This window comes from Caloenas nicobarica, chromosome 4, assembly GCF_036013445.1.
Source record: "Caloenas nicobarica isolate bCalNic1 chromosome 4, bCalNic1.hap1, whole genome shotgun sequence".
NCBI lineage: Eukaryota > Metazoa > Chordata > Aves > Columbiformes > Columbidae > Caloenas > Caloenas nicobarica.
Genome location: NC_088248.1, coordinates 27,265,800 through 27,554,157, shown reverse-complemented (window position 1 = coordinate 27,554,157; position 288,358 = coordinate 27,265,800). Strand labels below are relative to the sequence as shown.

At 39.8% G+C, this 288,358-nt stretch overlaps 5 protein-coding genes across 12 annotated transcripts; 2 read left to right on the top strand and 3 right to left on the bottom strand.

The window, feature by feature from the left end:
* Positions 1–84,704: 84,704 nt before the first annotated feature.
* On the bottom strand, positions 84,705–93,563 carry LOC135988159 (cytochrome c oxidase assembly protein COX18, mitochondrial). Its single transcript, XM_065633880.1, has 6 exons — positions 93,270–93,563; positions 91,678–91,778; positions 90,998–91,161; positions 89,777–89,889; positions 88,637–88,744; positions 84,705–87,860 (listed from the first exon to the last, which is right to left on the bottom strand). Exons 1-6 carry the CDS (start codon positions 93,561–93,563, stop codon positions 87,687–87,689), a joined length of 954 nt encoding a protein of 317 aa, XP_065489952.1. The 3' UTR covers positions 84,705–87,686.
* A 1,664-nt stretch (positions 93,564–95,227) lies between these two features.
* On the bottom strand, positions 95,228–192,515 carry ANKRD17 (ankyrin repeat domain 17). Of its 6 annotated transcripts, none has more exons than XM_065634809.1 (34): positions 192,165–192,515; positions 147,102–147,252; positions 146,335–146,491; positions 143,855–144,002; positions 143,423–143,570; positions 142,106–142,339; positions 140,074–140,168; positions 134,668–134,905; positions 134,073–134,264; positions 133,509–133,618; positions 132,604–132,691; positions 130,832–130,959; positions 130,234–130,377; positions 129,567–129,669; positions 127,286–128,038; positions 120,332–120,480; positions 119,051–119,162; positions 118,729–118,874; positions 116,557–116,699; positions 115,633–115,846; positions 114,241–114,416; positions 113,283–113,445; positions 112,432–112,527; positions 111,118–111,234; positions 108,711–108,882; positions 107,474–107,915; positions 106,919–107,074; positions 106,551–106,700; positions 104,409–106,060; positions 102,426–102,623; positions 101,104–101,352; positions 98,454–98,629; positions 97,968–98,132; positions 95,228–96,093 (listed from the first exon to the last, which is right to left on the bottom strand). In XM_065634809.1, the coding sequence occupies exons 1-34, from the start codon at positions 192,513–192,515 to the stop codon at positions 96,034–96,036; spliced, it is 7,776 nt and encodes a 2,591-aa protein (XP_065490881.1). In that variant the 3' UTR covers positions 95,228–96,033. The 6 variants fall into 6 exon arrangements, with proteins under 6 accessions (XP_065490881.1, XP_065490884.1, XP_065490882.1 ...); XM_065634812.1 differs by having other exon boundaries at positions 102,426–102,542; XM_065634810.1 differs by having other exon boundaries at positions 120,332–120,477.
* A 321-nt stretch (positions 192,516–192,836) lies between these two features.
* ALB (albumin) lies at positions 192,837–238,462 on the top strand. 2 transcript variants are annotated; one of them, XM_065634816.1, is made up of 17 exons: positions 192,837–193,276; positions 193,617–193,706; positions 226,333–226,376; positions 227,188–227,248; positions 228,070–228,202; positions 229,130–229,344; positions 230,082–230,214; positions 231,277–231,374; positions 232,425–232,554; positions 233,476–233,690; positions 234,237–234,369; positions 235,201–235,298; positions 235,458–235,596; positions 236,098–236,321; positions 236,819–236,951; positions 237,974–238,030; positions 238,268–238,462. In XM_065634816.1, exons 1-16 carry the CDS (start codon positions 193,263–193,265, stop codon positions 238,022–238,024), a joined length of 1,911 nt encoding a protein of 636 aa, XP_065490888.1. In that variant the 5' UTR covers positions 192,837–193,262; the 3' UTR covers positions 238,025–238,030; positions 238,268–238,462. The 2 variants fall into 2 exon arrangements, with proteins under 2 accessions (XP_065490888.1, XP_065490889.1); XM_065634817.1 differs by lacking the exons at positions 192,837–193,276; positions 193,617–193,706 and having other exon boundaries at positions 226,267–226,376.
* Positions 238,463–251,231: 12,769 nt separating this feature from the next.
* On the top strand, positions 251,232–263,632 carry LOC135988570 (alpha-fetoprotein-like). The gene is made up of 14 exons (XM_065634623.1): positions 251,232–251,316; positions 252,819–252,879; positions 253,101–253,236; positions 254,205–254,404; positions 254,959–255,106; positions 255,704–255,801; positions 256,502–256,631; positions 257,233–257,447; positions 258,398–258,530; positions 259,147–259,244; positions 260,472–260,610; positions 261,380–261,603; positions 262,504–262,636; positions 263,588–263,632. Exons 1-14 carry the CDS (start codon positions 251,232–251,234, stop codon positions 263,630–263,632), a joined length of 1,845 nt encoding a protein of 614 aa, XP_065490695.1.
* A 4,542-nt stretch (positions 263,633–268,174) lies between these two features.
* Positions 268,175–287,221, bottom strand: RASSF6 (Ras association domain family member 6). 2 transcript variants are annotated; one of them, XM_065634204.1, is made up of 11 exons: positions 287,157–287,221; positions 282,387–282,476; positions 276,706–276,784; positions 275,371–275,522; positions 273,746–273,837; positions 273,124–273,308; positions 272,616–272,717; positions 271,267–271,318; positions 270,250–270,368; positions 270,064–270,161; positions 268,175–269,304 (listed from the first exon to the last, which is right to left on the bottom strand). In XM_065634204.1, the coding sequence occupies exons 2-11, from the start codon at positions 282,455–282,457 to the stop codon at positions 269,229–269,231; spliced, it is 1,026 nt and encodes a 341-aa protein (XP_065490276.1). In that variant the 5' UTR covers positions 282,458–282,476; positions 287,157–287,221; the 3' UTR covers positions 268,175–269,228. The 2 variants fall into 2 exon arrangements, with proteins under 2 accessions (XP_065490276.1, XP_065490275.1); XM_065634203.1 differs by having other exon boundaries at positions 287,103–287,206.
* Positions 287,222–288,358: the final 1,137 nt, after the last annotated feature.

Genomic DNA, 288,358 nt, shown 5'->3' with positions numbered 1-288,358 from the left:
GATCTGTATGTCTTACATCTTAAAATATTTGAAATAAACACACCATACAGAAATGTTATTAATCTTCAGAAAAAATGAGCATTTTTTAAAAAAAACAAGCTGAAAAACCTGTACTAATGCAATGAAAAAGAGAAAAACTTCAAGCTGGTATGCACTGCCCTAATGAAGACTACTTTTACATCCTGTCAAAATGTCATCTGTTTCAGCAAGATGTTTCTCTGAGAACGATGGGGAGCCGTGATGAAATGATACAACTGTGGATTTTACTCTGGGTACATTGTGTATTGACCAAAAGCGTTCAGGGAAGAATTTGACTGAACGTTTGGCTGGCAATAAATCTTGAAAGGCATGGCTAAGGACGGATGTATTTGGAAGGAAAAGCTTGTATCAGATACTGACTTTTGTGGAGGTCCATGGCAGAGAAATCTGGTTTTTAATATCAGTTTTCAGAAGAGGGAAGTATCTTAATCAGTTGAAAAGCTTCACTTACTCCACCCTCTAACTATTTGCTGGGTGGAAATATAGATTACCACAAAAACCCCAGCATAAATGAAGCTAGAAGGAACCTCTGGAGATCTCTGGTCCAACCCAGGGCAAGGTCAGCTAGAGTCAGTTGCTCAGGATCTTATCCAGTTCAGCTATGATAAGATTAATGAAAAAAGTTGAGACCCAATTTCACTGTTTTTATGTTAAATAGTTGTTTACTCTGTGATCAACACAGAAGATCAGTGCAACAGTTCTCACACAGAAGAATTCATCAACATTAGGAAAGCAAGAGAAAGCTGCAAGTTTAAAAGCTGAAACTATAGTACTACAAATCATCCAGTATTAATACCTGAATTTTCATACTTCCCTAGGGAGTGTAAGAGTAGAGAACAACAAAGGGAACAAAAATATCAAACTAGAAATATGAAAAAGCAGAAATAACTAGAAAGTAAAAATCTAAATGAGAAGATGAAAAAGTCCACAAAATATAAAAATTAAGATAGAGACAGCTGGTACTTCCCAAACTACTCCTACTGAAAATATTAGAAATGAATATATTCATATAATTTCATATTACCATAAACGAAAGGAAGACAGCCCCAGCCACTCACAGGACGAAGAACACAATCAATACAATACTGCATTATAGACTAACATTGTGGAGAGCTACTGAGGCAGCTTTGCTGCTCCTACCTCCTTCCTTTACACAAGACACAGTCATTGATTTTCTCTTGTTTCTGTGGCCAGAAATGATTTCTTCTCTTTTAGAAGAAAAGTCCCAATCCTCCCATCAAGTCAGAACAAAGGGAAGCAGTGACAGTCCCACAGAATTTGTTCTTGCCACAAGAAAGGCATAAGCCAGAAAATGCATTATTTTCTGTTGGGGAAGGACATGAGATGACTCTTTCTGCACAGAGCCCAGGATAATGCCAATAGCAGTCTCTCTTTCCCACACATTACATAAATATTCTGCAAGATAACATGCAAAGGGGTTTATCTCTCAAGGTAACGTATCTCCATGCCTCCTCTGTTGCAGCTGTATGCCACACATCTCACCCATAACTTCCATCCCACCAACACCACAAAATCACTTACATCAAACAATTTGTACCCTCAATTAACACAAACTCAGAATTTGCCAAACTGAATTGCATAACTTATTTTCCTAGTCCTCTCCTAATGTTGGCTGCTGGCAAAACTGAGCTCAATATACTCCAGATGAAGTTGGCAACCAGCCTTCAAGCCATATACTGCACAAGTCACTTAGGTGTTTCCTGAAGTTGAGATTGAACTGACTTTGACATCACAATGTTACAGACGTTGTTAGTAATCATCAAATTATGTAGCCCCTTAGAAAACCTAAACTCAGCATTTCCTATTATTATATAATGCTTAAGTCAGCTCCTAAACATCCCACAGATGTCCAGTCAGCATCTCTTCAAAGCCCATTGCCCTTATACTTACGAGGCATCTCTTTGTTCTCAACGCCTATAAAAGGATGAAAGAAAGAAAAAGTAAGCATTGATTACTTTATACATAATCATTTGCATCCCATCTAGCATTTATCCTTTCCAGAGCAGGTAGGTAAATTGTAGATTTATACTGTCCTTCACCCATTCTCCTTCAGTATTTGAATCCTGTTCTCCTGGTGACTCCCAGGAACACAGAACAGTAATAGCCTCTTCAGGTTTCAGTGTTGGTTTTTTATTATTTTATTTTGTGACTCATTCCGTGACTCTTAGTCCTCTTGGCCATGCTCTGGAACTGAATTTAGACTTCAGCTGCAGTAACCGTCTCAGAGTCTGGGTGGTCCAAGCACCAAAACACAGCTAGGGACGGGGATGGGTGAGGAGACAGGAAAAGATGATGTCTCCATTAATACACAAAACTCTGTCATGATTGTTATTAGTACCAAAGAATTTCATTCCGAGTCTGATAGGCACAACAGAACTGACATCTCTGTTTTTCCGCCATAACAATCCTATCGTCAGCCTTAAATTTTAACTGCTCCTGAAATGAGTTATTGCTCTGTAAAAACAAAGTATACTCCTGCTGTTGTTATCTGGTAATCATCAATTGGTTTCTGGAAAAATATTATGGTAGCTAACTATAAATATATATAAGAGGAGTTTTCCTGAGGTTTTCCTTCAGAATGAAACAATTTACTAAAGTCACAGACGGAAAGGATGAAAAAGACCCCTGAGGAGCTGATCAGCTGAGACAGCCAAGATCTTCATCAGTTTCAGCAGTTTAAAATTAGAACTTCCAATCTAAAAGAAGGCTTTATGATATTCTGAAATGTGGTGCTCCTTATTGGAATTCCTTTTACCAAGAGGCAAATTCCTGCCTGTTACTCTTTCTTTACACTACTGCTTTCTTTCAGCAGATTTAATCCTGCACCTACAGAAAGCCAGGGCAAAATTTCAAAGAGTTTCTGCCACTAAAGACATAGACGAAATATGAAATACCAATAAACAAGTAACATGCTAAGCACAGATAGGAGGGAGGATTTAACTCAGGAGAAACCTGTGATAATAACAAAGATAAAATTACCATAATACAAGGGATCATACATAAGCATAATTTCTAGAATTTCTACTATTTTCCCCATCCATGCTTCTCCCTTCCCATTCCTTTCTTGCAGCCTTTGATTTTCCTTGTGGTTCCTCTCTGTTGGCTCCTACGTTCTTCCCTTTGCACTCCATTTTTTCTTCTAGGCTTGTTCATTCTCCTCTCTTCTCCACTTCTAACCTCTTTTGCCATCTTCTCCCATTCCTATTCCCCTCTCAGACTTTGTCCCTCTAGTCATCCTCTTAAGTGAAACCTAATCTGAACTGGAAATCAATCTTCCAAATGCATGGTATTTGGATGACTTTAAAGCCAGGCAGAAACACCTTCACATTTAGACAGCTCAGAGTGAGCATAAGTGTTTTCCACAGATAAAGCAGTACTTTCAGTGGTGCCTGCTTGCCTTGTTTTCCTTCACATTATCTAAATTGAAACATGCAGTAGGGAAGTGTCAGCAGATTGAAGTGATGTACACATTGGCAATATGTTAAAGGAGATTATGAAAAAGAAAAGAAGCCAACTTTGGCTTCTGGATACATAAAGCCTCTGACTTAAGAAGGACAACAGCCGACATTCTCACATCACTGCTTCAAGGAGAGAAATCAGTTCCTGGAATAGCAAGGTAGAAGGGAACATTAGTAAAAGGGGAAATAATCCAAGTAAAATTAAAGATTAATTCAGTGCCCATGCAAGTAAAACTATTAGAAGGCACAAAAATGCTGTAACAGAAAAGATAAAGGAAATCCAAGACAGTGGATAGAAAATGCAACAATAACACCACCAAAAACAACCAAACAAAAAAATGTGGTCCATACATTAGAACCCACACAATTTGTAAACACAAGCATCCAAGAGGCATAGTAGTATATTTTTAGTTTGCTGAGCACAGCTTTGTACTTAAATCCTAGTCCACAGACTGAGGTGAGTATATACCCAAAATGTCTCACTCCGGCCCTTCAGAATAGTTGTTTAAGTCAGGAAACTACTTGGCAGTCGTTTTTGAAGAGAAAAAGCCCACCCTTTACGGTTTCTCCATCTCTTTCCTACACGTGGCAATTCTTTTGACTTCATTCCTTCTATCCTCCCACTGCCTGCCCCACCACTTCACAGCAAGAGTATTGCTTGTAAACTAAGTTTAAAGCATCTGTCTATGCTAAACAAGGAAAATATACTGAATTTCATGTTTGGTTTGGGTCATCTGGTTTTGTCTCTTGTAACTGATTACAAAATTTTCTCCAACAAAAACATATCTACTCGTGTGTTTTCTATTAAAAGTAGTTGTATATTCCTCCAATGCAAAATGTAATCAAGTCAGTGAAAACTATAAGCCTATGAACTGTCTCCAGCATGCTGGTCTTTTTCCTTTATGGAATTAGTTAAAATAATTATATTTATTGATTCCTTAAAACCTTTCTCTAACAAGCAGACCAATTCTGTTGCTATGCATTGCAGTTTTTATTACAAGGATGTAAAATGTCTTATTTTTTTTTCATTTTGAAATAATTAAGAATAGACATTGCATTTAGTATAGTAAAAACTAAGAAAATATGTTAGAAGAAACAACATAACAGGACACATCAATGCTTGCAGCAGTTTTCTTGCCAATTTTTGTATGGTATTTTTATTAAAACCGGTAACTGATCACATGCGATCTGTATATGCTGCCTTTTAACAAAGTTAAGTGTATTTTAATGCAAACACTATGGTCTCCAGCGACCTGCTGCAACACAGATCAAATCTATGGCTGCTGGCTATGGGCAAGGTAAATTCAAACCATGTGACAAGACCTCTTCTACATTTTATTGCATCTTTTTTTTACCCCAGGTTTATTTAAGAAAATATACTTCACACATCTCCTGAGTCCAGCTTGCCTTAGTATAAGAAAAGTGTTTTTTCACCAGCGTAGTTCAAGAAAAAGGTCATATTTACATTAAGAATTATTTTATTATTATACATTACTATTATCTTACATATAATTAATTTGATGAACTATGATTAATGATGTGATTATGACTAACTGATGAGCTGGAATTATGCATATGAGTTAAGATGATTAAAAAGTCCAACATTATTGCATTTTTGGCAGCCCTCTCTCCATAAAACAATGCAAGAAGAACTGGCACCTCTGTTAAGACACTCCATCTAAATCAGGAGTGTCGAAATGTAACTACTCCTACGTTTTTACAGTCCTAAAATGACATTCGGCCCTTTGAAGGCAACCGCGAGGCTGATGTGGCCCCCAGTGAAAATGAGTTTGACATGCCTCTTCTAAATTAAGACAAATTAATTGACTTTAATGGAGTAACAGTAATATATATTGTTTGGGTCGTTTTTTCTACTATTTGAGAATAAATTATTGTTTGGTTATTGTTTTAGGTCTTTTATATCCTCATTTTTACAATGATGTAAGAACCCAATATTTTTCATCCTGCATTTTGTATTTTAACATGGCATTTCTCCAGCATTTTCCACTTAGCATGTTCAAAGGACATGACTGCAATAACACTATAGCAGAGAGTGAAAGAATTGCTGCTAAAATACATCTTGACTTCAGCACCGGCTGAAATTATGCATCAAGGCTTGGAAGAAATCACTTTTGGCATCTCCTGAAATATTTGGTGCTGTTCCTAATGCCTCAGTTCCTGGGCTAATGTAATTAGAGGGCATACAACTGGCACAAGCTCTCACAAGTAAGTGCAAATGGTTTATAGATCAACCTTGGACTCTTCAAAAAAAAAAGTATCATTACACCCAACCCCCCTCCCGCTTAACCCCATAAAAACAAACAAAAAATTTTTAAAAAGGAGGAAAAAAGAGAGAAAAAAATTCTTACTGACAAAGCTGATCAAATTGACTACAAAATCCCTTCCAGTGCTCCCTCATGTCCTCCTTGTTACTTCATAGTGCTCTAAGGGAGACTGCCTGGGCTGACAAGAAAGAGTCCTGCTGCAGAGCCCCTCAGGAAGCATCTGCTCCTGTCGGAAGAACAGAGGAGTCAAATATATAGCTGTATGACAGCTGTAACAAAATGGGAGCCAGAACTAACTGACTAATGACAAAATAGGCTTTATCATAGAAAATTTGAAATCACAAGTAAGTGAGGAGAACTTTCCTTGGACTCTGCATTTCTTCCCATTCTGCCAAAAAAAAAAAAAAAAAAGAAAATAAAAAAGAAAATAAAAAAAACACCTTCCAAATGGAACTCACAATTCTCGTGGGTAGGCGATCATCAGCTCCAATTAGTCCCTGGCAGAGGAGCCTGAGCAAGAGTGATAGACTCAATGCATCCAAAAAAGTTTAGTCTAGACTAAACCACACTGGAATTCTCCACAGACTAAACCTCAGCCCTCTGGATCCTGGAGAATCATCTATATTAGCTGCAAACAACAACACAGCCTGGATCCTATTCCAGGCTTCATTCTCACCTCTTCCTATCTAGCCCTGTTGCTGTTCCTCCTCCTGACTTCCCAGGCACTCAGGGCAACATGTTAAAAAGCTGTCGACTGTTGCAAGTATTTTAAGCCTGGTTAATGAATGTAAGGTAATTCTCCCCGCAGCCCTCCAATCATCTCTACAGTAAGCATGTGAGCCAAGCCCAAAATAATAAAACCATAAAAACATGTTCATCTGCTAGACGGCAGCCAGAACCAACGGTTGCCAAAAAGAAAAGAGCCTGGAGCTGCCTTTTATAAAACTTTGTCAGCACAATTAATTCTGAAATATGCTTTGAAAATGTGGAACATGGCCCATATGTCACAGCTCCTCTTGTGTATTTAATGTCTTATTGAGAGGGTCTGAATATAAACTCAGTCTTTTCATCTACAAACCCAGCTTTCCTATGCAAAATATTCAGCCAGTAGTTAAGAATTTCCTCCTTTCTCAAACTCATTCCTAAGTGGAGTCTCTTCAACAGACAAGATCATTGCTAACTGAAGAACTCCTTTGTCACCATCCCTGCAGCAAGGCATCTTTCACGGACACTTTTGTGGCTCTGCAGAATCCACGGGCAGGACTTACTTTCAGCTCTGCGGACCAGGCAGACTTCTTTACACTCCCAGTTTAGAGCAGCTGTGCCTGGACTAGAAGCCAAGTTAGTCTTTTGGACTCCTGCTCTCAGCATACAGCAATGCAGACTGTTATTCCTTGAGATCTCCATGAAAAAAATTGTCTCTTAGCCTGATATCTACCTGCAACAATGATGAAATAATGCTAGAGTATTATTTTTTTTCTTTATACTAGAAATTGGCCACTAGCATTAGCAGAGATAATCTGACACAATCAGTGTACTTCCACATAAGTCAGGGAGCTAAGCCCATTCCTCCAGTAAAGCAAAAAAGTGACAAATAAATGTGAATACATGGCAGCCTTTATTTACACATACTACCTGAACTGCACTTCATCTTTGGTAGAATTCAGATACAGCTCCAGGTTTTCAAGCAAATTTTCACATGATCCCAAGTCCAATTTAATGACCACCAAACTCTGGAAAAGTTCAGTTTGTTTCAGGTCCAGAGCTGAAATCCATGGCAGAACCCCATCGCCAACAAGTTTTCTTAAAAGAAACAGTTAGGTTTACTCATTCCTCTTAATTCTTGCCACTAGGCACATAAAATAAATTTAAGGAATGAAAATAACAGAAAGGAAGTGGAGCATCTCCCTTATGAGGAAAGGCTGAGGGAGCTGGGTCTCTTTAGCTTGGAGAAGAGGAGACTGAGGGGTGACCTCATTAATGTTTATAAATATATAAAGGGTGGGTGTCACGAGGATGGAGCCAGGCCCTTCTCGGTGACAACCAATGGTAAGACAAGGGGTAATGGGTTCAAACTGGAACACAAGAGGTTCCACTTAAATTTGAGAAGAAACTTCTTCTCAGTGAGGGTAACAGAACACTGCAACAGGCTGCCCAGGCGGCTTGTGGAGTCTCCTTCTCTGGAGACATTCAAAACCTGCATGGATGTCTCCTCCAAACTAAAGAGATCCAGCTCCCTCAGCCTTTCCTCATAAGGGAGATGCTCCACTCCCTTAATCATCTTTGTGGCTCTGCGCTGGACTCTCTCCAACAGTTCCCTATCCTTCTTGAACTGAGGGGCCCAGAACTGGACACAATATTCCAGATGTGGTCTCACCAGGACAGAGTAGAGGGGAAGGAGAACCTCTCTCGACCTATTAACCACTCCCCTTCTAATACACCCAAGGATGCCATTGGCCTTCTTGGCCACAAGGGCACAGTGCTGGCTCATGGTCATCCTGCTGTCCACCAGGACCCCCAGGTCCCTTTCCCCTACACTGTTCTCTAATAGGTCATTCCCCAACCTATACTGGAACCTGGGGTTGTTCCTGCCCAGATGTAAGACTCTACATTTTCCCTTGTTATATTTCATTAAATTTTTCCCCACCCAACTCTCCAGCCTGTCCAGGTCTCGCTGGATGGCAGCACAGCCTTCTGGCGTGTCAGCCACTCCTCCCAGTTTGGTGTCATCAGCAAACTTGCTGACAGTGCACTCTATTCCCTCATCCAAGTCGTTGATGAATATATTGAATAATACTGGCCCCAGCACTGACCCTTGAGGCACTCCACTAGATATAGGCCTCCAACTAGACTCTGTCCCATTGACGACGACTCTCTGGCTTCTTTCCTTCAGGCAGTTTAAAGTGCACCTCACTCCCCTATAGTCCAGACCACACTTCTTCAGTTTAGCAGCGAGGATGCTGTGGGAGACTGTATCAAATGCTTTGCTAAAATCAAGATAGAGCACATCCACCACTCTGCCATCATCTAGCCACCTCGTTATGTCCTCATAAAAGTCTATAAGTCTGGTCAAGCATGACTTCCCCTTGGTGAAGCCATTCTGACTGCCTCTGATGACACTCTTATCCTTGATATGCCTTGAGATGGCACCAAGGATAAGTTGTTCCATCACTTTCCCAGGGATGGAGGTGAGGCTGACCGGTCTATAGTTATCCAGGTCCTCCTTCTTGCCCTTTTTGAAGACTGGAGTGACATTTGCTTTCCTCCAGTCCTCAGGCACCTCTCCCGTTTCCCAGGACTTGGCAAAGATGATGGAGAGTGGTCCAGCAATGACCTCGGCCATCTTCCTCAGCACCCATGGGTGCATCCCACCTGGACCCATGGATTTATGGATGTCCAGATTGCTTAACTGGTCCCTAACCCAGTCCTCATCAACTAAGGCAAACTCCTCCATTGCCTGCCTTCCTCTGGGGCCTCAGGGGTACGGGGCTCCTCAGGACAGCCTCCGGCAGTGTAGACAGAAACGAAGAAGGCATTCAGTAATTCTGCCTTATCTGTATCTTCTGTCACCAGGGCACCCAGCCCATTCATCAGTGGGCCTACATTGCCTCTGGTGTTAGTTTTATCTGCCATGTATTTGAAGAAGCTCTTTCTGTTGTCCTTGACCCTTCTCGCCAGGTTTAATTCTAAGGAGGCCTTAGCTTTCCTAGTTGCCTCTCTACATCCTTTGACAACAGCCTTATATTCTTCCCCAGTCGCCAGCCCCTCCTTCCATGATCTGTAAACTCTCCTCTTCCACTTGAGCTTGCCCAGCAGCTCCCTGTTTAACCACACAGGTCTCCTTCCTCCCTCCCTTCCTATGTGTCAGGATGCTCTGATCTTGAGCTTGGTAGAAGCAGTCCCTGAATGCTAACCAACTATCTTGGGCCCCTTTACCTTCAAGCAGCCTTGCCCATGGGATTTCCCCCAGCAATTGTTTGAACAGGCCAAAGTTGGCCCTGCTGAAGTCCAGGGTTGCACTTCTGCTTGCTATTCTGTTGCTGCAACACAAGATCTTGAACTCCACCATTTCATGGGAGCTTCTAATTCAAAAAAATTAAATTTTGGGGGTTTTTTTGTTTTTCCACAAAATGTAAGCACAGTCAGGAAAACAAAGAGACAATATAGCCTTCACAACAATAAATCGGGTTATCCTGGCTCATGATAGATGGTTAACATAGTCCCAACTGCAGAACCTTTATTAATAATAATGGATTTGCCAAAAATAACGTCTTGACTTAAACATCCTAAGATACATCTGTAAGAGTAGCTTTTAAATTTTTTTCTATTACTTTCACTTTTTTAGAAATATTGCTAATCTGCAAGTTAAATAAGCTTTGATTGGAAGTAGCAAAACATAAGTATAAGCATAGTACAATATTAAAACACACCACTGCATTTGCAAAGATGAGAAAGTTACTTGCAATTTTTAACTGCTGAGACTGAATAACAGAGAATTTATGAAATCTGCTGGTTAGTATTTTGCTGTTAGATATTTCTCTGGAAAATTCCAAGATGTGAATTGTGAAAATGTCTACCAAATTCCCATTCTCAGAACTGTGTAAACCATCAGTACTAATTTCAAAGAGCATTTTGGATTTCCTGTTGTAAGCTAGGCTAGACTGGCATTGGGGGCTTTGCTTATATCTTTACTTTCTTTCCATATAAGCATATCTAACATAAAAAGTATATATTTAACATGCTTTGTCTTAAAGGTTGTGTTTGCACCCTGAATGCAGCCATTTTGAAGAGCTCAGTACTCATATGCATATTCTAAGCTTTTCAAATTGAGACTTCAATGATTTATAAAATTTGCTGAGAAAACAAGCACTGAGTCCAATTTCAGAATGTTGAATGGATGCATTTATTTGGCTTATGGGATGTAATGTAACTGCTCACATTATAAAGATGGTACCAGATGGACACAGCAACCACAGCTAACCAAACAGCCATATCTAATTACAGTATCACAGCAGTCACCCGTCACTACGTCTAGTGAAGCCAGAACAGATGTTTAAAGGAATTCACATGGGATTTAAGAGTCCTTGCAGGAAAAAAGAATACATCTTGAAGCAATCAGGCAGAGGATTTTAACTCTAATTTAAAGATAACCAGCGGCAAATTAAGTATATTAGTTAAGCTAACTTTCCTAAGGAAAGAATACTTAGTTTTCTTAGACTTAAATGCTTATGCACTTGCCCAAGGCAAGAATAGCTAGCTTCTACAGACTAGCTGTCCTCACATTTTTATGATAGACTCTGCCTTCTTTTTTGTACTGGTACTATGCCCTGGCTTGCACTCACACCTGTCCCCACATACATACAGTCTATCCTAAGCCTCTAAAACATAAGTTATTGACACATAATGACATACACTGCCAAAAAAAACCCCAAACAAAACAATCCAATGACCAAACAACAATAACAACAAAACACACACAACCCCCCTCAAAATACCCCCCCAAACAAACAAAAAAACCCAAAAAAACCAACCAAACAAAAAAAACCCAAACAAACAGACCAGAAAATATTTCTGACACTACTTTCTTCAAAAGCTGGCCTTGCCAGACTTCCCATCTTGTCTTTTGTGCAGAAAATATTACATTTCATGTGGCTGCTTGAGAAGAGAGGACTTTCAAGACAGACAGAAAAGCAGGGAAGGGCAAGATGGAGGTCAGTTGGAATTTCCCTGGCGCTCTCCGGACTCCTCTGGTGTGTAATTTCTCCATAAGCATTTCTCCCTCTGTCCAAAGAAGCTACCCCATTCTTTTCTCCATAGCTGTTTCAAAAATGGACATACAGAAACTCTCAAAATGTGCGTGCAAATCAGTGCATACAGCAAAAATCATATTGGCATCCACAGTACAATACTGAAGTTGCACAGAAGACACAGATTTCTAAATGCATTTTTTATCCACGTGCTCCCCCTGGGCAAAAATGCCCAATAGAGTCACTATAACAAGAATAGAAGCTCATCTCAAGAAAATCAGCTATCATTCGTTCATTCACAGAGTGTCTTATACATTATAGTCCTAGAAACAATGCAAATTCCAGATAATTTTTATATAAAAAGAATCCATCCAACAACACACACAGTCTTGTGTCTGCTGCAATGCAGGCAAGGTGTCAAGAAAGACTGTCGTCACTAATAGCTGGCTGGGTGACCATGGACAGGTCATTAAATCTGTGTACTTCTCTTACCTGTCTATAAATAGAGACTGCTACCAAGCTCAAAGAGACCTTTGTGAGACTGCTACATAAACACTGAATTTAATATTACTGCTATATGAACTGAAAGTATAAAAGGGGACTCATACATAGAAATCCTCCAGGCTCTCTACAACAGAGCCAATTCCGAGAATGCATACAAAGTTCAAATAAATTAAAAACTGGAGTTCAAGTTAGCCTAAAAAGCCAAACTAAAATGACAAAAATCTCTTTTGAAGTCTAATGGAATTTCGGAAACCAGAAAGTCTACGTTTCCAAGCCTGTCCAAACCAGGAGCTGTTAGAAACACTGTTCACCAGCAATTTCCAGCATTTCTTACTGAATAGATGCATATAAATTTAATCCAGACTCAAGTTCTAAATTATAGCTTTATAAAATATTGGTAACAAAAATAAAAATAGCTTAAAATCTGCCATAAGCTTTTCCATGGAGCAGTCTGAATGTCTGGGGCAACACGAATGCACTTTTTTGCAGAGTATCTATAAAACTGATTTAACTTTAGCTAAAACTGACCATGTGGGCAGGTCTCATGATTTGCTGGATCTATGCAGTAATACCAGGAGTGACAAGACAGCCAGGTTACCAAAAACCAGAGTACTATGACAGGAGTACATGTACACACATAAATACAGATATACATATAAAAAACTTCACTGGGGTATCACCTGTGAAGAAATGATGACTAGATCATTTCCCTCTCTTATGTTTTTGGACCATCATTTCCTGCAGAGGATAACTATCCTCATTTCCTTCTATGACAGCACCAATGTCATTTCTACAGGCCTGGGAAGGGCCCTACTAGTTTCTATTTGACCTTATGATGTGCATGAGTTTTACTTTCTCATCTTTCAATAGAATGTGCTCTTTATAAAGTGGTATTTTTATGCCAACAATGTAGAAAATCAGTACAATATTGCAGTAGTGCTACTAGTCTAAATTTTAATATGGGGAGCCTCACAAAGTCCTGTATTCTCCAACAAAACTAATGCTTTAAACTCTTTATTTCTGACTTCAAGGAACCTGGCTTTTAAACAAAGAATTGCGACTTTGAGAGGTATACTTGAAAAGATCCATATTTCCATCATCTGGGAATCTAAGTGAGCTACCGAAAGCTCTTCTCTGAATTTTCAGATCTACCTGCACAACTATGACTGCTTCTTCCCAAAACATCACATCACATTTAGTCCCATAGTCTAGTTCTGATGTAAAATGATGAGGGTTCTGTCTGTGGAAACGTTAATGGAACCAACTGGTAGAAAGCAATACCCGGTCAAGATTTCTTCTACTTTCACCAAGATTTCTCGGTGGGTTTTGGTTTTGTTTGGTTTTTACTGTTCCTAGTAGTAGTAACGCTAATCATTATTACTTGACAGCACACATCCAAGAAAAAAACCAGCAGTATTTCCTTCTTACTAGAAGGAAACAAGGTGAAATCTGACAGCTTTTTTAATTATGTCCTCTACAAGGTATAGATCAAACAGAAAGAAGAGTGACACCCAATGGATATATGTATGAAGGAATTACCATTTCAGACCACATTACATTTCCTTTCAATAGCTTTTCTTCCAAAAATGACGAATCCAACCAACTGCTATAATCAACACATCAAATACATATTTTGAAGTCCAAAACATGTTGTTGATCAAACTTTACTCTGCTGCTGGAAAAAATGATGCAAATTACATTTCTAAGTTCGCTTTCCCCTAGTGTTACTGTAAATCTAGTGACAGCATGAGAAATACACTATGGGGAAAGAGGCATCTTTTACATATCTGCTAGATCTTGTTAATTCACAAGGACACATTAACAAGAAGTCATTTAAAATAAAGCAACACACAGTATGATGCTACTATGCAGACTTCACAGTATCACAGCTACATTCACTCAAAAAACCTGGATGCACTGTCTCTAGACACAACACCATGGCATCCCTAACATTCCTGCTATTAGCAGGGGGACTAGTGCAATAAGTTCATCCCAAGCAAAATTGTGTCTGGGGATGCTCACCAGCTCCAAAAGCACATGTAGTTCTTCATCTGCATTTTTTAAGACCGTAGTAATAGTATCTTAAGTCTGAAGTTGCTTGAAAATTCAAGCTGATACTTATATAAAACTCGGCAGATTTCCACCTCTGCAACCTGGTGCCTTCCAGTTTGACAGTGTGAACTTGACCCTTGTCATTGCTGCTACATCCTACCCTGAGATCACCAAAAGACATGTGGAGGGAAGATAACTATAATTACAAGGCAAATAATTTTGCCCTGGTTTTTAACTTCCAACTGCCAAACACGATGGGTAATTTCCATGATGTGGACACTCCACTTCCAGAAAAACAGTTTGAAGCTTCAGGTAATTTTCCACAACACCACAAATCACCTTTGCTAGCTATCATTGCAGGTAGAGCAACAGGAGTCGTGGCCAATCAAGGCCTTGGTCACCCCACTGACTTCAGTGACCTCTGAACAAGATTCCCAACTTTAATTCAAACAATGACAGGCTCACATACCACACTATAGCCATTAACTTTCTTAGTATATTTAAAATATTTGCAGGGGCTGAAGTTTACAGGTAATTTAAAGCAGGCTGCAGATTCATCATGATTCTTGTGATGTAGAAGACCAAGGTGGTACACAGGTGTAAATGTATAACTCTATGTCTGAACATTTAAATTGTTATGCCAAGTATATATACAGTTTTACATTTTGTAGTGCACATTTGCATCTCCACGAAATCACCAGTTATGGCTGATTGTGATGACTATTCACTAGAATATGGTTACTTCGTTAAGAATCAAATCTTGACAATGCACTTTTAACAGTTTAACAGAGCTGCCTGTCATCCACATGACAGTAATCCACTCAAACCTGTCAGAAGGTCTGTAGTGCATCTTTTGGGAAAAAACAAAACAAACCAAACAAACCCAACTCCACATCTCCTCTTTTCATGAACTGTTCCAACAGTTACCAAGACAGAATGGTAAGCACAGCAAACTACTGATACATGAACAGTCTCAGGATTGAGGACCTGCTCACTCCCTTCTCTAATAGGCTATTTCATTATTACATATATAAACCCCACAGAAATGGAGTGTAACCTGTGCTCTATGCCAGCAGGGTCTTCTATTTCCTTTCAGTCCTGTGGAACTGCCAAACTACTAGGCAGCCTATCACCAAGCATCTCAATATATCAAAATACAAAGCTCCCTCCTAAAAGCCATCTGCCATGCATATGGAAATCTGACATATGGAGCCTCTAAAAATTAGTGCCACTATCCAGATTCCATGTAATAAACATTCCCAGATGCAGAAGCCTCACACAATACTATGAGAAAGGTGAAGGCAATGAAAACACTCATTGATGCCTGTTCATAAACAAACATAGCCAAGAAACACACACAGAATAGCCTTAAACTAATACAGACCAGTGTAGTGATGCAATTAAAAACCAGCGTTACAACTGTGCATACTACTTATGTTTGTCAACACAAGCCTAACTGCTCCTCTCATGCGTGCCAGTGGAAAATCCTGACGCGATTTTCGAAATGGATTTTTTTTTCCTAAATAAGAAAGTATAACTTTGTTTCCTCTCTTCTGTTTAATTCTTTTCTGTATTTATAGGGTTCTTCAGCAGGGAAAAGGCCAGAAAAAATGAGTTTTCATTCAGGGAATTGCTTCATTCTCACCAAGCATTTTACAGAATGAAGCAGACAAAGATTGAAATGGTGATTCCCAAAGGACAAGGATGTAACATTCCTGTACTAAAGGATGAGTATCTCAAGAATCTAATACTTATGAGGAAATAATAATTCTTCTCTGGCTAAATTTTGGTAGTTTTATTCTCTTGAGGACTATGAGCTGCACCATTCAAAATGAGATTTTTTTCATGTTGATTTTTCTTCTTTTAAAGCAAAGAACGCAAAATAAATACTTAGCCTCTGTTGGACTAAATAATCTCATTATTTGCAGGATTTCCCACGTTCACAAGCACAGTTGCTAACCCACATCTATCACTTCATGCTGACCCTTGCAAAGTTACCATTCACTGGCTAAGAGGTAACCCAGTTTGCTCACAAGCCATTGCTTCAGCCCTGAAGACAGCGTCTGATTACTCACTGAGAGATACAAGAACTAAACTACCATGCTTTATTTCCTAAGAACTCGAATTTATTTCATGCAAGGTATACTTGCAAAATGGATTCCCTGTAGAAGGAGAATTAAATTTACAGCAAGCCAGTGAATATGAAATCAGGATTCTCTATACTATTTTGTTGCAAGAAGTGAGAAACAGGCATTCCTGTAGGATGCACTTAAGGCTCAGAAATGCTCCCAAGGGATATATTTCTTAGCTCTTGCAACAATGAATTCCTAAATTCTCCTGTGTTCCAGCAAAGGGTCCTAGATTCGTTGGCACTGCTCAACCTCTACTATTTCAACATCAGTTCTTCCCTATTTATAAAAGAGCAAAACTGCATGTTCTAATGAAATACTATGAAAATATTCTTTATGCTGGTATTTGCCATCGACAGCCATGACAATTCAGTGTCTGCTCATACTTATGCAAATGCAGAACCACCATCCTGACTACTGATGCTTTTGGGAAAAAAGGTCAAGGATATACTGCAAACGTAGGCAAAAACACCGCACATGCACACACTCTTCTGCCTGATTAAACTATTGCTGCACCGATCTGTATAAAGCTGAGGGTTCCAAGGCACATTGAACCCACATTAAAACACTAAAAAAACCTGAGTTGCCCTCCTACTTCTCCTGACAATTGTGTAAAAAAGCAGCCAGCACACTGCATCTTATTCCTGAAGGGCTTCCACCTCCCAAAATATGAGGTCTACTATGCAGGAAAGCACTTTTCTCCCTCTTAATGAAACAGTAGATGAGAAAAGACTATCACAATGTTGTCTTTCAGCCTCTTTTACTAATAGATGAAAAAGAGTAACCCTGGACATTTGTTGGGAACATTAGTCAGTGATGAAAAAAAAAGTAATTTCCTCCCTGATAACCTATACTCAATACACTCAAATTCTTATGGGATTATAGGTCTGAAGATCCCTTCTGCCCTTGAAAAATGGACCTGTCTGTACTTTTTGGTAGAAATCTTTCCCTTTCATAGTTTGGTAGGAGGATACTCAAATTCAGGAAAAATGAACCAGTTTTATATTTCTGAATATAGTTCCAGAAATTCTGAAATTTCTGAAATTAATAAAGCTGAATTCATTTTGCAGTTTCTACAAAAAAATGTTAATCTATTGCTGTTAAATTAATATACAGATACTGTTGAGAACAACATACATCCTCCATCCAAATAACAGAAAAAACAGGTAAGTTCTCAACTGAAAAAAAATCCTAATGATTTAAAAGCAGATGAAATGCTTTTAAACAACATTGTGGGTCGTGGGGTTTTTGTTTATTTGTTTATTGTTGAGATCAAGATATACATATTACAAACAACCCCAAAATAACAGCCTTTTCAATGTAGCCTGATTTAAAGTTCTACCAGCTCAAGCTAAATCAGTCATTTTAAACAAAATGCAGGAAATACAGTGCACAAACATACCCTTACTCTTTTTTTTTTTGGCTCTAGCCTTGCAAAAATTTGCATATATTTGTGGATATATATGTAAGAATAACCCACTTAGTTCAAGTCATCAGCCTGTGCAGGAGTCAGGAACAGCTCCACCAAACTGAAAATGATTGTTCAAGTACATCTTTGGGTCATTCCAGATTGTGGAAATGCATCTTTGTGAATTGTGTAACACACAGGAATCGTGATCAAACACTGCAAACTCCAAGCCTGTACGTGCCTCTTAACAAGGGAGATTTGTCTGTGGTGTGAGTGAGCCTCTGCAACTTAGATTTAGCTGCAATAAATACGTGGAGTTTAGCTGCTTATCTTAGACTATCCAGACTTTAATGGCCTGGAAATACACAAAGCAGTTTTGCAAGATTAGATTTTTCAAGTGAGAATTCCAATGGTGGTTGGGTTTCAACCTGGCTGGAAATCCCTCCAGCTCAGATTTTTTTATCCTGTTTTAATAGTCTGAGTTTCTGCTGAAATCTGGAATTTTAAAAACATGTGCGGACTTTTAAAAATTCTGCTTTAAATTCATAAAGCAGTTGGATTTGGGTGTGATTTGAGTGGTGACAAGAAACACACAAATCTCAACTATTTACCAGTACTTTTCCCTGCAACTTAGCTTCCAAGCTGTGCTTCAGGACTGAAACATTTCTTTATCTTAACACTGCAATGTCATTTCCCACCGTAAATATTTTCAACAAGCTGAAAATATATCAGATCTATGAGCAGAATTATAGTCCTTTAAAGGCAGGTCTGATATTGACAGAGTCCTAAACATAAAACCTCTTTAAGTATTCTTAATAGTGGGGGTTTTTTTTTCCATAAAACAGGATTCTACTGGGTCAGAAGAAATTATTTAAAAATGATACACTGTCATATTAAAATATTTAATTCCAATAATATACTTCCTTTACCCTCTGCAAATTATACACTGGTCAAACCAAAACCCCTCACTTCCCTACCTTCTGCTTAGATGCAGAGTTTCTTGTGAAGCCATTTCTAATTAACAGAAGTAGTATCATATATAAACTGATGTGAGAAATGTGAGGGAACCAAGGGAGCTTTTCACATACATTTTATATTAGGCTCTGTCTTTCTATACAGAAATGAACTTCACTGTGAAATAGGTTTGGCTGCTTTCTTGCATTCTGTGTAGGAATAATATTAAGGATTTGGAGATTTTCATGGTCACCCATTTAAATAAAGCATTCTGGCACAGGACATGGCTGCTACCTAGTTTCTAATTTTGAAGGCCTAAGCAGACAACTATTAAGAACAAAGGAAGATTTCTTTACCACTCATACACGCATCTGTCCAAAGATAAGGAGCCTTACAACTTCAGAGTATATCCTTTAGTCCCACTAATTCCTTTCTTCCCTCTCTCTGCCCGGTGAGCTACCACAAGGGTGCCAGGCTTTGAACAGGGCTGGGCTTTTAAATAGCACTTGCAGAGAAAAGCCTCATATTTCCCAAACTTAAAGCACAGGCTTCCAAGAGAGGCCACTGCCTCAGTAAATGGAGATCTGCTTAGGCAGTATGTATTACATGGGCAGACTCCTAGGATTTTTCATCTAGAACTTGATTTTGCTTTTCCTTTATTTTTCATAACACTTCAAGACTGCAAGGGCAAAGGAATATTAGAATATTTACCAATAAATATCTTTAACTAGCTGAATTCTAGAGAAAAGATGTTGAAGGTCTATTATTCGTAATTATACACATTCTATATGCAACATTAGGTAAAGATACTTATTAAAAATAACAGCCTTCACCTCTGCAAAACCATGTCAGTGAAAAAGATAACAAAAAAGCTTAAAAAAAAAAAAAAAGAAGAAACTGAGAAAAAAATTGGCCTTGCTTTTAGAATTACAAAGTTAATTTAGTGGACAAACCACAGATGTAAAACATTTTTTTAATGGTCACGTGCACAGAGCTGGCACCTATCCACAACTCAAAGGGCAGTTTAGCCTAGGTTTTATGTCGAATGAGTACAACTAAGAGCAATGGTTTCACTCAGCCAGCAAAGTGTTTATACCCACTTCTCATCCATTGTTTACACAAATCATGGTTAGAATATGACACAGATTTAGAAAAGCAAAGAGAATGAAGATTCAGCTGAGGCTATATATACCAAATGCCCACTACCAACAATTTTCATGTTGCTAGTGTGCAGGCCTAGGTACTGGGTAGAAAACTAAGGCCTTATCAGCCTATTAACAACTACAGTTGGAATCGGAGTCCCCTGCAGGATCTATTTCAAGGCCTAATACATATCTTGTAGGAATTCTTCTATAAGATCTTCTATAAGATCAGTACGAGCCATCAGAGGTTAGCCCCTCCTAATTGTGCCTTTTCAATACACTACATAAATGCCATCAAAGAATGGCAGACATTACTATCTGAGCAATTTTGTTTGTACTCTTCCCCTGTAAGAAAATATTTGACTTAGTGGAATTGAAAACATTGAAACAACCATGGGAAGGTGAGGAATTTTAAAAAATACACACCTTTCACTGCATAAAATACAAAGGAGGGAATTTTAAACACTGGCACACTTCTGAACACACTTCTCACTGGTACTCCCACGTTGATTGATGTTACAATGAGAGAATGGAACAGCCTCAGATCTGTATAAGCAGCAATAAATTCATATGTAGAGAGCATCGATTTATTTATTTAGTAAAGGTCCATAACAGTTTCTTACTTGGCAAATTGTCTTTCTTCTCTGCCTATGCTCTTACTAGCATACCTAAAAATCTACCATGCCTGGGTTTTGCTTAAGAAAAGTCCAGCAGACTACATTCAAATTCACCTGCAACATTTTCCCCTCTCTTGCTTCCTGCTTCTTGCTGAGACAAGATTAAAAAATAAATAAATAAATAAAAATCTTAGAGGTAACACTGTACTGCATACGAATGTGAATCGAAATCATCTCAAACTGATACCATAAAGTTACTTCTAGCGCACTTCCTTCCCCTGTTTATCTCACTCACCAATTGAAGACTGCAAGCTTTGGGCATATGATTTCAACACGGAGTATTATAATAATGTAACAGACATAATGCAGTAGCAGAGCCATTGATTTGATATGGTAATGCCTATACTTGTGAGGAACACTTGGCTTACCAGAGAGATTTCTAATTATGTGCACAAACTTCAGAGGTGACATGATGTCAGTACATCCGCGTTATTTTTCTTTTATAATTCCTGCCATCCCAAAGCAATCACATGGCCAGTCTCATATGATAAATAATTCGTCAGTTTTGACTGGCTGTCATGTCCCACCCTCAGGTATGAGTCAGGGGGAGAGGTGACTCAGGTCGGTGGGTCCCCTTGGTTGGAAAACAGTACACACAGTACTTAAGGTCCATAAACAAGAAAAGCAACACCTTTTATTTTGCAGCACAGCCCAATTAATAGATGATTCGGCAGCAGACATATTTACCTTACTTAAGCCTAATTAGTGAATAGTATAACAGAAAAAGTATTTACATAAGGAGTTTGTGGCACATGTAGGATTGTAAGCCTTAAGTTATTACACCACTCACAGAAGGAGGAGCAAAGAAGCAGTGATATAGGAAAGAAAAAGAGAAGGAAGAGAACAAAAGAAAAGAAAGTGAGGGATCCCACCACTCTTATGGCTCCGCAGCGTGGATGACGGGACTTGCAGTCTGAGCCCAGTGATGTGTGGCCTCTGGCCTCCATCATCTTTGCCAAGTCTTGGGAAACGGGAGAGGTGCCTGAGGACTGGAGGAAAGCAAATGTCACTCCGGTCTTCAAAAAGGGCAAGAAGGAGGACCCGGGCAACTATAGACCGGTCAGCCTCACCTCCATCCCTGGGAAAGTGATGGAACACCTTATCCTTGGGGCCATCTTAAGACATATCAAGGATAAGAGGGTCATCAGGGACAGTCAACATGGCTTCACCAAGGGGAAGTCGTGTTTGACCAACCTCATAGCCTTTTATGAAGACATAACAAGGTGGACTGACGATGGCAGAGCAGTGGATGTGGTCTACCTTGACTTCAGCAAAGCATTTGACACCGTCTCCCACAGCATCCTCACGGCAAAACTGAGGAAGTGTGGACTGGATGATCGGGTAGTGAGGTGGACTGCAAACTGGCTGAAGGAGAGAAGCCAGAGAGTTGTGATCAATGGGGCGGAGTCTGGTTGGAGGCCTGTATCTAGTGGAGTGCCTCAAGGGTCAGTTCTGGGACCAATACTGTTCAATATATTCATCAATGACTTGGATGAGGGAATTGAGTGTACTATCAGCAAGTTTGCTGATGACACCAAGCTGGGAGGAGTGGCTGACACGCCAGAAGGCTGTGCTGCCATCCAGCGAGATCTGGACAGGCTAGAGAGTTGGGCGGGGAAAAATTTAATGAAATATAACAAGGGGAAATGTAGAGTCTTGCATCTGGGCAGGAACAACCCCAGGTTCCAGTACAGGTTGGGGAATGACCTATTAGAGAGCAGTGTAGGGGAAAGAGACCTGGGGGTCCTGGTGGACAGCAGGATGACCATGAGCCAGCACTGTGCCCTTGTGGCCAAGAAGGCCAATGGCATCCTGGGGTGTATTAGAAGGGGGGTGGTTAGTAGGTCCAGAGAGGTTCTCCTTCCCCTCTACTCTGCCCTGGTGAGACCTCATCTGGAATATTGTGTCCAGTTCTGGGCCCCTCAGTTCAAGAAGGACAGGGAACTGCTGGAGAGAGTCCAGCGCAGGGCCACAAAGATGATTAAGGGAGTGGAGCATCTCCCTTATGAGGAAAGGCTGAGGGAGCTGGGTCTCTTTAGCTTGGAGAAGAGGAGACTGAGGGGTGACCTCATTAATGTTTATAAATATATAAAGGGTGGGTGTCACGAGGATGGAGCTAGGCTCTTCTCAGTGACAACCAACAGTAAGACAAGGGGTAATGGGTTCAAGCTGGAACACAAGAGGTTCCACTTAAATGTGAGAAGAAACTTCTTCTCAGTGAGGGTGACAGAGCACTGGAACAGGCTGCCCAGGGGGGTTGTGGATTCTCCTTCTCTGGAGACATTCAAAACCCGCCTGGACGCCTTCCTGTGTAACCTCACCTAAGTTTTCCTGCTCTGGCAGGGGGATTGGACTCGATGATCTTTTGAGGTCCCTTCCAATCCCTAACATTCTGTGATTCTGTGATTCTGTGATTCTGTGTCCCACGTCAAGGATGCTGGGGTTAGTAGTTCGGGAGCACAGCGTCCTCAGGTATCCGGTCCAGTTCCTGTGACAAGGCTGGTGGACGAAGTGGTCCTCAGGATGGTGGGTTCCCTGTCAGTGCTGGTTTAGGTGAGCCTTTTATAGCCCTCTGGGTTGTCCGCTTGTGTAATTTTTGTCTTTTTTCTTTTGTCTTTCTTTTGTTACTGAAAAAAAGATAGAAAAGTCTTGGGGGTGACTGCAAAAGACAGACAAGTTTTGGGCCATCTTGAAGGGTCTCAGCTTTTGTCCTTGTGCCATTCTGGATCTATCAGAAGGTGGAGCTATGTGCCCTCCAGCACATCCCTCACCTCCTACTGTCAGCCAGCCAGCCTTTGTCTGTGGCTCCTTAGCTTGTTGTTGCTATGTAAATCGCAATTCACCTTATCCCGAGTGTCTCATCTCATGCTACAATGTTTAAGGCATGATTCTTTTCAGTCTTTGACACTAGCCCACAAAGAAATTTTGGACAAACATATACAGTCAAGCTTTTTGGTATACACTTAGACACAAACAAAATCCCAGACCATGCTTTTTTTTACAATTCATGAAAAAGAGGTTAAAATGAAAATAAGAGCATTTTTTGACTCAGACTCCTCAAATATCCAGCAACAACCAAAGATGTCCTGCAACAAAGAATCCAAATATTCTCTTTGTTGCAAAAATATAAATTAGTAGCCTTTACTGACAAGGTAAAACAGTCCATTTCAACAGAACAGCTAAAATTTTACTGTACCTTTGGAAAAAATTGTTTCAGTTCCACAGACTTACTGACCAGCTCCTTTCATCTCTGACCCAGAAGGCACAATTCCACAACGTGTCAGCTTCCAGAAAAAACAGCAGCAGCAATAAACCAATCCATCAGGATTCCCCAAAAATACATTTTACTCAGTAAATAGCACCTTTTGCAAGCCTTCTTTTAAATTATGAAGTTGCATTCTTTCAAGATCCATAGCACATACAAGTTATGCATGCACACACCAGGAGAAGTGTTCAGAGGAACTTGCCAAATTGCACTAAAAATATGGCTGACATAATTACTGAGTAAAGCCATTTTTAAGTAGCAGTGTCTTCTCTGTGCATAATCCCTCCACCTGCTTCTCATCTACCAGGGACTCTGCATATTTGGCAACATAGGAAAGAATGAATAGGAGCTAACTCAGGCCTTGTTTTCAGGCATCTTGGCAGTCACAGTAAAAACTCAGGCCCTCAAGACATGTTCTTTTATTACAATTTGAGGACCACTATTAATCTGTAAAGCGTGAGAAGATGGACTGCGTAATAACCACAGAATCTGCTTTAAAAATACACTCCTGCATATGTGAGCACCAAACAAAGTACCAAAAAGTAATAAATTACTATTTCAAGTTAATATTGGAGAATATAAAATATTTTTTCCAGACTTTCTTCTACTGTGACTTAAAACTTCATATCAGCAAAGTTTTAAACGTTTTGTTTGAGACTGAAGAGCCCTGACTAAAGTTCAGACTGCTTGGGATCAAGGGGCAGAAGGGAAACAAGGTTCGTGCTCTTCCCTAAATATTCCATTAGGTTGGATTTTACCATGTTTAAAATAATACAATACAATTAGCATCTACTGTTTGGCCATACAGACTTTAGCGAGGCTAGGCATCATATAGGCAACGACCAAAAAACCTCTTAGTACAAGCATCTTTGAGATCTCAGTCTAGGAAATCAGGGGTGGAAGTGACCAAGCAGTGCAGGTCTGTTAGCTGAAAAAGACCTATATGCCTGTCAGAACAGTTGCTTGCAATAGTGTGAAACTCTGCCATCCCTGTTCCACCCAAAGCCCTGTTGCAAATACCTGAAGCAAGCCCGACCTGGAGGCCAGGTTGGGTGTCCCTCACAGACTGGTACACAGACTGGTACCCCTGCATGGATACCACCCCTCCTCCTCACACAATTATGTGTGTGGCTCTACCCAAAAAGCTATCTTTTCTTCTGGTGAGCATGTGGGTCAGTCTAACCCGCAGCAGTGGAGGAGGTAGAGCTATACACTGCATGAGCTTGAGGGGAAAGAGAAAGCTCATGGGGAACAAGTGATCCTAGAGCAGACCTACCTGGTATAAGCTCCTGATAAAGAGCTTTGCCTAAAGGCTTAACACAGATAGACAGCTTTTCTCTGGTCAGGACTGCTGCAGAGATTTTACATGATACATCCCTTGTGCTTCAGAGAAAATCTCACCTGAGCTTCTCAATTAAAGACTGCTTTGAAAGAAGGCCTTCACTCCCATGTGATTTCACAGCTATAAGAAACAAAATCACCAGCATAAATTTGACTGACTAGTAAAAAACTGTCTCTGTTAAGCAACAGGGCCCTGCACACCAATCCCATTAGTTGCTCTATCCACACAGAAGCAAGCACTCAGCCAGCACTGTAGGCGCAATTATCCACAGGAATACAAGTATTGCTTGCTCACGGCAGTAAAAGGAGGCCAAAATACGCATCTTACATGGTGGCTGGCAGCTGCTAGAAAGCACACAAATATAAGCTCTCACTGTGGCAAAGGGTTAGAGGACACAGAAGGAAATGTAAATAAACCATCCTTGAAAAGCTACCCTAAATACAGCAAAAAAATTATTTTTTTTCAATGCACGAACTGATGCCAATCCACAAAAGTTCCCTTTTCAGCAGTTGCCAGGATACATTTCCCCTTTGGGCAGACGGTCTGAAATCTGAGCCCATCATGAATGAGAATATGCAGCTTTACTGGAGCACCCTAGAATTCTGTTCAGGGAAATTAATCATCCTCAGCACCTTCGCAGATACAGTTTATCCCTTTAGCAGTGACCTACATACTGCACAGACTATGTTTCAAAACAATGTGACGTTTAAATCAAAACTACCCAACTCCCCACTCCCGCCGTTCATTCCCAGTGCATGAATGACGGATTGACTGGTTGCCCTTAGAATAATGTTACTTAGTGGTACTCCTCTGGATTATTTGCACCACAGTTTAGGATTGCCCTGAACTGCAGATGTGAAGTTTCAATTACATACCAGCTGTATCTAAAAGTGTATAGGTAAGGTGGTGCACAATGCTTTTTACTTTTTGACAGGGAATATTTTCAAGTAAGGCAGTTATTGTATGTACTGTAATTTTGGAATTCAGAGTCAAACTTCCAAAGAGCTTATGGAAAATGAGGCAACCAAACCAAAGTGACCATCACTGAGAGCTGAGCACCTACAAGACACCTTTGCAACTTTGAAGAATTGCCATCCTGGGGAGGGTCTTCCTACTACTACACAACTGGTACACTGTGCCACTCCTCACGTCACATCCCAAATCAGCAAAGAATGATGAGCTGGACTTAGCTACGCTCAGTGCTTTACACCACCATCACCTAAACCTTTCAGCAAAGCAATCCATCTCCAACCAGCATGTAAACTCCTTATATCAGTTACTGCTACTGCAGCAGCTCTGGACCATGTGCTGCTTTTCAGGAATCACAGAATGTTAGGGATTGGAAGGGACCTCGAAAGATCATCTAGTCCAATCCCTCTGCCAGAGCAGGAACACCCAGATGAGGTTGCACAGGAATGTGTCCAGACGGGTTTTGAATGTCTCCAGAAAAGGAGACTCCACAGCCTCCGTGGGCAGCCTGTTCCAATGCTCCGTCACCCTCACCGTGAAAAAGTTTCTTCTCAAATTTAAAAGGAACCTCCTGTGTTCCAGTTTATACCCATTGCCCCTTGTCTTACCATTGGTTGTCACTGAGAAGAGCCTGGCTCCATCCTCATGACTCTCACCCTTTACATATTTATAAACATTAATGAGGTCACCCCTCAGTCTCTTCTTCTCCAAGCTTAAGAGACCCAGCTCCCTCAGCCTTTCCTCATAAGGGAGATGCTCCACTCCCTTAATCATCTTCATGGCTCTGCACTGGACTCTCTCAAGCAGTTCTCTGTCATTCCTGAGCTGAGGGGCCCAGAACTGGAGACCAGATGTGGTCTCACCGGGGCAGAGTAGAGGGGGAGGAGATGGATGGCAGCACAGACTTCTGGCGTGTCAGCCACTCCTCCCACTAGATATAGGCCTCCAACTAGACTCTGTCCCATTGACGACGACTCTCTGGCTTCTTTCCTTCAGCCAGTTCACAGTCCATCTCGCTACTTGATCATCCAGTCCACACTTCTTCAGTTTAGCAGCGAGGATGCTGTGGGAGACTGCGTCAAATGCTTTGCTAAAATCAAGATAGAGCACATCCACCACTCTGCCATCATCTAGCCACCTCGTTATGTCCTCAAAAAGTCCATGAGTCTGGTCAAGCATGACTTCCCCTTGGTGAAGCCATGCTGACTGCCCCTAATGACACTCTTATCCTTGATATGCCTTGAGATGGCACCAAGAATAAGTTGTTCCATCACTTTCCCAGGGATGGAGGTGAGGCTGACCGGTCTATAGTTATCCAGGTCCTCCTTCTTGCCCTTTTTGAAGACTGGAGTGACATTTGCTTTCCTCCAGTCCTCAGGCACCTCTCCCATTTCCCAAGACTTAGCAAAGATGGGGAGTGGCCTAGCAATGACTTCAGCCAGCTCCCTCAGCCCCTGCAGGTGCATCCCATCTGGACCCATGGACTTATGGATGTCCAGATTGCTTAACTGGTCCCTAACCCAGTCCTCGTCAACCAAGGAAAACTCCTCCATTGCCTGCCTTCCTCTGGGGCCTCAGGGGTACGGGGCTCCTCAGGACAGCCTCCGGCAGTGTAGACAGAAACAAAGAAGGCATTCAGTAACTCTGCCTTCTCTGTATCTTCTGTCACCAGGGCACCCAGCCCATTCATCAGTGGGCCTACATTGCCTCTAATGTTAGTTTTACCTGCCACGTATTTCAAAAAGCTCTTTCTGTTGTCCTTGACCCCTCTCACAAGATTCAATTCTAAGGAGGCCTTAGCTTTCCTGGTTGCCTCTCTACATCCTTTGACAACAGCCTTATATTCTTCCCCAGTCGCCAGCCCCTCCTTCCATGATCTGTAAACTCTCCTCTTCCACTTGAGCTTACCCAGCAGTTCCCTGTTTAACCACGCAGGTCTCCTGGCTCCCTTCCTTGACTTCCTACGTGTCAGGATACACTGATCTTGAGCTTGGTAGAAGCAGTCCCTGAATGTTAACCAACTATCTTGGGCCCCTTTACCTTCAAGCAGCCTTGCCCATGGGACTTCCCCTAGCAATTGTTTGAAAAGGCCAATGTTGGCCCTACTGAAGTCCAGGATTGCAATTCTGCTTGGTATTCCGATCCTGCCACATGAGATCCCAAACTCCACCATTTCATGGTTGCTGCAGACAAGGCAGCCCTCAACCTTTATCGCTTCAACCAGATCCTTCTTGTTAGTAAGAATGAGATGCAGAGCGCTCCTCTCCTAGTAGGCTCATCCACCATTGGCATCGGGAAGTTATCATCAGTGCACTGGAGGAACCTCCTGGACTGTGGCTGGCTGGCTGAGTAGTCATTCCAACAAACATCAGGGAAGTTAAATTTCCCCATGACAACCAGGGCCTGTGACTTTGAGGCCACTCTCAGCTGTCTGTAGAAGGCCTCATCAACTTCCTCACCCTGATCTGGTGGCCTGTAATAGACACCCACAACAGTATCTCCCCTGCCAGCCTGCCCCTTAATTCTCACCCACGGACTCTCAACTCGCTCCTCAACTGCACCTGGACAGTACTCTATACATTGTAGTTGCTCTCTCACGTAAAGAGCAATGCCACCACCACGCCTGGCTGGCCTGTCTTTCCTGAGAAGGACATAGCCATCCATGACCACATTCCAGTCATGTGAGCTGTCCCACCATGTCTCTGTAATTGTCACCAGATCATAATCTCCTGACCGAACACAGGTTTCTAACTGCTCCTGCTTATTCCCCATGCTGCGTGCATCGGTGTACAGGCATTTCAGGGAGCGAGCTGAGTACTACCAATTTCACCCTAGTGGGTTGGCAAGCCTCTTGGTTTTCATCAATTCTAGAGTGCTGCCCCACTGGTGCAAGCCCAGCTATAACCCCACTCTCCTTCAAATCTAGTTTAAAGCTCTCCAAATGAGCCCTACTAATTCCTGTCCCAGCATCCTTTTGCTCTTGTGAGACAAACCTTTCCCACGTATCACTGTCTGGACTGGTGTCTTGTAAAACCAGCCATTATCAAAGAACCCAAAGCCCTGCCTGTAGCGCCAGTTTTGTAGCCAATCATTTATGAACTGAATTTTTCTATTCCATCCCACATCGCCACCCGAAAATGGAAGGGGGGAAGAGAAAAATCACTTGTGCCCCAGACTCTTTCACCAACCATCCCAAGGCCTTGAAACCTTTCTTCATTCCCCTCAGGCTACGGGATGCAGCTTCCTCCCCACCTGTCTCGAAGATCAGCAGTGGGTAGTAGTCCATTGGGTGCACCAGGTTGGGGAGTGCCCTGGTGATATCCCTGATCCGTGCTCCCGGTGGACTACATACCTCCCTATGATAGGGGTCAACTCTGCATATTGGGCCCTCTGCCTCTCTCAGAAGGGAATTGCTTACTACAATTACCCTTCTTTCTTTCTTTCTTATCAGAGGCAGTCTTGAGGTGTGGAGTCAACCGCCTCTTCCTATGTGACCTTGTAGGCGGGCCTTGCACCACATCCTCACCTATCTCTTCTTCAAGATTCAGGGCCTCAAACCTATTACAGAGGGGCACCTGGGGAAGCAAAGCAGGTAGGGAGGGGGGTTGGCTGTGACACAGAACTGGAACTCGCTTCCAACCCTCCTCATCATTTTGGTCCCCTGCCTCTGCCTGACAGCAACAGGACAGGGGCTGTCTTGGGTCTCCCCCCTCTGCCCGACAGGGCGGGGGGTCCATCACCTTTTGGAGGCTATCTCCCTGGGACCCTTCTGACTGGCACGCCAGGGAATTACTCTACCAGTCGATCTCCTTTTTGCACTCTTTGACAGTCCTCAATCTCTCGACCTCCTCAAGTTCCACCACCATGCTGAGCAGATCTTCCACCTGCTCACACCTCATGCAGGTGGAATGCTGCCTCCCTCCCCCGGCAGCAGCAGCCTCTGGCACTCCCGGCAGCCAGAGACCTGAACAGCCACGGTTCAGGGCAGGCTCTCCGTCTGGTTCGCCACAGTCTTTTTGCGTCAAGCTCTCTGTCTGGAGGAGACCATAGTCAGATGCAGTCTGGGACACTGCCAATAGATGAGATAGTCTAACAAGCAAGGAGTGACAACCTCTGCACCCTGCTGCACGAGCTACCACACCCGCTGCTGCAGCACAGCGTGGGTGGTGCTCACTCGCTTCACAAGCTGGTTGCCTATCCCAGCGCCTGGCGGCCAGCGACGCGTCGCTGCCCTCTCTGAGACTTTGTCAAGGCAAGGGGCGGGTGTGTGACCGCTATCACCGTGGTAACGCCCACACCACATCAGCCGCTCTCGCAAGGGCTGCCGGGTGCTTCCGGGTCGCAAAATCGAAACCCAAAAACCGAAAAACCCGCCTGTACCACAGGATCTGCCAATCTGCGGTTCCGGCCGAGCTGGCTCCGATCAGCTGACCTTGGGGCACTGCAAGTACTGCTCTTTTCCTCGTGGTCCTTGCCCTTGGCAGAAGCACCGAGTGAGAGAGTGCTACACACTTGTTCAGCTTCAGAAACATCCCTTGCAGTTTTATTTCAGCAGCATTACTACAGTGATTAGGTCATGCTAGCAGATGAAACACCAAGTCCTGACTGGGCTCAGGACGAGGCACTGCCAACCCATAAATGAAATTTGAGCTCCGTGTGCAAAAGTAGTGAAACCAACCATGATAAACCCCTACATTCCTGAAATGTTCCTTCACAGCAGAGATGGCCATAACTGGAACCCTTACATAGTTGGAAAGTTTAAGCCCAGACATGTTTTATTGTCTGTGTTCTTCCTTACCTTTCAGCCAAGTCTTGCATTCTCTATATACTCAAAAGCTATTGAGATTCTTAGGTTTTTAAAAAGAAAGTATTGTTGGAACCCCAAACGCTTTCTTGACTTCTGGGCAAGCGGTCTACTAGCAATTTAATGAAGAAAAAACAAAACAAAAACACAACCTGTCATTGCTGGTTTTATTTTCCGAGACTGAACCTCGAATCATTGACAAGGTACAATTGCTAGTAAAAAACACTAATCCCAAGACAGGCTTCCTAACAAGCTGTGTCACACACTTTTTTTTATAGCCAGTTCCTATGCATTTCAATTTAACTTATGCTCAGGAAACAGATTTTTTTTAAAAAAACAAAACAACCAAACAAAAAGACACAGACACAAATGGAAATGTATGTAACATCAAAAACCACTAGAATAGTATTGCAACATATACTGTACTTTACAAAATATTCATTTAGCAAAATACTTTGATTAACAGCTAAAAAAAAAAAAAGAAAAAAACCCCCACAAAATCATCATTAATATCAGATAAATGTAACACTGCCCAAGGCAAATTCTGACAAACAGAACCACAGAATCACTAGGGTTTGGAAGGGTCCAGTGGAGATGACCCACTCTAACCCCTCTGATCAAAGCAGGGTCAACTACAGCATATTGCTCAGGACTGCATCTAGTTGGCTTTTGAATTCTCTCTGATGATGGAGAGTCCACAACCTCTTTAAGCAACCTGTTGTGAGAGTATTCAACCACTTCCACAATACTGGTGTGGTTTTTTGGTTTTGTTGGTTTTTTTTGTCGTCTTTTGTTTTGTTTGTTTTGTGGGGTTTTTTGATTGTTTGTTTCAGGGTTTTGTGGTTGTTTTATGTTGTGTTTTCTTTTTTCCCCCTTACATATAAAAATAACTTCCTCTATTTCAATTTTTGCCTAGTGCCCCTAGACCTGTCTCTGGCCACTGCTAAGAAGACCTCAGTCTTCTTTACTTCTCCCCATCACATATTTATATACAGCAATAGGATCCTCTTGAGCCTCCACTGTTCCAGCCTGAATAGTCTCAGCTCTCTCAGTCTCTCCTCATATGATAGATGGTCAAGTCCACCATCTTTGTGGGTGGTCACTTTCCAGTATGTCCATGTCCCTCTTGTACCAGAGAGTCCAGAACAAGAACAACACCCAAGTAGATGGGAAGGATCACCTCCTTCACTCTCCTAGTGATGCTTTCCTAATAAAGGCCAGGATACTGCTGGCCCTTCTTTGCCATATTGCTGGCTCACATTCAACTCTCATTGCTCTCTAGGACTTCCATCTTGGAAATTACCATAGAGATCAATGGAAGTTACTAAGCAGACTCTAATGCCTTCTGAATTCTTTCGTGTTTTTGTTTTGTTGTTGTTTGTTTTGTTTGGGGTTTTTTCTCATGCAAGTTTGAATTGGCCCAATTTTTAGGGGCACCATGTCCCTATTTCCAGTGGAGAAAGACCACCGAAAGCCTGAAACTTTCAGGCTAACTCCCAAACTGGAATCTCAAAACTAGAGAACTAAAAATAAGTTGCTTCTCCTAAAAACCTGTGTGATTACGGTATAATTTCATTGTCATAGTCCAGCAGGCAGCCTCATCACAAGAGAAAAAAACAAGCTTCACAGATAGGAAGCAAGACAGCAAGTCAAGCAGAGCTTGCACCATCTTTATCAAAATCATTTTATTTACATAAAATAATAACCATGCAAATTATGTTAAGTAAAAAGAGGTCAATCTGGTTACATTTTCACAAGATAAAAACTGCCCAAGTACAATATACAAGTGCTAATTGTAGTACTCTCAACTCAACTGCATTGTTCACTTCTGTAGCTTGTGGCTTTAGGTCCATCTTATTAAAGTGCTGTATCTGTACAGAATTAGATCAATACACTGGACTTTATCAGCTGTGAACACATTACGGCAGTGTGCACATAGTAATGATTTTTGGGTTGCTTCAATTGTATCATTTCAGCAAAAGCCTTCTTAAGTACCTATAATAACCTATCCTTAACTATGCATCCAGTCCCTATACTGCAGTAGTTATTTCACCCACACCTCAGACAGACCACTCTATATCCCCTTCTGCGTATAGCTTCATATTTCTGCCTGAGAAGGAAGTGGAATGAGTCCATAGCCACATATCACTCACCAAGCAGACCTTTTCTCTCTGTTTCTTGGATAGTAGCCACCGCATAAACCAGTCTCCTCTCCCAGGTGTTCGGAGTAGAGGATTCTGGAAACAAAACCATTCACACCACATTTGATACCTGCATGGGTGGGCCAAGGAAGAAGTACCCCATGCCTTCCCCCCACATCCATTTCGCACTGCCCCAACAGGCAGTCTCAGTTTATCTAACCAAAAGCTACTGCTACCAAGACTTCTGGTATGAATTTCAAATGGAAGCTCCCACCAGATGGGCCAGTGGTTCCTGTACAGCGAATCCACTTACTTTAGTGGGAGCTTATATTCACCTGTACCAAACGGCAGACTCAAGTTGACATTCAGAGCAACAGTGTCACACCCACCTGCTTTTACGGAGCTTCTTTCAGAAAAGGGGTTGCTCAGAGAACTTCACCACACAGCACAAAATTAATGCAAAAAATAACAGATTTTCCAGTTAAGCCAAAGCAAATGTGATTGAGAAAACCTTTTCTGATGAATAAGTAGAAGATAATGCACATAGGCCAAGGTTAATTAAGATAACAGAAAGGCTGCTATTTATTTCAAAGAATTATATGCATCAGCTTTTTTAGTTTTTCAAACTAGCACACTAAGTTGCTAATTAAAAAGCAAACACTGTGCCTTGAGCATTTTTGAACAGGAACGAGACACCTCTCAGTAATTTATCTTCCAAACCAACAACAATACTTATAGCTATAGTTACACCTGCATATAGGGATGATTTAACACAACATACATAGAGTAATTTTTTTTCTAGGGCTCTCTCATGAGCAATGAGACAGTAAAACTTTACACATTTATATTCTGCAATATACCCACATGCAATATGAAACAAATGTCATCCTAGCAACAAGAAAAGCACAGAGTTAGTGGGGAGAAAGGCAGAATCCTAGTAAATCACTTCTTTCTCCTTTCAAACAGTTAACTGCAAAACACATAAAACTGAAACACATAAAAATGGCATGTAGCAAACAGTAAAACATAATGGAAGTTTAACTGTTAAATGAATAATAACTCTAGCCAATGTGGCTATGATTTCATGCTTTTCCACTGTAAAAAAAGAGGAGTCTGTCCACATTTCATAACTCCAGAGGGAATGAGTTCCACATTTTCAGGATTGCTCAGAGCAGTAAGCTAGTCCACCCTCGCTTGAGGTACTCATCACTGCAAAGAAAAGCTACAGTGTGCCACAGCTGCAGAGTCTACTAGACTACTCAGTGGCACTTGGAAAAAAAGTCATACCATGCCACAGTTCTAGGGCTGACGACAAACATCTCTTTCAAACCACATGTGCAGAAGTTAGATACACCATTGCATAACATGGGATAACTTGTGGCTCAGTTTTCAGAAGTACCAGATGAAGCAACCCTTATTACCACTGCTCAGATCCTCTCCTTTGCAGTCTCTTCACAGCATCAAGCTAGCTACTGGGCAACCACAAGTTAAAGCTAATCAAGGAGGTGATCCACCTGAAATATTTTCCATGAATTTCTGTAAGGAAATGTGTGGAGACTGCAGGGACAGTGCAGACACAGTGATGTCAACACCCACTTAAAGAGCAATGCTCCCAAATATTTACATGGTCATAGTGATACCAAGGTTTGCCCAGAATAAACAGCCTGATGCTATTTTTGGCTCTGGAGGTATTTAGCTGAATTAGCAAGGTGCTACAGGGAACTGGATGCCCACTACCACTTTCCCTTCTTTCTGCTTTTATGACACAGTTTGTCATAGGAATACCTGTCTCTGTTCTGGAAGGAAGCAATAGCCAAATTCTCACACCTGATTGACCAGGAGAGAAATGTGTATCCATTAAACGAACATTTTGGGAGAGCTTGTGCTTCAATACAGTTTAGCATCCTCCCAGCTCTTTTCACATGGATAGATAGTAAGGAAAGGATTTGGTCTAACTGACCTACCAAGACAGAAGAGAAGACAAGAAAATGGAGGCTCTGTCCAATACTCTGATCACCCGGACTCTCCCTCTCGCTTACAATTTTATTGTCCCTCTTTTTATTACACTACTGCTTTTGGATTTGTTATGGAATAATGCCTATCCCTTTAACTTTCAGAGATAACTGCTAAAGGGCAAATTTAACTTAACCTAAGACGACTGTTTCCCTTGTTCCACACTCTCCTGCCACAAAAGGAAAGCATTAATGGACATCTAGCAGTCATACCGAGAGTGATGTTTTGGAAAAATATTTCATTCTGTTTAACTATTATACTATTTAAAAAATGTGTGGCACACTCCATCTGCAGTCCCACAAAAAGCTATTTTATTTATGTGTTACCCTCCCCCAGCTTTTGTACAATGAAGCACATCATTGTGAGAGCACGGTATTTTCCTGATACAGAGAGGGTGCATATCACAGATTCCCGAGCTGCACAGTGAACACTTCAGAGGGGTGCACCACTATACCTACATAGTGAAATCTGCTGCAAAAATTGCTGTTAGTCACATAAACAATGATCTTGCAGATGAAGCCTGAAAAGTGTATGACATCCTTTGTGTAACATCTATTAAATACCTTAGGATGAAGGCATAATAAAATGAAAATCCTATAAAAGTTTATGATTTTAATAGTTTCAGTTACTAAGTTCAGTTTTCTGGAGACTTGGCAGGTTTTCCTGGAATAGACTGTGGCATCTGAAACCTTTTTTTTTTTTTTTTTTGGGGGGGGGGGGGGGGGGGGCGGTGCGTGTGTGTGTGTTTTTTTTTTTTTTAACTTAGCTATTTCAACCCGCAATGAATAGTGTCAACATATGACATTTAGAATTAACCCTGAAATCCTGGAACAGTCTGATGATCAAAAAAACCAGAATGCAGAACGCTTCAGTCTTCTTTAATCCTGTTTTAATAACTAGATCTCACTGCGTTAATATATTATACTGTATCAACCCACCAATTGCTGACACACTCCAAGAGCAAAACGGAAAGGCTTTTTACTGCAATATTTCACAAGAGTTTTATACGGGCTATAAAGCATTCTTGCTGTCTAGATCAAAACATTTGGGTCGGTGTTTTCATTCTATTGGTATCTGCATTAATATCTTTCATTAATTACAAATCAGCTGCTCATTGCAGGGACCTCAAATGCTTTTAACCTCACAAATCCAGGGCATTTTGATTAAAAAGAATAAATTCCATGAAAAAAAAAAAATCACAGTCCCCCTACTTTTTTTTTCTAGTAGTTCAGATGTCTGGACCGACTGCACATTCTAGTACTTTGGAAAGGAGATTCTGCTTCATGTAATAGCTAAAGGAATGTTCCATTGTCATTGCTGGTGGGGATGCAGATGGCTCTAATGAATTTAAAAAACAACTCCAAAAAATGAAGTCACCTAAAAACCTCATGTCTTCTGAGTATTTTTTAATCTCCAGGCAACGCAGTTCTACCTTATCTACTTATAGCAAAATCTCTTCAGCAGCAAACAAAACCAAATATTGGGTGCATTAACATAAAATATTATAAACTCGTTTAAACCGTCCTTGCTTAAAAAAAATCATCTTCTCGTTTTCCTGAGCTGTTCCTTGGTCAGCAACATAGTATAGTAGGTTAAAAGTGCTTCCTGAACATGACATTAATATTCACAGCGCCATACAAACAAGTCAGCAGAGCATCCAGTAACTTGTCACAAACACACTGAAGGCAGATTCTTAGGTATTTCAATTCGGGTCATGTAGCTCAGACAGCCATACTGCAGGGAACTGAGTCCAAAGCCAGACTAGGCCCACAGGGTTTTAGGTTTGCCCAACACCAAAACAATTATGTAAACATAATGGGATGGAAACTGCCCTCATCTGACATTATGTATTTCTGTTCTATCTAGCACAGTTGATGACTAAATACTAAGAAAATGTGCATGCAAATAGGACAGAAAATAGAAAAAATATCTTTTTACTCTAAGAGCTGAATTAATAACTAACCATGCACACTGCTGCTGAAGCTGCGATACCTTTTGACAGAGAATGCAACGCCTAGCAAAAATTACTAAAAAGGCCATGCCTATTTTTAGAAGTCTAAAACTGGTACTTGCTTGCCCTGCCAAGCGCACTTTGTGACTTTTTAATTTTCTGTGGTAGCACAAAGTTCACAGGCAGCACACTGCCCACAAGCCACAATCCAAACCCATTTTTCACTTATGTATTACAGTATTCTGGCTGTACTTCACCAACTATGTTCCATGAGATCCACCACAGAGGTGGCTGTGATCAGGGAACTCGTAAAGACACCCCTTTTGACATGTATTTTAGTTCATCGTAACTAAGAGAATCATTAGAATTGGTCTGTCTTTTTCTGGTAAGGAAGCATGGAGGAATCAGAGTTGGTAATCAAAGTTGCTTAAGCTGTTTCTCACTTTTTTTGAAACAATATGTTTCTCATTAATAGTAAAATGTAGATGATCTGAATAAAATATGCAAAAGAATCAGGTTAAAAATCTGAAAATTGGGTGCTTAAACTGTGAAACATCAGAATTTTTGTCATATTCTTTTTCTCCAATTCTGTTGCCTGTAATGACAACACCAATGGAAACTGTGTGTTAAGTACAGCGGTCCTAACAGATCAACTAATTTTAATAATTATTAGAAATGCACAATAGGACCAGACACTTTTTCAATAGACCTATGTAGTCTAAGAGGACTGAAATCAAGATGTCGTTAATGGGATTTAATGAAGCTCTACAGAAATAATAAAACCTTGACAAATGAAATAACGAGTAAGATTGTGCCAGGTTTCAATACCATTCTACAAAACCTTATCCTAAGGATCTAATTTCCTACTGAATTTGCTCCAGCTATGACCACATGCAGGAAAGGTTATCACACCCTCTGAAGGTTAAAAGCCTTCTCATACAAGAATCTGTAAGGAAATACATTATAAACTCAGGTAATGCCATTTTTCAGGGAGAATGATATTGTGAACTTATTTTACAAACTCCTTTATTGAGGACCAAAGAAAATGAGATGGCTATCAAGGGAGCTTTATAGGCAGTTATAGGAGCAAGAGCATCCACTAACAGTTGCCATTTCATACCTGAGCAAGTGGCCCTGAGAAGCTTATTCCCTGTTCCATTATCGACATTATTTTCCTTTCATTAACTGCTTTTGGGGACACACTCCCAATAGCCTGTCTTACAGATGGTGGAGGCTGCAATGGTTTCAGTGAGACGAGGTCTTTTCACATGCAGAGATGCTGTACCGCAGTGCAGCAGCTATCAATACAAGTCACGTGCCCCTTTGGATCCTTTAACTTAGTCTCAACAGTTCACTAGATAGTGGCAGCCGATTCTTAACTAAGCGCTACCTTCAAAGGACAGGAGGCAAGAAGTCTGCAGTTTCCTTCCTGCTTAAACACTGTGCTGCCAGTATCCCACCATCTTCTTTCACCTCCTTCCCCTTCAAGTGCTACTCCACTCACCAATTGATCTGGTCAATTTAAATTCAACCACAAGGCTTATGTGATGAAACACAATAGTTTTAATGAAATACGAAAGAGTAACAAGGCTAGTCTACCTACCCCATGAGCTCATCTACAACTAACTGTATCACTTGTGCCTGGCCTGTGGCATGAGCACACCAAAAGGCTCAAACTCCGCTCTGGGATTCTTTCTTCATCATCATGTTCTATAAACAAGTAGTGTCTGATTTGATGATCCTGTGCAACATGGAGAAACCTCCAAAGGACAGCTCAAAGGACATCTAGTCTAATACAAGCATGAGAAAATGCTTTTTGACATCCCACAAAAGACAAACAGAAAAAGACCAAAAGCTTTAACTATGTGTGTTCCATAGAAAAATGCTTTAAAGACTGTTACCATTGCCTTCATAGCTTGCGGAAAATAGCAATCACAACAAAACAGAAAAGAAAATAAAAATCTCCAGCTCTATAGAATTTTGCAGAGTTTTTGGCTATGCCTTTGTTTATTCAACACCATACAGGAGATAAAATGGCTGTGTTTCTGAGGCTATGAGGAGGTTTTGGGTCTGAGAACAGCAGAACGCACAAGAAATAGGTAGACAACACTTTTATCCATATTTGATCTGCCATTCAAGCTCCTACTTCTCCTGGACCAATAGGGAGAATGTTAGGGAAAAGCAGGATTGCTGACAGCTCATGTTTGCAATACTTGAGATAAAAAGGGCCTTTTAGTGAGTAGCTGGGGATACGGTTTTAGCAAAGACAAGCAACATGTTCGTAGATGCTGGAAGCTAACATGTCTCTCTGTAACATGGTTCTCCATACTCAGAAGCAAGCCTTCTTCCGGTTACCCAGTCCAAATAAAATACAAATAAAGTGACCACTATGTAGAAATTTCTCCCAAGACAGAAAAAAATCCAAAAATTTTGGTTATACAGAGAGGAGATGGAGACTATACTAAGCACATGCTTCATACTCCAGCAAAGACAGTAATAACATCATTATGGGTCAAAGCTTCCTGCTGGTGCAGAATGTGCTACTGCAACTGCTGTGCAAATGTGTCCACTGGCATCCATCTGTTAGCTGCTTCAGTCTTGGGTGCACAGAAACTTGCTTCTGTAGTCCCCCAACTAAACTCCCACCACCTTTCCTGCGACTTAGCTTTGTCCAAGGAACACAAACATGTGAAGTCTCCAAATGTCACTTGGTGGCTTTATGGGAAATTATTAATTCACTTTGTGAATAACCATGCTGAATTTCTAAAGTAGCAGAAAAAGAAAATGTTTGTATTAACTTGTAAATAAACTCCATTACCCTCTTAAGGATATAACACGAATATGATTATTTTTAAAAAGTGACCCATCTTATCTCCCTTCAGTTTTGAAACATTTTTGAAGATCCTTACCAGTTCAACGCTCTGTTATAACTTCATCACTAATGAAGCATAGATAAAAGATACTTTTTGACTCAGTGCCAGTATGCATGGATAGAATATGGACATATCAACAGAACTGGAACTAGCTCTGCCCTGATTTTCCTCCCATTTCCAGCAGCAAGATCAGGCTCCACACATATTGGCAATGTGTGTTTCTGGGCACTGTGCATGAAAGCATGGTGCCACCTGAGATGGCCCAGTTTTAACTGTGTTATGAAAATATCATTATCATAGTTTCCAGCTTTACTATAGTCAATTCTAATAGCAGCTAATTTTCCACATAAAACAAATTGTACTTTTTCTCTGTATATTGCCAGTCCTTGCAAATTGTACAACTGAGAGTGTGTTTAAGTCATTCAACTAAATCTGACAATAAGGCATAATTTGCTGTAAACCTTTTAATATTTTACCTCATGTTGGTGTCAAGTCTCAGGATAAATAGATGCTTCAATCTGCCTAAATATACAAGTAGTTTGGTTGAAAGAAGCTTGCATTTTTAATAGCCGAAAGCTGACAAGGAAATCACAGAATCACAGAATGTTAGGGATTGGAAAGGACCTCGAAAGATCATCTAGTCCAATCCCTCTGCCAGAGCAGGAACACCTAGGTGAGGTTACACAGGAAGGTGTCCAGGTGGGTTTTGAATGTCTCCAGAGAAGGAGACTCCACAACCTCCCTGGGCAGCCTGTTCCAGTGCTGTCAGCCTCACCATGAAGAAGTTTCTTTTTGTATTTAAGTGGAACCTCCTGTGTTCCAGTTTGCACCCGTTGCCCCTTGTCCTATCATTGGCTGTCACTGAGAAGAGCCTGGCTCCATCCTCGTGACACTCACCCTTTATATGTTTATAAACATTAATGAGGTCACTCCTCAGTCTCCTCTTCTCCAAGCTAAAGGGATCCAGCTCTCTCAGCCTTTCCTCGTAAGGGGGATGCTCCACTCCCTTCATCATCTTTGCTGCCCTGCACCGGACTCTCTCAAGCAGTTCCCTGTCCTCCTTGAACTGAGGGGCCCAGAACTGGACACAATATTCCAGATGCAGTCTCACCAGGGCAGAGCAGAGAGGGAGGAGAATTACTGTTCATAAAATGACAAGAGGCATTTTTCCTGTATACCTGAGAAAAATCAATATAAATGAATAAAGACCAGCCCCACAATACCTACTGTAAGTATAGGCCCATCCTATATGAGCACAGAGCAAAAAAACCCCATATGCATAATTTTGTCAGTTTGTCTCTTCAGCTGTCTTCCATATGCCCAAGTCAAGTGAATATACTGAGAAATACCAGCAAACAGAATGCAAAGGAGGCCTCAAAGGAAAAAGGGAACAAACCTTCCTATCAGACCCAGAGATGAGAATGAAATATTTTTTTTTTTTTCAAAAAACCCCAACACTCTCTGCCTATCTCCCACTCCAGCCATATCTGTGAAAGTTTCACAAAGCATTATGTAATCTGAAAAGGTTGCCTCGAGTTTTCATGAGAGCAAACTTCAAATCATGCAAATAACATAAAATATATAACAACCCCAAAGACGCCTGATCTGATATTCACTTATCAGTGACCTGTATTACCAAATACTGCTGTTCAGGGGCAGCATAACTAGGTTTTGTAAACACGGGAAATGTTCCCTGAACGTTAAGTTCAGGCACAGACTCTCTAGTGTATTAGGTGGGATAACGAGTGCCTGAAGTTTGAAGGCCGCACACTGCAGAGCATGGCTCCGCTCACAGTAAAAGAATGTCATTTCTTTATAGCTGACTGGATTCTCAAAAGGTCACATTTCCAGCAAAATTTGAACTTCTGGTTGACTCCAGCTTTTAGAGGACACTAAGTTCAGGTTTTTATTTTAAACAGTGCTTAAACTAGCCATACATCCTATTAGAGAGAGAGAGAGTAGGAGACTGCTGACATAGGGCGAGATAAAACTGCAGTCTTCATCGTGTTTAATTGCCAGAGAACATCTTGCACTTATCAAACGGAGAGAGGAGGGAGAGGTCATCCTCTGACTCCCCCATCTTTGCTTTCAGAGGACTGTCTCAAAGTGCTGGGTAGTCTCATTTTCCGGCTGTGCTCCCGTCTCAACAATTACATTGAAGAAGTGGTTGCCAAGAGTGGGCAGCACAGGTGGAAATATGACTGGTCACATCGTAATTGCTGTGCCAAGGAGTATATATAGTCAGAAACATAAGTTGGGATCTTTCAGGGTGAAAGCTGCTACACGAATGCATGCTACCGTAGCCAGTGTTTAATTTCAAATAGAACATATTTTTCTAAGAAATAACTGAATCACTGGGGAGTGCTGGAATTAAGTCAGAACATTAGATTCCAGGAATGTTTGCCTGTCCTAGTAGCAATCAGAGTGAGGGCCAGGTTTGGCATCTGAAAGGATTGGTTTTCAGGCTGATAATAGTGCCGCAGTCAAAATGAAAATTGGTCCATCAAATCAAAATCTGGCAATGGTTACCGTGGCCCTGGTAGAACACAGACTTCTTCATGGTCTGTGAATGCAACACACACTGGAAAAAGGCAAACAAATTTATGTTTTATCCCATCTCCAGTTCTGACACAGAAAATTAAAAGACTTCCCATGTTGTTCTTACTTGAAAACATAGAAGGGAAGGCAAAGGACTTAAAAAAACAGGTATGAACAATACTGGACCCCATTTTTTAATTTAATGGAGTATTTTTCAGAAATGAAAAGCATACAACTAGATTACTTGATGCTTAAGTTCATGCTATTTCACTGGCATCATACTGGCAGTGATCTAAGTAGCCATGCAGCTTGTAACCAGCAGAGTGGGTGAAATACTGCACAGAAAAAGTGCTCATCATGTACCAGCTGGGTGGCTACATGCAGTATTAGAGACATCTCCATACAGCCATGGCACAAACTCACAAGGGGTTTTACAGTTCCTATTGTACGTCAACTTCACCAGAAGCAGAGAAAGAATAGAACACAATATGGACTTGGGGCCTGATGGAAATCCTGCTACAGTTTGGATCAGGCTTCCTGGGACTGAGTTTGCAATATATGAAAGTGACCTATAGAAAATGAGCAGTAGGTGAGAAAAATAGTAACTGGTTTTTGCTATCAGAAAGCCAGCCAATGGCTGTCAGAAGAGTTTGTCAACATTCACAGGAATTAAAAACAGGTCCATTCACACCTATTTACAAACAAGAAATAAACACCTGATTCAGAATCAGATATTTAAGATTTACAGACACAAGTCTGGAGGGATTACTCCATATTTACAAGGAACATGAGGACATCCTAAGTAGTTACTGCCTGCAGGTGAGACATGATTAACTGTCAATACGGACATTCTAATTTCATCACAAAAATCCACTTGAAAAAAAACAGCACCAAAACTAGAAGTAAACTCATCCTAAAAAGTAGGTCATCCTCATAGCTGAAGTCTCTGCATTATCTAAAGCGTGGTTTAAGCAAACACATTGCATTTTGCACTTACCATGAGCCAGGAGGGTGCATGCTGTGAGTTCTGGAATTTCATTCTTCTTAACAGTTTCCCTATCTCTGTTTTAACATGAGTATTTCCCCATGAGCCTCCTGCAGTCAGCCACCTTTGCTTTGAAAATACATGTCACAGTAAAAGATGTCTCACAATGCAGATCCTTTCCAGGTATGTTTGTAACATCGCTACATTAAATTGACTATTACTCATAAGGCCAGGCACAGGAGTGCCACATGACTGGTTCACAGACATTGCAGACACACTGTATTGAGTTTGCAAGACATGGACAGTCAGATTTCTCTCTCGTGTCTTTGATCTGCTTTAACCACCTGGAAGCCTGCCTGTGAAGCATAGTGATGCTTAAGATATAGTTGTCACTGACAGTTCATTCTTTTGATCTTGAATACCCAAGACAAGATTGAAGTGGATGCTGCCAATGCTACAAAGTGACATTTTGATCTTGTTTTTCTCTTGCACAGTCAGGGCAATGCTGTATTGCAACAACATTCGGCCTTGTCCAACCCTACATTCCCTCAGCAATAGGGAAGGCATTGACTTTGGCTATCAAAATATACAGATGGAACTGCCCAGATGCTTCAGCCAAAGGCACTGTGAGACAGAAAGCACAAGTGAGACAGATCTAAATTCTGTTTGTTCATTCACACCCTCGCAAAAGAAACCTCCATAGCCAGACATACTGCCTATTAATCTGGTACAGACAACTGTGATGAGAATATCATTTCAATATGCAAAAATGGATACAGCACAAATGTGCTTAATGAAGATAGACATTTGGTCACAGCTGCTACTAAGACTAGATTAAAAGAATAAAAAAAAAAGAAAAGAAAAAAGGAGGAAATTAGAGCATATTTAAATTAGAAGGGGAGATCAAGAGCTTTCTTCTGTGAAGAAATCCCATCCTTGACATCCAAAATATTTAATCCCAACTACCAATGACTCTTCTAGATCCATGGAAGGCATCTTTCGAAAAACACTTGGAGTCTTTGCAGACCAGCAAAGGGCCACCACAACTCTTCTGTGTTTTTCTTGAGTTGAGTCAGGAAATAAAAGAAGTGCTTGCGCTCATGGTGGCTGCTTGTCCACGAAAATTTCAGAATTGCGTACACTCAGAAAATTAGAGACTTTTTAGAGTGAAAACGAATATTACTTACTGAAATTTGTACAGATGGAGTTTTGTGTGTCATGTGTGAAAGGATTGGGGTCAATCTTGTTAGACATAATAGGACTTTATTCATTATGGATGAAAAGATTCAGATCTTACCATTATGCAAGAGGATCAGTTCAGTTGTGGTTTAGACAAATTTACCAGACTCGCAGAAGAGTGACTTTGACTCCTGAGACAAACTAGTTGGCACACTTCAAAAAGCTGCTGGAGTATTTGTATGATGTCAACCCATCTGTTTGACTTATGCAACACAAATATAACTTCCATTATCAAAAGGAATAAATAGCAACTGCTCTTAGCTAATTGAAGAATTATTTGGGCTACCAATCCTTATTGTCAGGGCATAAGCTGATCACCAGTTGGGATCACAAAGAAATCCCCTCTGCTCCAACCCTATCATGGATATAGTATTAGATAATGAACAGTATGTTGAGGAACGGATGATTAACACCTTGCTTTAAAGCATCCAGAAATGGGATATTAGGCCAGATGGACAATTATTTGTTCTACTAAGACAATTCTTCTACTCTTGAAAATACACCATTGTTCACCAGAAATTCCAGATTATTACTGGGTTCAGTGCCATATGAATCACTAACCAGTTTAATTGCTGATATTTAAGCAGATTTTTTATTTTTTGTAGCTCCTGGGATTTCTCTAAGTCAGGCTCTCCTCTGTCACCCTCTCTAATCCACACTGCCAAACTAGGGAATTACCGTCTCTCTTTGTCATGGTGAAGCAGTAAAAACTTTCCTGTGACACAGGATATATAGCCTTGGTCCAAAGCCTTCAAAAAGCTGTCTGGGATACAGCACAATATAGGTGCTGCCACTATGCTCCAAATAAAGAGCCTGAATTGTCTAACAGCTGAAAGCTGCCTTTTTTTGAGACAAGACACTCATGTCAAAGAACTTAAAGAGAATGAGGCAGCAAGTATTCAACCTACATGAAATTATTTTGGCAATGAAACCGATGAAGAAAAACACAATAAAAATTCTGCAAAGAACTTTTCCAAATATTTCTTTGAAAGAATTTGTACACAGTCAAGAAATGTTCGTTCCACACCAGACTCCTATGCCAATCTTTTCTTTCTTCCTTCCTTTTATTTTTATTTTCTGAAGCTAGTACCTTTAAATTTTAAAGTTTTTTATAAGACATAAAGCACGCCTTGCCAATGACTTGTCCCCTACAACTCTGAAAGGTTGGTTTTCATTGTTTTCCCATTATTTTAAAGTATTTTTGGGTTCTAAGATCATCAGAATTTGCATGACTTAACAGTTGCAAGACTCTGCTAAATGTCTGATATGGCAGTGAAAAAATTAGCAGCTTAATTGTCTACACAGAGACTCTAAGGGAAGAGCACAGGCAAAAGTCACCTTGGTAGAGATGAAAAACATCTAGATGACAGTCTCGTGATTGCTCATCTGCATTTGATCATAACGAAATCAGCTGCAGCCCTTGTTTCCTAACACGTAATAGAAATGTTCTGAAAATTTCTATTCCACGTTTTTAAGACTGGATAAGCTTTTTAAAGCTTGATTCTTTTAGGCATCATCTCAATGAAGTTATTGCTAATTGTCACTTATTTCCTTCATGTTCAATGAATTTTAGACAACTGAAAGTAGCTATTAGTAGTTTTAAAAAGACAAAACTGAAGCCAAATACTAAAACTTTCAGTTTGCTTTCAGCTGCTTAAATTGTTACTGGATATTCAATTGTAATTATAATTACATATGATGTGTTTTTTGAACTGTACTAAACCTACAGTTCATTAAGACTCCAGTTTGATTTTGTCCAAATAATGCTTGCCTTTAATTTTGTATAAAATGGGACAGGACTTTTCAAACTGCATTTGCTTCTGGGAAAACGATTTTCTTTTACTTTACACAAAATAAATATCTGCTTACTTGTATTTTATTTGGCAAAAATGTTTTCAGAAAAATGCTTGGGAAGCATTCAGATAATGTCATTTAACCCAAAACTTTACTAGGATATCCTAGTGGTTTTGGAAACCTCCAAGCCGTTCTGAGTTCTATAGTATACACTAGGCTGTGAAATGTATACAATACTGGGAAAAAACATCATGTTAACTTTTAGCCAATGTGTTAGATGAGCACAGGACAAACAGTAATTCATTTAGGAAGATGAAGAGATGAAGTCCAAGCATACCGCATATGCACTTAACTACAACACAAATCAGTGCCACTAAGCTTTTAGCTGAACGCTTAGTTCCTACATGCACCTTTAAGATGGGGACTCCCTGATAGTTTCAGAGCTTGTTTCATGAATTGTATGGACAAAGCAATCCTCCGGTAGTCAGCAATGTCTTGGCTACCAACTTTGAGCCTCTTCTGAAAACTACTTTTGAGCCAGTAAAGCTGTCCCAAAAAATGGAGTTTGCCCTGTTTGAAACAGTTAGTCACCCTGCTTCACAGGACGAAAGACAAATGTTCCCTTGAGACTGGACTCAACACATTGGAATTCTCCTCCCTCTTCATTAATCTCTGAAGTACAACAAATGACATCTTTCAGGGCTAGGAAAAAATCTTTTTTACAAACTGAATCCTATTGTTTGTTCGATTCTTGTGGTTTCACGATGTTGGCTGGAGTTTGGGGACAGTAATGATACAGTAGGATCTAAATCGGTAAGTTGGCTCAAATAGCATCTTCTAGGATAGGAACAGGGATAGTCTTCACCTAAACTGTGCCAACACAAGTGCACAATATGAAATGGTGGGTCAAGTCAGCAGAAAGGCAGCACTACGTGCAAGCTATGGACAGATAGGAGCCAGCCGTGGCACTGCTGGGCATGGTAACACATCACCATTATGGACAAGATAATCATGCTGCCGTAGAGCATGTGAGAAGGGAGCTAAGGCTGGTGCACACTCTCTTCTCAGGAACTAGCCCAGAGCACCTTTGAGAGTTACCTTATAGAAATACTTTTTTTTTTTAATGGAATATAAGGCCAAAAAACCCCCACAACAGTTGGGAAAAAAAAAGGCGGCAGCACAAGATGGTATATGTTTTATAACTAGAGTCAGCACAATAAATATTAATGAAATTAACAACAATCACATTATGCAAGCATTAGATTAATAAAGAGCTCGAGGCTGCTACTCCCCATAACACGGTTATTCTTCTAAAGAATTGTTAGTTTTGGAAGCATTTACCATGCCTGTTCTATTTTTCTGAAAAAGAAAAACATTTATTCTGTTCTTTTTCAGATGAGACATAAAATAACAATCCTAAATAGGTGTGGCCATTAAAAATCATCTGCTATCTTTGGCAAGAGCATGGAGAGCCAGCTCCAACAATCAAGCCAAGTCCTCAGTGCAGAAAAAAGAATCCTCTCTCTTATCCACTTCCCAGGTTATTTCAGATACTGAGTTAAGTCTTAGGCTGATGTTCATCTGCATTGTTCCATTCATCATACAGCCACACTGTTGTATGTCATCTTTGGTTCTCTCTCACCTCAAAAAACAGCTTCGCTGACTGACTACTGAGCAAGGACAGGAATTATTTCAGCATGCTACCTTATTCTGTCTTTCCAAATCTGCTTAGGAGCATTTGACAAACAAAAGCTTTCAAAAAATCTTCCAAACTTTTGGTACACTACTCAATACTGCCATTTTACAAGCACAAACAGAAAGTAGACTTAAAACTCTAGGTTTCATTTCTTGTTTAATGTTATTTCATGGTTACCTACAGAATTGATGCCATTCTGTGCATTCTTTTCCTGATCTGCCAGAAAAGAATATCTCTGGGCTGTGATACACTGTGAAAAGGACAAGTTCTCCTCCTAATCTCTCTGTTTGGACATAAGTGTTCCTTTAAATATGTCTTCTAACTTCATAAATATGTCTTCTAGCTTCATCTGCTCAGTCTCAGAGAGAGAATTCATTTCAGTCATTTTGACTATGGACAGGACAACCTACGTGGCCATCAGGAGCCTGCTGTGCTGGCCACTTTATGTACAATAAGTTAACTCGTGTAGACTATTCTTTTACATATGTCATCATGAACTTCACCCATATTTACTTCACTCAGTTTCACACCTTTAAATCCATTGTTTAATGGATTTAGCTCATCCCAAAGCAGTTATTACTATGGTATAGAAACACAGGCTTTGATAGGGAACATTTTCACAAAAGGCTACAAAAGTCAACTTAAAGGCTTAGGGTGAATTTTTCAAAACTTAGGTGCTCAAAATCCTTCTGAAACTGAGTGGGTAAAACTGCATTAGGCTTTGAAACTTCCTCAAGCTGCAGTAAATTCACATTGTTATTTGTGGCCTCATGAACAAGGTTAAGTAACCACCTTTAATTACTTGCCTTGAATTAATTTTGTGTGTGCACGTGTGGAAGCAAACAAATGGCCAAAGAGTTGAGAAGCAAAATGGCCATCCAAATGGCAAGATCTACAAAAGAACCACCCAGATCAGGACTAAAATCAATAAAGAAGTCCTGAGATAAAAGCCTTAACCTAGGACCAGGTAGCTACCTGAAATGACTGAAAATACCATCCTTTCAAACAGAAGTCCCAGACAAAAGATCATACCGTAGAGACCTGAGGATTCCAGAAATCTCTCCCTGTTGCATTTTAGGCAGAACTACCTATACCTCTTCATTACCTGCCTTCAGAAAAGTATCTTCCAGGTAAACCATTAACAAGATGTCAAAAGCTCCCCTCAAATATTAATATATATCAGCTCAAGGCTGACAATAAGCAGTATTCAGGCTTCTGACCCCTGGAAACTGTCCTACAGCTGAAAACACAGATGTTGCTCATTCAGAGACACAGAAAGCGTGCATTTATATCCCAAGCTGGCAGGGCTCAAGCCACCTCCAGTTCCAGTCTGGAAATAGATGGCTTTGCCCTCATGAGAAAGTCTTCATGTTCAGATTAAACATAGGCAGATCTAATATATAACTGCACTTGATGACACCTGCATTTTTGAAGCCAAGTCTTCTTTCTTTGTTTGACACAGTCTCCCACAGCATCCTTGCTGCTAAATTGAGGAAGTGTAGACTGGATGATCAGGTAGTGAGGTGGACTGGGAACTGGCTGAAGAAAAGAAGCCAGAGAGTCGTCATCAGTGGGACAGAGTCTAGTTGGAGGCCTGTATCTAGTGGAGTGCCTCAAGGGTCAGTACTGGGACCAGTATTATTCAATATATTCATCAACGACTTGGATGAGGGAATAGAGTGCACTGTCAGCAAGTTGGCTGATGACACCAAACTGGGAGGAGTGGCTGACACACCAGAAGGCTGTGCTGCCATCCAGTGAGACCTGGACAGGCTGGAGAGTTGGGTGGGGAAAAAAATTAATGAAATATAACAAGGGCAAGTATAGAGTCTTACATCTGGGCAGGAACAACCCCAGGTTCCACTATATGTTGGGAAATGACTTATTAGAGAGCAGTGTAGGGGAAAGGGACCTGGGGGTCCTAGTAGACAGCAGGATGACCATGAGCCAGCACTGTGCCCTTGTGGCCAGGAAGGCCAATGGTATCCTGGGGTGTATTAGAAGGGGGGTGGTTAGTAGGTCGAGAGAGGTTCTCCTTCCCCTCTACTCTGCCCTGGTGAGACTGCATCTGGAATATTGTGTCCAGTTCTGGGCCCCTCAGTTCAAGGAGGACAGGGAACTGCTTGAGAGAGTCCAGCGCAGAGCCACAAAGACGATTAAGGGAGGGGAGCATCTCCCTTATGAGGAAAGGCTGAAGGAGTTTGGTCTCTTTAGCTTGGAGAAGAGGAGACTGAGGAGTGACCTCATCAATGTTTATAAATATATAAAGGGTGAGCGTCACGAGGATGGAGCCAGGCTCTTCTCAGTGACAGCCAATGATAGGACAAGGGGTAATGGGTTCAAGCTGGAACACAGGAGGTTCCACTTAAATACGAAAAGAAACTTCTTCATGGTGAGGCTGACAGCACTGGAACAGGCTGCCCAGGGAGGTTGTGGAGTCTCCTTCTCTGGAGACATTCAAAACCCACCTGGACACCTTCCTGTGTAGCCTCATCTGGGTGTTCCTGCTCTGGCAGAGGGATTGGACTAGATGATCTTTTGAGGTCCCTTCCAATCCCTAACATTCTGTGATTCTGTGATCCTGTATCTCCCTCTGTATCAAGGGGAAATTCTTAACTATTCTTTGACATCTGGCATTCACTTGTAATCTACAGGCACACATAATGATAAATCTTAAGAACGAGATGACTTAATTCTACAGAAAATTACTGCTATTAAAAAAAAATATGTATGAACAAAACCTTTCCCTAAAATCTTCACTCCACTTATGCTAATTACTGACCTAGCAGACAAAACTTGCAAAATTAATTCTAATTGAAGCTTAATAAAAGTCTGGAATAGGTATTGAATTTGTGGTGATAATTTTAGATGTCTAACTGTATTCTGTATCATCTTGAGATATGTAAATTATTCAAACTTGACATCATCATATATAATAACTATTACAGAGCACCTATTCACTCTCTTTTCAATACATACACAACTGCTGTTCTTTATTTCAAAATTCATCTCCCCCTCCTTCCTCTTTTTCCTCCACTGGCCACAGATTTTTTTCATACAATCTTAAAGTCTGATCCTCAGGCAGATTCTCTATGCTGCTGAAATCAGAGAAATATAGTGACTGAAAAAATCACTTTCCAAGTTTCTCTTTCCTAATCAGCTGACATAGCTTTCTTCCAAAGATATTAGTTTGTTTTAGAAAGACCTGTGAATCATAGCATTTCAAAGAGTCCTTCCCTTCACAGTAAAGTATCAGTGATTTAAATAATGTTTACTGAAGAAATGTTAGGTAGACAGAAAGGTAAAAATTTGGCTGCCTGTTAGACCAGGATAGTTTTTCCTCCATGCAATAAGTAGTAGTTGCTGTGTTCTTTCTGGAGAGTGGTAAAAACACTTTGCTGTGCAAGGATGAAAATATATTTTCTGGCTAAGCTAACTGCTTCTGTAGACTACATTTGCTAAGTGTTCTAGCAGAGGTTAGAAAATTGCTTGGAATGGCTTGGAAACTTTGCTCTGATTTAGAGACACCAAGTAAAGAAAATCAATTCACAATTGTCAGAAAAAATGTTTACAACCTTAATACATGAAACTTTACTCACCAAGTAATAAAATTTAAAAAAAAATTTAAAAAATTTACAATTTAAAATGGACTGATGCTAAGATTTACTCATATGACTGTAAGAGACAGCATATTTTTGTTGTATCACTCATAGCCAGATATGCCTTATCAAGCACTGAATTAAAGTACCTTCAGTGGCAGAGATATATCATTAAAGCAACACTTATGTCACATGGATATTTCTGTAGTCCAGAAAATGGGAGTATGTGGAGTCTGAAACCCAAGGCAATAGGGAGGAATTAGAGCAAATACCAACATTATTTTACCTATGCTTTATTGATATCATGATCCAGTATTGCTGGTAACATATTTTCCTGTTTACTGCCTTTGTAGTCAGTGCTCAAACAGGATATAGAGATGACGACAGCCACAGAATTTAATCTAATTCTTCCTTACACTTGCATATCTTATATTGACATGAGCCACACTAAATAGGAACTGCTTGCACTAGCTTTGTGGGCAAAGACAAATCGTTCATCCCGGGAGGGACTCTACCTCTCCAAAAGCATACTTCCCATCAGCTCTAGCATAGGCTGCCATTCTTCCTATGCCAAAGCTAAATCCAGCAAACACTGCTCCCAATCCACTGCTCCACTAAAATTCAACCTGGCAGAAATTCTCCCATACACCAATGAATGGTGTACTGAGCAGAATAAACTCAACACTGAGTTATGGCTACAGGTCCACTAAGGTTTACACACAATTTCTCCTTCTTCAGAGCTAGGGAAGATGGATGGCTAAGTCTTTTGTCACAGTCACACATGACTATAACTCTTTATAGGGATTCACAGCTGTTCTGTTAGTCAAAACACCAGCCAGGACAGTATTTAGCAGTTAAGTTCTGTGGAGCAAATGACTCCGAATAAAACTTGCCTTGTCTCTATCAGTTCCCTTCTCCATTGCCAATCATGCAGAAGAGAAAAGCATGTAGGTGCAAGCATTTTGCCTCCAAGTGTTTTGTATCACACTGCTCATTTCTTGCCTGGCCACCTGCCTATCTCCTAACTGCCACCCAAGACAATCAGACTCACTCTCTGTTGCCTTCTACTCCTCCTGCTGCATCTTCTACTCTATCCCTTTCCCCACCTGAGCAAACTTCTGCCAGCATAATTTATTTTCATTTTGGAAACTGTCAGAATATGTACTGATTTATCTAAATTTATCACTATTACCTAGAGTGACTCAGCCAGGAATTTTATCTTGAATGCACCAAAATATTTTGAAAGAAAGACAACAAATTACAACATTGCTTTCACAGTTAAAGAGCAGACAGTACCAAATCCTTCTGGAGTGGGCTTGTTCTCATGCTTCTTATATCAGCACGAAGGTTTAAGAGATCTGGGTTATAATTTGGATAACTGGATAAGTACCTGAAAACTCAATTTCTTACTGGTAACCACAAAAATCTATTGAGATCTGCACATTGCTTATTAATGGGCTATGTGTATCTTCTACCTGAAGAGATAAAAATAGATATTTCCTTAGTAGGTGATTTTTTTCGACCATTTTTATCCACCTATTTTGTTCTTCTAACGATAAATACAACAGAGAGCAACCCAAGAACCACTATAGTAATACCAGATCATTTCTATGAGTTAGCATTTAACATATTTAGAGGACAGCAGAAGATTATTACTAGCAAGTTAAGCCTTGCCCTCAAAGAATTAATTTTCAGCTGACTTTTGAAGAAAATCGAATGTAATTCTCACAGGCTCTTCTGAATGAGGGAGTATTTATTCCTGCATTCACAGAACAGAGATCGCACTTCAAGGTAGCATATTTGAAAGACCTTAGAATCACAGAATCATTTTGGTTGGAAGAGATTCTCAAGATCAAGACCAACCATAACCTAACTCTGGCACTAAACCATGTCCCTAAGAGCCTCATCTATACATCTTTTAAACCTCTTCAGGGATGGTGACTCCACCATTTCCCTGGGCAGCCTGTTCCAGTGCTTCACAAACCTTTCCATGAAGAATTTTTTCCTAATATCCAATCTGAACCTTCCCTGGTGCAACTTGAGGCCGTTTCCTCTCATTTGCATTTCCCACTGGAAGCAATGTCTGCAGTCAGGCTTGCCTGATGCTACATGCGTCAACAGCATGTTATTAGTGGCACTATTACTGCATTCTATACTCTATACATAACCATTACACCAGCACCACTCATGGTAGCCTTTCCCTTAAAAGTTCTAGTATAGTACATTCAAGAAGAAACAGTAAAAAATATTTTAAGAAGCAAGCTCTTACATTTATAATTCCATTAGGAAAACCAGAAGACATTTCTTTCTAACAAGCACTTTTTTTGTTTCAATACATCCAAATAGCCAGTCATTCACTTCATATTTGTGTACCATCAATTTAATGTGGATCTTTTAGTTCATAATATTATATACACCAAAATGTATTGAGACTGCTAAACATTAACATTCAAAATATTGAATCAGCAAAGCAACAGAACAGATGTAACTTAGCTTGATATTGGGCCAAAATTACAAATAGATCTATGCCTATTTAAATGAAACACTCAATTCTGATACTCCAGCTCAGTTTCAGACTTTCTCAAGTCACTTGAATTAGAAACACCCTTGTTAGTGATACTTGTAGAAAAGTTAGGATCAGGGATGAAAATGAGGATGAGAAAGTTTTCAGGGTCTTAAGTTCAGGTCTCATGCACAGAGCTCTCAGGATTTAAATGGAAATTTGGCTAACTTTGGCAAACCTAACCAGTACGAAAAGGACTCCAGTTTCACAGGATGTCCATTCAAGCCGACTCTTACACGTAAAGAATAAACTCCAGCATAGTCTGGATTGATTAGTGTGAATTCATTATCCTGACTCAAAGACAAACAGGAAGTTAAAAAGAGATAGCTTATTGTGATTGTAATTGATATATCACCTATTATAGTTTGATTGCAGAAAGAATCCCTGCAGTACCAAGGAGAGGACCTAAAAGTGAAAAAGGAAGTGATGCAGCGACAGTACAGAATCAGACCTGATGCTGGAATTTCCATTGCCCTACAACTACCAGACCAAGCTGACCCTGAGCGAAAACTGCAGTAAAAAATAATACACAGAACAGCAGCTCAGTTAAAACTAGCCGTAAGCTTAAGAGAAAGATCTCTTAACTATGTTTTGCAAGGGAAAATAATCAATTAATTCAAGTGTTGCCTGTAATCAGTGAACTTAACACTTTTTATTTTTATATTTTTCAGAGCTTTAGCACTGGTACATCACAACTTGCTTTCCTACAGTCAAAAAGTAAAAGCAGCATCCCTGCTTTGAAAGTTCCCTCTCCTCCATTTGGTTCCCTCAACTGTGAGTGAACCAGGTGTTTTGGACTAAACTGAATGAACAGAATGAATGAACTGAAGGAAACACTCTGCTCCTGCAGAGGAGAGTAACGTCATGTAAAAGCTGGTACATCACTAGCAAACATTAAGTTTGGGTGATTAGCTGGAGACCTGCACCAGCTCAGCAGTTTAACTTTCTTGAAAACTTGGCAGCAAATGTGTAACGCTCAAATATTATTTCTACTCAGATTACACTGTTTGAATACATCAGGGATAGGTAAGGTCTTGACAGAAGTAGTTTTGATTTTGATTTCTAAATTTTGATTTCTAAATAAACGCCTTTAAAAAAATAAAACAAACCTCAAAAACATATCTCATTGAACGGAATCTCATCTCTTAAATGCCTCTTGAAAAATAATTGCTTTTTATTCAAATCCAGTGTTATCATGTACATAATTCCTGGCTCACTTGTGGCAGGACAAAGGAAATGTGTTTTTGATGTATTGCTTGGGAAAACTACCTTTATGCTCCCCTGGGCTAGGGTTGCCCTCTTCTGGACATTGACTCTGCACTTCAAACTGAAGCTCTAGTCTACTGCAAAAGCTCCCCAAACAGTGCTTCAGGTTAAAAAGAAAAAAAAAAAGGGGAAATTGTTTGCAGCTGGCTCACAAAAGCATATTAAACAGTAAAAGGCACTTCACTCTATCAGTGGTTTTGAAAAAAAGGTGCACTGGGGTGCTGCAAAATATTTGGAAAGCTTCTTGTTTCAGTTTGCGAAATACTGGAAGCCTGACAGAACTCCACAGATGCACACACACAGCAGACACAATGCGCAACTCTATCTGCTAACATACCTGTGCTAGTTTAGTCCAGTTTGAGTGGATAAAAGCAGCAGTGAAAACTGAGCAGCAATTTTAAAGTGCTCGACCAGCCAGGATCTTTAGCAGTTTTCTATACTTTATTCAGTCTAAAAAGATGTAGTTTTTTTTTTTTTTCTTCAAGAACCCAAATTCCCTCACCATCAGTATAAGAAAACCAGAACTGACCCACCCAGAAAAATGGAAACAATCCTTTCTTCAAGGAGCTATTGACATATACAGTGTAGATTGTCCACAGCAAGCCCACATAGGCAAGCCCCACTTTTCCCCTTCATCCTTTCCTTCCCCCTAAACGTTGGAGAGAGAGTTGTACAAGACGCTGGAATGAACCCCAAGCAAATCTGTTTTGAGAACTGGTTACAAATATTAAACCTAATCCAAAACACAAAGTGGTCCAGTGAGGGCATAGGCTGGGGTACGATGTTCTCTCCTTTTTTCAATTTAAAACAAAAACTTCCCTAGTTTGTATTTAGTTCTCACTTAGAAATTTTAACAGAAAAAGGTGCCAGACATTAATTTTACACAGAAATATTGTTATCTAGAGCATTTTTTCAGACTACTTCCAAACCTCCTGGACCATATAAGACACCTTGATTCCTTCAGGAATAATTTCTCCACCTCAGTAACTATTTTAGGAGACCAACTAATCACCATCTGGGAAGAACCTTTTAGCACAATGAGTACCTTACTTCCTCCCATTACCTCTAGTGCCACTACTTATCAAAACACACTTTTAGGATTGCTTTCAATTTCAGCAAAGAACAGTCTGAAAAGTAAAGGTCAAGCACATCAAATCTTACCTAGAAACAAAGTTTAAGGACTTTGTTACAGCATTATATTAGGCCTTAAAATCAAAAAGGCCTATGAAAACTGCATTTTTTACAATACACTAGCATGATGGAAAATCTGAAAAAAATCAGTATTTTTTTTTATTATTGAAAATGTAGATTTGTTCTAGACAGTGAAATACTTGGTTCAAATATTCTTTACAAGGTGTCTTGAAAATAAATCTGAGAATGCATTTCAAAGTCATTAGAAAAAAGCACTATGAAAAAGGCTGAAGGTAAAAACCATTTAAAAACCCCCTAATTTTATAATGAAAAAATGCCCAAAATTATGAAGTGTTCTAAAACTGCAGTTTACCTCTATTTACAATAGCATTTTAACCTTGCTATTCTGGATAGCGAGCATCCTCTCCACAAAATAGGAAAGTTCTGATGAACAACAGCAATGCTCCCAACTGCTATTGATTTCACTGGCCTACATCTAGGGGAAAGTCTGCTGAATGCAAACTCAGTGAGGCTGAACTGTAATTTTGTTTTACTTGTTCCACATTGATGTTGGTATAAAAGAGAGAAGTTTGCCTGTTTTACCATAAGTATATCATATAAGCAAATAAACCATGTACAGCATCCAATGAAATGGTTTGGAAGTACAGAAAGGTGATTTATCATAAATCTCTGGTAGCACATATTTCTATTTTATAGTACTGTCAGTCACTAAAGAAGTAAATATCTGGCTTTGCTGAACCTGAAATAACTGAAAAGTCAACTCAGTAAGGAAAGATGCACTGTAAGTCTCATAGATAAACCACAAAAAAGATCTGGTGGAAGAGGCTGTTGGCAGCTATTCTGGTAGCCAAAGTTTACTGTTAAGCTCCTACAGAATAAAGCTAAATTGGCAAACAAATGCCACATGCAATATCAACAAGTTTCTACTACAGTACAATTAAAAATTATGGTTTTTCCTTTCACAGAAATCACTACCAGATCAGCAGCAAACCTGCAGATTTTCTTAAAGCTAGCACATATGGAGGGCAACCAACTAGAGCTAGAGCTTTCTTCATAACACATTTCATGGCATTCCTTCAGACGACAGAGGGAAAGAGAGCCCAGCAGTTTACTGCCTTCTGTACATTCTCTGGAAAAAATATTCCTTTGTGGGCTCTTTCTTCATAATTAAATGTCTTTTATTCTCCCTCCTCTCCTGACAAAGGTACTTAATGCTTGAAAAATATTTCCAGTCAATTCTAACAGTGGAGTTCAGGATCTCGTGTGGCGGGAGCAGAATACCAAGCAGAATTGCAACCCTGGACTTCAGCAGGGCCAACTTTGGCCTGTTCAAACAATTGCTGGGGGAAGTCCCATGGGCAAGGCTGCTTGAAGGTAAAGGGGCCCAAGATAGTTGGTTAACATTCAGGGACTGCTTATACCAAGCTCAAGATCAGAGCATCCTGACACATAGAAAGTCAAGGAGGGGAGCCAGGAGATCTGCGTGGTTAAACAGGGAGCTGCTGGGTAAACTCGAGTGGAAGAGGAGAGTTTACAAATCATGGAAGGAGGGGCTGGCCACTTGGGAAGAATATAAGGCTGTTGTCAAAGGATGTAGGGAGGCAACTAGGAAAGCTAAGGCCTCCTTAGAGTTAAACCTGGCGAGAGGGGTCAAGGACAACAGAAAGAGCTTCTTCAAATACATGGCAGATAAAACTAACACCAGAGGCAATGTAGGCTCACTGATGAATGGGGTGGGTGCCCTGGTGACAGAAGATACAGAGAAGGCAGAATTACTGAATGCCTTCTTTGTTTCTGTCTACACTGCCCGAGGCTGTCCTGAGGAGCCCCATACTCCTGAGGCCCCAGAGGAAGGCAGGCAATGGAGGAGTTTGCCTTAGTTGATGAGGACTGGGTTAGGGACCAGTTAAGCAATCTGGACATCCATAAATCCATGGGTCCAGGTGGGATGCACCCGCGGGTGCTGAGGGAGCTGGCTGAAGTCATTGCTAGGCCACTCCCCATCTTTGCTAAGTCTTGGGAAATGGGAGAGGTGCCTGAGGACTGGAGGAAAGCAAATGTCACTCCAGTCTTCAAAAAGGGCAAGAAGGAGGACCTGGATAACTATAGACCAGTAAACCTCACCTCCATCCCTGGAAAGATGATGGAACGACTTAACCTTGGCACCATCTCAAGGCATATCAAGGATAGGAGTGTCATTAGGGGCAGTCAGCATGGCTTCACCAAGGGGAAGTCATGCTTGACCAACCTCATAGACTTTTTTGAGGACATAACGAGGCGGATTGATGATGGCAGAGTGGTGGATGTGGTCTACCTTGACTTCAGTAAAGCATTTGACACAGTCTCCCACAGCATCCTCACGGCTAAACTGAAGAAATGCGGACTGGACGATCAGGTAGTGAGGTGGACCGCAAACTGGCTGAAGGAAAGAAGCCAGAGAGTCGCAGTCAGTGCGGCATAGTCTAGTTGGAGGCCTGTATCTAGTGGAGTGCCTCAAGGGTCAGTACTGGGACCAGTACTATTCAATATATTCATCAACAACTTGGATGAGGGAATTGAGTGTACTATCAGCAAGTTTGCTGATAACACCGAACTGGGAGGAGTGGCTGACACACCAGAAGGCTGTGCTGCCATCCAGTGAGATCTGGACAGGCTAGAGAGCTGGGTGGGGAAAAATTTAATGAAATATAACAAGGGGAAATGTAGAGTCTTACATCTGGGCAGGAACAACCCCAGGTTCCAGTATAGGTTGGGGAATGACCTATTACAGAGCAGTGTAGGGGAAAGGGACCTGGGGGTCCTGGTAGACAGCAGGATGACCATGAGCCAGCACTGTGCCCTTGCGGCCAAGAAGGCCAATGGCATCTTGGGGTGTATTAGAAGCGGGGTGGTTAGTAGGTCGAGAGAGGTTCTCCTTCCCCTCTACTCTGCCCTGGTGAGACCTCATCTGGAATATTGTGTCCAGTTCTGGTGCCCTCAGTTCAAGAAGGATAGGGAACTGCTTGAGAGAGTCAAGCACAGGGCCACGAAAATGATTAAGGGAGTGGAGCATCTCCCTTATGAGGAAAGGCTGAGGGAGCTGGGTCTCTTTAGCTTGGAGAAGAGGAGACTGAGGGGTGACCTCATCAATGTTTATAAATATATAAAGGGTGAGTGTCACAAGGATGGAGCCAGGCTCTTCTCAGTGACAACCAACAGTAAGACAAGGGGTAATGGGTTCAAGATGGAACACAAGAGGTTCTACTTAAATTTGAGAAGAAACTTCTTTTCAGTGATGGTGACGGAACACTAGAACAGGCTGCCCAGGGAGGTTGTGGAGTCTTCTTCTCTGGAGACATTCAAAACCTGCCTGGACGCCTTCCTGTGTAACCTCACCTAAGTGTTCCTGCTCTGGCAGGGGGATTGGACTAGATGATCTTTTGAGGTCCCTTCCAATCCCTAACATTCTGTGATTCTGTGATTTCATTTTGGTGACACAATCACCGATACACACAAATACAACAATGGAATAGATTGGAGGAGTCGTTTTAACAGATAACTGAAATGCCATTTGCATAATGCAGATACAGATTTCAATGTCCTTTTGGAATATCCATTTACTTGAAAATATCATGGAGTGTCAAAGGAGGGAGAAAACCTTTCAGTTAAAGGATGCTGATGACAAACAGATAAAAATGTATAAACTAGCCAGGAATAAAATTCATGCTGAAAATCAGAATAAAGCTTCTATACTTAAGAGGACTGAGGCTGGGACTCACTCATGTTCCAACACAAGTGGTAAGGGCAAACTTTAATGTCGCCTTAAGGTAGCACTCAATAGACTAGCTGGAGAGGATAATGTATGGAAGCCTTAGAACAAACACTATTGTCCCTTCCAGTGGAAGGTCTCTATGAAAGCTTTCCTGATTTGCATTGTCTTACAGTAGACAATCTCCATTTCACATGGTGTTGGTGTGACACACTCCAATTCATCTGCCACGTTCCCATTTTGCAGCACAGACCAATATGAACATAGGAAGAAACAGGAAGCAGAGAGCAGGCAGAGGCAGATTTCACACCAGCTTTTCTGTGTAGATCGAGTACACTACCCACAGCACCCCTGCTTCCATCTGGTATGTACCCCCTCCACAGGAGAAGGTGCAGGAAGCACACACATTAAAGACAGCTCTCCCAGTTCATAGCAGCTCAAGGTTCATGCCTGAGGGTTTGGATTACCATGATGGTCACGTGCACATATTATAGTTATCTATGTGAAACTGCAAAGCACTATGAACTATTTCAAAACCATTGGTTTCCACAAAGTTTGCTTATTCCTACAGTAACATGCAGCTACAGCACAAGGCAGGACCTTTCTTCCAAATGGAAACGCTGAGGTTTTACCAGAACACACTGAAAGAAGATTCACTGCTATTTCTGTGTGTAAGGTACATAAATATGAATCACAAGCAGCCATCAGTAGGTCTGGAAACAAATAACAATGAATAAACACTCCTTAGAGTTCCAAAAGGAGATAGAGGTCAAAGGAGACCATAGATACAAGTGTGTAGGTATGTATTTGTATTTAGTCACTGGAATATACTTAGTACACTAGTGTTTTTAAACCTCATTTAAAGCCTAAAGATCTTTCTCAGCAGTCAAAAGATTTAGCCACTCCCCCATTAAAAATGGTGACATCTCTTTCCATAAAAAGAATATCAGAATGTTCAGTCAACTGAACAATACATATGCCTGAGTAGTCAGATGTAGCTAATGATGAGATTAATTCACCCCAGATATAACTGCAAGGATTGTAATAAGATAAAAAAGGCATATTTCAAAGGTCAAAGCAGATTTTTTTAAGAGCTTTACAAACATTCCACCACCTAGGGCTGATCTCACACAAAGACATCTGCTGTCTTCTTTTGTCAAACAACTGCAAAATAGGGCGGTAAAAGCTTTTACAGGTAAAAGGTACAACACATATTGGAAAATTACAAACACAAAAGTAAAAAGAAGAAACATAGCTAGCATAAAGCACTGTCTAACACCTATGCACAAACCACCAGGGATAATGAAACAAGGAGTCCTAGTGAGCTTGTCAGAAGAGATTTTACAGAAGAACCACCACAAGCTTGTGATGTGTTAGTGCTGACACAGAGGAGTGAAATGCTAACATGGATATGATGAGAACTGCAAGTCAGAAGTCTCTGTGGCAATACTGTCTTTGTGACATTGTGCTCCAGAGCACAGATGGCTGTGGTTGCTCAAGTCTGACTTCAGGAGTTTTCTTCCTTAGAGTCATCTTCTGTCTCAGGTATACAGGTACAGTCATAACTTTTACAGGTACAGTCATAACTTTTAATCTCTTTCATAGAATCATAAAATCATTTTGGCTGGAAGAGACCCTCAGGATCATTGAGTCCAACCATAACCTAACTCTAGCACTAAACCATGTCCCTAAGAACCTCACCTGCCTTTTAAATCCCTTCAGGGACACTGACTCCGCCACTTCCCTGGGCAGCCTCTTCCAATGCCTGACAACCCTTTCCATGAAGAATTTTTTCCTGATATCCAATCTAAACCTCTCCTGGCACAACTTGAGGCCATTTCCTCTTGTCCTATCACTTGCTACTTGGGAGAAGAGACCAACACCCTCCATGCTACAATCTCCATTCAGGTAATTGTAGACAGCAATAAGGTGTCCCCTCAGCCTCCTTTTCTCCAGGCTGAACAGGCCCAGTTCCCTCAACTGCTCCCCATAAGACTTGTGCTCCAGGCCCCTCACCAGCTTTGTCACCCTCCTCTGCACTCTCTCTAGTATTTCAATGTCTTTCTTACAATGAGGGGCCCAAAACTGAACACAGTATTCAAGGTGAGGCCTCACCAGCGTCGAGTACAGTGGCACAATCACTTCTCTAGTCCTGCTGGCCACACTATTCCTGATACAAGCCAAGATGCTATTGGCCTTTTTGGCCACCTAGGCACACTGCTGGCTCATATTCAGACAGCTGCGAATCAGCACCCCCAGATCCCTCTCTGCCAGGCAGCTTTCCAGCCACTCTTCCCCGAGCCTGTATCACCGCATGGGGTTGTTGTGACCTAAGTGCAGGACCCGGCACTTGGCCTTGTTAAGGCTCATACAATTGGCCTCAGCCCAACGATCTAGCCAGTCCAAATCCCTCTGTATGGCCATCCTACCCTCCAGCAGATCAACACTCCCACCCAATTTGGTGTCATCTGCAAACTTACTGAGGGTGCACTCTATCCCCTCATCCAGATCATTGATAGAGATATTAAACAGAACTGGCCCCAGTACCTGGGGAACATCACTCGTGACTGACCGCCAACTGGATTTGGTTCCATTCACCACAACTCTTTGGGCCTGGCCCTGCAGCCAGTTCTTTATCCGTCACAGAGTACACCCATCCAGGCCATGAGCTGCCAGGTTCTCCAGGAGAATGCTGTGGGATAGTGTCAAAGGCTTTACTGAAGTCTAAGTATACAACATCCACAGCCATTCCTTCATCTGCTAGGTGGGTCACCTTGTTGTAGAAGGAGATCAAGTTGGTCAAACAGGACCTGCCTTTCATAAACCCATGTTGACTGTGCCTGATCACATAGTTTTCTTGTATGTGCCATGTGACTCACTCAGGATGATCTGTTCTGTGACCTTCCCCAGCACTGAGGTCAGACTGACAGGTCTGTAGTTCCCTGTCTGTATTTGCCACTTGCACGTGTCATCACATCACACATCTCTGGGCCCCTCAGTTCAAGAAGGACAGGGAACTGCTTACAAATAAAACAGGGACAAGGCTCTGACACAAACACTGGCACACGATCATTCATCCTTGTTTCTTCTCACTCCCCCCCCACAATTTTTGCCCATGTCAGCTATCACTCTAATTAATAATACCCCAGCATGATTCAGGAAACCTCCACTAGCAAGGCAGTTTTGATGCAACCATTCTCTTCTGAGGAAGAAGTGTTTAGCTACAGACTGCACAGGTGCAATCTAAGCTGAGACATCTACCCTCTAAGCCAAAGAGCAGTATCTGGCTCATTTTATTTAACTGCATAGACTCAGCTCAAGGCTGTTACCTTCTCAGCTGAAATGACAGTCTGTGGCAAGGCTGTTTTCGGAGTTTCAGTCCAGGTAATGTAGGGTCATCCTGGCAGTAAGATAAACTTGTAAGTTTTCTGGTGATATTTTCAACATGAGCTAGGTGGTGTAAGTAGGCATTTGCATACAGGGACTGGGTTATTGGGTTACTATTGTTTAAATCCCAGGATCAAAAGAAAAAAAAAAGGCAAATATCTATCAGGCACATCATTCCATAATGAAACAATCACTTTTGGTCTTAGTTCATTTTTGCAGAGCACGGGATCTGTCAAGATAATAAAACAACCAATACAATTCTGTCCCAAGGGAAATGGCAAAAAGGAGGAAAACAAAATTAATAGTAGTGCTCCTTCAACTGTTCCTATGATATCCAAAATCCTTCTGGCAGCTAGCAGCTAATGAGGAGGCTAGGGAATCTCAGCAATGTGTCCCCAGTCTTCCTCCTCCTTCAGCTTTACATAAACCAAATATGAATTCTGTGCAAATAATATGAAATAACTGCATATGGAAGTGTAACAAAGAGCATTTCATGTATAAGAAGACTCTGTGGAGAAACATTTTCTTTTTCTATTGCTTGAAGTCACACAAATCAGTTCAGGTAAATCACCCTTCAACCCACTTTGCTGCATGTGACAGACAAGCCTGTCTGCCTTTCTACAGGGGGAAAAAAAAAAAAAATCAATTCAAATGTTTCCTAACCTGATGCTTTTAATCTGGAATTTACCCAAAAATGTTTTGGTGTTGGTTTTGTTTGTTTGTTTTGGGGTTTTTTTGTTTTTCAATGGACTTGAGAGGAGGTAAACGGCTTGAACATTTATACAGATGGCAAATGTGAGAGAAATACAGAAAACACCACAATACTATGGATTCTTCAGTGAAAAGAAGCAGCTACACACATAGAACACAAGGCCTTTCCCCATACCTGCTACCTCCAGAATGTTTGAATGCATTAAAAATCTTAACAGTAGATAGCTGGACTTAAGCAGGCTCAGACAAATCTTACCTTTTGTATACTATTCCAGTTGAGAACTCTTAGTGTGCTGGGGTTTAGGTAAACTGTCATTAATAAGGAAGTGGGGAAAACAAACAAACAAAAACCACAATGGAAACTAATCCATAAAGCATGTCTCTCTGCCTTTATGTGATGCTGCCTTCGAATTTTAAAAGCAATTCCACTGTTTGGTTGGAAGTCAAAAGGATCCATGTAAAAATTTAATACTCAGGAGAAAAACTGGCACTGTGATTTTTCAACTTGCCAAGTTAAAGGAATGTTATAGAAGACTCTCTTACATAAATGTTCCTTGACCTCTGAATGAACCAACAGGTCTTAAAAACTGCATTAGCCAAAGCAAATTCCCATAACAAAACATTTAGCCAAGCACATCAGACTTTTCTCTCTGTAGCACAGAGAAAACTCCACAACCCAAGCCGGCAAGCTAGCATTTCTTGCTTGGGTCTAAATGAGTCCAATAAACTTCTGGTGAGCAGTTGCCAGGATCTAGGTAGGGGAATTGGAATATACTATACTGATGAGCTCTTGAGTTCTCTTGACAGCTGGCCAACAAAACGTTCTACTATTTTGCCTAGTAATTACGATCAATAGGTCCTTCTTCCTCTTGACAAAGATCTCCTTCTGCATTGTAGCCTAATGGATTCAGAATAGAGTTTGAAAAGGCAAGAAGAAGAAACTCTAGAACTTTGGCCAAAACAACAGCAGGTTGTGCTGTTTTCAGCCAGGCCTCACATACACAACGTAAGGATCAACAACAGGTACCGCTGAAGATTGATATGCTTGAGATAAGGAGGCATTATATTTGTGCCATTACTACGAATTTGCTTAGCAGTTGTATGACTGCAACCTGTGTAGATCTTGAGTGTTTCCACAAGACTACACAAGTACGGATGGGCATAGCCCTAGAATTGTAAATGCTATCCAATTAGCATGCATACCTTGGTTCTGTTCAAGCATTCATATTTTTACTACAAAGTACCATATCGTGGATTAGCCCTGGAGTTTACCCTGGCTGAAACTATATTTGAGATGTGACAGAGAGGGAAGCATCATATCAACAGTGATTTGAATGATGCAAGTTCAAATGTTTGCTTCAGTCCAGTGAACATGTCTCACTGGCATTAAATCCAGTTTTTTGTCACTTTTGTTAAATCTTGTGGCAAGATTAAGCTGCAAATGTTAAAACAGTATAAAATCATTTTGCAATCATACAGTTGCACCAAATTAGGGTGATAGTTACATATCTCAGGGGTCAAATTCATGGCACATGTAAAATCAGTTAACTTGTCTGACTGAATTACTTTGGGCAAAACTGTCTTCTGTACTTAACAACTCTTTGGAGTCAGATTCTGTTTCCAGTATTCAGTGGACTTCCATGACACGTAATAGAAAAACTTGCCTTATGGCTGTCCTCATGGTGTGAAGGAGCACAACTCCCCCCCCACCCCATGAAACGTATTTCAAAATTCCTTAATTATTTCTGTTTATAGTCCCTGCACAAAGCTCTTATGGCATCAGAATCAGGCCACTGACATAGTTTTTTTAATAGTAAATGCAAAAACCAATTTATTGGTCTCTAGTTTTCATTTATTTGAACAGTTACCTTAATGGTGTGAGTAGTATATCAAAATGGTGCCAGGAAGGGTTAAGCACCTATGTTACATGGAATCAAATAACTGGAGGATTGAAATGACTGAACCTATAAAACTAATTTGAAGACTTATATTAGAAAACAGTAACAGGGATAAATGACACACATACCTCATGAGCATGCAGTTCCCACTTGGAAGTCACAAGCATTTTTACTGTCTGTTGCAGAAATATGAAGCTGTGCATCAAACAGTACTCAAAAAGACAACACTGACTACACACACACACACAACTACTGTGCTATAGCCTGCGTGTCTCTTCTCAACACAACATAAATCACATAATGCTGTGAGTCAGAAGTTAGGAATCTTGAACTGTCTTTATTTCTTAGAACTGTATCTAAGAACAAAGTGGGGCAGGAAGAAAACAAAACTCCTAGTTTGCTAGCTTAAATCAAGCAAACACAGTTTTATTTACTGCTTGTATAAAAAGCTGCGTTAGGGTTATACATTAGAAGTATTCACACCTGGAAAGGAGACTATTTTAAACTATAAATCAAGCTGTATTTGTATTTAAATCCCACCGTGAACAAATAAATTGTAATTTTAACATGGAGTAGCTTGTCACAGTAAAGCATAGGCAGAGATAGACCCTAGTTAGGCAGCTTTACAACCAAAGTAGGCCAGATAAAGGCCAAGAAGGAAAACACAAACCCAAAAAACTTAAGTGACGACTGAACTTAGTGAAGTGATTGCTGAAGGTCACACAGCAGCAGGCTAGAAACACAGTGAAGGTCCCCAACTCTAAGTCTATGCAGTAAGATTTTTTCTACCTCCTCTCCATTTGATTATTTCTTGCTCAATATAGGCATTACAGCATAGGCATAAATTAATATTTAATGAACACATGAACTCTGTCAGTTTTACACATCAAAAATTACCCACTTTTCTTTCCCATCACTTGTGGGACTACTACAGGTCCTTGCTTGAAACTTCTTTTAAAAAATATCACACACAGAAATAAACTTGAAAATTTGCAGTCTTTCAGCCACACATTTAATTCTAACAATCCTACAGTTTGTCCAGAAAGGACACCCACAAAAAACTAACATATAGTCTATAAAATGCTGCCACTGAAATTTGTTTTCAGATGCGGGATTTCTGGCAAAGACAGCCCTACACCAAATATGCCATGCTGGTTTAAGTCCAAGAAATAACACTGTTTCACAGTCAGTCAGTGAAATCTAATACTTCTCTTTCTAAATAATATAAAGGCATGTCTGACATCAAAATCACCTGTGTAATATTTATAGATTCTGAAACAAAGGTAAGTGCCAGTCATATCCACTTCACCCTTAACTTTTATTTGGGTAAGCAGGATTTTTCTTCCCCTGCCCTGTCTACTGTAAGCAGACCAGTTAAAAAAAAAAAAAAATCCTACCAAAGTCTACCTGGGAAACAACACAGCTTGTTTTTGTGTGTGTGTGTGTGTGTGTGTGTGTGTGTGTGTGTGTGTGTATGTAACAAGATACGTTATGTAGGGACACAGTACAATCTTGTTTGAATGCAGTATTCAGTGTTCTTCTCCATTTAATACCTAGCAAAGAGAGGTCTAGTTTGCAGTTATGCAGTGAGGAATTACACTCTTCAGTTCACATTCACAACTTTAACTAAGTAGACATTAACAACATTAATTCACGCCAAAGGGTTAACAGCAATGTCACGTGATCCCTTCTACCATGGTCTTCCAGAACTATTAGACTGCAATCTCTACCTTTTCATATGAAATGATCAAGTTGTTCTCTGCTTTCATTCCAAACAAATTTCCCTTTTCTTCTAAACCAAAATGCTTCTAAGGATTCCAGTCCTTTCAAAGAGGCACAGACAGTCTCTGTAGTCAAAGAGTTGCCTAAGATGTCATGTAATTCTGTCTTGTTTAATGTAAACAGGGCCAGTGGAAAACTGTATTCTGAGACAGTTATTTTTTTATCTCAAGCACATGAAAGTACTACTAAGCGCTAATTACCTAGATTCTTCTGCAAGTCCAAGTGTCAAGCTGTAGAAATCTAGAAGTATCTGTGCACCTATAAATTCTAAGATCTTGAACGACCCTCATGCAGAGGAGCAGTTGCCAGGACTTTCAAGATCGGTTTTGTACATTTTGTATTATTTTCTCTATTTTTATTAGTAGCATTAGTAAAACATTTTTAATTTTTCCAACTCTCTTCTCTCAGTCCTTCTTTCCCTTCCAATCGCCTGTCCTTAGTGGGAAGAGGGGAGAGGGGGAGAGAGGCGGTTAACAATACATCTGCCACGGTTTATTGTCACCCTGCAATCAAACCTGTGCAAGTATATATACAGTCCATGAAGCATAGCCGCCACATACAGAAAATACTATTCAGAAATGCAGACCTAATTGTTGCTGGAGGGCTTTCTTTTTCCCAGCAATAATGTAAGCTAATTTGATTTTATGTGACTCAGTTCCAAAATTATTTCAAGCACAATAGCTTGCATGCGTGCCATTATCTAGAATAAATGCAACTTTTTATCTTAGCACAAAAGAACTACATGAATTATAATTTGTATTACAGATAGGATCTGCCCTGAAACCCTAGCAGTGGTTAGAAGTACTTGGTAGTACGTGAAGCATGTACACACACTACAAAATTATGTCCATGGTTAAAAACTTACAATCTGATAAAAAATCTGAGAATTAAAATGATCAATAAGAAAGAAAACATGTAAAAGTTACAAGGGCTAACTTTTACTTTCTTCAAGTCCACTGCCTTGCACCCTCAATGACTGTGTTGTCAATGCTTGCCCCAGCTTGGAGGGAGCAGAGGAAGAGCACTACCTTAACCGACTGCTACACTTGCCACTGCCTTACACTCCAGATATCAGAAACCACCCCAAGTTTTACATGAGTACATAACCTTTAGGGCAGGATTTCAAGAGTCGCTGTGCCTGATGCCATTAAAGTCTCATATTCCCTACCTGCTGCTTTTGTCGAGAAACAGAGCCGCAAATTTTTGTACAGAAGTCACAGAAATGAGGATTAACAAAGCATAGTGCATGCTCAGCTTCCTTGTCACAAAGACAGAGCTAAGAACTCCAAAAAGATGGTCACTAGGCAGATGGAATTTGGTGTGGGTAGTTAGCGTGTCAAAGATTTCTCCCACAATCCCAGGGAATTGCATTTCAAGGTGTACAGCTCTTGTAGGCAGGCTAGTAATTATCCACTGCTGCTCTGCTGAGGTAAGACCAATGCCCTAGTTTCACCAGAAACCTCATGCATACATACATCTCTCACCCAAGAGAAACGCATTAAAAATGGTATTCTTACTTGTATTGAGGGTGGGCGTTGACACTGGCGATGAGCAGGCAGAAAAGGTACCCTGGATGTAGATATTCCTTCCTAAAGCTCTTCTGTAGTGTTCAGGGATGGGGATCCCAGACTGGTGTCAGAGGTCTCTCTCTTGCTAAGACTCTTCCATATGACAGTGCTGGAACACAGGACATGGATGTCAAAGTGGGAGCCAGTACTTGGAGCCTCATAGAAGCTACCTGTCTACTGTGGTAAAGGAGGTCTCTTTACTTGCAGCTGGGTTTCTTTTAATTAAAATCTGTTGATGAACAGTATCTTGTTATGGCTTTGAACTAATCAAAAATACATCTGATTTCACACCGCCTTGAAAAAAGGACACCATACGCACAAGAAACAGGACAGCAATTCAGAAATAACTGGAAGCAGTGACACAGTGGCTGGCTGGTAGTTACTGTATCATATTACTCCCATCCAGCATTAAAGTCAAAAGCTCATATCGTCTGCAAGTCATCTGCTGAATTTAGTGACAGTCAGCCTTCAATGGCTGAGCAAATACCAGCATATAGGAAAAGAGCCCTGGGATAACTATACAAAAAAACCCCACCCAATCTTACTGTTATTTCCCATCAGATGTTTAAAAAATAAAAATTCATTATTCTAGGTATGTTATCACACTCAGGAATATCTTTTGATATTTGCATTTGAGTTTGACAGTCTCTCCTGTTAAGACTGTATAAATACGAGGTTTTCCCATGCGTATGGACACACATGCACGCAGAAATACCAACACATATGTAGTTTCACATTAGGAAATAGTCATACTTCTGTGAAAGCAGTATATTTTCCAGTTTTTACTGTTTACAGGTTCACTTATCCTCAGGTTTACAAAGATATCCAGAATATCAACATCAAATTTTAGCAATAAAAGACAACACAGGCTGCAAGTTTGGAATACCAATTCAGGTTAAGCAAAAAAAATGGCTGCAACTTCTGTAACTAGCATGACAGTATCTCCAGATAGATTTGGGACAGACGTAATAACAGGATGGTCATTGGAGCCCGATGCTAACATTCCTCACAATCCACATTTCTATAAAGAGATCTGAAGAATAGAGGTTCCCAAAACAAGGTAAAAAGCCTTTCTAAAACAAGCTATGAGTTTTGATCTGTGGTAAACTTCAGACAAAGCTAATACATTTGACTTCTCAGAGTGTTTCTTTTGCATCTTTGAGAGAGCACTAAGATGACGGGTAGCTCAACTTCCCTTCATAAAACAAATTTATTTAGATAGAAACAGTAAGAAACGATTCTACCAAGAATGCTGGGCTGCTTAGCCATAAACCTTATATTACAGAGAAAAGTGTTGCTAAACCACGTCAATGTTTTTGGCAGTCATTACACAGACATAAAATGTTTCTTCTCTGTATACTCTTCCAAGTTATAGCATAATCAAAAGCATTAAAAAAGAAACAATCTTCATAACATTCAAGAGCTTCAGATGCTATATTCATCCTGTTTGCCAGACATTAGTTCAGTTTCTGCATGGCGGTCTTTTTAATACCAGTAAGTATTAAAAAACAAAGATGTATTAGTAAGGGCAACACTTACCTCCAAAGAAAACAGTTCATGTGCTTTTTAATGAACACATCTTAACTATTAGCTGCATGCTGGCTCCTATTAGCATTTCAAACATCAATCTTCTACTCCAGACACTGCTCTCCAGATAATTCTCCCTTCCCTTTACATTCAACTGTGTTTTACTGACCAGTGGGTGGGATATTATTCATATTTGTGTTATTATTATCACCTGGAGAGATCTACAGCTTAAAGAGTAGCAACAAGAAAGAAGGGCTTAATTTCTTATAAGTTTCTTTGATAGAGCAAGTGAGCCGATTACAAGCTTAGTGTATGTTAGAAAACCAGAGCCCAGATACTAGCATAATGTCTGTTATGTTCACTTATCTGTTTAAAAGTCTTACTAAGTACAATGGGTCTACTCATAGTAGCAAGAATAGCAAAATATTAATTCCACAATTATTGTTTATCCTTCAAAAGTTCCAGACCTCAAAACACATTTGTTTGCAGAATTCTTACATAAAGGAAGGGCTACCTGGTAGGTTCTCCAAGTTAACAGCTGAACTGGCTTGCTGGGCTTCGGTCCATTCAGCGGCTGTTGTTATAGAAGAATGCTGCTCTTTGTTTACTTACAGACCCACTCACCTGGGGCTGTCTTTGGAAAGTTAATAATTTTGGACCTTCATTTGGTAAAGTTCAGAGAGGCCTGATTTTCTGGAGGAGATAGGGGGAGATAGATGAGTCACAAGGCACACAAACTCAAGGTTAAATCCTCACTGTGTGGAAAGTATAACAACTTTCTCCCGATATTGAATTTTTAAATTAGTAAGCTAAATCCATAGGTTAGCCCCTGAACTATAGCTTGCTCCAGCCTAAATCTGCTTAACTTTACAGGAACTACAAAATTGGGGAACTCATGTCCTTTAGGCAGAATTATCTTTTCCCAGCATGCTCAGACTGTTGGAATAGATTCTCTTTCCACTGGAAAACATAATTCACGATGACCATTCAACATGTTGTTTGAGACCCTCAGTCACTTAGTAACTTGTAAAACCTCCTCTTCTGAAAATGTATATATTACTGTCCACTGGTTTTGTCTCTACTTCTTCCATCTCTAATGGACTTCAAAATAATAAAAAATTGACATCCTAATCTGTGCAAAACTACTCAATAATAACATAATATATAATTATACACACTAAGCATAAATTAAAGTCAACGTTCTAGGTGAATTGCCACAGACAGTATTGTGCAGTTGACAGAAAACTTCATAAATCATCTGCCACTCTCAGCACATCACCAGTATTGAAGTCTGGAGATATGTTCTCATCGTTCAGTGTGCAATTCAGCAAACCACTGCTACAGCTTAAAAGACCAGCGCATTGCACAGACAACTACCACCCAAGGGAGTGGCAACTGAATTGGCTTCAACCTGTCTTATTAAAAAGGAGGAAAAAAACCCCAAACATACCTATCCCACTGAAATAATTCACAAAATTCCTCCTGGCATCAGCAGTTTCAAGATTTCAGAGAGACTCTGGAATTATGATTTCAGTCAAGTGAGGAATTAAAAAAAAAAAAATTAACAGACTTGGCCATCATCCTTTTGGAAAAACTTTGGAATCGGCTCTAGGTTCAATTATGATACACCAGTTTAGCTAAGGAAAAGGTCTGCATTTGTACACAGGGGAACAAGTTTAAGTTAATGCACTTTCACGTTCCTCTTTCACTGCAAGTGAAGCTGAGTTAGATTATATTGCATCTTCTGCAGCCTAAGAGTTACATATCAAACCACATTGCATTTTTACAGTGGAGTCCCTCTAACTCTCACTTCCTTAAGAAAGTATGTTTCCTGACTTACATAAATCTGTAGTTATGCTCAGGAGGATTTCCAAAAAGGGCCTCAGTTTTAATTTGAACTCTTAAGGGCATTCAAAACTGAATTCCTGCATTTCAACCTTCTTCCATCTGGGATCACACTGGAATACAGCTGTTCTTTTTTTGGCCACTTGCATTTTCCACAGGTGTCAAGTATGAGATGACCCATGAGATGGCAGGTGGTAATTTACTTTCTCCTTACCAGTAGGCTGGAAGTGGTACCTTAGCATCTCTTGTCCTGGGGCAAGCACGGAAACTTCAAGCAGTTACCAAAGCTAGTCAATCCCACCCTATAGACAGAAAATGTATTGAGAATGCAAAAAAGTCCCCAAAAGAAGATTCAAATAAACAAATTGCTCCTTGTAACATAATGTCTACGCTCAGCATGCAGTAGGATGTTCTGTCAAGTACCTACAAACCAAACCTGCTATCACAGGACTCATAGCTGCCAGCATAGGTTGCTGCTGGAAACATTACAGAATGCTGGTTTGTCCACAAAAATTCAAGCACATAAATAGCATCTACCACCTTTGATAATTTCTTACATTCCTGCCAGGTTTGCTCAATTCAAGCTACTTGAGTCTTAAAATGAACAACATACTTTTCTGTAACATACATTCATATTTAAGTTAACAGATCATCCCTCTGAGTATTATTCCATGGGACAACGGGTTGTGCTATCTACCAGTGGTTCCTGGTCACTCACCTTAAAAGAGCTGGATGATATTTGGAGTCTGCGACACCTTCTGATTCTCTGAAAGAACTCGCTCTTCTCACTTCTGGCTAGGAGATTGCAATTTCTGCCTTCACCAACGCCCGTAACGCATACTGTATATAGACACATTCACAATTCACTTCTGCTCTGTTTCATTCCAACATATCTAGTTACACAAACTGTTCGCTTCTCATGCCACAGCCACTGTCATGGAAACTCCTTTATCCTGCTGTACTACTCAACCTCTCACAGCTGCTGACAATAAATGATCGAGGGCAAATAACTGCACTTTACTTGAGGTACTAACTATAGAGTAAGGTAGAAAAAAAAGACTACAACCATTTGCAAGGTAGTAATTCCACAAGGATTGAGAGGTATTGTCACTTCCTTGAAAATCAATCTTATCCCATGTATTTAATAATTACACCATTAGTTTTACAGAGCGTATCATTAAAGTGACTACACAAAGAGTAAAGTTTGGAAAATTTTCCAAAGTGTACAGGAAACTATAACACCACTTTTCTTTCTGCTGTCCCTCACCCCCTCACATTGCACTTCATGAGTACATTTGTGGTGCAGCTGGAAATCTTTGCAAAGAGACTTTGGAAATAATTAGCTTGCATACCAATATTTCAACTTTATCCAGGCTTATCAAAGTACAAATCAGAACATTATCATATGATGGTTTTAGCCTTTGTGAGCCAAAAGATCGGTCTCTGTGGTTTGATTCTCTAAAGTCTTCTTCCTGTCTTTAGTCCCTATATCTAATAATGTCTTCATGTTGCAGGTAGAGTATTGAGTATAGAAAAAATGCTCAGCTGCTTAGAAACTAGGTCTGCATATCTGCAAATCCTAATTCTATTTGAAAAACTTCTTTACTTGGTTTGTACAGCCTTTAAGTGGAATGACATATATTTGTTCTTCCTAGGCTATCATTTGAACACATGGTTATTTTGTAATGAAAAAGGGAAATACAAGGCAGTATGAAAGATGCACATCACACGCAAAGCATTCTTTGGATTTTGTTACAGGTCATCTTAAAATACTGAAGTAGAAAAGCAGCTTCTTCGCATGCTCTAACTTGGCTGCAGAAGTACATTTTAGCTATGATCCAAAACCCCTCCTCACCCTCTCGCACTTCCAAGAATCAATTATCTACCACGGTTTTGCATTTTATCCACTCAGGAACAACTGCACACCACTTCTGATCAGCACTGAGAAACAGTCCCCAGGCAAATTCAAAACAAACACAGTAAGGCCCAAACTTCTGGATCTGACAGGCCCTTTTCCTCAAAACTGGCTGATGCTGAAGGCTGGCATTTGTTTCTAATTAACAACATTCTTCCCATTACAACATGTGTGGTACCCATCAATATTCCAAAAGGCTTTTCAACCTTTCTGGCCCCTCCACTGAACACACTTGAGCCTTGGGCTCATAAAGCCAAAATCAAGCTTATGATACTATCGCAAGATCTCAGCTGTACTCCAACAACAAGTACCAAAACCATCTTTTTACTCTTCAAGTGCAGATGCAAAAGCATGATTTCTTTGAAATCAATTGTATTCGTTCACCAGCGAGCTGAAACAGTGTAGTCTCTGCTGGGCATAATAATTTTTCCTACACTTGCCTACCATCTACTGACAGAGAGCTTGATACAAATCCACAACAGCAGTGGCTCTTCCTATTAAAGATCAATTATTGGGCTGCAGAAATGCTTCTCTGCTGAGTCTCTGGGTGGAGCTCATCAGATCCGACAAAGCAGCCGCAATAGACTTGGCAAGACACACAGTGAGGAAAGGTGAGAAGATTTAGGAGCTGAACTGTAGTAGCTGCCTAACAATCTGTTTTTCCTTAGTTTATCAAGTCAATGGCATTCCTTGTCTTCGAACATCCTCAGCAATACCCAAGTAAGTTAATGTACATTCTAGCCTGGGATCCTCACTTTCTGAGCAGAAGGAGGTAGGGGTTGCTTTTCTCTCATTCCAGTTGAAATATAGTGTGATCCCAGACTACCTTGTCTTCTCATTTCTCCTGGAACTTAGGATGAAAAACATTTTACAAGTGACACATTTTCAGAAACACTGCTACAAGAATGTGCCATCCCATGTGGTGCCTTACAGATATAGAAGACCAATGCAGCAGAGATATAGGCTGCAGCACAGATATCAGTATGAACTAGACCCTGATATCCAAGATGAGTGCTACCAGTGGATTACAGTCTTCTCTTGGGAAAACACAACTGTATAGTGTCAAAGGCCTTTCACAAAAATATCGATTACATGATCCTGGTAGAAGAAAAATCATGCATGCCCACCTTGATTATCTTTGCATGTGGATACAGTTAAAGCAAAACAGAGGGCTCAGACCCTCCCACAGTTAACTCTCTAGGTATGTATGCATGTTAAAAAAACACTGGCAATGGAATCCAAGTGAATAGCTGTAGAAATAGTTACTTCAGTGAGAAAAAAAATTCATTAGCTTATCAGCAATATTTATACTGATACAAATGCTCTGTGTGGATCTAGTCAAACAGCAAAATGGTAGTTTCCCTCCACTTCACGGCTGTAAACTCCTACTAACAGAACTATAAGTGTTTCTCTGCCAACAGGTTTGCTTTTTCTCAGGCAGGATAAATCTAGGATGAAACTGAAATGGAGCAAATATTTATACTGTTTACTTCAGGAGTATAGTATTACATTTGTTACTTGTTTATGTGAAAATGTTTGCCAACCCCCAGAAGCATGTTGGATAATTAATGCTTTTAGAAAACACCATCTGAAAATTTGGAATGAAAATTATTTGCCTCACATTTTCCAGGGGCTTAAACCACATTATTTTAATGAATCCAGGACAAACTATTTTTTGTCCAAGTGATTCATCACAGACCCTGCACACAAGTATATAAACAAATAATAAGATAATGTACTTCAGTGTATTTTATCATGCTACACAGGAAAAAACAATAATCAGAAAACAAATATTGGGCATTAGTTTGAAGGGAAAAAAAAAAAGGCTCAAACCACAACGTGTTGAATTCAGAGGAAAAGGTTTGGTGAGTTCTAGTAGTGTCTTTAGATTTACACTAGTCTACATGGTCTCTAGCCTCTCCCTATCAGTGCTATGTGGAACAGAATTTAACTACTCCAGAGAGATGATGATAGTCTTAATTCTTTAGTCTAACATGAAATTAGACGAAAATCATAGGCTCCAATTCCAGTTCTCATTCATTGCAGTTGATAATACTGCAGGGTTTTTACTATTTTCTACCATGGAAATAAATAGAGACATCTTTTTTATTATCTACTCCTGGTAAAAACCACAGAACACTGAATAATTTGGTCAATGAAGAATTTGCTAAAGGAACTCTAGTTAGGAGGAGCAGCTAAGGAGAGCACACTTACCAAGTTTATACATATGAATTTGCTGCCTCGAGTAAAGTCTTATCTCCTTGCAAGGAGACCCAGACAGGCATCCTCCCCACTGACAGAGGGGACCCATCTCCTCTTCCAGTGGAACGCTCATTTCCCAAATAAAGGAAGCAGTGGGCAAAAGAAAGCCATCTGGGTCCTGTGGCTAGCTATTACCCTCACCTAGAAGCCCAGTCCCTATAAATATAGCAGTGGCAGCCTCTCCTGAAGGAGCCTTACCTTTTTTCTTTGCCACAGAAGCAGAGGAACATATTAAAATAAAGCAGGTTAAAAAACATTAACTGTTACTTCAATTGCAAAGTTAATTAACGCATTCAAATTATGAACTGGCAATTAGGTAAATGAGTCTATAAACCTCAGCTCTTTAAATATAAGGAACATATGGATGTGTGCACTCACCTTAATTTGCACTAAAGTTAGGAACCTAACTTACTCAGGTTTCTTTAAAAATCCTTACCCAAACCAAAAGCCCACAGCACCATAGCATAATGGTGTGCACCAAAAACATTAATACTTCACAGAAAATCTCAAGTGATAGAGACCTTCAAAGGCATTTTCCCACTAAAGCACACCACATCTCTTCACTGTGTAATCATTTCACAGTACCCTCAGCACTGCAAACAAGGAATAAAAAGCTACTGGGATGGAAACCAGGAGAAAGGCATGATGGGAAGAAAAAACCCAATATAACAAAATCGCTTACTTTTAGAAACCCACAGAGGATCACTGTTTCACAAAACAGTACACCTATTAATATATAAAGCTTCAAGGCTCTTCATAATAGATTGAAGATATCACAGCGACATCAATGAAAAGCACCAATCCCTTATTATGAACTCACTTTGTCAATTTACACGTGTTCCAACTTTTTTAGCAGGTTAACTTTGTATCTTCAGGCTTGCAGCATGCATTGTCGTTCTGTGACTAACTTTTTGCTAGATCTAGTATCATCCGTCCTCTCATAGCTGACATGATGCTGGCAAGAAAAAGCCTCAATGTTAGCATGAAGTCCATATTTGTGTCCTCTGATGTGACACCAATGCAGTTGCATAGTCCAGCTTGATCTAGACCACACTTGCACTGCTCAGAGATCCAGCAATGCCTAGTTCTGATATTACAAAATTATGTCCAAAACTAGTCCTAAAACTACAAAGTAGAGGGGAAAAGAAAAAGGAGAAAAAAGAAAAAAGGAATTAAGGACATTCTCTGAGCCAGTTTTTATGTGGTGCTAATTCTCTACTGGCCTGTTCCTCTTTATTTTGAGAAAATACTAACTTGAGCAACAACAACCCTCACTTAGGAGAACAGCAGCTGCTGGTAGTCTGTGCTCGCTGAGGTTCAAATGAAAGAGTAGTATTTTATTTAACATTAGAAATAAGTCAGATGAAGGAAATACAGGTAGTCCAACCATAACAAGTGAAAAAAGAAAGAGGACTTCTCCTCCCAGCTGGCCACATGGCTGCATACACAGATGGCTCTGCAAAGACAACTAGGCAGCAAGAGGTGTCCCAACACCTGCTAATTTCCCTATGGCATTCTCAGCCCTCGAAGAGGAAGCATCTAGCAAGTTCATTCCATTATTTTCAAGATCAGCAGTGTTAAACACCAGGTTACTTCAAAGGGGCACAGCAACGAGGTGGAAAGGCAGTATACACTGCAAAGGGATGGGTTGATTAAGTTCTAAAACGGAATAAAGATGAAAGTCACAGGAAGAAAAATGTTTTTATCTGAGGCCTGCCTGCTTGCCTTAGATTTCAGAACCCTGACAGCCCAAAAGTTACAACATGAACTATAGCTTGAGCACCCCCATGTGTACAGCAGTATATTCAAAAATACTTAAGCACTGTATTTCCAGAAACTGTGGAACTGAACTGTCAAAAGTGACACTTTGCCCTTGAAAAAATTCTTGCACTTCAAGAAATCCACTCTAGTAAGTCAGCTTTGAATTGAGAATTTGGATTCCCCACTTAAACAACCACAAATAACAACCAGGTGGACCAGCCAAGTCTCAAATTCTGTGGCAGACAGCAGCACTCCCCTCTAGCACCCTGTAAATGATGCTAGATTACACTGACATTTGCACCTCGAGTGTGACACTGACCAACTCATCTTCCTTACAGTATTTCAAGCTAATAAACAGAGGGAAGGTAAGAAGGACAATCTCTCCTCCTTTCTCAAATATCAAATCTTTTATTACTAGTGGGTTTTGGTAATTTACTTATTATTTCATTGTTTTTAGTAAAGCCAGAATGGGAAGCAGGCAGACTAGGTGAAGAAAAAGTTAAGCCAAACACAGCTATATATCACATTACTTACATAATTTGTTATCATCCAGAAAGAATATTATACAGACTTTTTCAAGACTGTCTGGCAGTTGCACATCCCCCTGACATCTGGAGCCTTCAATGGGGCAGTTAATGGCTCTTTTAGCACCTTAATGGGACCCTGAGTCTGTTGACAGGGTCGTTAGCAGAGGAGGTGCCCAGAGTAACTAAGAAGCTTCTGGACCACGTTGTAATGCCCACAGCCAGATCCGACCAGACTATAAACGGGGCTCCTGATGAAGGCCCCCTTTGTAGTTGTCTTCTCAGAGCAGCGGGTCTGCGAACTGGAACCCTCCCCTTAGACTGGGATGCTGTCTAAGGAGACTTCCTGAGATTGAGAGCACCTCGCCCCCTCACTTGGGTGAGTGGTAATTTACTGGATATATCCTTGAATAAATCCTTGCCTAACCAGGCGAGTGTGAGTCCTTGCCTAACCAAGGCAAGTGATTATTTCTTGTGGGTAACCTGGAGTTGAAGGGCTCTGGTTTGTTTCTTGTGAGTGTGTGCATGCACGTTGTGGATCCTCATTATTCTTATTTTGCTGCACCCCAATAATCTCCTCAACTGATATCTGAATCTGTATTTTATGTTGTCGGAGTGCTAACTAATTGTATAAACCCTGTTTGGGTTGGTTTATTGGCTGCATTTTTCTGGCCAGAATAAAGTCTGTTTTGGAACTTCTTGTCCACCTAAAACTGACTTTGGGGTGCCTCCATGACAAAGACACTTCAATTTTATTTCTCAGCAACAGTTTTTTCTGATTCCTCCTCCAGAAATGCACCTCTGCTTATTTGCAAAAGCACACCCTCTAGCATGACATGACCACTTGCAAAGGTCGCTCTCTCAGAAGGTGGCATAAAGGATAGAGTCTCTCACAGGGACTACTTCCTTTCCACAGATGGCAAGCTTGTTGTGCCTGAGACAGATCATTAGATCTGTCTTTGCTCCAACCTTGTCTCATTAATGCAGACTGAAAGTGAAAGAATTACCTTACCATCACAGGAAGGAAAACAACAAAGCTCTGATCCTTTTCACTAGATACAGCATCAGACAACAAGACAAGGATTTTAGTATAGACAATGTATTTAAACAGAGTCATTACCATGGCTGAAAAAGGAGGTAATCTTCTGGGTACACGGCCTTTTTTTCAAAGTCAAAATTATTTAAACTAGCAAGCAGCGCAGCCCTATTTCAACATTTAGGCTGTATTTTCAAGACAGAGAATGAAACATTTATGACCTGTAAAAACTTCTACTTTTAAATTTCATTAATCTTAAACTAAGAAGGGAGTATGCAGCATCTGCATAAGTAGGCTCTCCTGGCTGTATGCATATACAGGAAACCCACATGCATGGGCTAAGCAGGGGCAGCCAAAGTGCATTTAAAAGGGGGCCTTTTTTCTTTTCATTGCAGATTAAAAATATTACCAACCATAAAAAATATTTTCTATTACCTCTCTCTCATTTTTGCCCTATGTCCTCTTGACTTACTTTTGCAGAATTATCTTCTGTGTTGCATTAGTATTAATGAATGCTTCATAATGGCTTAGAAAGTTTTCATGTGTGCGCTGCATTATAGCTTGGGAACAGAAAAGCAATATAGACAATGAAGGCTCCAACTTCTACTCCATACAGGATTTCTCAGCAATTTTGAACTCTATCAGAACAGAACATATCCAGGGAACTTGTACTTAGTTGAATATGATCTGACAGATTTCAGTTCCTTGAATTTAGGAGGGAACTAAAACTAAAACCAAACCAAAAAAAAAAAAAAGCAAAACTATAAAACCCCTAAAACTAACTAACTAAAACTACCCCCTAGGTAGCTGCATGATTGCAACAACCCTCATCCAGATTCAGGTTTCACCTAAAATAATGCTAAAAGAAATTCACCTCCAAATACACTCAAAGGAACCTTATTCTCACTTGCTCTGGCAGACCTTGGGTGCGATTTCATGAGCCAAGCAGAGTTAAAAGGCTCTAAAAAAAATTAATAAGTGAAGAACTGAACATTTAGGTTAACGAAATATGGCACCCATATATTGCTAAAATAGCACTGAAGATTTGCTCATATGGTAGAAGCCATCAAACTGACCGTCAAAGTTCATGCTAAAGTTTTATATGAGTGAAAATTTTCATTTGTACACAACTTCTCACATTTATCTACAGTGTACAGTTTGCTCAGACCTGAAAGTGACTATTTGTGATAGAGAAAACAGTTCACAAAAGTCACAGAAAAAAGCTAGGTATAAGCTGGCTTGAGTTCAGCGCAGCAATCTTTCTGCCATAAATAGATGCTCAGTGATTTCAAAAATAAACAAGAACAGTCAAATAGTACCTGATATATCAAATTAATTGTCACAAAGCGTTTAATCTAAATGCTTATCACTGCTGACAATTAAGTCCCACATTTAAACCGGTACCTGACAAATATCTGCTGGGTCAACCAAGGATCTGCTGGCTCTTCAGCAGATACACGATTATAAGCATATAGGAAAATACATTTATGAAAATATATGGTGCACATTTATCTATATATCTGTAAGTAACTCTACTAAACATGCTGTTTCTCTTTACACATATATGCCACATAGTGCTTGCTCCAGCACAGACATAATCCCAAAGAAAACAAAGATGATGCTTCTTCCAAACCCTAGGGTGACTCAAATCTTAGAAAGCAGCTCACTTTCAAATATACTGAGAAGAACAGCAAATCAAACAAAGCCAATTTCATGTACTAAACACTTGGTCTCCTGACAGATTTGCTGATCTGTGTGAGGTGTTTTTTCAGCTATTGGTTTCAATATCATCTTTAAGCTTCCCAAGAAGTCCCATGTAATTTTTTTTACTATCAAAAAGACATATCTGGTTTAATGCCCTGCCCAGAAGCTTCAGCATGCCCTGTTCCCAAGCTGGAAACCTGAACCCATTTCATATTAACCGTCCTGAAGAAGTGGAAGGGAACTTTGCTTCTTGAGCTGCACAGAGAACCGGCTCCCCCTACTGCCTTGCTAACCAGCCAAAAACTCACTCCACCTTTGCAAGCCCTTTTATTCTAACACCTTCAGCAGAGTCAGAATGACAATATGACATTCCAAAAGATCTGTAACATCCTCTAAAAATCTAGAAACTATTTCCTACATCTGACACAACCCTAGAAAGGGCTTTAGCTATCAGTTCTGACTCCGTGGCATGTTCTCCTTACCTGCAGTTTTTGAGTTCTCAGATATCGTTAGATAAGATGCTTTTCGCTGCCTCATTTAACTAATTGTTTCACACACATGAGGTTCTTCTGGTCTAAGAATTATTCTGGCAGCAGACAGGTTTATCAGCTGAACATTGATGTTCTGAGATTCACAACCAGACAGTAAAAACATCTCCACAGGTAAAACAGCCAAATCTGTACAATCATTAGTACAGTAGTTGCAGTTTGCTTTTTCTCCAGAATTGTTTTTATCAGTCAGAAACCATATTTCTCCCTACTTGTAAAGTTACAATTGTGTGAGCATAGATCTATATAATCTGCAGAGTGTTGCAACATATTGTTAGTGGTACCAATTAGATCAATGTCCTCATATGGAAACTTAACTTTTGATACCCTTTTGAAAGGCTAGTTTTGTTTGCCAAGTTTGCCAAAATGCAAATGTAGGAGAAAAAGGACTCTACAACTCCATCACACAACAAACGGTTAAGTGGCTGACTCAGGCAAAGAGCAGCAAGATTAACAAATACAAGTAACAGAACTCGTGGGGATATGGAGCAATTACTTCTCCTTGAGTTTGCTAAGCCACTACCACAATTCAAATTAATGCTTCGAATTATGTATTAAAAATTTTGGTCCCAGTTTTTTGTTCATTTAGTTTACATCAAAGGAGAAACTTGGAATCCTTTAAAAACCTAAAATAAATACTTAACTCCTTACCCTTCGTTTTACCAAAGGAAAAGCTCTAAGTCAAATCCAGTATTTACACAAAACACGCAAGTCTATAATTATTTAAAAATCATTATCGTATTTTAAAATCAAGCAATTGAAATTAAACATGTCAGTTTTCGGGGTAAGGAGGACACATACTCGTAACATACCTTAAAAAAATCCACATACACTTATTAATCTACACAATTATTGAAGTGTTTCTGTTCAAGAAAAAATAGACAAAAAAGGCATTCATAAATTAAAGAGGGAAAAAGAGGAGCAAAGACATGGATAATGTATAATTAACTAATGCTAATTTAAAGGCCTAGCAAAAGAGGCTAGGAGAAGTTCTCCTATAAAATGGAACATTCTCCTGTTCCTTCTCCTTAAACAGAGATGAAGTCTAGGGAATTTATGTAAAAGGTTTTGGATATCATTTCTCTTACCAGTTAAAGAATAATATCCAGACAGGTATAGAAGCACATCATCATTTTCAGATATGCTTCAAGATACTTTCAGTAAGCACAGTTAACAGGCTTCAGGGAGAAAGGGACAAAAATTACAGAGCAAGCAAGCCACTGAATCATATACCATTTGGGTCAAGCTGCAAAATAAAAGCCTTTTGTCTGTGGACCTTAAGTACTGTTATGTACTGTTTTCCAACTGGAGGTGGGAGGAGACACCCACAAACCTGAGTCACTTCTCCCCTCACTCATATCTGAGGGCAGGACATGACAGCCTGTTATCCATTTAAGCAACTGGCACCTGCAAAGCAAGGCTGTCTACTTGTGACTTACCTATCCAAGAAGCTCGAGTTTTGGTTTAGATCCATCAGTGTGTAGGCCTTACCACTACAGAGAAGCGTTAAAGTACTAAACTACATGGAACATGATCTCAACATTATTTTCCTTTGTCTCATGAAGTTGAAACAGGAATCATAGCTTTCTATAAGAACCTAAGCACAATTATTCAGCACTCAGTATCAGTGTTACTTTTAACTCAAAAGGAATCCAAAAAAGTTCACTGACAGCAGAAATACTTTCTTAATTGTGGTCAAGTCACTGAACTGCCACCACTTTTAATCTTAAAACTATCAGCTAACATTTTTTCTTAAAATCATGGAAGTGTAGGGAAAGGCTAAAAGAAAGATAGGAGGGTGCATGTGTGTATAGATGTATGTATGAAAGCGTAGGAAACAATTATTTTGCAAATATAATAGGCTCAGGCAGGATCTCTCAGCAAAGCAATTTTTTTAATAACGATATCGCAACACTGGGTGTTCTACCTAAAGGTAGGCACACATAACAGGGCAAAAAGCCTCTGCTTATATACCCCCAAAATCCCAGCTGCAATTTCCCTCCCCTGGTCCCCATTGGTTGGGTACTTCAGGGTTTACAGACTACCCCAACACCTGCCTGAGAGGCAGTGCCTCACCCTTCCCCTTATCAATCTATTTAAAATACGGATTCCTGGTACTTCGGCTACCCTTCTCCCTAAATTAACTTGTAAATACAGGTATCAGTATGCATACAGGTATCAGTATATATTCCAGGAAGAGACTGTGTTTTACACTAAGGATTCATAGTCCGATGTCTCTCGGTCCTTCCTCCCTGCTGGGATCAGGTGCCAGGTCCTCAGTTATGTAAAAACAACAGTTCTTCGTAAAACATTCCTTATGAAAGTATATATACTGTTTTCTTAACAAAATACTTTTACCTCTTTCCAGCTTTGCCTCGTGCTTACGAAGGGCTTGTGGTATCTGTTCTCAGACAAGACTGAAGCATGTATGAGGCACATGGATTTCTTCAACCCAGAGTGGAACATTTACTTCTTGTCTTACAGTTTATTTTACTATTTGTCCCATCTTTTTTCTCTTCAACAGCTTTCAGACATCTTTGAGGTTGAAATCCATGGATCTTTTGTGTCTAATGTTATTTAATAGTCCCTTTTTCCAGATTTTTTATCTAATATGGTAAAGTAGAAATAGTTACTGAATTTTACTTATTTCTGCTATTGTTTGAAGATCAGCTTAATGTTCTTAAGAAATTCCTGGCATTTATGGAACTTCTACTTCATTTGGGTGGTGGTTTTTTTTTTTTTTCAATGCTAGAAAAAACAGTTTAGAAATCCCAGTGCTTCTGATTGTACTTAAAAGTATTTAAACTATTTGTGGAGCAGGGTCTACTGGCTGAAGTTCAGAAACTAAACATAAATTAGAGGCTTGTTTTTATTTTACAGAAAACTGATTGTTAGGGAATATGTTGACAGACACCATTAATTTAATCAAATGTAGAAATTTTTGAGATCTGACTCACTGCCTACTCCAGCAATAAACAGAAAGGCTGAGACACTTCTTCCATTGGCATGACACTGTGAAGCAAGTCATTCCACAACACTTAAAAGGACAAAACATAGTAAGTTCAAATACCAACCTTCAAAATCTTGCACACGTGCCTACTTACTATAAGATCAAACTATCTTCTTGTATTAAAAAATTGCATACATGTTTGCAAATGAGACTACAATGTCTGACTGAAATGTCAAAAAGAAAGGAAATATCTTTTGAGGAAAGAAACCTTATTACAGAGCAGCAAGTTTGCCATTAGTCTTAAGGAAACGGTAATCAATAGTGACTAACAGAATTCAGGCCTACATATTCTAGAACAGTGCAACTTAAAATTTCAATTGCTGCTCTTCTCTAAAAATTATAGAAATTAATGCAGTATGTTATTAAACAAACTATGCATACAAGTGGGGAAAAAAACCCCCATGCAAGTCAGGGATTTAGAAGAAGAAACCGGTAGATAAAAAGATCACTGAGCCCCTGATATGACAGATCAGGCTACAATCAGTCTGTTGCTTCTTAGGATGGAATGCTGCTGGAAATTCAGCATCACCTGTATAGAACCACAAATTCACATTCTCATCTTGACCCATATAGTAACTGGCAATACACCATCCATTATACTGAATATGCTCCTAGTTTTATGCTTTAAAAAGGTTTGTTTGTTTAAGGGTTTGTGATAAAAAAATGGAAGTGCAGTATCACAACTGAAAGTTCATAACATGCCAAACTTTGATAAAACCCATCTTTTGCTCAGGGTCAGGATGACAGGGAACAAACTAACCAAATAAATAAAACGAAGGACTACAGATTCTTTCCACTATGACAAAGACATGTGACTGTTGACTTGTTACTGTTGTCCACATCTGCCTGGTCTTCCACCTGCTTCTCTCTCCCAGTGCTAAATCATTTTCTCTAGTGACAAAACCCCGTTATTTAAGATTAGTGAGCACCAACTTTTAAGAGTTACAGCATGAATCATCCTGACTCTGCACTATGACAACCATCCAACAGCAATGAACCCACACAATGCTTTGCCCTCTATCATATTTCTGTTTCTATATGGAAAAAAAGGCGACTTTTTAATGAGATCAGACTTGCAGAGACTTTCGTGCATGCAGGAGTTTCACAACAATGTAGTCTGCTGACTTGAGATGTATGCAAAGCAAGGTGAAATGTGAATTGAATACCCTTACAGGAAGTGCCTATATTGCACATAGATCCTTTAAGGCATAAAATATTTGCAATTTAGCTTTAGGACTTAAAAAAAAGATATACAGTTGAATTAAATATTTGGTTTCTTATCATCATTCTTTCTTTTTCAAAGTGCTGCTACTTGCCTCAATAAGCATCTGCCACTCTGTTTTATTCACAGAAAAAGAGATCAGGAAGAAACAATGCTGTCACTCAACAGATGATCACCAGGAATTATAAAAGCAGCCTGTCCACCTAACTCCAAAGCTAATGCACAAAAGACAACAACATCGGTTTACTTTGCAGTCACATGAAATCAGTTATCAGAACAGTTATGAATACTATCACATGAACCACTGTAATATCAAATTACTATACCAGATTACAAATCAATCTGCACCAGTGTCTAAATTAAATCAACTGATAATTTAAGCTTAGGATAATTTCAAGAGACAATCTCATATTACTGGAACATTCTAACTGCAGAACCACCACCCTTGAAACTTCCCAATAAAGACACATTTGTGCTGAACAATCCTTCTTTACGACCAGATAGTCAATGCTTTACTTGGAAAATAAATATAATTCCATTTTACAGTAAATAAGTACATCTCAAATAAACTATCACTACTTAATTACCCATGCGGCTTTTGTGGGACAGTTCTTCCAACATTTCAAATTACATCATTTCTTGAAATAGTATTTGGTAGTGAAGGCAGACACAATATCCCTGTAAGGAGTTTCTGAGTCATATTTGGTCCTTGGTATGAAACACAGTCGACGAAAGGTCGGAGAACGCAGCAACAGGTTGTGTGAGAGTCCCACGAAGCTCGAGGAAAACCAGTACAACGCCATGGACTGCAAAGACAGATACTGAGTTCAGCCTCCTCAGATGCAATGAAAATACTACAATTTTGGGCAGCTCTTTGTGAACCACAACCACTGGTTACTGCCAGTTATCAAGGAAAGTAACTCACCTAAAGACTCTCCTCTTAACAACAATAATGACTTCCATTTCAAATGTATTTTTCACTCTTTCTCAACAGTTCTGGGGGAAAAAAGTCATCTACATGGAAGTTTGACAACAGTTCATGAATTAATTAATATTAAACTTGTTTAAATGTCTATATTTCAGACTACAAGTTAACGAGCCAAACAGCTAGATACTGTGTTTTTGCTAGCCACTGGAAATATACTCAGAAATAGAACACCTGGTAGAAATGAAAGTGGTTTAAGAAGATCGTGGAAAATTTCCTTATCTAAAAACGATGTTGTTTTCCTCCGAGAGTAAGTAAACACTTAGCAAAGCTTTATTTTTATGTCCTTGTATCAAGTTTTCCTCTCAGTTTTTGAGATCACAAGAAGGATGCTAACCCACTCTGGATTTCATTCCAAGCCCTACTTTGTGAAAATGATGTTTAGAAACAGAAAGTTTGCAGATTCTTTCCTCTTGGACAAAAATGTTTCATATGTGTTAAGAATTTAAATGTATGCACAGAGAAAATAGTGATTTAGGGGACACTATTATAGAGTATAGTCTATTAAATACATCAGGCATTTGCGCTGCTCTTTAAGTACTATGAACATAACAGAGTCCCAGGTTAAGGGATGCACCGTGCAGACACCGTACTCACAGAGGGAACTGTTGCAGCAACAGGGATCATTACTATTGACACCACTCGAAAGAAATTTGTAGCAAGCTTCTGTAACCTGGAAACTTCCAGTTTTTGCAAAGCAAAGATCTGAAAGAAAGGGGAGAGACCCACAGTTACAAAAATTCTTTTTGAAACAACTAAAAGGAGAAAAAAGGCAACAGTGGGGTTTCTTGTAAGCCAGCACTCTAGTTCATGTATTTTCACTTTCTCACCCTCATTTCAATTAATGTACTGCTACAATCTTTCATTTAAGATCTTTGATGTTATGTTCAGTATATGTTCAGTCCTTAGTAGAAAATATTGTACCACCTTAGCAGACTACCCAACTAAATCATGAGAAGGCAACATAACTTTACATAGTCACACATCTCAAAGTTTCAACGCCTCAGTCTGAAGCACAGCGCTCTGAGAAAAGGCCATGAACAGGAAACAGACCAAACCCAGTGGACAGATAACAGAATGAAACCAGAATCTGATCTACACATAGTGACTTTTTTCCCCTCTAAGACAGTCTCAGTCAACAAAGAAGAAAAAGGAGTAAGAATGAAATCCAGATGAATAGTTTGATGAGAACATCTAACAGAGAAAACAAGAAACATATTTCCATTAAATTACCCCAAAAAATAGGAAATGAAGACTTTTTTTTTTTCCTTCTGTTTCTGTTGATTAGTCTCCCTGACAATCTTAAAAGTTCTGAATTTTTCAATTTATTAAGAATACATGAGATTGTTAGTTTTGACCACAAAGCAGTAACAAACGACTTGGGAGGACCAAACCAATACAATCCACAAATGCTTCTGGATGCTTAAGCCCCAGGAAGCTCATTAGAATATCATTAGAAGCTTCATATTCAAGACTACATTTTATTGAGGCCCAAGTAAAGGAAATAAAGTATCTGAGAAATGTCACATCAGGATTTGTCATCTCTAAACAAGACACCCACACATCCAAATGCATAGAACAATTAAGTTATTTTTCAGTTCTGCCCAATGAATTTAAAGCACTCATAATCTGAAGTTATCAATATGTTAGCGTGCTTTATAACCAGGTAATGTTGTCTTTCAATGCTATTAAAAAATTATCCCTTTGCAATCATCCTATTTATTCCACCCAACATACCTCCACTATCATCAAATTCACGAGCCCGAGGGCAACTGGCAAGATCCATGTGGAATCTGGTGCTGTGAGATCCCTAAACCATAACGCTCCACCTGCTGAAAACTGTTCTTGAACTACAGGAAGAGTTTAAAGAAAAAAACAGAATTAAGTATGATTTGCTGCCTCAAGTACTCACACCTGTAACATATTGCAGTCTAATCATCCAAGTTTCTAGGTACGTTTTATCTACACGATAAATACTACTAAAGTATTTGGTTTAACAGATCACATGTCAGGGTAGCCTGCTATCAATGCAAGTGAAAAATGATGGGTGATGCAAGCCAAGGTCCCCGTTAGCTCATGACAGCCAGCAATTCACATAAACCAGTGAGAAAAACTAGCTTGATCTGAAGCACGTTTTTACATGCCAATGAGAAAAATACATAGTGCAGTAACCTACAGTGACTACATATTTTATGTTTTTCAAATAATTGTATTTTTCTTAATAACAAACCAATTTGTCACATTTTTGTTCAGAAGAACAATCTACAAAATCTTTTCTAAAAGATTAAAATATCTGTACTTTTAAATAAAAATAACCCGCATGTTCACCTTGTCCATAGTACTTCACATGGGACTAAAAAATACAAATTAATAGAGAATGTACTGTAGCATGGGTAACATTATTTGCTACATATGCTTACCTTGTGAACCTGAAAAATCTCAAGACAGATTTTTTTTTTTCCTAGTAACCATCTTCAGAAGACCACTGAACAACTAAGTGCCCATACGGCCCAAGAAAACATCTCACATTTTGTCTCAGAGCTCAGACCCAAATACAGCTTTTAAAGATGCATCCTACAAAGCTCACGACACTATTACAAACACAGAGAGCATGTAGGCAGAGACCAGTGACACTCTGCATACTGTGAATATCTGCTAAAATAGTTCAAACCAAAGAAAAGTAGAGGTGTGGTCCAGACACAAGTTCTTTGATTAATGAACTGTGGTTTAATCTAGTACATGTACAATGTATCTAATAAAAATATTTGAAAAACATTTTAATCTGATATTTATCTATGCTTAAACTATGCTAAGTTTAAAAATCTAGTACTGAAGTAGTATTTAGATCAGCTTATTTATCGAGCTCAGGAGATTGTGTTATTTATCAATGAAGTGTCTATAAAAATAGTAACTGAAGGAAAAATGGCTCTTAAAAGCATGTCTGTTCAGATTAATCACCTTCTGAGTCCATGGTACCAACACTGCAGTTGCGCAAAGCGAGGGACACGCAAACCCACATAGGAATCTGCACCCACACCAATAAAGTAGCTTTGAAGGGATGACAGTTGTCTCGAATGTAGAGTTCTGTAATAATCCTTCGTAGGTTTTTCTTAAAATGGAACCTTTAGGAAAACAAACAAACAAACAAAACCAAAAACCATCTTACAATACCCGTAATAGAGTAACTCCTCAAAATCTGAAATAACTGTTCTACAGGCACATCAAATTGGCTTATTTAGGTGTAACTCTAGAAAAACTGAAGTTCGTTCCTGTTTAAACATGCCTCTCTCCTTTGCCAACTCCCAGCCCTGTTCCTTTATAACCATGCAAGCTTCAAGTTCCTAACAACATTTAGATACTCCAATAGCTACGAGAACTTTAGTCACAAGTAAAGACCACAAAAGACTCCTGTATTTGGCCCTATAATCATAAGTCTACCACAGATTCAGGACTTTAAAAAAACCAGATATACCCTGAACGGCAATACAACAAACACAAACAAGTCAGGGAAGTGGTAAGAAAATCTAAGCTTTGGTCAAGAACATAATCTAGCTGTAAAGTTTTTTGTTTGTAGGACTTCCTTTCACTCCTGCCAAATCTGGAATGGATTTATAAGGGATATCCAATCATTGTCTTACCTGGCAACCTTTTCAGACCAACCCAATTGCCTTCCACGAACAGAAATTTCATAGCGAAGGTGCTCAGCTAGCTTTTTAATCTCAGGCTGCAAATTTTCCAACTAGCTAAAGAAAAGGAAAAATGTTTATGCATAGTTCCATGTAACAACTGCTTCCTCTCCCCACCTGACACTGTACAGACATCAAAAACAACTGTGAATGACGAAGTACAAAACTGAACACCTTTTATCTTTAAACAAAATTAACATATGAAGACACTAGCAAAAAGTACTTGCAATAACAATCTTATTAATCTTGCAATAATAATCTTATTAAAGGAAATAAACACAGAATTAGATTTTATATTTAATTCTTAATAAACTTCTTTCTATCCTCATTCAGGAACTGTAATCAGCTACTTAATAAAAAAAAAAAATTAATGCCACCTCAAAAGATTTGAAGCCCAGCAAGACACATCTTTGCAATCACCAAAGTCACTATCCTGAGGAATAAGAAGAGACCCCATTATACAAGAGTGTGCTACAATATTAGCTTTTACAATGAAAAAAAAAAAAACAGGTATTACTGAGAAGAAAAAACAAAAACCAAAAACAAACCACAAAAACCAAACCCAACCAACACAAACCACCAAAAAACAACAAAAAAATCCCCACAACCAAAAAAAAAGAAACACACAAAGCCCCAAACACCCTGCAAGCAAAGAATTAAAATATGACTCTTCTACAGTAATACTTCTTGAACGGTGGTCACTGAATAACACCCATTGTCCAAGGAACAAGCTGCATTTACCAGCTTGACCACTGCCACTATTAGCCAGAGACTGTGCACAGGTGAAGAACAAAGATCCAACTGATTCCAAATCAGACTCAAGTTCTAGCAGCTGTGATGTACCACTCCAAAGTCCCCATTGGTCAGTAAAAAAATAACACAAAAAGTTCACTGGCCACTGGCTCATTTACCACTGTAGGCACAGCGTATAACTTATTTAGTAACTTCAACTGTTTTACTTACTTTTGAAGAAAGACAGGTAGTTTAAAACTGCTAGTTCACTTCAAATTTTTACTGGAGCAGCTTTAGCAAGAGTTTTAAGTTAACACAGCAAGTCACAGAAAGTCCCTAGCATACATCATTTGACTTCACACTAAAGCACCTTAATTTACATATAGCTACTGTAAAGAAACACATCCCCATTTTTTGGTTTTATTTAGACTTAATGTGTCCAAGGAAAGAACAATATACATTTATAAGCACAGAAACACCTCTCATGAGTTGCGGTGCCCTCCACCACATAAGGCCAACAGGCAGCACAAGCAGATGCCGGTAAAAGGGGATACTACAGCCATGACCACACAACAGCGGTTTTATAAAAAGATACTCGCATCACACAAGAGATCCTACCCCCACCTTTGTTACAGAACGCCAACCTCACCAGGAACTACTGTCCTGTCTGTTGCACCAGGCCACCTGTAATTCCGCCCACAGCACCCTGAGCGCTGCTGGCGCTGACCGTCGGTTCCTAACACGACACAGCAAGGGCACTCCGAGCCAGGGGATGCACCACCACCACCGCCCTCAAGACACAGGGAACCCACCTTGGCCAGGAGCCGGCCCTGGTGCGCGGCGAGCGGCAAGGTGACGGCCGTGCGGAGCAGGGCGGCGCCGCACACGATGGCGGCCCACCAAGGCAGCCCCGCGGCCGCCTGCAGGGCCACCAGTCCATCTTCCGCCCAGTGCACGGGCGCCGACTGCGCCAGCCACTCGCACCCGCCGCCGGGGCTCCCGCTCGGCGCTGAGAACAACGCCGCGACCGTTAACCGCCGGCTCCGCGCGCAAGCAACGGCCGCGCCGCACGGCCCCCGCCACAGCGGCAGCGTGAGCCTCCACATGCCTAACAGCCTCAGCGCGCGCACCCGCCCCAGTCAAGGGGTAGTGGCCTCACGGTCTCACCCCCTTCCCGCACATGCGCCGACTGCGCAGGGGGAGACGGCCCGCCCCGCGCCGGCCATGATTAGTGGGGCAGGAAGGGCCCAGCGGCTATTAGCAATCAACAATTCCTCATCAGCAACGAGGTCATTGCAAAGAGCTGCAAATTGAGTCGAGGGTTGTGCTGTGCCTGTCTACTTACCTCTTTTCCACAGCTCATAACAGTAGAGAGACTGCTTGGAGCACATACGTGACTGCTGTTTGCTGCACCGTGCTGCTGGCTTTTCAGCCTGAATGATCCTCCGTATGCACAGACCCTCTCTCAAACACCTTGTTTCTTTGTCTTAAAGACCTGCCAGGTCTCAGTGTGTTTATTATTGGTCAAAAAGATGTTATAAGGGGAAAAAAAAAAAAATCCTTATGCAGGCTTCCAAAAATCCCCAGGATCTTTAACATGCGCAATGCCACAAACGTAGCATCCTGAGGGATGGCCCCTGGCTGCAGCTTGATTTTTTCAAGTCAACAAAATACAGGCAAGAAACCCCATCCTCAGATTCTGTTCTTCTGGCCCACAGAGTACAGTGTTGTAATAAATACTGAGCAATATTTCTCAGTAGGATTATTTCAGAGTAAGAACGCAGGTCATCCTAAATAGAACTGAAGGGTTAAGCAAAAAAAATCCTAGTAGAGGGCTAAAAGGTCATACAGAAGCCTTGAAGGACACTCAGAGCAAGGTGCTGAAATGGAGTTTCAACCATTTTTCTTAGCAGTTCTTCAGTTTGGTATCCATTTTGCAACTATACTAGTTCTTTAAACAACGTACTGCAGATGATCAGAGAACTGGAAAAAGGAGCTTGCTTTCATTTAGAGCATCACCTATGGGAATGCATATGGACATCAGTATGCACAAACCTTCTGGACACCTCAGAAATATCACATTATTAATAAGGAAGGAGGTTTCTTTGGACAAGTGGTTTTGTTTTGTTTTCTTCTGCCTTTCAAAGGAGTGCCACAATAAATACAAAATAGCGCTTCCTCAATTCCAGCCTTAAAAGCAGACTGTTTAACTTACATGGAATTGTTTCTTCCCCAGATTGTGTCCCTCAGAATAGTAATATACAAGAGAAGGGTTGACTCCAAGTAACACAGCAAGGAAAAAAACCCAAGCTTTCCTCCACACAGAAAAAACAGCAACAGATCACCATGGCCCACACAGTCCTGCACAAAAATACATTAAACTTGTAGATCAACTTTAAATAATACGCAGACAAGCTGTATGGGGATCCTGAGCAGAGCTTTGTGCTACTGCTGACCAAATCTGGCCTCACAGGACCCCTGAGCTGGCTTCCTGGGACTGCTGTTCACTCCAAGCAAATGCAAGTGAAGAAGGTGACACCTACTGAAGGTGACTCAAAGGAAATTCTCACTTGGACTTTGCAAATTAAACCTTCACAGGACAGTGACCCAGTTCAAAGCAAGACACGTTCTGCTAAACCAGCAAGTAGTCTTGAACTAACATCAAATACATATGTATAAAAAGGTCATTGTAAGGCAAAAAAAGGAACCAGCAAACAGAAGCTCTGGGAACACTCATGGAACAGAACAGACCTTGCTGCATCAACCCAAGTGTAAGAATAATTTTTAATAGACACTGCAGCGTGATACATTTACCACATTTACCAGGCAAGTAGGGGAGTTCCATGTGGAGACTACTCTCAATGTGCCAAAAGGCTGTTTTCTCAAGCGCTTTTTGCGGAAAAGCCTTCCACAGAAGAAAAATGTAAACTCCTTGTATGTGGTTACAACTGATGTAGGCCTTCTCAAAACAATCCAACAGGTATTTGGAAAAAGCCCTCTAATAATGCCCATTTCTTATACTGTACTTAAATTACACAAGTAGAAAAGTTATGCTTATTAATAGTTTAATGTATGAAGGAAACATCCAGATTTCTGAATATGAAGGTACATATCTCACATTAATTTAAGTCTACATAAAGTAGAGCCTCTATACTGACATATTGAAATTTACTTTCTGCTTAGCCATTTGTTATGTAAACAATTGTACATTTATTCGCCATTCTAAAACTTCAGGATCATGTTTACATAATTTTGCTAAATTTCTGTGTTTGCTCAGAAGCAGTTTACAGTACTAAAACCAACCAGCCAAAGAACAGCTTCAACAGAAAGTTATGTCAGGAAAAAAAAAAAAAAAAAAGGAAAGAATAAAGTCTAACTAAGTTGAAACGTATGATGGTGGGGAATGGGCAGTCACAATGTTCACAGAAAAAGGTCAGTTAGTAAGTTCTTCTGCAAAAAGCCTACACACTTCAGTCAAGCACATCAGTAGAATGATCTGGGAGCACATAAACTGTTTCTGCCATTTGTGGTTTCCTCTGCAAAAAAGGAATCTCAAGGCTAGCAAGTTGATCCCACTCAGCCAAGCTGGTTCATATGCACACTGTTCATGTGAGGTGTCCAAGTTCCAGTCCACACCTGAAAAAGAGAGCTTCATTTAATGCTGTGCTTTGGGGCTGCTCAAAACAGTTCAGATGTCAAACTCACACTGCAGTGCTGACAATTTTCACTGCACTGAAGTAAAGCCCAGCATCAGACAACATTGCAATCAAACTACACTGATTTACTTTCATCGTTTGTGTTTTACCTTGCTATAATTCAGGTGAGAAAAGAGGGAAATTGCGTTTTCATCCTTCTGCCTGTACTTGTTCACCTCAGCCAAATGTTCCATTTTACTGTTCCTTTCTACTTAGTGAAAAAAAATTACTTTCACCCCACCCAACTGCCTTCCTTCACAGTGAAACCAAAGCAATCAATGCTATTTACACCCACTGGCTCCTCCACCATAGCAACACTGATCTAATATATTTTATAGTGTCTCACTGGAAAAATGCTTCCTTTTAGACAAAGGGAAAAAGTACAGCCTCCTAACATGTCAGCTCTGCCATCAAGGAGAATTAACAGGACTCTGCATATGCACAAAATTGTTTGCAAGGACAGTGCCTCAAGACCACCAGCTGTCAGACCAAGAGACTGACTCTCCCCTCTATTTTAAGCAGCTCACACAACTAAGAACTTTATTTCTGGCACCTTGAATTATTTTCCTCCAATACATAACACCACCTTCAGCTCCAGGGAAACCCAAGGATAAGTAAAGCCTTCTCTGGTGGACAAAGCTCTCTCACTAAATCAGAAGTCACATCAAAATGGTCACCAGCCACTTTAGAGCGGTACATGAACTCAGGACAAAAAAACCAGACTGCTGCTTCTGCACACCTCTGGTCTGCCAGAGCTTGGAGCTCCTACTTGCAGCCTGGATGACTCCCAAGCAAATGAAGTCCAGAAATATCTTATTTAATAACAGTATAACAAAAGCTCACAGTGTAATTCAACATAAACATGGGATATAATGTAACAACTATAGATGATCCATTATAATAGTAGTGGCTGGCCTGAATATGAATGAGAGGTTTAGGGGAACATAATGGCTGTACCTAAATTATATTTCATGGACAAGCCTATAACCCAGGCAAGATCAGAGCAGTGGACAGAAGAGCTGCTTACTCCCTTTCTATGTCAACTCCCAGCGTGAAGACCTCATACCTTTCAGGGCCTAGCAACAACCCTTTACACCTAATCATAGAATCACAGAATCATTTTGGTTGGAAGAGACTCTCAGGATCGAGTCCAACCATAACCTAATTCCAGCAGTCAACCATGTCCCTGAGAACCTCATCTATACATCTTTTAAACAGATGGTTACTCTTTTCCCTTTTTGGGAAGGCAAAACATACATTAAGGGCAGATAAATGGGCTTTTTCACACAGAAGCAAATCAACTGTGTTTACCCAAGTACAGAACTGCACAGACAAAAATCACAATCATTTAGAGTAAAATAGACAATGTAAACCAATCTTTTGTATCTAGACTTGCCTGCAACACAATCCAAAAAGCTGATCTACATTAATTAACCAGGTCTCTATTATGATTAAATAGATAGCTTCTCTGAGCTCATCTGGGAAGAAAGCTTCCCAGTTCCCAATGCCAAATATGTTCACAGCAGTACATACAGCACACTCCTTTAAACTACATTAATGCAGTGATGCTGATTTTTTTTTCTTGGGTCAATTCACACTTATTTTTGGAGAGATGACTCATGTTTAGAAGTTGTCAGTAAGCACATACAGGACTTTGTGCTGTAGTGAGTATGGGAGCTGTATTAGCTCCTTAGAGACATGAGCAAAAAGGAGAAGCACTACTCTGTATTTTCCTACTTTCTAACAGCTAGATCTTATCTTCACCACATTGTTTAAGTTAAAACAAAATTGTGAATATAAAAATGGAAAGAATACCGTCTGAGGCCCGTTATTTTCTGTGGAATTTGAAACCATCTTTATCAGCGAGTTCCAAGATGGGTCAGCAGCATGAGGCCCATTAAATATAGGGCCTGCAGTACCATCTGTGATGGGGGCTACAGGAGGAATCATTGCATTCCCATACACAGAAAAAGGCATACCCTGAGGAGAAGGAAAAAAAGAATCAGTATGTATTCATAAACACTGCTACTATTGCACATACAAAAGGGGATTAAAGAAATTCTCAGTCTCAAAGCAGTAATGAAACATTAAGAAAAACCTTTCTATGTATGTATTTATTACATCAAGGACAAGTTATTTCTTTATTAGATCTAGGCCTGTGCAATACTCTGAGGGCCAGTTAGTGTTTAGCTTACGCACGCTCAACCGCACAGTGAATGATACCTCCATGTTGTTCATCAGCCTCCCACACTGACAGGGAAATTGAGCAGTACCACACATAAAGTCCAAGAAGGTCATTACCCCGACTTTTGGGAAGTCCATGTATCCTGCAGGAACAGGCTGATGGAATGTACCAGAAGGCGTTACGATTCCCGTGCTGTCTCTCTCCATGGCTTGGTGTGAGAACACCCCTGGATCAGACATGGGCCTGTGGATCATGTGGCTCCCCATTCCACTGTGACACCAGTCGACTTTATCTAACACCACAGACAACACAGGAACAGCATTAAACCACCCCTTTTCCAGGATAAATGTTTACATTGTACCATTTCTAAAAGTGACATTTGCTCAGCTTACAGTTCTTGTGCATCCACCTGCATTAAAACGTAGGTGCATGTGGGATGGAGAGCATCAGAAATGGCACCTGTACTTATGAGTAACTCCTGAGCAAGGAGTTAGGAACAGTTACATGCAACCAAAGCACCACTTCTACAATTTTCCTTCATTTGAAAGGGAAAGATGGCATTTGTGCTAACTTCCTCCTCCTCCAAAAACCTTGATTCCTTGCCTTTTTGGTGCTGTGAAAGAGGTATGTATGCTATGAAGGATATTTGCTCTACTTCATTAGAATTCTTTCATGAATGAACTAAGAGACAGAGAAGTACTTTTCAAAAGCAAAACGAGAAAATGACCAGCTGGAGCCATGTGCTCATGTTCTAATCACAGGAATTCATTAAAGGCAGCTTGGTATTGTTACTACAGTTCCAACCTCAGACATCCAGCAAGCCAATTTTTGAAATTAAAATGTAAGCAAATTAGTATGGGGGATTACAGTCAGAGAAGGAATACAGAGACATTTATTAAGCCATCCCAATACTCAACAAGAGCCAGTCCATTCTGAACTGGAAAAAAGCAAACAACAACAACAAGCAACAAAACCAAAACAAAACCAAAAAACAAAACCGCAAAACAAAATGTTGAAGTAATTGAATGAAGTAGAAAGAAAGCAGCATTACAAAAGCAAAGCAAAGCCAGACAAAGGACAACTTTTATACCTAGACCATGCACATAAAAATATTGAATTTCTAAAGCCTTCATGATGAACAGCTGCTCACTACACAGATGAAAGAAGAGGAAAGGGGGGGGGAAGGGAGGAAGACGAAAAAGGGGGGGGGGAAGGGAGGAAGACGAAAAAGGGGGGGGGGGAGGGAGGAAGACGAAAAAGGGGGGGGGGAAGGGAGGAAGACGAAAAAGGGGGGGGGGGAAGGGAGGAAGACGAAAAAGGGGGGGGGGAAGGGAGGAAGACGAAAAAGGGGGGGGGGGGGAAGGGAGGAAGACGAAAAAGGGGGGGGGGGAAGGGAGGAAGACGAAAAAGGGGGGGGGGAAGGGAGGAAGACGAAAAAGGGGGGGGGGAAGGGAGGAAGACGAAAAAGGGGGGGGGAGGGAGGAAGACGAAAAAGGGGGGGGAGGAAGAGGAAAAAGGGGGGGAAGGGAGGAAGAGGAAAAAGGGGGGGGAAGGGAGGAAGAGGAAAAGGGGGGGGAGGGAGGAAGAGGAAAAAGGGGGGGGAAGGGAGGAAGAGGAAAAAGGGGGGGGAAGGGAGGAAGAGGAAAAAGGGGGGGGAAGGGAGGAAGAGGAAAAAGGGGGGGGAAGGGAGGAAGAGGAAAAGGGGGGGGAGGGAGGAAGAGGAAAAAGGGGGGGGAGGGAAGGGAGGAAGAGGAAAAAACCCACAACTGTTAGAGGAATTAAAGCTTTGGATACATATTATCTATTTTGTATTTAGGGAAGAAAAACCAGGACAATATATTCATTGTATGCAAAGCATGTGCACAGTCAGTCTACTAAACCCTTAAGCTGTTTGGACTCCTCAGAGAAGCAGTGGAACAGGTTGTTCAAAGAAGTTGAGCAGTTTTAATCCTTGAAAGCTTTCAATATCAGACAGGTTCAGACCCTGAGCAAGCCTGTCCAACCTCAGCAAATCTTACTTTGTGCAGGAGGTTGAGATAACCTCCAGAGGTACCATCCAGCATCATCTCATGACTCCCTCTCCTCCTCATTTCAAGCAAACAAAATACCACATTAAAAAAACAACCCCCAAAAACCAACTTGAAACAAATTCAGCAATCTCCTATAACGTGCATCCAAGACTCCTGAAGTGTTTGCTGAGAAGTGCTGTCCCATCAAGGAACAAAAGTTTTCCATGAGTTCTTAAATATTGAATTCTATGCACATGGCATAACTTGAAAGAACAAGGAAGACTCACATATTGAATACCACCAATTCAGGAAAACAAGGTGCATTATTCTCATGACGAGAAGTTGCATTTTGGTTATGAATTAAGAAATTAAATTATTTTGTACAATATCATGTGTTTATCAACAGAAAGAAGATATACAGTTATCCTGAGACACCTTCATTTCTCCTCTTCTTATATCACATGATCCTCACTCAGTTCTTCCCTGTAAACCCTGTGGTTTCATTTTCCCTGTTATTTCTTGCTTTGAGTAACAAATCTTCACAGCCAGGACCCCTGAGGTTTTCTGAGACCTTGTTAAAACACAATTAAGTGGACTGGAGGGCAAACACAAGTCAGTGCTACAACTCCTTCAGAAAAAGCACTCTTACATTTTAAGGCACTCACTTCTACATTGTCCTTCAGCTCCAAAGGCAAGTTAGGAAAACACAATATTGTGGTTATCTGCAAGCACAGGGACATCTATTAGCACTACATACCTTGATTGCCACCTATACCTTCGAAGGACCAGATACCACTATGTCCCACTGGAGCAGCTAAGTTGCTCCCAATAACAGATGGAGTAGAACTTCCAGTTTGTCTAATACGTGCAGACCGTTCAGTCCCAATAGGAACAGGAACTTTTCTGTCCTGAGAAACATTACTAGATTTTTCTGATCCCAAGGACACTGCTGAAGGGGTGGGAGATGGTGCTCTTACTCCGGAAGACACCGACTGAGCAGGAGATTCTGCAGAAAAAGCAATGAGAACACTTAGTAGTAACAGCCAGATCTTCTCAAGTCACCATAAACCTATCCTTTAGTATCAAGCCATGCATCCAACAAGTCAAAATGAGAGTTAGTGCCAGATCGATACAGAAAACACTTCAAGATAATTTAGCAGTTTTACTTTCAGATCAGAGACGCTCAGCTACTTGACATACACTGCAGCTGATCACAACAGAAGATTCAAAATATTAACTAAGCGTTACTGCATATTAGCAACAGAGGGTTTGAGAAGTATATCCAAAAGCATCACTGCAACAATCCCATGTTGTTGTTTGGTTGGTGAGTTTTTTATTTGTTTTGGGTTTTTTTTGGGTTTCGATTTTGTTTGAGGTCGTTTTTCTTTTTAAAAAAATTTTTAACATTTAAAAAAATAAAAAATTTAAAAATAAAATCTTGTTTCATTCTCTGTGGGGTTTTTTTGCTTGTATAGTATTATCCTTGCCAGGAAAACCAACTAACTTGTTCCCTGGATAAGCCACCACTCAACAGCTTATTTGTTTTCTGTCTGAAGAACTCCACTGTGTAGACGAAACTGCAGGGGCCAACCATGACGGACAGTACCAGAACTTGCCTTAAATATCTTCTGCTGGAATACGTTACACAGTTCTGTTTCAAGAACGTCAGAAACACTAACCAATCACCACTACAGAGCTAGCTGTAGTAAAAGATCATTACATAGTTTACACAACTCGGAATATTACCTTCACAAACCAAAAAACCAACATTCCGGTCACCTTGTGACTAAAAGAATATCACGTACTTTAACAGTCTGAAGTTAATTGCAACAAGAATAAGGAACTCCCAAATAGCACAACAAATCCTTAGCTGTTAAAAAAAAAAGCACACTAGAGATCAGAACTTCCACAGCAAAATTTTATGTCAAAAAGCTGTGACTGCATAAAGGTTTAACACATATCTAAACCCCTTAAGTTAAAAATAGCCAAACTAGAAAAGCTCATATAAAACAGGCAGTACATGAGGCCACTTGAGTTGCACAGCTGTTCTCAACTAGTTTCCCACTGACTAGAACTCACCATTTGATGCTGATGAACATGGAGGCAATAAACTAAGCGGGGAAAAATGCTGTCTGTTAAAATTAGCAGCTGCAGGTGCTCCGCCAAGAGGTGTCCCAGGTGCATATATCTGTCCTCCTGAAAGGTTTGAGGCAAAATTACCCAGGTGTGTAGAAGAAGGTGTTACAGAAGCATAGGGTGAATCCATACTGACAATACCTGTGAGAGAAATTGGAATATGTGACTTCTCTGTAAAGAGGTGTCCCATAAAGAAGGAAAACTAATCAAATCAATTTTTGTCAGGTTGGGTTTTTTCATTTGTTGGTTTTGTGTTTTTTCTTGTTGCCTTTTTTTAAAAAATACATAAATCAAGAATGTTGCTCATGTTATCATGCAGATACCTTGAATTGAAATCAATTAAGGGAATTTAATACATTTTCTGATGTAACTGAACACTGGAAAAGTAACAGAGAGTAACATTTTATTACCCTGTTATTTAAATTTTGCAGGTATAGTAAGTATGATTTTTGTACCAAGAACAGTGGAAATAATACTAAAGATTTGAATACTTTCTCCATTTGTTATTTATTTTACAGGAGAATAATGTCTATGTACACAATCAACACTTAAGTGTTTTTTTTTTTCAACCAGGGACCCACTTGCTTTAAAAAATTATATTTTATTAAGACCAGCTGGTTCCAGTTCCTAAAGAGTAACTCACCTTAGCCAGGGTATTCACAAGAATTACTACCCCCTTAATATTCTCCTCAGTGAAGAAATGAAAAAATAAAATCTTAAAATGTTAAGTTCCAAAACTGTTACAGAAGCTTGCTACCACCCAACTGCTGTGGCATTTGCATTTTTCTCCTATTCATAAAGCTAATGACAGAAGATTTACATTTGTAGTTTTTGTCAGGAAAAAACCAACCAACTCTTAACCAGTGACAGGCAGAAGAATCAAACAGCACCTGCCTCCTCTGCGTTGTTCTTTATCAAGACACAACCTTTATTTTTTGTCAAGTTTTTTGGGCTCTCAGGGGCTACTTTCCTATGGAGTCATGTAACACTTCCTGATGCTATGGACACATCTAACTTAATTTATTGTATCTGCAACTTTCCAAAAGAAAAATTACTGATACAACAGTAGGACCATGGTAGAGCACTGCTTTTACTCAGGAACCAACAGGCATATGCAAGTGATGCACGGTGTCCAAGTGCACAAAAGTCAAAATACTAAGCAGTATATTAAGTCAGCAAAATTCATGGAGATTGCCTCAAAAGCTACTCAACACCATGTTGTTCACAAAATATAAAAAATTTAACTGTTACATCTCCAGATTCATAAGCAACTTCATAAACAACTCACAGGTCCTACAGAAACAGGCAGAGATAGTATAAACTGCGTGTGTCCTTTCTGGAAGCTACAGAACAAGTTCTGTGACAACTCCTTGGCCTCAGTTTGTACAGCAGGCTAAACATCTCACTACAAATTTCACCAAGTCAAATTAACTTTATTTAATTTAGTATTTAAGAGAACACACGTCTCACAATAAATTCACATCAAAACACAAATTTTTGTCTAAACCTAATACTTTGAAGAGGCTGTGTATTTTTCTGCAGTCTAAGGACAAAAGGCATGTTATCACGAACTAGAGTAGTTATTAGCTGGTGGTGGGGAAGGGGGGTGGAAACAGTGAAGTGTTTTATTATCTCAGCTATGACAGAATAATAGAGTGGCATGGCAAAAAGGAATGCCTCAGCTCAACTTTCATCAACTTTATCAGCTGCAAAATAGTAAACAGATTCAACAGGTGGAACTTTAAAACGAAGATGAACTAACTTTGCTTACAGAAACAACAATAAGCTATACAACAGCACCCTTTCTTTGCAGGTCAGGCAGCAATTTACTACAAAAGCTGACACAAAAAGTATTATGTGTTCAAAATGAAAACACACAGTTTAGTTAAATGTTTATTAAGGTATGAACACAAAACACAGACTTACCTGAGGGACTTGGAGCTGGCCTTTGTAGTGGCGGCCTAAAACCTGGGGCTTTGGAAGTATCAGACTGATGTAAAGGATCTGAATTTGGCAAAAATGAAGACTTTCCTGATAGCATAGACTCTGGTGTTGTCTGAGATGAAACAACAGAACCACCCCAGAAGGCATGAGCAGACGAAGGACTGTTTTCAAACAATGTACTGAAGGGCCCAAATGGTAAAGTAGCACTGAAATTGTTACCCATAGACTTGTTTGCTGGATGGGCTGAATTATGAGAAGCACTTTGTGTACTTAAGGTAGAAGGAAGCTGCACTGAAGAAGGAACGCTGTGGGGCCTTTTGATGTGATTAACATTGAGGACTGCAACAGAAGCATTTTGCACAGGAGCTGGAGTCTTATGGACACTGCTGGCTCCATGGACAGGTGGTCTGATGGCTGAGGTTTCCACCTTAGCTGCAGGCTGAGAAGACCCTACTGACGTCTGAGACACAGGATAGGTCATCGGGGCATTTGTTGGACCTGCCACAGGAGCAGATGAGCTTGTCACTGCTAAATTTGGAGGCACAACCATTCGAGGATCTGGTGTAGGAACCTGAGGTTGCTGAAGAGAGGGTCTTGCCTCTTGCAGAGGAGCTCCAGGAGGCTGCTGATGAGCAGGGTGCACAGATGAGCTGCCAGTACCAGAATTAGGCTGCCTACTGCTGGTCGAGCTGCTCATTTCCACTGCTGGTGGACTACCCACTTCTGGATCAGACAAAGGTGCACCTTTATTTGGAGAGGTTGCTGTACAGTCAGAAGGACTGTTTCTGGAAATGCCTGCTGGCTGTGCAGGAGGAGAAGGAGACGATGGGGAAGATGCACAGTAGTGTTCTTTGGCAGTAGGAACTGGATACGTGGCATTTGTAGGCGCTGTGCTCGTGTTACTTGCCATCGTTGTCACCATGGTCGTTGTGGCATTTGATGTCTTCACAACTGTGACAAAAAGCTGTCTTTTGACTGAAGGTGAACTTGGACTGCCATTTGCAGAAGAACCAGGCAAAGTAGAAGCCACTGAACTTGTACTTGTAGCTGTTGGACTAGTTGTCAAAGAACTTGCTGAATTCACCTGAGAACCGCTGCTGTTCTGACTGTTATGGCGAGGCACCACGTGAGGTTTTGGTGAGTTGGTAGCTCTTGCAGGGCTCAACGGCCGAACAGGAAACGGACCCCATGTGGACTGAGCTGGTGGGAAAGTACCTCCAAAGTGTGTCATGGGCAACCGAGGTGGACGGATTTGCTGGAAAGTCTGAGCAGCAAGTAAAGCATGTGCAAACTGTGGAGGAGGATATGCTAATGGAAGAGAAACTTGGAAGCCAGGCCGCACATTATTCACTGGGTTCTTAATGGTTTTGTGAGTGGATGCTGAAGAAATTGTAGGCACAGTGAGTGCAGAGGCAGTCTGAGATGTTGATGAAGCAGCTACAGTGGTCACTTTGATGCCCACGAGAGAACTGTTAGCAGCTGTAGAGGTGGCAGGTGTTGACAACCCTATTTTGGAGTTTGCAGCTGAACTTTTCAAGCGGTTCTTTGGAATAAGTTCATCGATTTCCTTATCTGGATCTTTTATCAGAGCATTGATCAACTGTGTGGCCTGCCTTGTTGATTCCGTGCCACCCCTACAGAATGGAACGGAAAAACAAAACTGCATCTAAAGCATTTACATTACAGCAAAGTATCTCGAACATAGACTGTGTTAACATGACAGAAGGCAGGCTGGATCCTATCTGAAAACTGCACTGGGCATGTTCTTACAGAGGATGATCATTTAAGATCAAGTTGAAAAGCCTAACCCCCCAGAAACCCAAATGGTTAAGAAGTTTGCTTCCCTATATACACCTATATATTCGGACAGATCTAAACAGAGAGTCCTGAATTTATGCCTCCTCCACTTTATCTCACACGTCTTCTTTTGTAGAAACACGATGGTACCAACTGGCAGCTGTTCTGTTTCCCCATCCCATGTGTGTCCCCTGCCTCAAAGAACTGACTGTCTCAAAGCCATATCGCAAAAGATACGGAGGTCAAGCCTTTTCATTTTCCTACGCAGAAGCATGTGCTACAATGAAAAAATTCTCGTGGAATATGCAAATCAAGAGGCCTGCTTACCTTATAGTTATTATTCTATCACCAGTTTTGTCCTTCTGTTTGTCAATGTCTATGTGCGCTCCAGTGCACTCACGTATCGCATTGATGTTACATCCTCCTCTGCCAATGACTCTGGAAATTACGGTTGATGGAACAGAAACCTTCTTGGATCTATACAAAAAGGAAACAACGTGAACAATGACATGAAGCAGTGAGCTGGTTAGTCAAAACAACTATATAAAGACTCAACCCATGTAGCAGCAGTTTTATGAAACACATTAAGCCTACTAGAAATAAACACATTCGGTAATTCCAGAGAGGGCTACACTAGACAAAAGATTTCGAAAAATGACATGAACCAGAGGGAGTCAGGGGAATGTTTTGCTTACCTTCTCACAACTTCTTTCCATCCTTCTTCCCTTTTCTGACCACGTTTAGGACTGGCAATGGTGAGTTTTCCATTTGGAGAAGAAAGGGGAGAAGGACCAGATTTTGTGCAAGTAGACAAGGAATTACTCGTCACTTCAGTAATAACTTCAGACAACCTTTAAAAGAAATCAAGTGCTGTTAATATGCAGTCACAAAAAAAGATCATCACGAAGGCTGACTTGCATTTTGCCCATTGTTCATCACCCACCTACCCATTTTCTCTCTTAGTACAAAAGCACTCTATTATTAAGAAGCTGCTTGAATTTAAATGTTTACATCTCAAAACACCCCAACAATTCTCCAATTCCATATTTGTAATGAAGGTTCTTGCTTCAGAATCTACTAAGTTAAGGTCATACTGCAACAATATTTATACACACTACAGCAGGGACACATTGCCTCATCCACTTTCTAATAACTGATTTAAGAACACATGTCCATGAAGACAAGGGTGCAATGTTCAAACATAGGGCAACAACCACCTTGAAATGGTATGCATGGTCACAGCAACTTACTTTACAGATGATTTGCCAGTAAGTGCTTTTCTCTCATCCTTTGGAGAAGTGACAAGAACTGATGGTTGCTTTTTGTTGCTCTGTGTGTTAGGAACAGCTGTGGAAGAATGATTGTCACTTTTGTGGCTGCTGTTGCTGCTTTCATCGCTACAGCTGGAAATCCTCATATTGTCACTATCACCACTTTCGCTAGTACTGCTGCTCTTGGATTCACCATTCACTTTTTCTGGTTGGCTATAGGAAATTGGGAGTTGATCATCAAATATAATCTGAACATTATCAGGGGTTACTTTGTTTTTCCTGTTTTTCCTTTTGGAGCTTGTTGTGGTGATGGTATTATTCCTCTTCCCATGGGAACCTGCTAAAGTTGTCCAAGTTGCAGATATACCAATGGTGGTTGTAGTGGTAGCGCTCGGAGGCTCCGTTGGTACCTCAGGATCATCTGATAGAAGAGTAAAAAAAAGTACTAATTTAGCTGGCTCAAGGAAGCTTGTGCAGTTTTGGTTTTCAAATCACACCTATCCTATCCAATGACCCATTAGTAACTTGACAAAAGACTCCAAGAAACATGCAGAACCACTAGCTATGCAAACATCTGTAAAACTATTACATACATCATATCCCATGGAGCCTCTCCCCTTGTTTATGCTAACTCGTATAAAATTTCCCTCACATGGAACAAATGCAGCAGCAATTTAACAAATGTGAAACTGAATTCAGGCAAAGGCAGAGATGCAAACTATTAGGGAACATTAACAAGCACACAAAAACAACAACAACAAAAAAAAAAAATCACTTCTTCCCTGTTTTTCAGAATGGCAGAGGGAACACAGTGAAAACCATTTCACAGTAGACATATGAAACTCATTGCCACAAGATACAAAAAAGCCAGGCTTCAATGGATAAAACAAGGATAGGTATTTGCAATTTCCATGTTGCCATTTTTTTCATCTGGTTTTAAGTATTGGGACCTGGAAGCAAAACAAGCTGATACTACCCCCATTGTAAAGTTAACCCAGAACTCTCACTGAAGCTGCTGTTAGCAGCTCCAAGTCACAGCAAGACACCAGAAAAGCCACCACACTGATCTACAGGCTTAATAGAAAAGGTAAATAAAAGGAACGCTCAGCAGATCATAAGAAAGGCTGCATTCAAGTTTTGGTAAGAAAAGACATTTTCAATACTGGGACTAAAATCAACGCCATGTTGCAAAAATAAGGCAAATATTTTAAAGTACCTTCAGCTTTTAGCTTCTCTTTCTCCTGAGCAGCTTGAAGTTCAAAATTCTCTTTATTTTTTGCTTCTATTTCTTCCAGTTTTCGTCTTTGTTCTTCTTTTTTCTTCCTCCTTTTCTCCTTTCTTTTCTCTCTTTTGGCAGCCAAAGCCAGTCTTCTGCTTTCTTCCCTTAGCTACAAAGGCACACAGAACAGGATTACAACATCTCCCACACATTTCAAGAAACGAAAATTATTTCTATTTCCTAGGAAGCTGAACCTACACTTTACACTACCATATTTATGGAACAGAAGCTAAATTCTCTATGATCCATATTTTTATGTATTTCACAGAATCACAGAATGTTAGGGATTGGAAGGGACCTCGAAAGATCATCTAGTCCAATCCCCCTGCCAGAGCAGGAACACCTAGATGAGGTTACACAGGAATGTCTCCAGAGAAGGAGACTCCACAAACTCCCTGGGCAGCCTGCTCCAGTGCTCTGTCACCCTCACTGAGAAGAAGTTTCTTCTCAAATTTAAGTGGAACCTCCTGTGTTCCAGTTTGCACCCAGTGCCCCTTGTCCTATCATTGGCTGTCACCAAGAAGAACCTGGCTCCACCCTCGTGACACTCACCCTTTATATATTTATAAACATTAATGAGGTCACTCCTCAGTCTCCTCTTCTCCAAGCTAGAGAGATCCAGCTCTCTCAGCCTTTCCTCATAAGGGACACGCTCACTCCCTTCACCATCTTTGTGGCTCTGTGCTGGACTCTCTCAAGCAGTTCCCTGTCCTTCTTGAACTGAGGGGCCCAGAACTGGACACAATATTCCAGATGTGGTCTTGCCAGTGCAGAGTAGAAGGGGAGGAGAACCTCTCTTGACCTACTAACCACACTCCTCCTAATACACGCAAGGATGCCATTGGTCTTCTTGGCCACAAAGGCACAATGCTGGCTCAGGGTCATCCTGCTGTCCACCAGGACCCCCAGGTCCCTTTCCCCTACGCTGCTTGCCAACAGGTCATTCCCCAACTTATACTGGTACCTGGAGTTGTTCTTGCCCAGATGCAAGACTCTACACTTGCCCTTGTTATATTTCATTAAATTTTTCCCTGCTCAACTCTCCAGCCTGTCAAGGTCCACTGGATGGCAGCACAGCCTTCTGGCGTGTCAGGCACTCCTCCCAGTCTGGTGTCATCAGCAAACTTGCTGACAGTGCACTCCATTCCCTCATCCAAGTCGTTGATGAATATATTGAATAGTACTGGTCCCAGTACCAACCCTTGAGAGACTCCACCAGATACAGGCCTCCAACTAGACTCTGTTGACTGCAACTCTGGCTGCTTTCCTTGAGCCAGTTCCCAGTCCACCTCACTACCTGACCATCCAGGCCACACTTCCACAGCTTAGCTGTGAGGATGCTGTGGTAGACGGTGTCAAATGCTTTGCTGAAATAAAGATAGACCACATTCACTGCTTTACCATAATCTATCCACCTCATTATGTCTTCATAAAAGGCTATGAGGTTGGTTAAGCATGACTTCCCCTTGGTGAAGCCATGCTGACCGCCCCTAGCGACCCTCTTATCCTTGATATACCTTGAGATGGCGCCAAGGTTAAGTCGTTCCATCATCTTTCCAGGGATGGAGGTGAGGTTTACTGGTCTATAGTTACCCAGGCCCTCCTTCTCGCCCTTTTTGAAGACTGGAGTGACATTTGCCTTCCTCCAGTCCTCAGGCACTTCTCCCATTCCCCACAACTTCAGACAGATTGTTCACTCATGTTAAGAGACGGTTAGTGTAGAATCATAGGGCAGACACCATACAAAATTAAGTCAGAATTTTCCAAGATGTATTTTCAGGATTCTTTGTGTAATGTTGCATGTCTCAGCAGTACAGTCCAAACACCCATATCCCTTTTGAAGACTAGAACACGAAATCATTTCAGCTATCTTGAATAGAAGGCATGCGCTTGTTTGACACTACAGTTGTCCTTTGATTTTTCCATTACACTTCCACTACAGTACTATGGTTTCTACTAACATTATTAGGGGGTTTTTTTAATATTTAAGACACAAAACATGGTTTAGACATGAAATCCATACCCACAGGACTAGAAAATGCCCATCTATAATGCACTTGGACTAAAAAATTCTACTCAGAAATATTTTTTTTTGGTACAATATTACTCCAAAGGAGAAATAGTTATATTGGAGTTTCTTGATCCAATTTATCTGAGTAACAGTCAAAAAGTGAAGTTCAAAGATTACCTGAACAACCAGATGCTCAGCTCTAGACACTCGAATAATGATAATTACACATACTCCTATACTTTACTAGGTACTTTCACATATCTTATCTTTAAGGAACACGAAATTGGAATTTCATCAAATAAATATTCACAACTCCAAGCTCTTTCAACTTGCCTTCTCCAAGTCCAGTTCCTCTAAAAGAATGCTTGCATTTTTGTTGGCTTCAGCAGCCTGTCTATCTTTGGCTTGAACAATGGACTCCATACACAGGTGGCACTTCTTCAGCATCTCCTAAAATGATAAAGTACCACAATCTACTGTTTGAAAAAGTAACACCGCATGTGTTTGAATATATGCTCTCAAGCTTACACTTGTAATTTAATGACTGTTGCACTAATTGCCTGGGAGTTTTTTTAAGGGAGAATTTAAAATTCCTTCCAGTAAGCTCCTCTTTAAACACAACCTTGCAAAATGGTCACAGGTGTGACATGCAATCAATAATTTATGTCACAGTGTGCTACAAACAGTACAAAGACTGTTCATAACCAATGCCCGTTATAAAGACAAACATTTTATGAAATAAAGGGAGAGGTCTGAATGGTAAGGCAATGGCAGAAATAAAAATATATCAAAGTTAGGGGTTTTTTTAAAACACTTTGGAAATACTTTAGTATTTTAGCACTACTCACAAACCTATACTGGCTGCATAGTAGTAAAAATGTTCAAACGCACAGGTTGCCTAGCATCATGGAAGCAGGCGGTGGTTCCAGTCACTGGCAATAAAACACATGCTAATTTAAATACTAGCACCTCTTCAGTCTCAACATGCCCATCAGAAGTTGACCCCCAGAAAGAAGAAAAGTCAGCTGCAGCCCAGAGAACTGGCAAAAAGATAGAAGCATTACGCCCATACTTGTGCACCAGCTGCTCTTCCCATTTCTCTCACTGCAAGAGTTTTTGCCCTGTTCATCTGAAGATAAACAAAATACAGCAGAACTTCCACACGGAAAAGCAGCACTCCACTTAATAAGCTACAATAAATTAGTTTGCCATCAAGTTTGTTTTCTGTCTTCATCCTAGTACAAACTTTTTTTATAAGATTGTGAATCTTCATACTTAAGCTCATATGCATTCTTAGCAGAAGTTAATTCTGTTACTTCTACTCCACTGCCAAAGCCATCATAAATGCAGTACAAATGTACTCAACAGGGAGGAATGCAGAGCTGAGATAATGAGTGGAAGAACACTTAAAAGTAAGCATGGATAATAAATAATATCTTCACTACTGTTCTCACAGCACTGAGGTGTACAAGTTACTGTGGCTGCATGCTCCCATTTTTTGCCTTTTTTTTTTCCTAAAAAACTCCAAGGGGACTCATCATTTGGCTGAAATCCAGTGTGCCAGGAATTAAAAGACCATTCAATAACATCTACTCTAAAGCTGAAACACAGCATTATTCCTTCTCAAATATTTTTTAACAATCTTACCTTATCAGTAATTGTTGCTATGTACCTCATGCATTCAGAGTCTGATGGAAACTGGTTTACTTCTTTCACTAGATAGCGCACCACCTTTACATGACCCTGAAAAAGAAATCCAAGGAAGTCATTTTATATCAGGCCAGCTGCTTCTGGTTTCCTAATAAACTCTTTAGTTCAAGCACTCATTGCAAAATATTGATTTTCAATGCCTCTAAACACCTTTTTTTTAAAAAAATCATTATCACCTCCTCTCTAGTGCAACATGTTTCTCCACATTTATGAGGAAAGAAAACACAAGCAATGAAAATACCTGTTGTCAAGGCGGCCCTTATCCCAGCTGTACTTTCACATGCTTGTGTCTTTTATTTCGGTAGTTTTCACGTGTCTGGCTCTGGTAACATACAGTTGCAGGTTCCTACAGTCATCTGCAATTCTTCAAGTACTACAGTACTAGAACTACACTGCCTTGCAAGCAACAATTATGCCTGGAGTCAAATTGAGCTAAAACGTACTATTTTTTCAAAAATCCTCATCCTCTCCTTGCATCAAAAACCAATCCAACCTCCCACCCAGCATATTCCCCTCTCTCCACACAAATACACTGCAATTTTCACCTCTCAACAGACGTATGAGAACCAGCCACAGTAAAGTGCCTATGAAGCAAATATCTGCTAGAACTTAACACAGATATTATACAGGTGACACATATAACTATTTTTGAAGATTCAATGCCAAATATTAAAATTTGTTCACGTATTTTTAAATATGTAATTTCTGTCAGCTACATTCTATTTATTATAACTGTATAGGGATGATCAAGACAATACTAAAGACCAAAGCTGAACTTCACATTCTACCTTTCGAAAGGCTGCCATTAGAGGAGTTATTTTCCTGTTGTCAGCAGCATCCACATCGGCTCCAGCTTGAACTAACAACTGGACAACATCTAGATGCCCTCCATTTGCTGCCAACCACAACGGAGTATTCCCCTTCTTGTTACGCACATCAATGTGAGCTCCTCTACAAAAATAAACGTATTCAAAACACTGGACCAATTTTCATTTGATGTGTCAACTGGACATGCAATGTAAGAACAACAGGGTGAAACTCAATGCTCATTTTTACATGAAACATGCATTTACAGAGTGCTTCGGTTTCCAAAACTGCATTTTTAGCTTTTTGACAGCGCCAGAAAGAGACTCAACTCCGCCTAAAAACATTTTTAATATTGTAAGTTACACTGTCAGATGTCTCTGAAGCTCCTCTAATTACTTCATTAACTCCCATCTATCAGGACACTGTATTCTTTATTAGCTTACTTAGAAAAACTTGCAACTTTTCAAATGCAAGCCAACAAGCGGTGCTGCTATTTGGAAAATGAAATACGCAAACACTGCACAGGAAACATAATTACACTGAATGTGCATTGTGACCCATCTAAAACTGAAATCATATAAGACATATCTTTTGTGCACATCTTCTGTTCTTTAAGGACTTAACACCACCATCTAAAATGGCAATGTGTCATGATTACAGGTACTATATATGTGAACTTCACAATAAATTATTTTATTTCTAACATTCCCAATTCAGTGAGACAGAAAAAACTGAATCAGCCCATTCGGTCAAAAGCACGCACTCTAACACCAAAGAGAACTTGATAAATAAAAATACATAGCAATGGTCGACAGGCACACAACCTTTTCCAGTCCATACCACAAATGGAGAATATTATTGCATATTGGGAAAGATTAGTCTAAGTAAGGTCATACTCAAAATGTTTTTCTTCAAGCAGCACACTTGCAAATACAGTACCTGCTAATGAGAAGTTCACAGAATTTGTAGTGCCCTTTGTCTGCTGCAATGGTTAAAGCTGTATCTCTTGAGGAAGGTACTGGAGGAGCATTTACATCTGCACCTTTGTCCAGCAGAACTCGGCCCACTTCTGCATACCCACCAGATGCTGCTTCCATTAATGGTGTGAGACCAGTCTAAAAAAACCCAAACAAACAAAAAACCCCCAAAAAACGAAACAAACAAACAAACCACAAAAACAAGTAAGCAGGAAAAACTAGCAGTTATTTGGGGCAGGAGTATTTTTTTTTACTTGAGAGCCGGGATTAATTTCAACTTCCAGCAACATATTTCTAGTTCTGTTGTATGGATTTCAGTTGTTACCTGGCCAATTCTGTAACAGCTCAGTGACATTTTGAAGGTGAAATCATCTTCAGACAGATGAAGAGCTTCCACTGAGCAGCAGTGCACAGGGTCCCTTTGCTGCTGCCCAGAGCTGATGGAGTCCAAGCCCACTGCCCACAGATTCTCAAAACTAACCCAACCAATCTTTAGTGCTGATGGATCCTCATCTGTGCAAGTCCCATAAAGCGCTCATGTTGTTATCCAGATAACACAAATCACACTCCCTGCCTTCATTAAGAAATCCTACACAGTAACATCTGGAAACCACCTGGCTAGGTCAATGGGACATGTAACTTTAGCAGAAGAATATCTAGCAGCAATCAGTACTACGCAGGTCCTTTTGAGCTGCTCTGTGGCAACAACTAAGTACAGTGGAAAAGGAGAACGGAATTCCGTATCTGTGGCAGGCCTTTCTTCTCCCCTTCAATATTCTAGCCATTTTTCTAGGGAACAGTCTTTCCTCCAATTTAAAGAGTTGATCTCAACTGAAAGACTTTAAAACATGCACATGCACTTTCAATTCTGTATGACCACTCTGGATATCAGCAGCTGCCAGACAGAAGAGATTAGACCATGGGCAAAGGGTTGGATTCTATGATCTTAAAAGGTCTTTTCCAATCAAAATTATTCTATACCTAGGCCAAGATACTAGTGGTGTGTTTTTTTTTTTTAATACATTAGATTCTTCTAATTTTTTTCCAGTTAATGAATTACTGTGTTCTTATGCTTGTAAGCACCTGAAGATTAATGAAGGCTTCAGAAAAAACACTTGTGTTTTCATGAACTGTGTGACCTCCAAAATACCAGCCCTGAGTTAAGCCATTATTTTTCTTTACAATAGTCTTTTTCTAGATGGCTTCAGAAATACATAACTGATCCATGGCAGACATGAAATTCTCTAGTTCACTTAACTTGCACAGAAGACAAGAAAGTAATCAGATGACTACAGCGAAGTCATGACTTCCAAGCATCTTTTTTCAGAGACTTATTCAGCTATTTGCTCCTTACCTTTGCTCTATGTTCCACATTTGCTTTTCTATCAAGCAGAAGGCTAACCACTTCAGTTCTCCCTTGGAAACAAGCCAGAGTCAGTGCCGTATTCCTGTTGGTCTCTATCTGGGCATTTATATCAGAGCCCATGTCCAGTAATAGCTTGACAGCAGCAGTGTGCCCATTCATGGCTGCCAACATTAAGGGAGAAATGCCCAATTTGCTACCAGTTCTGGAAGAGGAGAAAAAAAAAATTAAATCTTTCAATCATAATCACATTTCTGAAATGACTTTAACAAACTAGTGAAGAAAGAGTACATATCTGAGACCAGAATAACAGCTACACAGCAACTATTACTGAAACTACAAGAGTTTCTTCATAGTGGCACTATTTAGGACAAATAATTCTATTTACAGATACTGTGCACATTACCTTTTAACTCCTGTAAATTTAAAGGCATCTCTTATGATGACTGCAACTTTTGCTTGGGCTTTGACTTCTGCAATGCATGGCTGAGCTATTTTCTACCTCCCAAAGGATGCAAAAGCATTATATACATGCATACAAACACACAAAAAAGCTTTCCTTAAGCTACAAACAAGTAACACACACATGCAACCCAGAACTAATTTCAAACGAGCACGTCAACCGGAGCAAAAAAAGATTTCTATCTTTGACCAAAGAAGACCGATAGCATGATGCAGGAGAGAAGTTAACACATTAAGGGAGATGGGAACTTAAGAGTATTCGAAAAGCACAGGCAAAACCTTCAGTTTCTAACTTAATGGCAAAGAAGCCTAATACAAATTAAACAAGACATTGTGATCGTGTAAATAAGAGAAAATTTTGCTCCACGTATTTGTCAAGAAATCCTTTTGGAAAGGGTAAAAACCCATAACACTAAAAAAAACCATGAGAGAAGGGGTGAAAAGGGAACTTGCCTGGAATTTATTTCTGCCCCAGCATTTAGCAGAATCTTGATAATGTTCACGTAGCCACCAGAAGCAGCGAGGCTTAAAGGTGTGTAATCAGAAACATTCCTGTGCTCTTTGTTTGCCCCCCGAGCTAGCAGCAACTCTACCACCTGCAGTGTTTTAAGAAATAACATTAGGTTTTCTCCCAAAGTTGCAAATCTATTCAGTGCAAATGTTTTTGAAGCCTAAATATATCACTGATATTTTCCAACAGTAAGAAAGATATTTTAAGTTGCTTCTCTACACACCTCCATGAACAGATGAGGCTGCAACTATGTTCCCAAAGCCACTGTACAACTTACTTGAAAAAGAAAAAAAGAAAAAAAAAAAAAATCACAATCACTTATTGATATGCTTAAAACATTCATACCAAGTTGTCTCACACGACCAGAAAATAGAGATCTTTTAATGATTATTTCACTCATTTTTAAGACTGCCAAAACCAGAGATTCAGTCTGAATCCGGTAAACAAAGTAGTCTTGATGTCTGCCTTCTCCTATTGTAAAGCTCATTTCACTGTCACGTTCAAGACTTATCCCCAAACTGAAGTTGCAGAGCAAACAAGAAAGCAGTTGCATACTTTTATCTCACATTCTCTATTTACACCACGACAAACTGTGTGTGGATTATATGCAGAAATCGCATGCAGGAGCCACTAGAAAAATTAACATTTGCATCACTTGCTGGATTTCTCTGTATGTGAACAAAAGCAACAGAAGTACTTCTTATATTATTCCTTCCTTTCAGATAGATTCACAACCCAAACAATTCACAGCTTCCCATGTTCTACATAAAGCTTATATTCTGCAATGAAGTTTCTGCAGAAGACTCAAACTACTTTCTAGCGACATAAAATAAAAATTAACACTGAGGTGAAAACCCATCTCATCTCCAGTGCAACATTTAATATACCCCACTTTTGGCTTTAAAGCGTAAGACATGTTTAAATTTGACCCACACAGCTAAAGCCAAGGGCTTTTCAATCACAATATTTTGCCTTGAAATTGCAGGACAAATATACTGCTAAATATACAAACTAGGGCAAGAGGGCACCCAAAATCATCTGTGCTGCCCAAAGGCTAGTGTCTTCTAATCTTCTTTCACAAAAAAACCATGAAAGATACAATGATGCATTCCTCAAAAAATGCTCTAAAAAGATGAGCATGAATTCACATTTGCTGTGAGGTTGCTGGTCACCAAGGCTATTTAGAGGCTTATTAAAAATAGGCCTTTCCCTTCACTTGAGAGCATGTAATGGTCATCACACTAAAGCCCCCTCAATGTTTGAAATCTTCCCAATGACACTAAAATCAGCCCAAAAGAGCTACAAAGTTTTCACTAAGTTTTTGTCTAGGGAAGCAATCACCTTTAAAGTGCCATAGTACCACTGTTAAGGCAACCTGCAGAAGTAGGAGAGATGTCTCCAACCTCATTAATTCCCAGATGATCACAGAGAGGAGAAGGTGATCCTGCATCAGATTATATAGCTTCCACTGTAGCTTTTGCAATCCAAATAGCAGAAGCATTAACAGAATTATAGACTTCAGATTTGTAACAACCATTAAAAAAACCAAAACAAAACAGAAAAACCCCTCAAAACACAGTTTTCTTAAGTCACAGAATACAGTATTTCACCTAACATTAAAAAAACCTTTGTCTTACATTTACTTTTTATCACTCATTTGAAAAGTTTTTCATGTTTTCAGTCAATGTAGTCATCTGCAGTACTCCAATATCCTATGAGCTATACAAAATCTACTAGAAAACCCTCTTGGCTCATATATGGAGCTGATTCATGTCTAACTCCAGCTTCTCAACAAGAACACTTATCGTATTCACCTTCATGTGTACATCTAATTATGCTGGTAAAAGCCCCATAATGAGCCACTAATGATTACAATTGTGAGGGCATGTGCACAGCATTGGTCCAGCTTATAAAAACCAAAAAGGCAATTTGTATCAGACATGACACAATATATGACTTAGGAAATCTGAATCTCTTTGCCTATTTTTTATAAATCACCATCATGAAACAGAATAGTGAATTAAGTTACTATAACTTTTCTGGAAGATTGCTTTGGTATATCAACACAATATGTAATCTACAAACTGCTTTTGAAGACTTAAGTTGTACTTCACCTCTTGTCTCCCTCCTGAACAAGCCAAAGACAAGGGAGTGTCCTTGGTTCTCTCAGACTGGGCTTCAATATCAGCTCCATTATCCAGTAATATTTCAACAACACCCACGTGGCCAGCTGTAGCAGCCAGAATAAGTGGAGTAAACCCTGAAATTAAAAAGGTTGTTTGAAAAGTGCACATTCATAACTTAAATGACTTAAGCTAAACCACCAAGAAAGCAAGCCTTAAAGCTTCACAGAAAGACTATGCTTATTTTCTATTTACTTACTGTGATGCACCAGAAGACCAGAGAGGGTTCATATTGCCACAGTGAGGTACTTACCTTTCTTGTCCCGGTGTTCAATATTTGCTCCCCTCTCTAGCAGTGTTTGCACTAGTTCTTCATGGCCACCAGCACAAGCAAGCGTCAGTGCTGTGTCATGATTACTCTCAGTCTAAAAGAAAAAGATACACATCAGCAAGATAAGTATTTCCGTATTTTTCAGTTACAACCCCTGTTATATTGCCTGTTAGCCTAAGTACAACTATACTTGTGTCAAGATAAAAAAAGCTTCTCTAAGTTTAAGACGTGTCTCCTGGTTTCCTCACAGTTATCTTCTGTGTTCAAGTTGATAACTGGATTCTACTTCTGAAGTCAGCTCTGTTGGGAGATTTGAGAACAATTCCTGACAAGAACTGAGATTCCATTTGTGCTTTCTTAATTAGATCAACTTTTTTACCGGTGCTTGACTGTGACCTTTAGAATTCTTAACTTCATTATACCATCTATCTTGAATTCTTAACCCTCCAGTTAAAACCCAAGGAGGAAAAATTCTTAATCTCACCACTACTGTTGCTGAAGCCTCTGAACAGTAGAAATTAGCTACAGTGAATCCACAAACCATGATAATCAAACCCAACAGAACAACTGAAAATACACAGAAACGTTGGAGCTTACATTCTGCTTTTAAGTTTTGCCCTTGGTGGCACTGATACACTATCTCCAACTGGGCACTTCTAGTGGTAGACAGTTCTCAGTAACAGCACAGAGCCCTTATCAACCTTGACTCTGCCTATTAAGACCTTGCAACAAAAAATGTGCATTTAATTTTTTAGTGTTGCCATGGCCCATTTAAATGGCCACTAGGCTATTTGAAAGATAAGTTACTGGCTTGTATTATTTCCTCTTGTTAAAAAGTTTACAAAAAGCCCATTAGTTTCAGTACTTTCATACATCTGTCAAGGCTGGAGATTATTGACCAACAACTTCAAGCACAACTGGAAAAAACAGAGTGCAACACTTTAAAGCTTATTTTTGTCTTAGGAAGCCAGGCCAGAAAAAAATTTTCAGTTTCTGTTAGAAGACAACTTTGTTGTTTCTCATAGTCACTCTGACAGTGAAGAAATGAGGAATACAAGTGTTTAGTCATTCAAAGACCTTCTCTTTTATTCAGCTAGAGCACAGAGGAAAAGCAGGTTGCAGCTCTCTAGGGAGTTGTACAGGCTTTCTAAAAGCCACAAATCAAGTCTCCAGAACCCAATTCATTATACAGAGCTGTTTACTCTTGATTAATTATTCAGGGTACAGAAGCAATCTGTGCTACAGTGACAAGTGCAGGCTTACCTGAGCATCAATATCTATAGCAGGGTAGATTGGTAGCATGGCTGAAGGAGAAATGATAGGACTTGGAGTTGGTGTCTGAGGTTGGGAGACAGAAGTTGCAATGCTGTGGGTAGGAGTGTTTGACATTGCAGATGCTCTTCCACTCACTGCTGTTGAACAGAAGAACTACACTTAGTAAAAGCAAACCACTTTACTTCAGATGTTTAACAAGACGATATATGGATAGTGGGACAGAACTCCCTAAATACTTTATTTTCCACGAATACATGTTTTCCACACATGTAATCCAATCTTTAGCTCTTTGAATTTAACAACTATGAAAAAGGTTAACTGCATTAGATAAAAAAACCTCCAAACTATCAGATTGGCATGTTTTCTAGCAGCCCACCACAACTTTTTTTTTTAAAGAAAACCAAAGATCTTTCCTGCAACAAGTAATTATTTGGACCAAGAGTTCCATACCTGTAGAAGCAGGACTGCAGACCAAATCAAATCAATGGGTATCTATGCAATTTTTCTTAAAACACTTGAAGCATTCTCATCTAAAAGCCCATCTGGCCTTCACCCCTTGCCCCTGCGCCCATAAACATGACAAAAAAGCAGCAGTGCTAGCGTCAGGATGCTCACATGGCAGAAGTTGTTGAAACCAGAAGTGGAAGCTTCTTAACAGCCATTTTGAAGGGACTTTGGTCAAGGTTGTTAGCATAAGCAAAAGGCAATACCACTTTGCAGCTGATGACAGTATATTGACATGACACAAGATAGCACTGACTGCCATACTTCCCTGATACTTGCTTCATATATATAATGTTTAAAAGTAGAAACTTAACTAGAACAGTCTTTGGGTTTTCCTACTTTTTGCTTCTCCTTAAATAATTCAATGTTTTTCTCCCTGGCCTTTCCCCAGTATCTCTACAGGTCTTTATCATGTGTGATCAGGAAAGGAGAAATTTAAGTACCATACCCTTCTCCTGTCAAGTTGACAAAAGCACCTTTAACTGCAAAATTAAAGAACTGCAGTTTCCACATATTGTCAGCATTCATCTAATACATGCCACCTTATGGAACACTGAAACAATGCCCCTATATCCCAAACTTTTCAAGTCCTGTTTATTTTTCAAATGGGTTTAATAATCAGGCATGTCCCAATTACAAGCCACCAATAATTAGTTCCTCTACTTAATTTGAAGCTCTAATTTTTTTAGCAGATACCACAAAAAATGTTATCCTACCATGCCAATTTGTATACTCTTTCCTCTGCAAGGCTACTATGTTTTTAGTCCATTACTAATTTAATTTCTGGACTTCCTATTCCAAACACCAAAAAAGAAGCTACTAAATGCCACTGAAAGGAGAACAAAGAATCCCCAACTTATGACATGGAAACTATGATTAACATGGAAAGTATGATTTAAAAATAAACCAAGATTCAAACTCCTTTGATCTTTATATCAGAGTACCTTTTGAAATCTGTTCTCATCTCACAAGACAAATCATGCTAGGTATGGATCAAAAGAAACATACAGAACTTGAGCCAAAATATTCCTATATAAGGTCAAAAACTATGGCCTAAGGGAGTTCTGTACAGAAAATAAGTAACTGAAGATCACAATGAAATATCATTCAGTGGAGCATTTAAATTGAACTTGTCTTATTCCATATTCTGACTGTAAATTAGAAATATAACCTAAACCCAAAACTTAGAATTAGCCTTGTATACAAGGATAAAAAGTTGACTGCTTCAGCTCCTGCTTCCCTCTTAACACATATGGTCATTGACAAGTAATTTTGAAACACTAGCATATTTATCTTCTTTCTATAACTTCTAAGACAAAAAGTTCACACAGCATAAAACAGTAATGGAACAGCAAAGGATCAAGATGCTTCACTCGATAAAGATAGTAAAATGTACTCTACACTAACCATATATACACTTAAATCGGATGATATCAAAGCACGATCAAATAATCCACACAAGAAAGAAATTAACCCTGCTACAGTAGCACATGTATTTTTAAGAGCTACTAAGAATTACTGCTGTAGCCTCAATAGAGGGGCTGGAGAACACCTCTGGTATAGGAAGCACTATGAAAGTTGTTACTTAAAAAAAAAATTCCACAAAAACCCACACAACCCCCCGCTCCCCAACAAAACAAGAAAAACAATGTAGTTTGTAAGGTCCCAATTCAGATAAAGTCTAGTTTTTATACCTATGTTGTTACAGAGAGGGGAAAAAAAGGAGATGTTTAAAAGCCAACACCGCTCTTTGTCTAAGAAAGCAAGCCCTTATTGTACAACCCATACAAAAATGGTTTTATGCATGACAGTAGAGGAGAATATGCACGTTGACTTGCAGTTCTCACATGAAGTATATTTCAAGTGGGCTTCAGCAATAATTCATGGACAAGTATAGTTCATATCCCTACAGTATGTTTCACTAACACAAGACATTAATTTTTACAGGTAATGACTTTGATTATATTTATTTCAACATCACTTATGCAGAGATCAAATTCTTAATGAACATGCCAAGGGCAAACGAACAGAATCTTTATGGTGTCCAAACCAAAATAGTAAAAGTTCAATATGCCAAAAGGTTTTCACAACAGTCTTGAGCAGTGAAAAGAGTAACCAACTAGCTTGGTCATCAAATCTAAAAGCACTGACAGTCAAAGCTTCATCTTCCCCCTCTGCCACTCCTAACAGACCAGTGGCAAAATTTAACTAGAAGTCTGTATTTTGACAATAAACCATCATGACTTCATGCCTGGGTTACTGAAGTCTTCAAAGCCAGTTCACTATTAGAATATTTTAGTATATACATGCCTCAGTACAGGGTGAGCTAACTGGTCTTAATCACGTTACGAGACAAGGTCAAGCTTCTTTGTCAGAATACATCATTCCTAGCACTGTTTGACTACTCCAGCCCAAGTCTTTTGCATTTGTTTGGATGTCAGGAAACCAGCTTAGTGCTTACTGATACTAGAGGCACCCCTGCTCTTCATACTGATTTCTTTCTGGACACCTCAACTTTTTCTTGGCTTAAATAAAAAAACCCACGGACATCCTCACAGCTGCTACCTTCTCCCACAAACCCAGTAGCTCCACCATCCAGACCAGCATTTGGCTTACAAACGAACCCCCATATCAGGGAATGAAATAAAACAGTCAAGCTGACAAAAAAAAAAAAAAAAAACACACCCGAAAATAAACACAAGATACTTAACATCTGAGCCAACAGGATTTTTTTTTTTCCCCCTCATGGATTTACATGTCATAAGGTGTGTCTGAAAAAAAAAAGCCTGACATTTTGAAAGAGGTTGGTCACACTGTTCAAGTTTGCTGCTTCCTTGAATACTTTTGTGTTTTCAGTAAGTGCAACGTTACAGAAAACAAGCATGTTTATAATCCCATTTCATCTTTATGTTGACCACTAAGTTTCTTACTAGTATTTTCCTACTGTGGGCACAGCATTGTTCTGATATATTTATTCCTTATCTCCTGTAATGTCAACAGCAGATGTATAAAAGCACTGTTTCACATTACATTGGAGTAAGCCAAAATAAGGAACTGAAAAAAAAAAACAAACAAAAAACCCAAACATTACAAGAAACATATCAGATACCTCAGCTTTTTCCAACTTCTTTCAAGCCAGCTCAAAAGGCCTGTTCCACATTGGCTGCTTCTCCTCTGCTCCCAATTTCTTCCAGTATCTTAAGTTATTACAAACTATGTTGCTGCCGCATATGCTTAAAACCAATACAGAACACTTCGGATGCATAACATGCCTTGAATTACAAGAGTCAAAGTCATATTCTGAATTCAAATACAGACACACAGCATTGCTTCTGTGCACTGACAGCTCCTTGAGCAGAGCCTGAAAACCACAACATGCCTGTTGTCTTGATGATCATTACAGTGTGAAAAGCAGATTATCACAGGCTCAATCCCATAGAAAACCGGCTGCCTAACAAAAGTTGAAAGTCTCTTAGAATGCCAAGGACAAAGGTCTACACACATTTACCCTAAATTTCCAAGAACAGCATAACAACTGCCAACAACCAATTGTAGTTACACCAGTGCATAAAAGCTTGCATTCTCGGTTTTCTGCTGCTCCTGCACAGGTCACAAGTAGAACAAAACTGATTTTTCTGTGATGCTGCTGTTTTGTCCTTATTTTCTCAGTACTGGAGTTTCTGTGAAGAACTTGCAGTCAAAGCATAATCTTTCTTATGTATTAATTCAGACAGTTACACTTATAACTGACTCATCCCACAGGTAGCTTCCAGGAATGGATCTTATCAAGTGCTTCAAAAATTCTGAAATTCTTTGTGAGGCTTTGTTACTGGACACACTCCTTTCAACAGTTATTAAGTTTGCTATTAAAAATGATGATTCTTTTAAAAATATCCTTAACACATTATTTAATATATGCAATGTTTTAATTCAAGAGTTAAATAAGTAACCCCAAATACTTCTATTCACTAGCCTCCAAGCAAGCAAAGAACTTGTCCAACATCTGAGGCTGACAAGTAAACCATTTCCTTGCCATGAATTTCAGCAGGATCAGAAAAGAGCCCAAAGTTATAACCCAAAGATTTGCTACTTTTTCAACTTACCCTATTTATTTCTTAAAAGTAAGATCTAAACCCCTTAACTCAGTACATTCTTTCACTGTGTTTCCAGGCAAATTGTGCAGAGCTCTGGGAACACTAATTAGCTTCTCTAATCCCAAGAAATCCACTCAAGTCCCAGAGTTGACCTACCAACAGCACTTGACCTCTAGAGCAGTACTGATGTCTTGCACTAGCTTCTCACAAATACCAGCATGTGCACACCTGGCTTTGTTTTAAACAAGAACTTAAAATGGCAAAAATCAAACTAATTGTTTACAACTAATTAAGCCCAGAGATGAACATTAGATTAAGTCTGCACACAAGGTGAAGCTTTCTTTTTGTAGCCAGTGCTTCAAGCCACAGCCCTGTGATAGAACTAAACTCATCTCAGGAACAGAGATTTAAGTCAATGGGGATACTCTACAAGGTTCTAATTAATGCAGTACACAAAGCTACCGATAAAAATCTATACCTGCTGCTTAAATGTTTTGTGTTACATTGAGTCTACCACACCTCCACACTAAATTCTGATATGTGGATTTGAGCTGGCACTTAAATTGTATACTCAGGCCTGCCTGCTCTCACTTAAAATAACCCTAAAATTGACAGAAAAGCAGAAAAGCATCTGTACAGTTTTTAAAAGACTTGCCACAAATGCCTTCCAGAACACAATTTTGACCTCATTCCCAATTGTATGTGTGCATGCACACATTAAGAACTGAGGCAAAGCAGTACAAAAACATTCACTCAAATGTACATTGGAAATACCTGACCTTTCAAAAAAGATGTACCTGAGCACTTGGGTGCTCATCAGATGACCTAAAAATGGAGATTCTCACGGTGTTATATGAAGCTGAACACATTACAAATATCTTAACTCATATTTACCCGCAACTGAAGTGCACTGCACAGATTCCTAAGTAACCTAGAAATGTATTTGTTCCATTTCTTGAACCGAGTGGCTAGTATTGGTATGTACCTCAGCAGCTCCATGTGAGAGAACTATCAAGGCACGATGGATGTACTTTTATGTACTTTCTAATGTATCCACTTTGTTCTTCATCCACTAAGAGCTTTCAATCTGTATGTCTAGGCTTCAACTCTAACACCAGATTTTCAGAGGAGAATCTCTGTAGGCTTTCCTGAACATTAGGTTACTTCATCGCGTGCCTAATTTTAAATCACACAGCTTTAAAAGTATTGTTCCATGTATTTTAAACAAACACCACCTGGTGTGTTTAACTATTACCATATCTTCTACTCACTCTGCACTGTTCTTGTACTCCAGTAACTCTTGCAGTACACACAGGATCAGCTCCATGCCTCTGCACCTCTAGGCTAAAACATTTGCTGAGACCTGCCTTTCCTCCAGCACACACTCATGTTAACATACCTTACAAAGCAGACTTTTCAAAATAGCACTTTTAAAAATAGAAGTTCATCAGCTTAACCAAGAGCATCTCAGCAAATTCTCATTGAGGGATGAGATTTTTAATAATATTTCCTAACAGTTAATCTGTATTCAGCTAAGCAGTCAAGATGATTATTTCAGTGACTACTTTAACACAGACAAGGGATTAAGTGCAACTAAAGCAAATGTAAAAGAGAGGAACACTAACATCTCATGTCCTATGGTATTTAAAACCTGTTTAATTATTTTCCTTTACTACTTTTTAAGGCCGTAAAGCACTGATGTAACTGGGTAAAGAAATCTCCAAAGCATTAAAGAAGAATTTGGTAAGGCAAAATTTGCTTTTCGTTGGCAAGGCAGCCACTTTCATGAGTAGACATTTTAAAAAGTCATAGGATTACCACCTTTTTTTCCCCAAACAGAAGTAAAAGCTTCCAATGGGTAGGCTATTCAAGGCCAAGTAGAACAGCTCTCATTTAAAAGACAAGCCTACAGGTTCCTTACACACTGTAGGCTTGATGTGGTGCTATAGTTGCTCAAAGCCTACTCCAAGTGCTCCAACTCAGTTCTCAGTTAGCTCAAAGTATTAACCACCACTATCGTCAAGACATTGCTCCTGAGCTACACACAGGGCAAAAAAGAACTGTTAGACTCTAGCACATCCCCCCCAAACTACAAAGAATTTAAAATGTCCCTTCTGCCATAACAACCTGACCAATGTGCACCAGTTAACAAAACAGAAGGAAAGGCAACCCTGCAAATCAAAAAGTTCAAACTAGTTTTCTTAACTCCTAAAGACATGGATCAGGAGGCTAGTGGTACTTGCTGCAGAGCTAGCAGAAATACACAAACACACACACAAAGAAGTGGACATACCCTCAACTGGTCAAGCAAATATTATACCTGCTCGTAACAATATAAACCCACCTGCCATGATGTCATCCAGGGTGTCATTGAGCGTCTGAGCAGGGCTGGCTACCATTAACCCTTGCTGTGTTTCTGTCAGTATTCCTTGCCCCAGCCCTGCTAGTTGTGCTTGGCCCAACACTGGCTGTCCAACTATAACACCTTGCAGTTCTGTAAGATTTGCGATGGACCCTGGAGGTAAGGAACCTGCTGCCAGAGGCAAAGCTTGTGGCATGGCCAGAGGCTGAATTGGTGCAAAACCCGTCTGTGCAGCAGCTTGCTGAGGATCATCTTTAAGCAAGATGGGGTCGACTTGCTGTAATCGTGCATAGTCTCCCTCTGAGAGTTGTTCTCCTACCCCAACAGGAGTCAGTAGTCCCAGATGCTGGCAAGACTGTTGCTGCTGCTGCTGGAGCTGAATTCTTTGCGCTTTTACCTCTAGATATTGCTTTTTTAGCTGCTGCTGAGTTTTCAGCTGTAACTCTCGCTCCACCTTCTGTAGTTCTTCCAAAATCTTTTGTTTCTTCTGAATTTGTTCCTCTCTCGTTTTGTTCAGCTCCTCAATCTTCTCTTTGGTGAGCTGGTCAGCATGTGCCAATTCCAAGGACTGCAGCTGAGCGTTCTTCTCTATGGCTTCTTTTATCCTCTGTTCCAGCTCTGTCAACTTGCCCTGAGCCTCTTCTACAATGCTCTCTGGAGACTGATTGGTGATGTAACCCTGTACATCCTGGTTGTTTGCTGGCAAATGACTGCTGGACTTTTGTTTAGAAGCAGCTGTGTGAAAAAGAAACCCCCTCAGAACCAATGGAAGTGCATATGAATGGCATCCACATTATAGAGCTACTGTTGGGATGCTAAATGGCCGGTTGTGCACCAAGACACAGCACCCATAGAAGGTCAGCGTGTACTGTAAGGCCCTCAAAGAAAGCCGTATCGGTCACTATCAATTTTAATACAGCAGCCAGATTGCAATTTAACGCTACAGATTACTGCACATACATTCCAAATAACCCTGTGCTATGTTGACATATTTACTCCAACAATTGTTACCCTTTTGTCAAATGAAGCAATTGCCTCAAGAGCTGCTGTTAACAAGTGGTGCTACAAGATAAATGGGGAAAAAAGGAAATGCTGTCTCTCTATTTGATGTTTTGCATCTGATATCATGTTAAAAACAAACATACGGTTACAGCCCTGAAGCACAGCAAAAGCGATGCAAAAGCATCTTGAGGGACAGGTAACTTGTTCTAGGCCACTAGTTTTGTGAATAACTTGGTACATTTTTGGAAGCACTATACTTCCTAGGACTACTGAATCCTTTCACTACAGGTATCCAGCTTTGCTCAGTTGACAAACAGCGCTAGAAACCAGGAGAGACTTACATTTAACATGATCTAACAGGGTATGTTTAGCCACTACATTTTATCCTTAGCAGACATGATTTTGCCTGTGTCAAAACTCAGCTCTCTGCCCAGGCAAGGCAAATATTTCAGCCTTCCTTTAAGAATGAGCGATGGACTAAACCATTTCATATTTTATGAAGAAGTCCACAGTAACACAGCTGACATAGTCTGCCATACCAGTTGGAGAAGGAACAATTGGTAAATTTTGAAGGGAGAAAGGCAAATCAAAACCAAGGATTTGAGTCAGTGGAGGTGCCCAGTTTCTTCCAGTCATCCTCGCTGTACTTCCAGAACAATACAAGTGCACACACAGTATTAATTTTATGACATGCACGCCTGTATTTGCACTATCGCTGATCCTTGATAAAAAAATGTTTTGGAAGAGAATTCTTAAGTACAGAAAGTGTTACATGTCAAAAAGGAGATATCAAAATAGATGCAAATTTAGTCCTAGGAGGATCTGAGCCACATCAGACTAAGTATTTTATAGTACAAGAAATTCCACCTTCAACCAAATCAGTCAAACCCACTCCAAGACTGCTATCCTAAGTAAACACAAGTTCCAAATCAACTACAAAAGGGAGATTAATTCTGTTTTTACAACTTCAATGATCAAATTTCTATATGCTTCTGGGTGACACTATGTATTAGTCTGGCATACTGGACTAATGCAAATGTTAAACATTTACTTAGGCAGATTTCTCGATACTTTATGATTACAGGGTTAAATGACTGATACTTTATATTTGGTGGATAAGCAATCCTTAAAAAAAAAAATTACAGTTTGTTTGACTGAATCCATAAACACTCTTCACAGGAACTACTCTGCTAGAAGTGTAACCCTCTATCTTCTGCCGAGGAAGGATATTTAGAAAATAAGCTCCAGAACTAAGACTGACCTTTATTTCTGATGGGAAGGGTTGTAGTGACATTAGCAGGGGGTTTGTCAGGCTCCTGGGGTGGGACGACCATAGGCAGCGCCTGCACTGGTACACGAGGAGCCTAAAATGTTGGATACTAACAGATTACTTTTCTCATACTCCAATCTAGTTATAATTCAACAGAAGGTAAGCAAAACCTGTTTGAAAAGCAACCTTTCATGGTAACTAATAACATTTAACACAGTTTAATACACTGAGTTCAATACTTAATCATATTATCATCTGACTTGCATATACTTTGCATTTTTAACCTAGGAAATTACCTGCCAAACAATACTCATCTTGGTATGGTACAGTGCTACACTTCAGTTAAGCAAAGACAAGCCACAGTTGGCTACAAATGTAATTCTTAAGAGCCTCATTAAAGCAGACCTTTTCACTTGCTGAGATTTTTTTTTCCAATAATAGTTATAGAGCAGTAAGAAGAACAACAAAAGCACTATACAGTGATGCTCAAGAAGTCTTCACCATTTTCATGACAGCTCAGAGTAATTTTCATTGTATTCACCTATAGTTCAGTAGTTCATGAAATGACATGACTGACTCTCCTCATCTGTGAGCTCTTGAGTAAGCTGCAAGAAGAAATGCAAAAAAGCCCAACAGATCCACAGCCCTTAAATCTTACCCTATTTAAATCATGGGATGGTGGGGTCAGCTGAGTAGCATCAGGTGGAGGAGCAGAAAGCAAGTTGTTTGGGTAATCTAGAAGGTAACAAACCACACTGGTATGACCCCCTTTTGCTGCCTCTATCAGCATAGTTGATCCATCCTAAAGAGGGAAAGATGACAGAATTAGAAAACAGTATCATCAAAACATAACACTGAAGCAGTATAGGAGACACAACACAATATATATTAAGACTGCTTTAATAAATATTTGAATCTGCATTAAGTCCACATCTCAATTTAAGGACTCTATATTAAATACTTCAAAAAACCTAGTACTAGAAATTTTCCTTCTTCCACCACAATTATGACCTTGTAACTGGAGCACCACCTTTACATTCACAGTAATCAACAGACCGGAACTCCTAACTCAAACTTCTATAAGTATGTTCATGAGCAAAATGCCTGCTCATGGCAATACTCGGGTTTGCATCTTGATCCTATTTAAATCATGACATGTTGGGTTAGTTGCACAGAATATAAAAGGAGCAAAATGGCTTGGATATCATTAATTTTAAGACCATCTCAGAGCAAAGTAAGATAGCTGAGTGACAAACCTTCAATCTGTGTGTAGGATCAGCACCATGAGCTAGCAGTAACTCCACAACTGCCAAATGACCTCCTGCACAGGCCAGCGACAATACTGTGTGATCATTGTTAGCTGTGGTCCTATTCACATTTGCTCCTTCAAAAACAGAGGGGGAAAAATGACGCAGAAAAAGAAGAAAACTTCAATCTGATCTCCTCTACCGTAAGTGTCAGGAAGCTAACTTTTTTTCTTAAATATGAAAACTTAGTTCTCTATAGCTGCCATCTTAAAACTGATAAATTAAATTGAACAGTCAATTATTACTAGCATTGAAAGACCATTTAACATGTCACAGTCACTGAACCCAAGGTCTTGCCAGCTGCCTGATAGTTTTAAGGTAACTCAACTCTTGGCACATATGGCTCCAAAACAAAGGGCAACCCTACCTGGACAAGCACTCCAAACCCACTGTTCATATGGCTATGGTTGTAAGTATGGAACATCACATAGCAGGTGAACCTACTGCCTTGCAATTTGCCAGCAATTGTGTCAGAACCATGCCTCTTTAAAAAAAAAAAAAGAAGTGCTAAGATCCAACATGGGGATCCATGCATCTTAGCACCAGCAAGAACATGACTAGTTGTAGCTCTGCTTCTTTAGTCTACAACCTACATAGGGAAAATTACATCACACTGGAAGCTTTAGGCCAGTCCCACTCCACACAAGGTACAAGAAAAACCCTTCAGTATCAGCTCAAGAGAGAGAAAACAGTGATTCTGAGCTCTGTATCAACTCCATGCATTCAACAGTGCCACAGGCTGGAGCTGATAGTTCTGACAACATAAAGGAAGTTAACGTAAAAACTTTGAAGCAACAGGCACTTGAAATTAAACTTTGGCATACATAGTGCTCAAAAGCTACATAAAGGGCATGGAGACACCCAGTGTTAGGGAACAGATTGCCTCAGCTTATTGAATTATTTGGTATACCGCTTACAGAACTTGGTTTGAAACTGCTTATATAGAATTCACTTAGCATAATTAAGTTTGCTTAGCATAACCTTTGCAAGCTGTGAGCCTTTGAACTTTCTGCTTCGTTATGTAAAAAAGGTCTCAGAGTCTTCAAGCTAGAAGATAAGGGAAGCTGCATTCCTGGAGATAAGGAACAGAGCAGCATCTAACAAAAGAACGTTTTGGCTATTACCAAGAATTGTTTTTCCTCAGCAGTGGGTTTAAAATAGCAACTGAAGGTCAGAACTTTAACTGACAGTCCACCTGACAAAAATGAAAAGGTCCAATGAAGAACAGGGGGACCCCATACTAATTTTGCAATTAGTCCAGAGTGACACACGAGGGGTGAGGACTTTGATTGTTGGGGTATAATTGTCCAAGTTGTTTTTTTTCTGCTGATGGGGACCCAGGCAAGTTGCTCAAGCTGCTCTATGCAGAACCTCACAAATAAATTATTTATTTTGGAAGAACTTCTGGAATCCATGCCTGAGTCTCTGCTGAATGCAACCTAGGGAAAAGCAGCTTCCTTAACATCCAGTAACCACTACCACTGTTGCTGCTTTTACTAGGAATTTACAGATTGAAATAGAGCTATTTTAGAAGTAGTTGCAGTTCCCACTAATCTCACCAGAATCCAGAGGTGATCATTACGTGCTTAGTTGGAAGCAATAACCTACTTAAGTTAAATTATTTGAAACAAATCCAAGGAAGTCACGTTATTAGTACTGACACATACTTTACTTCATGTATTTCTTACAGTAGGAAAACCAAAACCTCTTCACACTCTTACCTTTGCTAATCAAGAACTGAACAGTGCAAACATGACCTGCCCTCGCCGCTTTCATGAGAGGAGTTCTTCCACCTTCCGATTCATGCTCCTAGAGCAGATAAAGACAGGCTTAAAATTGAAAATTCAAAAGCAGCACATGTAAAAGGATGCAATCCTGCCTTTGTTTTTTTTGAATGGAAAGACACCAGACATGGAAGATCCCTTTTCAGTATTTTACAGTCTACAGACACCAAAATTGCAATAACGTTTCAACTGAGTGTCTCCGGCAGATAGATGAGAGTATCTACCCACCTTTTACAGGTATGAGACAAGAAGCATTCAAGCATATGGTGGGAACTATAGTTAAACAAAATGCATTCTGCCATGCTTAACTTCACTTTTTGATAACATACTGACATACAACCCTACTGAAACGTAAAAATGTATTTACTTCTATCATCTTTCTTCCATTACAGTACACAATATAGATCACATCAGAACTATCAACTGTTTGCTGCTTAAGGAACCAAAATTTGCAGGTCTAAGTATTAACCCATAATCAGACCAACATTTCCAAGCTGAATACCATTCAGGACTGCACATGACAAAAGAAAAAAAAAATCCTCTATTTTTCTGTACAAGAAATCTTGAATGGCTTGGGAATGCTTTATATATCAACCACCCAAGTCCTGCATCTGACTTGAGCACATTCAGGTAATTTAACAGCCTAAAATCCATTAGAAAAGCATCACTAATTCTCAGTTAAAAGGAAAAGGCTAAAGGATAATTTGAATACAACTATAACAATTAACAGCCAATGCAGTAAATTTACAGCAATGAACACAGGACCAAAAAACCCCACAAACCAAAACACACATGCATCATTTTATTTCCTAACTATATTTTTTAAGAAGGTAATGGCTTACCAGATCTGCACCTGCCTGAAGTAAGACATCTGCTACATCAGTATGGCCATTTTCACAGGCATATGTCAGTGCTGTGTCACCTGTTGCTGTTGTTGCATGCACATTAGCCCCTGAAGTAGTAGTAATGAGCATGTAAGGTTTATGGAGTTCATTACAGAAAATATGCAAGTTTCTTCATAATCTTTACCAGATCAGATAAAAAACTTTTAATTTCCCCCTTGCAACCCAACATCTATGAAACTGGTAAGTTAAATCTAAAGGAATAACAAATAAACTAAACTCACAAAACACTAAAACAAAACAAACAAAAAAATCCAACCAACAAAAAAACCCACAACCACCACACAGAACACACCTGGAACTTCAGTTCCAAAGGAGTTTATATCAACTCAATCTTCAAAAGCTTAATTAAGGTCTAACTAGTAAATTACTTAAGGTTCCACGAACCTTTGCAGTCAACTTCAAGAAGCTGCTAATGAACACGTAATGAATATGGAAAAAGATATTTTTTTCCTTAAGATTACATTAAGTCTTGACAAAACAGTTAACAAAATTACTCCATACCTGCAGCTAGTAAATATTTAACTAGCTCCAAATGACCCTCCTGAGCAGCCTCCATCAAAGGTGTGGAACAACCAAGTTCTATGTCAGCTCCTGCTTTAATAAGAAAATCTGCAACCTCCAAAAAACCTCCACAGCAAGCCAGAGTTAATGCAGTTTCTTGCGTCTCCTCTGTTTGAGCATTGATGTTTGCTCCTTCAAAAAAAAAACACAAAGCACCAAAACCACACATATATCAGCCTTCCAATACCTAAGGGGGGCCTACAAGAGAGTAGAGAGGAACAAGGGCATGTAGTGATAGGACAAGGGGTAATGGCTTTAAATTGAAAGATCGTAGATTTAGACCAGATCTAAGGAAGAAATTCTTCACCTTGAGGGTGGTGAGGCACTTCAACAGGCTGCCCAGAGAAGCTGTGGATGCCCCATTCCTGGAAGTGTTCAAGGCCAGGCTGGACAGAGCTTTGAGCGACCTGGTCTAGTGGAAGGTATCCATGCCCATGGCAGGGGGTTGGAACTAGATGAGCTTTAAGGTCCTTCCAACCCAAAGTATTCTATGATTCTAAGAATTATAGTCCACAGAAAGCAGCCCTATAGTTACCTTGACCAAGTAACAGCGCCACCATCTCTTCATGGCCTTCTCTAGCTGCTTCCATTAGTGGTGTGTATCCTTCATCGTTTACCTCTTCCAAGTTAGCTCCACGTTCAATTAACAAAGCTGCCAGTTCGACATGCCCACCACATGCTGCCAAGGTCAACGGAGACTCAAAAGAGTCAGCAGGCATGTTTACCTGAGCTCCGCTGTCCAGAAGTAATCTTGCCACTTCCACATGGCCATCCTAGGAATTCAAAAAACCAAGATCCAAAGACAGTCAACATATAAAAATTGCTGTTCTTCTCCAAAGCTTTAAGTAGTCACCCAGTCAAATTCCACCAGAAATCACAGGAAGCAACGAGTAAGCAAGTCCAAAAATACAATGAAACTTGCTTAATCTTTTTCCTAAGTATTAGGATAAAGGGTAAAAGTCTAGTATTGAATAGACACCTGAAGAAACTTCAGGAATGTTTTACTGAATATGGTCAATTTAAAACTGAAATATTGTGAACCACTAATCAAACTCTCCTGCCTATGGTGTAAGTAACAAGCTAGTCAACTTCTTCATACCAGGCTCAAGTTCAAGTGTTTGGGACCAACTTAGGTTTTTTATTTTTTTCCCCATGACTAACAGTTAAGAAAGAGCTCAACACTACTTTAGAAGCTTGCCTCCTCCACAAGAACAGTACCAAATCCCTCTAACACCCATTCCTCTAACATCCCTCTTCGTTCGAGACTGTAGACACAGAACAGTAGAGCACCAGGTTAACCAAAGAAAACAAATTAAAAAAAAAAAAAAAGCGCTACCACTCGAATGTCTTTCTTCTTGTGTTCTTCCAACGAATTCACGACTAACAACACAAGTACTCTAAAAGATACAGGCATATTAAAAGAACTTAAATCAATTAAAAAAAAGGGCAAACCCCTTTTTTCTAGGACATACAAACAGGTTTTGATATTCTTTCCAAAACTGCAAAACCTTTACATTATCATTATGTCACTCAGTGCACTCAAAGAGGGTAATGTTGTGTGTTTTTGTCTTTTTTTTTTAAAAAAAACCATTCAGAATGCAGTTCATTATTAGTTTTAAAAATGACACGAGTCAGGCATATAGTTCACCCTGATGTCCATGCAGACTGTTAGTCTTTCACAGTATGTACGTTACATATTACCAGCTTTTGAGGAAGGAAGCAGAAGAGAGGATGGGGTTTAGAAGTTTAACAATTTTGCTTCCTTCCATTCTTAAAAAGTTGTGCACTACTACATTGCTTGTCTGTTGGCTCCTGCAAAACTATTTCACCTACTGCTCCATTAAACAGCAGAGTCAAGTCTTCACTTTCTCCCTCCTTGAGAAAAGCCAAAAGAAGGCCATTTGTCTGGGCTTCCTCATACATCACAGGAGCCACCTAAACAACAGACTTCCCTTGTCAGGATTGCGGCAGGTTTTTCCAGGTACCACTGTCACACTGTCAAATTCATTTTACCACAACATAGTTTAGAAACAAAGAAAAAAAATGAGCGCATGGTCTTTGCCATGTTTTTAACATGTTAGAAATTCAGGAACTATTTGAAGTGGCTTTTCAGCTATATGTTTACACTGGAGCCCTAACAGTGACATATCCAACTGCCATTCAGTTCTGCTTTTGTTTAGACAGAGGCAGAAACCAGCTTGGTCACTGCAGTCCACCAACAGCACAAACTCTCCAAGCTGGTTCTCTCTGTGAGGAAGTGGTCATCATGCAAACTTGGAGTAACCATAATAGGGAAAGGCCTGACATACAAAACACAGGAGGGCTGCAAAGGAAAAGCAGCAGCTTACCAGGAATGGGAGGCTATCCAGAATTTGTCATTGAACAAGGTAAATACATCTTGATTTCAGGTGATCTAATAGGAGGCAGCAAATTGTAGTCATTGCCATCCTTGCCAAGGTAGAAACTACAACTCCCAAAAGCTCTTTTCTAGGCAAAATACAAAACAGCATCTGACGTTTTTAGGCTTCATTCTCTTAAGTGTTTTATGCCTCCCTCTGATATCGAGGGAGCAAAACATGGTTTTCTCTCTGAAAAGTATCTAGGACATATTATATAGGACATATCTATCTATTACATGAAATGACAATACTATTTTAGGGGAAAAAACCTCTAAGACTCCATTTTCCTCGAGGGAATGCAGAGATGGTGTCTGAAACCTCAGGCTCTGGCAAGATAGCCCACTAATCATCCCTGAGTCATGACAAGTATGGCAAACAGCAGTATAAAGGTCTGCTTCAGTTTCTTACATGGGTGAAGCGGCCTTGAGGATAACTGCCGCTGTTTAGCCACATGAGGTATTTCTACCTCTGCTTTAACAAACCTCACACTGGAGTGGTGCTGTTCAGCTCTCCTACGACAGCTTAAAAAAGCCTTGCAACTGCTATTTGATCACAAAAAGTGCAAAAGTGCACCAGGCATATTTTAAAGATCAACCATTTGCGGGCAATCACTCAGCCCTCACTGCAGAAGAGTAAGTTACTTCAGAAAGAGGAAGTGCAAACTAGACAAGTCTGCTTTTAGCTCCCACAAGGCAAGTCACATTGCCCAGCAACTCATTTCCATTAAACCAGTTTTAATGCTGCCTCTAGAAAAAAAGCCGTTAGTCAGAAGTCTTCCCGAATGCCTTTTCAGACAAGGTTTAAACAGTCTCACATGCTTGTAGGGTAAGCCACACAAAAAGTTCTGTCACATCTACTCAAGTTCAATGCTACCCTAGAGAAGGCAGTTTTCTTCTGTTACAGAAAAGCATCAAATGTTTCTGCAGAAAAGAACATACCAAGATGAGAAGCCTCTGCCCTGCTTTACAAATTGCAACAGAAGCTGCTCCCTTCTCTTAAATAAGAGTTGAAGGTAATGAGATTCTCAACTATATCACTTTTGAACAGCACTGTGGAAATTCCTACATCACAATAGTTTCCTGCAGAAATAAGAGATGCAGATTTTTTTCCCATTGCTCAGTAAATCTTTAATAAGAAAAGGATCTCAACATTTCTGCGAGTCTGATGGACTTCAGTTAGTCTGTTGGCAGAGGGAAGAGGGCAGAAGAAAGTAGCAAGGAAAAAAAGGCTTGCTCTGTGGCTCCATGAAGTAGCAGCTTTCTCTGCAAATTTCTCATCTGTGAAGACAACATCCCAATGAGGTGGCTACTGCAACATCAAACAAGTTAATCATATTGTCACCTTCCAGGGAACTCACTGCAAGGACAGCATTCTTGATATTTATATGGCTAATCTATTAAGATTTCAGATCGAGATAAACAATAGCTAAAGTCCTGTTTACCTACATATCTTTCTTTCTAATGACTTTGAGAAGTATAATGGCTTCTGCTAATGATTTCCTTATCTGAAACCATTAACTTCCTTGAATGGACACAACTGACTATTTTAGAACCGTTAAGAGTTATTTCAGGAAAGGGAAGACTAAATAAGGATTTGCAGCACTCCCCTAGGACCACAGATCCACGAGACACTACACAAGGCTTATGATGTGAAAAAAACAACCCATGATCAATCTAGTTAGAGTGGTGGGTAAGAAGGAAACCTAAAACATGAGTTTTCAGTTTTACATTGAAGTTGTATATTCAGAAGGAGGATTTGGAATATGTTGGCATAAGGCACAAACAAACTACTGATCTACCTAGCCATGCTGCAGCTATCCATCCTGAATAGCAGAGGAAACCTGCAATAAGCATTGCACAACAGCCTACCGCAATTCAGGGTAACAAAGAAAATAGGGGGATGCCTATTCCTGCTCCATTTTGTTTTGTTTTCTTTTCTCCAGTAGGAGAAGTTTCAAAACATTCTCAGTTCTGCCAACCTCTCATCAAGAGCAGCATTCATAAACTCATGGCAGTGTATTAACTTCCCTGAGAGGAGGTATCAAAGTCTAAAAAATTCCTGGAGGACACATAAAGGGAATAAATGGGCACATTTACTCCATCATCAAAAAAAAATCTCCAAAGGAAAAGGCCAAAGCAATTGAATCCTCTTACCTCAGGTATACGTAGGAAATAGATTTCAAGTAAGATACATGCATTCAAGATGATGCAGATACAGAATCATAGAATCACTGTGGTTGGAAAAGGCCTTTAAGATCATCGAGTCCAATCATTAACTTAACACTACAAAGTCCACCTACATTGCTGTTCAAGCCTAACAGTACTCCAAACAGACAATCCATCTGACGTCACTGATTTAGCTAGTTTTCTTTACAATGAAAGCCTGTAAGAAGCCCAAGTTTGGCATTGATTATACCATCCCAGTATGAAAAAGTACTCAAATGTAACCTTTGTGATGGAAAGTGTCATTCAAAAAATCAGATTTGTCAGAATCTCACTCATTTTTATAAAAAGGTAATGTATTTTATGCTGTCATTTTACAATTGCCTCAGATGTGCAAAGCAGTAACATGAAAGTCCTCTTATTAGTAAAGAGTTAACTATTTCCTCTACCATTTCCTAGCTGCTTCCCAGTTTCTGAACATGTGCTTTCAAGGAGCAAATGGCCATGTGAACCACACAGAAACAAGTTGCACACCGATATCTAAACACAACCACCTACACTGGCAGAGCAGAATTTCACTTACAAACCCCTTAAATGTGACATAAGTAGGTTAAATACCTCTAATATCCCCGTTATGACCATATTGACTATGTTTACTACCCATTAGAACTGTTAAAAGCATTTCAACAGCCACAGATAATCTTCTGCTTCAAGTTATTTTTTTAGAGATTCCTCTAATAAAGGATTTTACCATTTTACCAACTGGAAGTTGCTCACCCAGAACACAAAGCAAAAGAAAAAAGGTTCTGTTCAAATAACTTACTATTATTTACTTCAAGTCACAAGATCTCTTCAAGTCACTGATGTCTCTGAACTCAGGTAACAAAAATATCTGTTTCAAACCAGACTCCATGATTATCAAAGGGCAAAAATCAAGTCACATATAACAAAAGGAAAGACAGCCTACAGAAGCTGCTTTGGGACAAGTGAGCACAGCCTTGCTCACTGACTTCTGCCACTTGAGAAAAAAATGCAAGTGCGGCTGGACATTAGGAAACCTAGTTATTCAAAGGACAGGCTAATAGACCTCTCCTGCTAATGCTCACATGATGCAAGTTTTAGCTGATGTCTCCTAAGAATTCAACTACATTGTTAGCAATAGGAGAAAAGTTCAATCTTGCTGAATTAGGAAGTGCCCTTTTTCAGCCATGAAATCTCCCATGTAATTTCTTCTGCCAAAAGGCCATCAAGTACAGTACCAAAACATCACATGGTTATGTTCTGTACAAAAAAAGAGGCCAAAAGCAATTTCTTTGTTCATCTTCAGGAAGCAAAGAGAGAGTACAAATGCCTTGCTGCTAAAAGCCATACATATCTTACCATGCAAGCCTCCATGAGAGCAGTGTGCATTTCATCCGTCTTGTGTTCCTGGTCTGCACCAGCTTCCAGCAGAAATCGCACCATTTCCAGATGGCCTGGATGGAGAAAATATTAACAGAAACTACTTTAGCAAGTGTATTTCACAAGTCATAGAAAATGCCTAAAGTACATAATTAAGGTAACAGATAGCCATTTTACAACACACACATGTAAAATCCCATGAAACACTCTCAAAAGTCATGTTTGTGTCTATGCATTCAACACACAAAGCAGCTTAATAGTATATTTACTATAAATACAGTCCAATTCACTTATTTTCTAAAATCACATCTGCACTACATGCATTCCTTGAGGTGATATTAGAGCTGATTAGTGCACACTCCAGAAATTTTTCATGATGATTTATTATGTACAGAGATACTGGAATTTTTTCATCTACAGCATGTTGGTTTGTTGTTTTTAGAGAGGTGTGGGAGAATATTTTTTCCCCTCTTCTTGCTTGACATTAAGGATTTAGGGTTACTGTTTCCATAATTGGCATTGTAACCAGTCCCTGACCTCACATCAGCCCTCAGACCTTCACACTTCCAAGTATACTCTTACGATTCAACCATCTCTAAGAATCCTCCCAAGATAAGGACACCTAACACCTTTTGAAAGTATTTGCTCTCAAACACTCCGTTTATTTATGGCTATAGTTCACCAGATCTCATATGTGTGCCAAGTCCAGTCAACTTCACTATACAGGCAAGATCAATGCAACATCCAAGCATATAAATCCATGTCGAAGAAAAAAATTTGCTGTATCATAAGTCAGCATGACCATGGCTAAACCTTAACACCATGATTAGTACAGGTACTGCCCAATATAAGGCTACATTGCCTTTTCACCCTTCCCCCTAGATTTGGGAGAAGTCAGCGACCCTCTTGGTCCCAAAAGCCACGTGTCTTTCTACTACAGGAGGCAAGCAGCCTAATTTTAGAAGTGTATTTTTATGACCTAAACATGAGATTTGGAACAACACAGATGCACAAAGGATAGACAAAACATATATAGATAAGGGGAAAAACATAAAAGCTTGAACATCTTTGCTTCTGTTCTGTCCCATATCACAACTAACTTATCACAGACATTTAATTTTCCATCTCTCCAACCTCACTTCAGGATTCAGAGCCCAAGCACTTTTTCAGAGAGGGTATGTTTTGGGGTCTTACTTCCTTCATTCAAACACAGACTTTGCTCTGATAGCCACCACAAAATGAAATGATTATGGCTTCTGAGGGCATTTGGCAGCACTGAACCAATAATTTATCAAGGTAGGTAAAAGAAAACACACATGAAAGACTAAGGCCATCTTCTACTGAGGTGCCACAAGTACTTCTGCTGCCAACATCAATTACTCTATGATGCCGAGAATCATTCTAATAGCTCTAATAAAACAAGTCCTAAGTGACTGTAACAGCGACTCCTCAGCCGTTTGAACAGATTTGTCCTATTAATTAAACAACTTGCTTGGGTGATGCAAGATAGCTGCCTAATACTCTAAGGAAGGCAAGACAGGCCTATCACCTAAGCTCTGACACCTAAAAGACAAGGTCCTAGATACTCTGTGTTTTCCAAGTGCTAAGTTCTTTAAATTTAAGTAATTTCTGAACCTAGCAAATGCATCTTGTAAAATCTAGTTACATTATAGAAAACTTACCATACTTACTCTATGATGAAGTGTGTTATTGCCTTACCTCAAAACTCATTTAATAAAGAAAAAATCTTGTGAAGAATCGCAAAGACTCTAACAGAAGTTCTACATCCTGATAACCTGCACTCTTCACACTGATCATCATTTCATGTATGGTACCCAAACGCTGTGTGTTACCACTTTTGTCCTGGCTGTGATAGACAGTGTCTATTTCTGGCCTTTAAGTTCATTTTGTCCTAGACAGCAAGGCCAAATCAATACGTGTTTGAAAAGACCTTCCACACCTGTCACACTTTTCACACCTTTGTCAACAAGTTTGGTATTTGGTACTATACCTTTGTAGCAAGCCAGCGTAAGTGCACTCTCCTTAAATTCATTGGAATGTGTATTTATGCCTGCTCCATTTTCTAACAGCACTCTGGCCACTTCCACGTGGCCAGCACTACCAGCTTCCATCAGAGGAGTGTGACCATTTTCGTTATGGTCCTCAATGCTAGCACCTGATTCCAGCAGTACTTTCACAACATCTACGTAGCCACCAGCACAGGCATATGTAAGGGCTGTATTGCCTAAAATCAGAAGAGAAAAAGGGTTGAAAACATAACTTAAAATTTGATAGCATTTCTACATAGGGAACCTCAACTTACGCTCCATTTCATCGCTTTTACCTCCCTACCTTATGAAACAAGTTTTTTTCTCAGGCTACAGACCAAGAACTACAGGGAGAAGAAAAAAATGTAAGTAATTGCACAAAGTAGCTCAGTGCCAACAGACTGACTATCGCCATGTGCGTTAGGATTGTACTGATGCATTCCTCCTCCCATTTCTCTCCCAGCTAATCCCGGCTTCTGCCACAAAACCCCATCCCTTCTCCTGTTAATCAGGAGGGAAATAGTATGCTGTAAAAATAAAAGCTCAAAATAGGGAGCAGAAACAACTGCTGCTTCTAAAAAAATGCCCAGAGTCTTTACAAGGAGATAAACAATCTCCATGGAAAAACTACAAAAACATATCTCAACATAACAGTCAAAGACTATGCCTTTATGAAAGATATCTCGAAAAAAGTGAAAGGTCAAAGCAGTATTACTATTCAGAACTACTTCACTGAAAAAAATAAAAGTAACATCTTCAGGTATCCCAACATCCCTCATCATTCAGGGTCAGTAAACTATTTGTCAATGATTGTTGACTACACAGCATCTCTCCACTTCAATGTCACATAAACTAAGAAAATTTCCCAAAACAATTTGGTCACATCAACCCAAATGCCTACCAAAGTGCCATGGTAAAGGGGGCAGAGGAGGCAGCATCTCCTCTATTTACCATCTTCCCTTGGTTTCCTGGACCTGACACCAAATAATTTTCTATATACACAGAAACTTCTCAAACTATGCTTAAAATGCTACATGACAACAAACTCTACGTATGCAAGTATCTTTCAGATACTAATTGACCTTACCCATCTTTTACATGTCTAAAACCAACTAATATTTTACAGCTTCATAAAATACAGAAGCTAAATATTAAAACCACAACAAAGTATTCTGCATTGCTTGGCTGAGAGCCTTTCCTCCCAAATTTCTACAGCTTCCTGCACACTACATCTCTCAGGTTTTCAGTCCTTTTCAACAAGCTCTAAAACACTTATTTACCTGTTGATGACTGCGCATTCACATCAGCACCATGAGCTAGCAGCAACTTGACAATTTTGACATGTCCACCATTAGCAGCAGCCATTAAAGGTGTTATATCTCCTTTAATACCACGGTCCTCCACATTAGCATGCATTGCCAGAAGAACCTGTGAACAGAAGGGTGAGCAACAAGTGACAAAGCAAGTGACAGATCAGCATGTCAAGATGGTTAAGTGCTGCACAAAGCCCCCATCTTCACATACACACAGTTTTGTGTTACATACACTTAGAGAAAGTAAGCACAAAGAATGCATTATGAACACTCAGCTTATGTTTAAGTCTTCATTTGCCAATTAACTGACATTTTCCACTACCTTAACACTGGAAATACATTAATTCAACACTTATTTTTATACAACACGCACATAGTAAAAACAGCTAGGAAACCAACCTGTGCAAGCTCGTAATATCCTGCTGAGCAGGCTAAACAAAGGAGGCTTTCCCCTTCTTCTGTGTGCTCATTCACACTCCGTCCTTCAATTAGCAACTTCCGCACAGCATTTACATCTCCTTCTGAACAAGCCTCTGCCAAGCTGCGGCTAATAAGATAGAAAGCATTTAAAAGTGAAAATGGACTATGCTTCAAATACTTGCTCTACATGCAGAGTAAAAATCCAATATACCATGAGAATGCAGTCAACAAAAAAGAACACACTATCTAAAAACCTGCCAACTGCTAATTAAAGAGGTGCCATTTTTACACTTGAGGTTTGCCACTTCACTTTTATGAAAATTGAGTAGTGTGCCTACTCAACCACTCCTGTTACCAATTTTTAATGCCATTTTACAAGAGAAATATCTGCAGGATGACCATTAACTTTACCAAATTATGTAATACATAAAACTGAAGCAGAAAACATGTTGAGAAAAGACACCATGATGGACCTGATTTACTGCTCAACACCATACATGCAACATGGCATTATGTCATACAGAAATACAAAGACTTTTTTAGTAATAATTTAAGAATCTGAGAAGTAATAACTTTCTCTTTTGAAAGGCTTATCATATAGCACTGCAAACAAATCACTGTTGGTTTATGTTACTAATCTCTACATAATATACAGTCTATTCCTGCTTCATTGTTCCAGTTTGAAAACAAAGCTTTTGTCCTGCTCATTTTCTCAATTAAGGTTCAAAGTAAAGCAGACACTATTAGATCACAGGTAAATACAACACCATGAGTATTTCTTTCCAAATCAGCAGCCACTACTCAGACTTACATTCATGTTCTCTTTTGCCCCAGGACCAGCGGAACAGGAAATAGCCTGTTCACCTTCACAAATCTGTTTTGTTCAGTACCGTAACTGTTAACTAAGCTGAAACAAATGACCTGCATCACTGTTTTCCTATAACAAAATACATCACTTCCCATCTGTCCTGTGCTGGAAGATCCTGAATTTTTTAGTGCAGTCTGACATTTTACTTGTGACCTTAAGTCAACCAAGCAGAAAAGGGTAATTTTCTCTGGTTTGTTAAGTGTAAGTCAGAGTACTTGTGGTTCTTGTGTCATTTCATGAGTTCTTCACTTTTTTTGACAAGAACAGAATTGAATGATAAAAGGTCTACTGGAAGCCCATTTTCAATTGCTCTTATCTTCTGTTTACATTGCCTTCATTCTAAAAAAGTTATTGCTTTGTGACAACTAAAATTCAAGTCTGACATATTTCTCTATTCTGCTCCAAACAACCGGATCAATAATAATAAATCCGAGACTACCGGCCTCATCCCGCCTACTGTCCTTTGATCTCTTCTTCATTTAGGTAGTACTATCAACACAGAACTCTCTCAAAACAGAATGGAAAAATATGGTAGTTGACAGAAGACTTCTACAAACCATATTACAAACATACTACAAACAAAGAGCAGCAATTCTTAAAATACTCAAGATTTAAAAGTAGATATTTGTAAGAACTACCTACCTTATGTATTGTACCCACTATTTAATTTGTGCCGCCAGACACCATTGTAATATATGGAGAAATATTTCTCAAATACATCTGTTCACTGTATTTCCCACCTTTATTTTTATTTCCCATATCCTCTGTCCTGGTAACAACTTGGGCAACAGCTAATGTTCACAGGAAAAGTAGCTAGGTGCAAGGAGGGGCACACGCACACAAGCAGAGGCAATACCAAACAATTTTGCTGCTCTTCACATGTCCTGATCAATACACCAAGAAATGTTTCTTTCAAGTTACTCAGTATTCAAGGAGCAAACTGCGAACTAGCACAGCAGCACTTAAGTTGTTTCTGCTAACACTGTGTTTCTGTTGTTTCAAAGCTTAATGACAACCTAGAAGAGAACCTTCTTTTTTGTTCCCACAGACATCCCAGTAAGACCAAAAGTAGTAAAAATAAAGCCAGAAAGTCCAGTTAAAAAGTAACAACTCTCTGGCTGAGGCTCTGTCCAAGCTCCCACCTAACCCAGGAAAGCTGCAGACCACTGTGAGGGCTCAAGTCCCTCAAGAATGTTTTCTTTCCTCAATAAAAAAAGTCACTCTGAAGTTCTCTGAAACTTTTTTTTAGTTCCAAAGCTAGTTTCATGCTATCACTGAATGACCCATTTTGGGATTTGCTATTTTTTCATACAGTTCCAAGTCACAGACTGTTTAATAGAGTTTAGAAAGTTTCTATAGTTTGCCAAGTTAAATTACTTGGAGCACAATTTCTGAATAGTAAGCAATATTAATTACTTCACTTCCCATTTCAAGACCCAACAGTCCAGGAATATTTAGGAAGGCAATCACTGGTGATAACCTGGTACTAATTCCACTTGAGTAAGAGTTTCATCGTCCTGTAATCAAAAGTGATAAACTGCCCAACAAGTGGCAAATGACTGGAAAAAATTCAATTTAAATTTCTGCTTACTTGTCCGCCTGCCCTGCATTTGCTGTGCTTTCTGCTCTCATCCGGGTAAGTGCAGCAGCAGCTTCATCCAATGCGCAACTGACCGAAGAAGTCAGTCTGCGAAGCACCTCAGGATCTGCGAATGCTTTACCATCAGCTGTAGACAGCTTACCTATTCCTTTCATTCCAAATTACAACAAATTGGTATGCGTGCCAGAAAAGGAGAAAACAGAGAAGTTGAAATTAAGCCTATGAGATCTGTTGGCAGAAACATTCCAAGAGTAATAAACTACAGCTTCCAAACCAAAGGGATTGACTCTTTACAACACTAACTTAAAAACTGTACTGAAATGTGATGCACATGAATGAAATCCTCCAATCCACAGAAGGCATTGTTTTTCAACTATTGACAGCTATTTCATACATGCAACTAGCAAAGCTTTTTATACAGCAATTGTTATAAAACAAAGTCTCATTGAGCAACTGAGTCTTTCACATAAGGCTGACAGCCAGGGTAAGGTGTCCATTTTTACTCATGCTTTTAGAAATCTAATAGATGGAATCTGATTAGAAGCATGGCCTTCACATGAAACTCTGATTTTCCAAAATTCGAAATGCTTTAAATTAATTTCTCTCTTCAATGACTTGCACAACCTTGACAAGTTCACACCACCTTAAATTCTGCATTTATATTGTGTTCTTATGGATTAGACTTAAGCAAGCAGTTCCAGTATGGTCTTATGTGTAAGGGCTTCAGGATTAAACCTGTATAGGACACAAGGACTTACCTGCAGCTTCAAGTAATGCTTCTAATCTTGCCTGGGTTTCTGGATCTACTGTTCTCAGGTCAGTGCCATCAGTACTTGACAAAAGCAATTTAGAAGCCGTTTCCAACATAGGGTTTTCAAGATCATCCTGATCTAAGATAAATGATTCCACCTGAAAAACAACAGATCTGGTTTAAGAGTAAGTGACCAAAGTATACTTAAAATGCAAAAAACCCATAGTTGCATTTGCCTTTATAGTACTTTATTAGCTGAACTATCCTCAGTTGACACAAGGTGGTATTATTTCACCAATGAAAGCAATGAGGCACCTCAAAACCACATATAAAGAATGTACCTTTTATCATCTTGTCCATTTGCTCTGAGAGTATAAGCCACATGTTGTACTAGAAAAGTTTAAGATTGATTTCACATCTCCACACTGCACTCTACAATTTTCAAGTTCAAGTTCACACAGGGAGGGAAAAGTGAAATAGATATCTCTCCAGAAGGCCTAAAGGTAGTAGCTGCTATGAGTTTCTATGCAAGCCATTTGGTTTGGATTTGTTTCTTTTTTTCTTCCCAAAAGCATTAAAAAAATATATATATATATCTAACAAAGAAAGAATTTTCTATTTCACACAGCCCAGTCATCTTTCAAAGGAATAACCTGCCCTCAAATGGCATTCAACCCTAACAAAATCCACAAAGAGAAAAAACCTTAGTCATCACTACTACTGTGTCAACTGTTTTCTTCTGACTTGCAGACAAATTCTCTGCTGTTTTGCTTCTTTCAGGTCTGATGTCTCCTAATCCAAGTTTAAAAAAAAAAAAGGACCAGCAACATGTTCCAGGTATGATCAACTCATATCCAACATATAAGGGTTTCACAGAAACTTTCTCAAGAAAACACTTATTTAAAACATTACCAACAGATTTTGCAACCCATTAGATCTGCTTTTTCCAGAAAACAGATACCAAGTGGTCTTAGTTCTTTTCAAGTTCCTATTGCCCTGTGTTCTCCATTTTCTGTGGTTGTGAAACACATAGCAATTAAGGAAGAGAGCAATATTTTAGAGAGAAAAGCCCTTAATACACATTTGTTTTGTACTGCCTGTCAAAGGAAGACTGGGTCTAGCAGTTTAGAAAAGACACTCCTTTGAGAGTTCCATAAACATACCCTTAAGTCTATGACTTAGCCATCGAACCATTTATTAGATTATAAAGATGAAGTCTAAACACCCCCTCATAAAGCTCTAACATCCTCAAAGATCTACATCTTCAAAAATCAAATAAATAAATAAAAAATCAAACATGGCAATATAAATCTAAATTCAAGACTGCTAGACAAACAAATCACATGCCAGACACCCCTACAACGTGATTAATACAGTTTATGAAGACAGAAATACTATTTAAGATTGATGTGTGTCTCCAAAGTTTAAAAGCAATCTCATGAGTTCAGATTCTTGCACATAAATGCCCTAAGAATCTAAATGGGCAGACAAACCCAAAGAGTGACCAGTTCATCTCAGGACTCATGAAAGGTCTCTCTCCATCCTACCATCTACTCTCATCAGAAGTGAAGAACTCACAAAACTACTTTCCCTTCTACAGTCTGCCTGCAGCTCAAAACTTACTAGGATATAGGACTACCACATAGCTTGAACCTAAACATCTTGTTTGTTGAGGAAGATAGGGCAAGAACTACTTTCAAGATTGCTTCAAGTTTATCAATTGAACAATACTACTCGGGGGGGGGGGGGGGGGAATCTCCTTTCAGATAGCTTTTGGTAATATACAAGTATATATTTCAAGGGCATCTTTGAAGCCTCTTGGCCCTCCTTCTTCAAACCTAGGAACACAGCAAACTCAAGTGGATGACTTCTAACTTCTGATGAAAGTGGCTTTCAAGTCAACAACTACTGACACCAGGACAGTCCTGCAGTGTTTGATATTCCTCCTCAGCACTACTTTTTCCAAGTGATGCTCATACAGGCTAGAGTTTTCCAGTTTAGCAAACTGGTGAAGGCAACTCCTAGTTTCCTCCCCAGTCCTAAGGAACAATTCACTCCTGCCTTGCCACAGACCTTGGCTAGTTGCTGCCAGCTCTGCTCCAGGCATCTATGACATCAGGTTTAGGTCATCTCAGGACTAGCCATCTGTCTTCCTCCAGAGGCCTAAGCCTGCTGCAGCAAGAGAAAGGAACCACACTGCTGGTTCAGGAGTCAACTGACAGATTTCACCACTGGAAATGCAAACTATTGAACAGTTGGAAGTATCTTCTTGGCTCACTCAACTCATACAAAATCCCTACTACTTAGACTAACTAAAAAACCTCATCTGAGTGAGATATTTAACAGCTGGTCACAGTTCATCCTAACACTATGAAATATTTGCTAAGAAAAAAGTCAAAATATGAAAACGTCTCTCCCCCACTCACATCCTCTCCCTTCAAATTTGGTCTTTTAGGCAGTCCAGGTTTCCAATGGAAAAATCCTCCTATTTTTCCTTCCAGCTAAGAATATGAGCACAGTGAGATTAAAAACCACAATTATAACCAAGGAAAACTGAGATAAAAAGCAATCTACCTACAAACAATACAAGAACCAGCACAACCACAAATTATCAGGAGAAAGCTTCTCTTGCAATAGTTTTGAAAAGCATTTCTATCTGCTGTCATTTAAACCATTTCAGGGCACCATCTTGAATTAACTTATTAAATAACAAATTTAGACTATTTTATGACCTTAAACATTGCTGTATTCCTTTTCTAAGCTATTACAGAAGAGATCCATCTTCAAATTGTGGCTTGCAGAACCTTTGATCAAGCCTCCAGTTACACTCCTCCATATTCCAATAATTGCCTTTTACCTTAAGAGTTTCACTACATCTACAGTCTCTTCTTCAGTCAGTTCAACATGACACACAATACCACACAGGGTGATAGTATGACAGTGTCTAACAGTGGTGAATACAACTGTATTTTGGTAGAAGTGGAAATTCCATTTTCATTTCTCAGAAAATACTCCCTTCTCTACAGAAACTGCAAATGAAAGACAAAGCATTTCCATTTACCAGGCCAGGTAAACAGACATTTCCTTTAACAGTCTTCAGATGTATTTGATTTCCCCTAACTAAAACACAAAACCAAAAAAAACAAATAAAAACCACAACATAGTTCACAAACCCTCCACCTTACATATCAGAATATTTAATCTGGGTTCTCAGACAGTATTTCTCCCACCAAACAATACTCTGACACAATCCAATTGTTTAAAGAGTCCCCAACAGAAGGGCTGTCATCCTGCAATAAAAGTCTGATGTTCTGTACTTGCCTAAGTTTACTTTGCCCATAATCATTTCTAGTTTATGTGAGGCTTCTAACAATCAAAAATGCTAGAAAACAAAACTATCAAGTTCTGACTGCTCTCAAAGATGACAGCCTACAGTTTTGATTCATTGAATAAGAATATGGAGAGAAATTTAAAGAGGGCTTAAAAGAAATGTGGTGTTAACAGGTATATAAATCCAAAGCACACAGAAATTTCCTGCCACAAGTACCTTTAACTATCTTCCAAGTACTGCTTTTTTGGGCAAAAATGTTGTCCTAAATTTTTAAAGTACTATAATACTAGACTACACTTAAAATTTTCAACATTGTGTGTTGTTATCACTTCTTATTAGAAAGAGTTCTTCCCTACTTAGCAAAGCTTTGCAACAACATCAAATTAGGTACCGCAGACTTGTCCTCTGCCTCAGTGCCTCTGTTGTCGTTTTCCCTATGCATGCTCCCAAGCTTCCACATGGCTCACCTTCGTGTGTGTGCCCTCCCACAGACCTATATGTTTTGTTTTCTCTGTTTTCTGTAGTACAGACACAAAACCCCACCCATTCTTTCCCCCTCCAGCTTCAGGTTAGGCTGTTTGCTCCTCCTCTTTGCCCCATCAAATAGGAAACAAAGGCATTTCCTCCTCACCACGCCAGAATCAGGAGGTATAACTTACTGCACAAACTATTTCATCAGCAGGGCTCGATCTTTTATTTTGTAAAGAATGGTACTTTCACACTTTTAGTATTGTTCTGCCATCTGATATTACGCATAGAGGTACAGACATCTCAACCAGGTAAAAGCTGATTCCCCAAAACTCATGTCTATGCACCCTGAAGACAGCCCTGCAGGATCTCAGTAATTTTTTTATTTTGACTGCCAAATAGTGGATACCAAACATGCAGTTTAATAAATGCCAGGTTAGAGCAGGAAAAAAAAAAAAAGAAAAAAAAAAAGCACAATACAACTGAATTACTTTGCTCTAACTGGCATGGCTATTGACACTGTGTGATGCTATATCATGTGGAGACAATTCAGTTCCTGACACTAACTCAAATTTCAATCTCTCACCAGCAAACCATATGCAAATAAACCTGCCATCAACACAGGTCCCCCCATATCCCCACACCAGTGTCTTCTAAATCCATACATATACCTCCATATGGCCTCACACAGATGCAAAACTAAGGTCTAACAAACTCACATAGCTTCCCTCAGGAAAAAAAAAAAACAAAAAACAAAAAACAAAACCAAAAAACCTAAGGATTTGAAGAAACAGAGTCAGTCACCTACAGATTTCCATTTTACTACTTATAAGGCTACAGACAGATCAGTGTCTTCCTAATCTTATGTCAAGCCAGAGAGGAGGGCAGAAGAAAATACTCAATTCCACCTATAAACAACTGTCTCTTCACATCTTCCACACTTATGAGACAGAAATCCAGTACTCAACACCCAAACAACTCCTCTGGAACCACATCATCAACTAGTCAAGTTACATTACTACCAAAATTGGAACACAATACCTAAATGGACATTGCAAATCTGAAAAGACAGCAAACTCTAATCCTAGTCTCACTCAGTAGAATTACCTACCACATAATTGCAGTTTAGTATGAAAGCTCTTAATACACATTAAAACATAAAAAAACAGTACTACACTACACAATTCAACTCCAATGATACTGTATGAATTTCACTGATAAGAAATTAATATTGTTTGTTGCAGTGTAACAGAAGAACCCAAGAGCAAAACTAAGCCCTTTTGTTACGCAAATAGCTTTGGTACCTTTAAAAGGTCACCTGATTTAGCATCCCTCTTCCCACATACATATAACACTTTGTAATATTTACACTTCACATCAATACAGTTGCCCACAAAGCATTACCAGAGAGCTTTATGATAAGCTAAACTTCATCAATAGTAGAGAACAATAAAAGCAACTGTTTAAAACTTCACTTACAAACAATGGCAGACAACAGTTAAGTTTCCAACATCCAGCACCTACTGAAACTCTTAATGCAGGAAGACAAAAGCCCCTTATTTATCCATCTAATCAGTATATAACTGCCATGAATATCTCTGGTCATTAATCTATAGAGCATCTCTAGCATTTGGTTATCAGTTTTACAGTTTGTCCTCAGCCACGGCTGTGTTGTAATGACAACCCAGAAGCATTAAGAAAAGGATGTAAAAAAACATCTTCTCCTCGCCTCAGGTTCCACACCTGATTTCAAGAGCCTAAGAGTGAATTTTGCCCATTCCATTCCTTCGTCCTCTTTAAGGACACCCTGCATCCACACAGTATTTATGTGCTGCTGCTTTCCAGCATTTAGTCAGAAATTAACAGAGTAAACATTAATAATTGATATGGAATGTAGAGTTTTTAAAATTAATACCATATTACTCTGACATAGACAATCTGAAAGCAGATCCACGGAGATGGAGGGCAGTAGCCAACAGTTGCTTAATTCTATGGTATGTTTCAGCACAGTGTGATTAAACCAGCCACAACACTCACTCAAAAAACCATGAATAGTACCCTTGGACAAACATCTGCAACATCTTCCTGGGAGGAACTCAAGCTCCTAGCTGTGTTTCATTGTATATACTATTTCACAACCTTGAAGCTTTACATGAAGACATGCTCAAAAAAAAAGTAGTAAATGGTTCTTAAAGTAACAAGTAAACAGTGAAATCCAGTTTAAGTGTCTAGCAGTTAGGCTGCAAACAACAAATCTTGAAGGCTGTGAAACAGCAAGTTGTACTCATTAACATAATAGGATGGAACATTTTAAGCTTCAGTGTTTTTAAGCTTCATAAACAATAGCATCTGAAACCAGATTTGGATGAACCACACTATCCCAAGACAAATATTTTGAAAGGTCCCAAAACACCTTTCATGAAAAAAATATCCTCTGTAGGTTTTCTTCTTCTTCTTGGGGCTGGGGGTGGCCTCTGTCTTCTAGGTTTACAATGCAACAGAAGATTTCTTTCTCAACCTCTGCCAGATTACTCCCATTAATTACTCATTATATTAGGCATCAATCACAATTTTAGAATTTCCTAAATTGGCAGTTGGGCCTTTGGTATTTGATACCCAGAGGTTGCCAAATGGATCCTGCAAGAACCAAGACTCAGTACAAAGTTTTTCTGAGGAACCTGGCATACAAGGAACAGCTAGTGACTGTCATATAGCAAACTTGACCACCTCAAACAGACCTTAACCAGTCTCTTTTGGGTATTTCTTATTTACTTACAAAAGGACCTATTGCCAATTTGCAAGAGCAGTAATAATTGATTGTTCCCAGCTACAAAACTTTTAAAGAGCAGTAAAAGGTTTTTGAAGGCAACTGGAAACTTCAGAAGGATTTCAAGTCTGCCACCTGTTACAAAGCCATCTTCAGACTGAAATGGCAATCATTACCAAGTCAGTCAAACTTCAGTCCTGCTACATTGACAAGTTACCAGCTTGAAGAACAAGGAGGCTTCAGATTCTTCACCTTCTCAGCTAAACGACTCCCATAGAGTGAACAGTTTTAATTCTGATTTACATGGGGAACTCCTCATGTCAACAGTATAGCCTGACTCACAGTTATACTACCTTCCCCCTGCACCCCAGCAACTCAGATCCAGGATAATCACAGCTTTTGCTCCAATGGCAGAGAGCTCATTATTTCTGTCCCTGTTCTTCAAGACAGATTGTTTTTTACAGTCAATGTCATTTACTTACTGAGACCTGGACCTACAGTACTTCCATCTCGCAAACTGAATGTGCAGGACTGAACAGGCAAGAAGGAGACACCTAATTAGCACACAAACCTTTTCCTGAAGATCACAGACAAGCTGATAAACATCCTTGGAGTCTGGGATCAGGACCCCTCAGGATTTTCTCGTGCCCAAGCTTGTATGAAAAAAAGTCCCTAAGTATTTTTGGCTGCTAAACAGTTCCACTAAGCATCAGCTGATCACCTCCTACAGCCTCGGAGATCACTGTGAAATTGTTCCAAGTTATTACAAGACACTGCACCAAAAGACACTCCCCCCCCCCCCAAAAAAAAACCACCACAAAACCCAAAACCAAACAAAACAAAACAAACAAACAAACCCCACAACACAAAACACACCAAAAAACAAAACACCACCCTGTCCTGGTTTTGTTAAAAACAAGACCAGTTTTCTTTTAGTGATTTTTCCTTTCAGCTAAGTTCTTCTAGGGGGCTGTACTTCTGAATTTTAGCTTGCATGTTTTTCTCGAACACTGTGTATGGTGCTGATATAGTCAAGGTCAAGACCAACGGAATGCTGAAGAAGCCTCATGTTTCGATTTATTGCTATGACAGCCAAGAATTCCACACGTCCCATAATTGAGGAGTGTGTTTGAGGAGGGGTGGATGGAACAGGTGATTGAAAATGATTGGTACTGAGTATTCCATCCCATAATCGTCATACTCCCTATACAAGAGGGTGACCACGAGGGTCAAGCTCTCTTCGACCATGACTGGCATCTAGAGAAGACCCTGCCTGTTTGCCTGAGACCTGGAAGGCCTCAGGCCCTGCACCCCATTTCCAGTTTGCTGTGAAATCCCACCATGACTTCCGGGGGCCTGACCTGCACCTGCTGGAACCACGCCAGCTCCACACACCCAGCTCCGCCGCTGCTGGAATGACACCAACTCCACACCGAGCATTCAAGATTGGTTTTGTATATTTTGTATGTATATTCCCTGCTTATTAGTAGCATTAGTAAAACCCTTTAAACTCTTCCAACTTGAAGTCTAAGTCTCTCTTCCTTCTCTTTTATCTTCCTTATCTTTTCCGATCTAAAGGAGAGGGTGGAGGGAGGGTAAAGAGGGCAACAGGGCGCGTCTGCCATGGTTTATTGCCGCCTTGCCTTAAACCTTGACACACTCCAAACAAAACAACAACACAAATATCTTTCATTCAAATTTCACGAGCATTTCTTTAAAATAAAATATTTTCCACTGCTCACTTCATGAATACACCCTATGAGTCTGTTTTACCCAGAACAGCAGCTTTTATACTGTTACCTTGCAACTGGAACACACAAGAGGAAATAAAACAATATTATCAATGCAAGTCCAACTCTGACTAATAACTACTTAAGATTTCACTGCATACCTCTTCTACTTTCAACATACATGAACCCATCTCAGTTGAAAGTCATCTTATTGGAAAAAAGACTCTGATCTGAAACATTGAGCCAAAGTAATCAACTTAAACACATCTTGAAATAAAACACTGGGAATGGATTTTGACTTTATCCAACAAAATTTTGAGGCCAAGTATATGGTTCAGCTAAGGCTACGTGTTTTCAGGTGAAATTAACACTTAGTTAACACAGGTCTGAAGCCATTTTAAGATGTCAATCTTCACAGCATTAGTACATATTATATAAAAAATTCCATTTGAAGTTTTAATGCAGACAAGCCTCTGGCATCACTTGTCATTTCTGTGATGACAAAACAGAACATGACAAACAGCACAACCACCTAATTGTATGACATAGCTCTGAACTCATGCTTTACTGTCGATTTTTTTTTAAAAAAAAAAAAAAAAACACACACAAGACACCATATTCTTTATCTAAAGATCAGCTTCCTGGTTACTGAAAGGGAAAGCATACACCAAAGCAAGTGAAACAGACTATTTTGCCCACTCAATTTCAGCCTTGCAGATTCTGTGGGGTTTTTTTTCCTTCAAATCTGTCTTGAACCAGAAACAAGCTGTATGATTTCCCTTAGCCTGCCCAGCTACAACAGCAGCATTGCCACTACAGACAAAATCTTACAGCAGTATTCCTTTCCTGTACAGCAAGGATTGCTTCCAGTTATCCCCAACACACGACGACATTTGCTGTCTTGCTAACATGCAATGACCCTCCCCAAACCTAAATGCCTTGTTCAGCAGAAATCTCAAGTCCAGAAGCTGGAACATCTCAGTGTCATCTTTCATTTTACTCCATACACTCCATTTCTTTGCTGCTGCTAAAAAAAAAAAAATATTAAAAAGGAGGAGGGATAGGGAACAGTGAGAAGGATAACGGGCCATGCTGCTGAAGTGGCATAACACCATCCTCATGACTGGCACCATCAGAGTTTCTGCTGCAGGGACACCTGCATTATAACTGCAGCATGTTTCTGGTCACAAGACAGGTGCTGATGTATTCACATGAAAATTCTCTCCTCTTCTCTGTACTCCCTATCCCCAGCATTACAAACAACCATAAAAGGAGAGAAACAGGCAGACTGATATGTATAGCTACAAGAAGGCCGTGGAACTACAAGGAAAGACTTTTTTTCCATTTCAAATCTTCATTCCAAACACTTGGCATACTTCCACATTAAGCAAATCTATGCATTAACCAGTATTCAGCTGCAATTGTTTGTGCGAGAAAGATGTCAACATAAAAACAACAACAGCTCAACTCATCTTATCAAGTTCTCTGTTCCAGTTTCACATTTATGTGGGGAAAAGACCCATAAATTTTATCCTATGACATGTGTAACAAGATATAAAAATCACAAAAAAAAGATTCAGCAAAACACTTAAGTCTAAAACTGCCTGCCATCATGCTTCTGAAAGTTCAGTTTCAAACAATACTTCTACATTAACAGTAAGAGAACTAACACATTGACAGTCCAACCATTTGAACACAGGCATGCATCTTTCATCCCCCACCAACCTCCAACAAAAAAGCTGAACAATAACATTTGATATAAATGACCTCTTTTGGAGCAGGCTTGGGAACAACTGGCCATATAAGCAAGCAAAACTTTCACGACAGTGTACGAATAACTCAGACTGTTGCTGTCTCTGGACCAACCTTGAGATGTGGTTGTCTCCATCAGAGCCACTGACAAACAAACACCTATAACAAAGGCTGTTCCCATATATCAAAAAATCAAAATGGAAACCACTTTGTGCGAAATGAACCCTGAGAACTGAAGGATAGTAAACAGACAGCCTGACCCTGCACAGGCAAATTTTGCTGCCCCCTTAACAAGTAACTGGCACATTTTCCCAAACAATAAAAATGTCTATCTATCAGAAACACATAGCCAAGGGGGCACATAACGACCACGAAGAAAAAAATGGATGCAACTGAGCTTCCTGGAATCACCCTCTCTCCTTATTGCCCAAATCATAGAATCATTTTGGTTGGAAGAGACCCTTAAGATCATCAAGTCCAACCATCACCTAAATCTAGCACTAAACCATGTCCCTGAGATCCTCACCACATCTTTTAAACACCTCCGGGGATGCTGACTACACCACCTCCCTAGGCAGCCTGTTCTAGTGCTTTACAACCCCTTCCGGGAAATTATTTTTCCTAATATCCAATCTGAACCTTCTCCTGAGCAACTTGAGGCCATTTCATCTCGTCCTATCACTTCCTACTCAGGAGACCAACACCCTTCATGCTAAAACCCCAATGTCACACTCCAACAACTGCAGCCCCTAAGACTCTCTCTGAATTATCTGAGGTAAGCATCACTTAAGCTAATTAACAAGTTACTTACAGGGCCACACAAACTGGAGCCTACTCTCCACAGCTGTAAAAAGCTCAGAGGGGTTATACTGCCTCTGACCACCCAGCCATTTCTCCAACCAGGCTGTATTACAGGCTCTGTAAGACAAGCCTTCTGGCTACATAAATGGCATATTAACCTTTTCCTACCTCTCCTCCTCCTGAAGGACAGTTCAAGGACTCCAAGTCTCTCTGGGTAAGCTTGCACTTGGTGCACATCCTGAGGACCATCACCACAGACTCAGACTGACACAGCCAGCTCTGATGGATCTAATTGTAAGAACTAAGAAACACAGAGAACATAAGGAACACAGAACAGCTTAGCTATATGAAAGTCCTTTTAGTTGTGTCTTTCAGTATGTAAAAAAGTACATTAAGTGTGACTCTGCCCTTAAAAAGATTTTTGGACCTGAATAGCACCTCGATTCACAATAACAATTGCATCTCTGAACAACATCTGCACTACTGAGAAAGGCCTAAGCAAACCTACTGTGCACTGCTACATCCTACTCCTTGCTGCCCTACTTTCAAGGGACAAATTATTCTCTTAAGCCTTGTTTAAGGAAGGTGAGCACACAAGAAAGAAATCCTTCTCTAACAGTTGGTCACGTTACTTTTCCACCAGCCTCACCTTTTGCCTTGACTATATACTCCAAGGATAAATTTTATGGATGTATTCTCAAGACAAGCATTTCTGAGCCCACAATGAAGCACTTTGCTACACTGACAGATCCATGTCAACTCATGTAGAACCTTGAAGTATCCTCCTTTAAAATTACAACTAAGTAAAAGGTGAAAACTTAAAAAAAATAAAATCCTGAACTGTTACAAGCACAAATGCATTGTTTGAATTCTGCTATCTCGGTAAGATACAAGCTTGAAATCCCAACAGTAATTTATTTTCTTTATCACTGGTTAACTTCAGGGGACTTGTCTGCTTCTTTGTTGCCTGCAGATTCTTCAAGGAGAAGTATCTTGAGCTTTCTTTTCACAGTTCAATGAGTAGTCATTTCTCTCACTCTCTCAGGCTTTGTTCTAGCTGATCAAGATCCTTAGGTAATCCTTTGAGAAGGGAGTTTAGAGCAGCTTAGCACAACTAAAGGTGGCCAGACTTCTCACAAGCACTTTTTCCCCGAAGTATTTTTCACCTTTTCCATTTCACTGGCCCAATGTTCTCTGTTGAAGCTTCAGTTCAGAACTGTGCACACCCACCTATTTGCACCTGAAAAAAGTTGTTATTCTAAGGACTGTATATCAGCACAGCTGAACAATGGAAACAAAACATCATAGTTCTATGTAGACAAATCTAGCAGCAATAAAGGCAGATGCTGCAGGGCCTTGCCTTCATCCAGACTTTATAACAGCATAGTTTAAATCTGTAAATACAAGAGCATTCTCTCTGATTTGAACACGTTTGGTTTTTTGCAATGAGGCCAGGCCTCAAATGACCCAAAGTAGGTTCTCTGTAGTCCATGCCAAGGAAGTTGCTGAACTTGCAAACTATGCAGAGGAAGAAGACAGGCATTAATATATATTCATGCCAATCACAGGCAAGACCACCCTCTCATCTCTTAATATCTGTCATTTAAAACACCACAATTCTACATCCTTTCAAAATTAATTTCCAAGAAGAAAGCCTCCACTAATGCTTCCACATGGTGAATTTTCACTGACAGAGTATGCTCCATTTGTAAGGTTAAGAAGAGGGAAACCACTGACCTCCCCAGTCTTCACTAAGAGATGCTTCAAATTTGCTATGCTAAGTCTGCCAGAAAGCATTTCTCAGTCATCATGACTTTCAGCAATTAGCCTAGACAGCTTGTCTTCATTCCTCCCTCTATCTGCAAGTGACTACAGTGGTGGTAAATCAGCTACAGTTCCCAGCAGGAGTTTACTCCTGTTCCCTAACTGTTGTCAAAGGACTTATTTCTTCATGTTCCCCTACTCTGATCTTAAAGCCTAACAACCTCAAAACAGAGGGCAGCTCACATGCTCATTTATACCACAGTATTTCCAAACAGAAGACAGACTACTTCATTGCACCAGCTGCAATATACATGCATGGGAAAACCTCCATTCCCTGAAATTTTTGACATGCAGACAAGCTATTAAGACAGAATTTTACTTAATATCAGAAGGCAAGTGATCCATGTTTGTCCATATATTTTCAATCCCAAACACAGATACTGAAATATACAGATTGATCAGATCACAGGACAAGAGAAATAATGGAAACAAAGGATTAAATAGCTTGCATTATGCCACAAGTTATTATTACTCTCAGGACCAAACCTCAGAACACCTAATGCACTGCTTCACTAACTCAAACACCATGTCTCCCATCTCTGAAATGACCCTCTCCCCAAAACATCACAAGTAACAGCTTTGTTTTGCTGGAAGGAGGCCCTCCCCTGACAGCATTGGTAGAAACCCATCCCCAGGGCCACGTGCACATGCACTCATGGCTGCACACCCAGCAGGACCAGCTGTCCTCAGCTCCACAGCCATGATGAACACCACACATTCTTGTCACGAGAGAAGGAACCCACAATGCTATGGTTTTGACCAGCCAAATCCAACACACATTTAAAAGGCTCTCTGCATCACACCAATTTGCTTTAGAACTCTATTACTGAATTTGGGTCAGGGTGCACACAAACCTGATGCTGAAGAGACCTCCCTTTCTCCATCAGAAAGTTGTTGGGTTACCAGCAAAATTAAGGAAAACCAGTTTCTCAGTTGCATGAACAACTGAAGTTTTCTTCTACAGTGGCACCTTGGACTCTTCCTCATGTCTAAAAACCACCAGGTGAGTTTTCCTCAGTCAGAACAGCTGGGGAGGGTCACCCAAATGCTGCACCACAAAGCTTTTAAAACCCTAGTACAAGATCAGGCTAGCATCACTTAAGATGCAAAGACTCTCACAGCTTCCCCTCCACACACCTTTTTCCTGTTCTGGATCAATATATACCAGGCCTCTACATGAACTGCTTCCCAGAGAAACCATAGCAAAAGTTTAGTATTTCAATAGCATCCTGCCTGAAAACAACTTCCCTTCAAGGAGAACCAGCAGCAGTACAACAAGACTACCTGTCCAGAAGAGGCACAGAACAGTTTATGCACTGAGGGTTTACATGAATGGTCAGCTTTTCAGAGATGCTTTTCACAAACCAGCACTAGTGGTACTGTGTTGCAAGAATTCCAGTTTTTTGCTTTAACATGCTGTTTAGGGTACTTGGGGCTTATCTGAACACACATCATGAACTGCACACCTCAATTACATCAGCTGTGACAAGGTATAAGAGAAACTTGGGGCAGTTATTCTGATACCACGGTATATAACCTTAAGAGACTTTTTACCAAATCACACAGTAATGACGTTGCATACCAAAAAAGTACATTTCTGAGTGGAACATACTGAGCAGTGAAGGGTACAAGACAAATTTTCCCCCAAAGCATCCCATTTTCTCTTCTTCATAATAACAGAAGCCTACATGGAAGTTAGTATAAAGGTTCAGTAACCACAACCAACTTGAAATTCACCGTTCGTAGGATGATATACCAACCTCAGGGCAGTAAAACAGCATTCTAGGGCAGTAGCATAGTGGGTTGATGAAGCATAGGAAACAAAGCACAGCAGAGGCCTTCCCAGCCTCAGGTGAGGTACATACCTTGCTGAACCCATCAGCTCTCTCCTTGCCCTCTCTGCCACAATGTTAGAAAGGGTACACATCAAAACCAACAGATCAAAATACCATCAGGGACTGAAAAAACACTGTTGTGCACTACACAAGATACTGTCACATGATACACTCCAAGCCCTCCCTATCTGTCCCCTCCATGGCGATGGACTGTCTCTTTGCTTGCACTCGCAAAAATGAACATCTGCTTTAGGAGAAAAGGCAGACAATGGCAGACATCCATCTCTGCCAGCACAGCAAGAAAGAAAAGTTGTTTGCCTCCCACTCCTGTCTGCCTGTTTTGTCCCTTATGTACAACCTATAGTCTCTCCAGAACCCTTTTTCTCTTCTAAGACAACACCAGGGAATAAAAGCCTTGAAAGAAAATATTGAAAAATCAAAGCTAACAAATACTTTTAGAGAAACAGCATTTCCACTGCCTTCAATGAACGAACGATGCTCAGTAGCACTACCACTCCTGTTCACCTAAACAGTCTCTTTATTCCTCATTGCTCCTGCTAAAAAAAAGTAGTCCTCTAAGATTATCAGTTCTGATCATTCTTGCACATCTTCCAACATGGGCATTTCAGGCATCAGGTCCACAGTCACCAGAAGGACATGCAAGTTTATTCTGTCATTCACTGTGGCTACCAAGCATAAAACATAGCGAGCAAGCAACTGAGCAAGTGACCTGATCTGCAGAACACTGGCTGCTTTTGAAATAGAAATAGTTTTAAGCTGCCCACGTGTTTTCTTACACAAATTTGGCAGAAAATCATTCCCTTCTGTAAGTAGTTTTCATCAACTATTCTTCACAGTAGCAACCAAGTGTTCTGCGACAAAGGATGAAGGAGCAGAAGAGAACAAGGACATGTGGAGGAGGTACAGGACGAATGCAAGAACAGCTATTCTGTTTCAGTCCAACTCAGAATTCCCTTTAGCATGAATAAAACACTTATGTGCATCTGTTTCTTCACAGCAATACAATATCAACTTGTGTGTGGGAATGTAAAACAAAACGTGGAAACACTAGAACAGTTTTTTTTTCTTCAAGCTATGCAATGTGAAGCTTAGCTTAGTCACAGCTTTCCCCTTCCATCGTCAAAGTGATTAGAGGACCGGTCCACTGTACAAGTCTATAACAACTCCATCCCTCTCTTCATGGTATTAACACCATATCCCATTTCCAGAGACTAAAAGAATCAAGAAGCCTTATGCACATCACAAAATTAATCTGTCTTGATGCTAGGTGACAGTTCCTTTAGTCAAGCCATGTTACATTAAGTGACCAGCAGATAAGACATGATGACACTAATGCAGCTTAGAAACAAGAAAAAGGATACAATACAGTGAAAACTATACTTACTAGAAGGACAGAGTTTTCAAGCATTTCTCTACTAATAAAAAGAGATCGAGACACAGCAGACACTTGCATTTTATTTCCAACCTCCTCAATGTTTCAGTAAAATTGCTATATTGTATATCAAAGACAGGTTTTGCTGTCATTCCCTCCTACCCTAGCTTCCAAAACTAGAAAAGAGTGAAAAGACCAGACACACTGCTACTGCTTAAAATCCACGAGCACAGCAGAGCCAGAACAATGGCTCCTTAAGGGAAGTGCTTTAGGTCCAGATCAGAACCCAGAAAACGGTTCATCCCAAGCATATCAAATACTATATGCCATTCAATTGCATAACGAACTATAGAAATACTTTTTTTTTGGTTCCTGCATAGATGACATTAAAGAACTTGGCTCATATACTGCCTTCATAATTTGTGCCATCTGCAGCCTATTTAACTCATCAGTAAGGGCAAAGTAGAATCTAGAGGTCCTTAGAGGTCATCTGCTTTTCCACATGGAATTGTCCTGCTGAAATCACCCTTCATTGTTGCTCATCATGAAGAATAACCAATTCAAAGTATTATGTAGGGACATTTATGAAGGTAAGCAAAAATAGTTAGGCAAGATATGAGTAGTTAGGCCAAGATCTTTGAAATTACTCAAGTCATTCCAGTTTTGTTTATTGGTATTTATTCTTGTTGTATAAAGTTAAATGGAGAAACAGCTATGCAACTGTCCCAAAACAACTGACCACGCTTATGAACATAAAAACTGAGTCCAATAAAAATCTGAAATGTTATGCTCATTTCCTTTCCCTTTTTTGGCATTGACAATTGAAGTATTTTTTTCAAAAAAAGGAACTAGTATGGTCTAGTTTACCAACGTTCTCTTCTGATGAGAAGTGAGAGGATAAAGTTACAGGAGAAGACAGTCTAGTTCAGTATCTGATTAGAATTCCTATTGTTACCACCTAGGGAACTGATCACAGAGGGAATTACTTCTAACAATTTCAAATCATTTGGTTAAAATTCAGACAAGCTTGAAAGTCACCAAATTTTTCCTTCAATACAAACTACTGATACATATACTTCATAAATGAATTACTCTTCCACCCCACCTCTGGTTGGCACAATCAACTGAAAGCATCTGCATATCCAAGAGATTTGGGCAGTTTTTAAATACAGTAAATTGACAGACTTGTGAAGCTAGCAAAAGCAATGCACAGGTATTTCACTAAATCCAAATATATCTTTTTCCCTCTTATCAAAAGAGGTCTTATTTAAAAAAAAAAAAAATCAATGTTTAATGGCAGAACAAAGCAATTTTAAATGAAGTCCTTCCTTTTCACTATTTTCTTCACATGCTAGCTATAAAAATTATGTGCCAAGTGTCTTCAAATCACTACTGCAATTTCAATTTCTACTCTCCCCTTAATGCTTCTCAGCACTTCTGTTCCATGAAGATATTTTACCATATTTATTCCATGTTTATATGAACATACCTCCAGTATCAGCTTCTCAGTAAGACAAGCTGTATTATGGATTGTTTCCTCTCCTTCCTTCCCCTGAGCACAAACTACATTCAGCTACACTGAGACCACAAACAAAACTGCTAGTACAAAGTTCCTTTTACTATTAGAACACAATTGTCCACAGTGAGAGACAGGCAACACGCAAGATATTCAAGACCATCACCTACCAGTAAAGATGTTGACGTTTTAAGTGCAGGAAAATTGAAGAAACCACGCACGAACTGTGCAGCACAGGAGGTTGTGCTCATAAGGTGACAAAGAACCACTATTTATACTAGCCAGCTATCCAGATTTCCTTCTTGCATGATTTTGATGCTGAGGCAGTGTAAGAGGTTGTTCTGAGTGTGGGTTACAGCTTTAGAGCATGATTTCCTATCAGATAACACAGCCAGCAAATTCCAGCAAGGCAAAGATCTGAAGAGATTTTATACAAATGTAGGAATAAAGGCATGAATACTTTAGCCACAAAAAGAACCTTTTTATGTATTTCTATATAAGTTTAAGGAGGGGACACATGGGGGAAAAGTCTAAAATAAATTAATCCGTCTAAAACACGTGTCTCAGTTCTCTTTATGTTTTTTCATGAAGTACCTGATTTAAGCCAACTGCTTAAAAGACAGAACAGTCTGGGTTAGAAGAGACCTTTGCAGACCTTTTACTTCTTGCTTGTCACATAACAGAACTTAGATCCAGCAGCTGAAAACTTAGCTTCTTGCCCTGCAGAACAGTCTTATCAAAAAACTGTAAGGGGGGAGTGTAACAGAAATCAAAGCTAGTATTTGCTTTTCTAGAAGACTCAATATACATGCTTGTTCTGATCTCTTTGCCTCACACAACAGGCAAATGGGCCAAAACAGTATTACAGGGAGAGCACTTTGAAGAGAAGGGGAACTGCCTTATGTTTTGTCTGAAAGCACTATACAGTGATATAGACAGTTTGGGAATCAGCCAGGAAGTGTCAGTCTGCTTCGCATTCACCTTCATGAAGCTGCAAAGAAGCAAGCTAGCAGGGCCTAGGTAACTGCTGTCACACTTTTCAGTCACACTGACACCATTCTGTCAACTCCACCCAGCCAGGAGAAGGGAGTGGCAGCAGAGTTTCTTGCTACATAAATAGTTGCATAGTAGATCAGTAAGCTACATAAATATCTCAGCCAGTAAGCTCAGAAAGACTTCAGAAATGGACCCCTCTTTCCTCCAGCTGATTTAAGAGGGAAAACAAACCAACATACACAAAACAACACAAACACCTTATGTGATACTACCAGCCAAACATGGATATGGTATAAGTTCTAGCATCCTCATCTTTCTTATGGGATGAACCTCACCAAGACCGTTCCTACTCATCTTCACTGAAGATTGCTACAAGTATTAGTGCCACCTCCTGAATACAAGACAGCTGATGGATTTTAGCTTCTTCTGTTACAACATTCACCTCACTTGTCCTTCGGTCAGTCTTCCTTCCTGAACAACATTTCAGACAAAGCATATTCAGCTACATTGAGTTCTCATTCACCCAGAAAGAGCTCCTAGAACATGCGTTTACCTCAGAACAATTTAGTCCCACACCTTGAAACAGGAACTATGGCATGATCAGCTAGCTATTGTCTGACACAAGTGTATCAACACTAACCAGATGCATTTGACTAACTGAACATAAGGTCATACCAACTCTTCAGCTGAACATGCATCCCGATAAAGCTCATTTCTACTTCAGACAATAGCACAACTTGACAGCCACACCACATTAAGTCCAGCTCTTGATGTACTTAGGGCACTCTGTATTGCATTCTTGCTGCCTTGCCACCAGATTCAACTTTTCAGGATTGTTGGGATGGGCATCCTCACAGCATTTAAGTGGGGGTCCTCTTCTTAACATTGGTTCAAGATTTCTCAAGAACAAAACTGAGAAATTCTACTCCTTTGGACCCAGTCAGGAACATAAGCTTCCAATATTCATCACCTGGCTATGGACCCAACTTAGTAATGATACTTCATAAAAGGAATACTATTATACAGCAGTGCTCCAAGTCACTTGAAAATAACACATGAAGTTGCTCTGACAGACCACCTGGGAACAACTGCAAGGAATCACTAGGAAATGCTGGAGCACATTAGTAGCCAGTGCTGATTTTATGTAGGCAAACTCTTTATAAAGACCCAAAAACAGGTTAAAAATGAAACAGACAAGATTACTAAGAGAAACCATGAGAAACAGGGAAAGGATTAGCTTGCTTAGAGCTGGATCGTGGGAAATTTACTAATGCCTTAAACAGAAATACTGTAGAATAAACCTGATTTTAATCTTCAGACCAGGAAGTTTGCAAGGTTTATAAATATTTAAAAAAATAAAAATTATGTGCCAAGTGTCTTCAAATCACTACTGCAGTTTCAATTTCTACTCTCCCCTTAATGCTTCTCAGCACTTCTGTTCCATGAAGATATTTTATCGTATTTATTCCATGTTTATATGAACATAGCTCCAGTATCAGCTTCTCAGTAAGACAAGCTGCATCATGGATAAAATAAAAATTTTAAAAAATAATAAATTAATTAATTAAAAGCCCTGGTCTGTTAAAAAACCCCTAGCATTGTGGAGGCCTCCCTGATCTCTGAACATGCATTACAGACATTAGTAATATGTAGCCTCTGCCATATATGTGATGCTCCTCTGCACTGTGGTGCAACTAGACTACTGAAGGTATAACAGATGACCCTCTCATACCACCTCACCTCTTATTGTATGTAGTAGCCATTGTCGTCAAAGCAACCAAGATAATATCTCAGGGGTTATTAAAATTTCCCCATTACTCTAGAACAAAACTAAACAACCAACCACAAAAAACCACAAAAAAACAAAAACAAAAACCCCACCACAAACAAACAAAAACCCCCACAACAACAACAAAACACAACAACAAATAACACATTTCCGCAGCTAGGAAATACTCCTAATATCACAATAAGAAATACAGGTTTGCTCACAATGAGTTTCAGTTCTAGGTAGATGAAAGATACTTGTCTTAAGCTAGAAAGGTAAAGGAATTTTTTATTAATGTCCTCAATATGTGCATTTAAACTGCCACATGTGAAGGGCCTGCATTACACTCCAGTCCATTTCTCTTAAGCACAAACAAGCTTTCAAAGAACCTGAAGGTCAGAATACATGGCTGCTTCTCTTCAAGAGTCTCAAATCAACACAGAGAATATAAATTTAGCCCTCTACATTCATAAGTTTCCTAAATCATTTTCTGCACTGTCAGTTCTAAGTTCAGCACAATACAGACTATATCCTCATCTGTAAGGATAAAACATACCTCCTTTTCCCCCAACTGAGAAAATCTTTATGTTGACTAACTCAAACAATAAAAAACACAACTCCAGGTTTATGCCTTTCTTTGAATACCACACTAAGATTTCCTGTAACATAGTTACTCCTTCACTAACACATATGAGCCAAAAACTGACAAGTTACACCAACAAAAAAAGGCCTTGTTGTCAGTTCGGTTACACAAAGAAGTATGGCCAAGATACACATATCAGAAGAACCGAATGAGCAGAAGCTAACTAAAGATGAACCCCACAGAACTTATATCTTATTCGACTGTATCACCATGTATTACTTTCCATGCCAGATTCTAGTAACATAGCCAAGACAATGTTCATCTTCAGCTGACAGAAGCAAAGCCATCTCAAATTCTCCATTAAGCACACCTTCTTTGAAGATGGCATAAACACACAGCAGCCAGGATACTGCATGAAATCTTCTTGGCTAACAACCATTTCTGCCTGCAGTTGCTTTAAACTTCCTGAAGAGTTATTTTAGTTTTATCCTCTGATAAGAAAAGTATTGGGGAAAAAAAATTAACAGAGTCCAGCAACTTCAGTAGTTAAACAAGCATAAACCATGCTTTCACCTCATCTTATTCTTCCTCTCCTCAAGGAAGCAGTCTTCACACTAGGGCAAGCTTGAACACATGTACTATGAATTGCTTGTTTACTATCTACCTTCTTTAACTCTGAAGTTATCTTCTGCCTTAGAAGTGTCCACCCGCTTCTAAAGTTAAGGACCTCTAACACAATTAGAACTCCAGTCTCCATGCTAACTCATGAATGTAACTAGCAAACTGCAGAAAACACCTTTTTTTTTCCTCTTTTAAACTATAACCAACTTAGAGATGAAAACATTCTTGAAGATTTTATGAAGAGGCAAGGACTGATCCCTCCAAATTTAACTAAGTACTAAGCAGTACTAAGTCTGTCCAATAAAGCAGAGACCATACAGAGATTCTGCTGCCTAAGCAAGAGCAGTTCTCCCAGTCTTCACACTGCTGTCTTTGAATGAACAGGAACTGCTCCACAGGAGAAAAAAGTCCTAAAAGAGAAAAATTTAATGATGTGTTCATGGTGTGTGTTTTAAGTTACAATAGAAACAAGTCTTGGGAGAACCAATTTTTACTTCTGAATCCCTACCAGGAATGCTAGACAATTCCAATTCTACTAGGGCACTCAAATTATGAACAGCCTCTACTGCTATCAGAGTATTTCAGAGATTCATGAACAATTAATTCATAGTTTAAATACATATAAAGTCAGACAAGCCATATGGCAACTTTATTTTTTTAAGTATGTTTTACCTGGATACAACTGGTCTTATGACCAAGAAAAGAATGTGTGATGAAATGATCAAAAAAAAAAAGTCACTGCATCCTAGGTGGAATTGCTTAGTTCACACACACAAACACAGAGTGCTGCTATATTGACACAATTAATTTGCTAGCTGCCTTTCCAAACAAGAACATTAAACCAAGTATTTTACTATTTTTACATACTATGGAGCTGGACATGACAGTAACAGTTTGGGGGGGGGGGTGAGTAGGTAAGCAGGTGAGGAGAAAAAGCTTTCAGCATTCAAGACGACAAGTGAAGTACCAAAATGTTTGTCTGATGGCAGAAAGCCCAGTTTGCTTTTGGGCTTCCTAACTCAGACACCCAGTCACACAGGTAGATACTGGTAAAAATGTCTTGTTCATCCATCTGTATCAGTTTCTTAAGCACAAACTGAGAAGTTGTATAAACATTCTGGATGTAATCATGTTAAACAGTTCCAATGTTCACAAGGAAGTTAACACCAACACTAAAGTATCTCTGTTGCTTTAATAATTTAGAACAATATAAAAGCAATAGAAGTATGATCATTAAGGAAATTAAGAAACTAAGGATAAGCATTGCTGAAAGCACTGTTTTGTCTAAATTTTGACAGCAGCTAGTAGGGTAGCAGCTTCTTGTCACCATAAAGATTACATGCAAATATTTTGAAAAGTCATCTGGCAATGAAAACATGTTTTTGCTTGCAAAACCAGAAAAAAACCCACAGCAGTAACAACAACAAAGACTTCCTTGAACTATTACAGCTACTACCTGCTAATATGATCTGGAATCAAGATCTGTTTCACTTTAAACAGAAGTTTCACTTTAGGATTCCTAGGTAAGTTTCCCTTCATTTGGCTGAAAATTTTCAAATTTCTGTTCCAAGAAGTAACAATGCCATGTATTTCATTATGCAGGATCTACTTCTGCAGAGGAAGTAAATGCAGACTGTACTTAAGCAGATTGGCAATACAGTAATAGAAATTATATAGTCCTAAAACATACTCAGTGCAAGAAGCAGAAACACTGGCAAAAAAAAATTATGACAACGAGTTGTTCTGCAGAAGGCCAAAAGCTGTAGCAATTTTACTGCAATGTCAGCTCCAAGCACACACATGGACTCCAATTAACACTCACTGATCATGCAGCACTCTCCAAGGCACAGAAGGCCTCTCTCCTCCCCCAGCGGCACTCCAGTAAATGTAACCCCTCCCCAACGCTGAATACGTGGAGCACCGGTGTTCAGCCCCGTCAGCCACCCAGCTAAAAACAGACCACAGATACCGTGCCGGAAAAAGCCCCGAGAGACGTAGGGGGGGGCGGCTGCCGTGGCGGCACCGTGCTCCAACCTAGGCCCCGAGTGTGCATTTGCATCCAAAGCCAACTCCCGGCCGGCTGCGGGGCCGCAGGGGCCCGCCTGCCGTGCGGCGGGAGGGAGGGCGAGCGGGCAGCCGGGCTCCCTGGGTCCCCGTTCCGCGGCCCAGCCTCGCCTCCGGCGGGGGCCCCACGCCCGGGTGCTTTCCCGGGGCTCGGCCGCCGCCTCACCCAGCCGACCCCGCACACCCCTTTGTTCTGCAGCCCTCTCCCGTCCATACCTCCAGGATGTCCTCCAACACGTACGCCTCCATCGCGGCAGCCGCCACCTCTGCCGTGCCTCACCGGTCTGCCATGACCCCCCTTCTTCCCTCCCGCCCCCCGCCGTCGCTGGGACGGGCGGACAGGCTGCCGGCCGCAGCACGCTCGCTCCCCCCCGCTGTCAGCACGGGAACAGGAAATGGACTGTTCCACCCCGCGCAGAGCCGGCACCTACCACCCTAGCGCGGGGGGTGCCGCGGCGGCCCCGGGACAGCACCGTTCCACTCCCCCCGCCCCAAGGAGTGCCCCGCCGGCAGCCCCCAGCCAGCGCCTCCGTCCGGCTCCATCTTTGGGGTTCTGCTTGGGTCTTCCAAAGCGCACCTGAGTATTTAAAAAAGATAAAACAAAAAGAACGAATAAAGAAAAAACCCTAAAGAAACCAGCTCCCTTGTAGGTTTTTCATAATGCATTTCACCACCCTCCCTTGTCATTAATTCAGTGATTGGTGCTTCTCCTCATCTACCCCCTCTGCCACCCACAAGTCCAGCGCAACAGGCCTGCCCAAAGCCTCCGACTCACACACACACACACACGGAAGAGCTTTTAAGTGTTGCAGAGGTCTCGAATGACTCACCTGGTGGCCACCAAAACTGGGAGCACAGGCTCACCCAGCTGCCTCCATGAGGTAGGTCTCCCAGCTGGAGCTCCACAACGTCTCCTCCTGGTACACAGGCCTGATACTAGTCCTGTTATGCTGAGAGGGTCTGACAGACCATTTCGGTACACATCAGCGTTGCTGGGGCCACTTTACACACTCATTCTGACCCAATAAAGTTCACAAATCCACTTTGGGTGGTGTTCCTTGAGTCTATGTACTGCCACCCTATTCTAACCACTCTTGATAACAAAACAAACTCCTCAAACCTGTTCAAGAACACCAACTCTTAGATCAAGCTGATCTATGACATGGCCCACATTTTTTTCTGTGCTATGACCTGGCTTCCCACTACAGCAAAACCTCCTAAGTCAACTAACCCATCCTAAGTGCTGCACCATCTACTTACTGCATTTCCAACCACCCCATCCTTTTCTTCTCTACTGCTTGAGGGCAATGCAGGGTGACCACGAATTCTAGAAACAGCCTGCAACTCCAATAATAAAGGAATACAGTCAAGTCACCATTGAACAGAAAAATGAATCTCTTTCAGGCAACATTATGAACATCACATCATGGGGACTACTAGGAGCTAACAAGCCAGCTCCACCCAAGTGAACTGGTAGTCTGTTAAGAAAGGTTACCCACACACTACTCCATATAACAGCTCCAAGCCTCACCTCATTGCAGAGCCCTGGAGACAGTAACATCTCTGGGCTTCAGAAACAGGCCTGCACCTCAGGAAAGACTGTCCTCATGGAAGGCATGACAGGAAAGTGACAGCAGACAGGTCAGCCAGGATCCCCTCTCTCTTGTTCCTCAGGCTTCACTACAACTGTGGTTCTGCCCAAGCACCACCAGCTTTAATCGCAAGGTATTGACCACATGAAATAAGATCTCCATGGGGTGGTTTTGAGAACCATCATCATCTCCACCTTCTCTGCTTCACTCAAAACATCAACTGGTAGCTTGCACCAAGGAAAGTTAAATTTTACATGCTCCTTAAAACGCCAGGTGACAGTGATATCCATTCTCCACATAGGATTGGTCAATGATTTTGACCTATCTGCAGCTCTCAAAATATTAAATTTTCAGTTAAAAAAAATACAGCCTAACAAATCTTGTCAACCCTGCAAAAATTTTCTCCCTCACGAGCTTATTTTAGCAGAGCACAAATGGGTCTAGTGCCCAAGGAATTTAAATTCATATTTTGATTTGAAGAAATGCTAGTAGTAATTTTTTTTTAAATCAACATCATCTTTGGAAAAAAAAAGTTCTAATTGGACAAATACTTTCTCAACAGCAAGAATATTCTTAGCAAGTTTTTGTCGGCTGACCAGATCAACTACTAACATCTCAAAGAGAATAGTTGATCAGCCTAAATTTTAGGCACAGCTATGTTCTACTGCTAAAAAATTCTGTTCTTTAACAGAAAAGAAAAAAATGGGAAATATGACCTACTCACCTACCAAAAAGACCTCCATTTTACACAAAATCTACACTTGCCTATATGGTCTGTGAACATTTCCACTTTAGGAAACACCTCAGATTTTACACTGTTTTACTAGAATTAATTCAAGGAGCACCTCCTCTGTGGGTTCTTTGTTTTTGACACTAACTTGTCTTAAGCCTGTTTTCAGAACTTATGTCCTACATAATTAACATCACAGAAGAATTTTTATGCCATTCATCAAATACCTTATTGAACTCTTGCTTGCATTTTGCCTGTCCAGTTGGTCAGGTTTTCTTTCAGAGGTACTAGACTGAGCAAGTTAACTGATAAATCCAGCCATTACTGTTTTATCTGCTATTCAGCCAGTTGTTGGCTTTAATAAAAAAGTTCTAAAAAACACACACAAATATCTAATGACTTACCCTTGTCAGAGGTTACCTCTGAGGAGAAGAAAATTGCCAACCTTTACAGCAGACCTCAATCCACTTAGGTTTGTCTTAACAAGAGTACTTTATGCAGGATCACTTCGAGTAGTGCCTTCCTGACTTCCCATCAAACTTTATGGGGCACATCTACCTATGAAAGTGAAGGCTCAGCAATCTTGCATTACATAGTCAAGAAGATTCATAGAAGACTTAGCTGCCTTGAGGGAAATGAATCATATAACTACATATCACAGCTTACTTTCCATAGGAAACTGTTTTCCATGCAAAGAATCGCAGGACAAAATTCCATGGTTCCTTTCAAGAGGTGCTTTTGGGTCAGCATTTTTAACACACTTAGCAGCCCCTTGCAGTGGATCCTGGGTACATACAGCCTAGCAATTATACACAAGTGTCAGTCTTTCAAGTGTCAGAAAGAATTATCAGATACCTTCTATCACACAGAAAATGCAGAAAACAGACAACTCAGCACTAAGACACTTTACATACAACAACACTGAAAACATTTTCAAATGTAATGATAGCATAACACAGTGCACTAGGTTTGCATGGCACACTCTCCATTTTTACAGAACAAATGCAAGATTTTCAGGAGAAACAAGCTCACCTCAAAAGCTGAACCACTTCTAGTCCCACTTGGAAGATGGCAGAGAGTTCTGTCTGCAACAACATAAATTCACTTACAAAACCATAACCAGAACTTCAGAGCTTCAAGCTGTGTTAACACCATCAAAAACACCACAAGTAGTCAGGTTCTACATGTGAGCAATGAGGGCAAACAACCTAACCTACTAAATATTCCACTGAAAGCAAGTCACACTCAGTATGTTTTCTTTCACACTAAAAATCCTGATACTTCAATCCCATTTGTGTTCCTGTTCCCTCACGTCCTCCTCTCTCCTGGCTGACCTTCATCTGCAGCCCCCTGGTTCAGGCTCAGGAAGAACCATTCACTTGCCACATAACATCCACCACTTCACTTAGTAATTCAAAATAATTTGTAGCATTGAATACAAAATTCCAAAAAGCCCATTCCCAAGTTCAGTAAAACATAAAGACTTCAATGCAGGCTTCCATTCCTGCAAGAAAAGTATCTACTGGGGGAGGGGGGAAGAAAAACAAACACCCAAAACATCAACAAAAAAAACCTAAACCCCAACCAAACAGAAAACCAACAAAAACCCTATTTAGAAGTCAGCAACTAATTTATCTTGTATTTCTACTGTGTGATTTTGGGTCTTCACAGATACATATTTTCAAGTTTTGCAAGTGTGACTACAAATCTTTTTTCTCTTTGCTTTCAAGCCCAGCTCTATGAATTGCTTTAATTAGCTGGTTTTAGAAAAAAAACTCTTTCAGAAACATCTCAGCCTCTATTTGAAACCTTATTAGCTTTATTTCGCATTACTATGAAGGGCATGACCTAGTCAGCATTCTCATCTATTACCATCCACTACTAAAAAGCTGCCTTTTCTTCTGAAAAAGTGGTACCTTAAAACGCAGCTGTCCAAGGCATGCACATCCATCATGTTTTTTTATTACCATTCCTTACATTCTGCAAGCCTAAAACACAGAAAAGCCCTTATGTTCTACACACAGAAGGTAGGAGAGGTGCAGCTTGAAGAGACAAACTTAGCACAACACTGCTTAAAAACAGGGGAAAAAGCGCCCTATTTCACAATACACTGAAGTGTGTTAGACCAAAGAGAATCCTGAGATAGCACTGAAAGACAAAGACAGGGACAAGTATTAATCAAGTTTGGTTTACTCTATGCTATGCTCCCAATACAGCACTTGTAACTAAAGCTTAGTGAAAACTGTATGATTTGACCAAAGAAGAATGAAAGCATCCACTAGAACACAATCGTTCATGCAGGATAAAGTACGTAAATGCTCAAGACCTAGTGGACTTTTTTCTAATTCCTAGTTCAATCTTCCAGTATTCTCACAGGCCACCACTAAACTTGAAATAGCATCACTCAGATTACATCACCCTGAATCACCAGCATTTTGACAATTGATCCGAGACAGATTCTGGCACTCAGAAATGTAAGCATTTAAACAATTGATCAGACAATTCCCACTCTTATATCACAAAAGCACATTGTTATCTATTTACAGCTGATCAAGCAGTACTGGTCACCAACTGTCCCAAAGCATATAAACACACTTTGTGTCCTTTCAGAGTCACAGAGCTCAGTGTCAAGGTTGGGTTGTTTAAACTGTGTCCAACACAGATGCTAACGCCTTATTCAGTAGAACCATGAGGTGCATTAATTACTAAAAAAACCCAAATCACTTTGAGATTGAGAGTTTAAAATAGCCCTTAAATACAGTACAAAGTATCATTCAGTTATGCCCCTCAGCACAACCTTCCCAAGTATTTCTCTTTCCAGCAGTAGGTAGACAGTCCTAAAAAGATGACCTCAGATAGAATCAATAAGTTGCCCAGACCATTCAGAGCAAAAAGCAGGGTGGGTTTCCAGCAGAAATTTTGTGACATCCCTATTTTCCACTAAGTGTAGAGCACCAAGATGCAAAAAACCCACTAATGTCACATGAAATACCTTGAAAACTGAAGCACCTATCACAAACAAAATACATTTGAAAATGTTGAATATGACGTGATACATTTGCAGAGAGAAGACTTATTCCATGTGGATTAGAAATCCACATGACATACGGAAACTCAATCTACATAAGGGAAAACTCCATTATTAGAACTTCTCAAATGAGAAAGTTTCCTCTTCTAACACAAAACAAAAAACTGTAAGACACATGAGCAGTTGTTTATATGCCAGAGAAGCATTCAATGGCACAACTATCATTCAGATAGTTTTTCCAAGGCTGCTTCAAACTTGTGTTTGAAGGATTATGTGGACAAGATGCACATACAAGTCAACAGCAGGAAAACAGTAAATATGGCAATACAATACAGAGAACTCACCCTCTTATAGCTTCTGTCCCAAGCTTCATCACTGGTAGCCAGAGAGCACTCCCATTACTGCTTAAGGAGAGAGCAAAAAACCTGTGTAGGACAAGAAATCACCTACAGAGTAACCAACAAAATGAACCCAAGTCATTTTGTCACACAAGTCATTACGCTCCAAAGGGATGGTTGGTTGGGTTTTTTTTTAATAGTCTGGACTTACTTTATTCTGTCTTAGAGGCTGCAAAAGTAGATCATCAAAATAGCATGTAAAAAAAAAAAAAAAAAAATCAACCAATTTCATCAAAATCTAGGAGCATGTGTCTCCCAAAAACCTGTCACAGTGGTGGTTGCTGGAGGGGGAGACCTTATTGCTGTCTACAACTACCTGAAAGGAGGTTGTAGCATGGAGGGTGTTGGTCTCTTCTGCCAAGTAGCAAGCAATAGGACAAGAGGAAGTGGCCTCAAGTTGCACCAGGGGAGGTTTTGATTGGATATTAGGAAAAAATTCTTCACGGAAAGGGTTGTCAGGTATTGGAACAGGTTGTCTAGTGCAGTGCTGGAGTCACCATCCCTGGAGGTGTTTAAAAGGCATTTAGACGAGGTTCTTAGGGACATGGTTTGGTGCTAGAGTTAGGTTAGGTTATGGTTGGACTCAATGATCCTGAGGGTCTCTTCCAACTGAAATCATTCTGTGATTCTATTCTGTATTAAATAATACAATGCAGTTACTGTGATCATCTTCAAAATACCACAAGAAGAGGAAAAAAAGGCAAAAACCCTAACTTATCTGGAGACATAACTAACGAGTAAACAACTCAAAATAACACACTACAATTATACGCCACCTACTGGTGGATCTCCTCCTCCTCCTGCTAATACTAGCTTTGAGCTTTGTGTTTGGTCCATTTCTTCACTTTTTAGAGAAGAGACTCCTACCCACCTTCCTTTTGCTGGACTGAGCCAAGGTCTTCCAATCTGCTCTGAGAGTAAAAATAAAAGTTTTTCAAAACCCTCTATAAGTCAAAACTGAATGTTTCCCCAAACAGAGTATATACTCCCCCAGATAAGCTCAACGCCTTGTAAAATTCCACTAGTATTTATCAACCTTCATTTGGAACTATATCCCCATCTGTGTGCACACCTTACATCACTCCATTAGCTAGTTCAGATAACCACTAAGACACTAAGCATGTTCTTCACTCTCTGCTACTTCTGATATCATTTTTACTTTTAAAATATTTTAAAACATAAAAGCATGACCTCTACTTAGTAGTAGTTTACAGTCATTTGTGTATTTTCTAAGGTTCCTCATTTATATGTTGATATTAAAAAAAAGCGCTTTAAACATATTGTTTCCATTTGTCTCTCCAGATGGATTCAAACTCCTTACTCTTGATCCTCAGTGGTAAATGATTACATAAAATCAAGTCTGTCTCAAGCCAAACCTCAGCAAGTCATGACCATCATGTGCTTTTACTATTTCACATAGCATCTTGTTTTCCTTTACTTGACTTTTCCAATTATCACATCTTCACAGTTGTCAGACAGACTATATTTCCAACATCCTTCAGGTAGTTGCTTTAGTGAATTTAAAACTAATGAGATCTACTCTATTCCTTTGTTTTATTGTTGTGAGAGGTAGATTTAACCTGATAAAACCTACCAGTTTAAATATACACTTTTAGTCTAATTTCTCTTTATTCTCTTATCCTCATAATTTGGGGGAGGTTTTGAGCATTTCAAACTTTTCTGCCAAAAACTGCAGTGAAGCACCGAGTTTTACAATCACAATATGATCCTTGCTGCCTGTCCTTACCATCACATCACCATTGTTTCAGCTGTTGTCTCCTCCCAGATAAGCAAACCTTTCTATAAAGAATTTGCATATTCTATGTAACAACTAGGCAACAACTGCATATTCTAACAACGACTATGGAACAACTATGTAACAACTTCCTTGACTGTCCAAGACTCCCACTGAAAAACTAAGCTTTCTCCCAAGACATATTTTTATTTCTGTCCGGCATATTCTTTACCTTGCCTATGGTGGCAAGGCATTTGAGACCCTTCTGCCACACTCAGTATCTTCTGTTAATTAAATTTTACTCTTTTTGCTAAGCATATAGAGCTGGATGGCATGAAATTCTATTCTTCAAGAAGCCTTAATGTGGTACTCTTGAGACCTAGGTTTCCCACAGCCCCAAGTAAACTAGTATCTTTGAACAGTCTCTGTGCTATACTGCCTCTAAAGGTACCAAGGTAAACACATCAGGAGCTTTTTAACATCAATTTAGAAGACTACAAAAAAACCCTATAAGGTATTAAGACTGACTGTTGCCAGACTTGGATGTTCATAACCTGTCTGATGGAATAAAGCTGCCCAATCTCCTTCACACACTCCTCCTCAGATCTGTTCCCCCTTAACAGAAGCACTGTTCTAGCAAAATATACTTAGCAGCCTGCATGCACTGTCAGTGTCTGGTACAATCAGGGAGGATGACGACTCCACATCCAGAGAGAACCCTTTTCAAATAGCTATTTTCTCCTCCCAGTAGTAGTCAAGAGATTTTGGCATTCACACTGTAGTACTATTTCAAAGATTTCTCATTCAAGGGTCAGTAAAAAAAGGCAGTCACTCCCACAATTGAAAAAAAGTTGGCAACATAATGCCAGGAAGGATCAGGAGACTATAAGGATTCACCAAAAGCAGCTGCAAGCTCAAAGCAAAAGCATTCAGCTTACAGCACTTTTTCCAGGAACTCTGAGAAAAGGGATGTCAAAAAACTAGCTTTATCTAAAGTGAGATTGCAACACAAGTCAAGACTCGTAAGTTAATAGTCTTAAATTCTATTAGCAGCCTCTTGTCCTTACACCATCCATCTCTAAACAGAAGATCGTTGCACAACATAAAAATATTTCTGAAATTAGTCTTCACCTATGCCTAAATGAAACAACACCTAAACAGAGTTTTGTAGTCTAGTAAGCAGCATGCTGGCAGAGTGAGAGAAGCCCTTCTAATCAGCTAAGAGCCTTCCTCCCCAGTAAGTGCTTACATCAGCCCTACTATTTTGGATTTCAATTCTCTAAGGCAAACCTAAACATGGAAGAAGGAGGTAAGAAAATATCTTTATTCATACATAGCACTGCCCTTAAGACAGACTAAACTAGAATATCATTAAACGAGTGAGGCAAGAAATATTCCTGCAGATTTGTCTCCTTATTTATCCAGTGCATTTTCTGTCTAATTATTAGAGAAGCCCCTACAATTTCTTTAAGGGGGAACCGCCCATGCAAATTCAAATAAAACTGACACAAAGCTACAGAAGTGAGACAAACTTACATAGCATTAAGCATAAGCATTTAAAAAGTATTTTCCATCAGAAGTGTAAAATTATTGGCACAATTTTTTATCTAAGAGCAGCTTCCTGTAAGAGAAATTCCTTTCAGTTCTTCACTTCAAGTAGTCCATTTTTTCAGTAGGTAATACAATGTTCCAAGCCTTTAGTCCAAGAACTTCCAATGCACTGAAGAAATCTGGTTTTGGGCTAAACACAAGTAAGATGGCAAACACATTCAGCAAAGACAGCCATTTGGGACAGGGAGGATCCTTCTTCAAATCAAGTAAAATATACTCCTTTCTCACTTCACGGGTGAAATAGTGGTGACAGGAATGTGACGTATAATGTAAGCAGCATTTGTATGGCCTCTAAACAGAATAAAAATTTCTCACATGTGGGAGTCATGTACAGTCCAACAACATCCCTACTAGTGCTTCTTGAATCCTAAGCTAGGTACTAATGCAAGAAATCTTCACATTGGCATGTGAAAATTTGTGTACAAGTTCAAAACCATCCTCTTTGAACACATGATATATCTGGACACTATTTGGCACACAAGTAGGAGAACACGCCTACTTCAGGCAAAGTTGTTCTTTATTTTTACCTGGTTAATATTGGTAAGCAAGGTCCAAAATGTAGAGGTTCTCTCTTATACCTGCTGTAACATGATATATTTTGGCAATTTTAGCTATGCATTCACAGAACACATTGAACAAATAATAATGTAAGACTCAATAACCATAAAAAGGACTGAATGCAACATGCAAGCAGCCAGTTCCTTATTTCCAGTTCTTCAATCATGAAAACACATTGGAACTTGTCTGATGTTTTAAATATAAGCCCTTTTTACAGTTAACAGCTGTAACCCACTGGAAGTTCCTGAATAGTTTAAGTGCAGCTACATTCCCCACAAGGAGTTACGAGGCCCTCAACCAGAATAAGCCACTTTCTAGATCAAAGTCTCCTCCTCTTTTAAGTGGCTAAGTCCATAATTTTCTTCTATGCATAATAACCCAATCAAATGAACATTGATATAAAGTAACTATGTCAAATTTTAATCCAGAATCTGCTGTATCAGGATGCCCTCATCTCCATTTTCCCAGCTGTGAGCCAGACAGTTGTTTTAACAGCTCTGCTTTCAGGTGGGCTGTTCATAATGAATTTGGACTTGGTTTATATCAAATTGAGACCTATGCTAACGCCATGGAAACAAGCTTTCTTTTACAAACCTCCCAATAATCAGTTACTTAGCTGGCATCTTCAAGTTCATGGACTAAACCCACCAGAATACCTACTCCATTCATAGACAGCAATACCAAACCTAGAATTTAACAGAGAACAAGCTGTTAGAAAAAGCTGAAGGAGAAATTTATCAACTGAATAAAAACAATGAGAGACTTCTGTGTTCACTATATTATTTTAACATGATTGTTCACTTCTTGTTTCACCTGAAGCTACTTGGAAGATCACCACAGACTGAGGACTGCCCACCAGAATGCACAGCATTTACTGAACACAGTAAATGCAGAGGACTGCACAACACAGCTGAACCAGCTGCCAGCTTGAAATACCTCTAGCTCAACAGTGCTTGTTCATTGGAGTTCAATACCTCCTGTTCCCCATCTCTGCTGGGTCTTCAGAAATAAAAATCACAGATTCAGTTCATCTTAGACTACCAGAAGATTGAACAAATCACAAACATCTGCCCTCCTCAATTCAAGATGCACTCGCAGTAAGAGCCTGATTTTAGCTGAAAACTAGCCCTAAAGGTTTTCAAGAGCCCAAAACCAAAGAGTCTTTGGCAGTCTTCAGCAGCACAGCTAGACAACACTCACCACCCTGACAGCTGAGGATGAGTTCCCCTTTCAAACACATGCACGCCCTCACATAGCAGAACCTCTCCTCCACCGCTTGTATTTAAATTTTAGCATACACACAGAGCCTAAAGACATTATTCTACTAAGACAAAATCTTAAAAAATGCTTTGGAAGTTCAAAAAAATTATGAAAAATCATTTAAATATGTCCCAGACTGTGTACACAATACTTTTGTTACCACATTAATAGAAGTAACTTCAGCAATGTATAAGTATTCCAATGAGTTGGAAAGACTGCATACTCCGTAATATCCATCTCGGGATACCAATGAAAGCCACCACCAAAGACATCTGCCTGTCTTGAAAACATTTTGGTGATTTTTTTAATATGTAAAAATAGGGGGGTTTTACATTAAATTCATTGAGAAAACTACTACTAAGCTTATTTCAAGTCTATTTCACACCAGCAAGTGCTAACTAGGTAGTACTACTTCAGAGCTTCTTCAATACCAGTAATGTACATGAAATTAATGAAGGCAAAGTAATCTGCAAGCTAACCAAGGCTTTGGTCATTCACTGACATAACTAAGCAATGCTGGGACAGAACACCACACAATAGTTTCAGACTAGAGAAGGAATTAGCATCTGTATCAACTTACATAACAAACACTGTGCTCGGCAGAGTTGTTTCATCAATGCTTGGCTGAAGACAATCTACGAAGTCCCATAAAAGTGAATAAGGCATGTCCTGACCTAACACCTCAGTTTCAGATGGAAAAACTAACCAAACAGAAAAACTCCACACAGCTCTCTTCCTTTCCCCCTTGGTACCCACTTCACTAACCTTCCAGACAGATCACAAGCCAGAGATCTGCTCCAAAGATAGCTGGCAAAACACAAACAGTGTAAATGCACAGCTGGGAATAGCTCAGAGGAAGAGACTCCCCCCTCTTGACAGAGCTAGGCTAAAACATCAACTCATTATGCCATCCCATATCCTAAATATTTTTGCAGAATCCAACTTCAGTGCACTTACTAGCACACTTCTGAAAATCCACTTCAACTCTAAGATGCAAATAAATTTACAGTGATTTTACAGAAGTTCTTGTAGAAGCACAAATATTTCCCACACACACAGGCTTCAGAAAAGCCCTTTTGAAAGTTTAGCACATGAAGTTTGCCACTATATTTATCACTGAGGAGATCCTTCATCAAGCTGATGCTTCACAAAAATACCAGCATGCTGTTATGCCAACTTTCACTTCTGTTAGTGACTGAGATGGACAGAAGGCATATGTTGATCTATCTAGCAGACTGTTAACATGGAAAGTTGTCTTTTTCTTTAAACTAGCTTGGTTATTTGTATTACAATTATACCGATCACAACTGTGTTTTGTTAATATTTCATGCTAGTCAGCATACTATGTGACTCCTTTGCTGCATTGCACTAAATGACACAAAAGCAGCGATGGTGATACTTAAAAGTATGGCAACATTTTAAGAAAATACTGCTTTGTTCCTCTTTCTCCCTATCCTCAATACACTGCTTTCAAGAACCTTAAATACCAGAGACAAAAAAAAAGTCAGGGCTGATTTAATCTCAAGAAGCTTTCAAATTTTAAAACTGCATGTAAAAGAAATTTCTACACAATTTATCTGTCCAAGACTGTGCGAGGTGTTTTCAAATAGAAGATCCAAAGGAAGCATCAACAGGACCACTTAGCCCTTTCATAGAAAAATTCTCACAGATATGTAGCATTTGTAAAAATCTGAGTCCTCAAAGACGACGCAAGTGTTTCTTTGACAGGCATTTAAATGAATAGTTCCTGGCTCTTCCCTGTGTCAGCACAAGCTCTTGTGCGACTGACAAACTGGATCAATGAACTGATTGAGTGTAAACATGGGTTTTCTGTTGCTGAGCTTCTTTCAACAAGATCTTTTCCCAAGTGGCTAGGAGAAGCAATGAATTGTGGGTTTTTTGTTGGTTTAGGGTGGGGTTTTTGTTTTGGTTTTGGGTTTTGTTGGTTGGTTTTTTGTTTGTGTTGGTTTTTTGGTGTTGGTTTTTTTGGGGTTTTTGGGGGGTTGGGGGGGGGGGGAGGAGGGGCAGTGCAGCAGTGTGTTGATTGCAACATTCCTAGAAGCATGATTCCTTCAACTTCAGTGGGATTAGTATGCACGCTGATACAAAAGCTGAACAACACCAAGCACTTCAGGAAAAAAAAAGCTAAGTCACATAATGAGTTTAAAAATTAAACTTCATTAAAGCATTGTTCACTGTTCTGTGGAGGAGACCAATTCACACCTGCAGAACAGCATAAAAAGGAAAATTCCACTGGCAAAGAATTTCAGGACAAGACTGAAACAAAAGCAGAGGAATACCTAAAGTTTTGAAACTGTAAAGCTCAGACACAGGAAAGCATGTGAGTCACTCAATACCTGCCAGAAACAGACGTACTTAGGACCTCCAAATTCTGATTTTAAAAAGTATTTAGTTCTATTCTTGTGTGTGGAAAAACTGGGAGGATAAAAGCGACTTTCCTTCTCTTATCTCTGAACCACTACCTGCCCTAGAGAGAGGTTTCAGATGTTCTCCTGCTGAGGCTATATTCCACAAAACAGTTCCTGCAAAGAAGGACAGATGTACAGGCTTGCAAACAATCACTGTGTTTTCATTAAGGGGAAACAAACCTGAGCCCAAACACAAGGTAGCCTCCCCAGCAGTAGAAATAAGTCATGTTACTTTGTGAAAGATACCTTTAATTTTAACCTAAAACAATGAATCCCGACACTTGACTTAACTTCTTGACTATTTCAAGTTGAAGTAGAGGAGAATGGAAGCCAAAACCCCAAACTGATATTCTAAATAGCAACATCATACTTCTTAATACTCCAAACTTCTTTCTAGTTCCACTTTCTATCATGTGAACAGCTGCATATTTGGACACATTATCCATTCTTGATTATTAACACCACAGAGACCTAATTCAAGCTAAGATATTGTGGTGGGGCAGGAAAATTAGGTTAAAAAAAAAAAAAATCAAGGTTTTGTTTATTTCCTAGAATACACTATTATACTCCTAAGGCTTGAGGATTCAGCTAAAATACAGCAGAGGAAAAACACCTGCATATCAAAGACCAGTAATTTGAATTTGTCAAAAACTGTTTTGAGTAACACAAACAATCATCATAATTACAACATTCAGCCTCAAAGAAAATATTGCAAGCACAATGAAAGATATAATAAAGACACAACAGTCTGGGTTTTTTAAAGACATGGTTTCACTGCTGATTTTTTTAGCCTGGTACACAACTATTAGCTAACCACACATTAAGACTTCTTTTTTTTCCTCCTAAATGACCTTATCCAAACGATTTGCTAGCATTAAGTCCTTCCCCCGCCCACACACTTAGCATTCTTTCTCGAAACATCAAAAGTCACTGACAACACAAAAACTCCACATAGCTATAGAAGCTCTACAGTTACAGCACATGTTTATGACACTATTTCAACTTAGCCACCTAAAATACCATACCATTAAGAAACCTGAAGCACATCATCATTTCAGGAAAAAAAACCACAAAGCCTACCAAAGCAGCCAAAGATGCTGCCTCAAATGGTCTAATAAACTATAATCAAATTGCTGTAATTTTTTTTTATTTAACTCAAAGTGAAAAGGCCTTTTTTCTTTAACCTCAAAACCAAAGCCTTCTTACTGATCCTGGATCTGCAGCATTCATTTTTTCAATTCTTAAATTCAACTTCCAAATCAGCCATATCCTAAACAAGCACAGTAGTTTTGTCTTTAAAATGCAGATAGAGAAAAAACAAACATGCATAATCCCATTTGCCTTCAAAGCTGACAGACGAGGAAATTCTCTCATCTCCACTAAATCTTTTCCAGAAATATAATTATCTTTAAATAACTAAATTATTAACTTTAAATACTGGGTGTTTGGCTCCTGCCTGCACACAGAAGTTAGGTTTGTATGGACATTTCCTGAAGAAATATCTGAGGAAGTAAACAAATTCACATGGCACCACCAATACCCAACTCCACCTTCTGACATGGTCATTTTGTGCAGAGGCCTTCTTAAACTCAAATATTCACTAATAACTTCAATTAAGTAGAGTAGACAAAAAAAAAAAAGACTTTTATTCTACAATATGCACTAGGTCTAACCAGACATCATCTACTAGCTCTACATACCTAGACTCCTCGCCATGCATATGCAGACACTACTAAATCTTGCTTAGCACCTCAGCCAGTAACAGTACACTCAATCTCCTAATTAGCAGATGAATTCTATTAATGTAAATCCTTAGATAAGAGGCCATATGCTAGCTATCATCTACAGGGTGATGCCAATAATGACTGAAAGATGGTTAGCAAGGAATGGCAAAGCCAGCCAGATCATTATTCCAGTATTCCAAGCTGATTTTGCTGGAATTTACTCTAGTGAACAAGAAGGAAGGGATATTAAATATTTTGGGCTAATGCCTCCTGTGGTCAGTTACAGCAGATTTCACTGTTGTGAAACATGGTTGCAGGATTCACCTACGAGCAGCCTTCTCAGCCCTGTTAAGTCAAGGATTTCTGAGAAATATCCTTTACATGCTTCCAGGCAATCTCTAATTCTACTCATCTTCAGATACAGTTAAACTCTTAACGGTTATATTACATCATATAATACTTACCATAGCCCTCACGCAAGGTAAAACAAAACTACTTAGCACCTACTTAGATAAATTATTTTCTCTAAGAGTGGGCTTTGTGTTGGGAGTACCCAACATGGAGGCTTCTGAAGTGTCACAAAAAGGTTATTTCTAGTGATGGAAAAGCAGTCTGCCATGAACCCTGCTGTGGCTTATCTGCTTTTTCAGTCATGTCAGTTCAACTGATGTACGGTAAATACTGCTATACCATTGTACTAACTATATTGATGAGGAAAATGCCAAAATCACCTTAGGTCTTACACAAGCTTGCTTTTTTTCCCCTAAAGGATTTTACTATTATTTCTTCTTTTGAAGGGAAGAAACAAAATGATACAGGGAAAAAAACTGCCATAATACACAAAAATAAAAGAATTACAGCATAAACGAGTCAGAATACGAGACTGAACTGTGTATCAGGATGTCACAGACTAACAAGGCCAGAGCCCAACTAGTTGCATGTTTTGTCTTGTATTTGAAGACACAATGAAATGAAAGTAATAGCAGCACAGACCATGTATCATACAGTGGTCAAGCAAGACTCACTGGCTCTTTAGCAGAAGCCAAAGGTCTTATTCCAGGATTCTAATTAAGACACTTGGGATTCGAAAAAATATTTCTAAAATAACATCTTACATTAACACTTAACCTGTTAAAGCCTTTTACAATTTAAGTATTACAACCATGTACCTGTGACACTCTTGAAATCACACCAGTAAGCCCATATTTTCAGATTAACACCTTATATCTGAAGCTAAAATAGTTAAGAGTACCTTCTTCAGCACAAAGAAATTTTAAAGGACCAGTAGTGGTTTAATTTCATCTAATTTAGTTTAATTATTAATTCAACTGCAGCTGAAAAAAAACCCTGAACTTTTATTTGCAGCAGCTATGAGTTCCAAGTAAAACCAAGAAGGCTTAAGAAACAGCCAAGAAGTCTCAAAAACATCCTTTGCATAAGGTAGCGCTTTCAGGTATGGCCATTATTGAGGATTATGTTTAGGAAAGCTCATCTGCATGTCATATGAGAATCCAGTAACAAAATACACTAGTCAGAAAAAAATGACAGAAATAACATAAGGAAACACACACAAATCTATATCTGATCATCACAAGACTCTTTGCTCAAGAAGAAAACGGAACCTACAAACTCTTAAAACGGATATATTAGGAAAAGCAATTACAAACTTCACTGCCAGCAGCAAACATTCTGTAAATTCAAATACTTGAAATAAGCTTGTAAACAGATTATTATACAATTACACCTTTCCGTGTTTAATAAGAGAAGTCGTAATGCACCCTAGACATGAGATTTTTTAAGTACCAACTTGCTACTAGGACTTGCTCTTTTTTGCACTTAGTCTTTATTGAAGACAAATGTTGAACAAAATCTGTACATACAAGAACACTTTCAAGAAGCCTGCAATATTCATGGTTTTTATTGGAGCTTGTTCAGAGTAACTGCTAAACCATGTTTTCACAAAAAACACCAAAAGACACAAAACACCACCACCACCAAAACACACACAAAAACCCACCACATAACAGAGAGCAAATAATAAAGTTCTCAAACAATAATAATGTTCCCAAGCTTCATATTATGTGTCAGCTTTCATTCATCTAACATGCTCCCCCATCCCCTATTTTTTTGTGGGGGGTTTGTGTGGGTTTTTCTGATTTGTCTCCTGAAAATCATTCTTTTAAGAAGCTTGGAAGTCTTGACCTTTGACTTGACCAAAGGCACAGTTTCCTTTGTATTTGTTTCACATATTTATATAGTAATAATCAGCTATGATAAATTGGGGGTAGAAGGTAGACTGTACAAAGCCTCACTAAAAAATAAAAGCATCTTCCCATGAGAGACGCAATGAAAAGACAGGCCCAAGAATACAGTCATCTTCAACAACACTCTTCACACAATTCTGATTAAGAACAGAGGTGCACTTTCATCTCACTCTTAAGCATCTAAGATGTCACTGCCTGAACACACAGACTGTGAGTTATAACCTGATCAAAGTGGCAGTGCAGTCCTATTTAACAATACAGCTCTTTAAAGTTTATGAGACTACCTCTAGGAAAACAGAACAATTTTGCTTGCTGTACACAATCATTCATAAACTAAGGCCGGAATTCTGCTAGGAAGCATGCAAACTGGTATAGATCTACTGTCATTTTTCTCTTACCTTAAGATCCCTCTTCCTGTGTGCTGAAAAGAGTTGCCATGCTTTTAGTTACCAGGAAGTTAATGAAAAGATAATTTGCCATTTACAGACAATACTGGACTGTGCTACCTAGAACCTTGTTTTTTGGCAAGCAGCAATTTGCTGCAATTTCAAAAAGCAACCTTGAAGGTGGTCAGGAACATTGTAGCAGGAGCTCATTAAGTTGTTGGTATGAAATTTCAGTTTAACTGAAATTAATTTCAGTGCTTAGGCTTCCACACTGAGATCTAGCAGAGTTTAGAAACAGACCAAGATGAAAACATCTGATTACAACTTTTTATTCTATTCTATCAGCTCAGCAACAACTGAGCCAAACAATGTCTTTACACTTATGGGGTTTTTGTGATTTACTGTCTTCCAGGTTTCTAACTCCTTTGATTTGTTGCTGCTACACTCTTGAGTTTTAAAAGCTGTCTCATTAGTAGTCAAATCTAGAAGTACTTCACTTGAGACACTAAAGAACTTTTTATGTGTTAAGCATGTGAAGGGCAAAAAATAGCTTACGACAAACTGTCTTAAGTTTACAGAGATAATGAACTGAGTGGTTGGGAGGTGCGCTGATTGTGGCTGGCATAGAGGTAATTTTCTTCAGATTAGCTACTATGGGGCCATGTTTTGGATTTGGGCAAAAACACTGTGGATAATACAGAAATGTTTTTATTATTGCTGAGCAATGCTTACACAGTCAAGGCCTTTTCTGCTCCTCACACCATCCCAGCAGTGAAAAGGCTAGAGGTGCACAAGAAGTTGGAAGGGGACACGACCAGTATGGCTGACCTCAACTGATCAAAGGGATATTCCACACGAGACGACATAATGGCCAGCAATAAAAGCTGAGGGAAAAAGGAGGAATGGCAGGATATCCAAAGTTATGGTGTTTGTCTTACCAAGTGACTGTCACTGTGGAGCCCTGCTTTCCTGTAGACGGCTGAACACCTGCCTGCCCATGTGAAGTAGTGAATTAATTCTTTGCTTTGCTTGCATGGATGGCTTTTGCTTTACCTATTAAACTGTCTTTATCTCAATCCACAAGTTTTTTAGCTTTTACCCTTCTGATTCTCTCCCCCATTGCAATGTGGGGGAGTGAGCGAGCAGCTCTGTGGGGCTTAGTCACCATGACAGAGGGAACACCATCTTATGCAGTGTTTCCACAATAGTTTCCATTACCAGCAAAACCAAAAAAATAAGATTTTTTTGTGTGTTTTTCATTTTGTGTGCCTTCCAGCTTGCCTGTGGTCAGAAGACCACAATCCAACTGCTGAAAGCCACACAAGCTATGTATATGTCAAGTTGGAACTAAAAAAAACCAAAACACGCCAAACAAATAAAAATCCCACAGCAGAAACAATTTTTTTTAAAGCTTTTAAAAGCCAAAATTAAACATCAAGTTGCTTTCAGACAAGGAAAACTCCCTTTCACTGAGAACACTCAGAACACATTTCCTCCCCAGGAACCACTGGGAACTACTTTGAAGTCAGCTCCTCCACTCCATTAATCAGGCCATCCTCATGTTCACATTCCTGAAAACTGTGATTTCAGCTGTGGCTATTCCACTAAGCTGCATCATTTTATCCTGAAGTCAGTGGAAGAAAGACTAGAACAGTTTTTATAAGCAACCTGAATGATCAAGAAAAAGAATTATTATTAATCAGATAGCATACATTGTCATGTATCCTGAACGTAATTAACTCAATAAGAGTAACTTCTTTATCACCTTGTTAACCCTGCTTAATATGTAATTGCAGACCATCCAGACTAGGAAAGCATTCACTTACTATGAGTAAGATAAAAATGGCAGGGAAACTTCCAGATGCCATAACTGCCTTCCCAACTATCAATATCTAACACACATATCATTCCATCAAAAACAAGTTAAGTGTTCTTCTGCCATCCCACGACATTTTAATGATCAACTTTTTTTCACTCTGCATTTCTTAAAGCATATTATATAGGTACCTATGGCTACATAAGGCACAGCACACAAGCCTAGGCTCACATTGCCTACAATTACACATATTCCTCAGCTGTCTCTGTGTTTCTCATCATGCCATACACAATATCATTTGAAAGCTACCAGTATAAGGCGCCATTTGGAAGAGTGGCTATGGACGACAAAATAAATCTGCACAAGATTTTGCCTAAAAGTCGCACTTCACACGAATTCTGTTGAAGGTTCTTGTCACATACAACTTATCTCAATGCTTAACTATCAACTAATGCATCTGCTAAATCATTAGAGTGCCTTCATCCCTTCACAACACACTGCCACAGCAAAACTCAACAGACTCTGTTCAAGAGAGTAACAGAGCTCTTCAAGTATCTGCAGGACTGCTATATGGCACAGTCCAAGCCGTGACCACGGCTGCCCATCTTACAAGTCTTACACTTCAAATACTTTTAACTAAATGATGGTATCCTCTTTCCTAAAAATAAATATTACAGAAACAAAATGCCAGGCATAATTACTTGTTAATTGAGACACGCTCACTTCGTGCAATCTTTCTCACCAAAGTTAGATAAAACACTTGCATCAACTGCAGCAGAAATAAAATGCAGAGTGCTTCTTAACCATGGAAAAACCTGTCACCACCACAGCCCAGCCGTTCCCTAAACCTATCAGACTCTTCCTTCCCTTTCTTTCTGCTCTTTTTCATTTCTAACACAAAAGTAGATACACCACTTAAAAGCTGAACTGCTTAGAAATGAAATTAAAAGAAAAGCTTACAAGCTTGAAGTGGACTTTAAGGACACTATTCAAAAAAAGCAGAAGTAAATATTCAGCTTAGAAGGTTACAGAACTAAAACTATCTCAGCAAAGCAACTGTGTGACTATATATGCAAATAAGAAAAGGGCTTCAAGTCTCTATAGGCCTTTTCCAGCAATCCGTACCTGAAAACACCTAACATTAAATAAGAGCAAGTGAACAATGCTTCCTTCAACATTGCATTGAAACGGTGCCATCAGGTTCAGAGAATGCATTGGGTGACAGCAAAATGCCCAGGACTCTAATACAGCCTTGGCTTTAGCTGCAAATTCACCTGCTTTTATTCAAGATGACCTATTACCATGATTTGGAGTGCAAACAGCTTTCCAGCAACACATCCAGAGCTCAGGCCTATCTCCAAAGCCTCAATCCCGGTGTCCCAGGCTCATTCTCCATGGTCAAGCTCTCCTGCTCCCAGTTTTGCTCCCAATTACAACATGGCACATGTAGGTACAAAACACAGCTTTGAGGGGCACCTGGAACATTTCTTGGGTCTTGCCCTTCAGCACAGCCCAGCAAAAACTACACATGACTAAAACCAGAGACGAAGGCTATTGCCTGCAGAGGCTTCCAGGGAGCCTCCGAGCCCCGGGGCAACCCCGAATCCCCTCCACAGCTCACCAAACGGACTCCTCCCCCCCGCCCCGCAGGACACAACGGCACCTCCTCCCGTGCACACAACCCGGCAGGGAAGGTGAGGCAGGCACTGGCAACCGCTCCCGCCGCCTTTACCGAGACGGGGGGGCGGGCCATGGCCTCCCGCCAGGCCCGGTTGGGCCGCAGCACCCCACCGTGCCCGGGTGCCGGTCCCGCCCCGCCACGAGGCCGCCCTAGGGCGGCGCGGTGCTGCCCCCTTCCTGCCTCTGCGGCAGGTCCCCGCGGGAGGCGGGGGCGGAGGAGGCGGGAGCAGGGAGGAATTATGAAACCGGATCAGTAGGGCAACCCCCACGGCCGCCCCGCCACCCGGGCCTCCCCTCCGCCCTCAGACACCCACCCAGCGGCCAGGCGGCGCAGCCCCATCTCCGCAGCCTCCCCACGGCCCCCGGGGACCCGTTCTTCCCATTCCCGGGGGCGCCCGTCCCCGTGGTACCTCAGAGACCTCATCTTCTTCTTCTTCCTCCTCGTCTTCCTCCTCCTCCTCCTCCTCGCTGCCGTTGTTGCTGCTCTCGCTGCCGCCGCCGCCGCTCTCGCTGCTGCTGGCCGGCCGGCCGGCCCGCCCGCTCCGCTTCGCCTTCGTCGGCGCCTTCTTCCTCAGCAGCAGGTCGTACACCCTCACCAGCCCACGAGGCGCCGCCGCCCCAGGCAGGCACGACGGCGGCGAGGTGCCGGCGCCACCGTTCAGCCCCTCAGGGGGACCGGGCCCTGCCGTGGCGGTCCCAGAGTCGCCGCCGTCACCGCCTCCCTCCGTCGCCGCCGCTGCCGCGCCGGCCGCCTTCTCCATGACCGCCGATCGGCCTCGCTCAGAGCCGGCGCTCCGGTGAGGAAAGAGGATGAGGCACCCGGGGCCCCCGCCGCTGTCTCGGTCACCTCTAGCGCCGGCGCCGTGCCACCTCTCGCGATACTTGTTGCCGCCGACTTCAACAGCGACGGGCGCCTCTGGTGCTGCAACGGCCACCTCTGCCTCGCGGCCACCTCTGCCTCGCGCCCGTCTCTCCCCGCGCCGCCGCCCGGCTCGCGCGGCCTCGGCCCGGCGCTCTCTCGGTCTCCCACCCCGCCTTCCCCGACTCGCGCCCGCTCCGGCGCGGCTCTTTCCTGGCAGCGACCCCTTCCGTGCGTGTCTCAGTCACCGCGCCGGAAGCGCCAACGACGTCATCACCCACCGTGCGGCCGTTTCTCTTCTCGCCACCGTCTTCGCCCCGCCCTCTCTCCCTGCGCCCTCGCGCGTGCGCGCGTTTCGGCAGTTCTGTCAGGGGCACGACTGCGAGGGCAAATGGGCGCGCGCTGCGGCGGCGGTTGGCGAGGCGGTCCTCAGCGGGTTGGTGGCGGTCTCCCCTTCCCGCTGGGTTGCCACTGCTGCCGAGGGAAAGGGCGGGGGTGTCGCCGCGCCCCGCTCCCCTGGCGGGCGCTGGCACCCCGCGGTTGCCCCCGGTGAAGAGAGAAGCTGGTTTGGCGGGGCAGCTTCAGTCGGAGAGAGGTGGCGGCCAGGCCCCTCGTGTATGCCGGCTATTGAGTTACATGATCAGACTAAATGCTGCAAGAGCGGTAAGACTTGGTCTTGTCCAGCCCCACAGTGTGCGCGCGGGAGTGGGTGCGATACGTGGTAACCTCCTCAGGAAATCGCCAACACAACTACTAAGGCCTCAGTTCCACACCATCGTGAAACCAAAGTATACATATATTGCCAATTAAAAGTGATGCTCTTTTGTACAGTATGTACTCGCTGGACACTGTATTCAAAGGCAAGCCCTGGAGCCCTGCTTTCAAAGAAAGCTGGTGGGTTATCACTAAAAAAGTAGGAAACTTAAAGATGCTTGTGTCACTTTGACCATACACTTGAATTACATCCTTTAACTGTGTCGCTATATCCTGTTTCTTCACTCAGGCCCCCATCCTGGACTTTCATCCCTGACATTAATACTCAACTGTCTGGAAAAACACTATCACCTCCATTGATGCAAAAGTCTTGTGGAAGGTAAATACAGGCAGTTAATGCATGCTCATTAAAGGAATGGGCTTTTTTTTCTCTCTTCCCGTTTTAGGCCTGATGGAAATCAACAAAGAAAAGGTTTTTAACCACAGAGACACGTGATTGTAAAGATTGGTAATGGCTCTAATGCACTGGTATGCTATGGCTGTCTTAGAATTCATGTTTCAAGCCAACAGTGCCTCTTTCTGCTCCATTTATATTTTCCAGAGATGCAAAGAGCTTGTTACTACTTGATTTTGTTACTCTTAAGTGTTGTCTTTTGTCTTATTTGGATAAAGTCTGAAAGCACCAGTCATGTCTGCAGCACCTTGGAAATGAAACAATGCTTTTAAAAAAACTTCTCAAAGAACTGTCACTCATTATGAAAGCAAGTCTGCACAGTTTCCCTCCAAATCTCCATGTTCCTTACACCCCACCAAACCTACTTCTGTTGCATGCCTCTGTATGTTCTTAATAAAAGACTGCATTAGTGGTAACAGCACCACTATTAAGTTACATTATTTCTAAGTCATACAGCTATAACTGTAGTTCTTAACTTCTAATCTTCAGGAATGAAATCTAAACTGAACAAAACATTCATAAATACCTACGCAGATCACAGTTTGATGTGATCCAGGAGGAATATATTGAATGCTCCAGCCACCTACCTACTACTTCCTGGTATGACTGCACAAAAATCACAAAAACAAAACAGTGCAAGATATGTGACAGCAGATCAGTGGGAATAGTGGGTTTGGCCTCTTGTGTCAAATGCATTGATTTTTACTGATTTACAGGTGAGATACAAGCACAAATTACTTCAAGTATCCATTTAAGTTGGTAGGCTTGGAAAAGGTCTTTTGAGCCATGCAGTCCAGTTTCTTGCTAATGAAAGCAACTGTATAATTTTATCACTCTGTTGTATTCTCAAGCCCTGAATCAGATGGAGTAGTTACAAAACACTTTAGTTGGCACAGGTTGAGTGGCCTATCTGAGACTATTTGTTCACTTACTTTTATGATGGTGACCTCTGTTCTGGTCAAAGAGTTGCTCCGTCTAATCTTGCAGCGTAGATCAAGTCATTTTCCTCTATTTTTATAATATACAGTTTATTCCTGGTCTCCCTACCACACTTACTAGTTTGAGCCTTTTGTGAGTGCAACAGTAATAAAAGGACTTGTGGTTTTTAGAGAAGCTTAGTGTTACGTTGACCAGGCACGTAAGCTTTACTTTTGTCATGGGCAAAAGCTGCTAATGAAAGTCAGCTATGAATCTCGTGATGGTTTGAAAAAAAGAACGTTTTGGGAAGGCGTTAAACTTCCTTGGGTTGTGTAACAGCACTTAGTATTTTAGAAACCCAAAATAAAGCATTCTTGTTGATATCATGATAATTAGCAAGACAGGCTTACAATGAAAGAGTAAATAATTAAGATGATTTTTTTTTTGGTATCCCAGTTTCCATGTGGGTGCATGACCTAAAGCTGTGTTTCCTGTTCGTAGGGCTTTTAGGTAATGGATTAGATAGCAAGGGAATGTCCATGTAGGCTCTAATCAGGAAAATAATACCGAACAAATATGTTTCCTTTTGTGAAACTGTGAGGTTGATTAACTTCACACATTTGGTTTTGTTGCTAGCACAAAGCTGCAGGAAATCTTGAGAAAAATAATAGTCCTTTGTTATCCCTTTGATCTCTGACTTCGACTTGAGTAGAGGTTACTGATCACTCCACCAAACACTCAGTATGAATAGTGGGAAAACCTGAGGTTTGACTTCAGTGAATGCTTTCAGGAACTGTCCTGTGTGTGCTAGATTCTTTGAGAAGTTCTACAGGACAACTCACATATTTAAACCTATGGTGTGGTTTAAGTATCCGTATGGCTCTACGTTCAGTTTCATTTATAACTACTGGACGCAGTATCATTGTCAAAATCAGGAAGCAGGGATATTGAATTTTGTTTGCAATTATACAGGAACTGAAAAAAAAGTTCAAGTTTTAGTAACCCACCCGAACACACATGCAGACACGCACACCATGCATATTTTCATACCGTGTAAGTCTGACTTTTGCCTCCACCTACCCTTCTGTCCTGATTTTACATATGAACCCTCTCCCTCTTGGTTCCTACATGCATCAGCTAATTCAGCCCAATTAAATCCAATAAATTGTGAAAGTTGGAGGATCCCTCCTCGTGAAAGCAACAGTGTCGAATTGCATGCTCCGATTCCAAGTTTTACTCCTCCTTCAAACTGGTAGTAAGTTTCATTTTTGCTTTTGTTCCCCTGAGTCATCTGTAGCACCTGGTGTCATTCTTTGTATATTTGGTAACTTTCCTAGTTTTGAGGCCACCAGTACTCCATCTCATACCGTCCAGCAGTCCAAAACACACTCTGTTCACACTCAACTCTTATTTCTTAGGTATTTTTTCACCTTAGGGGCTCCTGAACAATGATCAGAACTTCTGAAATTATCAGTTGAGGGCTCAAGAGAAAAAAGGGTGAAAGAAGGTGTCTCATTCTTGATATGCAAGGATTATTTAATCTAGCTTTTAACTTCAATAACTTCTATTATAAATGCACTGAAATGGCACTTCTGAATCACTGAAATAGTTTTCTTTTTGGCAGGTAGTGAATGTATTTTCTCTCTGTATTTGTTTTTTTGAAAACTTTTTGAATTTTTAACCCTAAGTCAGGACTGCTACAACTGCCACAAAGCTACCTTTTCCCATTGTCTCCCTCTAGCCAGTTTCAGTACTGATTCTTCTCTTTTTGTGAATACAATTGTTTCAGTTGAGCTCCTGTAAGTGGTAAAGAGCAACTGCCTCATAAAAGGGGTGAATGCTGTCAACCTGAAACCACACTCCCGTTTTTATTTCTTCATCTCAAGACTGAATACATCTAGTTTTAATATTTGTCACAGTGGGAGGAATGTAGGAGGAGCACAGAAGCTATACACCTCCAGAGGCAGTGATTATCCAAATGAACTATGACATTAATCCGTAAACCAAATCATGCCATTCTCACTAGTTATAGTATCAGTGAATTCATTTAATATCTTTGATGCATACAGTTTTGTGGTTGTTGCAGATTCTCTTATGTGCTGTGATGTTTTTATTCATAACATTCTGGGAATTGTGAACCCCAAATTATTGTATTCCTTCAACATACATACCAAAAGGACAGGCTCACTGAACCTATTTGATGCATAAACATTGTCTCAAAAAAAAAATGGAAGACCCTTCTGAAATGAGAGACAAGATAAACTAAAATTAGACCATCGTTAATTATTTTCAACAGAAGTAATAAAATTGTTTAGCAGTTATGCACTTATTGCTGATCAAGTCAGAGGGAGAAAGAAGGAAATGAACATAAATGTTTCTTCATTCAGAGAAGTACTGTTTTCTGTGATATATATTTTACGATTTGTTTAAAACACTTAGTTTTAATAACTGCAAACATGGAAAAGAATTATTAAAAATAGTTTTTATGCAGCCATGGCATTTACTTTAAATTACAACTTATTTAATATCCGTATTTCTCCATTACAGCAAGTTTCCTGTGAGCATCTCAATTGGTGTGGCCTTGTGAATAAAGAAAGTAAAGAAAATCCGGACAGATTCAGAATGTAACAAGCCATGCTAGCCTGGAAGAACTGCTTAGAGTTTTAGAAGCCCTGTTCATCAAGGGACAGCACCTCGATATGTGCAGAAGGCAAAGCATTTACATGAACACTAACACTCAAAAACACCCAGTATGAAGCCCATTTGGGAGTGACTTCTGCCTACCTTTGTTGTGTCATTTCCTACACTTAACCGCGTCAGTGCCAGTTTGAAATACATATATGTCCTGATTAGGTGTCTTGAAAATTATTTGTATTCCATCTGAGATACTGGTATTACATGTTCTGATAGTTGTCCTTAGACCTTAATAGAAAGCCAGCTTGGACCACACTTCCTCATGAAAAAAAAAAAGTTAAGTCTTTGCTAACAAGGACTAACTTTCTCTTTGTTGCTTCGTGATGTCATTGCTAGAAATGATCAACTAGATATCATGGAGTGTTGCTGGTCACATTCTTTCACCCACAAGACATTGAAGTCCAGAGTGGTGTTTGGTACCAGAGCATTTGCTGGGAGGCCAGAGTGAATGCTAGAGACTTGTAATGGCATGGAACAGTTCTAGTTTGATGCTGAATGTGGCCATGTCTATGCCTGTAGTTGGTTCAGGTGGTTTAGTGGGACTAACTGCTGCTGCTGGTGTGTTTTTGAGGGAAAGTACTCCCAGCTTTGAGGTGCAGTTTTTTCTTCTTGCTGTTCTAGCTGGAGTGTTTGGCTGGAGGCATGCATTTTAAAAAATACACTTATTCTGTAATATATTTAGTACTTTGGGAGTCTGTATCTTATTTAAGATATGGCTTAAGTACATGGACTCATAAATTTATTAGTACTCCTGACACTTACATTTTTACGTGGATAAATGATTTTTGAAAGTAGGTTTTGGGTTCCTAATTTGCTTCACATGTTTTCAAAATGTTTACCCTTTGTGAGTATAAAATTGAAAAATACCGTGGCAAATTGGGGCAAATAGCATCTGGATGACATTCTAGTGCTGTAGAAGATAAAAATAAAATAAAAACAAGAGAAATCATAAGAGAGGTTTTTATGTGCTTTAGGTATTATGGATCTGTAATCCAGAACTGTGAATAAGACCTCTAAAGCCACAACAACCTGTACTTGAATATAAAACTTCACTTGTAAAAGTAGTGTTTTGGTGGTGGTGGTTTTTGTTTTTAATTACTATGTTTAAGTTAGCATCAACTGTGGACTACACGAGAATCAGCTAGGAGGTTAAACATGTCTTATATTTTATGTTTTGCATGAGTCCTGCCAGTCCATAGTGATAATTTCTATAGTAATCACTTTTTAAGTAAAGAATTGACTAGTTCTCAAATTAGTCCTTGATATTGCTTCTCTTTGTGCAACTCAGAAGATCTTAATGCAAGCAGCCTTCTGCTGGCATGTAGAACAAGCTTCAAACTGTTGTTTTTCTATCTTCCTATGAAGTGTCCCTAGAAAATATGTATACTACCAGGCTAGTTTATCTCTGGACAAGAAGGGGTGAGAATCTCTATAAAAGTTTGTAAGACCTTGTTTTCAGTAAAGGCAATATGAAAAATTTATTTGATATCTCAAAAAGGTATGTAAAGTGGAAGAAAAATATATTTTGCAGAGTTCAAATGATAACTAGAAAAATTGTCTAAAACGCCTAAATGTCTAAAATTATCTAACCCTACCCAGGATCCTGTGAAGCCTCTGTTTTTCAAAACAGAACCTTCTCAACCTTGTTTATTCTGTACTATTCTGCTTATTGGCTCATGTTATTTGCCATTTTGTCTTTGTTTCAGTTCTTTGGCTTTCAACAGCTATATATTGCTGATTCCTGATCTCCTCCTATTTGAGGATAGTTTTTAAAATGAGGAAAGCTTTCTGTTACTTCAGTTAGACACAGTAGATGGAGCTAGAAGCTGGCAATCTATCTTCATCTAAAACTAGCCAGAATTGAAAGCCATGAATTACAAATTCTTATTTTTCCCAGCATTCTGAAAATGAAAAGTTACTAAAGCATTTGATTCTTAAATATATGTATCCTAATTTTTTTTTTCTTTCAAGAGTACATATTAACTGATTTTTTTTCTTTTTTCCAGCTAGCTAAACAGTTTGTTTTTTTTTTCTTGTGTATATGAAACACATTTACAATGCCATTGACTTTAATGAAGGCTAATTGCAAAGTTAGGTGCTACCTTGAATAGCTTTGTGTTCCTGAAGTAGTGTCTTTTTCAACAGGCATTTCATGTTCATGGGAGGAAAAATGTTGATGAGGTGAATTTTCATTTTGTCATCTGTCATTCTCTTATTTTCTCATTCATGAACATGAGTTCATGTATATTTATACATGTATTTATACATGTATATTTATACGTGTCTTTTTGCTATTGGTTACAGGCTGCAATAACAACATATCATTGGTTAATTTTGCTTCTGTGTCCATAGCCTCAGTCAGGGGATCTACGGACCTGCCGTAGTCCCCCACAATTCCCTCCTTTTGTATTTGTGCAAAAAAAATTGCCTTCATTGTCTGCTGCAGGGCCCTTTGCAGCAGAGAAATGATACGTGGCAACATCAATAACACAACTACAACAATCATTAAAACAATCAGTCCTGTTTTCACTGCTGACAACAACCACCCTGAAAACCTCCAACCACTGAACGGTTTATTTAACCAACCCCATCCATCATCAGCTTGCAACTTCTGTACTCCCTCTTTCAGCAATTGTATACTTTTATGAATTGACTCGGAGTGATACGATAAATTCATACAACACTTGCCATCAAAATCTTCACATCCATGACCTTGAGTTAACAACAAGAATTCTACTGCTGCTCTATTTTGCAATGGAGCATGTCTTATAGAATCTACATCTAACAAAAGCCCACTTAAAGCCTTAGAAGTTCTGTTAGTTTACTTAGCTAGCCAGCATCCTAATTTTTCCAAGGTAGTTAATGCTTTACCTGTGCCAACACCGGGGATAAGAGATCCTAACACTTTCAACCCTGGCCCCCAAAATTCGACATTATCATCACATTGCGACTCATATGCATGCGTAAAGCGTTTTTCTTGCTTTGCTTTTCTGTGATCTAGTATCATAGATGTATTTGGCGTTAGCAGGGTCAACCGCCCTAAACTGCACGGTCCTCCAATGGCATTAAAAGGAATTCCTGGCCAGGCCCTATCTCCACAAATCAAAAATACACCATACGGGAGCTTTTGAGGTTGCAGCCTCACATTATCAACTACAGCTTTAATGCTTTTCTGGCAGATTGGCTAACACATTGTAAATATCTTTTCTTGTACAAAAACATTCTGGTTTCTCATTCTATTTTGGTCAAGGTCGTTCCAGTAACTCAAGGTGACTGTCCGTAAGATATTCCACAACTCCCCCTTTTTTATTTTTGAACATCTGGTTCACAGTGAGTGCAGCAAGGACCCTGGCTTTATTCTTCTTTACATTCTCTATCATTCTGCAGATGATTCGGAGGACTACAAGAAAAATATTACACAAGCACATCTAATTCCCACAAAAATCCATATATGCAGATTGAGGCTTGAAAACCATGGTTTTGGGCCTAACCACTTTAAGCTATTAGAAAATGTCATCCATTGTGTCTTGCACTGTTAATTCTTGCAAATCATGCAATTGTTTTTGCAGGGCACTGGCTAAATCCTGAACCAGACCTTGGATATTAGCTGAAAATGCTCTCTGGAGACGTTGTTTCACTGGAGTCCACTCATAAACACTATAATTCCATTTTAATGGCATTACACATAAATCCTTTTGAATATATTCCCAATCGCCATGCAGTTTTGTTCTGGTAGCCAAAGTGTTCTGTCCATCTGCTATCCAAAACAGGGCTGCTTCATATATATTTATTGCAGAGGTGTGAAGAGTTGTCAGGTTTTATTCTTCCCCTTAGATGACTGCTCTCCAGTCTCAGCAGAAGCTGTCTTTACAGAAAGAAGTTTGACTCCTCCTTTATCTGTGTCACAGAGGCACTTGAAAGTCAGTTTTAGGTGGACAACAAGTTCCAAAACAGACTTAATTCTAGCAGGAAAAGTGTAGCCAGTAAACTGACTAGAAACAGCATTAATACAATAATTTAGCGCTCCAACAACAGAAAATACAGGTTCGGATATCAGTTGAGGAGATTGTTGGGGTACAACAACATAAGAATAATGAGGATCCACAATGTGCATGTAGTCACTCACAAGAAGCGAAACTAGAGGCTTCTCACTCTCACCTAGACTGGGTGAGGGCTCATTCAAGGATGTATCTAGTCACCCAATCACTCACCCAAATGAAGAGGTGAGGTGCTCTCAATCCTGGGAAGTCTCCTTAGACAGTGCCCAGGCTAAGGAAAGGGCTCCAGTTCACAGACCCGCATCTCTGAGAACACCACTCAAAGGGGGTCTTCAGCGGGAACCCCGTTTTATTGTCTGGTCAGATGTGGCTGTGGGCATTACGACATAGTCCAGAAGCTTTGCGGCAACTCTGGGCACCTCCCTTGTCAAAGACCCTGACAATTGACTGAGGGTCCCATTCCTCCAGGCACAGTGGGGCACAAAAGGTGCTAAAGAGCCATCAACGGCACCATTGGAGGCTCCAGATCTCAGGGGAATGTGCAACTGCCACACAATCCATCCTGTGACCACAGTCATCTGACAGGCTACTTTGGAGTGGTGGTGCAGTCACCTCTTGCCTCCAAAGTCATAAGGGGGCATTCTCTTGGTAAGTTTTAATACCCACTGTGGATCATCATACTCTACGTGTCATTTTATTGTCATACATTATTAATACAAATCAACCTACAATAGAATAGAGTAATACAAATTACAATAATTACAGTTATTAACAAATATTGGAGAAGGCCGATTAGTTATCCTGATAAGGAAAATAAATGCATGGGAAGTTTTTTCACCAGTTAGTCCCCAGTCCAGGTAATATAAATCTGTACCATTCTGATATGCTGGTGCCTCTAATTTACAGGGGGCCCAGTACAAACTCAAAACATCTTCTGTGGTTACTTTAAATACCTTGCACGTTAAGACCCAGAATGGAAACAAAATCCAAATTGCTCAGAACCACCCCTCCATCCCCCATCACTGATAAAACAAGTGAAACTTCTCTGACAAACAGTTGTTGATTGGTTTCTTAGAAATACATACAGGAGAGGTCTCAACAAAATACTATTGCATTTGATTAAATTTAATCCAATCCTTGTTTTCCAGTAATTGACCTTCTGGTGGTATCCATACACCACCTACCCAGTGTATTGTCATTGTTACTGCACTGTTGCAGGAGATGATAGCCAAATAGGCTAAGAAGGTATTAATTGGAGTGAGGGGCCTGCTGCTGCCATAATAGTACTTGCGTTTTGCTGTAACTTCTTTAGCTGCCCCAGGTAACATCACTGGCCTCTTCCTTTGGTCTCTTCTGTTTCTTTGTTGCTGGCATTAGGTCCTGCATCATGTTTGTCCAACTCATAGAAAGGTTTAATGTATTTCACAGGAAGCCACTTTGGTCCTGTTGGAAGAACACAAGCATACCCCTTCCCCAGGTGATTAACTCTACAGGCCCTTGCTATTGACTGTTGTGCAGGGGATCCTGATACAAAACCTTTGATTTCTGAGACAGTGAATCTGGAGGACAGAAGTGTTTTTCCACTGCTGTGATAGAGGAGGGAGGCATAGCATGATTCAAAAGGTGTAAAGTATATGTTGCATTGTCTAATTGTTGTTGAGAATCCAGCCTAAATATTTCCAAGGAGGCACAGTCTGCACTTCTTCCTGTGCAACTTGTAAACCATAAAGTTTCAGAGCTTGAAGTAAGTGTGTCACCACACTGCATATAATCAGATTGTTCAGCACAAACTAAGATGTCATCCATGTAATGATATAGCCTCTGTGAATGCTTCATGTGTAGGCTGCACAGCAGTACTCACAACAAGCTGGCAAATTGTGGGGGCTGTTCATCAAAGTCTCTAACCTCATTTTGACTGTCATGTTTGTTGGATATTGTTTTTCTTTACCGGATCGAAGCCCTGTTTGAGTTCTATCAGTATAGTGTTGGCTTTACTGATACTTTGGCTGCCCATACTAGTGGAAACACAGCATCTGAAATTTCCTTGGAGATTTCTTGCTTGCAGCAAGCAGATCTACACCTTCCAAGCATCTTCCTGTGGGACATGCAACTAAACAGAATTCTCAGAAGATGTTATTTGAGCTTACAATTTACTTAACAAATCTTGACCCAAGAGAGGTATAGGGCTTTCTGGCAAATACAATAATTCATCTGGTAAAACTTTGTTCCAAATTTGGCATTCCATTAGTTTCAAAAAATGGCCTTTCTCTCTTTCTTTCTTTCTTTCTTTCTTTCTTTCTTTCTTTCTTTCTTTCTTTCTTTCTCTCTTTCTCTCTTTCTCTCTTTCTCTCTTTCTCTTCTTTTCTTTTCTTCTTTTCTTTTCTTTTCTTTTCTTTTCTTTTCTTTTCTTTTCTTTTCTTTTCTTTTCTTTTCTTTTCTTTTCTTTTCTTTTCTTTTCTTTTCTTTTCTTTTCTTTTCTTTTCTTTTCTCTTCTTTTCTCTTCTTTTCTCTTCTCTTCTCTTCTCTTCTCTTCTCTTCTTTTCTTTTCTTTCCCATGACCTCAAAAACTAGCATGGTGTATTTACTAAGAAGTCTCTTACAACTAGTTACCACAGAATAAGTCTATTAAATTTCACCCTCAGACTCTTCATTCAGTATTACAGTTCTGCAGCAGCAACATTGCTGTGGGGAGGCGGAGGGGGAATAAAGCCCCTCTTTCGGCACTTTAGCAGCAGGCAGACAGGTTTTTCTTTTTTTTTTTTTTTTTTTTTTTTTTTTTCTTTTCTTGCTGCATTTTAGATACAGGCAAGGCCACACAGGCAGTGTAATCGCTGATAGCAAGTAGGAGCTGCCAGGCTCTGGCAGACTCCTCGTTTACAATGAGCTGAGTTTATCTTGCAGCTTGACACAGGCCTGAAATTTATGTTCAAGCTGTACAGCACAGGCCTGGGATATTTTGCTTTTTTATTTTTTCATTTCATTCCAGCCATAATACACTCTGTATGCAATTCTAATTAGCTGAGCAATAGTTATATTCCTCAGCCCCATTTACCTTTTGCAATTTCTTACAGATCTCAATAAACAGCATATTAACCATCAATACATTATTTTCATTTTCCTTGATCCAAATCAGTTCATATTCTAGCAACTTTTAAATACAACCTCTCCCAAGTTCACATCCATCATAGCATTTCGTTTTCTTTCCCATATCTCCAACTAGCACATAAATTCAATGTGAATCAGAGTTTAATGACTTAAATTCTTTTCTGGTCTCAAAATTATTAGATAAAAATAAAAGCAAATTAACATGTGTAAGGATGCATCCTAAGGGGGAGCAAGGTGGTATTTTAGTAGCAGAACCAGTTCCCATTTTGTTATTATCTCCCCAAACAAAATTCTTTTGGTATCAAATATAAATATGCAAACTAGAATACTGAGCTCAGATATGAAAACCAAATACCCAGTTTAAATATGCAAATGGATCACAGTTACACTTACTCAAGACAATCTCTCAATGTTAGCATTGCACCTTTGAACTGCTTACCGCTCAGACAGGTAGAGGTACCGCTGGGTTTCCCCAACAAAATAGGTCAGTGCACGCTGGAGCCCAATTGGCACGTACCTGCCCGCTGCCCTAGCAAGCTGGACTGGGCAAGGCTTTTATTAGTGTCTCATCTGGTGTGCTACAACTGTTATCTCCAAAACAGGATTCTTTACCTGGTGTGCATACAAAAGAGCCAAATTTAGTACACCAAGATGAGGCACAGCCTATCACAGAGTTGCACAAGTCTGGATGCTGAAATAAAGCTAGCATGCTAGAAAGAAAAGTAACAGCTATCACACACAACATCTCACCACCACATTCACACAGCAAAAAGCTAAATTATTCATGGTCTTCTGTATTATCACAAAATGTACATTTTGGATCCATGGATTCTTGTGATTTAACAGTCTGTGAACTTACTGTACCATATAACAGGCAAAGACTTATTAAAACTGCAATATGCTTAAACAGATACCTACAAAGAAAACTGGTTAATAAGGAAAGCATCTTGCAGACTTCTGCAAGTTTTCTGACTTGTGTCTTATCAGTTAATTCTCTGTCAGCTTGTTGAAGTTCAAACCGTTCCATCTGTAAAACTGCCTGCAATGATTTAACGATCTCTCATAGAGATTTATTTTATCCTGCTCTTCTTGCTTTAAAAACAATATTAATTGCAACACAGTGTTATACTTCAAGGTTCTATTCTCCGGCCACTTTTCCCAATCATCTAACTTACACAGCAGCCACCACTGACTACAATATTTCACAAGATCCTCTTTCCTCATATTTCCAAGTGCTTTCCTATGTTCTAAAACACCTCCCAATACCGGTTTCTTAGGAGCACAACTGAAAACAGCCATTTCCAACCCCATCTCATAAGTAAAAACCATGAGAAGAGGGAGGGAGGAGAGGGAAGTATAGAGCAGCTTGCAGAGCAAATGGGAGAAGAAGGGAGAAAGCTTACAGTGCACTTACACAAACAATACCACAAAGAAACGACTGTAACAACAAGAGAATCATTAGTAAGCAGGGGTTCGGAACAGTACATAATTTTGCTTTTTCCTCCAAATCTAGTCCAGGAGGACCAGGGAGACCAATGCCCCGTTTCTTCAGAAGCAACTTCCATGTACCTAATGTAACACCCTCTTCTTTAGAGAGGTTCCCTCCCATGTTCCCGGTGGCTCACCTTTCCAGGTGTCTTTTCCATGATCCGGATCAATGGCAGCTCTCCCCAATGCTCTTCAGCTACACTGGGCTTCATCCCCATGGCTCAACTCCGGCCATCATGGCTTTTTTCCGCCGTCCTCTTTTTCATGCAATATCACGTTGGGGTCACCAAATGTTGCAGTTGAGATGGACAGACAACAGAGACAAAGTTCTTCTTATGTGCAAACAGCAGTTTAACTTTATTAGAGCAGACGTTTTCTTATATACTCTTTATCAGCACTTGTCTTTTTGCTATTGGTTACAGGCTGCAATAACAACATATCATTGGTTAATTTTGCTTCTGTCTCCATACCCTCAGTCAGGGGATCTACAGACTGTCATAGTCTCCCACACATTTACCTATGAGCAAGTTCATGAGTGTGTTGAAAGATATATTTGGATCCTTTATTCTCATTCATGAATTTAGATGCATAGGCTCAGCCTAAAACATCTAATTTTCAATTGTACACGAAACATTAGTTTTCAGTACTTAACATTGTATTCCAGTTGTCAGTTTGAACACAAATTTACAAGCTTTTCTACACACATCTTTACGGTTTCTCCATGTTCAGCAAAGCTCTTAAATGCATTTAACTTCAGTGAAATTTAAGATATCTGCTTCAGCCTACTTGCATTCTGCAAAGCACTTACATATAACTTTTAAGTACCCTAATTCCAAATCTTGCACATCCCTTTGTTAGCTAGTGACTATTACTAGCCAGAAGAGCTGTTCATAATTTCTGGATTGCATGTTGCCTAGTATCTTAAGGAGCTTTTCACATTCTATATTTTAAATATCTTTCTTTAATTTGAAAAGACCTATGTAAGAACAGTGAAAACATTTTCCAGTAAGAGTAATTCCAAAAGTATCGTACAAATACTTTGCAATAAGAGCACCAAATAAATTGCACATCCTTATTAACCAGTGAGTTTTCCCTTCATCATTAATCAACACTCCAGTGAGAGCTGTTTTCTTTGTTATACACTTCATCATGGCAATTTTCTAAGACTGTCACTTGGATATTAGATGTGGTTTCTGGTTGTGTGCGCTAAAATATTCTAAATAAGGTACATAATATAGCTGCCTATGTGCACTGCCATTCCCAAGCAGATACACCTGAGTTTTGTTAAACAGATTACACTAGAGACGATTCATAAGAAATTGCTTACTTGATGGCTACTCTACTCTGAATTTTGATCTGTCATTGAATTATTTCTGATGCTCTGCTCATTTCTTGTCAACATCTGCATGTGTTGCTCAGTGAATTTGCCAATTCAATGCATTGCAGACAGATCTGTATACAGTTAGCTTCTGGCTTTTATTTTATTTTTGGATTCCAAAAATATGCATCCACTTTTAGCAGGCAGCTATTGCAAATATAGTACTTTTTTAGCATGAGATACTCATGCTAATCAATGCAATGGTTTTACATTATATGTGTTGCAACTTAATTTGGCTGTTGACAAGCTAGGGAAGACCCTCTTCCAAACTATGCATGCTGCAATGCAGCCTCCAGCAATGACAGAGAGGAAAGTCCATTTCAGCCCCCCCAGAGGCCTCATTCTTCCTCAGCTGCATTCAGTAAAAGTATTGTCAAAGTGTGGTCAGTAGCTTGCACCAAGTGCTTAGCTAGGCCAGAATAGGCTTGACTGCAACAGATCAGGTCTTTACAAGGAGCTGATTTAGGGAAATGTATCTTTTTAGGATGCAGTTTTTGTCCATAATGTGAGAAAGGTACATGATGATACACAAATCAACCGTGGTGTTAGGGAGCTGAAATTCAGAATGAGTACATTATAAAAAAAAATTATTACTGTGGTTGTGCTAACTGTTTTATACGATGTCTCCAATAAAGCATTTAAGTTTAGAGGTATTCAATATGACACTTAGTTACAAACAACTCTGCCAATGAAATTATTGTGACATCTATGCATTCAGAGAACTCTCAGCTTGATCAAGCAGTCTGAGCCAAAATTGAAGCTCTTAAAAAAACAAACAAACAAGCAAACAAAAAAACAAACCTCACATTCTGGATGGAAGAAAGACACTAAGAAATCCAATTCAGATTTAAACAATAATTTCATAGTTGAATCCTTGACTTTTTCACCCTCTTGTAACAGGAGCTTATGCTGCAGATCTTGTACCCCAGATTAGAATCTGACCCTATGAAAGTTATGTTTTAGTCCCCTCAAACACAAATCTTACTACCTTGGTACTTATGGGATCATCTCTAATTTGCGTAAGAACATGTCTGTGCTTGAATTTCTAAGCATAATAAACAGCATACAGAGTAATCTTCCTGAAGTAAAAGTTTTTGCTTGCCATACTAGTACTGTCTTGCATTGATGTCTCTTATTTCCTGATCTGAGAATGGTACCTCTTATTTTCATGCTGCACCTTGAGAAGGACTTTTCTCTGAGCTGCATATGACAGGGTTTTGAAAAACTTGCTTTGAATACTTGGATCAGGGAAAATGCAGTTTCAAGCTGACAGAAAATTGAAGTTTTATGTTTAAGAAGGAGAGAAAAAGCAGGACATTCTGGATGACTACTTCGTAGACACTGAACATATACATGTAAATAGCAACCTCCAGAGAGAGAGAAGATAAATAAGAAGTAGGAATACTTACGTGAGCTTTATATGCTTGTGTACCAAACCACAGGAGAACCGCCACGAGAGAAGATTTCTCTCTGCATTAAAAAATGTAACTTCTCTTGGCCACAGAATTTTAGATGTTGAGCATCTCTGAAGTATTTTAAACATACATACACTTCAGAGACATAAGAAAGAGGCATACTGCATTGCATTAAGATGAAGTTTACAATGGGTAGTCTGGAAATGCTAGAATAAATTGCATGTGAAGTCTTAGTTGTGGTCTTTTGCTTTGCTACAGAATGCTGTTTCACACAGTGTAAGGAATAGTCTGTGCTTTATCAAAAAACACCTGTTCAGCATTTTGGTTTTTTTCCTCTGTATATGATTCTTGGCAGTATTTACTGCATGTTATTATTTATTCTCTGGGGGGTTTTGTGATTGTTTTGGTTTGGTTTTTAACTTTATCAGTGTAGTATCTTAGTGTTTCGACAAGTAATTTGCACTCAGCACTCAATCTTGTCTTAACTTGGACGTTTGGTCCACGCACAGCTTATGTACATAAACGGATTACTCTGGTTCCATTTTACACATGAAATCCACAACATGGCAGAATTCAGATAAAGCTATTCCATTCTTTTTTTTTTTTCCTCCAATGTAAAACACTTCTGACCAGATTTTATCTTGTTGATTTTGGAACACCATGTGTATGTCTAAAACCCACCTCGTGTTAACTTCAGCTGCAGCTCTGAGAATTTAATTTTTCTCTAGATAAGAGTTTTGAGTTTCAATCCAGGCACCCATAAAGCTATTTGAGTACAATTAGTGATTCAAAGCAAGCAGACAATGTTCTTCAAATAGTAAATTGTATGAAAAATAGTTTTAGACTAGCCAATTGTGCAGAAATTTGTGTTGAATTCAATGTCAGCTGGAAGGAGAAGAAATTTAGTAGTCTTGGAAACAATGAAACTATGAATTTTTTTTTTTTTTAGTAGTGGTGTAGAACAGTTGACTGCCTCACCAAAACTAGGGATGCATGCTGATCTGGGTGAGTGGATCCCAGTAAACTTTTCCTACAAGACCTTCATAACTGAATAAGCTATTTTTGTAGTTCAGATTGAATTAATTTTCCTTCTCTAGCCAACACATGATCATTCACTACAGCGTTTTAATTAAGTTCACTTTCAGGCAGCTTAGCTGTAAAAGAAACTACAACTATTTACAGCTGAGGAAAAAAATCAGATGCTTCCCTATACTGTGGTTTCTGCTTTTTGTTTGACAAATGACTTGTGCTTTGTGTATTCCCCAGTGCCAAACAAGCAGTTAAATATTTTTGCTACCAGAGTGAATGCAAGAGATCTATGGATATGAATGATATTTTCACTACATATTGTTCTACTTCTCTCATTTAAGACATTCATTAATCCCATAATGGCCACGTTTTTAACAGATGTGGTGATGTCAGGGACATTAACTACGTGTATATGTGTGTGTGTTGTGTGTGTCATGTATATTCACAAAAAAGGACAAGTAAGAGCCATGTGGTTTGTGAATCGTCAGCTCTGCAAACCTATGTAGAACAATACAGGTGAAGTCAGTGGCTCCTAGCTACAGTGTAGTTCAGACAGAGTAACAATATTTACATTTTGTTGAAGTGTTTCCCTAAGAAACAAAAATGGGTAAAATCGTGACATACTGAAGTGGTATTTTCTACTGAAGAATGGACATTTCTTAAAGGAGCCTTACTCCATCAGGCTACTGCTAGGTGGTGGTAGTGCTCCCTCCATGGCCACAAGGCAGAATGCTGAAGGCCCTGTGGGCTCAGTAAGAAAAGAGAAATTGCACAGATGCACCATCTTTTTGTATTTCATTGGCACATCATCCCCCTATTATCACCATCTGATGCTTGCTGAATATTACTATTTAAAATAGCAAACATTTCTGCAAAGTTCTTAAGTTAAGAAAATATAGAAATGCTTTGCCTTCTGAGAACATTGCCATTCTCACGTGCGTCAGGATTTCTGTATTGGTACCATACAGATCACAGAATCACAGAGTTACAGAATGTTAAGGATTGGAAGGGACCTTGAAAGATCATCTAGTCCGATCCCCAACCCAGATTCTTTCTGATAGGCAGTTCTGACCACAAATATGTGTGCAATAGACAGATAAATCTTATAAAAGAGAGTAAGCAGACCCAAAGAGATCTAGCAAAGTAGAAACAGTCGCACAGAATGTTAATGACAGAGCCAAGAATGAGACCTATACATTGCAAATGCTTTTTCTCTCTGGTTTTGTTCCTATGCCTCTACCTTTGACCACTGGCTATAATAGGTAGCTTCCAGGGTTATTTGAGCAGTATCAGTCTGATCGCTTCTAGACACCTGTCATGTGTTTTTTTCTTAAAGCAACCTAAATAAAAGAAGGGAAAGAAGTACAATTAACATAGGCAAACTCTTATCCTGGTGTAATGGTATGGCCTGACTGCCGCAGTACCCGTCAAGCTAGCAAAAATAATTGATATACTGACTTTTTTAGGTATCGCTGAGGCATTCTTGTATTTTAGTATCTTTCACCAGTGCAACGAAGTATGGAGAAACAGCTTCCAAGCTTCTTATTCTGGGATAGTTAATCCGTAAATGGGAATAGTCTATAACAATGACGTTGCTGGTTACCTGAAATAACAGCCCCTTCTTTGCCCACAAGAAGATTACATTTTTCTCAACATTGAGGTACACTGCTTCTCTGTGTGAAAGTTTTATTAACAGTAGGTGGCATACTTTTTCCACCTGATGACTTTCAAAGGCTTGCTCCATGTTAGTCCAAACTAGCTCTTATCAAATGCTAATAACCTATTTACTCCAGCACACATAGTAGCTTTCTCTGCCAGAACTCTCTTTTAGGAAAGGATTAGACCTTAACATCAGTTTTAGAATAATAGCAATATAACCTGAGAGAAGCCTGCTTTTTCTGTCCATATTTGTGCCTTCTGCATTTTTGCCAGAGCTCCTCTCAGCCTGTACTTTTCCCATAGCTCATTGCAACAGCCTTTTCATCTATTACTGGTGTTCCATCTGCACTAGTCTTCAGGTGCAGTTTTGAGTCGGTTGCTTGGCCTCACATGCAGGAGATAATTAAACCAAACCCACACTAATACTTTCCTGTGTGACATGGACATTTCCTACTCTTCCACTAACCAGACTAAAAATATTTGTGTAATTTGGTGTGGAATAACTTGCTTAAAATATTGCAGAGAGTGTCTAAAGTCCATATGGAAGGATCCGAGATATAATACATCTTGGTGCTTTTGTAAATTAAACCCCTACCTTTTAAAACCGAGGCCTAATAAAAAGCCTTTTGCATGAAGAGCATCATCCCAGTTTTAATTGTATCCACTTGTATAAAAATAAACTGTTTCTGCAACATTTATGCTAACCAGTGTCTCCTGGAGTTTAACCTTGCATAGAGCATTGGCTTCAGTGTTGCGCTCACAAATAAGCATGCTTGTCATTGTTATCTTTGAAGATCCACTGGTATAAAGGCTTGCCTGCACAGACCTCAGGGCAGGATAAAGATTTTAATTTCATCCTAACATGAATTAATCTGTGATCTTAGCTGTTACTTTACTCAAGAGAAGTTTGATTATTACTTCATTATTCAGCAGTTTCTCATCTTTTTTTTCTCAGCTATCCAGTTCTCTGGTCACAACTGGGATAAATAAGCATTGCACTTTTCAAAAGCACACAGTTTTATCTAATGTGTTTTCCAGTGGAGTCAGACGAGTTTTAGCACCAACTTTGGCATGACCAGAATTTGACCAATGCTGAATATATTTCAAAATCCTACACAAAGGGCCTGACAACCTTATTGAGTTCTCACATAGCTACTCAGGCAAGATCAGTGCTCAACAGACATGAGTCTCTGATTTGCTTCATTTAAATCTGTCCTTACCAAATTTAAGATGAAGTTATATACTAAAAGAAGGAAGGGGGGTACTTGATTTTCCTTTCAGAAGTAGAAATAGATAGTTGTCCTACATGATAACCAGGAAACAAATAAAATAGCATTCTTTTTCCTTTTTTAATGAAAAAAAGACAAAACGAAACAAACAAAAAACCACCACCAACAGACAAAAAACCCTACCCAGAAATTCCTTGGGAGGCGTAGTCTAAATTTCACCTTCTCACCACAGTAATTTTTATTTCTAATGTTATGTTCACCTGTTTTGAATTCTTTAACCAGCTTGATCATTAATTGTTCTTCTTGTGGGTGGCAAAGTAAAATGACCTAAGTCCATGTCCGTGCAGTTTTTGTTTGTTACTACATGGTAAAATAACTGTGTGTTTTTTCCAGAGAACAGAAAATTCAGTGCAAAGTTTCATGAATAACTGCCATGAGGACTGATAAAAATACATCTTATCCATAAAACAGTGAAGATGACTAGCCAAGGGCATCCACATTTGTTGCTTCTAAACCATGACAACTACAAATCTTTTTTAGGGTCTGGGTCTGTATATCTTAAAAAAGGAAAAGGCATTCTTGAATTTCCGTTCAGATGATACCTTAATTTTAGAGGCAGACCTGGTGACAAAGTGCTATCTTTTCGTTGTCTTGATTTTATACTTGGTTTCAATGGTCACATTTGTAATGGAAGGTACATTTACAGGATGTCTTCTAATTCACATCTCACTATTGCATGAAATCAGGCACTAACCCAAAGTTTGGTTTTGCAGGTATAATTCACATTGCATTCGTCTAGATTCACTCACTTTCAGGGGATTGTCAGTGTAAGACAAAATGAGGACTGCAGGACCAGAAACGTTATTCTGTGTTAGTGGGAATAGTGTCAAACATTCCGAACTTATATTGCTGGTAATGATGTAGCCTGCACTTTCCATATGTAGAATTTCAACTGAAACCTCACTTCTTCATGGACATCTAATTTTACTCATACTGTGTTCCTTTTTGTATGGATTTTCTGACAGTAAGAAAGCACCCAAGGAACATGAGGCTTGGTCTTTTCAAGACAAATCATGCTTTGTACATATTCCAGGGTAAGATATCCAGGAATTACACTAGTCAACTTTTGGCTGACTATTTCAATCCTTTCAAGTTTTTAGATTTAAGATTGTTCCTTACAATTGGAAGAATAAATTCAACACTCAGATTTGCTTTTGCAGCTTGGAAGACTTGGAGTGGGTGTGAGTTTACATGTCTGAGTGTGTCACTGTGACTAATACAATCTAATCTGCACATTCCTAAAACTCTGAAGAGGAGAATAATAACCACTCTAAAGGCTGAATCTTTCACAAATGGCCAGTCTTGGTGTCTGAGAAGAGACATCAAGGTCATGCACAGTAGCTGGACTCTGTCGTTTCTAGTCTGAGAAATGGGCATTTGTTCATGTAGGTCATAGGTGAGTACTAGTCCTAGGGTTGTAGTGTTGTAGGTTGTTAATTTGTTTTGAATTTTTATTGAACATAGGTCAGGGTTAGCAGATTGAAAGATATTTGTCATTTGAAAGGTCTGAGCATTTTAAATGTTCACTGTTTCTTGAACTGCTTTGGTTGTAAACCACAAAACACCATCTCCAGTATAAGTTGGGGAATGACCTATTAGAGAGCAGTATAGGGGAAAGGGACCTGGGGGTCCTGGTGAACAGCAGGATGACCATGAGCCAGCACTGTGCCCTTGCGGCCAAGAAGGCCAATGGCATCCTGGGGTGTATTAGATGGAGTGTGGTTAGTGGGTCGAGAGAGGTTGTCCTTCCCCTCTACTCTGCCCTGGTGAGACCACATCTGGAATGTTGTGTCCAGTTCTGGGCCCTCAGTTCAAGAAGGACAGGGAACTGCTGGAGAGAGTCCAGCGCAGGGCAACAAAGATGATTAAGGGAGTGGAGCATCTCCCTTATGAGGAAAGGCTGAGGGAGCTGGGTCTCTTTAGCTTGGAGAAGAGGAGACTGAGGGGTGACCTCATTAATGTTTATAAATACATAAAGGGTGAGTGTCACGAGGATGGAGCCAGGCTCTTCTCAGTGACAACCAATGATAAGACAAGGGGTAATGGGTTCAAACTGGAACACAAGAGGTTCCACTTAAATTTGAGAAGAAACTTCTTCTCAGTGAGGGTAATAGAACACCGGAACATGCTGCTCAGGGGGGTTGTGGAGTCTCCTTCTCTGGAGACATTCAAAACCCGCCTGGACACATTCCTGTGTAACCTCATCTAGGTGTTCCTGCTCCGGCAGGGGGATTGGACTAGGTGATCTTTTGAGGTCCCTTCCAATCCCTAACATTCTGTGATTCTGTGATCCCTAGGAACAATGAATGCATTCATAAGGGTAATTTCACATGGATTCAGTGCTGCCCTAGCTCAGGCTCCTATTGGGAGTTTTACTGTTGTCTTCAGGAGGAGCAAAGATGTTCTGGTGATATTTCTGAGCAAGCAACCATTATGACATAAAGTAGGTCTGGTCTACCTATTTCTTGCACAGTTTTCACATAAAAGGTTTCACTGGAAACATCGCAGTTCTGCTAAACTTTTGTGAAATCCAGATTTATGTTTCCTATAGAACCATTTTGGCTTTAACAAACCTGTAGCGAGGCGGGCCCTGTGCTTGTAGGATTTCTAGCTTTGGGCCGCACAGTCAAATGAGCCAAGAACATCAGAGTTCTGGGATGCGAAGCATCCAGGCTCCCTGACAGGAAGCTGGGAATCCCCAAACTCTTACAGGGCTGACAGCAATGAGACTACAGTGCCTGATCGTGCAGCAGGACTTTGGAGACTGTGAGACTCATGTTCATGTCAGACTCTCAGTATTTTCCGATTTTCTGTTCTTTCACCAGGAGCTGAGTCTTAGGTCTTGGCTCAGCACTGGGCTCTCCACTCTGCCAATAGGAACTATGAGAAATTTGGTTCAACCCCTAATTGGCACAGCTTCCACCTTCCCTTCCCAGGGAGCAAGGAATCTAGCAACCTTAGGCAACCCTGGTATGGAAAATCCGTAAGAAACAGGAGGAAGATGTAACATATAAACCAGGTAATACAACTAGCTGTGGACAGGAGGACTCCTCATCCCACCCTGTCGCTGTAAGAGACACAGGGTAGGATTCCTCTCTTTCTAAATCAAGCACCTGCCTAAAGCCTAAAGTCTCTTTGCAGTGAGAATAGCTCATGTGCCTGTGTTGTAGATACCTGAAGCTTAGTAAGACAAATCCCACTCTGTTTCCAGCTCTCATATTCATGGAGAAAAGTCAGAAACCTAAGTTCGCTTAGAAGTGCAGGAGCCAGATAAGAGCAACTGCAAATTCACTGCTATAATTTAGTTTAAAGAGTTCATTTTGAGACCTATACTTTGATTATGAACATGCTTGACTGGCAATATTGAACGACTGTTGATATTAGAATAAAAGGCATTTGAACAGAAAGCAAATGTCAAAGACTGTCAGCATGGGGTTGGAAGGCAGTATAGAGGAATGGCCTAGCAACTACAGCCACTGGCTAGTTGATCCAAAGGGCAACACTAAAAGGCTCATGTGCAAAGAGTTAATATTTATTTTCATGACTTGAGAAGGATTCTTGGGTTAGCATTCAAATTAAAAAAAAAAAAAAGCTATTCAGCCTTTGAAAAGCCACAGATCTATCCAGTGCCTCTTTTTGATTCCTTTGATGTAACTATCTGGATAAATTCTTTTATTACTGAAGAGAACCACATGAATCATATGGATCTTTGTTAAGCTTGATCAGATGAAATTTTTCTGATTCTTAGAACTTACTGAGAAATCTCTCTTTTAAAATCAGATCTTACTGAAGGCTCTCAATTTAGGTACCCCAAATCACTTGTCTCTTTGGAAAATCAGAGTTTGCAAGCACTATTCTAAAGAAAAACAAACAAACCAAACAAGCAACATTTCCTCCATTTCATGCTATTTTTAGTCACTTCCTTAATATTGAGAATCCCAGTTTTCCAGTATTACATGCTATATTGTAAGAAATACAGGGAAAGGAGAACGTATGAAGGACAATTGCAACCAGAAGGAAGACAATTTTTGTTGCTGCTGCTGCAAATCAAATTCTCTTCTAAGACGTCACTGGGACTTTTTTTCACGTTTAAGGGTAGTACTAGACCTGGAACTATAAGCCAGAGTTCACCCAATAAACATGGTCTGTTTGAATGCTGCTTCAAAAGCTTTTAGCTGTTAAAAACAATTGATTTTTTAGACAGAAAAGTACACATGCTTAGGTTTGACTAATTGAACTTTGCTTCTGAGGCTAAGACAAAAATGTTTAAATATTTCACTGTGGTTTTGGATTTCAGCCTCAGGGACAAAAAGCTTCACATTTAATTCATGGAGCCTCAGAATTCAATATAACAGAATAATATGCAGAAGTGGATTATCTTTTTTATGTCAATGAGTAAATTATGGTGGCAACTTCCAAAATTTCTTAACCTGCCTGCTTCGAAAGAATGCAACAGGCTCAGTCCTAGCTGTGGCAGACCTGCTTGGTGGGCTGCAGATCTCTGGACCCCATTTCTTCCCGTCCATCCTTACTTCTCTGCTCTTAGAGTTTCAGCGTTCTGTGCTGTGATGTCAGGAGGTGAGTCCTACCTCTATCCAGATACTGGCTTTGAGAGAAATTGAAAACCTGAGTTCTGATAGAAGTGCTGAAAGGAGCAATACTTTTGAATACAACTGTGATAGAACTTTGTTCAGTATACACGGGACTGAAAAGATTCTTCCCTACACATTCACCTGTCTCTCTTGCACTATAAATATTCCTCCAGCAGCAAGGACCTACAAATGGCTCTGTAAACTTCTATTCCCCTGTTAAGGTGCCAGTTCAGGACCTGAGTCATGGCTAAAGAAATTCCCAAGACAATATGGGATATTTGAGATGGAAAATGCCACTCCTGAGCATCATTTAGAATAAACATATTTCCATTTTTCAAAATTGTAAGGACCTCACATTCAGTAATTGCTTACTAAGAAATGGAAGAAAGAATGGGAACAGGATCACTATTTTTTTCCTTAATGCTTGAAGTTTTGCAAATTGTTTCAAATAGATAAACTACTATCTTCCCAAGAAACAAACCAACTTAAAAAAATCCAGAGGCCCTAACAGAAAAAACCAGCACAAAATGACAGAACAATTATAACAGTAACACAGAATCTGTTTCTATAGAGATAGACATGAAAGGAAAAATACTTATCAGCTCTACAGTTTTTAGGTCAGAATGGGAAAACTGTAAGTTTGCGATGGAACTAAAGGAAAATAGGACAAAGAAAGTGTCAGCACTGCTAAGAGGCAAAGGCTGTCAGTGGCACAGTAACACTTGAGTATGTCAGGTGCAGAATGGAGGAGTCCATGTAAAATCTCAGAAATTTTGCAGAAGTCCTACAGCCCCACTAGACAAAGCAATTTTTTCAATACTTACAGTGTTTCAAGTTGCGAGCAAAACCAATGGCTCCCAGAATCATTAGTTCATTCTCAACATGCTTTTCTTCTGATTTTAGTAAGTACACATGCTTACACTTAGAAGAAAGCTATGTTTGTAGCTATTTTTTTGTAAATTTGAGGTCACAGATAAATGCCTTAAAAGAATTCGGAACTAAAAAAACTCCAAACATTTTCTGACATTCCTCAGAAGTTTTCAGTATCTCTTTCACTGCTAAGCCTGAAGTACATTAAATTTAGAAAAGAAATATTAAAAATATCTTGCCAAACAAAAGTTTTCAGCTTTGGCTCTTGACTGAACTGTGTTCACTGAATGCTTCTATAGTGCCGAAGACCATCAAGCTACAGTTGACTGCAATTGCACTTTTCCAGGCACAGTGCCACCAACAATTTCTTTGAGGATGAATGCCGTTTATTAGCAATCAGAAACAAAATATAATAGCATGACAGAGACAGACTGGTGAAAAGGATGAACTTCAGAGACAGTGAGAATATTGAGAGAACTTACAGCAAATCTGTTAGGATCATTAGAAATATATGAAGTAGCTCACAGCTAAACGTAAGTGTAAGTAAAATAGATTCAACAACAGTTTACCAAACATGAAAACATAGAAAAAAGATATCAAAATTGGTGGGAATGGAAGCACAGAAATAAAAATAGTTTAAACAAAACCAATGCTTCATGTGCTATTGAGAACACACACTAATGAAATGTATGTATCAGCTATGCCAACAGGTTTTAAATGGCACCTTAAAGAAGAATGCAAGCAGCTGCTGAGAATATGAGCTTCTCTGCAGATATGGCATCAGCAGGATATAAAACAGCAAAAATAGGTGGACGATAAAACTCAGAACAACACAGGCTGCAGAGCTCAGGCAGCAGCATGAAAATTGAAAACTAATGCCAAATAGTTTCTAGAGCACAAGTGAACATGCTGGATTCCAAAGACCTCTGGAGAATTATGTAAGAGGAAGAAAAAAAGATCACCACCAACAGTTACACCATGAAACAAACATCAATCATACCACCACAACAACTTAAATTACAGATAGCATATTAAAGAAGTTTACACAAAATACCGGAGCAAAAGGTTGTTTCAGATAAGGACTTAATGAATGAAGTAATACTGCACCTAGGATAATTCAATTCCTTCCTACATTTGTTTTGTAATTAGATGTATACTTAACCTGTATCATATCATCATGCTGATGTTTTTTAAGGAACCTGATAACTAGAAATGGATAAAATGATCAAGCCAATACCTCATCTACTTTGCAGATTACCTACCTGTATTGATATTAAAAAAAAGTCACAGGGATATGGAAAAGGAGACTAATTCTTAGAAGTCATAGAACTTGCCAGCTGATAGCCCTCACAAAACATTGAAGGCTGTATATTTGGATAAATTCAAGCAGTTTAATGCATTATAGAGGAGTCAATATGAAATGCCTACAATCAATAAGGTATTACTTCACAAGGCAAAACAAAACCATTCTTGTACTTGCTGCCAAAGGATGATGTTGGCAACTGTTACTTGATAAGGAAAGCACCTACATCACCACGTTTTGGATTTTGTGAGACAAATCGGTAGGGATGGTGAGATGACCTGGGGATCAAATATCCAGTATTTGAAATGGAGGACAGGCAACAAGGCTCACTCACAGGACTCAAACGCTTTAGAGATTAATTTTGAAACAGAGAATAATTTGGATGTAAAGACAACATAAACAAGAAGTATAGCAAGGTAGGAACTCAATCTCTTCTCTCTTATCAATGTAAGTAGGGAAGATGGAAGAACAAGGTGATTTCTGGCTCATTACTGCACCATACATGATATACTTGCTAATTCGCCTGCACTTTCCTTCAACAGGTAAAACCAACACAGAAGATATCCCATATCTAAGAGCTATTTTTACATCATATCAAAAGCTTTGTTAAAAAGTATTTAACATGGTTTTTGTCTGTGTCAGCATGGTATATATAAAACCAAAGGATGAGCAGAGGATGGAAATGCAAATCAGACACAGTTCATCTAAACAATAAAGCGTAGGGACTAATTTGCCCATTCTGCAATTCAGTGATATTCTGCAGCGTGAATGAGTAGACAACTGCCAAGTGTTGCCACAGAGATGGGGATTGGGACATTGTTTCTAGGATTGGGACATTGTTTCTAGAAATATGCTAACCAGGAGCTTTCACATTAATCTTACTACTACCACAGAAAAATGTATGCATGACTCAAGTGTCTTGTAATCACCTGAAGGTGTAGTAAGAACCACCAGCATATTGGGCAAGGAGAGTCTTCAGAACCTACTGCAAATGATCATAAGGCATTTTTATGAAGTACCTCACACACCCTTAGAATGCTGTCAAATTATGTTATTGGAAGAGCAGAGCTAAAACTGAGATACTGTGAGATGCATATAGATGATTTCTCACACAGCAGTCCTAGATCATGAAAAGAAAGGTATTAAAAATGCAATTTTATTCCTAGGGGAAAACATCATTTAAAGTAAGTATGTTGGAGATCGAAGGCAGGAACTTGAAAGAACAAGAATAAGCTCTGATCAGAGGGTTATGATTGCTACTAGCATTCTAAGGATACTTAGAAGATCTGCTCATAAAACAAAGCATCAAATATAAATAGCAATATACTATTAAACACCTATTCTGAAGGAAATATGTTATTGAAAATATACATTAGAGCCATTTTTACTTCTTATATGCAGATAACTATAATAGAGATGAAAGACCTGGTAAATAGCTATGTCATTCATTGGAAAACCCATAGCCAGACCATGAAAATGTGCAGCGTTCTCAATAGAGCCCAGTGGCTTCTCCATCTGCTTGCAAGGCCCTCCTAAGGCCTTTAGGGCTAGCATAGTGTGAAAGAACCTTTTTCCAGCTCCTGCTGCTGTAAATGCCTTGTTAACAGGTAATTAGGGGACTACCTAACCAAAAAGAAAGTTATAACTTTAAAAAGCAGAATCTTTCATATGTGTGTGTATGTGTGTCTTGAGGTGGACTTTGGAAGGTATAATGTCAAATTATGCAATCAGGTTATCAAAGTCAAGCTTACGTTTGCAATCTGGGAAACATACATTCACTATATGTAAAAAAACGTAGAGAAAACATTTTCATACACATGTGAAAACCATTTTTTTGGGTATGCTTTTCAGCATAATTAAGAAATGTCTACTATCCAGATGGACTTGATGATAGAGCATAGAGGGGTCAATGAGGTCTGCTTGTTATCCTGTCTGAGGTCTTTGAAGTAAGCATGGAATACTGCATGTGCTGTCTGCTCTTGTCTGTGTTCTGGATTTGGGCGTGAAGTTCAGGTTCACAAAACTATTTAGGTGCTGAGGATGCAGATTTGTGGTCTTGAATCTGTTCTAGCAGAAGACTACAGTAAACTACAGATTTATCTTATTGGAATTAGGTGTTTGAAATATTTAAGTTCAATGAGACTATGAATAGTCATTCTGGTTGATCTTAAAATGCTTATTTTAATGAGAGAAAACTCTGTAAAACTGTAGAGGAGTGGCTGATCAGCCAAGATGAATGGCTTAACATCAGAACTGAGGATGTGCCCCAGAAGATATTCCCTGTCATGGAATGCTGTTAGAGACACCTTAGCAGGTCTCTGCCTGTTCTGCTACAGTAATCAAATTCTTTACGTGTTTATCTTTGCGCATCAGATGGGCCTTCTTGCTCATTTTATATCTATGAGTCCATCTCTGTTCAAATAAAAGGCACCTATCTGTTTGAGATGTTTGACTTGGTTTGCATGTGAGCCAAACATCAGCGATAAGAATAGCAAACATAAAGCACCAGAGCAGTAAAAGTCTGGTAGCTGACCACATGTCCAGAACTACAGACACTTATTTAGAAATACACTGATAGTTACAGTCATTTTAAAAATGAGTTACTCTCCATAGGAAAAAACCAGCTAAGTCCCACGTCTGTAGGCACAGGACTGGGAATAGGAGATGGCAATACCTTTTTCAGCATTTTCTCACGTCCACCTGCAGACAAATGAGAAGGGAAATTCTTTTTGCTGGTTCCATCCACTTTTGCAGAAGGCTATTCTTGGTTTTGAGGAAAAAACCCCAATTGCCTGTTGGTTGCCCTCCTTCCTGTTATTATTTGATACATAAAAGGCAAAGTAAAACAAAGAAAAACCACCTTCAAAACAGAATTGCCATTACTGGCAGTAGTTGTGATCGTGCCACATGAATGTCTTGAGGTTTGGTGTTACATCTCACAGTTCCTTCACACAAATAAACTTTTGGTCTTTAATCACAAAGAAGAAACAGCAGTAAATAAAATTGAGGGCCGCAACATTAGGGGGTTAACTAATAGTCTTTCTTTTTTGAGAGATCACTTTGAATAGGACTTACTTTCCAAAAGTGCTCTGGCCATTGTTCTTACGAAGATATAATAGATTTGTTATTCAAAAGGCTCGTGTAATTTTAGTACATTTTGGTCCACATATACATAACTTTTAGTAGGGACATTAATCCCAGTGAAATATGAGTAGCTTTCCCTTCAAATGCTGAATGCTTCCCACTCTCCTGATATCTCCTTCAGGTGCAAATCACCTGAACGCAGAGGTGAATAAGTGGGTTTTTTCTGATAAAGGAGGTGTTATTGTAAAATTCATGGCTAAGAAATTCCATAAGAGCTATGAGTGTACAATGGCATCTCCTCATCCTTACTGATTATGTTGTATCCAGTATAAGTGGGGATGTAGCACAAAACAAAGCTTGGCCATATGCAAACAGAAGTTGGTTAAATAGGTATCCCTGAAAGTATTTCTCCAGTGGGAGTCTGAGAATGAAGTTACCACTTTATATCTACTCTCACTTAACACAGCATGTTATGATGGAATATTTTAAAATGGTGTGTCCCTTTTTTGCAGGTCACTTGCACTTGGAACGTCCTTTGGTCCCTCATATCTGAAATAGCACTAGTTACCATCTGTAACTTTAGACATAAATGTGTGTGAAAAAATTTTAAGACGTGCATATGTCTTAAAATGCAATTGATTAATTTCTTTCTGTAATACCAGGACAACTTTGTTGAACATGTAGTCAATGCAGTATGGAAGAACTGAGTAACAGGAAGCTCAGTATGGCATTTAATATGGTTAAACAAACATCAGCATTGGAGTTCAGATCTCTATTTCAGCAGTTATATGAAATGTTGGCATGAAGTACAGGACAGACAACAGAAGATATCTAGAAATAAACATGGACCCTGTATTACAAACTTACATATTAACTCTAGTGGACTAGTAGTATTCTTGCTAACACTGCACAATGCTGCAGAGGAAAATTCCAGATAGCTTTCAAGATGCAACATAACATATTGAGGTTTTTTCTTGTGCTAAATTTCAGCATAACAGAAAATACTTTTCCCTTCCACTCCCTAGCTGTCATTTTCTGAAAACTGCTTCAATACAGCCTGAGAGCATCTCAAGAGCTGTTCTAAAGCATGATTTGCCACTAACACATTTTTTCACCACTTTGATTCGGGGAATGCAATGTTCCAGTGTGGTTGCATTTTACAGTCACTTCATGGTTATCAACATGACACCTAAATGTGTGTTTATATGTCACTGAATGCTCTGTTACGATTTGAAAGGAGACATGGGTTCAATACTCATGTATATCAGGCTTATGTTTGTAGGGAAGTTGTATTTCATTTTTGCATTGGCTTTCATTGGGTCAGAGGGTACTTGTCAGACTGCTGAGTTAGCTCCTTGCATTCATTTTATTTGAGATCTTGGAAAAAGTATTCTTAAGCCCCTTGATCCACCATTCAACCTCTCTCCATTTATATCAATGTAAAATGTGTGCAGAAGTTTCCAAACTCAGAATGCTGATATATCCCAATGTCAGTGATTTAAGGAACTGTGCAAAAAAATGCTATGTAGTCGTCAGCCATTCTGAAGGTTACAGGTTAATCAAAAAGATCCACGCTTTAGTGGAGGCTCGTTCTTTGACAGAGGGACATGGTCAGTAAAACCAGTTACAGAATGAAGTGTTTAACCAGTTCTTTCCTGAGATTTTGTTAGGAGAAAACAGCACAGGTCTGAAAGGGCCAGATTGTTCATCATAATTCCTATAATTCTCCAGAAAGTTGTGATTTTGCTAGAACCACCTAAAAATAATTCTTATTTCTAACATTCTGACAAACCCAGAGTGCTTTTCTGCAAAATTGTCTTTCTCCCACTATTTTTCATGTAAGAGTTCTCCAGATAACCTTGAATTCCTAAAATAGATGGTAGTTCATTTAAACTGCTAAGAAGAATGCTGGTTTTCACCTACACAGATATCAGGAGCAGACCTGGGAAAATGCAAAACTTTTTTGCAAAAGCAGTAGCTAGTAGAAATTTCAAGGTATCAAACTATTCTGTAAACTCATCTAAGTTTCATGTGGTTATTCATGGAGAACCAAATGGTCTTTCTGAAAGACAAGATGCGTTGCCTTGACATTTTTCTAAATGAGAATTGCCTGCACGTATTTATTTTATGCTTGGACGTCATTTATTTAGGAAATGTTAAAAAAATGCAAGTCTGGAAACAAAGTGAAGTAATATTTTTAGTTTGTCAAATATCCAGAAAACTGAAAATTGAATTAGTCACACTACTCCTAGTGGGAATAATATAGAGTGGTAAAATTGCTCACTTGAGGAAAAAAAATAGAACAGAAAAGGGAAGTTCACGGACTACAGAAGGATTACAAGACCTCACTCCAAGCTATACCAGGTGGATACTTGCTTCCAGAAGCAAGGAGTTGCGAGGCAGAGCACAACCTCCAGCAACTCACTGAGAGTAGTTGGGTGGGCTGTAATCCAACCACCAGAGAGAGAAATTAATTAAAAGTAAATCGTAGTATTTCCTGCTGTGGAACTACATCGCTTCACATTCAGTAAGGATCCAACCTCATACTTCCTTTTTTTTTTGAAGGCTCTCACTGAGTGTTCTGGAAAAATAACTTCCATTTTTCCATGCCCGAGGCCTCTGTGCAAACTTCACAATTCTTCCTGCATCTGATCTCCTATGTTACCAACTAATCAATAGAAACTTTCAAAGAGGAGAGTGGTGCTTAATTAAGAGATTACTCTCAGGAGGATGTCAGCTCAAATGAGGAACTGCAAAAATTATGAAATGACAGCTCTTGCAAATGAGCTTACACATGTCTTGGGCAGTTTTCTGGATCCTGGTGAATAGCAGTACCCACAGAAAACCAGAACAAGACCTCACAAATCAGGTGTTCAAATCAGGCCTTTGGCTGTTTGGGCAGCCTTCCTCTTGGATGTTAGCCTAAGTGTATGTCCCAAAATTTGGAGTGAGATGCAGACCTATATAGCATGAAAGTGTCAATTCCCACTTACTGACTCAGATCCTTTGTCTGCATGACATTGTTCCACTCTGGAGCTACATATGTTGTGAGACTCTGATTCCTCGGTACCCATTCCACACTTTACCTTCTGTTTCTTAAGAATCTGGAAGCCAGTTGAAATTGGAGGTGCTGTTTGTGCTCATTGTTATATTTTACTGATCTGTATTTTTAATACTGAAGGCTAGATGAGCCACCTCATCTTTGTAAATTGATCTAAAATTTAAATTCTCTAATTATGAGCAAGTATGTGGACGGAGTCTTATTTGGATGAATTGCTACTGTACAATATCAAACAGCTTGGCTTTTGAACAAATACTAGCAAAAAAAAAAAAGGCACGACTGTAGGATTAGACTTGATGACTTTTTTGTCTGATGCCTTGAACTCCTTGTTTGTCCTTTGATAAGGAAATTTACGCAAAACTTTATCTACTTGGGTGCTGGAAGGTTCAGTTTTTTCAGGACAAAAAGGCCCAGAGTAACCCATAATAAACAAATAATATCAAATTCATTTTTGGCAAGGACAATCCAAGTTTTGTAATCTTCCTCAGACAAAATGGAAATCTACAAATGCCAGCTCTATAGTTAATGTTTTACAGACACAGGTAGCAAAGAGTATATAAGCAAATGCTTTCCCTTCAATCTCCCTAGCATTTCTGAATAATTTAGCCCACATCATAATCTGCAACCATGAAGTGGGTAACATTAATTTCATTTATTTTCCTCTTTAGTTCTGCTGCATCCAGGAATCTGCAAAGAGTTGCTCGAGGGACAGGTAAGAAAGGACTAATTAGTTGTCTTTTCAGTCTTTTTCATATCAATTTGATGACTTTAATGCAATTTCACAAACAATTCTTGCAAGTTTGATCCAAAGAGAACAGAAAATTTGATTGACTTAAAAAGAAACTGAACTAAGAAGTCTTGAAGAGATGGGTAGAATGCTCCAGGCAGTTACTTAACTGGGTGAGATGATATGCACTGGGTGGAGCAAGAATATGAATCTGCCAAGTTAATAATTTTGTGTTTGAAGAAAGAAAATTCTACTAATGCTTACTCTAATCAGACTGTAGCTGCATTCTTTTATTTGTAGTGTAGACATGATCATGTTGTTGGTTATATAAAGTACATGTTTGCTACCCCTTAACAGTAAGCTATAGCAGTAATTTTGAATGTCTGAATTAAGTATGTGCTTACAGAGGTAGCTAGTGTATTAGAATCCCCAAAATTACATGCTTGGATTCCTTCAGAGATGAGCATGCATAAGAGTTAGGTATCTGCAGACAAACAGATGAGAATGTTCATCTGGGGCAACAAAGACTTCAACGTGACCTGAAGAAAGCTCTAGATTCAAGTTCCCAGAAAAGCCATACCGATTACCTATGATGGTGTACCCGAAGATGGGATTTTACAAGTGCTCAGCATTAGCTTGATTTGTTCCAAAATTATATTAGTCCCTTAAGTATAAGAACTGGGTTAATGCTGAACATGTCTGAAAACCTGGCCCAAGGTGCCCTGAACATATTCTTCAAGGGGTCTAGCACAGCGAGCATCACTTTTTGGGGGGTTGTTTTTGTTTTTTTTCCTAGAGCACAAGAGTGAGATTGCCCATCGCTACAACGATTTGAAGGAAGAGACATTTAAGGCAGTGTAAGTGAATGCTCAGCTTACATTTTCTAATTGTTTTCCATTTCTGTTGATAACAAACAAAAAAGAGAAACTAAAACATGTTGTATGAGCTAGTGAAGAGTGTATGTCTCACCGAAACAGGGCATTGAGTTAGCATTCTTACTGTTAGTATAGAAAAACCCATAAATATTTTAAGGCCTGCAGAACTCAAAATTACTTTCTTACTCTCTGAGAGAAAAGAACTCACTGCAAACCTTATAAGAAAAAACTGGTGTTTCTTATGTGAAAAGAAAATAGGTGTGAATAACACAGTTTCAACAACCTTAGGACGGAAAGGAGTTGGGCTGGATTGAGACATTAACAAAAAGACCTCAAAACAACCTCAAAAAATAAACCTGTGACAGGTTTTCTGAGAAAATTCAGTTCTTTTCTTTTGCAACTGGTTTTGGGAACGGCAGAGGCCCCTGACAGGAACATAAATAGTTGTGAAAGAAGGCAGCCTGAAGGTAATAATTTGTAACAATGGCAAGAACCAGCTTAGTTTGTGGCACTTATGAATATGCTGGTAAAAGGGACAGAAAACTCAAATCACAGTCACTTCTGTTTTGTTTCTAATTGATTATTCAAGTCTTTTGTTCTTGGTAAGTAAGGTCAAAAATATTTTTCAGAAAGGAGGTGTGAAGAGGAAGGATATGGGATCTGGTACTATACTGTTCATGTTACTTTGTTTAAGCATTTGTGTATATCATTTTAACAAATAATTTTGACTCCAGAAGCACCTTTGAAAAGAATGACTGTTATGTTTCTTATCTCCCTGTTCCAAAATGTGCTTTGTGTTTCAGTGCCATGATCACATTTGCCCAGTATCTCCAGCGATGTTCTTACGAAGGGCTGTCTAAACTGGTGAAGAATGTTCTTGATCTGGCACAGGCGTGTTCGGCCAATGAGGACGGTCCTAAGTGCGCAAATTCACTGGTAGGCAGCTAACCCTTTGGTACTGTGTTTCTTCTCATACTATGCAGCTATGAGAATCATCCTCATTGAGGATTTATGCCTGATCCTTTCAGGTGTTGCTGTTGTCACCAGCCAATGCTCAGATTTTAGTGCTGAAACAAAGGAATTTTTTTGTCAGGTTCTGAAACTCTGCCTTTCAAAAGTGCCTAAATGATTTGTGGAGCCATGTATTGGAGCCTTAAAACCAGGTTCTGGAACATTAAGTTTAGCATTGCCTGGAAATAAATGTTATCATTTAGTACAAATACCCCAGCTGCAAAATACAAGTCTGATTCTAGGTATTCAAGTGACCCAAGCACTTGGATTTTTGCAGTGGGATGATTTGAAAAGGTATCTGTGCTAATTTAAGGTACTCAGGTAAGAATTTTTTTTAAAAAACTCCTCCAAGATCAGGTATCAAAGAAGTTTGCAGGTATGAAAGATCCCTGAATGTCTACCAGGTTCAGTCAGGCCCTTAAGCAAGTTAGGTGCTTGTGTTCTTGCGAGCTCTAACATTCAGACCAAATTACGTGACTACATCAGTTCTCCCTAAAGGTTTCCCAAGCTGATCATCAAGTAGAATATCGAATTCTTCTTCAATTCATCAGAAAATTCACTTTGGTCAGATTATAAGCAAAAGGAGATCACTGTCGTGCATGGAGTATTTTAAATAATAATTTTAAATGGTTTTTTTTCAATAAAGCATTGCAACAGTTTTGATACTGGACCACATTAAATAAAACTTTATGAAATTGTGTTGAAAACAATGGATTATTCTGATGTATGGTCTAAATCTTACCCAGTAAAAATTTATTTACTTTTCAGTCTGGGTTTTCTTTTACAGATAAATAGAATGTACATTACCCTTTCTATAAACAATAATTCTGACCCCCAGTATCTTCCTTATAGCCCTCCATTTTCCTGGATGAAATCTGCCAAGTAAAAGAACTTCGTGACTCGTATGGTGCAATGGCTGACTGCTGTACCAAAGCTGATCCTGAAAGAAATGAGTGTTTCCTGACATTTAAAGTTCCCCAACCAGACTTTGTTCAGCCATACCAAAGACCAGGTGCTGATGTGATATGCAAGGAGTACCAGGACAGCAGGATGTCACTCCTGGGGCAGTAAGAAAAATAGCCATTTTGTACTATTTAAATATTTAGTCATGCAGAAGCGGGACTCAAGGCTTTACAGAGTGTGTGGACATGCAGGCATTTGAAAAAGTTGCATATCCTCATATCAACCTCTTATCTACATGTAGAAGACAGCTGCTCAATCATTATATATTCAAAGCTCTGATCATGTTTTTCATTCCATGTTAGAATGGAATGCAACCTGCTAGAACAGGTTTTCTCATTGAAAAATGGGCTTTAAGGGATCACATTTTATAAATCTTGGGGGATTTTTTTTTTGCCTAAAAAACCACGGTGTTTCCAATATTGATTTAATAATTTACGTGCTCCAGCTCTCCACTACCCACATTGGAACTGGAAAGGATATGAAGAAAGATAACAGTAAAAAGAATAAAAATTGGCAATAAAATCCCAGTGAAATGGCCACAGATTAATTTTTAACACTCAAAATCAGAATTTTTAAGTGTTCGGTAGTGCATTTTTAAAATGCATATGTACATTAAACTAAGTGGCTAACGATATAAGGAGTTCATTCTTCCATCACTGTTACTGAGCCCTCCTTTGGAAACAGTGAGATTTAGGAGAGCATTTACCATTAGCAGGCATTATTTCAGCAAAGTAGATTGTATTTCTAAACTAGAAATAAAAGTCATAGAAGATGTAAGAGACTTAAGGCCATTTGCTGTTGCTGTTCGAATATCTAACTTGTGCTTTCCTTTTCCTTTTAGTTTCATCTACACAGTAGCAAGAAGAAACCCCTTCTTATATGCCCCAACAATCCTCGCCCTGGCTGCTGATTATGAGCACGCACTTCAAACCTGTTGCAAAGAGAGTGATATCAATGCTTGCTTAGATGAAAAGGTAAACCAAATCTTTCACTGTGGATGAAAGCTAAGCAACTGGTCTGCAACATAAAGGTTTTTTTCTTATTTTAGCAGCAATTCTCTTTAAAGCAAGAAGTGATTTTATAAGGCCAATGTTAAATATCAGTTTATAATCTGAAATTGTGCTTTCCCATGGTGGTTTTCAGTAAACTTTGTATATGGCTTCATAGAAACTAAGATGTTTAAAAAAAAAATTATATTTTGATTTTCTTTAAGTGAAAAAACAAAAGAATCAAACTGTAGATAGTTAAGCTTGTCTTTTTGTCCTTTTGCTAATACATTTTTAAGCAGCCAAAGTATCGTGTAGATGCGCTGAGTCCAAATAATGTGTATCATTTGGGATTTTTCATCTGTGGTGAAAGGCAGCAAGAAGGTGTGCTACCAAAGAGGCACTAGGGAAAGACAAATCTCACTCGACAGCCTAACATGCCCTTGCCCATCCAACATGTAGGTGTATAAGAGGTCTCTCCTATTCTTCCCCTATTTGTTGCCCAAGCAAATGGAGGAGAAAGAGTGAGAAATGGGTAGAATCCTCCTGTTCTGCAAATCTTTGTATGAAGAACTTGTAGAGAAGGGTCAGGATTGATCTAATATGAATCAATAGCAGATGATTTCCACCTAGCTTTTCTTCTTAAATAACTGTAGACAAGATTTCATGTTAACCTTGAGCCTGGCATGAGCCAAACTTTCCCTTGGCTTCAAACTCAGTCCCAGTGATTTCCATGTAATCTTGCAGTGCATTGAATGACAACTTATGGTCCTTTGAAGCCACAGGGTTTCAATGCAATTGAGGTATTTAGTGAATGTCTGCAGAAAAATTTCACCATGCCATAAGGTCTAGTGTACAGCCTAGAAGCTAGGTGCTGGTTTGTGAACTGGTTAGGGCTGCCAAAGGAATTCTCAGTTTGCTTGACTTTTCATCAGAGCTAACTGGACCAAAACCTGCTGTGTTTCTGAAGTGGGATTTTCAGATTTCCTTTTTTCTCAGTCCACTAGATGTAATCTGTTTAATGTGACAATCTGCATCCTGTTACTGTAGGCAACTGCCATTAAAGAGAAAGCCAAGAAAGTAAGTGTGAAGCAGCAATATGCTTGTGGAGTCCTCAACAAGTTTGGAGAGAGAACTTTCCAAGCAAAGTAAGTTCCAATCCATTTTTTATAAAAAGTAGGCTAGTTAACCTTAACCTGAAACTATTCAAGAAGAAAATATCAGTGTATATAATTCACATCTATATGCTGAGTTTGACAACTGCACTCATGGTACTTCTTAGCATACTTTTGGCTAAGGACCATTGTCCAACAGAAGAGACATCAGTGGAACAGTCTTTCAACACTAGGCCAACAGTGATTTCTTAGCCTATTTATTTAAATGTATAATTTAATTCTGATCAGGTTTCACTGTAAAGACTGGATGCAAAGGGGAACCTGTGTTTTCCAGGCTGATAGCAAGTAAAAGATCAGTCATGAGAGTTCCAAAGAAATGAAACCAGCTCTAGAACCAATCCGGGAGATGCAGAGTAATTTGACAGAGTATCACTAGAGATTCCAGTGCATTTAATCTACATTTTTGTCAAAGCTGTTCCGATGCCTACAGCTTTTAGTTGTAGGCATGTTGGTAATCAGCAATTAAGTTGCCAGTTTGAACCTGAAAGTAAGCAAAGAGTCAGATTTGGCGGAATCACAGTTTTTGTCAAAGGTGCGTTTTTGAGATTAAGAAAGGCTTTTGCAATTAATAAGTGGATCACCTGCCTAAGCACAAATAACTGCTTTCATTCTGTGGCTAGTCTAATACACTAATATCGACTAGCATTACCTTATTAGATCTAGTCAGCTTTGATTTAAAGGTTTAGTTAGGACTATACATGTCTGCGGTAAGTAATCTAGAGATGCTTTACAATCACTCAAGAGCAATAGGGAATTGTTGGGTGTGATTCTTACATAGACAGCTCTTCTTACATAGAACAGAGGAGTCATAATCATATTTCTCCCTATTTTAAAGGAGCTCTGGGTTACTGGTGCAGGTGTCTATGGCCTTTTTTTCTAGCCACCAGAAATTAGATGAGAAGAATGAATGATTATTTACTTGAAACAATGCTGATCTACAGTACCATAAGTCTTAGTGACTTGCAAGGTTTCTGTTTGAAATGGAGCTTTAAAGCAAGTGTATTTTCCTTCTTTTCCATCTAGTAAACTCGCTCTCCTGAGCCAGAAATATCCCAAGGCTCCATTCTCAGAAATTGTTAAAATTCTCCGTGATATTAAGGATACCTACAAAGAGTGCTGTGAAGGGGACATGGTAGAGTGCATGGATGACAGGGTAAGCTAAATATTTTTCAGAAATTTTTACATACTTGAAAAATGTTTGGGAAGACAATTTGTGCAGCTATTAATTCGCAGCCCAGGGAACCAGCACTCAACATTGCCAGAAGGTTCCTCAGCCACCGAAAAACTCATGGGCATCTCAGCTAAGTGTTATTGGAACTAGGTTTTGGACCAGTTCCAGATCTAGCCCTTTATGATCACGAGGGCAAGGAGTTGTTACTTAGAATACAGTGTGCATGGTTGAAATTGAAACATTTATCAGGGACATTGTTTGATGGAATTTACCTACTTGAAGTCAATCATAAACAAAGCAAAAAAAGCAGAGGCAAAAAGGCCACAGTTGGGTTTTTTTGCCGTCCAGTTGTGTGTGCTGTCATTAATCCAGCTCTCCTGTAGTGCAAATGATCTCTGCAGGACAGCATGCATGAGAGAATTAGCAAAACCGTGCAACAGCAACATGATTTAAGTATTGCCTGTCCAGCTGCAACTTAAACACACTTCTTACACCTGTTGGTGTCCAGTGCTGGTTTTTTGAAGCTCCAAGGTTTTACATGTTTTGTCCTCTATCAGAACTGAGCACATAACAGGACTGAAAAGATTAATCAGGCATCCTTGTAACAGGCTACTCAATGACTTTCCTTGGCTTTCCAGAGTTTGTCTTCTCAAGGTTTCTAAGATCAGGGAGGAAACCTCATTCTCCCCCGTGGCTGTGAACATCGTGCTCAATACATACAGGACATGCCCATCCCTCTGATAATTCCTTTTTGTTTTGAGACAGCTTTTCTTTAGGCAAGTGCTAAGTAAATGTGTGACCTGAGGGAAAAGGGAAGAGTCTGATAAAGAGAGAGGAGATGAATTAATCTGCCTTTAAATTATTATCTCATAGCTTGTCTGGTAATATGTTTTAATTTTGCAGGCAGAGATTGTGGCCTATATGTGCTCTAAACAAGATGTTTTCTCAAGTAAAATCAAAGGCTGCTGTGAGAAGCCGATTGTGGAACGAAGCCAGTGCATTATAGAAGCAGAATTTGATGACAAACCTGAAGGTCTTCCTTCACTAGTTGAAAAATACATACAAGATAAGGAAATATGTAAGAGCTTTGAGGCAGGCCACGATGCATTCTTGTCAGAGTAAGTAGTGCCAACAGTACACATGCTTGTATTTGAACACTCCTACATATGATCTGCTGTCTTTTCTGGACTATGGCCTTTTGCCGGACTCAAAAAACTTTCCTCTTGCGTGTTTCAAGTGCATACGCAGAAAAGAGATGACTGCGTGAAAGTCTGATGTAACTAACATAGCTTCAACCCTAGTTGAACCCTTAGCTTCACCTTCATGCTTTGAGACTGTTTCTGTTCATCATTGTCATACTTATCAAAGCTGAATTTATCAGTGCCTTTCTTTTACACAGGGGCTTTGTGCATACCCTCATACATTATCTGCTTAAGAAGTATTATGTCCTGGGGAACTATTCTGTTCCTCTCACACTTACCCTGTTGGCAGACAACAGAATGACCCCAAATTTTTTTCTAAAACAAGCAAACAGCATTCCAAGCTCATTGGCCACCTTACTTGATCTCATCTGAGGAACTGTCATTGTCAGTTACTGTGTTGTGCATGAAGAAAGCAGCATGTTATTTGGAAGCTCTCATACTCACAGCCTGTGTGTCTTTCAGGTTTGTTTATGATTATGCACGAAGACACCCTGAGTTCTCCACGCAGCTGATTCTGAGAGTTGCTAAGGGATATGAAACACTCCTGGAAAAGTGCTGCAAAACAGACAACCCTGCTGAGTGCTATGGAAATGCTGTAGGTGCAAAGCTTTGTTTACACATAACTAGAATGTTTGGTTGGTACTGATCATGAAACAATTGGCTTGAGAAGATCCTGCAGAAGAGCAGACAGAAAGCATTTTGAGAGACTAATCCCAGGGCAAGTTAGTATTCTGATGGGACATGAAGCAGTCCAGGGCCCATGACAAGGATAGAGTCTTCTCATATCACAGAGGAACTTCATTGGTCACCTTACAAAGTTTCAGATTAGTCTCACTCAACTGCCTGATGCCTCTGTCTCTCAGAAGTGATTCTGTTTGTCCTGAAGATGATTAATAGCCAGTTAGCTGAATTATTCTATGGACTCCACTGCCTGTACTGAGTATGGCTCTTCATGGATCATGGTGGAAACCTGCATGGTCAGCTCACATTGAAACTCCTAAACTTAGGCCTCCTAATCTTTAACTGAATTGCACTCAAGACACAGCACAATTTGAGTCATGAACAGCTTCGGCCAAGAGATAGAGGATGTTGCTCTCCCAGTTGACAATCCTATACTGTAAAAATATTCACCGGATTTAAACAAACAAACAAAAGCCATAGTCTATAAAGTAGAGTCCAATGGGTAATTAATTTAAATTAAATGTCAAAAATCTTGCTGCTTTTTTAACTGAATTTTTGTTAGAACTGAAAACTCACATAAAAAACAAGTCCTCCCTATGCCAGCCAGGCAACACTGAAGTGATCGGCCTTGAGAGTGGGTGTCTTCTAGCTAATAAGATTTAGAAGAGATCAAAAAGTGTATTTGTATGACTGTCACCAGGATGTCCTGCTCCAGCTTTCCTAATAAATTTATGCGTTCTTGCAGCAAGAGGAATTGAACAAACATATCAAAGAAACTCAGGATGTTGTGAAGACAAACTGTGACCTTCTCACTACGCATGGCGAGCCAGACTTCCTTAAGGCGTAAGTACTTTCTGATAAGTATTCTTGAGTGTAAACAATTATTCTGACTGCTTCGGGCAAATTTATTTGGTCTTCACTTCTATTTTCACTTCACTGGTCTAGCTCAGTAGAGCATTCTTTAAATGTGAGCAAACAATCATTTTGATATGATTTTTTCAGAATTCTGATCCGCTACACTAAGAAAATGCCTCAGGTATCAACTGATACCTTGCTTGAAATTGGAAAGAAAATGACAACCGTTGGTACTAAGTGCTGCCAGCTTCCTGAAGACAAACGCCTACCTTGTTCTGAGGGATATGTGAGTATATTTGTTTATTCTCGCTACTCATCTTGGAGATTTCTTCTGTTCTCAAAAATGTTGAATTCTGGTGAGACTGTAAACACAATCATTTTTCATAAACCTCAAGCTAAGCATCTACCTAACAGAATTTGAAGTCTGTTCATTTTTAATGGGTATGAGAACTTAAATAGTTCTCTCTGATGGCAGGTTGTGAAAATTTTAGCTAAACTTGGCTCTCCCTCAGAAAGCAAAAGTAAGTCAATTGGGTCTGTGGCAGTTTGCATTTGGAAAAGCTGAAGTCTGATTATAGCCCAATAGACAGACAATTTGCAGATTAAGAAATGCCCAACTCAAGGAACACATATATATTTAAAATTTTAAGACCGTGCCATTTCCGAGCAGGTGTTTAGATCCAAGAGGTTCCACTTCCAGCTGTGCTAGTGTGACACAAACATAATATACTTCTTCTGTTACTGTAGAAGGTGTAACTCATGTTTGTCCTTCCTCTTTCCTTCTCAGCTGAGCATTGTGATTCAGGACATGTGCAGAAGACAGGAGACCACACCTATAAATGACAATGTTTCGCACTGCTGCAGCGACTCCTATGCTTACAGGAGACCATGTTTCACTGCCATGGGAGTAGATACCAAATATGTGCCTCCACCATTTAACCCTGACATGTTCAACTTTGATGAAAAATTGTGCAGTGCTCCTCCTGCTGAACGGGAATTAGGGCAGATGAAGTAAGCTAAAAGAAATACCTTGTAGAGTAACTTCTGAACTGTTACACTGTAGGTGGGAGACAAGGAAGCTACAAAATCCCTGTTTTGTCATCTGACTGGGACTTCAGTAGCAACAGAGAGAAAAACAGATGGAACTATGTGTTTGTACTGAGCTTGTGTAGTTCAGAAGAGGCAAAATAGGGTATTTTTATCAAATGAAATCTATGTTTTAGCTAACCAGTTTCATGTAGGTCCGCTGCCAGTCCAAGTCTTTGGATTTACTTAATTAAGACAACCTACAGATCATTTCAGTAAGTTCTTTCCCACCTGTAACTGCGATAACAAAAAGCTAACACATAGTTGTGGTAGACTGGGAGTTTGGAGTCACCAACAGGCACAGGCTCCTCTAGGCAGGACAAAAAAGCCTCATAACTGAGCTGCATAGAGTGGTGTATTTTAAATTGGGAAATCAAACTACAACAGGTAGCATTAACTATGTATTGTGGCTTTGTTTTCAGATTGCTTGTCAACCTCATCAAACGCAAACCCCTGATGACAGAAGAACAAATAAAGACAATTGCTGCTGGTTTCACTGCCATGGTAGACAAGTGCTGCAAACAATCAGATATTGAGACATGCTTCGGGGAAGAGGTATTTCCTATCTCTTTTTTAAAAAAAGAAAAGTATGCAGGAAACTGGAAACTCACTAGGAAACCATGCACTATGAAAGTGGTTTTACAAACTCCTGTGGTTACTTGTCCGTGCGCTTTTACAGTAAATTTACCTGCAGAGCATTACATACATCTTAACTGTGCAGACTATAGTCACAGATTGTAGTCACTGCACAGTTTCACATGGAAGTTGTTGGAGATGATGTAGTCCAATCCTCTGCTCAAAGCAGGGCTAAATTCTAGATTAGATAAGGTTCAGGGCCTTGTCTAGAAAAGCTGAAAATTTACAAGCCATAGTTGAAAAATATTTATGTGTAGAATTTAAACTATATTTCTAGCATATGTAAACTTCCTTATTTTGCTACATATTCTTATAGAACTCTTAAGGATTACCTGTAAAAAGTGCATCTGGATCAGTTATCAAAGATGCATAGCAAATATAGATATATTGGCAGTGGGAGTCCAGCTGTTTATGTCCTATGAACAGTTCTATTTATTTTTTTTCCTCGAAAATGATCAACCACAAATAAATTAATTCATGCCACATTCACTCGTTTCTGAAGTAACCAAGAGAGAAGTTTATCTGTGGCCATATTGCTGGACAAGAGCAAAGCCTTTACAGGAAGCGTAAATGACAATTTTGAACAGCAACCTATTTAGTATTTGAAGCACAGAACTGTATTACTGACAGCTTAATATGCTTATTGATTGAATTATTTTTTATTTATAATCAAAATATTGCCTAGGTAAATATATTAGGAAGACTTAGGAAGGAATTATTTTGTCTGTAATTCACTCCAAAAGTTGATTTCTACTTTTGCAAGACTGAAAAATACCCAACATACAGGAGTGCACAGATTCTAAGGTTAGAAAGTACCATTAGTATTATCCTTTGAACCATGACACAGACACAAGTTTAAGTTTATAGAAGTTTCTGGTCAAGCACTACATACTCTGCTTCCTTGGTTTGTCTCTCACAACTGTTTGTTTTCCTTTTTCTAGGGTGCAAACCTAATAGTCCAGAGCAGAGCCACATTAGGAATTGGTGCTTAACACATGGTAGGTAACAGCAATAATGCATATTTATCAGGACATCTGTCTACCCCTCTCTGCCTACTGTTTCACTCATTTAACTTCTTCAACTGAAAAAAGCACCTAGCTTCCCTTTAACCACCAGACATTTGCTTTTTCTAACGGGTGGTTTACCATTTTGCCTGTATATAGCATACAGAATGTTGAAGTGCTACTAGTATGCTACCATTTTACAAAATAATCCTTTTTGTTTCTCCAATATAGGTTGCCAGTGGGAAAAATATGAAGAAAAATACTTCTGTATAACTTCTCCTACCCATTACCTTTTTTTCCTTTGGTATTGAATGAGTATTTCTTAAATCTCCAGTGTTTTGTCAAACCACATGCTTTTCCAGAAACTTTTCAATTCTATTACTTTGAAAAAAAATGAATAATAAATAAAAGCTTTATACATCTGCATTGGTCCTTGTCTGCTGCTGACTATTGTAAGGCAAAGTTCTACAGCGCTCCCTACACAAAATGGTTGCCATAAGTAGTATACATGGACAGAGTTTCCATATTTCTTTTCCTGTTTCTTGCTCTTGGAAAGTATGTATGGATAATATGAATGGTGGTAAGATATTTAGCCTGGCTTTAATACCCTGTGATTCAATTACAGGATCATTTTACGCTTTACTTCAGCAATTGTAATTACATAGTAAGAGAATGGACAAAGGAACTGTTCAGTCTAAATAAGATGGCTAGCAACATGCTCTTATAAAAATTTTTTTAAAAATTGTTTTTACATCAGCCACAAATCCACTGTCTCTTCATATGCAAAGAGTTGCCAACAGATTGGGTTTTAGAAACATGTTATGTCTTAAGTTGTTTTTAAAACAGCTTTGACTTCAGATATGCCTCTTGAAAAGCCCACAGTCTAAATCATGCCCTTCATTGGACAAAGCTCCTAAGAGAGAAATTTTTCGGTTCTATTCCAATAATGCTTAGTTTCGGTCCATGAACACAAACCCCCCAAATTTTCTACACTTTAACAAGGGCCCTTGCATAACCCTTGCATGGTTAAAGCACTTGCATAATAAGGCATTTCATAAGGGCAGTTTTCTTGGCCTTGAACCTCTTCATGTCCTAACTGGGAATCTTCTCCAGACCCATAGAAGTACATCCAGAATGAAACATTCAGAGGCATGGGGTTCAAAATGTAAAAGCAAGAATCATGTATCTCATTATAATTGAAAGGTTTGTACATTCAATCACTCTAAGTCATAGTTACATATTGGTTTAGAACAGTTTTTGTGATCCCAAGGCATTCACAAACTCCTCATTCAAGATTTAAAGTTTTGTAAATTTGAGCACGAATCATTCATCGGTTGCATAAGTTTCCTCTTAGTTTAAGGTAGCAAACAGTCATTATAAAGGCCATTCCCATTATCTAATTCAGCATCCAAAAAGCTGCCAGTCATTCACTGGAGCTAAGATTAACCTGCTCTAGGACAGTGTAGCTGTAGTTAATTAGGACAAGTGATACACATATTTATGTGTGTGTATGTTCATTTGAAGACAGGCAGAAAGCAGTAGTGATTTGGGTATGACTTAAATGGTATGGAATACGGGGTAGAATGTCCTTGTTTTGTTAAAAACAAGACCAGTTCTCTTTTAGTGAATTTTCATTTCAGCTAAGTTCTTCTAAGTGCCTTCTATGTAACTGCACTTTTCTGAATTTTCGCCTGCATGTTTCTTGGACACCGTGCTCTAAGACAGATAAGAATGGCCAATGGAATGCTGAAGAAGCTCATGTTTATTGCTATGACAGCTAAGAATTCTGATAACATCCCACAATTGAGAGGGGCGTGTTTGCAAGGAGGGACAGACAGAACAGGTGACTGAAACTGACCGAGTATTTCATCCCATAAGCGTCATACACCCTATATAAGAGGGAGGTCACGAGGGGCTCACTCTCTTCGGCCATGGCCGGCATCTGAAGAGGACTCTGCCAGTGGTGCCTGCAGTTGTAGGCCTGAGGCCCTGCATCCCTGAATGCAGTTTCCGGTTTGCTGTGAAGTCCCGCCCATGACTCCCGGGTGCGTGCCTTGCAGCTGCTGGAGCCACGCCAGCTCTGCCCACTACAGGAGGGGTTAAACGCTGATACCTGGGACATTCAAGATTGGGTTTTGTATATTTTGTGTATATTCTGTATTTATTAGTAGCATTAATAAAGCATTTTAAAACTTTTTTCCAACTTAAAAGTCTCCCTTCCTTATTCCTCCTTATCATCTTTCCTATCAGGAGAGGGTGGGGGAGAGATTAACAGAGAACATCTGCCACAGTTTATTGTCACCTTGCTTTAGACCTTGACAGATTTAATTGGTGGCCCATATGGGGAAAAGAGAACATATGGGGAAAGAGAAACCGTATGGGGACAGAGAAGCCGTGCGGGGAAAGAGAAACCGTGACAATGGGCTATGAAAAAACACTTAGCAAAGCTACATTGTTCCAGTTTACTGTTGAATTCTGTAAATCAAAAATTAACTCATGTGATGCAGCAGTGGTTTGACGTGAGAGCAGACATGGTAGAAAGGAAAGCCATTGCCTCCTTACTCTTCCATTTCCTTATAAAATACCTTTATAGGTTTGATAATCATAGCAATTGTGGCTAGTTCCATTGACTCATTTTTAGCAGGTAGGCCATTTTATATTCCTGCTGCTGTTTGTTTGTTTTCTTTTCCCCACCGTGTATTTCTGCCAGGTAGACATACTTGCTGACTCCCTTGTATAGATGGGACCAATTTTATGTGCCTTTCCCTCTCCAGGCAGACAAGCAAGCCCGTAAGTCTCTAGAAATCTAAGGCATTCTGAACTTTTCTGATTATAGACATGCAGAAGCTACAGACACGATTCAGTTGCCTAAAAGTAATGCCATTTGAGATGCCTTAAGTAACCTGCCTGGTCTCTGCCTGCTACTTCAGAAGGTCACAGGTCTTTTCTGGGCACAGTGCCATCCCAGTCAACCCACACACAGTATTGTGATACCCAATGGCACATCACACTCAGCTTCTATGCTCAGGGAACTGAACCCTACTGTGTGTGTTTCCATCTTAAACCCAAGAACACACAGAGGGATTGTTAGCCCATGGAAAACAAGAAAATATGTAAACTGGAAAAGCTGGCCTTTTTACTTTTTTTTTTTTTTAATTAATATGAGGAACAAGCTTTAAGTCTGAAAGGACTGCTTATGAGAGCTTCAAATGTGTTCTTTGGTTTTTTGGGGTTTTTTTATTCAGCTATAACCTTGTTTCTTACATGAAAAGCCTAAAAATTGTCAGAAAAAACGTGAAGATGGGATAAGAGCCAGTAGCCCATTGCCGTGTTAGTCTGTTTAGGAAAACAACATAATGGAGTAAAATTCTACTGAGAAACACGGTCCTTGACTAGTGAAAGCATCTCAAGCAGACCTTTACAGAAAGCTGGTGTGAAACGGAGAAATAAATTTAACGGCAGAGTCAATTATACTGTTAAGTGGCATTCTTTATTTTATCAGTGCTGGGGAACACTGGGGATCATCCTCCATAAGTGCTCCAAAGACTGGATGCTCTTGCATTGCTTATATTCACATAATTATCACATACGCATTACAATTTTTGAAAATTCTGACATACAATACATCTATACTAAGAAATAATTGATGATGTCAGTTATAATTGTTTAGTTTCTTACTTACAATACATCTATTACTTGTGAGTTAAATATAAACTAAGCACTCTGCTTCTAAACAATGTATCACTTAATCTTCTGTCTCCCTCTTGTCATGCAGAAGGATCTATAACTTGAAAAATATCCCCTTGTTTTGCAGGTGGTCAGAAAGCATTTATCTCATGTCAATTGGCTAATGATGGGTACGCCTTTTGTAACTTAATCACAGTATACGTTAATTTGGCAGCTTCTTTTCAATTCCTCCCTTTTCAATACACTTACAAATTCTTTTGCAATATAGATCTACAAAATATTATCATATCGTGTTGTGGTACAGCATAGTTCTCTATTACCTGATAACAGTACCAAATAGAACATTGTGGCATAATGCAAGTAAAAATTATTAGCATTAAAATTAGAGTTACAAGATGTATCATTTTTTGTGACTTCATGTAAGACTTCGGTCTATTCCCAAAAGGATTTGCGATTTCTCATATTTCAATACCCTATAAGACTATTGTCAAGACTATAATTCTCACCAATAATGCCAACAAAGGATATTTCGCAGTTTCAGATTCAACCTGTGAAGACATTCCTTTTAGTTCATTTTGGGCTATAATAGCTTTCACTAAAGATTAGCGTAAAATCTAACTAGGAGTAAAAGCATTTGTTACTGCTGTTACACTTTTGTTAGAGTCACTAAGATCTACACCGAGAAAACTGTGAAGCGGTAGGTCTGGTTCTGACATCTGTTTCTTATCTGGTGTTTTCTTCACTCTTGAATAGTGAATCCAGGCAGGTTGCTCTTTAATCTTGATTGCAGTAAAGGCCATCAGCAACACCTGAAATGGTCCATTCCACTTCTCTTCTAAAGGTGGATCTGAAAAAGCTTTAGCATGTCCTTAATCTCTTGGCTTAAAAGAAAAACATTTAAGTTTTCCTTGGCTTGAAGCTTTGCGCTAATTCTGAGCAGCACTAAAGGTAGTGCTTGATTTTACTTCAAATAAGCTTCTTGGCAAATTTTATTTAACTGCTGTTTGATTATATGATTCATTTTCTTTTCTACCTGCTCACTTGCTTAAGGCTTAAGGGAGTATGCAACTGCCAATCAATCTATAATGCTTTACTGACTTGCTGCACTACCTGTGCAACAAAATGTGGCCCTCTATCAGAGGACATTACAGTGGGTACCCAAAATTGGGGTATAATTTCATTTAACAAAGCTTTAGTTACTTTTCTCACTTTACTAGTTCAGCAGGGGGATGCTTCTGGCCAACCTGATAAGGTATCTGTTAAAACCAGCAAATATTGATGCCCCCCTTTTCTAGGGAGTTCAGAAAAATGTATTTGCCAATATTGTCCTAATACATTTCCCTTTTCTAATTGTTCTTATTTGTACCCTATTTACAGTATTAAGATTGTTTTCCAGACATATTTCACATTGCTGGGTCACTTGTTTCTAAATAGTATATAAATTCACTCTTACCTTTTAACCAAATCTTGGTGTAGAGCATCAGTTCCCCAATTAGTTTTGTTGTATTCTAATACAATTTTCCATAACATACTGCAATGTATACTTTACTGATGCTGGTTTGAGGAGACAGCCATCTAGAATCAGAGACATTACCTTCATATCTGTCTCTGTCTTTTTAGAAGCTTGTCTAGCAGTATAATCTGTAATCTGCCAATTTATTTCCAATTTCCTTGTCAGTGTTTCCCTTTTGATGCTCCTTGAAATGCATGATTGCAACTTTTCTAGTAACAGCGCAGCTTCCAACAATTAGAGTATCATCATGTTTAATCTGTTTTCCTTGTGCTGCTAATAAACTTCATTCTTTTCAAATGGCTCCATGGGCATGTACCACTCTAAAAACGTACTTTGAATCAGTCCAAATATTAATCTTCTTCTCTTTGGATAATTTTAAAGCTCGTGTGAGCTCAGCTTTCTGGGCAGAAGTCTTAGGAGGCAAAGGTTTAGCTTCGATTACCTTGTGGGTAGTTGTTACAGGGTACCCAGCTTTACATACTCCTCGCCTTACAAAGCTGCTTCTGTTGGTGAACCAGGAGTCTTCAGCATCCTCCAGTGGCTGTTGCTTTAAATGCAGTCTGCTGGAGTAAACAGCTTCTGTTGTTTCCAAGAAATTGTGGACCATAGGTTCTGAAACAGATCCACTAAGGAAAGAAGCTGGATTGACAATGTTAGTAGTGACAATATTAACATCATCTTGGTCGAACAACACCGCCTGGTATTTCAGGAATCTCGAGGGGGATAGCCAATGGGCTACCTTTTTGTTCCAGTATGGTTGTGACTGTATGGGACACTAACACAGTTATACACAGGATACATTAATTTGGCAGTTTCTCTTCAGGTGGAGTGGAAGAACTTTCCCCTTGCAAGTACAAGGCAAAAATGGACACTATGTGCACTTGAACCAAGGGAAATCCCCATCCGTGGGGCAAGTGGTATGAAATATCAGGCAGCATGGCTTCAAAAAGGGATTTGGAGTTGACAGCTGTCTCTGCTCTGTGGGACCACTGAGGGGTAGGCTGCAACTGGAGGAGTCTTAGGAGTACTACCAGTGTAAAGAAAACTAACCCAATGAGAGGATGACCGTCAGAAGAGAAATCCTCAACAAGGCAATGCCAGACACTTCACTCCAGGAGTCAAGGGAGAATTTGTACTCCACAACCTAAAACTGTACTAGGTTCAGACTGAGCTGTACAATAGTCAACATCTTGACACCAGTGGCTTTCACAAAGCAGCCTCAAGGAATGAGGCCTTTTCAAAAGTGCATGGTTTTTGTTTTGATAGCTGTGGGCAGATATAGGAAGTTCCCCACCTTACTCAAAAGTGCTGTGTAAGCAGGTCACAGTAACCGAAGTTTGTGTTGTGTTAAGATAACAGGGATTGTGTTGTATTAAGATAACTTGTTTTGACATTCGGCAATGGTGTTTCCCTTGGCTAGATCATCATGGATACAGGTGCCAGATAAAGACAAGGACAAGCTGTAAATGTCACCCTTTGTACTTTGTTGTGTCCAGTTCAGTTGTAGCCAACCCAACAGGGGATTTGCAACAGAGATAAAAGTAGGAGTGTTCTGCTTGGGAAGCTGGGGAGGAGGTGGGGAGTAGAAGGAGTGAGTGGGAAAGATTTTAACCTGAGGAATTGCTTACCTGATCCATGCCAGATGTCATAGGTTCGTGTTATGCTCTCATACTCACCTGGATTTGCTTCCCAATAAGGAGCATGTTGTGTTCATAACAAATATAGAATCATATGCAGCAACCTCTACAAAATATCACTCTTTTAACACTTTCACACTAAATACTGGGCTGCAGATTCCCCTCTTGATACTCAGGAACCGCTGAGTGTCAATGATTTCTTCTTTTCCCTCTCTTAGGGGGGGATAACTACTGCAATCTAGAACCTCCTGAAGGACATTCATTGCACTGTACAGGGAAAATAGAAGAGCGTCTCCTGGAAATGATCAAAAGACAAAACAAGGTTATATCAAATGAAACCATCTCATTATGATATGAAAGAAAGGATCCTACACAGAGCAAAAGCAGAAACTCGGTTCTCTTGATGAAGCCATACTGGCACCAACACCACCCTCTTGAACTAGGCTGGATCACGAGCTCCTGAAGAGAGGTGTCACTTCTTAAGTGCAAAATAGGTATCTATTTTCTCTCCTTTTTTTTTTTTTACTATAAAAAATGGCTGTTATAAAAGAAATTCCCTCTGAGATGAGCAATAGCTCCTGGAGTTAGTAGAATATTTATTTTCTACTCTGTAGGAGGAGTATACTTTGCTGCTGACATGGTCCAGGAATCAAATGGAAGGGGAGGAGTAGGGCAGGGTGGAAAACTGAGTAACAAAACTTACAGAGTACTCCTCATGCCATGGACATGACCAAAAAGCATTTTACTTGAAAGCTTGATATCCTGTACTCAGCAAGACTGAAGTAAAAGTGTGACTGTCTGCTGTATGGAGTAAGTGGGAACACTGCCACAGAGCAGTGGTGGGATGGTTGCTTTTTCCTCCTAAGCCCTTGTTGCTTAACAACATGCCTGTGAGAAAGGCACAGCTTCATGCAACTGAAGCTGGGAGAACGGTCCTGAATATGGATGAAACCTGGATCTTTTCTTACAAACTCAAGGAGTAAATCCCTCAAGAACAGGTCACCCAGGAACCCTTCACCACGTATAAACAGCAACCATGTCTATTAGGGCAATAAGATGACTTTTCATGGGGTATCAGTCACAGACTGAACCTCTTCAGGAAAACGAGATGGCTCTGTCACCCTGCAAGCCACATGGTATAACAGCCTGCAGACATTCTGGAGAGCAGCCATCCCTCTTTCAGCATCCCATCAATGGCACTGCAAAAATGAAGGGGAAGAGTAGGGGGACAAAGGGAAAGAGAAATCACAAAGCAAGAAAGGTTGAGAGTTTTATGTGAAATTATCTTGCAAAGAGAGCTATAGAGTCTGGAGCAAATGAATAGACCCTGTACGTGAAGATTTTAACCCGTATGCTTTTTAACAGGCTTTGTTCCTTCTTGTTTCTCTTTCTAGTACTACAGAAAAAAATTATCAGCATCAAAGGAGCTGAATACAAGGCAAGATTTCTAGTGCTTGACCTTAGGTGCAGTGACACTGAAGGACGGACAGCAGGACTGGCAGCCCACTAATCTGGTGAGCTTCACCAGCCCCTGTAACGGGCTAGGTCTCACAGCTGGTGCACCAGGACAAAAAAGGAGAACCATGTTTGCTACCACTAGACTTCCTTGGAACCCCTCTTGGGAGTGATCTGCATTGGACTCTCTGCCATATGCCAATCTCAGACTCCTGCGAAAAGAGCTGGTTTTTTTTTAGAGACCTGCACTGTAAAGCTGAGCTTTCTCCTGTGTTGACACGTTAGAGAGCTACATTACAAACACCCACATAGACAAGTCCTCCTGGGACATCTATCAATTTATTTCCAACGCTGAGACCATGCAAAGCACCCAGTGCACTTTCCCCAACATGCCACTCTGACACAAAACACACAGCAAATGTGTCCTCACAAGCAAATGGGATGGAGAGAAGCACTGCCAGAAAAGCAATGAGGAAAGTTGTTTCATTCCCAGCCAAGTGACTCAGAGGAACCAAAGGACAGAGGAATTTGTTGCCAACTTATGGCAGCACATAGGTGTGTGTGGCCTGGGCATGCTCCCACCTGTACAGCCAAAGGTTATCCTGTCTACTGTGCCGACATGCTTATATACCCACAGGGTAAACACTCTTGAACACAAGAACCCCAGGAAAAACAATGAAATCATATCAAAACAAGGGGCCATGCAAAACACCTAAGAATGACTAAAAAAGGGGAGAAGTCAGGCATTCTACACAAATCTTTTCATTCCCTAAAATTAAAAGAATTTGAACAGAAACCTTTTAACTAGACAAATTATGGTTTGTATTACAGCATGTATATCTTTTCAACATAGCGAAGAGGTGGCATGGCTGGGGAACAAGATAATACTTTAATTCCATGTCAAAAATGGCCTGTTTTTCATGAAACCAGTCATACCTCTCCATGGACTGACAGTCCCTGAATTTACAAGCCTTTTAAAACTTACAAGATCCGGATTACATATATAGTCAGAAAACAGGTTAAGACATGCACTTCTGGAAAATATAGCCATTCAGGCAATTATCTCCAGGTCAAGCAGAAGTTCACAAATGATTTTGATATAATTAGTCATTTGCATGGGCTGTAAAGAGCAATTCTTACCCTCAAAACTTCCTGACATTGCCAAATAATCTGTTAAATCATTTGCAGCAATGAAATGAACAACTTGGATTTCCTCCCTCTGTTGCCTCTAGGCTGTATACACCAGAAAAGGTGTGCTGAATATACAAGTAATGAAGTTGTATATAATATATTCCGTGCTACACCTTAAGCTTGAGGCACAGATCCAGCAATTGTCATACTGTCACAGGTGATCTTAAAACAAAAACTTCCAGTCTCTTCCATAAGCTTAGAATGTATGGTAAATTCAGGGTATTTTAGGAGGAGGAGCTGAGCGTAATCCCAGTTCAGAGCGATCTGAATGCCATTCACGCACAAGTGCATCAGGACAGCAAGAGGACAGAGGACTGTTGTTGACTTTAGAGCCAAGTATTTGCAGGAAGATCTCAAACATGTTATAGGAAAGTGGATTTTCTGAAGGAATCTGCAGTTAAATAACCAAATAACATGTAAAAGCTGAAATAGTTTTGGCTTTCAATGGAAAATTCTGTGTATTCAACCACAAAGCAGTTACTGGAAGATGGGGAGGAAAGACAGTAAGGTTTCCAAGGCAAGAAAAACAAAGCAGACCTGCAAAAATGAACCAGACTTACTTTGTTACATTTTTAGCATATGAAACGATACTTCCTTATTTTTCAATCCAGACATAACAAGTACTTGTTCTTCATAGCAGGGAAGCAGAACAGCTGCCACCCACCGTTCTGACAGTGACTCTGCTACCACTGTGGGAAAACATGCTCAGCAGATCAACAAGTGCAAGCTTATCAGGTGTATTTCTTGATCAACCAGGGTAAGCAAGCTCAAGTTATTACAGACAGCCCAATCACAATATTTACAGTCAGTGCTAGATGCCTTATAGACAGCACAGGCTGTTTCCATACACATCAACCAACCTCCACACCAGCTGGATTCTTTATTCTTAAAAACAGAGAATGAAACTTCCTATTGATGAGATTTTTCACAGGCCATCTGTAGCCACCTCAGCTTTACAGTATTGTTAGAGTTATTTGAACTAGGATTTTTTATGTAGGTACACATCCATCTGTGTGTATGTGTGTAAAAGTATTTATTTACTTCCATCTTTTGACACAACTGTTTACAGGAAGGAAGTGAGGAAATGCATCAGTGACCCCTCATTCTCTAATGGTCATAATTTATGTTTTTATTAACTTTCCTTGAAAAGCCAAAATAGTACATGAGATAAGAAAGGACTTAGGAGCCTTTACCGAACACATGAAGTGTGGCAGTGGCCCACAAAGACAGAGCTAAATTAGATATGGATAAAGGGTAAAGGCTTCAGGAGCAGCAATACAGTCTCACTCCTGCTCAATGGAACAAAAAAATTTAAGTAGGGAGACTTTAGGAGGGAAACAAAGACCTAGAGTATTAAAGGGCCTGTTTACAACACACCGTCTCTCCGGCATATGATCTAAACCTCATTTTTCTTGGCTGTGCAAATAAATGTTTTGAATAATGAGGGTGCAATAACCTCTAAGTTAGAGACACTCATACTGTGCAGCTTTCAGGGGAGATGGATCCACAGAAGTTACAGAAACATTCATCATTTGCAACTTACCTCATTACCAAGTTGCTAACATTTTTCTCCTCGCCCCACTTTCTTTCTTTTGCAGGTTTTTTGTTTTCTTTAGCCAAGAAACATCCAAGGGCTCCATCTTCAGATATTCACAATACTGAAATTTCTCAGTTACCAGCAAGGACCGCTTTGCCAGAAACATGGTAAATGACAAAAAGTTTGTCCTTTACATGCTAACATATTTGCAATTATTAAGAGTGCTACTTCTCACTGCTATTTCCAGTTCTCCTCTGGCCAGCCCATGCCTCAGCTGAGCAGCAACAAAAAAACCCTCCAACACCAGCAAATTCAGCCTAGATTCCCAGCTAATGTAAATTTGGATAATTACACTGCCTTCAGCAGAACTAGCTTACGCAAGCTAGGACTGTCACTCTTAATTCATATACATTTCCTTGGAATATAATTTGTTCACTTCTGTAAATGTAAAGCAACCTCTCAGACAGGGATGTAGGTTTGACAGGGTCATAAAAGAATACAGCCTAACACAGCCAAATAGACGTCAAGGCAACTTGCCACATGCAAATGGCTCTGCACATGATACAATGGAGATCATAGCTGGCAAATTCCTGATGTCCTGCTTCCCAGATCACCCAGTGCTGCCCATGGGCTGGGCTATGCTGAGGTTTGCTACCTGCAACAGGGGGGAAATCACCAACTCATGTTTCTCAACTTTTGCTGCATCATACATTCTCCCAGCAGAAAACTCCAGTATCAAAACAAGACATAATGAAAAAACCATAATCAGATAAAGTCTTGCCAGCTTCCTTTTGTCATATCTCCATCTAATATCATGAACACTAGCGTGAAAGAAGTTGTCTTCATAGAAGAGTCTATAAAGTTCCAACATGGCTCTTGCACAGCACATCTCAGTACCTGAAGATATGATAGGGAAAATAACTCCAAATATCACATCAGAACAGCTCAGAATTTTTTAAAGACAAACCTACTTAAAACTACTGAATAAGTTGAGTTCTTCCAAGTGTGTGAACTTCCTAGGAACATTATTTGTTTTAGAGTGAATGCTCAGGATTTTACAAGAATGCTACTCTCCAAGTGCAATAAGCAAAGGATGTGATTGTATCATATACATGTATTACTTGGAATCTATAGGATACCTCAAGTTGGAAGGGACCCATAAGGACCATTGAGTCCAACCCTTTGCTCCTCACATAACTACCTAAAACCAACCCAAGCTAAAAAGTGATTCACAAATTCTGTTTTCATTAGTAAGAACAGAAACAATATTGGAGCTTTGCGGAGACGTTTGCACTTTGTCGGCCCAGTTCGAGAATGATAATCTATGACCAAAGTCTATAATGAACATACACCAGCATAAACCACAGAAATCTTCCCCAAAAGATGGTAACTAACATCACAGAGAAATATCCAGTAAAAACTAACTCACCTCTCTGCTGTATAACACACAGAGGGAAAGGGCTCTAAAAGAAAAAAAAAACCAAACCACTGAGATTTTTATCATGCTGATGCTTATGGCATACTTAAAAAAAAATCACTAAAATAACTGTAGCAACTGGAATTTTTTCCCTTCAGTCTACAGTTTTGGAGTTGATTTGCTTTCAAAATTTGGAGACATTTTGACGTTAACTGTTAAAGTTGCAAATATATTGTGGGGGATATTCAGCCTTTTCACCATGACACCTTGGAAGCTGGGAGCATGAGAGAGCTTGTTCAGCAAGGAGGGATGCAAAAATATCAGGTTAACAGGTGAACTTGGGATTTTTCGGTCAACATCATCTTACGAAGGTATCTTCTGCAAGCAACCACCTTTGAACAAATTTGTGAGTAGATGAGATCAGTATGTTTGACAAAAAGCCCAGGAGTGTTTAAACTTCTTGTTTGAAGTGTGATAAGTTAAAAATGTCTATTTGTCCAGATTTCAGCGGGAAAAAAAAGGAATCTACAAGGTCCTTTCTTTGCAACAAAATTGTCAGTTCATTATACTGAGCAAATAATGTCATGTCTAATTATTATGGGAATATGCCAAAGAGCTAATGTTATATATGAAGTAAAAGGGTTTTGATTAACCAGAATGTCTTTGTGAGAATATAAAAGTAACTCTTTGCCCTTAATTCTTTCTGTCTTCCACAGGTGAACCAAGCCTACCTCAGGCCCCTGCCAAAATCTGGCAGTATGAAGTGGAGAACAATAATTTATGTTATTTTATTGGTGAACCTTACTGTAGTCAAAGCCCTGCCTCAAAGTTATCGGGAAATGGGTAAGAATACATCTCATCTTTTTACTCTGTTCTTTCCTAAAATACTGATGGCTGCAACTTAGCATGCATGCTTATTTGGTATCTCATTTTGCCACCACCTGTTCTACCCAGGTATTTTCTTATGGGTCAAAGGTATACAACAGAACTGTAGCAGTATATTTTGTGATCAACTTTAGATGTGTTGCTTCTTAATGGCTTGAGAATCTATGCAGTGTGCAGGATGGCCAGGGATTACTGAGAGGAAGTGTACTGAAGGGTAGTTTAATCCACAGGGGTGTGGTTACACCACTGATTTTACTCCAAAAAACACTGAAGTAAAGACCGCTGGTTGTGCAAGCCTCCCCCTATAGCCCATGAGGAAGCAAGACAGAGAAGTAACAAGATGGTTAGCTAAGACAAGGTTAAAAGGTGTTTTGTATGGTGCTTATTTAATCATGTGGGTGCATCATGTGCAACGATGTGGCAATGCTACGTCCACATGGTTATTCAGAGTAGCTAAGCTATTGCTCTGTATGATCCTTTGGAGGGGTGTTACTCGCTTCATCAACTACTAACCATGACCACACTTCTCACAAAGGTTAAGTGCTTAAAATGAGACAACTGAAACCCTCCAACAGTGTGTGGTTCAGATGCTTCTTTCACATTATGTATTTTTATCATTAGTCAACTTTTTTTTGTCTTTAGGACTTCCAAATGCACTAAATGGCCCAATAATATAACACACAAACAATGTTTGTGTTGTTCATCTCATGTTATCATCTCTGTTAATGCCTCCACATTACTCAGAGGGAGAAGCTGGCTTATTTCTTTGATTCGTTTGACCCTTTTATACTGATGTCAGCCCTACCAATGGAAGTGTGAGACAATAACATCTTGATTCGGGAACAGGCTCCTTATGTTAAAATTAATCTCTCAGAATATTCTCCAACAAACAAGAAACTCAAGAAATGATTGCATTTATGTTTGCCCATTAAGAAAGGCCTGGTGGCAAAGGAACGTGAACTTCAGACAGATTGGACACATTTGTTTTCCACTGGGCCAGTTCGTGGCACATACAGAAAGATGCAGCTCTGTGAATTTTTGAGGTGCTTTGCCTACCAGTGTAGTCCTCAATTTATCCCACATTTTCTGCATAGAAAAATCCTTCATCTCTAGCGAAAGAGTGGTGAAGTACACACCTTCAAATATACAAGGTTAAAAGGTGTTTTGTGCAATGTTTATTTAATCATGTGAGGTACATCATCAAAGTAGCTGAACACCCTCCAGGTTTTAGCATATTCCTCTTCATGACACTTGAGCTAGGCAGGGAAACTATATTGGCCCTGTAGGGCAGAAACAAATAGCTTCACATCAAATAGGAAGTTAAATCTAGTGCCTTCCTACCCCCAGTGCTACAACCCCAGGCCTTGAATTATCTTTCTCCCAGACTCCAGTACCAAAGAAAATTGTAATTGATGAACTATTTACTAAATATTTATTACTCAAATTATCTTCTTTTTCAGAGGAAAAACTCAGCATTGGCCAACATTTTTCTCAGCTCCAAGAGAATAATTTTAAAGCCATGTAAGTAGTCAAGGTAGAACATTTACTTGCAAATTCACTGCCACTGAACATCCCTGTGGCATTTTGTGGCACTTGGAAATCAACATGTGCCACAAGTGAAATGCTCCCCTGTTCTGCCAGCCTGAGGCAATTCCGATCTTCTTACTGTCTCACACATAGGAGTTATACAATCAGATTTAGGATGCCAGCAACAGATTTAATGCTGTGTGTTCTCCTCATAGTGCCATGATCATGTTTGCTCAGTACGTGCAAGGAGGGACATTTGGCAAAGCAGTGAAAATGGCTGAAGACATCACAGACCTTGCCAAAAGGTGTGCTGCTGCAAACAGAGACAACACCGACTGCCTGGAGCCTTTGGTAAGCACATTTATACTTCTACTGTGGCAAAGCTTTTCAGAAATGACTTGTGTTTTCAGAGCGCTAATATGCATTTTTCCAAAAATACATTAGTTAAGAAACATGACTTCCTTGTGCACTTGTGTACATATGTGTGGCCTTCCTGACTCTTTAGTTCTCCAGGCTCCCATCAATAAAGCATCATAAGCTAAGTGGAGAAAAACAAAGCCCCTCTTCTCCCCATCCCAAATATCACAGTGTGTTTTAAAATCCTTGACCTGTATCTTTCTAAAACACGTCCATAAAGCTGTGCTTTTATGGCTCATGTAACAAAATTCAGGAGCAGCCCAACTGGATATTTCTAGCAAACACGACATTTATAGGCATTTGCTCCACTCCATTAACTCACATTCCTGGGTTTTGATGGTGTCTGCGCCAACCCGCTTTTGGAGCTGGCAGAGGGAATCATGAAACCTGAATGTCAGTCTGTGTTACAGGTAATTTCTGATTTGTTAAACACACTGAAACAAACCCTGAATTAAACCAGTCCTCAGCTGAGGCACGACTGATAGCTGAACCTGAGCACTGCTACCTGATGAATAAGAAAAAAGATGCTTTTCATTGTATAAACCTGACTGTAATTAAAAAAGTGTAGATCCTGCTATGCCACAAACTGCGGTATACAAATAGAACAATTATCTTGATTGTTATAAAAAGAATAAAAGAGGTCTCAATATTGTTGTAAGTTCAGAGTGTTAGAAAATTATTCTACTTTCAAGCCTGTCTTGGCATAGTAGTATGTATCAGAGTTTGAGAAATCAGCACTTTTAGAGGTCAGTCTGATATTCACTGCAGTCAAAGCAGTTGGTAATAAAAACTGTGATCTTATGCAAGTCAGGGCTTGTTGGCTTAAAGCAGCCTTTGCACAGAACTCACAGGAATAAAATGGAATTCTCACAGAAAGTAACTTTAAAAAAAATTTTTCACAGGACAGGATTTTGCTCAATACAATATGCCAGGAGGAAGATCTTCCAAAGTTTACTGACTGCTGTGCTAAAAAGGATCCTGAAAGACATGACTGCTTCCTCTCTCTTAAAAATTCATCAGGAGACATTTCTCCTTTCGAGAGGCCAAATGTTGAAGCTGCCTGCAAAAACCATTCACAGCATCAACATTCATTAATGGGATAGTAAGTAAATAAATTATAGATTTGTTGCCTAGATATGACAGTTATGAGCCTGGAGACAGCAAATGGAGTATCAACCAAAAAGATCAGGACAAGATTCTCCATAATCTCATACTCATTTTTCTTCCTGATATGAATTATTTGCATCTTTCATCTAGCTGTAATTTGTCATTATGTGAAGCCTGTTCTGCCACCTCCTGCTTTGGATATAGGTCCAAATGACAAACAATCTGACCTGTTTCATTGTAGTCTATGTAAAGGACTCACCTGAAACCAAGGGCCTCTCTGCAGTCCTTAAAAGCCCAGCAGATATTTTGCTGCCTCTAAGCCAGAGCTGGCAGGATTTGAGACTTCAATTTCCAGGAAAATGGCAGCCCCACCGGAATTTTTCCAAGATAAACACTGCACTGCACTTACAGCTTGTTGTTATGACAGGAAAACAATCACTTTTAGTTGCTGTCATTTTAATTTACCAGCAGATGCTGCAATAACACTGCTGGCCCCAGCATGTAAGGGCTTACTCCAAAACCAAAGACATTTCTCTCTCTTGGTTTTAGTTTTATCTATGAGGTTTCCCTAAGGCATCCTTTCCTCTATGCCCCAACAATTCTTTCTGCTGCAATCCGTTATGATGAGATGATGAAGAACTGCTGCAGAAATGCTGAAGACCCCACTCACAACCTGGAGGAATGCTTTCAGAAACAGGTATTCCATCACAGGGTTTTACTTTAATAATGTGCAACCACGGAATTTCCTATGGCTATCTCCATGGGGCTTGTTTTAAGAATGCTGAGAGAGGATGTGGCACTACACACAGTGCAGAAGCCTGATTTTTCTTTTTCCTGTTGACAGCCCCATGGCATATCTCCTGCTCAGCCAACTGTTTGCACTGTGGAGACATGCCCCACATCTAACCAGTGTCAGAATTCAGAGCAAAATACCTGTAAAGGTGGAAAACAAGCAGCATGGGGAACCTGCCCTTGCTGAATGGCTGAACGTGCCTTTCGTGCAGTTTGGCTGGGCTGCCAGTGATGGCATAGTCTAACATTAGCTGATAGTAATACAAAGTGGGTCAGTCGTGCTAAATACAGTGAAATAGTGTCTAAAAGGGTTCTGGGTTCTTTACACAGAACACTTACTTAGTACACGTTTGTGACTGAATAGCAAGCCCAACAGCTAGTTCATATTGCAGCTTGGTCAGCAATTTTCTTTCACTATTGAAAAATTCCTATTTGAAAAAATAAGTCACTGCAATAGTTGTCTTTTCTTCCACTTCCATGGTCTGCATCTTGTTTCTACCAGGCACCAAAGGTGGTGAAGCCAATAAAAGAAGACAGCCTGAGGCAGGAACATACATGTGGAATCTTGAACAAGTTTGGAGAAAGGACCTTAAAGGCTCTGTGAGTCTTCCCCTTATTTATCAAACAAGGCTTCATTTTGTTTGCTTTGGCTGCAGAACAGCCACACTCAGTGCTGAGATGCAAAGGTTGTTCAGGGTTGTTACTTTGAATGCTTCCTGACTTCTTCAGCAGGCTCTATTCAGCATGTGCATTTTAAAATCAAGTGTGGGTGTTGCTGAAGGTGGCTCCACACCTGCACACATTACAGTGACCCTGACTACCAGCCTTTTAGTTTTTGTACGCTGGTCACTAGGAGCATCTGACAAGGCACACAGATTAGGAGCCCAAATCTATACATGAGAGCTATCACTGTTTCCTTACAAACCGCTCTTAGCTTTTAAAATCTAAACCCGAAGTGTGAAACAAATGCATCTCTCTATAACGCAAGTTAATGTGATTGTGAGCAAAATACAACTCATCTCAACCATTTTTGACACAAGGTTGCTCTTGTAATTTCCTGTTCACCTATCACATTTATTTTCATCATGTCACATGGAAATTTACCTGGGATCCTTAGATAACTGGAAAAAAAAAAATCACAGCTATTGGCTTCAAGTGACATTTATTTGTTAACTTCAGTGAGAGCAGGGAGAAACCATTCCTGAGCACCTTGGATACACCCCCCTCCACAGAAAAACGATGGTAGCCATCACAGTGTCGCATTGTGAATATAAGCAATACCTATTTTACTTCATTGTAGGAAGCTTGCTCAGATAAGCCAAAAATTCCCTAAAGCCGATTTTGTTACCGTTAACAAACTTGTGATGGATATTGCTAACATGCACGAGGACTGCTGTCGTGGAGATATGCTGGACTGTATGCATGATGGGGTAAAACTCATTTAATATTTATATGTTTACAGAAACTACATGCATTTTTGTAATATTTTTAGATTATTTTCTTTTCCTCCTGTAGTGTACTGATTGCTCTCCAAAACTGGAGTTTAACTCTTCACTCTAAAACCCCTGTCCATTGTCCCATTTGACTTTTTCTGTCAAGAAGTCGTCCAAAAGGGCAGAAAGATCACTTCATGACTAAATTGTCATAACACTGCTTCAGCAGATTCAGTTGCACCTCCTAGCTGTGCCACCTATTTTCTGTGTGACTTTCAGCAAAACACAGCACTTGCCTGTCCTCTTTGCTCTACTTTCTTCTAACACAGCAAATCCATTTACCTCACCACTTCTCTGTGGTGTCTAGCTAGACAGCCGACTTCTCAGCTTAGGTGGTTACCTACCACCTATCGAATGGTGAACAAGGGACTGCAGCAAATACATCAACAGGACATCAGTCATCTTCTTTGTTCTGCCAGTTGTCTGTTGCACAGGTCACATTCTCTGTCTGTAAAATGGAGTTAAAAACACTGACTAAAAAAAAAAAAAAAGACTAAAATCTGGTTACATTTCCTTCCTTCATTTTTCGGCTTTGCAGGAAAAGATTCTACACTATGTCTGCACCAACCAAGACATCATATCAAGTAAAATTAAGAAGTGCTGTGAAAAGCCTCTGCTACAAAGAAGTGAATGCATAGTTAAGGCAGAAAATGACAACAAACCTGCAGACTTGTCCCCCCACATCAGAGAGTTTATAGAAGACAAAGAAATATGTGAATGTTTTGCCCAGGAAAAAGATAGGCACTTAGCCAGGTAATGTGGGTCTTCCTCTACTCTTCCATTTTGCTATTTCTCTACTTGGGTCAAAAGATGACAGTTTGGACATTAAAGCCCAGCTCTTCAGACTCAGATTCATCTGCTCTGTGAGCATGTAGGAATGTGACACTGTGCAAGTTGATCTTTGTAAAATACCACTCAACCTTAGAAAGTATGGAATGGAAACAAATGCGGAACAGGACACAAGGGTTATCTCAGAAACAAAAATGAAGAAACACGTGAAATTTGGGTACTATCAGTTCTGATCTCAGGCCCAAAATATAGCTTTGATCCACTGTTCAGAGGGAATTCAATACCACTTGTTTAAGTCAGACTCATGTCTTGATTTCTTCAGAATGGATCCATTTTTTTTCTAGCCCTGTTCCTTTGTGCAATGAAGACTTGATCCTACCTGTAATAAACTTGAGCAAAAATGCCACAGGCTGCAACAGAAACAGCACCGAGTCCCAAAGACAGAGAATTCACTGACTTCAAATAACATACATCATTTAATAACATACATACATTTATGAAAAGTGCAGCTAATTCATTGGGCACAACTTGTCTGCAGGGTGACTGCTTCAGTAGAACTAATCTTTTCAGCGTCTACTGAGAAATAAGGTCTGTTACTGGAAATTATTGTGTTATCATTTAGACAGAATTTAAAAAAAAAAAAAAGAAAAAAGTGTAAAACCCTAAGCCCCACAAGGGTCCAAGCTATGCTCAAGTCAAGCAACACTAAGCTGGGAATGTTACATGCACAGGACTTGCAATGCAATGCTGTGCTCAGGTTCAGGGTCAGTCCCAGGCCTAGATGCTGTGCAATTCTCCCTGTTCCATGCAAAGTCAGATGAAACCATCCTGAGAGCACCTCTGCTGTCCTCACCCACCTCTTGAGGGAAGTTGGTTTGGTTTATTGCTAATTCTTGATATTCCACATATTGCAGGTTTCTGTACGAATATTCCAGGAGACACCCTGAATTTTCTGCTCAAATGCTTTTAAGAATTGGTAAAGAATATGAGGACCTGCTGAAAGAGTGCTGCAAAACTGGTTGTCCAGCTGACTGCTGCAGCAGAGGGGTGAGTGCCATCACACAACATACCGATAGATTCAAGCATGTGACCACATGACTGGTTCTGTCTACACAGGGAATATCCCTACCCCAGGTCTAGAGCGAGTACTCACAGCTCCTGTAACAAACCAAACAAATGTCACAAGGCCTGATTAATTCATGTATGGAAAAAGTAACAACAGAGCCTTTGCCATCTTCAATTGTGAAGCAATTTACCATGGATAGACAGAGATACCAGGGAAAGGGATGGAGCTAACGTTTCTGTGAGGCACTGCTCTCTTTGGGCTCCCTAGCAGTGCCAACTGCCCTCTTACAAATGTAAAAGGCACTTATTGTCTCAAACAAAGACATGGGTGTTATAAATATTTGAAGTTATGAACCACCCTGTGTCTCAGACCTTGCCTTCCCTCAGGTATACAAAATGAAATATTTCAAGGTGATTGAGGGGGGACATTTATCACATTCAGGCAGTTTAGTGGTTTCAGACTTTCTAATGGAATTAAAAATGGGCAGCATATATCAGGTGGCAGACAGTTATGGATATCCAGGCTCTATCATGAGGCAATAGGGCATTCGGCATTCCCATGATACAAAGCCTCTTCAAATTAATTTATTTTTTTCAGGAGGAAGAACTGAAGAAACATATTTATGAAACTGAAAGTGTCATGAAGACAAGTTGTGACCTTTACAAGGAGAAAGGAGATTACTATTTCCAAAACGAGTATTACTTTTTTAGACACTTACACTACTCTTATACCAGCTGGGCACAACTCAGACTGGAGTAGAGGCACAGACGTCAAAAAAGCTAGGCTAAGAGACACCACTTGAATGTTTGGACCAATGTATAAATGACCTCTAGGATTTTTTTTTCTTTTAATCTTTTTAAAGATGATATTCTGGCCTGTCACAAGTCCTCTCCTTAAACCAACTCATGAAGTAGTGAAGCGGCGACTTGATCAATCTCACATACGTGTTTCCTATTATTTTCCTGCTTTATATTATAGCTGCATTTTGAGCTGCGAGCTGTAACATAGGAGTCATAAATTTGACCAAAAGACAGTTGCTGTGCCTTTTGTAAAAGACTTTGCTCTATCCAGCTCCCGCAGCAGATGTAAATTTTTACAATTGTAACAAAAACCTAACTAGCAAAACCAGACTAGCTGAAATGTATGCTGTGCTTAAATGCAACATGCAGGCACAAGCCTACTGGAGGAACTCTGGCCATAATTTGCAATGTTAATGAGCACATGCCAAACTTAAAGTATGCAAGCAATCTCAGTGAAATCTCTGGACTGCTTGTGCATTTACAGTCAGGCTTCAGCCAGCCTTCTCTGGAGAGGTGTATTGGGCTTTCTAAACTCCCAAGCATGTCTGATCTTTAAAAGACCTTTGGAACTAGAGGTTTCCAACAACCATGGTGAGCTGCTTCTGCCCTTCTGCCTCCTGTATCAGTTGTTAAGGTTTTCCTGGCCATGATGGTTAATAAGCACAGGTTTGGTTTTTTTGGTTTTGGTTGTTTTTTTTCGTGGGGGATATTTTTTTTTGGTTGGTTGGTTTATCAAGTTAACTTTTTTGAGCTTTATCTTCTCCCTCATCTAGTCTGCCAAGAAGTCACTTCAGTTCAATTTTGCTCTTAGGGAAATGAATAACGTGAGAAAAATATATGTACCAGCTCATAGGAAGGCACACCAACATGTACCTGGCAATATTATTGTTAATTTTATTTGTTTAACCTGGTAAGAGACTGGTCAGAAAAAGGAAACTCAAACAAACATAGCACTCTTACACTTGCCTACATGAGTTTTTAAACACTAAGCTTAGTCCTGCCCTTGGATTGATGAATGTTCTGTGGGGTTTGGCTGGAGCTTTACACATGCAAAGGCAGTGACTTGCTCACTGCTGCCTGGTGGAACAAAAACCACCAATATCAAAGAAATTATCATTTCAGGCTTCTCATGAGTTTCACCAAGAAGATGCCTCAGCTAACATCTGCAGAGCTGATAAAATTCACCCAGCAAATGACTACAATTGCCTCCAAATGCTGCCAGTTAAGCCAGGACAAGCTATTGCCTTGTGCTGAGGAAAACGTGAGTATTTTTCTTATCTTTGCCTCACTTCTTGAAACTCTGCCACAAAATCTGCTGCCAGCAGAGTCTAAGGGCTTAGAGCAAGGGTAAATGAGAAAAATGTTCACTGAGCTATTGAGCTGGCCTGAAGTTTTATTTCCAGACACATGCCTGAAGTAGGCACAGTTCAGCATCTTGGAAGTTAATGCTCAAATTAAACTACATGAGGAACACGACACTGCCAGGCTAGTGCTAGGCGGTTAACGGTTATGCAGTGTGGGCCACCTGACCCTGTTCCTTCCGCAACTAATGGTCTCTTGTCCAAATTTGTAATTTCTAGATGCCTGAAGCTGTAGCGCTCTGTGAAAAGGATCAATTTTTTGTAGCTCTTCTTGAAGAATTCTCCAGGCCCATAAGCCAAAGTACTTAAAAACCTTCATCTCTTCTGTACAAGATCACACTTACAAGAACAGCCAAACATACTCACAGAAACCCTGCTGATGAAAACAAATGAAGTGCAAGCATAGTTTTATGAAAAAAATCGCATCATTTCCATGTGCAAAGGATAGTCCCTAAAACTGCATATACATATTTATTCTGAAAAACCTGGGCCATTTTTGCACTGACAAAAGTCAGCATTCAGTAGAAAAATAAACTGTTATCTATCTTACATACAAGGATTAATTTAAATGCTTAGTTATTTTTTATAACTTTACTAAGAGCAGCATGTGTTTCAGGGATTCTAGAAAATGAAACAATAAAATTGTTTTTTTCACCTCTTTTGGTAAAGCTGGATCTCGTGCTTGGAGAAATATGTAGAAGACACCTGACCAATCCTATAAACCCAGGTGTCTGCCACTGCTGTAGTAGCTCCTACGCTCTTCGGAGGCCATGCATGGGCAAACTAGAAACTGATGAGAGTTATGTGCCTTTATCATTGACTCCTGGTCTATTCACTTTCCATGACGACTTGTGTACAACTGAAGAGGACAAATTACAGCACAAGAAACAGGAGTAAGAGATGTCTGTTTTACCTGTTACCCCTGGGTTTCTTATTCTCGTCCTGGCAATGCTCACCTTTCCCTTGTGCATTCTGTCCAGCTTTTTGTTCTGCAACACAGCAATGAAAAACAGCCATACCCCTCTCAGCCTCTCTTCCAAGCTGCTTTTCTTTACTCTCATGCTGGTCCCAGTTTCTTCTACCATCTGATTCATCCTATATTTCCCTGCCTTAGAGTAGAAGAAAGTAGTTTTCAGAGGTGGGTATCTGTGCTGGTTGGTATAGACACCACCAGAACACAAGCAATAGACATCCAAAGCTAGGTCTGATAAACTTGCCCTCCCACTACCCATGATGGGAACTGCATAGAAAGATACCAGAAGAACAAGGAAGCTACTGCCTCAAGACCTGCATTACCTTTATGGATTAATTAGGGCTAATTTTCCAGAATGGGAAAGCCCATGTGTTCTTTCTCATCCCAGGCACTCCTTCCATCTCTGAGAAGCTCTAGTATTTGGTTGCCTTGGTCAGAGAGAACTAGACACCTGCCACAGTCACTGCAAGAAAAAAACCCAAACTGCTATGGCCATTGATTTATGCTGTGGTGATCCCACACTGTGCTGGACCTTCTAGAGTGGTACATTACATATAAACCATCTGCATGGTTTATTCATGGATATTCATGGTGGAATAACTCCAAAAAGGAGCATTGATATTTTATTTCTGAGGGGAATGGGATGCATCTTTGCTCCCTGCTGCAAATACTGGGGGGTGAATAAAAATGAAAAAGCTGTAGAAAGGACGTGGGCAGTAACAAAACAGGGACTGGACTTTGCAGGACTAGCATTACAGAAGTGCTTTGTGAACAACATGGTTACCTCCCACCTTAACAGGGTGCTTTGCTTTACTTGCAGAATGCTCATCAACCTCATCAAATACAAGCCTCAGATCACACAGGAGCAGCTGAGCTCCGTCACGGTGGCCTTTACTGCCATGAGGGAACAGTGCTGCAAAGAAGAAAACCATGAGGCGTGTTTTGTGAAAGAGGTACCATTTCTGTTTTCACATACATGTTCTGAATCAAAATGGAAACATGGAGTATACACAAGAGTGCTCCATTGCTTCATTAAGCAGCAAAAGCAAAGCATGATGAGACAGAATTCCTGCAGTTATATTTCCAAGCAGATATGTGTACCAGGTGAATAATCAATACAGAATTTATCTAGTTAGTCTGATATTTATATGTAGCAATGTAGAGATATAGAGCTCAGCTACACCTGTTGCTTCTGTGGAGTCATTGGGACTTGCCCTGTTGAAGGATTCAAGTCTTCCCCTGGCTAACCATTCTTAAATGAGTTTCACTTTAAAAGTTCCTCTGCACTAAGGAAAGAAGGGATATTCCAAATTGTAGGTCAAAGTGTTTTCCCTATTTCCCTCACCTCTGTGTGCCTCTTTTCTTTCCTCTGTTATTTTAGCTCACTGAACTTCATACCACAGAGCTACTTTGGCTTCTCTTTACCTTCCATTAAATCTGCTTCTCCCTACTTCTCATCTCTGCCCCTCCTTGATATATTCCTTAACTGAACTTTAACAAACCATTCACAACCCTTGAGCCTTGCTCTCTCTCTCGAAATCTTTGCCTTGTTTTGCTTTTAATGATCAAATACTGAAAATTTTCTCTTCTATTAAGAAGAAATTTCCACCTCTGAATCCACCCAAAAAGGCACATCTGCAAAGAACCATTCTACTAAATCTTCCTCATAGAATTGCATTTCAGCATTTTTCCAAGAAATACCAAAGCTTGTAAGGCAATCTGAGCTGAACAGTAAAAGCAAAACTTATATTAAACACAGTGATTTATGTATATGCATTCTGCATATACAGTGTCTGTACACAACTTGCAAAAATTATAAAACATTACTTAGTGCTGCCATACTCAGTTAAATTGCTCACATGTGCAACGTCTGATTTGCTCATGTATGTTTCGCTTTTTTTCAGGGTCCAGAACTTATAAAAAGAAGTGAAAAAATGTTGACAGCATGAAGAGCTTACATAGTATAATGGAAAATATTTGATGAGTGATACAAAGACAAATTTAACAGTGAGCATCTCTTTTCTAAACATTCATGAAGTATAAATAGGAACATATGATTTGTCTTAGTGGAGAAAGATGTTGCAGCTCTTTACTCACAAAACAAATGAAGTCACGACGGTTTACACCGGCTACAGTTCTGCCACTGTAAACAAGATAAAAGAGGTGCCTCAGAATGAAACATCGAATTCCTGCAAAGAATCTGCTGAGCTGTGGAACTGTAAAGCTCGTCTGCTCAGAGAGTTCAGCTCACCTGAACGTTAAATGTGCGTATCGACCGTATTCAGATGGGGAAGGAACCTGTACGCAAACTTTGTATGTGGTTCCTATCACTTTGATTCAAAATGATCAGTGGCATGTAAAATTTAAACTAAAACAAGTAATGCAAACCCAGATTAAGTCACGAGAGAGGGTGCATTGCTCAAAGGAAATCTGCCAGTAAGTCGAATAGATAGAAATTCAGGGTTTATATGTGGCCACCATCTTATGCTATGTAATATTATTTTTCTTAAACCAAATAGTAACAGACAAAAATAAAAGTGTTTTAAATCTTAGGCTTACAAAGCATAAAGGCAAAGGAGATACAATTTTTTAAAATCTGCTTGTAACCACTTTTAAATCATTTTTCAATCACCAAATAATTACTTTCGCATTTTTATAGCACTATCCCTGAAATGCAACACATTCATTCACTAATATGGGTTGCTCTAGGGGAGTTAGAAAGTTGCCTTTAAGCAGAGAAAAATGTTATCTTGGTCATCCTGGAGTGGGCAAGGAAGAATTGAGATGAGAAACAGGTCATGGAAAGGACAGAAGATTAAATGCCAGAACTCTTGATCAGCAGACAAATGTTCAGGGAAAGCATCAGATGGCTGCTATATTTATACTCAAGATAGCTTGACACACAAAGAGCATTTGGGTTTTTACTTTCTATTCAAATAAAAAGAAATTAGAAGGCATGTTAAAAAAAAAAATAATCAAAGCAGCAAAAGAAAAATGTTTTTTTCTGGAAACCTGTGCCTTGAAGGAGGAGATACCCAGGTATCAGATTTTCTTGGTGGATGTCCCTAGCAGTAGTTATCTGTCCTGGGTCATTGAGGGGAGCAACAAAAGGAGGTGGTCTGAGTCAGGTGACCACAGATTGAACAATTGGAGTATTCCATCCCATTCACAACTTCCTGGATATAAAAGGTGGACCCAAAGGACTCTCTCTTCTTCTGCTGAGTCTTCTGCTGCTTTGCTTCGTCTCTGCCTCTTTTCTGCCACCCCTGCAAGCCGAGGCCTCGTGGCTGTCCCTGCAGGCTGAGGCATCGTGACAAACTGAACGTAGTTCCGGTTGGCTGCAGGATCCTGCTGGACTAGCTGCTGGGAACTGCAAGACTGGTTCTATAATATTTGTTCTGCTTTATTTTTCTCTGTGTTCATTTAGTAGCATTAGTAAAACATTTTCAAATTTTCCAGCTTTCTCCTCTCTGTCTTTCTTTTCCTTTCCTCTCAAAATCACCTGTCCTTAGTGAAAAAGGAGGAGGAAGCAGGGGGCGGAAAACAGAAGGGGGGAAGAGGGTTAAGGAAAATACATCTGCTGCGGGTTTTGATTGTCTCCCCGCGATCAAACCACGACATTATCCTAGGAGCATTTGAAAATATCTGTAAGATAAAGAAACATTGTGCAAACAAATGTCCCATGTGATGCAAGCCTAGCTTAAAGTATTGTCAGAGAGAAGTTTCAGAGTCAGACTGAAGAGCTCAACCAAACTGAGTCCCATGGGAAGCCATCCTGTATATACTTCTAGGCAATATTTTCATTAAGGACAGAATAACACAAAGAAAACACAAGCACTACATTTGCAGCTCACAGAAAGATGGAGAGAGAATGATGCAACATTTTAAATGTCAAAATCATCTTGGCAAGTTAGAGAATTAGTGTAGAAAAAAACCAGCAATGTTTCATGAGAACAAATGTAACATATAACATAGGTACTATTAATCAGCTGCACAATTTCAGTACAGGAAAACTACTTGTTAAGGAGTTGTACAGATGACAATGCAGTTACGACAAATCACAAGCTAAGACTCACCACTGGTTAGCTGCTAATTCAAGTCTAACATGGTGCTTGTGTACTAGGGGTATAAGCAGAAGAAAACCAGAAGAATAAGCCATGTAATGCACTGTGCAAGTATTCTGACATCGGGCCTGTGAGAAACTCCAAGACTTGACAGTGTGAGAACAAGCGGTAGAAAAATACAAGAAGCAAGGACTGTATGCTACTTGACACATCAAGGACAGAGGGATTGATACAGGATTGATACATCAAGGACAGGAGGGTAACTTGTGATAGACCAAAAAATGCTTTTATGGCAGTAACTTTGGTGGAAACACAAAATATATCGCTTATGTAATGACCAAATTAGCAAATCAGCAAATGCTTGAGCAAGCATCATAGCAAATATAAATGCAAGCCTGAGTTTGTAATAGATGTCTCTCATTGCACCTTACCAAGAGTCCATGCCTCATTCGCTACAACGCACATATCATGTGTTCATTTTCTTCACCTCCAATAAGGACTTTGCTGGACTATTAGGACAGTTCTTGGGTACTTCACTTCTAGAAAGTATTTCACTGAAAAGAAAGCAAGGATAACAGTCAATGACCCAGAAAACATGACAAGTAAAGCTCAAATAGATTGGAGTTGCCAAGTTTAGTAAGAAAGGCTGTAGGAACTCACAGATCTTCATATACCAAAAAAAAAATTGAACCCAGGACAAAGAGCAGCCAGTCAGGGCCCAGTAAGGGGAACAAAGCACCGAGACCAACAGTCTGAAAAAGGTGGGGAGCTGAAAGCAATAGAGAAATATTTAACAAGCACTTCCCAAGTATCAGTGATAGTTTTAATACAAAAAAAATTATTAGATGACCATCTAAGGCTTCTCTTCACATTGTGCTTGCTTAGGATTTTATGTTCTGATGAAGATCAGTCTTCTGGAATTTGGGGAGGGGTTTGGGTTTTCAGCCTTTTTTTTTTTTTTCCCTCCTTTCCAAAATCCCATGATGATTTAGGATTTTTCTCACAGGGTAGCCTGGTAGTACAAATTGAGGTAAGATTTATACTCTAGTTGATGTCTTTATGGTTAACATGTTAGGGGTTGCTATTGAATTTGGAGTCTATTTCCTCCGTCACCTTTGTTTTTCATAGCTGTCTTACCCTGAATATCCAATAATGCTCTGGAATAAATTAGTCCTCTATTCTTGTCAGTATTTGTCAGAAACTATTCATTTAAATGACCACAGTATTCCCAAAGAACCAACACTGCAGCAGAGTTGCAGCTTTCACTAGTGCTTAAAACCCAGCAGACTATAGATAGTCTGTGCTACGTTCTGTAGTTATTTTCCAGAATCTTTTAATCCCAATTCAGCAGGACAAATTAAAAAAATTCAAGTATTTAACATCAGACAATGGCAAAAGGCCTCAATTCAGGAATTGTGTACATACACAGAGGACTGGAGAACCTGCTCGAAAACAGTTTCTTTTCCACATGGTCTGTGCATTGATTTTTATTATAAACTCAGACAAAGGAATTCTCTCTCATACTCCAAAATTTTCATACTTCACCTTCATACAACTACTCAAGCATTTACTGAATGGGACATACAACAGAAATAGCCTATTCTGCATTAAAAAAACAACCTAAGTACTTTTTTACTGACTCAAATGACAAACAGATGCAGCAGTACAGGCAGACAGATCTCTGTAGCACTTGCAATTTCCCAATGAGGGCGGACTGCTTCCCTGCTCCTGACCTTCAGCTACCTGAATCCTGCTCTGCAAATGAGTTCCCACTTGCTCCTTATAGTAACTTAAGCAGAAGAAAGCCAGAAATCCAGACAAACAGATCTGTCCCTAGTCTGACTTGAGCACCGTTTTCATAGTGCTTCTATATACCCAGCTGGTGCCCAAGACACATCTGGCTGCAGAGGGATGAACAACTCAATGCACAACACGGTTACAACTGTCACCTTGGAGTTTGGGTAGGACCTTGACCATGAACTACTTCAAGATGACTGAAATTTCACTTTAACTTGCAAGTACAACCTGTGATGTTTTCGTGTGAGTTTCACATCTCCTACAGCAGGTATTTGAGTGGTCCCTGGGGAAATTTCAGTGATGCATGTGTGCATATTTTTGTTGCTTCGAGGAAGTTATTATATATTTGCACCTCTATGGTATCTGTTATTTAATACCACACATCTTGACCGCTGAATTTTTGTCATCTTTCCTCTCTGTGCTCCCTTGCCCTTAATTATTTTCCTGGGCAAGATAATAGACTGCACATTAAAATGAGCCCCTGAGCACAATACCTTCAATTAGCACAGTGATATTTCATTTTTAAATTACCATACAAGTAACAGCATCTCAAGCAGTGTGATGTTTTCCACATTTGATTTATTCCACAGGATTTCTAGGCAACATTTTCTGCACATTGATTTTCCTGTCTCACAGTGTTTTTCTTGTTATCTGCATAAGCCAAAGGTAGCTGAGGCAAAACACAGATACCATGTAAAAGAGACAAGCTAATGCAGGAGGACAATTAATTGTGCACAAATTGGATTTTATTTACGTTTCTATAATTTGAGCTTTACTATTCAGCATGACTCAACCAGACAGGATCCAATAACTGGCTCCTGTACCCTGCACTGTCCAAAAATTTCACTTGTGGGGATGACACTGACCTGATGCTATCATGGCTGTGATGTTCAGCCTCTCTCACTGAACACTTCTCATTTCCACCTTCAAATATAAAACACAGGAAGCAACACAGAATCATTTTTTTCAGTAACAACAACAAATGCTGAGGTGGCCTTCCAGGACCCGACTGAGCAGATAAAACAGTATTTAGTCAGAGTTCTTGCTTTGCAGTTTGAGAGGTACTTCAGAGATAAATTCTCTCATACACGTAAGAGCCGAGTAGCTATGAAGTGGGACGGTTTCAGTTTATATTTTTCAAACTGTAGCTCAAAGCTTAGGCAAGTTAGGCATCTATTAATACCAATCTGAAGCCAGTGGGATCTCAAGATCTCTCCTGCACACCTATTTTTGTAACGTAAGTGAAAAGCCTAACTGCAATCTTAGATACGTAAATACCTTTTGCCACTTAACTCTACTGAAAAGAGTAATTAACACATTAAATTAGCATATCTGTTATCACAGTATTTTTCATATATGCTAGACTTTTGCTAATGGTTTGGAAAATGGTAGGTTTTAAAGCCTTGTGCTTTTCCCAGGAGTTTTTCCCTATCTGAAGTGTCAAGCCAGATTCAGCATCTGTCTTTTGAAGGATTTAGTGCATCTTCTTAGGTGGTTCTCAACTTGTATTCCAGAGCTGAGGCAGCATGGGTTCAGTTTCAGTTGCATAATTATCAAGAGAAGCTTCAGCACTTTAAACACCCTTGTGCTTTAAGTAATCTTCAGTCACAACACATGGAAGTAAACATGGTTACTGTCCTTTGGCAGAGGCAGTGCGTGGGGTATTCGCAATAAACCTTTCACATCAAACTGTAGTCTCTGTTTTTTGAACAGTTCGACTATGAAGGTGCTGACATATCATACTCTTCTCTTTAAGGTACCTGAGATGAAGAGAGGGAGAATGCATTTAAGTAGCACAGAATGCTGCACAAATTCAACCCAAAATTTAACATGCCAGTTGAATGGCTGAAAAATGCTGTAATTAAAGCTTTTCTGATAGAAAATGGCAATGGCTATTTACTGTTTTCTTTACATTTCCCCACCGCTTTGATTCAAAGTGATTATCAGATGGTCATTTGATAAAATTGTATAGACTCTCATTGGTTTTGACATCTGGTCTCAGATACATGTTCAGACATACTGGTGCATTTATAACTTGTACCTGTTGTGCATTTGAGCTACCAACAGAAGAACACATGCCACTTATCAGAAGTGAAGTTTTAAAGGGATGTTAAGAATTTGGCACTAATCTAGATTAAATGCTATAGCTACCTAAATAGTACCACAGTTTACTGCATTTATACTTTCCAAAGAAATACAGAGCAGCAAGTAGAAACTGGGGAACCAGTGTAAAGCTTAGAATAAAAGAAGTCCAATAGAAGTGACCACAAGGGTTCAAATTTTCTGGGAAGGTCCACCCATGTATTTGTAGTCTAGTATTTATTCTGGAATCTTTAACAGCAACAGCTCATCTGTGGATGCAGGATACAGAAAGGATTATAAATCCCACCAGGTTTCACTCAAACAGTCACAGCACAGTGCTCTAATTGCACACTGCTACATAAACCTCTTGAGCTGACCCATAACTGTAAATATTCGCCTGGACTGAAAGCAACACCACTAATTTTACCTCTATTTACCTTGCAATTGTTTGTTGAATCTCCTGTTGTTCTTCTTCATTTATTCTGTGCAGAATTGATTCCAAAAAGGGAAGATGAAATTGAAGATACTGAGCAACCTATCAAGAAGACAACAAGAAATGCACATTAGTGAGTATGTGAATTGGGAAAAACCCTGTGCAATATTAGAATTGAAGATATACATACATCACTGCTGATCTCTTCCACATCCCTGTCCATGAGAAAAAACTTGGCAATCTTCTGGGAGGGCCCCTGCAAGAGTCTGTGCAGTAAGGGAACATCTCCACTCCTCAGCTGCTTCTTTTCTGTGATTCAGAAGAAATGTCACGATTCACAGACCATATAACAGAGCCTCTAAATACCTCATGCCATCAGTAATCCTTTTTATTGGCAAAGATCCTATATTTGACTGATGGCAATTATTAGATACATATCAAGTCTCTAACACATAATTACAGGAGGATGTGGCACTTCACTTTGCTGTGCATTTTGAAAGAAATTGATATATGTGACACAAAGGAGTTGCAATTTAGGTAGCCAGGTATGCAGTTAAGAGACTGATCCCAGGCCCATCAGCTTGACCAGAACTCCCTAAACAACACTTACTCCCTAATTTTGAAACATCACTTCAACTTCATATTTTGCTATTTAAGGTACAATGCCCATCAGTTCTCTCTCCTGTTTTTTCAGGTTTTGCTTTTAATAAAGATTAAATCTCCTTCATCCTGAAGCAGCAGAATAGATGATGCTGCATAAGTAATAATTTTCCTCTACAAAATTAGTACTTTTAACCAGGCATCTGCAAATCAAGACTACAATCCAAACCATCCAGTGTCTGTGACACTACCAGCTGGAGCTTGGCATCCCACAGCTGCAGTGTGGCTGTGCAGAATATAAGTTAGAGCAGAAAAGCATCTTAAACACAGCTGTTGAATACAGGGAAAACTAAGGCCTGTTTAGCTGAACCAACCACACTCACAGCACTCAAAGCATGCAGAACAAAGTACTTACGTTTTCCTTGCCATCAGAGGACCACACATCTCTAAGGGGTCTCTAGAAAAGCCCAAAAGCCACATCATGCCTACATTGTCTGAACAAGGACAGACACCTGGGATGAATCCTGTCACTCTCAGTTAAGAGGTGCACACACACACAAAGAGGATAATTAGAGATAACGCAATCAGACAGCAATGTCTGGCTTACCTCCAGATGCATGGATAATATAAAGTGCAAATTCATGTGGACTGTTTTCTATCTGTTAAACACAAAACAACAACAACAACAACAAATCTATTCAGACTGACCGATACATGTCCCTAGCATTTCATTGGCATCAGATATTCTCTGAGATTTAAATATCTGAGTTGAAAAGCAAAGTCTGAGAGTGGGATCCCAGCAGTGGAAAAGTTAGAGGATAGTGGATTTGGGTAAGATATAAAGCTGTGCTGCCATGTTCATTTTCACTGTGCCCCACCACATCATCTTCGCTTACATTACCATATTGCCCACATCAGTAACAAACCCTCTCAGACAACAACAGATCTTTCCAGTCTTGTTTCCTTGGAACATTCTTAACTACTTCAGACAACTTCCTTTTCAGGTGACCAGCAGATTCACCAAGGGTATTAGCACTAGGGTAAAACCCTGGGATCTCTTCCTGTCCACTTGCCTACACAACCACATTCAGAAAATAGCAGTCCTCCTGAACACTTACTTTTCAACTTATTCTCTACAACTTTACAACCTGCTCAGTAATTCCATTCATTATGTTATTATTCATAGAAGCCAAATTATCCTTTTTAGTATTTCACTACCAAGTCTTACTGAACATATGAAGTCATTCTGCAACAGCAAAGTCTAGACAAGCTAAATAGAGTTATCAAAAATTGTACACTAAGCAGCTATGTAGAATAAAAATATTGGAGAAACACACAGCACTAGTGCTAAATATATATTTCTGACTGAGTATAGTCATATTAATGGAAGATGGTACCAAAGAAACCCCAAGGGATGGGGGGGGGGGGGGGGAAAGGAGACAGACAGCATGGCACTGATCTTGAGCATGATTTTTAACCCTGACTTTCTGGAGCTTTCAATGTGCCTGGATCTAACTGAACACCTACCCCAGCCACTTGGGCTATAAGATAACTCCTTTTTGTTTCAAGCAAAACAGAATTATGAGGGCCTGTCATTAGAGGGAAGCATGGCCATGTGTGTTTAACACACATCCCTTCTCTGTGCTGGGAAATGCTGAAGGTGCAGCAGCGCTTTCCCCTCCTGTGCATGAGTTTATACATTCTGTGGTTCTTCCTTCACTACCAACTATACACTTAAAATACCTCTTCTAAACTCAAATAGCTGTGAAACACTTTAAAATAAAACTGTTCCTTAAAAAAAATGCCCTGTGTGGGGGTGTTTATTTTCTATGCTCTGTTCCATGAACTATACCCTCACAGTTATTTCCTGCCTTTCACCCAGCACTGGTGTGACACAATTGATTTAATATTTCTAAACATGGCTGCACTTGCTTCTGCAACCACACAGATAGTTACCTTAAACTTTTGAAGCAATTGTTCTATTACTTGTCTTGTTCTCATCTGGCTGTTTATTCTTATTTTGGTTTCTGATCCAAAAGCCGGAGTAAAAACTGATGTCTAGGAATAAAAACCGCAGCAAAAGAGCATAATATGAAAACTCCTTTACTGAATGGCTGGGACTCAAAAGGATCTAAACCAGCACAGCTCCAGAGTAAGCTGTGGGGTATATAGCGAAGGGCCGGCAGTGTCCTCAGGAGAAGGAAACAGCACCCCCAGGATGCAGCACCACCGAGGATCCTGCACACCCTCACCCCATGCAGTGGCCATGCAGACTTGACCCATCTCTGGAGAAGACCCCAAAAATAGACCCCAGGGGCTGAGCCCAAGGCCCAGTGATGGGGGGCAGTGGGGAGTGTCTCTCTTGGCTGAGAGGGTGCAGGGGAAGTCCAGAAGCTTGCTGGACATTTTTATATGTCCCAGTAGCTAATCTCAGGTGATGAGAGACAAGCATAAACATTTGTACCTCATGGTTGTAGAAATGTCCATTAATTGAAAACCTGTGAGTTTCAACTTCTGTCCTTGCTATCATGGGGAACTTGGTCCTCTTGCGCACAGCGGCAGCATCACTGACGGCGCTGGGCAGGGTAGCAGAATCATGTTCCTTCTTGCTCTTGGGCTTCAGAGTGCAGCTTTCATAACATGGGTAACCTGGACAAAATGAAACCACATCAGCACATTGTACAGCTGCTCTCTACCCTCCTTGCCAGCACCACCACAGGAGGAAGGTTCTTGGTGGAGAGATGGTTTTTGCATTATTTTTTTAGGTGGCTGGGGGATGGGAGTGGAACAGTGCATGGGTGTACAACTAAGAGCAACAGGCTGTCTGCAAAGGCCACACTTTAACATTTTGTTCATTTCTTGGGAATTATTTATTTGGTGAAAGCACAGCCCATTATTACTGGCCATTTGAAAAGTTATCTGCACAGTAATTGTCTTCACTAACCTATCATATGCCAGTATTTCACTTGCATGCAACAGACATTTAACAGAGACAGATTTCCTTTTACTGGTAGAAAAGGTCAAATTATTTTTGCATGGTCACAGAACAAAGAATTTTTAATAAATGTAAGAGCACAGACACAAACTTTGATCAAGATTCGGCTTTTCTTCAGTAGATGACAATGTCTCCCTGCTAATACGATGTAGATCATCAAATTCTCCCCAGCGAGTCATTCCCCTGAAATACCAAACATACAGTTATAGCTAATTACTCCTCATTAACTCAGTGAATTCAATTTATCCTGTAGCCAGGCTTCACATAATACATTCCTATTGCTGTTCAAAACTTTATAGAACATGACCACAGACTTCACTGTGGTATATGGAGCCACTAATTTTTAGCTCAGATCATAATAAAACTAGTTGGGAATGTGTGGTATGACTAGGGATCCCAAATGCAACAGTCCTATTTAGAGCCTGTTGAACATTGACCATGATGTCCCTTAAATTATTTGTAGTAATTCTATATCTGTTTTATAGCAATGCCTTGGATAAACCACAGGAAGGATAGCAGGCAGGCATACAGAAAAAACACCCCCCATATATTATGGTTTAAACAGTCATAGGACACATGTCTTCACACAGATGGGGACATGAAAGATTAAGTTACCCCACTGGCCCCTCATGTTATCCTAACCATTTCTGTAGGGGAACAGGGAATTCAGTCCAGCCTATTTCAAACCCCAAGTTTCTTTATGCCAATACTTCAATAAATCATTGCATAAACTCTCTAGCAATAAGTCTTTGGCCTGTTACTGCTCTAATGGAAAATTAATATTTTTCCTAAAAATTGGTTTAAAATTCATTTCCTATATATATTCAAAACAACATTCAACTAACTACAATGAACAGGCCAAACAACAATCTCAGTTTTGTTCCATGCATTTTAAAAGTCCATTCAAGATCAAACAGTCAAGCTGCTCTGCCTACCTTAAAAAAGCATGTCAGGGCAGCTTCCCGTTTCTGTGATCATGAATTAATATTTACCTTAAGATTTAAATCTCCACCAGACATATATTTCTTAAGAAGTAAAAGGCAAAGCTAAACTTTAACTGCCAAAAAGGCCATACACACCCTGTACCACTAGACCTGGTCAAGGTAAACAAAGAGAACCAGATTTGTCTCAGACTGGAGTTGTTTGTTAGTTACTCCTGACAAGTGACATCCCTTAATGTCAACAGCAAAAGACAGGGATTTTACCGGAGCTACACTGGGTGGTAGAATTAAATCCACAATTCAAACAGGTATCACATGCAACTTAAGACAGTGGATAATTAAGAAAGTGAGCTCGTAATACAAAATTTATCAGAGAATTGTTCAGGGTAAACATTGGCTCAGCTTCCTTATTACACATTACTCAGCTTTAGCTCATCAGATGTAATTAAAAAAAAATCACTAATCAAGGTTTGGGAAATAGTGTTCAAAACACAAAGAATAAATACTCTAAGCACCTACCTCCATTTTTTTTAAGACAGGGCAAATATACCAAGTGTCAGATCAGCACAATGCAGTCTAACATGAAATGTCACGGGCAGCAGTCTGAAGAAGCAGCTGATCTGTGTGTATTTCTAAGGTGTTTTAACAGATGTTGCATGGCCAAAGCCAGTATTTGTTCCCTGGCTTTGACTTCGCCCTGAGAAGCAATGGCATCACACCTGAGGTGCCTTGGAAGGTAACCTGTGATAGACAATCACTTAGCACTAACCCTTACCTTTTACTAGGGAACAAACTCACACTTTCTGTGGACTTCAAAGTTACAAAAGAGGGTATCTGCTGCTCATCCTGAATTTTTAATTGGATAGGATGTCGGACTCCCCAAAATATCAACAAGATTCCTTCAACAAATGGTTTACTTCCTCCTTGCTGGAAAAAAAAAGGTATATAAAAAATAAGGAGTGCTGCATAATAACCAAATATTAATAGAGTGAGAACAATGGATTTCTCCTCAAATTAACAGGAATATGTTGAAATTGCTCAAGACAGAGTCCTGGAACAGGTCACCCAGAGAGGTTGTGTAATCTCCATCTATAAGGTATTTCCAAAACAGCTAAAGCTACTGCTGACCTGACCTCACTTCAGCCTTAGTATGACTTTAACCAAGAGTTTTTCCAACCAACATGTCTGCAGCTCCATGCAATTATAAGTCAAATCCTATTTGTTCTACTTGTATGACTAGCTCTTCTGAAACCTGGGTGCTAAGAAAGTAGGAAGGAGAAGAATTACTGCTGGTAAAGAAAGAAGCAGCAGTTAATGAAACTGTCCTTGTTGATGCAGGGCACTGCACCAGTCCAAACCCTGTTATCAGTCCCATTCTTGCTGACATCAAACTGTCTCAGCAGAATGAGCTGGGACAGAAAAGTAAGGACTGCCTGTTTTCAGACCATTTTCGCTCCGAATTTCTCTAAGTGTTCTTTTTGGGTCTTAGTATCAGCAGAACAAGAGAAATGCAGCTTGTGAAGGAGAAGGAAGTTCAGACCTCTAAACAAGGCACTCTGTGGTATGGGAGACAGTTCACACTTCCATCATTCCTTCAGTGCCACAGGCTCTTCTAGTCTCCACAGAAGATGCATTCCTGGGGCTATGCTTACGAGCGTACTGAAGATGTAACATTTGAGGAGAGAGTGACAGTATCTCCTTGACCAGAGTGATGGTAGTCCTGCCATCACATGCTTTTGGTTCAAGCTAAAGGGACAAGGGGAAACTGCACACTGAAGATTTGCAGTTCTACTCACTGCCAGCTGATAACATAAGATTTGAGAGGTCGCCCCCAAGAATGATTTCCTGTGATACACTAAGCAATGGGATGGTGAGGAGATCACACTTAACCTGAAACTCTCACTAGTCTGAACATACCTATTTCTACTCTATTCACAGCATCTGACTCTTGCTGTGCTGTTTTGATTACAGTGAAATACCTGTTTTATGCCAGTATATTAGATGGAGTACCTCACACTGTTCAGTATAGCTGCATTAAACATCAGCACCTATTACTGCTTTTCCTACGGTTATGCTGTGCTTTTTATATTATTTTTACATAGACCCTTACCTGATTATATGACAGCTGCAGATTTTCTTGATCAGAATAGTAAGAGTTGTAAGTCTTCAGAAGAGAACTGAGCTGCTCTCTAGAATAAAAGATCACAATGAAAAGAATAATTTTTAAACATCTCTGTCACTGTAAAATCCAGGTGATAAGTGGCAGGGTAATACTCTGTATCTGTGTTATCCAGTGAATCTTTGTAGAGGTTCGTTAATGATTAATACATGAACTTCCGGAATAAAACTTTGTCAAGATACTGGATTGCTTCTAAGTTGTTTGTTTAAAGACCTGACACACAGAGGAAATTAATTAGTCACAGTCTGATGTGACATTAACAACACTGCCCTAGAATAACTTGTACTTTGGTCTTCTGTTACAGTTACGAGGGGAAAACAAGCAGGAACAACACCCCCATGCACAAATGGTGCAACTGAAGTAGATTACAATTTCTTTTCCCCACATGATGATTTCCATGGGTTTTTTAATATTTTTTTCAGATACTCTTCTTATTTCAAAAATATCTACAGTATACTTAGACAAAACACTTGAGTTTCTTTCTACTTGAAACATAAACAGATTTGCACTAAGTCTTTGCTCAGTAGAAAAAAGATGAAGAGAACCTCTGCCGACAAGCAAGGATAAGCCCACCCATCATCTCAGATTGCAAATAGAAATTCATGATGCAATTGAAAAAAAGTAGCATAATGTTCTGCTGCAAAAACACTGCGTAGAGGCAGGAAGGCAATATGAGGCACACTGGTGCTACTTATGTTTAAAACTTAATATTTAAGACCCACCATGGGAAATAACTATGCCTGTCTCCGCCTTTCAAAAACTCGCAACACTGCAGGAGAAAAGAGTTTCAGAAAATGGTTTAAATTTGATGGCATGTCAAAAATCACCAAATTAGAGCTACTGCACAGCTGGAGTTTAACTGAATGATTGCCAAATCTCCTGGGAAATTCCAGCAGAGACTGAGCTGCTTTTGAAGAAGGAGACACACCAAGTTGACAGGGTCCAAAGAAGAGCAAGGGGAGTGATAAGTGGTATGAATCATGATGAAGACAAGCAAGTTGCAGCTCAGGTTAAAGGAGGGCTGAACAAAGACAGAATTAAGTGATGTCTATTTCAGGACCATCAAGAATGAAATGCTCTTCCCCATACCAATTAAACAGCAAACATTTAGACTGTAATTCAAGAAAGCAATTTCAACCAGCAGAGATAATTAGGCATGGGAAACAATTGCATGGAAAGGTATGCGTTCTTCCTCACAGAATAACCCTGAAGCACCAAATAAGATTAATAACCATCAAAACGGTTTAATGTACTGTCTTGCAGTGGTAAGTGAAGACACCAAGTTTGTTTCCAAATACTGTCTATTCCATGGTTTTGTCTAGTATGAGATATTATAACAGCCAAAATGTAGGCAAAACACATCTCTCAGTAAGTTCCACAGAGACTTACTGAAACTATTTAAGAGTTATGTGCTACCAGAAGTATGATTGCAACTTCTACATCAATTTTAAGTTTAAAAAAACAAAGATGAAAAAAAGAAAACACAACAAAAACTCACGCCACAACAAAACACCTCATAACCAAAAGTTGAATTCTAATGCTGTCACAAAAAAAGGGAAAAAAAAAAAAAAAATTCACACACAAGAATGATACTCAGTAGAAATTACATTTTAAATATTTCACCAGAGTTCACCGAGAACAAAGAAATAACATCAGAGGTGCAGGAATATATGGACAAAGACCATATGCAAAATATGACACACCTCCTTCTACAAGAGATATATTTAGAGAGAATGACTTCACAATACCGTCTTGGGGAACAGGAAACACTATCATGAATAGTTTCAGCAGAATTTTTAACAGTTGTTTTCCTGTAAAAGTCACAACACATCCACATCCCAGATTGCAAGGATATTATCAATGGTGACAGTGGCGCTCTTATCAGAGATTACAAACCAAATAGTGATCTCTCCCCTAGGAAGGACCAGCTTGTCAGTTGTTGCAGAGAAGACCAGAAGGATTTTTTGGGGGGGGGGGGCAGGGCAGGGCAGAAAGTTATTTCATAGCATCTCTCTGATCAAACCATGCCTGAATTTACTCAAGCTGACTGTTTAAATGCCTGCACAGTTGACTGTGTAAATTTAAAAAACAAACAAACAAACAAACAAAAAAAATCAGCATTGCTCAGAGGATCTCACCTAAGATATTAAGAAATGCCAAGAAATCAGTGCAAGAGAAGAGGAAAACGATGGATTATGCTAAGAAATGCAAATCATGTAGGTGGAAAATGCTACGTTTGATTTTAAGTGTACCAATTAGACAATGGAAGTATCTTCTCCTGTGACATTGTCATACAGTCTTAATCCAGCAGCCTACACCTTCCTCTGTGGCTTATGACACACACACTCTTCTTTCATCTTCAGCCTTTGCTGTCCACAGTCCCTTAAAAAGCTCAGGCAGGAACTTTCAAAGGGTGATGTTTCTCAGTCACCTGGTACTATTTCTATACATCCAAAGCATCTGGACAACATAGTATCTCTTAATAACACTAAGCAGAACTATATCATGGTGTGTCTCCACATGGGATACAGACCTGTAGCACCTGCTTCTTCCTTTGGGGTGAGGCAGGCAGACATCTGACAGGCTGGAGAGGGAAGTAGCGGGGGAACAGGGAGACCGGTTAACGTTTTTGTGCATGGGGTGGGGAGAATGCAGAGTGTACAAGGGAAAAAACTTTCCCTGGCATACTCTACCCATTCCTTGCTTCACTTAATAAATCAAACTTGGCAATGTGCTGTTAGCTGGTGAGAAGGGAGAATATAAACCAGGCTTTCATTCAGCAGGTAACATTAGGACAAGGGCTGCATCACTAAACTCAACAAGGTTAACTGCATTCCCTTCTAACACTCTGGATGTAAATTATTTACTTTGTTAACTTACTGCAACTCCTTAAAATATATTTTGAAGTGGCTTTATCAAGAGTGCTGGGCTCTAAACCAGAATTTTCAACATTTATTTCAAGTCGCTTTCATCTTAAATCCTAGTAACATGGGTGGTGAAATCCTTTCTTTTCATTGTGTTGGAATAGCTTATTACAGGTTCTTCATGTCTCATGAGCTATGAGGGATCATATTTGGTTCAACCCACCAAAAGTGTTAATGGACTTAGATATGAATCAGGTGCAAGCAAAATTTTGATCATGCTGGCTAAAGGTCAGCAAGATTAAGCATATCTTGGCCTTATAGGCAAAATACATAGGCAAGATAAGATTAACATGCAAGTAGGAGAGATGTAGGCTTTTTTGACCTATGTCGTGATAGACCTGCTTGTGGGATGTTTAAAACCTAGGTCTTTTTATGTTTAGGAGCCTAATACGTTTGGCAATAATTTTATTGACAGCTGTTATTTTTGCAAGCTTTTTCCAGGTAAGTTGGGTAGATCAGTTCCCTGAAGACAGATTAGGAATACATAAGGACTCGGGTCACAATCTGAGACCCATCTGTTACTCTTAGTCCATGTTGGCAGCATAGGCAAATAAAATCACAGTCTAGAAGCACTAAGTGATGTGTTAAGGGTTATCTTTGAGGCAGATGCCATTTCTCAAAGTAAGCTCTGAAAATTTGCACTTAGTTTCTCACATTGTCTAGAAAAACTTTCCAGTAACTTCCACAGAAGTTTGCACATATAAATCTTTCAGGTTTCAGTCTTGCATTAGTGCAAGCAGCTGTGATGAATCACACAAGCCATTAGAAAAGCCCTGAGGGAGAGATTTAACAGCAGCTCACACTGACTCATTTATCTTTGTGTAGTGGAGAGATGACAGAAAAGAAAAATTTGGTTTTTTTTTAGCCCCAGAATGAAGTAACACATGCACCAGCCTACTAGTTCTAGAACAAGTCTTAGTGTAACACAGCTTCACTACAAAGGCCCAAAGATGGCCCTAATCAAGATCCAGATGGTCGTCATTTCAGAGTTATGGTGCAGGAAAAATCAGCGGCTCTTGTAATCTTGCAAGACTGTTCCTCATAGCACAGCTTTTTGGCAACTGCCAAATGCAGCCATTAACGGAAGCCAAAGATAAGTAACTGGTAGAAGGACATAGTGATAAACTCAAAAAATGTAACATTTACTGCAGATTCACCGCTTTCTTCAGTAAAGAAGGTAGGATATGAGGGGTCAAGACTCCCAGTGGTAAACCACAAGAGAGCCCAAACTGTGTTTGCTCCAAATATTAACCCAGAACAATTCACCTGTGTCCTCTTCTCCCCCACCCCCTGCACATTCATCCATGGATATTTATGGCAGCTATGCTTAAAGACACAATAGTTCCACCAGCCAAATAATCTCACGTGCTTTGGTCAGCCTTTTGATCCAGCCATTGTGCAATTCCCAAAGAGCAGGCTTGCCATGTCAGCAAGATTTGCATGATACAACTGGAAGAGGAGTTACCTAACAATGGATTCAAGGTATAGATGAGGGATGATAGTCTGGAAATTCCAACGGAAGCAAGTTTGAGTGCATATCGAATACACTAGTAATTCTTGAAATGCTTATTAGTTTTTTCTTAAGGCAAAGCAGCATGAACAATGCTTTAAATCATGACTGTAATGCAAAATGGTCTCGATCGGGAGGAAAAAAAACCACACCACCACCACCACCACCCACAAAAAACCCCAGAAAAACAACAAAGACACTGGTTCATTTGGAATATTTCCAAATGCTTTTGTATGCCATACAAAAGTTGACACAGATTAATTACCCCGATGTAGAAGCAGTATGTCCCAAAGCAGCAGCAGTATAAAGAGAACAACTATTTAGGAGAAGGGAGGGGATGCGTTTATCGCCTGTCTATTTTGGGCAAAGCTCCAACACTACTCCTTAAGAAGGGAGAAATGAACAACAGTGCTCATGCTGCATATAAGAGTATCAGGATTCAGATGCAAATACCTATGGCAGAATGAGACATTTTACCCTAGGCTCCATCCCTGGGTGCATTTATGGTTTGCTTCTTCAGTGTTCCCACAGAAACATCAAAAGAGATGGAAGTGAAGCGAGAAAAGAGCCCCCTCTTCCAACTCCTGTGCTCTGGGGAACAAGGGAAAATTTAATCCCCTGAAAAAGTGATGGAACTACATGCCAGGAGAGTCAGGATTTATGGCACAATTAGGAAGAATTCCTAACAGCCAGATTTAACTGTGGAAAAGTGTCCCACAAAAGCCAGTTCAAGTGCAATTCCAAGCTTTTAAAAGAACCACTTTCACTTGCCACAGAATAGAGCTTGCAGCCTGACAGGTCTTTCTGCAAGCAAACCCTGCCATCTGGGGCTAGAGACCAAAACCCATACCTTAAACAAGTAGAGCTTGAGTTAAACACTGTAATTTATGTTCCATTCCAATAGATTTCAAAGATAGGAAGGTCTTCCCTAATATGAAATTTTATTTCAGTATCCACTAAAAGTACTGTTCTATCTAATGAACAAAATGCACAGACCAAAAGGATTAATGCTTTGTTCTTTGAAATCCAAATAAAGGGCAACTTTGTTCTGTAGATACTTCACAGAAGGCAAGTTGTAGGAACTGCTGCTATGGGCTCAGCTCCCTACAGGATCCTCTGAGTAAGTGGGGACTAGCTTGAATTAATTGTCATCAAATGTGGGGGTTTTAATCATTTACCTTGTTATGAACTTCTCCTCATCGATGGAAACAGACGGTAGATGCTGTGCTTTCATAGTCACTTTCTTCATTTATTCAGAAGAGACGAAACTCAACAAAAGGTAAAAAAAAAAAGTTACATCCACTAATGCCACTAACAAAAATATATGGTAAACACAACAACAACACTTCAGTTTGCCAAATGAAGCAGGCCCAGACACTCATGCTAAGGGCTGACTATACCATAATTTGACAACTTTGCACTTGGCATTAACACCCGAATATTTCCCACTCCTAGTAAAAAAAAGCCGTAAGTCTTTCCCACCAAGTATATCACAGTACCTTAAATCCCAAATACTACATATACCAGGGCTTTCTCAAGTAGTTTTAGGATTACTCTACAACTCAATGATTATTCTTCAGTTGTTAGTTGACTGAGACTACAACCCATTTTCTGGTTAGAATTCATTTCTAATTATGGATAGAGCATTGCCCAGCATCACACACACACAAAAAAGATGACTCGACAAAACACCCTTAAGCAAGTTTGTGGAATTAAACAAGAGGTGTTGATCATTGGCAGAGTCCTGCAGCACAAAATGAAAGCAGCTGAGATATTAAAGAGATAACAAGGTTATAATTAAAGTGATGTAGCAATATAATTTACAGATCTCCATGTAGTGATTCTAGCACACTGTGTAGGCAACAAGCCAGATCCATGAGACTCCAACAATGCATTCTTCAATAAGCTTAATTATGGAGTTTTGGCCACTTTCATTCCCCCTCAGATACTAGAAGAAAAGGCAGACTGAGGAAAGTGAAGGGACTCAGACTCAAGATTGACAACTGATACTACACTGAAAAAACCCTTCATCTCAGCCCAAGAAGTGGCTTCACTTGAGATGGGGAAAAAACAACCAAACCAACCAACCAAAATGAAAACATGAATCACACTGAAAACAATAAGATCTCTACAGACTGCATTGGAAGTGGATTATTCCACTTCTTATTTTTCTGTTGCTTGGGCATGATGACAGAGGAATCTGCCTAACAGCACTTGATGGTCTTCCTCCCTTGTGCCAGGAGACTGACTTGAATCTCATCTTACACTGCATTGGACAAAGCCTGGTCAAAGATGTCTGAAAACTGTTCTCTACAGCACTCATGACAAGTAGCATTCAGAAAATAAATTCAGAAGAGAAATTAAAAGCTTGAAAAGATCAGGGCTAGCTAAAGAGTTAGCGCCTAGCTTCTGTGCAAAAGATCCTAAACTATTGAGCTGCTTTTTTAGAAGAATAGAATCATTTAGGCCTGAAAGGAGGTTACATAAAGCTTCCATAGTCATAGATTAACAGCTTCTAAAAATATATATGTGGACAAATGAGAAGTTTTGCAGAAAAATTACTTTATACTTAACCTACAAAAGATACAGGAAGTTATTTCACAACCTCTAAAACTGAGGGCACTACCAAAATCAGCTTTATGCAAGCAGCAGGGGTTTCTAACATCCCTTCAACAGTAGTTCACCAAAAAAGAGTGGGAAGGCTCCCACATACCCCCTTGTCCTTTGGGTGACATCCACTGAGGCAAAAACATACCTGAAAGCCAAATAAGCCCAGGGACCTCTGTACAGACATGAGCTTGTATATAAGGAAGAGATTGCTGTATGCCGGGATAGTAGTATTGTTTTTTTGCCTCTGAAATGAGTTCAGTAATCATTGGCCACACCTTGAAACCTGCTTTTATGTGATTTATTAATACCTCTAACTGAATCAACTGCCTATGCCAATCTAATTGCAAAACAATTTTAGAAGATGCAGAGGAGTTTATGTACATTGGCACCTGAATAACTGGATATACACTAAGCTTCCTCCCATGTGTCAGGAAACAACATGTTCAGAAGAGCATATAGCCAAGTCACCACTATTAAACATCAAGCATCGATGCTATCAAGCTCTAGCACCGCTTCATCGCACATGGTTGCATTCTTTTCAATATAATTTGACCTTAAAATGATTCATATGAAAGAAAAAGCTAATCTCTACAGATTAAGAGAAGTGATCTTTACACACGCACTAAAAAAGGGAGATAATCACTGAACTACCTGTTCTGTTACAAAGTGAATGGCTCTCACTAAATTAGTTGCCTTAAAAACCTTAGGCGTATCTTAAATCAGCTGGTTGCCATCTAAATGAAACAAACTGGAAGACTAGTGGGTGATGGAAATAATTCTTCACCAATGCCTCCCCTGTTCTCTCCCTCTCTGGCTCATTAGCCTGGACAAATACTGACCTTTTCTCCTACAGTTGGCACCGAAGCACAAAAAAAGCTCGTTACATTTTCCTCAGTTATGTGTCCTGTTTTACTTATCAGGCTTGTATAAAACATTTCCAGACAGCCATTTCACCCTAGTGATAAAATACTTCTTTTCCATGTACCTTTCCCATCATCAGCCAGCAGGTTGAGAACACAGAGTGACGTTCCCAGCACAATTATTTGACACCAAAAATGACAGTATATTTACACTGGCGCTCCACAGATCCACAAAGCTGCCACATTTTCTACCACCTCCCAGTATTCGTTTGTTTTCCATGTCACTTCCCTGTAGCTCTTTTGAGGAAGCAAACAGGGGAAGCGATATGGGTTTTTTTCCATAATTCCCATTCATTTGAAACAACAAGAGGTGCACTAATTTTCCAGTTCTTCCAACAGCGTGTGACTGTGGCCATCTATTCACAGCTATCTCCCAGTGTGCTCAGTGTCAGACAGTTGTCTTCATCATTCCGTTAAATTGGACTAGAACCACAAAATTATCTTAGATAGGAAGACCTTGAAAGTGAGACCTTGGCTGGACTAACCTCCTGGCCTGAGAATTAACTAAGAACTGTAATGCTCAGAGGAATACTGACTGAAGCCTAAAATATTTCTGGAAGGAAAGAAAAGAAACAGATGGGAAATAGAGGAACAAACGAGAAGTGGAACAGATGAAAAAAGAGCCCCTCCAGAGGAAGTCTGCAACTATGGGAGAAATCGAGGAAAATGAAAAGGAAAAAAAGAACACTGCACAATCCCAAAGCTGCGAGAGGAGCTATAGCCTCATCAAGGGCACAAAACAAATCTCGCCAAGGTACTTAACTTTACTTTTCTATAAGATTTATATCTTTCCTAAAGTGTTTTTTCTCCCCCCCAGAAAAAGTCAAAGTGTTAGCAGAGAGGCAGATGAGAAGACCTGTTCAATTTTACTGAGTACAGCGATTTTTAAGCTATTTGCTTAAGGGGACAGCGCAGGGACAGGAGAGTGGAGGAATGATGAAGCAAGGGTAAGAGCAAACAGCTACGCAGATATTTACACAAGGATAAAAGGAGGCAACTGTAGAGGAGAGAGACACCTGACACCCAGAGTTAAGCCAAGCAGCATTTTAATTTGTATGTAACAGCCTGGACGTGCTTTTTGGTGCACCCCGATATTAAACTGCGGACTGCAGAGCTAGCAGTGTGCTGTGCAGAGCTCCTGTTAAAAAAACCTCAAATCTGAACCTCCCCAAAGATTGAGGTGTTTTTACCCAGTGCTTCCCAAAGCTGTTCCAAGAACACAGGAAATCAGAAGGTGGTGAGTGTTCTCAGTTTCTCATATAGAGAACCACAAGGCTCAGCTCTATGAACTTAGCTATCAACAACATATACATCTAATATTTTGTACAGCACAAAGAGCTTTGTGCTGTAGACACAATAGCACATATACATACCTACATGATTTTCTAAACTCAGAAGTTTCTAGTATTTAGCAAATTTTTGGACCATTCTCTTTTTCTATAAAAATGAGTTTAGGATTTATTCATAGATATAAGAAATTCAGTATCAGCAGAAAGACTAATAAAAATCATTCTCTAGTCACACACTCTGGTTATATGACTCTTCATGTCTTCTTGTTTTCAAGTTAGGTGTCCTCACCACCATTGCAAAAGTCTCAGCAAGAGTATTTACTCTGTATTTATTTTTACTCTGTATATACTCAAGTATTTACTCTGAACACTTGCATTTTCCCCACTAAAAACAAGGGTTTTTTCTGATTGTGGTTTTTTTTTTTCTTCTGCAGACTTGTTTACACTTGATTTTAAAAACTAACTGCCACAGTACAAAGCAGTAACAGCACTACAGTGTAACCCCTCTGCTCAGGCATGTTCAGAATAGGTCTTGATTACCAAAACCAAAAGTTGTTATACATCAGTGAAAATGGCCCCTTAACATTCCGAGTCACGAAGGAAGAGACAAGCTCCCTCCCTTCACACAAATGGTTATGGTAGAGCAAATCTTGCACTAAATCTATTTCAAACACTAAGTAATCCATTATTATAGTTACTTTCTATTTCAGGTTTCTTAGGGAAGATAGCTTTTACCCGCCAAAAAAGAACCAACAAGGTCACCAACATAACTTTTGCAATCACACTGGTAATTGAATGAAGGGCAGCAAAGGCTTATGCCCGTGTACACCCTTAGCAGCAGCACTACCTACTACCTGCCTATTTTAATCACAACTCTGACTCACACAAGTCACCTCAAGATTTAGGAACTTCTTTGACAAGAATTTCTGACCAAATATTTCTTCTTCCCTCCAGCACCTTAATTACCCAAAAGGAATCTGACTCAAGTTAGGGGTGACTGAAAAGAACCCTGTTTTCTACTGACACCGCAGGTTACACAGCAAGCAGAACAGCTTTGGCTTTACATTTCACTTACCTGTATATATATATATGAGCAGAGAAGAAGCAGCAGAGGAGGAGTATCACGTACCTTTCACCAAGCCCTAGAAGAGACATGACAGTATCACACTGGCTGACAGCTACCTCTGCTACTTCATGGAACCCACAGAGCTGCTAATTACTATTTTGCTTAACAAACCGGGAGTGCTAGAAACCCAGGACACTCCCCACACCTCAGTGCATGTCGGGAATATTTACCTACCCATTTTCCTTCCTCCAAGCAGCTGACAGAAACACTCCCTTAGTCATGGTTACACCTACAGGGAGGCTCCAGTTAACACTTTAATCACTAACTTTATAATGAGAGGCAACCTGCTGACTCTTAGTAATTATTTGCTGACAGGGCACACCCTGAAACATCCTGTGCCGAAAGGACTGTTATGCTTTAACCTCTTGTCTTGTCTGTTTGCTAATCCATAATGAAATAGTTTTTCTTTCTCCAGATGTACGCAGAAGTCTTTAGTGTTTAGCGGAATAACCAATACATACAATCAGATCATGCCAAAGTGTAACTACATGGATTTATAACATTATGACAGAAATTATGAGAACACATATTGATCACTTCATCACACACAGCTGTATACTCCATTTCTTGCTTAACTGTATAATACCCTTATGTATATTATTTGTTGGGCAAGAGTTGTGTCTGTAAGAGAGAATGCATCACTGCTTAGCTTTATTTGCTCAGTAGCTAACTGATAAGCAGAAGTTTAAGCTCTAAAAACTATCTGAACCAACACAGATCTTCAAAGTTCCTACTGTTTGCTATCCATTTATAGCAACCAATTTATTCATAGGATCAAGACTAAAACTGGAAGTTTTTGGGCCACAGAGATAAAAGTATGTACTGAGCTTGAATTTGCCTTCATACCTGCCATATTGTGCCATGATTTATATCAAGTTACTTGTGGTTTATATCATTTTATGTCAGGGAAAGGCAGAACAGACCTGTGAATATTTGATTCCTGCTCAGACCATTATCCTCTGGTGTAATTCTGGTGTGTCCTTCACAAGAGCTAAACTCATGGCTGTACATGCAACACTACTTGATATTAGGGATTACCATTTATGATGCAGCATTTCTAGCTCTGCACCTGAAAAACATTTACATAAGGATTTCATTGGTATATGTAACATTGAGAGGTATCTGAAAACACAGGAAGGAATCAACATATGAGATTTTTACTCAATTCACAACAGCATAGAAGCTCTGTGCTGTGGTCGGCTTGG

Excerpts from the sequence above, each read along its gene's own strand:
- ALB (XM_065634816.1), top strand. Across the intron at positions 227,249-228,069 it reads GAAGAGACATTTAAGGCAGT|TGCCATGATCACATTTGCCC; the intron begins GTAAGTGAATGC and ends TTTGTGTTTCAG. Across the intron at positions 236,322-236,818 it reads CGGGAATTAGGGCAGATGAA|ATTGCTTGTCAACCTCATCA; the intron begins GTAAGCTAAAAG and ends CTTTGTTTTCAG.
- RASSF6 (XM_065634204.1), bottom strand. The coding sequence starts at position 282,457 with ATGAAGAAAGTGACTATGAAAGCACAGCATCTACCGTCTGTTTCCATC. Across the intron at positions 276,785-282,386 it reads GAGGAGAAGTTCATAACAAG|AGAGCAGCTCAGTTCTCTTC; the intron begins GTAAATGATTAA and ends CTTTTATTCTAG. Across the intron at positions 269,305-270,063 it reads ATTCAACAAACAATTGCAAG|GTACCTTAAAGAGAAGAGTA; the intron begins GTAAATAGAGGT and ends TCTTCATCTCAG.
- LOC135988159 (XM_065633880.1), bottom strand. The coding sequence starts at position 93,563 with ATGTGGAGGCTCACGCTGCCGCTGTGGCGGGGGCCGTGCGGCGCGGCC. Across the intron at positions 91,162-91,677 it reads TGGTCTGAAAAGGTTGCCAG|GTTCCATTTTAAGAAAAACC; the intron begins GTAAGACAATGA and ends GTTTTCCTAAAG. Across the intron at positions 87,861-88,636 it reads TTGCTGCAACAGTTCCCTCT|TCCATGGCGTTGTACTGGTT; the intron begins GTGAGTACGGTG and ends CTGTCTTTGCAG.
- ANKRD17 (XM_065634809.1), bottom strand. The coding sequence starts at position 192,515 with ATGGAGAAGGCGGCCGGCGCGGCAGCGGCGGCGACGGAGGGAGGCGGT. Across the intron at positions 140,169-142,105 it reads TACGCTGGCTTGCTACAAAG|GCCATCTGGAAATGGTGCGA; the intron begins GTATAGTACCAA and ends TTCTCCATCCAG. Across the intron at positions 128,039-129,566 it reads CCTTCCCATCAGAAATAAAG|CTGCTTCTAAACAAAAGTCC; the intron begins GTCAGTCTTAGT and ends TTTTTCACACAG.
- LOC135988570 (XM_065634623.1), top strand. The coding sequence starts at position 251,232 with ATGAAGTGGAGAACAATAATTTATGTTATTTTATTGGTGAACCTTACT. Across the intron at positions 251,317-252,818 it reads TCAAAGTTATCGGGAAATGG|AGGAAAAACTCAGCATTGGC; the intron begins GTAAGAATACAT and ends CTTCTTTTTCAG. Across the intron at positions 259,245-260,471 it reads GATTACTATTTCCAAAACGA|GCTTCTCATGAGTTTCACCA; the intron begins GTATTACTTTTT and ends TTATCATTTCAG.